The sequence below is a fragment of the Stenella coeruleoalba genome (genome assembly GCF_951394435.1).
Source record: "Stenella coeruleoalba genome assembly, chromosome: 4".
In the NCBI taxonomy this organism is placed as follows: Eukaryota; Metazoa; Chordata; class Mammalia; order Artiodactyla; family Delphinidae; genus Stenella; species Stenella coeruleoalba.
Genome location: NC_137149.1, coordinates 82,527,786 through 82,816,143, shown reverse-complemented (window position 1 = coordinate 82,816,143; position 288,358 = coordinate 82,527,786). Strand labels below are relative to the sequence as shown.

General features: G+C 34.4%; 1 protein-coding gene across 1 annotated transcript; it reads left to right on the top strand.

The window, feature by feature from the left end:
* Positions 1 to 102,068: 102,068 nt before the first annotated feature.
* LOC307185497 (uncharacterized protein) lies at positions 102,069 to 235,124 on the top strand (the record flags this gene model as incomplete). The annotated part of the gene is made up of 4 exons (XM_079919812.1): positions 102,069 to 103,175; positions 186,474 to 186,505; positions 234,389 to 234,470; positions 235,070 to 235,124. The coding sequence occupies exons 1-4, from the start codon at positions 102,685 to 102,687 to the stop codon at positions 235,122 to 235,124; spliced, it is 660 nt and encodes a 219-aa protein (XP_079775938.1). The 5' UTR covers positions 102,069 to 102,684.
* Positions 235,125 to 288,358: the final 53,234 nt, after the last annotated feature.

Sequence of the window (288,358 nt, the reverse complement as noted above, 5' to 3'; positions counted from 1 at the left end):
CTGCATTGTTCTACAGCAATTTTCTGAAACTGTTTTGACAGGAATATCATTTTAATAGTTTTATTATTATTTTTTGGCAGTAATTACTATTAGCAAGCAGAGGTATAGCAGAAATAGAGGAAAACTAAAACTAAATATAGGAGTAACATAATCTTTTAGGGCTCTCTCTGGATTTGCTGAGGGTGGGGAAAGAAAACTAAGAATGATTTTTATGTCTATGAGAGTGTTTAGATATTCATTATAATATTTCATTTGATTGAAGAATAAAACTCTTAAGTGTTCATTTTGATTTGTAGAATTTTTAAAAATGAAATTAAGAACATGTACCTTTAAAGTTTTTAAAGTATAGTTGGGTACTATGGATAATGAAATTAGGTTTTATTACTTCATACAGTAATCTTTGGAGGCAACTGAAAATGAAATCCTGGACATGATTATCTGCAATGTGACTATCATGAAGGACAGTTTTACTTCCTATGGAAAATGGCAAAAATTCACTTTCTAACTTAAATATATATAAATATCATGGCACTAGAATTTGTATTCCCTCAAAAGAAAGAAATACCACAAATGCAAGAGTTATGTGTGTAGTCAGGCATTTCTTTATGCCAAAATATCATGAAAGAATATATTATATTATAGGAACATTTATTCTTTTCTCTCTTCCTAAATCTTAATTTAAAAAAAATTTACACAAGTGTCCCTACTAAAGATGACGATAAATCTATCTCTAAGTAGATTTAGGCTACACATTTATTTTATAAAAAATTAAATATCTATAATAAAAAGAATCCAAAAATCAGTTAATATATAATCCTGAGAAATTGATAATATCACAGAATGAGGTCCAATATTATTGGGTTGGTTTCAATTTCCACCAAAAGACATAAGAAAATTCACTTTTTAAATTTTGACCACATTTTTCCTAAATTAGTCTCCCTCAATTTCTCTCTCTCTCTCTCTCTCTGTTACCCTAGAGTCATAAACTCTCTGCCAGCAATTAATTGCCCTTAATGTGAAAGTGAGTGGGTAATTGGTGATCACCTGTAACCAAAGCTAAGCTACAAACATGGTACTTTATTTAGAGAAAAAAAAAGAAATAGAAGCACTGTAGATGTCATCACAGTTGTCCTTCCCTTTGCTTATGAGTGATTTTTGATGGAGTATGGGGTCACAACATAATTAGCTGGCTTTTCTACCATGTGAGCCTCTGTAATATGTGATTTGGAGGCAGGACTGTGGGGAGAAAGCGTAAAATATTTTGATATGAAAGCCAGTTTCATCCATCTGTGAGAGAAACAGATGATTTATGAGGCTTGTCTCCCTATAATTAAAAACAATATACAGACCTTCTGCTGTTTCAGAAGACATGATGATGGGCTAACTCATAGGACTGTGGGGATGTATTGAGTTAAGGTAAGTAAAGCAACTAGTGAGGTGCCTAGCACATATTAAGTATGTAATGTAAGTTTATAAGAACAATTATAGATGTTGTATTGCTGTTGTTTTGTTTTCACTGTTTCAATGATTTTTTTCTTTTGACTTTCGCTTCAGTCCACCACTACTTCTTGGTTATTAACTCTAAGACTTGAGCTGGCCTAGTCTTCAGCCAAGGACTTAACCATCCAACCAAGCCACTGACCACATCCCGTGAGTTGCTATACAATCAAACCTCAGGCTATTTCTTGTTCCAGGTAAAATAAACAACAAGATGCATTGCTCAAAGTTCTGTCCACTGGAAGGATTCCTCTCCACCACTGTCCTTCCTGTAAGGAGTGAGGTCCATGGGCATTTGGGCCAGTTCCTCATAGTTTACTCCTGCTACTTTCCCTTCTTCTCCTTGCCTGCATCTATGGCTTTATTAGGGAATTTTCTATAATCAGTTGACTAAGAGAGAGAAAACAGGCCTAGTTTACAGATGGTTCTGCACAGTATACAGGCACCACCTAAAAGTGGACAGCCACAGCACTACTCCTCCTCTATGAGATATCCATGATGGTCAGAAATCTTCCCAGTAAACTGATTTGTTTCTTCAGGGTCTGCTGGAGGCTAACCATGCATGTACCCCTTCCACTTGATGAAGGAGTGCTACTGTGCATAATCTTATAGCTTGGTGGGTCACAAGACATCCAGTTCATAGTGGACAGCTCAGGTTGCATGGTAACTTGGTGGTCCACAGCTCTGGAAAAGAGAGTAGCTATCTGCAGAGGATGCAGGGCTTTCCTCCAAAATCCTAAGGGTCCATGCTGTGACTCACATATAAGAACCTGCCAAAGGCTAAAAACTACATCTCTCTGCCACTGACACCTCAGATACCATTAGATCTGATGAATAGTATGGCCAAAGTGGTGGAGCCCCTTGTACAGCACACTGGGTCTGTTGCTGAGCCTTCTCTTGTTCTAGGCCACACTGAAAACTAGCAGCTTTTTGAGTCCCTTGATACCAAGAGTAGCACTACCAAATGAGGAACATATTGCCTCCAAATCCCAAAAGAGACACCTTAAGTGCTGTGCCTCTCTTTTGGCTGTAAGAAGGACCAGATGCAACAATTTATACTTCACCTTAGAAGGGATATCTCAACACGCCCCCCACCACTGAAACCCTGGAGATTTCACTGAGGTGGAAAGGCCCCTGGATTTTTGTCAGATTTATTTTCCATCCTCTGATACACTAATGCCTTACAAATAAGTCTAGGGTAGTTGTTACTGCTTGCTCACTAGGTTCAATCAGCATAATGTCATCAATGTGGTGTAATGGATCAGTGTGATGTACTGTGGAAGGGAAAGGCAGTCAAGATTCCTGCAGACTAGGTTATGACATAGGGCTGGAGATTTGATATATCCCTACGTCTGTGAAATTGTGTTTCTACTCTTGCCATCTGAAAGCAAATTGCTTCCGGTGGTTTTACTGACAAAATCAAGATAAAAGCATTTGCCAGATAAACTGCTGCATATCAGGTACCAGGGTATGTGTTAATTTTCTCAAACAGTGAAACTTCACCTGGTATAACACCTGCAATTAGAGTCACAACATAGTTACCTTACAATAACCCACTGTCACTTCCAAGCTCTATTTGCTGCACAGGCCAAATAGGTGAGTTGAATGGGGATGAGGTGGGAAACAGTGCTCTACATCCTTTAAGCACTTTATTTCTGTAATCCCTCCAGGAATGCAGCATTGTTTTTGGTTTACTTTTTTCCTAGGTATAGACAGTTCTAGTGGCTTCTATTTGAACTTTTCTACCATAATAGTCCTCACTCCACAGTTCGGGGAATCAATGTGGGGATTCTGCCAGTTGCTGAGTGTGTCTATACCCCCAAGCTATAACACTGACTCCAGAATCTTTGTTTAATGGGCCAATATCAATGGTTTCAACTGGATCCAACTTCATTCCTTCCATCATTATCCCATACTCCTATTTTCCATTCCCATACAAATCCTCCAGATTTCTGTCTATGTAAATTGGATAACCCATGCAGTTCTATTGGCATGTAGAGTACTTCTTCATGTTTCACAGATTTATCTCACTTCTCAGGGCTTGCTGGGACTTAAGTCTAGTTATAGGTCTAGAAGCAAAGAGAAGTGTTGGAGATGGGTTCTGAGGAGAATCAGCAGGGTCTTGCAAGGAAATTACTTCAGGGGTAGCCATCACAATTTCCTCAAGCAAAGTGGGGTTAACTTTCTCAGATGAGGGTGGGAGGACAACTACTGTTAAAAAGATTCATCAGAATTTAGGGTTCAGTATCTCCAGCTTCATCAGAATCTTCCCATATGTCCAATTTACAGAATCCAATTCTTTTCCAATCAGGTCCTCACTTTAACAGTAGACACCCTGCAAGGTTGGCAATTCAATTTGTACCGCAATTCAGGCATTTGATGTTTGAGACTCTAGATTGGGGTTTTAGCAATCTCAACTCTGCAACTACAGGAGATAAAGACTTTTTTCAGAGAAGACATAGAAAATTTTAGGTCATTTATGTGATGCTTGAGTAGGGCCTTGAGCTCATCTTTTGCTATATTCATTTTGTTAAGCGCAATTAGGAGCAAGTAGCCAACTTCATTATATTTGTTGGTTTCACAAAAATGTTCTAAGTTAAAAAATATATGGTCACCCATAACCTTGATTCTTATAAGTACTTGATTAGCAATATCCAAAGGTGATATTTTGCCTATCTCTATTCCACATCCCACCATGAACCATCCATGCTCTCTTTACTACTGGAAATTGTCATCAGTGCCTTTACAACTGATTAGCAAACCAATTAAACAAAACCCAGAACCAACTTAGAAAACACATTCTTAAGATTCTGTTTCTCTAGAACCACTTTAAGTAGCAAAATCTGTTCCCTGAAAAAATGCACACGTGTGTATGTATGTGTGTGCGTGTGTGTGTATAAAATTAATGTACCCTTTCAGTACTGCCCATTTCCGTGTCCCCAGGCGTATTTTGCCCTCATGTTCTCTTCTCCTCCCTGTTATGAAACTCAATATCATGTCCTTTTCAAACATATATGGTTTAAAGTGTTGCTATATACCTATTTAGGGTGAGTTTATCTAAAGCAATGCATCTCTACGATTCAGAATTCTATCATGTGAGAACGGACTTGAGGACACAGAGGGGAAGGAGGGGCTGGGATGTAGTGAAAGAGTAGCATTGACATACATACACCACCAAATGTAAAATGGGTGGCTGGTGGGAAGCTGCTGCACAGCATGGGGAGATCAGCTCGGTGCTCTGTGACCACCTAGAGGGGTGGGATAGGGAGGGTGTGAGGGAGGCTCAAGAGGGAGGGAATACGGGGATATATGCGTGCATACAGCAGATTCACTTTGTTGTACGACAGAAACTAACACAACATTGTGAAGCAATTATGCTCCTATAAAGATGTATTAAAAAAAAAAGAATTCTATCATGGTTTCTGAAGATTAGGCATATGGACATTCCCAGAGCAACACTCTAATGCCAAGAGAGTGGCTGTCCATTCTGCTTAAAGGGAAAATGAATACTACGCATTTTAGAACTGGAAATAAAATTAGAACTAAGTAAGTTCCAAGTAAACTTTGTAAATGAGAATTTACCACGTATTTACATTGTTGTTCTGGATCAAATGTAAACCTCTAATAAAAAACGTTTTGTGGAAGATGTGTGGCCTGGGGCTGAATTGTAAGTGGATGAACATAATTTTCTTTACTCATGCTGAACTGGGCCTATATATCAACTGATGTGACACTGTAAAATATCAGCTTAATTTGGGATAAAAGAGCAAATTCAACCTTATTGTTGATGCCTGGGGGATTAATGATTCTACATTTTCATCTTGATTCACTTATTCTGAACTTAAATTGTGAGACTCAATTACTAGAGATAAATCCCATCTAGTCTCATTGCATAATTGGTTTTTGTAGAGTCCATTATCCTAATAATTATACCCTAATTGGCATAAAAATGAAATATTCTGATAAGGAACATCAGGAAATAATAACAGTAATTAATAGTAATTAAATTCCACATAGCCATCATAGAGCACAGAGGTTGGAGGTGATTTTAAAAATAAATTTATCCAGGACTTAAGCGGAAATTACAAACACTTAATATGCATTTTGTTTGTTAATTTAGCTATACAAACTAAAATACATTAAAATTCACAATAGAGTATTTTCCCCATACTTGAAATAATTCTGAGTGAATTCAATGACTATAGTTAAGCTAGAAAGTTTGCGTTTTTGCTCATTCATTTAATCCTACATGTCTACCCTATGTCAGGCATTGAGTTGAATCCTGAGGAAGAAACAACGTATAAAGACACATCCTGAACCTTAGAGATTATAAAATTTCATCAGAAACTCAGGTTATAAGATGAGGTCTCCTGATAGGGTATCTGTATATAGACTCTGTTGTGGCCTCAGCTGGTGGTAATTGTGGGGATGGGGATTGATCTTTTACATGTGCTATTGTTTCCAAGTGGAGAGACAACAATAAAGATGGCATTCATGTCTCCTTTTCCTCCCTTACTGTTTACTGAATCCCTTGGGAAAAAGGAGTGTTATCTGATTAATTTACAGAGAAAAAAATTGAGTTTGCTTGGCCAAATCCCTTTTCTTTTCCTTTAAGAATGTTCCTGCCTGCACAGGGCATATTCAGTTCTGTTCCTTCATGCTGCAAATTTTACATGAGAGAAATTCAACACCTATGGGGAGGGACTTTTAGTTGCCAGGCATTTTCCATGAGTGGGTGGGCATAAGACTATATAATTCTGTGGTTCACTTTTAGGAGGCCAATTAAGCTATATATATACCTAAGCCATGTTCACAGCCCTGGTGTTTGATCTACATCAGTGTTTTATTTACTTATTGCTATATAACAAATTAATTTAGTGGCTTAAAACAAATTTATTTTTTCTCATAATTCTGTGGATTCACTGGGCTTAGTTTGATACTTCTGCTGCTGCATATGGTTTAGATGAGGTCATTCATGTAAGCTGCATTCAAGGCAAGTCACGTTACCAAGTCTGAGGTCAATGTGGGAGAGGATCATACTTGGATGTGAATACTCAGATGCGTTCACTGGGGACTAACAAATAACAGTCTACCACAATCTACTTGACCCTTTTGTGTACCTCTCAATAGGTTCTGAACTTGGGTGAGGAAGAGGGTTACCATTTATTAGAGTCCTGAAACACCTTTATTCTTTCCATACTTCTTTCTTTCATTGATGCTATTTTTCCCATAAATGTTCTCTATTTTCAGAAATTTTTTCTTGCAATTCTGTTATTTGAACTTCATTCACTGTGTCCCTGCTATGCCTGTTCCTAATTTCAATGCATTTCACATATTTCAGTAGTTAGCCAAGTCCCTCTGGCATAAGCAAATTATATCCAAATCATATATAATTGCTTATTTTTTATTTCCATGGTGGCTATTCTTTTCACAATAAACAGAAGTTATATCTCATTAAAAGGTCATTTTTTTTCACAAAGTATTTATGATCATTTCTTCCTTATGATTTCTATAGTTTTCATATTTTAATCCTGCTAATACCATCTTGTGATTATCTGTGAGAGATTTAACAAAATGCTTCATACTTTTGTTCAAGTGTAATCTATCAGGTTCCACTTTAATGACATCTATCTGGCATCCTGCTTTTCCTCAGAGTCACTTATAAGCACATATCCAATATCATATATTAACGCATATATGTGGAACCTAGAAAAATGGTACAGATGAACCGGTTTGCAGGGCAGAAATAGAGACACAGATGTAGAGAACAAACGTATGGACACCAAGGGGGGAAAGCGGGGGGTGGGTGGTGGTGGTGTGATGAATTGGGAGATTGGAATTGACATATATACACTAATATGTATAAAATAGGTAACTAATATGGACCTGCTGTATTTAAAAAAATAAAATAAAATCCTAAAAAATATTTGGGTGTCACACAATTTATTGTTCAAACTGCGGTACTTTTGAGAATGAAAGAGGCACTCTTAATAATCACACTAGGAACACAGGATTAAATCAGACCATCCCAGGCAAACTAGGGTGTATGGGAATCCTGATTATAAGGTGATTTACTAGCTATTTTCTATCTCAAATAACTTGCTCAGGTCAGCAGTTAAGACTTGTGAAATGATTCTAAGTATTGCTTTTATATGACACAGTTTAAATGAGGTGTTAATTAAAGAAAAACTGAAAAGAAAGAGAGATGAGCCTGTGCTATTTTAAACTAAGGATGAGGGAGCGGGTAGTCCTCTCTCACCAGTAACAAAGGTACTATTCTAGGTGTCAAGCCTGGACTTTAGACTTGACCTTGTTTCACATTCACCTCGACAACTTATCACAGTGTCCTGAAACAATTGGATTTGAAGCTAATATAAGTTTATTCTTCCTGACTAGCTCACTAATAGCATATTTCATTCCACTAACTTTCAGATTGGTATAAAATTAGACAAATCATACCTGACAATGCAGTTAGGATCTATATGAATTAGCGTATCTGTATCTGTCAATTCTCTCTACGCTGGTATTTCTGTTGCCTTCTGAAATATTACTTTATGCAACTTGACAGAATTTCTGGTCAGTTTATTATCTTTACATTATATTTACACATTATGTGCAAAATAATTACATTTACATATTTTCTGTACAAAACTCTGCTATGTGTCCATGAGTTGAGAATTTTATATTCCATACTTTTGTGAGATAATGGTATGGATTCTGTATCCAAGAGTCAACAAAAAACCCATCCTTGCCATGTTTTCTCCTCAGTGGGGCTCCTTGATTTTAACACATGCAGTAATCTTTTGATTCTATTTCCAGAAATTTTATTTCAAAAGTTATTGGATGGAATCCAAAAACTAGATATTTTAACAATGTCTCGGATAGTGATAGTCTTGATGTAGATGGTCTATGTTTTTTGAAATGGCTCTGCAACAGAAATTAAGAGAGAAGAGGGCATACAGGTAAGCCTCCTATGAGTTCTTCCATTATCAGTTCCTAAATAGAATTTCTTCATATCCCAAGCAAGGAAGCTTAACATTCAAGCCCTCAATAAATGTTTACCAAAAACTCTTCTGGATGGTAAGGATGAAACAGTTCAAAAGGAGACAGATTATTTTCCTCCAAGCAATTTAGTGGGATGGACAGCTTAGGCAAGATGATGGATTACAACAGGGCATACATAATGGTATGGAAGCACACAGAAATATTCGCAACCCAGAAAGAAATTCAGGGACGTCTTCTCAGAGCAAGTGTCTAAACTGAGAACCAGAGGTTAGTAAGATTTAATTAGATGAAAGGAAAAGAAAGAGAGGAAAATGGTCCTGCAGTCTAAATAGTTTAGGGAACAGGATAATTATGCATCCTGCAGCGCTATCTGTGGGGGCCGGAGGAAAAAGGAGGTATGATGGTGAGAGATACTACTGGTTTGGGCTTAGATTCAGTCATACTTCTTCAATAACTTGTATTGTTAACTTTTATCTACTCTAATAAAAATCAATATTAAATATCTCCTTTTATTTCATGTTTACTTTGTTTCCAAATGATTTCTGGTGCATTTCTAATACTTAGATTACTAAAATACTTAACATATGTCTTTTTTGTAACTTTTTCGTTTTAAGTACCTCTATTTTTAAAATAGTGGTACTTTTAATTTATTAAGCAAAGTGTCTAAGTTCAAAGAAAATATTCTATGCCTGTTTTTGCCAATAGCTGGTTTTATTACAAGCATGCTGCTTCTAATTGCATGGATTCCTCTTTGCTGTTTTTTTCTTTTTTTTTTTTTTGTTATAGTTTCAGGTCTTACATTTAAGTCTTTAATCCATTTTGACTGTATTTTTGTATATGGTGTGGGAAAGTAGTCCAGTTTGATTCTTTTTTTTTTTAACATCTTTATTGGAGTATAATTGCTTTACAGTGGTGTGTTAAGTTTCTGCTTTATAACAAAGTGAATCAGTTATACATATGTTCCCATATCTCTTCCCTCTTGCGTCTCCCTCCCTCCCACCCTCCCTATCCCACTCCTCTAGGTGGTCATAAACCACCAAGCTGATCTCCCTGTGCTATGAGGCTGCTTCCCACTAGCTGTTTTTCTTATTAAGGATAAACTCACCTGATGAGTTCAATACCTCAGCAGCTTTAAAGTAATCATTAATTTAATGTCACTCACTCTTCATTTATTAGTGGTCCTAATTTCTCATCAACCCTGAACTATTTGGAGAAGCTGACCTATATACAGTTTGATTCCAGTTGCAAGTATTAATTAATCAAGCTCCCTGACTGCCCTTATGTTTCCCTGAGAGTTTTAATATTGAAACAATCTTTACTGGGATTTTTTTATTCCTTCACCTACAGGACTATCTTCTTAGGTCAGTAAAATTTGGGAAGAGACCTTTAGAAAAGTGATGTACAAATCATATCAAAATATAAGCATAAGCATTTCAAGCTGCTTAATATTTATTTAAATCAAATTTTATTTTAATTTCTGACTAAAGATTTCAAGCCATTTGGAGATGTATACTAGAAGCAGTTCCTAACTGGTGTATATATAAAATGTGATCCTCATCACATTTTTTTTTGTAGGTTTTTAAAATCGAAGTATAGTTCATATACAATATTATATAATATCACATTTATTTTTTAAAAAATTAAATATTACTACCTCTTAGAAAAGTGTTTTTAAATGTGTGGTCTGTAGACCACCTACATTACTTAGGGTACTGGCTTAACTGATACCTACTGAATTTGAATCTTAGAGGTAAGCCATCAATATTTTTAAAAAATTGCTAGATGATTTTTCTCCATATCAAAGCTTAAGAACAGCTATCCTACAAGGATTTAGCTGGTAGGATATTTGAAAAGTTTCTTTTTCTTTTTTTTTTCACAATTCAACATTACAGCTATACTCTCTCAGACAGCTATGAATATGGTTAATATATACTACATATTGAACCAGTTTTTTTATAGGAACATGCAAATATAGTTGTGAATTCTTATTACTCTAAAGTGTTGTTACATTGCGACTTTTCTACTATAGGACATAAATTGAGCATCTACAGTCACACATATGGATGTCAAATAGATACAAATTAATTAGGTGGGGCTGGTATTAGGTATAAAGTTTTGAGACATATTGGTTTGGAAATTGATTTCTGATATTATTATCCAGTTAACTGAACTAAAGAAAACCTACTGTACTCTTGTGTTGAAAATTACCCCTTTTTAAATTTAATGTTAGGGCATCACACTGTGATGTACTAGGAATGTTTTAACAACTGGCTCTGTAAAAAAAGCCCTAATTTTTAGTTTGCTCATATTTTGTAAATAATCCTACAATGACAGATTTCAAGCTACGAATGTGACACCACTTTACAAAGAATTCAGAAGAGATGCACAGTTGCATACATTTTATAGTACCAAAATCATACAAATATAATAGATGTAATTAACTTAAAGAACATAGATAATAGTAAAATGTAGTAATATAATTAAGAAATTATGACTTTTGATACTTCATTAACTTTGTTTTCACTATAATTTATTTTCTTGGCAGTTTACATAATTTAACACTGAAAAATGACTGAATTTAACAGCTAGATGGCAAAATTCCTGAAAATTTAAAATTGGCTCTCACAAGTTGATGGTAGATCCAGAGCACAGATGGCACAATAGATTTGTATTCTTTTTGATATAGAAAAAGTAAACAGCACAGTGTGTGTGTATAAAGGTTTGTGCTTGTCTATGTTTGTGTGTTCCATACATGGTTCTCTTTTCCACTTGTAAATATTTTATGTAATCCAGGTCTCAACTGGACCCACTTTCCCTTTGGTGCACACTCATGGCATATGGTAGAAAACTCAGCACCCTGCCAACAGCCAGAGAGCCCTAGTTACATCTACCTCTGACTCTGCATTCCTGCTTCTGCCAATGTCACTGTCTTTATGTTTTTTAATAGGTTGTCCCTTTTCTCTAAGACATTTCTACTAGGCTATGCCTAAAACTTTTAATCTTTAAAGTGCCACTGGATCTTGGATCAAGACAAGTCTGTGTGTGTGTGTGTGTGTGTGTGTGTGTTAGGTCAGGAAGAAAAATCATAACTCCAGTTTGAGGGAGCAGAGAGAGTACATAGGTTTGAAGCAATATTAAGCACAAATATCTTACATTCTTATCCCTCTCTTGAGTTAGTGACGCTCTGATATGTTTATACCACTCAATGCAAAAATCTTTTCACCCTGACAGATTAGTTTGGTGAAAACTTAAGTGTCTAAGTACTATTTGCCAATTTAGTCAAGTTTCTATGCTTAAAGTAAAAGTAACTGTAAATGAAACCTGGAGTAATGTATTATCATATAAGACTGTATATCTTTTACCAAGTGAAATGTCTTCTGCTGTATATTTGTATAAAATAAAAGCTTATTTGACTTAAATGTTCTATATCTATTATCCAGGTGAATTCTTGCTGGGTTTTGAATACTAGATATAGATTTAAACACGATTAATACATTTCCTATTTTCATAGCCTATAAGACAGTAGGTGTTCAGGCAATACCACCTTTGGTCAAAACAAAATTTTAATTTCTAAAGATCCTTTGGAAGTTTTACACTCTACTAAGCAAGTCATGTTATGAAGTAGTATTTTACTGATTGGGTTTTACAAAATTTTACTATCTATCTTGGCAGTGGCACATGTCTATTATTTTTGATAACTCTTACCTTTCCTAAGAGCTTTCAACCCAGAACTGGAGTACATACCATTCATTTTTCACCCTAGTTTAACACACTGAATATTTTGAACCTTGCTTGAGGCTGTCAGGAAAACTAAGGGCACATTGGGAATCTCTGCTGAGGTTCAGCTAACAGTGTTCTTCTTTCTTTCTCTTTTTTTTCTTATAAAGTATTTAAATAAAACTCAAGATAAGTGTTTGAAGTTAAGTACTATCTTCTCAGCAAAGAAGCAGTCCAGTAGCTTTGATAGTGTAACATTTAAGAACCTTTGAGTGTTTATATGACAATGTTGAGATTTAGACTTGAAATCTACTTGCAGAAACACCGCTTAATATACATTTCATAGGTTTGTTAAGACAAAAGGAAGGATGTTTGTTATTTATGTGAATCTGAAGAATTGCCTTGAGATGAACAAATTATCTTAACCATATTTTACACAGGAGATTTTCAAGGTCATTATGGAAACTGGTATTGGATCACTCAGAATTTTAGTTTTATAATAAAACTTAAAAGACAAGATAAAGACCTTCATTTAATAAGGAATTCAACCACAGATGACCTAGGTAACAAATTTAGAACAATTGGAATTAGAGAACAGTTCATAGATGAAAAAGCACCTATTCTACAATCCAAGTATGCATATTGATGTGATTATTGAAGTTGAAAGATAGTAATGATTATTACTATCAGTGTCTCTGTTATGGAAATTAAGGGATGAAATTAGAAGAGTTAAAAGAAACTATTTTCTCATAACATTTGTTTGGTGCCTAGAATTTTTTTTTCAGGAATAAATATTGTAACTGGAAAAATAATTGTATTTTCTTGACTACATGTGAAAAAATAAAAATATATAAAGAACATCTGAGGAATAGTCAGGTGAAGAAGAAGGTACTTGGTAAACGAGAAAAAGGAAAAATTAAACAGAGAAGCAGATAGTTTTAGGTCTTTTTCCATTGAGTCATATACAAAAGATGAAGTTACTGAGCACAGACCTTCAGATTTTCTTATTTATATTTGGCTACTTCCATTGATTCTAAGTTTTCTCCTTCAGATATTTGTTGACTTAAAGCCCACAATGCAAGTTGTGTTTGACAGTCTGACATAAAAAGATTTTACAAACACATACATGATTTTTTTAAAAAAAATGTAAATTGTGAATGAAGTGTCTACTTTAATTCACCATCATAGTCTAAGCCTTAAATCTCATGGTTGATTACAATTAAACCTTTATTACTTAAGCATGACTATCTATATTCAAGCACTAGGGAATCAAGCCTCCTGCCAAAGTCTGTCTAAATGCTGCCTTCTAACCAAATTAGAGGACAGGACCATGCCAACTTTCCCAGCCATCATCCTATCATTACCCTCCCCAAGCCTTTGTTGCTATCCAGTCTCCTTCTCATTCTGGTAATTTGATGTCTTATGGTTTTGATTATTAGATAATAATACTTGGCTTCTAAATTTCTTCAGCTTCCTCAGAGTTGTCAGGTAAGACTGATACTTTTAAAAATTGTTTCAAGAATGTGTGTATGAAATATGTCTACTCAGGAAAGCTTAAAGAACATTTTAAACATTCTCACTGCAAACCAACATATTTGCTCATGTTCTCTTAATAAACACAGCTTTCAACAATTTTAACAATTTGACATCATTATTTCATGTAGTAATCAGAATTTTTCCAAAGTACAATTCATAAAATTTTGCTCTAGGTGTTCACTGACAAAGCTTCCAATGAATGAGAATATTTTAAACACTTGCAAAACCCTAAAGGGCTTTATTATTACATTAAATCTGTTTAAATCATTTTAAGTCACAATTTAATTAGGAAATAAATATTAAAATTGCTGCTAGAAGTAAAATAGCCAGGGATCAACAAATCCATTAAAAATATGAAGTATAATATTTACAGAACAGATGGTTTCCACCTAACCTTTTCAAGCATTAGAAACTTTGCCATAATGGTTCTGTGAGAAATTAAAATAGAGTTGAACACTTCAGAGATGTCCTATGTGAAAAAAATATAATAACAATAGCTTCTTGGCTCAGATTTATTGGATATTTAACTACTTAATCTGTTATTACTTTTTTTTAGAGCAATTGCATGGCTGGAGGAATAGAAATCTTATGTGGATTTGCACTCTATTTTCTTGTTTTCTTTAAAGTTCTTCATACAAAGTAGTTGTCACAGCATGAATCACTTCTAATAATATTTGGCAATTTGAGAAAATTGCTGACCATTCAGTAGCTGTTTCTGTATCAGCAGGAATTTTTGTGGCCTTTCAATTAAAAAGAATCATTCTAATAGTTATATTTTGATACTTTTCTTACTCATTTTAAAATGGGATTATAGTGTTCTTACAGTTAATAGTAATGGTTTCTGTTAAAATACCTGTTATCTATAAAAGGGGAGTGGTTAAAATACCTATCTGCTAATTGCTTTTTCTGCAATATTATTGGCAGGAATTTAAATAAGGGATATAACAAAATTTGAACTCATTTGGGACAAATGTTTAGAAAATTCTAGAGCAGGATTAATACAAGTAGTAACAAAAATATATTTGCACTTTCTTACAAATATGATTTGGGGAGTGGCAGTCCAAACTCTGCACATTCACTTTTTATAATAATACTTTTTCTGTTTATTAAAAAAACTCTCATTTTTTTATTCTACAATCTCTTCAGATTGAAGGTAAATTCAACCATTGAAAAATACACTTTAAGAAAGTGTTTAAATGACTATCGCTCCCATTCAATTACCATGATAGCACCAGAAATACAATGGGAATTTTTGCAAAGGAAAAAAAAAGTTAGAGCCTTGTTCCTAAATTCAGCCATTTGTTTTATATCTGTGATGTTTATGTATCTGCACATATCCTGTAATGTATTTATTTATTTTTTAATTGTATTATATTAGGTCTTGTCAAGAGCTGAGACAGAGAGAGAGAAGTGGAGATTGAGAGAGAGGGAGAGGGGGAGAGAGAGAGACAGAGGGAGGAAATGCAGGAGCGAGCTTAGCTGGCAGATGGTCAATTAGAGCAACAAGCCAACTAAAAGCAAGAGTCAAGCCTTTATTCATTTGCTGCAATCCTGTAACCAAGATACCAGAAGGAAGGTGACAAGATCCCCAATGTTCGAATGGCAGATAATAGGGCTGGAGTGTTAGCTCACTGCGGAGGAGACCAGAATAAAAGAATCCTGATGTTTTAAGGGACCAGGAACAGGGAGTGGAAGAAAAATCACTTTAAAATACTCAGTAGTGGAGAATGTTGCCTTTGTAGACTTTACATAAGGATGTCTTCCCAGAGGCCTTGACTGAGGGACCCCAAGAAGTGGGCCTTAAATGGAGGCATCTAGGTTAGGAATGCCAATGGCATTAAGAGTATGGCTGGCGGTGGGGGGGAGGGGGTGTAAGTGAGTCTTTGGCTGCAATTCTCTTCAGAGACTGCATTACTGGCTGTATACCACATTTGGTGTAGGGAGGGCAGCTTTCTCCTGAGAGGCCTGCCAGGTAGAGCCTTTGTAATTGACCATGGTAATTTCATGGACAATAGCACATAGGATTTTGGCTTGCAGCCTGATTCCTCTGATTTTATTTAAACAAAGGGAAATTTTGTAACTACCATAAATGAAAAACCATGTCACTTGCCATAATTAATTAGGACAAATACATAACTAATAAATTTTTTTGTTCAGGTTTTTGTGTACTATTTAAGAAACATTTGTTAAACATAAGGTCATAAATATTTTTTTCTTATATTTTCCTTTAGGCTTTTAGAAAAAGTTTCAGCTATTATATTCAGGTCTATGATCTATTTTGGGTAATATTTTGTATGGTGTGAAGAATCCATTCTTTCAAATGGATTTCCAATTGTTCCAGGAGAAAACTGTTGAGAAAACTATGTCTTCCCCATTGAATTACTTTGGTACTTTTCTTAAAAAACCAATTGATCATATATGAGTGGATCTATTTCTGGACCTCCTATTTGGTTCTATATGTCTGCATGATCTAATTGTATATCCTTATTGGCTTGTCTACTGTGGTATTATTGTGAGCCTTGTAATCTGTCATTCAAATTGTTCTACTACTCAAAATATCTTTTGCTATTAGATATCACTTTAGAATGAGCTTGTTCATCTCTACAACTTAAGGTTGGTGGGATTTTTATTGAGTTTGCTTTGAATCTATAGATCAGTTTGAGAAGAACTGCCATCTTAATAATATTGAATTTCTCTGATCCATGAACATAGTATACTTCTCCATTTGTTTGTCTTCTTTAGACTTTGGTTAGCTAGTTTGAAGACTGATGACCATTAATAACATTGCTTCTTTGAGAAAATATGTTACAGACCAAAAAATTGAACAAGTGAAAACCTTACATATATTTGGATAGAATTAGCTTCTAGGGGTCTAATAGCTCTAATTTTATTTAGCCAAATATCGCAAATGGCATTATGAGTTATTGTGAGAATATTCATTATAATCAATAACTGATCTTAAGTTTTTCATTCAGAAAATAAGAATTTGGCTTTATAAATAAAAAGTTTAAAACATTTTAATATTTAAGGGGAAAGATGAGAATTATCAATTTTAAAAAATGACACGAGAACTGCAAAGAGCACGTTGAAAGCTCATTTTACTGATCATGAAGCCTTAAAGTGCCTGCCTGTTATTTTCAAGGAGGAAAAGTTTGAAATCACAAGGAAGCAGAATTTGATGATTGTCCCATGCTAAACCTATTTCAATTTTATTTTTTTGCCATAGAACACCATAATTACAAATTTTATGTTTTGACCATGGATTATTTTATGGCCAAAATGGCATTTCTCTAAAAGTATCCATGATAAACTTATTTGGGAAAAAGTGAGTATTATGAGAAAACAGATTTGGAATGTACTCCTTTGAGTAAAGGAAGTAGATAAAGCATTTTAATTTCATTAACAGATGCTTCCTTATTTTATTTTTTAAAATTTCACGTGTGTGTGTGTGACCAAACTTGTTTCACTCAGTAAGATAAGGACGTTGAATCAATATCAATTGTCATCCTAAGAACAGTTAATGATGTTCCATGTTTGTAGTGCCAAGTCGCTACACATCAAGGAGCCCTGTATGTGGTACCAACTGAAAAGGAGAGATTATCTATTATGCCTATGCACTATCATAGTAACATTACCCAGAAAAGTGGGCAACTATGCCGCTTGGGGTGAATTTGGACCAGTAACAAGTAAGGGGGTGGGAGGGAGCCAACTGATTATTTCTTCTTCCTTCTGCCAGCAATAAACTTTATGGTTTCTTAGAAGACAATGATCGAACAAGCAATTGCATTTGATAAGAATCCATGGCCAGCTCATTAACATACTTCCTTCTATTTTTTTCTCCTCTTTCCTTGCCTCACATCCCTTTTACCCTTTTTCCTACTTCTCTGGTATTGCGCTGCAAAGAAATATCCACAGGTAAGCCTTTGAATCGGGCTCTCATTTATAGGGAACTGAGGCTAAGACAAATGGCAAAAGTTAAAATACATTTAAAATTTCAACTTACACTTTTCACTGGATTTTACTTTCTGGTATTTGATATTTGGAAATTGCTTTTCTTGAAAGTTTCCATAATATAGACTATGACTAGCTCAAACTTGGGTTTAGATTTCTTCAAATTTTTGTCTGTCCCACATGGACCTGAAAACAATATTCACAGTCCCTCTTCCTAATTCTTAATAGGAAAAAAATATGTATATATATATATATATATATATATATATAGACACACAATATGCAGGAAGGAAAATCTTTAAAGTCACTTGGATCAGTTTATCCACAGTTAAAACAAAATGATGGTTTTATAAGCTCCAACGCCATTCACAAGATCTTTTTCCTCAGGGTTCTCTTAGCCAGAGCTAGTCTTTTTTTTTTTTTTCTTCTTCGGTACGCGGGCTTCTCACTGCTGTGGCCTCTCCCATTGCGGAGCACAGGCTCCGGATGCGCAGGCTCAGTGGCCATGGCTCACTGGCCCAGCCGCTTTGCGGCATGTGGGATCTTCCCAGACCAGGGCACGAACCCGTGTCCCCTGCATCAGTAGGCGGACTCTCAACAACTGCGCCACCAGGGAAGCCCCAGAGCTAGTCTTTAACTTTTTGGTTTCTTAATGCTTATGTTGTCCTTACATATTTTCCTCATAAAACTTTTTTCTGTATATCTAAGGTAAATTTTTTTCAGCAAAAAGCAATTTATTTCTTTTGTTTTGCTATGTTTCTGTAATACGATTTACATTTGTTTGGCCTGATCAAAATAAATTCCTCTTCTTTTTGTCTTTCAGTCTTTTTCTTTCTTCTCTCTGTTTCTTCCTCTCTCTCCTCCTTTTATACTTAATAACATCTTTTCTTTGTTAAGAACATTAAAGTAATAGTAAAAGGACATTTTGACATATAACAGTATCAGGAAATTTTTAATATTTTCCGTTATTTTCTTTTAATGAGTTTTTCTATGTAACAAAACAGAAAAATTAGAACACACTCAAAAATCTAATGAAAAGTGTATTCTGCTTGTCTACTTCAAAGAAACTAGAAGACAAAAACATTTTAATTCAAATTACAAACCATGTTATCCTTTATTATACTCATTTCCAATTGAAAAAATGTTTTTCTACTTTCACAGAATATGTTTTTTAAAATTTGAACTTTTAAATGTAGAAATAATATAAATGCTAATACTAGTATAAAAATTTCCTATCCTTTTTATATTCCTAGTCAGATCTGGTCCAATTTATATGTGAAATCTTGCAAATAATTCTATTCAGTAACACTTTATACCATGTTTAAAAGCTGAATTTCTAAATCGTTTGGTTGAAACTTTGAGCTGAATATAATAAAACTTTTGTATATACCAGTGATATAACCATATATCTCTGAAAATATAACACTATTATCCAATCCTGCAAATTTTATTACTTTGTGCCTACTTATTTTATTTTACCAGTTTAAAATAGATATCTGTGTATTCGATATTTTGTACCCTGTGCTTGTTTAAACTAATAAACTTCACAAACTTCATAACCAAATGAAATGGGCTTTCTAGCATTAGATCATTAACCAGATTGCAACAAAAATTAAACAAAACACTAAATGAGGTCCATAAATTGGACTACATTACCATTAAGCACTTATGAGGTTCCCTGGGTGAGTTTTAATCTCCTCAAATTCACCACCTACAACAAAGTGTATTTCAGTTATTTAGTGCTGTATAACAAACCTCCCTAGGACTTAGTGGCTTAAGACAAATATATATATATATATATTTTTTTCTCCAATTTGCAATTTATTAAGGGATTGGCAGTAAAAATTCATTTCTGCTCTACTCAGTATCAGCTCGGCAGCTCAAACACTGGGAGATGGAATCATCTGAAAGATTTTTCACTTCACTGTCATATTTAGCAGTTGATGTTGGCTATCAGCTGAGACTTCAACTGGTGGGGTGCGAGGGGAGGGGTCAGTCCTAATGCCTGAAAGTGCCCTCTCATGTGGGATTTCCCAGAACATGCTGGCTATCTTCCAAGAACAAACAATGGAGAGAAAGAGAGACAGAGACACAGGGAGATAGAGACAGATATTGAGAGAAAGAGAAACCGTGAGCAAAGTAGAACTCATATTGCCTTTTATGATTTTGACTCTTGAAATCACACAGAATCATTTAGATAATGTGTTATTAATGAAGGCAGTCATGTCTCAGTGAAGGTCAAGAGAGGAAAGGGAATATAACAGACTCCAGCTTTTTATGGTAAGCGGGCCTCTCACTGTTGTGGCCTCTCCCGTTGCGGAGCACAGGCTCCGGACGCGCAGGCTCAGCGGCCATGGCTCACGGGCCCAGCCGCTCCGCGGCATGTGGGATCTTTCCGGACCGGGGCACGGACCTGTGTCCCCTGCATCGGCAGGCGGACTCTCAACCACTGCGCCACCAGGGAAGCCCCAGACTCCAGCTTTTGATGGTAAATGACAACTTTCTGGAAGTCCATATGAGATGGTAGATATTGTTGTAATCATTTTTGAAAAAAATCAATCTATCACACATAACAAGCAGGATAGAAAAAAGAAAATGACCAAAAACACACCTCCATAGCAAAACTAAATGATAAAGTGTCCTGACTATGAACAGGGATATTTACTAACACCGGGGGAAAAATCCCTGTCGTTTTGCTAAGTGCGTGAGAGGAAGCAGAGGGTAGGCAGAGTTCTGATGAGCCTGAGAGCTGGAGAACCAAAAAATCAAGTTTCCCAAGGTACTAAGTCACAAACTGAAGCATTCTCCAATTGCCCACACCCCCCAAAAAAAAATTCCATAAAATCTGAAAATGGGTTGCAGTTTTTCAGGCTGCGATTGCATGAGTGCAAGAAAACTGCAGAAATGGCATATGCAAGAAAACTATAGAAATGGTCCTCTGAACATTCAAAAATTAAATAACTGAAGCTTTCTTCTAAGACAAAGTCCTGCTTTGAGGAAGATCGCTGAATAGAATTTATATTTAACTACATAGAAACACGAGACAAAGGAAGGAAAATGTCCAGAAAATAGTGGGAAAGGGAAGCAGAAAAAGAGAGTATAGAATGTAAAAGGGCATATTTTTGGACACGGATTACATTAACAACAGCAATGGGAGTCCAAGAGTCACTAAACAAGGAAAGCTAGCCTAACTTACTCATATTGCTTGAGAATATATTTTTAAAGAAAATCTTGAATAATAGAGTTGGCTAAAAAAATGTATATTTTAAACTTTGTAAGAGTAGGGCTGGCATCAAAAACAGTTTAAAGTTGTAAGCATTTTAGAGGCCTATTTACAAAGGAAATAGTAATCATCACAACTTTTCTTATCTACTGATTAAAACTTTTATTATATAATAATTAGGAGCTTAGATTACTAATTACCTGAAAGATACATTTTTACATTTTTTTAATTAAGACTCATAGTTCAAATCACTAACCTCACCAATTAGATAAATGCTTTTCATTTTCCTATTCAGAGAACCTAATTTTAACAGACTTATTTTTACATAACCTTGTATATATATTAAACCTTGTCACCTGAAATTTATCTTTACAAGATTAATACCTGACATAGCTATGGTTGTCCAATATATGGAATAAATATTACTAAGGATTTTGACCATTTTTGTTTAGTTTCATGTAGCTTAAAATACCTTAGTTTTACATTAAAAATGTTTTTATGATTCTCTCTCCAACTGCTCCTTCCATTAATAGGAAAGACAAGATGTTTATTGAAATGTCATAATTTCCCAAGTAAAACAACTGACAATTGTTTACAGTTACTCACTCCAATGTTTAGGGAAATTAATTTTAACCTTTGATAACCACTTTATCCAGCAAGAAGATGTCGATTCTTATTTAAAAGAGCTTAAACTTTTCTATCTTTACTGGCAAGTGGAAAGTTTAATTGATTTAGAATAATTCATAGAGATGTGTTTGTTTACTATGGGTAAAAAAAGCAAAAGACATTTTTACATTCTCAAATCTGTAACTTCATTATCAATAAGATCCTATGGATAGAAGGTCAATTGGAAGAGAGGTTAGCAATTAGAGGTCAATTAGAAGTTAGCAATGTCAGAAGGCTTCTAGGTTGTACCCGAGTTGGGGACATTTTTTGAAAGAGACAGGAAGAAATGAGCCATAATTGAAATATGGTCATGCAGATAGTGCTCTTCCAATATTTTCCTTTGGGTTTTCTTGCCACATGTTCATATTTCAAATGAAAGAAGTAGTTGCATCTAATAAATATACTGAAGTGATCAATATTTGATTTATATGTAAGGTACTCTCCTCTGTCATTTTGCGGACATAATCTTTCAAGCTATATTAAGTGAAAAAGAAGTTTCATGGCCAGATGGATTATGGGAAATGCTGAGTTAACAGATATTTGCTCTGGCCTTTATAGGCATGAGTGTTAATAGACTTGAAAATCAATTGGTTACTGTCACTCTTACTTTAATTATATATAGACATGCATATCTCTTTTCTCTCCTCCCTTTCCCAGTTCCTTTAAAGATAACACTGAAGTCCTACTCTTCACTTTCCAAAGAATTACACTGTGACTCTTTTCTATCTCTCTCATCTCTTTTTAGGGAAATACTGTGGAAAATATGTGGTTCTACAAGGCGTGAATGTAAGGACTGAAAGTCTTTTCTTTTGGGATGGGAGGATTGTTCCCACAAGGGGCAAAAAAAAAAAAAAAGTTTTCTTTGCTTGTTTTCTTTTTAATGCACAGGGTAGCATTAATGCACATGTCATTCCTGGAAGAAATTTCTGATATTTCATTTAGGCACAACACTTTAGGCTTAATTTTTCACTTTGGATAAATTATGTCAGTTTTATACCATAAAAACAAAATGATGTGGCTCCTCTGGTACTGATCGTATGATGACTTGGTTTCCAGTTTATACAGGTCATTAATTTCCCACTTGGTATAGTGTACATATGAGCTCCAATACATTTTCATTTTAGGATAAAGAAAACATATTTCCCCTGAAATAATCTATCCTGTCATATGCTTACATCTACCAAGTTATGCCCTTAGCATGTTGAGTTAGTGCAGTAAGGACATATTTTAAAAATGTAAGACTAGGTTCTATTTTCAAAGTTATCTAGTTTGACAGAACAGGTCAGAACATGCAAAACAACAGGGAATCCAATAAGAAATATAAATATTGTTCTTGGGCAAGAGCGAAAAAGAAGCCTGAGTGCTCCAGGATGCTGGAAAGCTTCACATTGGTTCCCTCTCTCCAACCCTCACCGCCTCGACATCAAGGTTTTCCCCAGAGACCCTCAGGATGACTTTCACATGCCCTACAGTCTTCTTTCCATTAATCCTCACAAGAATACTGAACCATCTGCTTGGTCATTCCTCACCAGCTAGGCTCTCAGCTCCACCAGACTCTAATATGTTCAATCTAACCCCATCTCCCACTCATACCTAAGTCCAAAAAACCTTCCACTCTGTCTTACGGAACTCATGATCTGACATAAATAAAATTTCCCATACATATGACTTCCTTCGAAACATTCCCTTCCACTTCTACTTTTTTATCTAATTGAAATCTGCTTCTTTCTTAGAGACATTAATTTCTCTTTGATCCTTTCAAATATGGCTGCTGTTCCACATTCTTCATATCTCTGAGCCTGGAGATGATGTGATAGCCTACAATATGCATCATTGGTGCTTCTAGAAAGTTTTCCCTCTCTTGTCCATAAAAATGCCAGCCTTAAAGTACAGGCCATGAGATTATATTTTCCATGATTGCTCTTTATAGCAACACCCAGAGGCTCCCAAAGGCACTTTGTCTCTGTCTTTGACTATTTCAAAACCTAGTGTACTCTCACTGCCTCCAAAGATATTCTTGTCATAATTATTAATAATTTCAATTTTCATAGACTATTGCCTTGTCATTAAAAATAACTGCACTTTCTTTGTAAACTCATTTGCAAGCATTTCATTCTTCAAACACCCCAGCTATTTTCCTACCTCTCTCCTTGGATTTCAACTCCAACTTTTCTTTGACTCTACTGGGACCTTCTTTCTATTGACCTAACATTTTAATGTCCTTCATTCCCTCGGGTTCACATTTGTGCTTACTTGGCTTAAATTCCATGACCCATTAGTATAATTGCTTCCCTGCACATAACTTTATTTCCTCTCTCCACTCATACTTACCAGACAAAACTCAAACTGGCCAAAACCATTTCTATGTGCTTTTCTCTTGAATTCTAAAATGAAATGTTACCAGAGAAAAACTCACAATGATGCCAACTCTTCTCACTTTAATCATAATTGGTATTAAGTAGAATGTTAGTACTGCCTAACCATTTGGCCCCATTTCCCTAGTTGTTAAATTTCCTTCTCTTTGCATGACTCTTTCACATTTTCCTCTTATCACGTTTTCAACAGAGCATCTATCATTTACTCCGCTGATGATGTTGATTCGTATTTCTTCTAGAAAATAGAAACTGCTAAAATAAAAAAAGAAAGCATCCATAAACTCATACTAAAACTACCATCCTACCTGTCTCCGAATCCACATACTTCAGTTTTACTATAATGGATAGACAGTCCTTGTTCCTGTATAAAATCAGTCTTTTACTCCTGCCCTGCATTCTATCTATCTCATTTTCCCTCCACAAGGATATTGTACCATCAACTGTCTCTTTTGTCCCTGACTTGTATTTTTCCCCTTTACTGGATCATTCCCCAGGAGCATATAAATAGTCTTCAATATCTCCTATTTTAAAAAGGAAAAGAATAAACTTCCTAACTCTAACTATTGCTCCATTTATAGAAAATTCCTTAAATTCTTGTCTCTACTCACAATGCCCCACAGGAAATGACTCTCATCTTATTGCCTTCAATTTCTAAGTCAATACTATCTTAGCTCAAGAAAGAGCCATATCCCAACAAAATTGCTGCAATAACCTCCTGATTGATTCCTGGGATCCAGCCCTCTCTATATAGGCTGCTGCACAAAACTGCTAAGGTGATCCTCCCAAAATATATGTGTAAGCATATCATTCCTCTGCTAAATCCACTTTACTCAGAGCAAAATCCAAATCCTTATGTGGCCCTACAATGATGTAAACTCCATCACCTTTCCCTAGTCCTTCTCTGTTCTTGTTCTTATTATTTTTCCTCTCTTTCTCTTCTCAAGCTATTTTGGCCTCCAGTTTTAGGGTTTCTTTGCCTGAAACACTTCCTCTAGATTTCCAGATTTCCACATGATTATTCCCACACTTCTTTCAGGTCTCTGCTCAGATGTTATCTACCTGTTGGGTAATAGACATGATGTTGCAAACTTATTACAAGTTCTACTCCAGAGTGAGTTGTACTTAAGTAAGGGTTTCAGTTTATTATACTTTTCAATCTATAATCTCTGATTAAAATAAAAGTTTGCATGAATATATTTTCTGGACTGATTATTCAATTAGTGTGTAAATTATACTATTTGATAATTCTCACAAAATACAGTTTTAAGTGATTAAAATGATGGAACATATTAATGTTTAATCAAATGTAAAGCAAAACCAGGATATATATTAAAATACTATAAATAATTATGAAAATAGGGAACATTTTTAATGTGAAAGAATCTAAAACACCTTTTTTTTTTGGTCCAAATCCCTGGAAAGATAATTCAAGAACAACAGCTATGCTGAATAATTTTTCTATTACAGTCTATCTTATAAGGACCTATAGAAGGCAGTGCCCTTCACCAAACTAACCTCTCTTGTTTTATTATTCTCGTGAAATGGCCTGTCCTTAACCTCAAATATTCAGGCTGTGAAGTTTAGTTATCTTTAAATGCTAACATCCTGGGAATAATTTTACATAAAATCTGCCATAACAAGAGATTCAATAAATTAACTTATAGCCATATACTTTGCCCTTTGAAGGTCCTATTGAATACATAAAGTCAACCTTCTCAAAATGTTTGTTCCAGTTTTAACATGAGTTGGGATTTGATTTGGTTTGTATTTTGAGAGAAAGCTCATAACTTTGGGGATTGATTTTTAAAATTCCCCTGAAGGTTGGCTTGCTTATTTTTCTTAAGATGAGTTGTTTTTTAAAATTTTTATTATTAATGAACTCACTTTATCTTCTTATAACAACAGTTTTTTATGTCAGAGAATATATAATTTATTTCTTTATTCCCAAGGCTAGCGATAGGGTAAGTGCTAATTAAACCTTAAATGAATAGAAATTATCTATTTCTAAGAAAATGGATTTTCTGCATGCTTTTCAATTTTGCATTTGTTTGATTTGCCATAGGAGATCTATGTAATTTGTTTATGTAATTTATGTATATGCGGATTTATGTAATATTTTCATGTGCAACAATTATATAACATTCAACTACAATATATATTCACTTTTTAGCTGGGAAGCTAAGTGATATAATTAAATAACTTGGAAATGTATATATTTCAAATCCTTACTGCACCTGGCCTTGATTTTCTCATTGAAAAAATAGAATGGAAAAGATTGTTTTAAAGTTCTTTTCCAATTCCAATATTTCATTACCTCAAAGCACTGAATATCTGAAAAATTGTCCAGTTAAATAGGGTTCCATTCTGGTGCATTAAAAGATACCCTATTTCTCTCTCTCTGTCTGTCTCTCTCTCTGTTTCTCTCTGTCTGTCTCTCTCTCTGTTTCTCTCAGTCTGTCTGTCTCTTCCTCTCTTTCTCTTTCCTTACAGTAATAGAATAGGCCAATTCAATCCCCGTTCTAATATTTACTTGTAGTGTGTTCTTGGGTAAGTAATTAAATCTCTCTGTAGCCCATTCTTTTTATCTTTAGAGTGAAGATGCTTATAGTATCCATTTTACGGCACTATTGTAAAAATTAAATTATGCAACACTTTAAAGTACATAGTACAGTACTTGTCACAATGTAAGCAAACCATAAATTTTAGCTGTATTATTAAATGCATCATAATCCTTCACCTTCTACTCTATCATTACTTTTCATTCTTTTGTTTATTCAAAAAATTTTATTGAATTGCTCTTAATTCATTTATTCATGTAACAGAAACATTGAATTGCTCTTAATTCATTTATTCATTCAAAAAAGTAATCCCTATTATGCTCTAGGAACCTGGGAGAAGGTGAAATAAGACAAAATGCTCAGCATTATGGAGATTACATTTTGTTGAGGAGGATCAACAATAAACATAAAACATGAATAAATTATGTAGTACATAGAAATTATAGGTGAATGGGAAAAGGAGAATGAAGAGCAGGATAAAAGGAATCTAAATTCAGGGAGGATGGAATGCAATTTTAAAAGAGTGGTCAGAACAAGACTGAGTGACAAGGTGATATGTGAGCAAAGCTTAAAGGAGATAAGAAGTAGGAATCCACATAGGCCTATCATATATTTACCCATAATTTTGGAATGGATATTTTATTTTGGTAAAAGTCACTTTCAAAGTACAATTACACTAACAATGTGTTCAGTGTGAGGATCACTTCCTCCAAGAAGAATTCTATGACCTCCTTGAGCATGTTGGAATCCTTCCTATGTGCTTCATAGGGCATACTGGATTTATTTTGATTATCATTGTAATTATTTTAATTAAAAAACTTATGATTGATTAGAAAATATTATTTACTAATTAGTAATTAATTGACTTAGTTGATACCTGGGCTTAAACTGCTGACCCCAAATAGTGATAGATAAACATTCAATCAAAACAAGTTGATTTGTGGTTAGTGTTTGGACTCCTTTGTATATCATCTATTGTGCGATATTTATATAACATTGTAGGTAAACTATTTTAAATGAAGAGAAAATTCCATTAAACCTCATGATTCACTCAATAATTTATTTGTTAATCTGCTCATTCTTCCTTTTAAATTATTTTCCGTTATATATTTGAGTATCCCCTGTGTTCTCTAAGGGCTGTGGATACAATGGGGAGCTGGTTTCTGAGCAAATCCTATATTCCTCCCACATTCAAAGAGGAAGGCTTTCATCCACTTTCCAAAGGCTAATCCTGCAAACCTTTTCAAACTTAGTTATTGAAGGAACATAATTATCAGTGTAGGAGTTCAGGGTAACATATTTGATACTCTATTATCTATAGAATGTAGTATGAGGCAGATGAAAGAAAACAGCTTGACAAGTAATGTAAACAATATGAAGTCAGGAGAGAGGTCTTATTGACTTGTTCACATCTCTATGCAGTTCTGCAACTTGTATGTCCACGACTGCCCAAAGTGAACAAATGTCAAGTTCTTCTTGCCTGTGACATGAACATAATGAATTACATTTGTCTTAAAGGACCATAAAACACCAGACCTCGAGTTAGGAATATAAATGTAAATAACCTCATGCTATTTTTCCTGCAGACATCTAAATAGCATGAAAACATCTTTGTAAATTCAGTCTCTCTGATAAAGGGTTAAAGATTGAGCCCTTAACAAATTAGCCATTTGCAATGGACTAATTGCCTTCTTTTTATCTTATTTTGATATTTGTATTATAGAGTTACATATTTTCCTCTAGCTTAAAATGGCACATAACTTATTTCTTAATCTTTTTAAACCAATAAAAATGATTAAATATTCATTATAGATAAATTTTCTAATTGACTTTAATTGGTAAATCAAAGTTAAATTTTCCTGACTAAATGCAATAAAATAATGTCTTCCACAGTGAAAAAGATTAATAAATTAATAATGTTTTTGAAGTGTATTATTAAATGAGTTCCATATCAATCAAAAAGTATGTAACCCAATACATTTCTAACTGCATAGATATTTTTATGACTAAAATGAATCATAAAAGTATTTATAATAATTGAAAGGAAAATATATTTTCACAGAATGAAAAGATAATGATTATTGTGATAATTTCGTGATTTTTCTTTTCTCATTTTCCCAAATTTTTCATAATGCTATGAAAGCAGAGTGGAGAAAGCATACATTTTGCACATCAGAGAGACCTGTGTTTAAAAATCAACTCTGAAGGTTATTAAATGGATAACATTTGGCAAGTTATTTAACCTCTTAGAGACTCAATTTTTTAATCTGTAAAATGGGAGTTAAGAACATCCACCTCATAAGGCTGTTATGAAGATGAATGACATTGAAAATTACCTCTGCTTAATTTAGTACATACAACAGAATGGTGACTTAGTTAACAATATGTTAAGAATTTATAAATAAAATTTAAATCACTTTTAGTTCAAACTTACTTTAAAGAACATCTCTAAGACTAATAGTCAAGTACCATAGCTGTCTTGAAAAATTTACTCTTTACAATAACTGTGAGCTATGTATTATTATTTAACCTCGTTTTATAGATAAGAAAAGTAAGTCTTTTAAGGGTCAAGCAACATGCCAATGGTAATCAACTAATAAGTGTCCAAAACTGACCTTTGAATCCCAGTCTCTCAGACATATTTACTCATGCTCTTTTAACAACATTTTACTAAACTACACAGTAACAACATTATTAGAAAAGGATTTACCAGTAGCAGAGCTCATGGTAGCAGAACAAGAGGTCCTCAAATCTGTATAAATCTGCTGACTCCTTTGCCTCCATGATAACATTTCTTATCTACGTGATTAATACTGGTTGTACTGGTATTCGTAGATAAATTTTCCAGCTTGTATATTTCCAGGTGTGGTCTTTAGGCTTGGTTAGTGTCAAGATGGTCAGTGGTCCCTAAGACACTGGTAGCTACCAGGTTGATTCACCATACTTCCATAGTTTCAGTTAGTAAAGAAACAATGAACTCAAATGCATTTAGACAGTTCATTACTCAAAGCACAGCAAGCACATAAGCTTCATATTTGTAACTGTTCCTCTCCTCCACTAAGTCTCAGGGGGGCAATTCAGAGGTGGTCCAATTGTGTCTGTGCATATGGTCTGTTTCATGGCTGAAGATTTCTAAGATTAGAAAATCTCCAATCTTATAAAAGGATTGCCAGCAAACCTGTCTTCCTCGCTTCCCAAGACAGACATTTTTTATAACCCAGGAATATAAGCAAGGAAGGTAGGGAGACATTCCCTACCTTCAAGATACTGGTTAGAAAACGTATATACCCTCTACCTCAGAAAAAGACTCTATCTCTAGCCTCCAAGGCTATTTGCTGTGCAAGCATCCTTGTCCAGGACAAAAGCCATCACAAGACATGAAAAAATGCCATGGAGAATTGCCCTTACAACAGTTAGGCATAGTAGGTATTCTTGTCCAATTTGCTTCAGCTTGGTTCTTGACAGTGATTTAGGCCATTTGAGAATCTGCTATACTCTGCACTGAACCCCTGGTCTAGCTAATTTTCCAAGACTCTGTCAAAGATTTACTTCATTCCTTGCTACATGGACCCCATGGCAAGCCCATTAACTCAACTCAAAGACCCTTCTTGGGGCCTGAGAAAGTGAAATTCTAGCTCTCTCCCTGCCCCAATCATGCTGTATTTCTTTGCTGAATTTGGCATGGACATTGCCCCAGGTTGGGGTAGGAGCAGCTTGTGAGGAAATATCCTTGTAGAATCTACATGGATATAACAGCAAGAATACCGTATTTCCAGGTTACCCTTAACCTACCTTACACATCTTCCTCTCATAAAGCTGAAGGTCAGAACCTAAGTGAACCCCATGCCTCTGTCCCCAGTTACTATCTCTGAAATGTACTAGGAACAGAAGGGTCTAGCTTTGTGTTTCAACTTTCAGTCAACTCCACATGCCAAAAGCATAGGATGTATCTGTCTATCCATCTATTTACCTATCTATCTATCTATCATATGTCTGTCTGTCCATTCGTTTGTCCATCCATCCATCCATTCATGCATCTACCTGCTCATCTATCTATCTATTACAAATGCTATTATTTGAGTTCTCCTGCCCTGACTTTTGTTGTTTAAAAGAACTCAGAAAACCTCTGCTCTCTCTTGGTTGCTACAAAACCTATCTTTCAACCATGTTGCTTCATAGCAAAATATTTTATAGAATGTCAGAAAGTGATATTAATATTTTTTCACTTTTATACTTCTATGGTGATGATCTAAATGCCTCATCATCTCAACCTCAGCCCCAAATCTTGCTTTGACTAGGAAAAATGATACATTCAGGAAAATGAAAATGAGAAATTATGTCAATGTAGCTCTAAATATTATCCTGCTTGCAAATAATTATTTATTACATCTTAGTTTTCCAGGATTAAATTCAGGACCACCATAGTTGGTTAACCGTTCCAGCTAAAACTGATTAGTTTTCTCCATTTTAACAGTCACAGGTCTGTAGCTGTCCCAGCTGTTGTTTTCCAGAGAATAATTTTATTATTCCTCAGAACTAAGGGTGGTGCTATACATGTTGGCACTGTTGTTTTCACAGGGAAAAATTAGATGCAGTTCTGGAAGGAACAACTTCTAGACAGAAGGCTAACAGGAAGACAATCCTTTTGAGAACATTATGGTTCCCTTCTATGACTTCTACCTATTCCCAGTTCCTAGAGCTATGAACATGAAAAACAATGGTAAAATTCTAAAAGCTACATTCTAAATGTTTCCCACATTTAACCATTTAACTCTTTTGTTATATATTGATATGACCATGCTGTTTAATTGTTAACATTATATATTTTAGTACACATTTTGAAAATGAATCAATTTGGCCACTGAATCACTCATTTATTTTCAGCTGCCTAACATTCATTATTCTCCTCCCAGATGCTCAATTTTATATCCATTTTTATCTTCTGTATTCATTTTCAATATAATGAATACAGGCAATAGTAATTTCAGACAATTAGCATCTCTTAGCAGCTTCAAACAAATCACCCCCACTGCAGTTTACATGCTGCCATTGATTTTTATTTTCAAATATTCAGAAGAGATTCTTGAATATCCATACATCTTTGTTTTAACTTTGGCCAAAAAAATTTGGCAAAATATAGGCAAGAACTCTCGTCTAGAAATTAGGAGGTTTGATTTTTCCTCTGGTCTGACAATGACTAAATATGAAGCCTTGAGAAAGAAACAAGTTCCATGAAACTCTGTTTTTTCATCCCTAAAGTGACGAGGTTGAAATATACACTCCTAAGATCCTTTTCCATTCTATAATTCCATGATTCTATTTATTATAATTACTTGTCCAAATAAAATTATAATTTAAGTAAAAGTATAATTGTTAATGAAGGCTTAAATGAACCTAAGTGTAATTCATTGGTTCATTAATTTGTTCAATATTTAATATGTCACATGTTAAATGCAGATATTCTTCCTGAGTATAGAGTAGAATGAGTGACACATAGTACTCGTCATGACAGGAGGAAGAGGATGAGAGAAAGAGAAAAGCCAATGATGACTCAGAATTTTTTGCCTGAGCAAATTGGTGATGATAATGCCAATTCCTGAAATGTTGAAGACTGGAGGATGTGCATAGTTGCAGGGAGGAAACCGAGTCTCCTCTTTTATGTTTTATGTTTGAGAAGCCAGTTATGTATGAAGGTGAACATGTAGGATTAGCAGTTGGATTTAAGAGTTTGAAGGTCTGAGAACCCATCGGGACCAGTAATATAAATATGGGATTATTCAGCATGTCAATGATATATAAAGTCATGAGACTTTAATTAAACCACCTGGAGAATTAAAATTGACAGAGAAAAGAAAAAAATTTTCATTATCCTGTAAGACAGCACTGAATGTGTTATAAAATTGTAAAAATAATGTATTTTAGGGGAAAATTGATTTGTTTGTACACTAGAGTCTGAATTGAAAACTAATTTTATTTCATTTATCTCTCTTATTGCTAGGTCTTATGACATAGAATGAGAACTATTTCAAGGAGCTGGAAACAAAATTAGAAAAAGGAAAATAAGAATTACTGCAGAACAGATGATAAGGAATGCAAAGGAAGATATATATAGGACCAGTCTCATCTTTTATTTACCTACTCATTTACATTTAAGTATATTTATATTTCAAGTACTTTGTTTCTTTCATATCATTGTTTCTTTTATTATTTTCTTTTTGCCAATAACTCATGAAATATTTCTATATGACAATAAGCAGTGTTTAGGATATTTTTTCTCTTTTTCTCAATTAAGAGGGATGAAAAGAGTTATGGGGAAATGAATTATGTTTCACAGTAGAAGTTAGAAATATCATCTAACTTGTTGAGTCGGATGGAATACATGCTTCTATATCTGCACTACTAAACTGTAGAGTAGGAAGAAAAGTAACAGAAGTTAAGTTGCAGGTAACGTCTAGATATGCATACATCTTCACTGAAAAAAGCCACATTTTCCTACTGGTAACTGGGATCTGTGACTATGGGGGCTTAGTGTGAGTACGTCTAGAGAATGATAGACTTGCAGAATTTTTACAACTAATAATACATTTATACACCTAAGGTATTAGTAAATGTTTGGTGCTGAAGTTCAAGTCATCAATTATGCTGGAGCATTGTCCTTTTCCTAATAGATATTTTTATATCCTAAAATATTTTATTATACCTTAAAAATGACACAGAAGCATATGTAGAGATTCTCAAAATCTTTAACAACCAGAAAATGTAAATTAAGACTAAAAATCACTTTATAACTATTAGACTAGCAAAAGTTGAAAGCTGGGTATTGCCAGGCACTGCCTGCAACATGCGTTGGTCTTGGGAATGTAAATTGATAGAGTCATTTTCGAGGAGGAGCAATGCCTCAGCAATTCTCCTCCTAAATATTTTAAATAAATTATTTCAGAGATCCACACAGAGATATAGGCATGCGTGCTCACTTCAGCTTTGCTCAGGGGATCAGTGAGTTGGATGTAATGTGGGTGTTCATCGCTGAGAGAGGAAATAGGTAAAAATATGGTGGCTGCAATTGGTAGATAAAACAGTTAGAAGCAACAAACTAGATGTTCACAAAGCAATAAGCATAGCTCTTAAAGTATATTATTTAGTAGAAAAAAAGGAAAAAAGTAAGACACAATAAGTAAATCACAGTACAATTTACTTAGAAATACATTTACATAAACATCTTGTAAACCATACAAAATGCATATTAAACACAATTGTGTGGTTGCTTATTGTTGGGGAGGGGGATGGAGGGAGAAGAGAGAGGATACTTGAATAGAGACAAGATAATCTCACATAAACTACATTAAAGACACTTTTTTTGTCATAAATACATACATGCTTTTTAAACTCATGGGACTTAATGAAGTTCTCTAGGGAAGAGTGTAAGATAAAAGAGAGGAAGAGTCCACCCATGTAACTCTGTAACATTACAAATATTTAGATGGAGGACAGAGAATATGCATGACATGGAACAATCAGTAATACCTAATACTTAAATAGTCCTTACTGATTAGAACAGTTGGGGTTCTTAAACAGCAGACTAAACCACAATGCTGAGCAGTGGCAGAAAGGACTACAGATCTCAATGAATCCCAAGGAGAAATCACTTTTAAAGGAGCTCAAATGCCCTGAGGCTTTGAATGAAATGAAAAGCTGAGCCCAAAGTCACTCAATATCCTCTGCGGACTATCACAGCCTAACAGAGCCTCAACGATACTACTATCGTTGACTCCTAGTTATCAAAGAAAGATAAAATTATGTTCAGTAAACTTTCTAATTTATGTTTTAAAGTGTTCTATCAAAAACAAAGGAGGTTGACCTTCAAAATAGACTGGGGTCTTAAAGTATCCAGAATACAACACTCTCTACTGAAATCATGTTGGATAATGAAGGTGTCATAATGAATAATTATAGATTGCAATGATATGCTATGGCTAGAACATGACTTCTATACGCATGGTGTAGGTTTCTTCAATGTTCATAAATCATCATTCAAGGTAATCTTCATAGAAGCCAGAAAAAAATGAAAAGATATTAGAAAAGTTATTCAACATGAAATAGGATAGAATGAACCGATACATTTATAAAAAAATACACAGCGACGCAGGGGAAATAGTTAACTAATCTTAACCTGAATAAGGATGCATGAAGAGGTGAGTTTCTAATTTGTTTAGCAAATGGTTTTGTTACGTTTAATTTTAGGTTGTATTGATAAAAGGAGTGTGATGCTTTTAAAAGAAAGGTCATGACATAAATGCAAACTTAGCAGTATTAAAAAAAGAAGGTAGAGCTGATTAATTGTAGGCTTCGGCTAGAGAAAGATACAAATTAAAAAATTAATGAGTGAATGAATAATCTGATTGAGGAGAAGGATGGGTTATCTATAGAAAATGTGTGGAACCAGAATCCATGGCAATGAGTACTAATTTTGATTCTTATTAACAGAAAACATGTTACGAAAAGTCATAGTTGCTTTTGGGTCAGAATTTATATAAGATAAGAATTAAAAGATGCACTGACTCTGAAGTTAAATTGCTTGGCTTTGAATCACAGCTCTGCAACACATTGGAAATGTAACATTGTTGATTTACTTAACCTTTCATGCTTCCATTTCCTTTTCTGTGAATTCAGAATATTAGCACTTATTTTTTCTGGTTGTTGTGAATACTGAAATATCTATTGTGTGTGAAGCACATAGAGCAATACCTGGTATGTAACTATTACTATAAAAGCAAAAACGTAAAAGTAAGTCAGATGATGAACAATTACTGCTGTTCTCAACTTTTTTTTTTTCTTAACATCTTTTTTGGAGTAAAATTGATTTACAATGGTGTGTTAGTTTCTGCTTTATAACAAAGTGAATCAGCTGTACATATGCATATATCCCCATATCTCCTAACTCTTCTGTCTTCCTCCCACCCTCATTACCCCACCCCTCTAGGTGGTCACAAAGCACTTAGCTGATCTCCCTGTGCTATGCGGCTGCTTCACACTAACTTTCTATTTTACATTTGGTAGTGTGTATGTGTCCATGCCACTCTCACTTTGTCCCAGCTTACTCTTCCCCCTCCCCTGTCCTCAAGTCCATTCTCTATGTCTGCATCTTTATTCCTATCCTGCCCCTAAGTTCTTCAGAAATTTTTTTTTTTTTTTTTAGATTCCATATATATGTGTGAGCAAACAGTATTTGTTTTTCTCTTTCTGACTTACTTCACTCTGTAAGACAGACTCTAGGTCCATCCACCTCACTACAAATAACTCAATTTTGTTTCTTTTTATGGCTGAGTAATATTCCATTGTAGATATGTGCCACATCTTTAACCATTCATCTGTCGATGGACACTTAGGTGGCTTCCATGTACTGGCTATGGTAAACAGAGCTGCAATGAACATAGTGGAACATGACAATTTTTGAATTCTGGTTTTCTCAGGGTATATGCCCAGTACTGGAGTTGCTGGGTCATATGGTAGTTCTATTTGTAGTTTTTTAAGGAACCTGCATAGTATTCTCCATAATGGTTGTATTAATTTACATTCGTACCAACAGTGCAAGAGGATTCCCTTTTACCCACTCCAGCATTTATTGTTTGCAGATTTTTTGATGATAGCCATTCTGACTGGTGTGAGGTGATACCTCATTGTAGCTTTGATTTGATTTTTCTAATGATTAGTGATGTTGAGCATCCTTTCATGAGCTTGTTGGAAATCTGTATATCTTTTTGGAGAAACGTCTGTTTAGATCTTCAGGCCATTTTTGGATGGGTTGTTTGTTTTTTGACATTGAGCTGATGAGCTGCTTGTATATTTTGGAGATTAATCCTTTGTCAGTTGCTTCATTTGCAAATATTTTCTCCCATTCTGAGAGTTGTCTTTTCATCTTGTTTAGGGTTTCCTTGGCTGTGCAAAAGCTTTTAAGTTTCATTAGGTCCCATTTGTTTATTTTTGTTTTTATTTCCATTTCTCTAGGAGATGAGTCAAAAAGGATCTGGTTATGATTTATGTCATAGAGTGTTCTGCCTATGTTTTCATCTAAGAGTTTTACAGTGTCTAGGTTTACATTTAGGTCTTTAATCCATTTGAGTTTATTTTTGTGCATGGTGTTAGGGAGTTCTAATTTCATTCTTTTACATAGAGCTGTCCAATTTTCCCAGCACCACTTACGGAAGAGGCTGTCTTTTCTCCATTGTATATTCTTGCCTCCTTTATCAAAAATAAGGTGACCATATGTGCGTGGGTTTATCTCTGGGCTATCTATCCTTTATCAAAAATACGGTAATCATATCTGCGTGGGTTTATCTCTGGGCTATCTATCCTGTTCCATTGATCTATATTTCTGTTTTTGTGCCAGTACAATACTATCTTGATTACTGTAGCTTTGTAGTATAGTCTAAAGTCCAGGAGCCTGATTCCTCCAGCTGCGTTTTTCTTTCACAAAATTGCTTTGGCTACTGGGGGTCTCTTGTTTTTCCATACAAATTGTGCAATTTTTTGTTCTAGTTCTGTGAAAAATGCCATTGGTAGTTTGATAGGGATTGCAGTGAATCTTTAGAATGCTTTGAGTAGTACAGTCATTTTCACAATGTTGATTCTTCCAATCCAAGAACATGGTATATATCTCCATCTGTGTGTATCATATTTAATTTCTTCATCAGTGTCTTATAGTTTTCTGCATATAGGTCTTTTGTCTCCTAAGGTAGGTTTATTCCTAGGTATTTTATTCTTTGTGTTGCAAAGGTAAATGGGAGTGTTTTCTTAATTTCTCTTTCAGATTTTTCATCATTAGTGTATAGGAATGCAAAAGATTTCTGTGCATTAATTTTGTACACTGTTACTTTTCCAAATTCATTGAATAGCTCTGGTAGTTTTCTGGTAGCATCTTTAGGATTCTCTATGTATAGTATGTCATCTGAAAACAGAGACAGCTTTACGTCTTCTTTTCCGATTAGGATTCCTTTTATTTCTTTTTCTTCTCTGATTGCTATGGCTAAAACTTCCAAAACTATGTTGAATAATAGTGGTGAGAGTGGGTAACCTTGTCGTGTTCCTGATCTTAGTGGAAATGGTTTCAGCTTTTACCATTGAGAAGGATGTTAGCTGTGAGCTTGTCATATATGGCCTTTATTATGTTTAGGTAAGTTCCCTCTATGCCTACTTTCTGGAAAGTTTTTATCATAAATTGGTGTTGAATTTTGTCAAAAGCTTTTTCTGCATATATTGAGATGATCATATGTCTTTTTCCTTCAATTTGTTAATATGGTTTATCACATTGATTGATTTGTATACATTGGAGAATCCTTGCATTCCTGGGATAAACCCCACTTGGTCATCGTGTATGATCCTTTTAATGTGCTGTTGGGTCTGTTTGCTAGTATTTTGTTGATGATTTTTACATCTATGTTCAACAGTGATATTGGCCTGTAGTTTTCTTTTTTGTGACATCTTTATGTGGTTTTGATATCAGGGTGATGGTGGCTTCATAGAATGAGTTTGGGAGTGTTCCTCCCTCTGCTATATTTTGGAAGAGTTTGAGGTATTAGCTCTTCTCTAAAGGTTTGATAGAATTCACCTGTGAAGCCATCACCTGTGAATATATATATATATATATATATATATATATATAAACTTAATTATAACCCTACGGCAGCATAATTTGAAAAATCAAGAGGATTCTGAAAAATTAGGCAGGTTATAAAGGGGAAAAATCAACAGCCAAAAGAAGTAGCTCCAGAACAGACAGATGAAATAAAAACTGCATAATCAGAAGTAAATTGCACAATTCAAGGCAAACTATAAGCAGGGGTATATAATGCCAGAAATAATATTTTGAAATCAGGTCCCAGATATTGGGCATTGCCAAATCCCTTCTGCCAATGATCAAACTGGTCTTGGAGACCATGACTAGGCTGACCCTGCTGGTGTAGCTTGAGTTTCTCTAAAGATGGAAAGAGAATAAATGATAGAACATTCAAAAACAATAGTTGGTCTTCATAACAATGGTTGTGCCATTCCTTATTTTTACATAGAATGGTAATGTCATCAAATAAATCATATTATAAATGCCAGACTTGAAAATATTTCTTATGTTCATCCCAACAAAACAGAATTCTCAAGAGATTTCATTGTTGTGTTTTAAGTAGCTGTAAATATACTAATAAAAGAAGACACCTAGCATGACTCTCAAGAGACCAGAAAAAGAGTCTTAATTTCAGTTGTTACCCATCTGTGTTTTAATGGGAAATTACTGCTTCTATGATGAAACCATCAGTCACAAGTTCAAAAACTGTAACTTAGGTGTTAGAAATTTTTAAAACTTCCTCTATTTAACTGTTATGAAACAATGAGAAATTACATGTTTTAAAGACATAACTAATGAGTTTGGAGAAAGACCTAAGCTAAAATCTAGCTCAAAACTAAACCTGACCAAGTCATTTAAATTCATCGCAATTTTCATTTTTGCAAATGAAGATGAATCAAACATGTTCTGCCTTCTACAGAGTTGTGAGAGTCAAACCAAGGAGTGCAAAGATAAAATGTATAAACTATAGAATGCCCTTTAGATGCAAGTTATTATCAAATACCATGGTACCTGATCTCAGTCTTGTACTAGGGTAATCTATCATTATTTATATGCCTGAATAATCAGTGTTTTCTATTGGCCAGTGGACTTTATGGCTCTCCTAGAATAGGGTGATTTCAAAAGAATAAAACATTTTAAAATTGTGATATCCAATAATTAGACTATATATGAACATGTTTGTAAACACATATGTAAAAGAACTATCACATTTATTTATATAATTTTAAAAAGATTCATTGTGTACTCCTTATGTCACATTGCATAATCAACCCTGCAGTCTAATTCATCCCAGAGTGCCAGGAATATATCACTATTATTGGGTAAAATATACACAGTATAATTTATCACCCACCAGGATATTTCTGACAGTGAAAGATGGTATTAAAAATAATTACAATAACATTTTAAAAATATTTATTTTAATTATCAATGATTACTTATTATTCTAGTGTACTTATATAAGTTCTATCCAAAGTATTTTCAAAATATATATTCTTTTAAAAATTGTAATGTCATAATCTGTATATTTATTAAAAAGCAAAATTTATAGTATTTCTTCGTATATATTTTCTGATCATCCAAAAAGATATGCAAAATAATTATTCTTGGCAAAAAGTAATGTATTTTAATCATTTTCTTAGCCATAGATGTCTCTAATAGTATGTCACAGTTATTTTTCTGAAAAATATTTTTGTTCAAATATGGTCTATTATTCTTAGTCTCTATATTACAGTAGTCTATTACATGGTCTGCTTATTCCTTTATAAAATTGGCAGCCATATTCCTCAAACTTTCATTTTATGGCTAATTGATCCTTCTCTGTAGATCATAATATCTTCATCAATAAATATTTTCTATATAGAAACTGACATACTTGGTAAACTCTGGGAAGATTCTACTAAGTGGAGGTTATCTAAAGTCTCATATTTTCCATGTTAAAAATATCTAAATATCTCAGCTTTAACATTTTTATGTATACTATAGTTTTGCCTCTGAACATAGTCTGCTGCATGACAATGATTTCATGTGCACTATATGTACATTCTCTGCCATATTTTATTACTTATTCAAATTGGATTCCAGAAAGTTTGTATATTTCCAGAAGCAATGAACATGAAGGACTCTTTTTCTCATATCCAAAATTTACCTCTAAATGAGGGAAATTTTCTTATTTTTGTTTCATCAATTAGACATGTGCAAAAAATATAACCTTATTTTAAAATGTTTGTGTTTTCTTTTTTTAAATCACCTGGTGAGAATCAAACTGCCTATTTGTATTTTTATGAGTTATAAAATTAAGAGTTTCACCACCAGATGTGGACCTGTCCACGAGAAAGACAAGATTCAGCCTCATCCACCAGAACACAGGCACTAGTCCCCTCCACCAGGAAGCCTACACAACCCACTGAACCAACCTTAGCCACTGGGGACAGACACCAAAAACAACGGGAACTATGAGCCTGCAGCCTGCAAAAAGGAGACCCCAAACACAGTAAGATAAGCAAAATGAGAAGACAGAAAAACACACAGCAAATGAAGAAGCAAGATAAAAACACACCAGACCTAACAAATAAAGAGGAAATATGCAGTCTACCTGAAAAAGAATTCAGAATAATGATAGTAAAGATGATCCAAAATCTTGGAAATAGAATAGACAAAATGCAAGAAACATTTAACAAGGAACTAGAAGAACTACAGATGAAACAAACAACGATGAACAACAGAATAAATGAAATTAAAAATACTCTAGATGGAATCAATAGCAGAATAACTGAGGCAGAAGAACGGATAAGTGACCTGGAAGATAAAATAGTGGAAATAACTACTGCAGAGCAGAATAAAGAAAAAGAATGAAAAGAACTGAGGACAGTCTCAGAGACCTCTGGGACAACATTAAATGCACCAACATTCGAATTATAGGGGTTCCAGAAGAAGAAGAGAAAAAGAAAGGCACTGAGAAGATATCTGAAGGATTATAGTTGAAAACTTCCCTAATATGGGAAAAGAAATAGTTAATCAAGTCCAGGAAGCACAGAGAGTCCCATATAGCATAAATCCAAGGAGAAATATGGCAAGTCACATATTAATCAAACTGTCAAAAATGAAATACAAAGAAAACATATTAAAAGCAGCAAGGGAAAAATAACACACAAGGGAATCCCCATAAGGATAACAGCTGATCTTTCAGCAGAAACTCTGCAAGCCAGAAGGGACTGGCAGGACATATTTAAAGTGATGAAGGAGAAAAACCTGCAACCAAGATTTACTCTACCCAGCAAGGATCTCATTCAGATTTGATGGAGAAATTAAAACCATTACAGACAAGCAAAAGCTGAGAGAGTTCAGCACCACCAAACAAGCTTTACAACAACTGCTAAAGGAACTTCTCTAGGCAAGAAGCACAAGAGAAGGAAAAGACCTACAGTAACGAACCCAAAACAATTAAGAAAATGGGAATAGGAACATACATATCGATAATCACCTTAAATGTAAATGGACTAAATGCTCCCACCAAAAGATCCAGATGGGCTGAGTGGATACAAAATCAAGACCCATATATTAGCTGCCTACAAGAGACCCACGTCAGACCTAGAGACACATATAGACTGAAAGTAAGAGGGATGGAAAAAGATATTTCATGCAAATGGAAACCAAAAGAAAGCTGGAGTATCAATTCTCATATGAGACAAAATAGACTTTAAAATAAAGACTATTAGAGGAGACAAAGAAGGACACTACATAATGATCAAGGGATCGATCTAAGAAGAAGATATAACAATTGTAAATATTTATGCACCCAACATAGGAGCACCCTCAATACATAAGGCAAATACTAACAGCCATAAAAGGGGAAATCGACAGTAACACATTCATAGTAGGGGACTTTAACACCCCACTTTCACCAATGGACATATCATCCAAAATGAAAATAAATAAGGAAACACAAGCTTTAAATGATACATTAAACAAGATGGACTTAATTGACATTTATAGGACATTCCATCCAAAAACAACAGAATACACATTTTTCTCAAGTGCTCATGGAACATTCTCCAGGATAGATCATATCTTGGGTCACAAGTCAAGCCTTGGGAAATTTAAGAAAATTGAAATTGTTTCAAGTATCTTTTCCGACAACAACGCTATGAGACTAGCTAACAATTATGGGAAAAGATCTGTAAAGAATACAAACACATGGAGACTAAACAATACACTACTTAATAACAAAGTGATCACTGAAGAAATCAAAGAGGAAATCAAAAAATACCTAGAAACAAATGACAATGGAGACACGATGACCCAAAATCTATGGGATGCAGCAAAAGCAGTTCTAAGAGGTAAGTTTATAGCAATACAATCCTACCTTAAGAAACAGGAAACATCTCGAACAACCTAACCTTGCACTTAAAGCAATTAGAGAAAGAAGAACAAAAAAACCCCAAAGTTAGCAGAAGGAAAGAAATCATAAAAATCAGATCAGAAATAAATGAAAAAGAAATGAAAGAAACGATAGCAAAGATCAATAAAACTAAAAGCTGGTTCTTTGAAAAGATAAACAAAATTGATAAACCACTGGCCAGACTCATCAAGAAAAAAAGGGAGAAGACTCAAATCAATAGAATTAGAAATGAAAAAGGAGAAGTAACAACTGACACTGCAGAAATACAAAAGATCATGAGAGATTACAAGCAACTCTACGCCAATAAAATGGACAACCTGGAAGAAATGGACACATTCTTACAAATGCACAACCTGCCAAGACTGAATCAGGAAGAAATAGAAAATATGAACAGACCAATCACAAGCACTGAAATTGAAACTGTGATTAAAAATCTTCAAACAAACTAAAGCCCAGGACCAGATGGCTTCACAGGCGAATTCTATCAAACATTTAGAGAAGAGCTAACACCTATCCTTCTCAAACTCTTCCAAAATATAGCAGAGGGAGGAACACTCCCAAACTCATTCTATGAGGCCACCATCACCTTGATACCAAAACCAGACAAGGATGTCACAATATAAGAAAACTACAGGCCAATATCACTGATGAACATAGATGCAAAAATCCTCAACAAAATACTAGCAAACAGAATCCAACAGCACATTAAAAGGATCATACACCATGATCAAGTGGGGTTTATTCCAGGAATGCAAGGATTCTTCAATATATGCAAATCAATCAATGTGATAAACCATATTAACAAATTGAAGGAGAAAAACCGTATGATCATCTCAATAGATGCAGAGAAAGCTTTTGACAAAATTCAACACCCATTTATGATAAAAACCATGCAGAAAGTAGGCATAGAGGGAACTTTCCTCAACATAATAAAGGCCATATATGACAAACCCACAGCCAACATTGTCCTCAATGGTGAAAAACTGAAAGCATTTCCCCTAAGATCAGGAACAAGACAAGGTTGCCCACTCTCACCACTCTTATTCAACATAGTTTTAGGAGTTTTAGCCACAGCAATCAGGGAAGCAAAAGAAATAAAAGGAATCCAAATCGGAAAAGAAGAAGTAAAGATGTCACTGTTTGCAGATGAGATGATACTATACATAGGGAATCCTAAAGATGCTACCAGAAAACTACTAGAGCTAATCAATGAATTTGGTAAAGTAGCAGGATACAAAATTAATGCACAGAAATCTCTGGCATTCCTATACACTAATGATGAAAAATCTGAAAGTGAAATCAAGAAAACACTCCCATTTACCATTGCAACAAAAAGAATAAAATATCTAGGAATAAACCTACCTAAGGAGACAGAAGACCTGTATGCAGAAAATTATAAGACACTGATGAAAGAAATTAAAGATGATACAAATAGATGGAGAGATACACCATGTTCTTGGATTGGAAGAATCAACATTGTGAAAATGAGTATACTACCCAAAACAGTCTACAGATTCAATGCAATCCCTATCAATCTACCACTGGCATTTTTCACAGAACTAGAACAAAAAATTTCACAATTTGTATGGAAACACAAAAGACCCCGAAGAGCCAAAGCAATCTTGAGAAAAATGGAGCTGGAGGAATCAGGCTCCCTGACTTCAGACTATACTACAAAGCTACAGTAATCAAGACAGTATGGTCCTGGCACAAAAACAGAAAGACAGATCAATGGAACAGGATAGAAAGCCCAGAGATAAACCCAGGCACATATGGTCACCTTATCTTTGATAAAGGAGGCAGGAATGTACAGTGGAGAAAGGACAGCTCTTCAATAAGTGGTGCTGGGAAAACTGGACAGGTACATGTAAAGGTATGAGAGTAGATCACTCCCTAACACCATACACAAAAATAAGCTCAAAATGGATTAAATACCTAAATGTAAGTCCAGAAACTATCAAACTCTTAGAGGAAAACAGCCAGAACACTCTATGACATAAATCACAGCAAGATCCTTTTTGATCCACCTCCTAGAGAAATGGAAATAAAAACAAAAATAAACAAATGAGACCTAATGAAACTTCAAAGCTTTTGCACAGCAAAAGAAACCATAAACAAGATGAAAAGACAACCCTCAGAATGGGGGAAAATATTTGCAAATAAAGCAACTGACAAAGGATTAATCTCCAAAATTTACAAGCAGCTCATGCCACTCAATAACAAAAAAACAAACAACCCAATCCAAAAATGGGCAGATGACCTAAATAGACGTTTCTCCAAAGAAGATATACAGACTGCCAACAAACACATGAAAGAATGCTCAACTTCATTAATCATTAGAGAAATGCAAATAAAAACTACAATGACATATCATCTCACTCCAGTCAGAATGGCATCATCAAAAAATCTAGAAACAACAAATGCTGGATAGGGTGTGGAGAAAAGGGAACACTGTTGCACTGTTGGTGGGAATGTAAATTGATACAGTCACTGTGGAGAACAGTATGGAGGTTCCTTAAAAAACTACAAATAGAACTACCATATGACCCAGCAATTCCACTAGTTGGCATATACCCTGAGAAAACCATAATTCAAAAAGAGTCATGTACCAAATAGTTCATTGTAGCTCTATATACAATAGCCCAGAGATGGAAACAACCTAAGTGTCCATCATCAGATGAATGGATTAAGAAGATGTGGCACATATATACAATAGAATATTACTCAGCCATAAAAAGAAATGAAATTGAGCTATTTATAATGAGGTGGACAGACCTAGAGTCTGTCATACAGAGTGAAGTAAGTCAGAAAGAGAAAGACAAATACCGTATGCTAACACATGTATATAGAATTTAAGAAAAAAGAAATGTCATGAAGAACCTAGGGGTAAGACAGGAATAAAGACACAGACCTACTAGAGAATGGACTTGAGGATATGGGGAGGGGGAAGGGTAAGCTGTGACAAAGTGCAAGAGAGGCATGGACATATATACATTGCCAAACGTGAGGCAGATAGCTAGTGGGAAGCAGCTGCATAGCACAGGGAGATCAGCTCGGTGCTTTGTGACCACCTAGAGGGGTGGGATAGGGAGGGTGGGAGGGAGGGAGACGCAAGAGGGAAGAGATATGGGAACATATGTATATGTATAACTGATTCACTTTGTTATAAAGCAGAAACTAACATACCATTGTTAAGCAATTATACTCCAATAAAGATGTAAAAAAAAAACCAAAAAAACCCACAAGCAAATATGTCAACACTGGCTAATTCTGGGTTGCAGGAATATGGGTGATCATTAGTTTTTTTTTTAATAGATTCAAAAAATATATTTGATAACTTTTGATCATTACTTTTTCATTTGTATTTTCTGAAAATTCAAATTTAAAATAGTAGAGGGGTGGGATAGGGAGGGTGGGAGGGGGAAGCAAGAGGGAGGAGATACGGTGATGTATGTATATGTATAGCTGATTCACTTTGTTATAAAGCAGAAACTAACACACCATTGTAAAGCAATTATACTCCAATAAAGATGTTAAAAAAAAAGTCAAAAAAAATTAAGAGTTTAATACCAATAATGATGTTTCACATACTATTACTAGCAGTAATAATAGATTATTTGAGAATTACATGAGACAATTCAGATTATTAGCACAGTTCCTGTCCCATTGCAAGAGCACAACACTTAAGCTGCAAATTCTCAATAAGTTTTCTGCTTTGTTTCTTTTTCCCGTTTTCATTCAGTATGTTTATTCTTTTTCATTACCTTATGAATTCTTTATATATGTTAAAGTCACGAATCCTTGTTACGTATTTCACATATTTTCCAGTTTATCATTTCCTTTTAACTTCATACATTGTATTACTTGGGTATTTAGGAGCTGGTATGACCTAATTCATACTTTATTTAGCTACTAGGTAAATCCACATTTTTCCAGACATAATACTGAGTGGAGAGTTTAAACATTAGACATTGAAAGTAGGAAAAGATAAAATAAATCCAATAGTCACACAAGAAATTTCACAGCTAATTCTATGTTGTAGTAGGTAATACACAAGCAAACAAATCTAAAAATAAAAGCTCCTTTTCAACTTTGATTCAAGTAAAAACTTAAAAATTGACTGCTCTAAGATTTGGCATGGTTTTAATAAGAGACTTGCCTTGAATTCAGGTTCACGTGTGGAAAAGCAGAATTATTCACAGAAACTAATCTCATGTTTCTTTTATCTAAAGGCAAATCCCAAATCAATTCTGCTCTAAAAAAATCTGATTTGGGATCAGAACTACATAAAAATGCTGAATCAACATTCAAGATAACAAACTGTATTGAAGACATTCTTAATGCCTACTGACATATACTAGATGAAGATAACATGATTGATCCTAGTTCTTGTTCTAATAATTATTCATTGATTCATTCATGTCCAAATGATTTCCCAAGGAAAAAACCCTTCCCTTCCTTCCTTCTGTATTTAAATTATCTCCACTGTCCTAAAGTTCAAATTTTCTAAAATTTCCAGTTTTATTTATTTATTTGAAATAAATTTATTTTAAATAAATAAAATTATTTATTTATTTATTTTTGGTTGTGTTGGGTCTTCATTGCTGCACATGGGCTTTCTATAGTTGCGGCGAGCGGGGCTACTGTTTGTTGTGGTGTGCAGGCTTCTCACTGCAGTGGCTTCTCTTGTTGTGGAGCATGGGCTCTAGGTGCACGGGCTTCATAGTTGTGGCATGCAGGCTCAGTAGTTGTGGCTTGTGGGCTCTAGATTGCAGGCTCAGTGGTCGTGGTTCATGGGCTTCATTGCTCCTCGGCATGTGAGATCTTCCCGGACCAGAGATCAAACCCATGTCCCCTGCCTTGGCAGGTGGATTCTTAACCACTGTACCACCAGGGAAGTCCCAGCATTTTAAAATACGTCTACAAACTATTTGACACTCCTCCCTGCCAAAGATGGAAACTAATGTCCCATGCCTTTTGAATGTAGGCCAGATTTAGTGACTCTCTTCTAATGAACAGAATGTGACAGGAAGTGACAGTATGCAACTTCAGAGGCTATATCATTAAAGGCAATGCCACAGCACACAATGTATAAAGATGCATTTTGTGACATCAATAACTGAAACAGGTGGTAACGAAGAAGTAAAGGAGCAGAGTTTTTGAAGCTGTTATAGAGTATTATAAGCTGTTATAGAGTATTATAACTTTAGGATGTTAAATGTAATTCCCATGGTACCCACAGCAAAAATAGTTATAGAACATACACAAAAGGAAATGAAAAAGTAATGAAAATGTTTCACTACAAAATATAAACTAAAAACAATGACAGTCATGAGGGAAATGAGGGTCAAAAAAACTATAAGGCATATAACCCCAATGTTCATTGCAGCACTATTTACAATAGCCAGGTCATGGAAGCAACCTAAATGCCCATCGAATGGATAAAGAAGATGTGGTACATATATATAATGGAATATTACTCAGCCATAAAAAGAACAAAATTGGGTCATTTGTAGAGACGTGGATAGATCTAGAGATTGTCATACAGAGTGAAGTAAGTCAGAAAGAGAAAAAACAATATCATATATTAACGCATATATGTGGAACACAGAAAAATGGTACAGATGAACCAGTTTGCAGGGCAGAAATAGGGACACAGATATAGAGAACAAACATATGGACACCAAGGCGAGAAAGTGACAGGGGGTGGGTGGTGGTGGTGGGATGAATTGGGAAATTGGGATTGACATATATACACTAATATGTATAAAATGGATAACTAAGAAGAACTGCTGTATAAGAAAATAAGATAAAATTCAAAAAACTATAAGGCATATAGAATACAAACAGTAAAATGAGGAAGTAAGTCCTCCTTTCTCAGTAATTACATACAAATGGATTAAACTCTACAATCAAAAGACAGATTGGCAGAATGGATTTAAAACATGATCTATTTGGGAATTCCCTGGTGGTCCAGTGGTTAGGACTCCATGCTTTTACTGCCAACAGCCTACGTTCAATCCCTAGTCAGGGAACTAAGATACCACGAGCTGCATGGTGTGGCTGAAGTTTTCACTGTTTGAAGTCACTTCTTTGGGTTAAGGCACTGTCTCCAGAAGGCCATGTTAAATGCATGTTACCGGGACTTGGGGCGGCAGCGACTCTTCAGTCTCTCGACTAAGATCTAAAATTTCCAGTTTTAATACATTAAGAACAATTCCTAAAAAGCTAAAAGTACTGAGAAATTTGGTGGTTTACTTATCTGAATAACTCCCTGGGAAATAAGCAAATTAAAAATTATTATTTGGGAATGTTATTTTGAAGATATTCCCTGGAGGATTTTGTATGTGAATATGAAAATTTTTGTTTCAAATTTGAAAGATTAATATAGTTTTATGTCTGTTTTTAAATTTCTTCTTTCTCTCCCTTAAAGCTACCCTTTCATTTCTGGTTTCACTGTTACCACAACTTCATAACTTCAAATATATATTTAATCACCTTGCAAAAATGTTCTTGTTTTCACCATATCACTCATAGTGCCATATAGAACCTTTATTTCAACAGGACTATGATCTTTGACCTTACCAGTAAGAGTTAAAAATGTGCTGAAAACCTTGACCTGCATCCTCATCCTATGAGTTTATTAAGAAAACTTTCCTCCCTTCACCAGCGCTATTGTAGTTGAACAGTAACTTTCTGCATAACCCTTCTACCCATGATTCATACACCCTCTTGACAATCAAGTTCGCTGGCCATAACCAATCTAAACATGGCCTTATCTGACTTTATCTTCTTTAGTGTAAAAGAAGCCGTTTTGTTTTTTTGTAAGTTTAGTCTTGTCTGGCTCAACACTTGTATTGGAAAGAATATATCCCATGATTCCTTCCACTGACTTACTCCACTCCAAAGAATGAATTGTCTGATTAAGATTCAGAAAAATCTCTGTCTCTCTCTTCTTTCTCTCCCATCTTGCTCTTTCTCTGCCTTGTTCTCTTTCCATATGAAAAATTGGTGGTTCTACTTTGTTACTTCTAGAAGATATTGACCTTGCATTCTGGCCCCTTCTAGAGGTAAATATGGAAGCCCACTTTTCTCTCTGTTTCCAGTAAGGGACTTTAAGGATGGAAGATAATGATTCTAAATTGAGTGTATCATCCCTGCAGATGCAAAATCTCCTTTGGTTGGATTGCCCAGAGTTCAATAATTTAGTCATTTATGGAGATTATAAGAATACTTGACTATGGCCTATATCTAACCCACAATTTCCAATCTAGTCTTATTGGTATTAATTTATTAGTATTAATACCAATACTTGGATATCCTTCTCTTTGACGCCACTGTTTGATTTCTCAGTTGAGTCTGAACTTAGATGAGACATTAGGGGTGTGGGAAATTACTACTAGTAAACCCGAACACAGGAATATAAACCCAATAAAATAGGTTTGTAGCCCTGACAGCCATGTTAGCATATTTTCTTCACCTTACCCACAGCTGAATGACCAGAGTTAAATATTTTGACTCATAAATGGATTTATCAGATTCTATTTCTTCAGCATTAAATTTTATACTGAGATATTCACTATCTCCATGTATCTTAGAAACTATGAAGTGACCAATATTTGGCCTGCTCTGTAAGAGGAAGGATATAAAATGTATTAAGAGAATAAAAATAAACCAAATCAGAGCAGAGATAACATATTGAGAGAACTACCATGGCTTGGTTTCAAGGTTTAGTTTGAGCTGAATGTATAACTTTGGATTCCTTGCATCTATATAATACTTAAGTTATGTTTAGGTGTCTTAAAACAAATAATTTATTATAGAAATAATTCTGCCTGTAGCAGATACTAATACCTAGTTAACCCAATACAATTTGCCAAGCTCTTTATTCCTTGTTTGCCTCCACTATGGGAAAAGTTAAATATTTACCTCCCCAGATTTTCTGGGAGTTAAGCATTGTAGAAATCTAAGTCTACTTAGTGCTCCTATGAAAGTTTTGTTTTCTTCATAATAATGACTGAGTAAACTGGTACCAAACACTCCCTACAACTGGGCTGAATATCTCCTAGAACTTATTTTCCCAAGGGAAATTACTCATTAATAACTAGCTACCCCAGGACAAAGGGGAATATTGGGTCAGATAATATGGATCCTTATATAATATGCTATACTTAGAAACTTTGATTTCAAGGTCACTTTTATAAGGTAGAGTTTGTCTCACAGGGCTCAATTATACTGATTCAAAAGATGAAATTGTAATTTGACACTATCATTATGAAAACAGTGGTTCTAGGGAGTATAAAGGTTTCAGGAGTAGAGCTGAAATTACTGTCACTGGGAACAGTGCTTAATTAGTTTTAGATATCTTCTCTACTTAAGACTGATATATTAACTTGCTGGAGCTTTATTTTTCATTACCAAAGTCCCAGGCTGATTAACTTGTTCTGTGATCTGTGTAATCAATTGTTTATCGTACATTGAACCAACAGCTGCAGAACACAGTTGGAAATAACCCAGGAGTAAAGGAAGACATGATTTCAGGAATAGAAAAACAAAATGTAAGGAATCAAGCCAACTGAAATATAACTTATGCAGAGATGAGTTTAAAGGTGTCTCTTGTGTGCTACTTCTTATGTGTTAACAAGAATTAGTCACAGCACTTAGGTCTTAAAGTAAAAATACTGACATAATGTAGGAAGTAAATTATCTGTCAGCATAACTGAAAAGTTTGGGCTCCTATTTTTACACTGAAAAGTTTAATTATGTTGCCAGAAAAACTTACGGTGTTCTTCAGAGGTTTTTTTATTATTGGTGTTCTAGTTATATACAACTATTGGACTGAAGTCCTTTTATTATTTTCATATATAAAATATAATAAACCACTTTATTTACTTTTTGATACATTATTAAGATACATTATTATTTTGATACATTATTATTATTATTAAGATACATTATTTAAAATAGATTTCTAATTTATTTATACTCTCAATTAAATTGTTATTTATTTTAATGACAAATTATGTTAGTAAATGGTTAGTGTGAGCTGTAAACAGTGCATTCCATAGCAATGAATATTCATTTGTTATTTATTTTAATTTAATTAGTTAATATTTAACACTGAGGTAAATTAGGTTTTTACAAAAATATTTTACTATTTAATTTCAAAACTATCAACTTTCAAAAAGAAAACAGCAGGAAATGATAAGATAGAGCAATATAATTTTTAATTCAAATTTTAAATGATTTTCATTTTGCTTTCATTTTGTTTATTTTTTCAGTAATTTGCCTTGTTTCCTTTCACAGGATTTGAATCTTATAAAAAATTTTTGCACATCACACTCCACCTCAGCATCTGCTTCTGGAGAATCCAATTTGTGACAATATCCTACATGTAAATATCCTACATGTAAATCAGATAAAATTTCATTTTATAGCATTTTCTTCTAAACAGTATTTATCTTATTAATTTAGGAGATTTCATTTTTCTTTCTTGATATAATTTTAATGACTTAGAGAAAATATAGTTTCTCTATAGAAAATGATTGATCTTATTAGTTTTAGCAGCTTCATTTAAGAAAATTAATAACACATCTTCCTAAACACCTCATTGACTGTCTCCACTATATCAATTCATTTTCTCAGAAAAAGTTAAGGAATGAGATCAGAATGTGGATATGTTGCAATAGGCGGAGTTATGGAACAAAAGTGAGAAAAAATGTGCTTTCAAATTTTTCTGAATTTGCTTTACTATTATTTTTATATCTATCTATCATCTATCTATCTATTTATCTATCTATCATCTATCTATCTATCATCTATCTTTGTTGGGGAAGGAAGATAGTATTAGAATCTTTTTAAAAGAAAAATATTAGAGAAACATTTATATTTTCCCTTTAACAATTTCAAGGTCAGTTTTATTTAGGAATTTTTTGTTTTGGCCGTGTCACAGGGCTTGGGGAATCTTAGTTACCTGACCAGGGACTGAACCTGGGCCCTCGGCAGTGAAAGTGTAGAGTCCTAACCACTGGACCACCAGGGAATTCCTTATTCAGGATTTTTAAATTGCCCAAGTTATTGTTACTTTAAAGCATGTACAAATTATCCACACTATTGAGAAGTGAGTATCAATTACATATATTTCATTGTAGATAATATGTTAAGCTTCAGAATGTAATTCTATTTTTTCTTTGAAAAATGTTAGAGGTAAAAATAACCAGAAAATATTGATATATTCATTAATTCACACACTCTTTAGATATTTATCCAGGTCCACTGCATGAAAGATAATCTGCTACACAAGGCAAATGCAAAGATAATTAACAAATTATGCCCTTTAAAGGCCTTACAACTTACTGAGGGAGATAAACATACAATTATGTAACTACAGTATGGTGTAATAATCCCTGATAAAGGAACTGTGATGAAGAAAATCATATGTACTTGAAGGAACAACTAAATCTAACTTGGATGAGTTGAGGGGGGGTGGAAAGACAACACAACACACACACATGCACACACAGACAAACACTCCTTCCAACTTCCAATACCACAATTCTGTATTACATTCCATTTTTGGTTTAGTCATATTTATATGCAAAATGAACATTTAATAAATCTTATGAATATGTAAAAACTAATTCAAACAACAGGCACATAGCATATTCTGTTTTTACCTTTTACAATGTTTTCTTTTTTATGAAGTTATTTGATGCTTTTCTTTTTGCTTTCTTATTTTTCCACCTACTTATCACTATTTCTCACCCAAATGCTCTTCATAGGATCATTTCATGTGGCTCTTTGCCACAGCCCACCCCACTTCCAACCCCCTGAAATTTTTAATCATCTTACTTCAATCTGCATTGGAGTTTCTAGGCTTACTATCCATTTTCATCCTCAGACTTCCTTCATCATCATCGTTGAAATTCCTATCTGTATTCTTTGGGGAGGTTTTAAAATATATTCATTAATCCTACTATTCTAAACATTTAAGGAATCCTGACTATGAATTCTTTTCACTCATTTTCTTGACTGTGTGATTTATATTTTTATTTTGGGGAAAAATTCTTGTGATATTTATTTAATTATGATCCTCCATCTTTTTCTTATGTTCTTAATTTCTGGGTATCTTATTGAATTGAATCAGTAGATTTTATGTGCTATTTTACAATATTTTTCCTTTTTGTTCTGCCTTTTGAACAATTTCATAAACTTTATCTTCTGATTCTTCTACTGATTTTTAAATTACAGTAATAATGTTTTTATTTTTAAAATATATTTATTTTCTGAATATTTCTTGTATCATTGCATCCAAGTATTTTTTCTCAGCTGATATATCTCCACCTATCTCTGAGTAGTTTTCAAAGACTTTTTTTTCTGATTCCTTTGATTCCCTGTTTATATTCAGTTCAGTTTTTCTTTTTTATTGTTTTGGTTTTGGTGCCTTGTGTGAAACTTTCCCCTAATGTCTGATGATCTGGAAACCTTCATTCAGATTTAAGATAAACATCTTTTTTTTTTTCAGATTTTTCTTTAATTTATTGAGCACTCTTTTAAAATTTTTTCCATTTTAAGCTTCAATACTTTTTCAATCATCTTGTATAAAATACATGGGTGCCAAAATATGAAATACATTAATATCTTTGTAAAATACTTAAATGTTTAAAAAAACACATAGTAATAATGCTGATTTTTAAAAGTATAATGTGCAAACCAGAGATTTTCATATTTTTTAAAAAATTAAAATTATTGCTACCAAAGGGAAGCATACATATCTCAGCTCAATCAAGAAAATGACTGATTTCCCAGTGTGTCCTATGCTTTAGACTCTAATTAACTGAGTCCACAGAACATTCATACATAAGATTAACTTAAGTAAAACTTAACAGGTATGTTAAGTGGCCAGGATATCTATCTGCCTAGAGTCATGTACCAAAATGTTAATTGCAGCTCTATTTACAATAGCCAGGATATGGAAGCAACCTAAGTGTCCATCATCGGATGAATGGATAAAGAAGATGTGGCACATATATACAATGGAATATTACTCAGCCATAAAAAGAAACAAAATTGAGTTATTTGTATTGAGGTGGATGGACCTAGAGTCTGTCATACAGAGTGAAGTAAGTCAGAAAGAGAAAGACAAATACCATATGCTAACACATATATATGGACTCTAAGAAAAAAAATGTAATGAAGAACCTAGGGGAAAGACAGGAATAAAGACACAGACCTACTAGAGAATGGACTTGAGGATATCGGGAGGGGGAAGGGTGAGCTGTGACAAAGCGAGAGAGTGGCATGGACATATATACACTACCAAATGTAAAATAGACAGCTAGTGGGAAGCAGCCGCATAGCACAGGGAGATCAGCTCGGTGCTTTGTGACCACCTAGAGGGGTGGGATAGGGAGGGTGGGAGGGAGGGAGACGTAAGAGGGAAGAGATATGGGAACATATGTATAGGTATAACTGAGTCACTTTGTTATAAAGCAGAAACTAAAAAAAAAAAAAAAAAAAAAAACTGGATTAATAAAGGGTAATATATATGACAATCTTCTGCACTGATTTTTTCTGTACGTATTTGATCTCAGGAAAATGAGCATGTCCCAAAGTCACAGAAATAGTGCATGAGTAATTCTTAAAAAGCTGCTGTAGGCATTCCAGTCATTTTTTTCTTCAGAACAATAAGTCTTCAGTATACTACTTTAAGAAAAAGTATACTTTTGCATGCATTCTCATTTGACCCTTCAGCCTCTAAATGATGTTGACTAGCTTTGTTATAGATCTTTGCATTTGAAATAAAATTTAAAGAAGAGACTACCAAAGTCAGCTAGCTGGGACTAGAAGAACCCAGGGAATATGACCACCACCTATATTGCTTTCAGGTCTCACACTGCCTTCATCCTTCCTCTACTTCTCTTTTTGTCTTTAATGTCCTTATTCAGAATCTAGAATCTAGGCAGTAAGACAAACTTCTTTGAAACTGGTCAGAAGCCCACGGGAAAGGTTGGGCTTCTGAACTTTGTGATTTCCCGACGGAGGATGTGACTTGCCAAGTCACTGAGAAAATCCTATAAAAGGAAGAGGCCTACAATCTATTGACTTTCTGTACTAAAGGGATGTCTGTGGAGGAAAGAAAAGAAGGCAAGTGACCCAGTCTAATCTCTTTGTCAATCTTAATTCTGAGTAAACAAACTAATGATATTTGTGAGGAGCAAGAGAACTTCACTATGAAATGTCCTTAGCAAGATGTCCCTAGCTAGAGATTATCTATAGTAAATAACAGAGAGTCTATGAATCATTGGTCTCTGGAGGATGCCACATGCATTACATATTTAAGGCAAAATATAGAGATTTGTGATCATTTAAATATTCCCTCTGTATGGGTGAACCTGTGAATCTCACAGAGCAATCTTATCTATTCTGGACCTGAGTGTCATGGACTAAATGGGAAGAACTTGGGATGCTACTCTTGATATCCCAGACAACTCACTGCCTTGTCTGAGCTTTTTTATTGGTTGTATCATTCAAATTATTCAGTAAAATCTTTGATTTGTATGAGTCTAATTTGACAATCTGAGCTTCTGTATTAGCTCACCTGACTTCTAACATTTTGAGAGCTAAGCATGGTAAGAAAGCTGGAATTATTTCTTTTTAGTCTGTAGTCTTCTGCTTAATCCAACTTCTTTTTTCATTATGACACCTGTTCTCCTGTTCCTTATGTATGTTGTGTTTGATACCCTGTGTTTGGAGATACTTTGGTTCAATTTTTCCCCCAGAAATTAAATTTCTTTTTTCTTTCTTGAAGAGAAGTGCCCTGTCATCTGAATGGGTAAGGGAGAGGACAGAGAACTGTCCAACTTAACTTTATAAATAGTTTCTGTAACCTCCCCATTTCAGCTCCACCATTGTCTTGACTCTTATGGAGTTACCTGGGGTCTGCAATGTCTGAAAGTTTTTAGCTACTTCAGTTCATTTTTTTTTTTTTTTGGTTAACATCCCAATATGTAGGCATCTTTTTTTTCAGTTACTTTTAAACCATCACTTTTCTATTTTTCAAAATTGTGCTGCAAACTGTTTTCTGCTTTTTCCCTTTCTCTTTGTGCATGATTATGCAGTTTAATCATGTACTCTCATTTTTGTAGGGTTTATCTCCATATTCATTACAAATACCTAACTTCAGGAATGGCCTCAGACTGGCACCTGGGAAATGAGTTCTGATCCATTAGAATATTATATCTGAGAAGAACATTTTTGTATGTTTGACATTTTGGGCCAAGTGGCACAACTCTGATTAAATAGTTTATTCTTAGAATGTGATATATGAGGTATGCATATCTTTGCTCTGGGGGTCTGAAATCTGAATAGTTGAAATTTTAACGCAGGTATTTCAGCCTTCCTGTCAGATATGCAATAAAATTCCTGGACACGAAGGCTTGGGTGGGCTAATCTGACTGGCCAGACTTCATATGTGTTGTCACACGTCACTGCTGGGACAATTAGCCATATCCATGTAACTCCACTGGAAGAGGACACGTGGAAGTGTGTGCCTTGCTTCTCCTGGACTTTGTCCCATATACCTTCAGGCTTTGCTAATTTTAGAGAATGTTCTGGGTTAATGGTAATGTTCTATACCTCGATAGTGTTGGTTGCATAGACATATTTATTTGTCAAAACTTATCAAATGGTATGCTTAATATTTATGAATTTCATTATATGTAAACTTTACCTAGAAATAATTTTAAAGAAATTGTAAAACCTAGTTAATGACATGTATACTGAAGTTTTCAGGGTAGCCTGTGTGGATGTCTGTACTTATTTTAAAATGTCGCAAAAAGAAACATAGAATGGATGGACATTGGGATAGAAAAGTGGATAGATACTCATATAAAGCAAGTCTAGTAAAATGTTAATGCTTGACTCTAGATGACGAGTATATGAGTGTTCAGTGTAAAATCTTTTCAAATTTTATGTTTAAAATTTTCGTAATAAAATATTTGAAAAATCACAACTGGAACATTACAACAAATTCTCCATTTTTACTGTGATTTTGAAGCTGAAATATTGATCTCAATAAAGTTTCCTCAAGAAAGCTTTCTGAAAATTTTATGTTTTCCCTATTGGCCTCTTACTTATCTTAAAAATGTCATGAGAAAAGTCATCTTCTACTGTTCCCACTACTTTGGTTTTAGAACTGTCACTACAAATTGCTACATATTTGCTAGTCTTAAAGCAACAGTCTATTTTAGAATCTTGGGGTAGATTATAATAGCATAAAATGTCAACAGGATCCATTAGTTAATAATAAAAAGAACTTGTTGCCTGTACAATTGTGAACTCAATAAAGAAAATGAACTAGAAAGAATGAAATAAAAAGTTCTATTAGGCTTATAATCTATAATGTTCTCATTGTTCAGAAATAATCTACTGGAATCTGGTTAGAGTTCATGATTATGCCCTTATATTGTCTCTATTCATTCTTTTAAGTTTTTTAAAAAACTTCTTTAAATATATTAATTTTCATCACATTTTAATCTTTCTCTGCTTCATCCAAGCAACAAGATGAATGGCTAAATGAGCTGGAACATTTTAGGCATATTCTCATACACTCTCTTATAGATCATCCTAACATGCACATTGCCCTGCCTGCTCCCCGTGTCCTCAAGTACATTCTCTACATCTGAATCTTTATTCCTGTCCTGCCCCTAGGTTCTTCAGAACCATTTTTTTTTTTTAGATTCCATATATATGTGTAAGCATATGGTATTTCTTTTTCTGTTTCAGACTTACTTCACCCTGTATGACATACACTAGGTCCATCCACCTGAATACAAATAACTCAATTTCGTTATTCTTTATGGCTGAGTAATATACCATTGTATATATGTGCCACATCTTCTTTATCCATTCATCTGTCGATGGACATTTAATTAGCCTCCATGTCCTGACTATTGTAAATAGTGCTGCAGTGAACATTGTGGTACATGACTCTTTTTGAATTATGCTTTTCTCAGGGTATATGCCCAGGAGTGGGATTGCTGGGTCGTACAGTAGTTCTATTTTTAGTTTTTTAAGGAACCTCCATACTGTTCTCCACAGTGGCTGTATCAACTTACATTCCCACCAACAGTGAAAGAGGAGTCCCTTTTCTCCACACCTTCTCCAGCATTTATTGTTTGTAGATTTTTTGATGATGGCCATTCTGACTGGTGTGAGGTGATACCTCATGTGGTTTTGATTTGCATTTCTCTAATGATTAGTGATGTTGAGCATCCTTTCATATGTTTATTAGTGATCTGTATATCTTCTTTGGAGAAATGTCTACTTAGGTCTTTGGGCAATTTTTGGATTGGGTTGTTTGTTTTTTTGATATTGAGCTGATGAGCTGCTTATATATTTTGGAGATTAATCCTTTGTCAGTTGCTTCATTTGCAAGTATTTTTTCCCATTCTGAGGGTTGTCTTTTCGTCGTTTATGGTTTCCTTTGCTGTGTAAAAGGTTCTAAGTTTCATTAGGCCCCACTTGTTAATTTTTCTTTTTATTTCCATTACTGTAGGAGGTTGGTCAAAAACGATCTTCCTGTGATTTATGTCACAGTGTTCTGCCTATGTTTTCCTCTAAGAGTTTGATAGTTTCTGGCCTTACATTTAGATCTTTAATCCATTTTGAGTTTATTTCTGTGCATGGTGTCAGGGAGTGTTCTAATTTCATTCTTTTACATGTAGCTGTCCAGTTTTCCCAGCACCACTTATTGAAGAGGCTGTCTTTTCTCCATTGTATATTCTTGCCTCCTTTATCAAAAATAAGGTGACCATATGTGCATGGGTTTATCTCTGGGCTACGTGTCCTGTTCCACTGATTTATATTTCTGTCTTTGTGCCAGTACAATACTGTCATGATTACTGTAGCTCTGTAGTATAGTCTGAAGCCTGGGAGAATGATTCCTCCAGCTGTGTTTTTCGTTCTCAAGATTGCTTTGGCTACTGGGGGTCTTTTGTGTTTCCATACAAATTGTGAAATTTTTTGTTCTACTTCTGTGAAAAATTACATTGGTAGTTTGATAAGGATTGCATTGAATGTGTAGACTGATTTGGGTAGTACAGTCATTTTCAAAATGCTGATTCTCCCAATCCAAGAACTTGGTATGTCTCTCCATCTATTTGTATCTTCTTTAATTTCTTTCATCAGTATCTTATAATTTTCTGCATACAGCTCTTTTGTCTCCTTAGGTAGGTTTATTCCTAGGTATTTTATTCTTTTTGCTGCAATGGTAAATGGGAGTGTTTCCTTACTTTCTCTTTCAGATTCTTCATCATTAGTGTACAGGAATGCAAGAGATTTCTGTACATTAATTTTGTATCCTGTGACTTTCCCAAATTCATTGATTAACTCTAGTAATTTTCTGGTAGCATCTTTAGGATTCCCTATGTATAGTATCATCTCATCTGCAAACAGTGACATCTTTACTTCTTCTTTTCCGATTTGGATACCTTTTATTTCTTTTGCTTCCCTGATTGCTGTGGCTAAAACTTCCAAAACTATGTTGATTAACAGTGGTGAGAATGGCAACCTTGTCTTGTTCCTGATCTTAGTGGAAATGGTTTCAATTTTTCACCATTGAGAACGATGTGGGCTGTAGGTTTGTCATATATGGCCTTTATTATGTTGAGGTGAGTTCCCTCTATGCCTACGTCCTGGAGGGTTTTTATCATAAATGGGTGTTGAATTTTGTCAAAAGCTTTTTCTGCATCTATTGAGCTGATCATATGGTTTTTATCCTTCAATTTATTAATATGGCATATCACGTTGATTGATTTGCATATAATGAAGAATCCTTGCATTCCTGGTATAAACCCCAATTGATCATGGTGTATGATCCTTTTAATGTGCTGCTGGATTCTGTTTGCTAGTATTTTCTTGAGGATTTTTGTATCTATCTTTATCAGTGATATTGGCCTAAAGTTTTCTTTTTTTGTGACATCTTTGTGTGGTTTTGGTATCAGGGAGATGTTAGCCTTGTAGAATGAGTTGGGGAGTGTGCCTCCCTCTGCTCTATTTTGGAAGACTTTGCAAAGGATAGGTGTTAGCTCTTCTCTAAATGTTTGATAGATTTCACCTGTGAATCTATCTTTTTTGGGCTTTTGTTTGTTGGAAGATTTTTAATCACAGTTTCAATTTCAGTGCTTGTGATTGGTCTATTTATATTTTCTATTTCTTCCTGTTTCAGTCTTGGAAGTTTGTGCTTTTCTAAGAATTTGTCCATTTCTTCCAGGGTGTCTATTTTATTGGCATATAGTTGCTTGTAGTAATCTCTCATGATCCTTTTTATTTCTGCAGTGTCAGCTGTTCCTTCTCCTTTCTCATTTCTAATTCTTTTTATTTGAGTCTTCTCCCTTTTTTTCTTGATGAGTCTGGCTAATGATTTATCAATTTTGTTTATCTTCTCAAAGAACCAGCTTTTAGTTTTATTGATCTTTGCTATCGTTTCCTTCATTTCTTGTTCATTTATTTCTGATCTGATCTTTATGATTTCTTCCCGTCTGCTATCTTTGGGGTTTTTTTGTTGTTCTTCTTCTTCTTTCTCTAATTGCTTTAGGTGTAATGTTAGGTTTTTTATTTGAGATGTTTCTTGTTTCTTGAGGTAGGATTGTATTGCTGTAAACTTCCCTCTTAGAACTGCTTTTGCTGCCATAGTGTTTTCATTCTCATTTGTTTCTAGGTATTTTTTGATGTCTACAGTGATCTCTTGGTTATTTAGTAGCATATTGTTTGCCTCCATGTGTTTGTATTTTTTACAGTTTTTTTCCCTGTAATTGATATCTAGTCTAGTAACGTTGTGATTGGAAAAGATACTTGATACAATTTCAATTTTCTTAAATTTACCAAGGTTTGATTTATGGCCCAAGATATGATCTATCCTGGAGAATGTTCCATGAGCACTTGAGAAGAAAGTGTATTCTGTTGTTTTTGGATGGAATGTCCTATAAATATCAATTAAGTCCATCTTGTTTCATGTGTCATTTAAAGCTTGTGTTTCCTTGTTTTTTTTCATTTTGGTTGATCTGTCCATTTGTGAAAGTGGGGTGTTAAAGTCCTCTACAATGATTGTTTTACTCTCGACTTCCCCTTTTATGGTTGTTAGCATTTGCCTTTTGTATTGAGGTGCTCCTATGTTGGGTGCATAAATATTTACAATTGTTATACCTTCTTCTTGTATTGTCCCTTCGATCATGATGTGGTATCCTTCTTTGCGTCTTGTAATGCATTTATTTTAAAGTCTATTTTGTCTGATATGAGAATTGCTAGCCCAGCTTTCTTTTGATTTCCATTTGCATGGAATATCTTTTTCCATCCCATCACTTTCAGTCTGTATGTGTCCCTAGGTCTAAAGTGGGTCTCCTGTAGACAGCATATATACCAGTCTTGTTTTTGTATCCATTAAGCCAGTCTATGTCTTTTGGTTGGAGCATTTAATCCATTTACATTTAAGGTAGTTATTGATATGTATGTTCCTATTACCATTTTCTTTTTGTTTTGTGTTTGTTATTGTAGGTCTTTTCCTTCTCTTGTGTTTCCTGCCTAGAGAAGTTCATTTAGCATTTGCTGTAAAGCTGGTTTGGTGCTGCTGAATTCTCTTAGCTCTTGCTTGTGTGTAACAGTTTTAAATTCTTAACAAGATCCTTGCTGGGTATAGTAATCTTGGTTTTAGGTTTTTCCCTTTCATCACTTTAAATTTGTTCTGCCACTCCCTTCTGGCTTGCAGAGTTTCTGCTCTAAGGTCAGCCATTAACCTTATGGTGATTCCCATGTATGTTATTTGTTGCTTTTCCCCTGTTGTTTTTAATATTTTTCTTTGCATTTAATTTTTGATATTTTGATTAATATTCATCTTGGTTTGTTTCTCCTTGGGTTTATCCTGTGTGGAACTGTCTGTGCTTCCTGGACTTGACTATTTCTTTTCCCATTTTAGGGAAGTTTTCAACTATAATCTTTTCAAATATTTTCTCAGTCCCTTCCTTTTTCTCTTCTTCTTCTGGGACCCGTATAATTTAAATGTTGGTGCATTTACTGTTGTCCCAGAGGTCTCTGACAGTGTCCTCAATTCTTTTCAGTCTTTTTTCTTTATTTTTCTCTGTGGTAGTTATTTCCACTATTTTATCTTCCAGGTCAGTTATCCATTCTTCTGCCTCAGTTATTCTGCTATTGATTTCTTCTAGAGATTTTAAAATTTCATTTATTGTGTTGTTCACCATTGTTTGTTTGCTCTTTAATTCTTCTTCTAGGTCCCTGTTAAAAGTTTCTTGTATTTTCTGCATTCTATTTCCAAGATTTACTCTCATTAATCTGAATTCTTTTTTAGTAGACTGCCTATTTCCTCTTAATTTGTTTGCTTTGGCGGAGTTGTACCTTGCTCCTTCATCTGCTGTGTGTTTCTCTGTCTTCTCATTTTGCTTAACTTACTGTGTTTGGGGTCTGCTTTTCGCAGGCTGCAGGTTTGTATTTTCCATTGTTTTGGGCGTCTGTCCCCAGTGGCTAAGGTTGGTTCAGTGGGTTGTGTAGGCTTCCTGATGAAGGGGAATAGTGCCTGTGTTCTGGTGGATGAGGCTGGATCTTGTCTTTCTAGTGGGCAGGACTGAGTCCGGTGGTGTGTTTTGGGGTGCCTGTGAACTTGGTATGATTTTAGGCAGCCTCTCTGCTAATGTGTGGGTTTGTATTCCTTTCTTGCTCGTTGTTTGTCATGCGGTGTCCAGCACTGGATCTTGCTGGTCGTTGAGTGGAGCTGGGTCTTAGCGTGAGGCGGAGATCTCTGGGAGAGCTCTCACCAGTTGATATTACGTGAGGCTGTGGTGTCTAGTGATCCAATGTCCTGAACTCTGATCTAGTATCTCTCACCTGTGAGGCTCAGGCCTGACACCTGTCCAGAGCACCAAGACCCTGTCAGCAACACAGCTCAGAAGAAAAAGAAGAAAAAGAAGAAAGAAAAATAAAATTAAATAAAATTATTAAAATAAAAAATTTAAAAATATATTATTAAAATAAAAAATTTAAAAAGTAAAAAAGAGAGTAACCAATCCAATAAATAAATCCACCAATGATAACAAGCACTAAAAGCTAAACTACGATAAACATATAGGGCTTCCCTGGTGGTGCAGTGGTTCAAAATTCACCTGCCAATGCAAGGGACACAGGTTCGAGCCCTGGTCTGGGAAGATCCCATATGCCGTGAAGCAGCGAAGCCTGTGAGCCACAACTACTGAGCCTGTGCTCTAGAGCCCACAAGCCACAACTACTGAGCCCGGGTGCCACAATAACTGAGCCCATGGGCCACAACTACTGAGCCTGCACTCTAGAGCCCGCGATCACAACTACTGAGCCTGTGTGCCGCAACTACTGAAGCCTGCATGCTCCACAACAAGAGAACCCACCGTAATGAGAAGCCTGTGCACCGCGATGAAGAGCAGCCCCCGCTCACCTCAACTAGAGAAAGCCCGTGCATAGCAACGAAGACCCAACATAGCCAAAAATAAATAAATAAATTTATTAAAAAACGAAAACAAGAAAAAAACCCCATACATATCTGAAACTACTCTGCTGCATACAGCAATCTCCAATCTACAGTTGTTCCCAAAGTCCACCGCTGAAATTTTGGGGTGATTCTTTTTCTATTCCGGTATTCCACAGATGCAGGGTACATGAAGTTGACTGTGGAGATTTAATCCACTGCTCCTGAGGCTCCACTGAGAAATTTCCCTTTCTCTTCTTTGTTCACACAGCTCCTGGGGTTCAGCTTTGGATATGGCCCTGCCTCTGCATGTAGATTGCCCTGTAGTGTCTTTTCTTCACCCAGATAGGAGGGGATTAAAGGAGCCACTGATTAGAGGGCTGTGGCTCACTCAGGCAGGGTAGATGGAGGGGTACAGAATGCGGGGTGAGCCTGCAGAGGCAGAGGTCAGCATGATGTTGCAACAGCCTGAGGCGTGCCATGTGTTCTCCTGGAGAAATTGTCCCTGGATCATGGGACCCTAGCAGTGGTGGGCTGCACAGGCTCCCAGGGAAGTGTGGATATTGACCCGTGGTTGCACACAGGATTCTCAGTGGCTGCAGCAGCAGCCTTAGCGTATCATGACCATCTCTGGTGTCAGCGCTGAATGCTGTGGCTCTGAAGCTCATTTAGGCGGTGCTCTGAATCTTCTCTCCTCACACATGCTTTTGGGAAGTCTGAGGTCTTCTGCCAGCGTTCAGTAGGTGTTCTGTAGTAGTTGTTCCAGATGTAGATGTATTTTTGATGTATTTGTGGGGAGGAAGGTGATCTCCACGTCTTACTCCTCCGCCATCTTGAAGGTCCTCCTGTGGGTTGTTTTTTTTATATTCATTTCTCCCATATTAAATCACGAGCTGCCAGAAACCAGAAGCCATAACTTCTTCATCTCTATATCTCTAAAACCCAACACACAGCCTGATTTACATAACATACTTGTTTTAAAAAAATAAGTGTATCACTGTGATGTTAATGGCCAAATGGATTTTTAAAAATTAAACACCCATTTTTTTCAAATCAGATGCTTATACAGTCAAGCCTCATTTCTCACAGATTTATTTGTAACCATAAAATTAATGCTCAAGATGTTTTTGCAGTAATTCTCAAAGACTTGAGAAAATTTTGAGTCACTAGATGTGCATGTTCCCAGCTGAGGTCAAACAAGGCCACTCTTTGTCTTCTTGTTTCAGCTGTCACACAGGAATGACCAGAGGATGGAGATGGTAGGGGACAGGACAGAGTAGTTCAAGTTGCTCAATCTCTAGGACAAGTTGGAACTCTGGTATGTGTTAGTCGGTGACCTCAGGCAAGTCACTGAACACTTTGAACCTCATTTTCTCCTTTGTAAAATAAATTTTAAAAAAGAGCCTAGGCATCCAAACTGGAAAGGAAAGAATAAAGTTATATCTGCTTGCAGACGACATGATCTTATATGTAGAAAACACTGAAGATTGCACTGTTAGAAGTAATAAACTAATTCAGGAAAGTTACAGAAAACAAATACAAAAGTCAGTTGCATTTCTTTTCACCAACAACAAACATCACAAAAAGGAAATTAAGAAAAATAATCCAATTTATAATACCATCCAAAGGTTGTTTAGGAATAAACAACCAACGAGGCAAAACACATGCACATGAAAAACTACAAAACGTTGCTGAAAGAAATTAAAGAAAATGAAAATAAATATTTAGTGTTTATGGATTGGAAGACTTACTATCATTAATAAGATGTCAATACTACCCAAAGCAATTTAGAGACTCAATGCAATCCTTATCAAAATACCAACATTTTTGTAGAAATAGAAAAACCCACCCTATAATTCACATGGAATCCCAAGGAACCCCTGAAAGCCAAAACAATCTGTAAAAAGAACAAAGTTGGACTTCTCACACGTCCTGATTTCAAACTTACTGCAAAGCTATAGTAATCAAACGGTGTGGTACTGGCATAAAGACAGTTAATAATAATGTATTAGTATTGGTTCATTAATTGTAACAAATACACCTACTAATATAATAATGTGTTAAAAGGGGAAACTTGGTGTGGGGTACATTTGAACTCTTTATTCCAACTTTGCAATTTTTCTATAAATCTAAAACTGGTCTAAGATAAAATATTTATTTAAAAAAAGAGTGAGAAAATGAGTAGAAAACCACAGACTATGAAAAAATCATACAATATTTATCTAATAGGAATTTTATTTATCATATATAAAATTCTTATAATTCAACAATAAAATGCAAACACTTTAAACTGAGGAAAAGTTATATTCTTAGGTTATTTTCAGGGGAACTGTTTCAATTGACTTTTTTTCCTGGATGAGTATTTTACTGGGGAGATCAAAGTAAATAGTTACTCTCTGTCTTCTAACAAACATGGTAACATATTAAGCAGAATTCACATTTAACCAGGGATACTGAGAGTGGTATCATACTGGAACATACAGTGAAATTCTTCTCTATGAAACCATGTTGCTTTGCATTATAGGTTATATTTGAGTGGATGAATAGAGGGAGAAATAAAGGGTGAAGCCATAACTCATGAGGCTTAGCTAAGAATTTAAATTTCATAGTCTGCCTGACTTGGGCAAGTCAACTGCATAATCTGTAAATAGCCAGTATTAAGGCATTTGTCAGTATTTTTTATCAATTAAACTTTTTCTTAAATCAAATTAAAGAGCATGGTTCTTAACTACTCAAACTCAGAGACTATATTATTTATACAAATGTGTTATATTTTCTTTCTTACTCCACTTTGGGAAGACATTTATGAGTTTCACTAATCAGTATTCTCTTTTGTTCTGTTGACGGTTTGTATGATGAGTGGGAATAGGTAGTAAAGCTCTGGGTTGACAAAGGACACAAATATGGTCTAGAATTTCCCCTAAATGAACATGTCAGGATAAAAAAAAGATATGATTTGAAGGTTGTGGACATAATGCTTTGTTTAATATAATAAATTTTTATATTTCAAGTTCTCAGTAGGAGCCTCTTCATGTAAAAGTTAAATTGAGGGCTTCCCTGGTGGCGCAGTGGTTGAGAGTCCGCCTGCCGATGCAGGGGATACGGGGTCGTGCCCTGGTCCGGGAAGATACCACATGCCGCGGAGCGGCTGGGCCCGTGAGCCATGGCCGCTGAGCCTGTGCGTCTGGAGCCTGTGCTCCGCAATGGGAGAGGCCACAACAGTGAGAGGCCGCGTACCATAAAAAAAAAAAAAAAGTTAAATTGAATGAACCAGATACTGTATTTGTTGCTTACTCAAAAATTAGCCATTCAATTAATAAGAAATGTTGGCAAGGGTTAAGGATCAAGGACACTGCATTATTCATTCATGTATTTATTATGTATTTCCTGCCACAGTACATTACCCCGTATCTATGTCTTACAAATAAGAATTGGGAAACTTGCAACACACTGAATACCAATTTGTCTTAGCTGTGTGGAAAGGTATTACATGCACATGCATTAAAATCACAGCACATTAGACTTGGGACTTTATAGGTCATTTAGTCCAATTTTATCATTTTTTAAATGGTTTGGTGTGGGCATGGGAGTTGCTGTGCAGAACTGAGAAAGGCTAGGTTAAACATCTTCTCAAAATTCACAGGCATACTTGGTTTCAGAACTAGAGCTAGAATCCAGGCATCTTTAATTTCAATATAACACACTCTACACTTCATTAGGCTGATAATTTGAAAAATGTGATAATTAATGTTATATCAACTTTATATGAAAATGTATGAACTCTGGTAAAAAATAAAATTTAAATAACCTGTACATATATTTTAAACATTTAAAAATATTATAGATTATGTTAAATATAATTTGCCATTTTATATGTTAGTGCAATAGGAAACCCTAGTCTAATATCATAAGGCCTAAACTCTTAAGATTCTGCATTTCAGGAGATTTACGTTCTTTTCCTTTCCATTATTCTTATATCCCTAATATAAGTATTTTTTTCCTGAAAATAATTAATTCGGAAAATATGTGATTCAATTTTGCATACTGAATGTGTATAGTCTTAGTCTTCCTAAAGGTGAAAGATACATACATTCTGACAGTTTTTTATGTGAACTATTTTTTAATGAATTCTAAATATTTGGCAAAATAAAAAAGGATAGAATATAGGGCAATAATTTATTTGGAACTGGCTAAAATATCATCCCAAAGTTTTTCTGTCCCTCTACTTCTAAATCTTCTCTTATCAATAGGCATAAATAATCTAAAAGGTAATTTTAAATAAAATAAATAAAAGCTAACTTTAAATAAAGCTGAATATTAGAATAAGCTTAACATGGTAAAGAGAAGGCCATATACACTATATAGCATTGCCACTGGCCTGGGTTACTGAACAATTCACTGGTCCTCATTTTCTTTAATCTTGTGGAACAACAGGGACAAATAACATATCTTTGCAACAGTTGTGTCTGCTTCATAAATTCCATGTTTATGATTTGTTTTTATTATGAAAAATGTCAGGTCTTGTAGTTTACTTCACTGATTTTAGATCATACAATCTGAAATTTAAAAAAATAACAGCAATAATAATTAAAATAAGATACAGAGTCCACTGAAAAACTGGCATAAAATAAAGAACTAGCTATTACTTAAATGACTAGACTAAAAATCAACTATTTAGGACACTACAATTTAATTAAAGACTATTGAAAGAATCATTCACTAATTGCTCTTCAAGGTAAGTAATAGCTTTTCTTTGTTTATCTTTAGAACCAGTTCTTCAAAACTCTAGCTGAAATGTTGTTTAAGGGTACAAATTTACAACCAGTAGACATATAATTCCTGGAGATCTAATACACAGTGTAGTGAATATAAACAACAATATTGAATTATAATTATCAAACTTGTTAAGAAAATAGATCCCACTACAAAAAAGAAGTGAAAATTATGTGAAGTGATAGTTACTAATTATGCCCACAATGGCAGTCATATTAAAATATATATTAAATCAACATGTTGTATACAAATTTACAAAATGTTACATGTCAAAAAAATAAAATATGTATTGATGGAAAAAAGAGGTAGCAGAGGTTCTGAAATAAAATTTGACTTTCAGGAAGAAATAAGAAATAAATTTTATCAGATGTCCTATATTAGGGTCAAATAATGAACATCTGAGCAAAGTTTAAGAGTCTGGTTGATTAGTGATTATTGATTATCAGTGAACCAAGTGGGTTAGAGAATTTTTTTTTAACCATAACCCACATACTTGTTTTTGTACACTATTGAAGTGTAGAGGGTCAATACACAGGCTTCTGTTTCCAGCAATGTGGCTGACTCAATGTCCTGAATCACCTTTGAAATATATAGCTGAGCTGACAGGAAAATAAGTAAAATTCCTATTGGTAAAATGAGAGAGAGTTGAGAATCAGAGCAATGAGAGATGAGCTGACATTATAGTAGTTCTGGGTAGTTCTGTTGTCTTCCAGTCTCAGTAATCATAATCTTTTAGTTTTATTGTCCAGACATGGAAATGAAGAATGAGACATAGGGCCACATGAAGTGAGGGAGTTAGATTGTGTCCTCCACATAATACCAGGGACTATGATAGGCTGTGATCTCAGTGAAAAGGTGGCACATACACAAAAATCAATCTAACAAACAGAAAGCTTATGTCTAATTTTTTTCAAAATGTTATAATTTACATTTCTACTTCATTTTATTGTCACTTTTATTGAAAGCACTTACTGAAAATATATTCATTTATTTGCAGATTTCTGCCAAAATATACTAGCTCACTCAGTTCCAATATACTTTGATAAGAGAGAATTGTAAGAGTGCACACAAAACAGAGTTCGTTTGAGAAACGTAAGACTAAATATAAGTTTGCAAGCCATTTTTGGATATTTATGACATTTTTCATATAATAATTATACATGGAGAATAGCAATTCAGAATGTCTTTGTAGTCAGTGGTGGGAGGGATCTCGTTTTACATATGACGAAAATAAACCATACTTTTGATTGAAAGAATTGCTATTGTACATAATGCATCTGGAGCTTTTCACTTAGAAGTCAGATGTTTCATTCATGAGTATCACAGTCAGTGAATGTTAAAAGAAGGCAATGATTTTAGATTGGTAAGGCTGTACTAGCATCCTATTTTGTAAGGCATCTGTAATAGCTCTATAATTACAAGTGAATTACATGTTCCTACAAATTACTTGATAATTATACTTGATATTACCAAGTAATTCAAAGATTAGTTACTATGTAACTAACAATTTTGAGATCTCATTGCAACATTTCTCTTTCCTTATTTTAAGGGTTTGCTGATACCCTAAATAGTGGACACTCAGAGTATATTTCTAATTATGTTTAGGTTATTTGCTACATAAATTTGTTAGAAAAAAGCAAATATTTCTCAGAAAGAACAAATAAATTTGAAGGGATAGATGGTCATTTGTCTTCATACTTAATTTGTATTAATGATATATTTCAGCATTACATTTCCTTTAATCTAAATGGTTCTGTGGGACAAGCCAGAGTTTCTGATAAAAATGACTTTAAACCAAATTAATTTATTAGGTAAATTAATGTATAGTAAGTTGATATAGTCAAATATTACACTGTGTCCAAGAACTTACATCTTTATGTAGATTGACAGCAAATCTTAAGGATCAAATGATATGTCAATTAGGTTACACCAAAGACTCAATAACATTTATTGGCATAAAGAAATTATGATTTTGGAAACAATATAGCTAATATAAATGTAACTATAGAGCAACTAAAATGTATTTGAATATTTGTGAGTTTTACCAGCAACCAAGGAAGAAAAAGAATATTTGTTTGATATCCTATGTCTAATTGTCAATTAATATTTTATATTGGGATTATGAGATGCATAGATGTTTGCTTGCAAGGAGACAACGCAATGAGAAAAGAGCAGAGTTCTGGCACTACACCTTCTTTCATAGATGGAACAAGAATCACTTATTTCAGATAATAACTAGAGGGATTCATCCAGATAGGCGTAGCTCTGATGAAACTGAGGTATTAAGCCCCTCAAATAAAAAATCAGGGCCTCTTGTTCAAAATTAAGATTCTCAAGACAGTAACAGCTGAACACTAAACCAAACATGAGGTCTTTCCGAGCAGAAGCTGCATACCCATGTAGTTTACCCTGGTATCAAGGTCCAGAATATTTGCTTTCTTGGCTATCATTGGGCAGGGCACAACAAAACGGAATCCAGAATGGGTGGCACTTAGAAGTCCAAGCTAGTAAGTGAAATTACAAAATCTTTTATAATCTTTAGAATGAAGAAGATAAAATCTGAAATGATTAACTAGGTAGAAAATAATAAAACAATTTCACCCTAAAATGACTGGGACAATTTAAAAATTTCATTTTTGAAAGCAATTTAACCATATATGCTTTATTATTAAAAAAACAAAAACACTGAACACAAATGATATAGATATTAATCTCAAGAAATCAAAGACTAAACTATACACTGAAATATTATGATGTATTATAGCTTAATTGAAGAACTATTTCAACTAATAAAGCATTATAAGAATCAATACGTATTGATTCTTACAGAATCGAGCTCAAAAAAATGAAGATTAGGAAATTCAGGGACTTTGTTTTGGTTTTGACTTAACAGATAAGCAGTGATGCAGAGGGGAAATTGACATTGGACTGTATTATTTTGGATTACAAAGTAAGTGTACTAAAAATAAGTAAAGCTTGGTCCACAATAGGGATGGGGATAGAGACCAATTGTCTGTGTTCTGCACAATTGTACATTTGGTCAGACTAACGTGAAGAAAATGGAGAGAGGCAAGAAGAGAAAATACAAGGTTATCAGACAGAAGATGTTTGAGGAACCAGAATTATTGTGTTAACTGTGTGGGCATCAGCCTTTCCATATGAAGACAAACAGTTCATTGGTGGAAAGAGAAAGAACACAGACACAAGGTAATAAGTTCAATTTTGCCATGATCCTACCTGGGATTTTAATGTATAATTATCTCAATTTATTTAGCATTAAATATTGAAGAACTCTACTTTGAGTAAATATGCTATAGTGGCTACAAAAATACAATAAACAGAGCTCTAGTGCAAATATTTAACTTAAGGAATATGAGAATGAGATTCAGTATAAAAGATGCTTATGAATAACAAATTAAGAACTGATGTGGCAAACTATAAAACAGTATACAACTCTGTATGTGTTTAAGGGAAGCAAAGGAAGAAGAAAAGAATACATTCATTTTTGAGTGAGTCAAAGAAAGTCATTTTGGGAAAATACTCAGTTTTCCTACAAAATAAGAGATTCACAGATCTAGATATGCTATTTCATGAAAGAGTGATTCAAATACATAGAAAGCCATATCTTGTTCTTGGAGAGGAAGTCCTCACAATTTAATAATGTTATTTGATCTATAATTCAATTTAATCTGTGCATTCAATGAAACTGGAATCAAAATACCAACAGGGTTTTGGAAGTAAGCAATGGGAAGAGAGGACATTTAGTAAAAGTTAAAAATTTTCACTTGAAAAATTAAACTTAACAGCATAAACAGAAAATGTCAAAAACAAAGAAAAATATGGGAAATATTAGAATGTATTTAAGCAATAATAATTAATCCAGTAATGTAGTAAGTTTAGAGAGGGTGATCAAAAAAAGGTAGAATACATCCACAGAGAAATTTAGTTCATAATGAAGTTTTGAAGTTAGTGCAGTAATAGATTACTCAATAAATTGTGCGGGTGTATCCACCTATCAATATTTTCAAAAGAACATATTTTTCATCTCACTACTTATATTAAAATATATTTCAATTTAATCAAGATTTAAACATTAGAAATAATATAATAGCTCTGAGCAAAAGCCAAAGAAAGTTATAGACAAGTACTTTATATTATCATGAGATGGAGTAGTTACGGAGGGAAAAATAGGTAAAAGACCATAAACAAAGTTAAAGTAATTCAATACTCTCTCATTACCCATAACGAAGAGCTCTTAGAGTTAGGACTAATTTCATTAATATACAGTGAACTTTATACATAAATAAGAAATAGCCTAAAATGTAACGGAAAAATTTGAAATAAGGACATGAACATATGGTTCACAGCAAAAGAAATATTCAAGGATAACAACCATGAAGAAAGATTCCCAACTTCCTCCATAAAGAAATGCAAATTAAATCAAAGCTTCATTTTCTTACCCTATTAGATTATCAAGCGGTAAAGACTTCGATGACCGCCAGTATTGGGAGGTTATGTACACACAGGTACTCTTATGCACTGTTTTGACAATGTATAGTGACTCTACCTGTTCAGAAGACAATTTGCTGAGCTTCCCTGGTGGCGCAGTGGTTAGGAATCTGCCTGCGAATGAAGGGGACACAGGTTCGAGCCCTGGTCCAAGAAGATCCCACAGGCTGTGGAACAACTGGGCCGGTGCACCACAATTACTGAGCCCGTGTGCCACAACTACTGAAGCCGGCGCGCCTAGAGCCCTTGCTCCACAACGAGAAGCCACCGCAATGAGAAGCCAGCACACTGCAACAAAAAGTAGCCCCTGCTCGCCACAACGAGAGAAAAGCCCACGCACAGCAACAAAGACCTAATGTAGCCAAAAATAAAATACATTAAATAAAATAAATTAATTTTTTTTTTTTTTTTTTCTGTACGTGGGCCTCTCACTGCCGTGGCCTCCCCCGTTGCGGAGCACAGGCTCCGGACGCGCAGGCTCCGCGGCCATGGCTCACGGGCCCAGCCGCTCCGCGGCACGTGGGATCCTCCCGGACCGGGGCACGAACCCGCGCCCCCTGCATCGGCAGGCGGATTCTCAACCACTGCGCCACCAGGGAAGCCAAAATAAATTAATTTTTAAAAATTAAGAAAAAAAAGACAATTTGTTGTTACCCATTCAGTTTAAAATGTATATACCAACAGTTTTCTGCCTAGGATTTTAATATAGGGAATTACGTATGTTCACAAAAATGTCTCTACAAAGATCTTGGCTGATCATAGTTTATAATAAACACTAGAAATATTCAGATGTTCATCAATTAGGGAGTAAATTATTTCATACAAATTTTTAGAAATGCATCAGAAATAAATTATGAAAACCATATATTAAATAAAAATATCAAATTGTAGAATGTTACTAAAGTACTTTCCTACTTTTATAAATACATCTATATATACATATAATATAAAAATATGAGTATATATTCCTATATATATAGAAATATTATGAAAGGATATGCCAGCAAGTCATCAATGATTATTACTATATAGTACTCTTGAATGAGTTGAGACTTACATCTTTCTGTGCATTGTTTTCCTCTGCTCCATATATTTTTATCATGAGCCTATATTGACTTCATAATAATAATAGTAATGGTATTGTAATAATTATTTATTATTGAATGAAAACTAACTAATGCTACTTGAAGGATTTGGCAAGGTTTAAATTGTTGTGGAGTCAATATTAGAAGGAGTTAGACTTTGAATTCAAAGAGGATTCCAAGTTTTTAAACCTGAATGTGTTTAAACCTGAATGACTGTAATAATAGAGCCACTTTGCAGAGACTGGAAAATGAAAGCTATCTATCATATACTGAGAAAAGATTTTCATTCCCTTTTTACGTATGGGATTTGACATAGCATTAAAAATACAGGTCTACCATCACCCTGATACCAAAACCAGACAAAAATGTTACAAAAAAAATAAAGTACAGACCAATATCACTGGTGAATATAAACGCAAAAATCCTCAACAAACTACTAGCAAACAGAATCCAAAAACACATTAAAAGGATCATACACCATGATCAAGTGGGATTTATCCCAGGGATGCAAGGATTCTTCAATATACACAAATCAATCAATGTGATACACATATTAACAAACTGAAGAATAAAAACCATATGATCATCTCAACAGATGCAGAAAAAGCATTTTACAAAATTCAATACCCATTTATGATAAAAACTCTCCAGAAAGTAGGCATACAGGGAACCTACCTCAACATAATAAAGGCCATATATGACAAACCTGCAGCAAACCTCATTCTAAATGGTGAAAAACTGAAACCATTTCCACTAAGATCAGGAACAAGACAAGGATGCCCACTCTCGCCACTATTACTCAACATAGTTTTGGAAGTCCTAGCCACGGCAATCAGAGAAGAAAAAAGAAATACAAATTGGAAAAGGAGAATTAAAACTGTCACTGTTTGCAGATGACATGATACTATACATAGAGAATCCTAAAGATGCCACCAGAAAACTACTAGAGCTGATCAATGAATTTGGTAAAGTTGCAGGACACAAAATTAATGCACAGAAACCTTTTGCATCCTATACACTAACAATGAAAGATCAGAAAGAGAAATTAAGGAAACAATCACATTCACCATTGAAATAAAAAGAATAAAATACTTAGGAATAAACCTACCTAAGGAGGTAAGAGACCTGTACACAGGAAACTATATGACGCTGATGAAAGAAATCAAAGATGAAACAAACAGATGGAGAGATATACCATGTTCTTGGATTGGAAGAATCAATATTGTGAAAATGATTATACTACCCAAAGCAAGCTACAGATTCAGTGCAATCCCTTTCAAACTACCAATGGCATTTTTTTTACAAAACTAGAAAAAAAATCTTAAAATTTGTATGGAGACACAAAAGACCCCGAATATCCAAAGCAGTCTTGAGGGAAAAAAACGGAGCTGGAGGTATCAGAGTCCCTGACTTCAGACTATACTACAAAGCTACAGTAATCAAGACAATATGGTACTGGCACAAAAACAGAAATATAGATCAATGGAATAGGATAGAAAGCCCAGAGATAAACCCATGCACCTATGGTCAACTCATCCATGACAAAGGAGGCAAGGATATACAATGGAGAAAAGACAGTCTCTTCAATAAATGATGCTGGGAACACTGGACAGCTACATGTAAAAGAATGAAATTAGAACACTCCCAAACACCATACACAAAAATAAACTCAAAATGGATTAGAGACCTAAATGTAAGACCGGACACTATAAAACTCTTAAAGGAAAACATAGGAAGAACACTCTTTGACATAAATCACAGCAAGATCTTTTTTGATCCACCTCCTAGAGCCATGGAAACAAAAATAAACAAATGAAACCTAATGAAACTTCAAAGCTTTTGCAAAGGAAAGGAAACTATAAACAAGACAAAAGATAACCCTCAGAATGGGAGAAAATATTTGCAAATGAATCAACAGACAAAAGATTAATCTCCAAAATATAAAAACAGCTCATGCAGCTCAATATTAAAAAAACAAACAATCCAATAAAAAAATGGGCAGAAGACCTAAACAGTAATTTCTCCAAAGATACAGATGGCCAAGAAGCACATGAAAAGCTGCTCAACATCACTAATTATTAGAGAAATGCAAATCAGAACCACAATAAGGTATCACCTCACACCAGCTGAAATGGGCATCATAAGAAAATCTACGAACAACAAATGCTGGAGAGTGTGTAGAGAAAAGGGAACCCTCTTGCACTGTTGGTGGGAATATAAATTGATACAGCCACTATGGAGAACCGTATGGAGGTTCCTTAGAAAACTAAAAATAGAATTACCATATGACCCACCAATCACACTACTGGGCATATACCCAGAGAACACCCTGTTTCAAAAAGACACATGCACCCCAATGTTCACTGCAGCACTATTTGCAATAGCCAGGTCATGGAGGCAACCTAAATGCCCATCGACAGACAAATGGATAAAGAAGATGTGGTACATATATACAATGGAATATTACTCAGCCATAAAGAGGAACATAATTGGATCATTTGTAGAGACGTGGATGGATCTAGAGATTGCCATACAGAGTGAAGTAAGTCAAGAAAGAGAAAAATCAATATCGTATATTAACGCATATATGTGGAACCTAGAAAAATGGTACAGATGAACCAGTTTGCAGGGCAGAAATAGAGACACAGATGTAGAGAAAAAACATATGGACACCAAGGCAGGAAAGTGGCAGGGGGTGGGTGGTGGTGGTGGGATGAATTGGGAGATTGGGATTGACATATATACAGTAATATGTATAAAATGGATAACTAATAAGAACCTGCTGTATAAAAAAATAAATAAAATAAAATTCGTAAAAAATAAGTAAAAATTTAAAAAAATACACATCTATGGGGGTGGCGCAAGTGGAAAAATAAATGCAGGTCAGTTGCTAGCAGCTGGAAATACTGGTGTATGTCTCAACTTGATTTTGGATTAAAGCCTATTCAGTTAAGTGAAATTTTGGAAAAATTGGAAAAATGTAAGGGAAGAAATAACATTAAGACATATCTCATTCATTGTGGTGTATTATATATTTTGCAAGTCTTAAAAACAAATAAATTATAATGTTATAATTTGGGGTTTCTTCAAATTCCATCATAAATATGGAAAGAGAAGAGGAAGATGAGAGGATTGGAGGAATAAAGTTTGAAATAATCAGTTCTGATATCTAGTCACAATAAGGAAGAAATTAATGCATGGTGGTGTTATTAGGCTAGAATAAAATGTTTCATGAATTAATGGTATCACAGAATAGTTTCAGGAACTGGAGGAAGAGTGGAATCTGTAGTTCAACATGGATCCTTAGGGTTTAATGTTTTAACGAGGAAACTCTCAAGAAATGGTTAGGTCAATTTTATGCCTTATCTAGCGTTTGTATAGAACACACTCAACATATAAAAGAATCCTGGTTTGAATAAGCAATGAAACATGACATTTACAAATAACAATGATCTAAACTATAGTCAAATAGAATAGGCATATCTATAGATATATGGAAATTAATACCCTGTTTTTAAATATTCATATCTAAAATTATTTTGCTTGTGTTTATACTTATTTTCTTTTACCCTCACCGGAAATCCATGTTTTGGGAAAGGGTTTGAAGAAGAAAATTAAGATTGCCTCTGAAAGTAACAGAAAGCATTCACAAGTCAGTACTAGCCGGAGGCTGGAGAGTCTCTAGCTAAAATTAAATTACTTGTTAGAAAAATGTAAGGCAAAAGGCAGTGTTTCAACAAAAATGTATACTTATGCTACAGGCTATTTGCACATGAAGTCACATGTGAATGAATCCCGTCGGATGAAGTGGTGTTTCAGTTATCTATTGCTACATTTTAAAAACTACTACCAAACCTAAAATATTTGGTATTTATTTTAGACTGGAAGGTAGAAAGGGCCCAAGCGTAGCAAAGACATTGTCATTGGAAGCTTCAAAGACAGTTAGGAAAGTATTGAAACCTGAGAAAAGGTGACACATTATAAAGTGGCAGGATATTTGGCAATACTGATGCCTCTGGGCAATTCAAAAATATACCTAATGAACTTGTGGACGTGGCTAAGAAGATTTCCAGGGAGAATGTAAAAAGTGCCAAATGCCTCTTTTAACTGTGTATGATAAAACTGGGGAGGAGAGAAATGTATTGAAGAGGAAACTGTCCAATTTCAAGGAAAATTTAAGAAATGTATTGAAGAGAAAAATTTAGAGCAAATATATCTACCTAGGACTTGCTTGACTGCAAAAGAAGTTCTCTAGCCTGCAAAATGTTCTTAAAGTTAAAAAGTGCTTCAGGGCAGGGCTTCCCTGGTGGCGCAGTGGTTGAGAGTCTGCCTGCCGATGCAGGGGACATGGGTTCGTGCCCCAGTCCGGGAAGATCCCACATGCCGCAGAGCGGCTGGGCCCGTGAGCCATGGCCGCTGGGCCTGCGAGTCCGGAACCTGTGCTCCGCAACCGGAGAGGCCACAACAGTGAGAGGCCCGCGTACAGCAAAAAAAAAAAAAAAAAAAAAAGTGCTTCAGGGCAACACTGGGGCTAAGAAAAAGTTTAGAAAGTAGAGCAGACAGTGAAAGAGTACCAACCCTTGGGAGCAAAACTGGGTCTTTTCTACATCCAATTCATGCTCTTTATTAAGCAGAGAGATTTGGTGACATATGCCTGGCTCTCTCTCAGACATACTTTGAAGCAGTGACTGCTACATGTTTTTCATATTCCTCTTTTTGAACTACTACTATTATCACAGTGTTATCACCATGACTACTATTTCTATTACTATATAACAATTCCCTTCCTTGTGAATCTTTGTCTTTTTAGATTCAGCAACCCAATTCTCTTAAACTAAACACACATATAAACCAGTTCGTTGCCCAGGTATTTTAGACAACTGATCATCACAATTTTTTTGGAAATGTGGTTCACTTGGTAGGTCTTTGTGACTCTCAGACAGCATTTGGTCATTAAGAAAAATGATAAGTGAATTGATTTTGAGAAAATGCAGTTATATTGTTTGGATAGAATGGATTAACGTGTGGTGTAAATACAATACTGTACTCAAAATATCTGAATGTTGTCTCTCGAATAGTGAATACCCACTTCTTTATATTCATTTATGACAAAATTAAATTGACATCATGCACACTTCAAAGTAACAATACAGTCTCTGGTGGAGAGCTTAAATGGTGAAATTTTCTTTCCTGGACACTTCTAGATGGTTGACTTTTTCCTAGAAACATCATGTTGACATACCGTTTATACTTAAGGAGAATTTTGATATAGTTACAAAGCTATAAATTAAGCAGACTTTCCATAGTTCAAAAGGAAGACAGTGAACAAAATAAGGACCCTGAGAAAAAACTAATTACATTATAAATCCTTAGTCTTGGGGCATGTTATAATGGAAATAAAAGTTTCTAGAGGCTTGGAAGAGAGCCTTCAAAAATTGATAATTTTACTGCAGTAATACTGTCATTTAAAAGTACATAAATTGGTGAGCTATATTTTAAGCTTAATTTGTTCTCTTTGATTTCCAATCTATATAAATTGTACAACTACTTATGTAAATACAGTATGCCAAATAAAATTCATTGCCAAAATCCAAAAACATTGTTCAGACACGTCAGGCTACCACATTATAATGCAGTGGTTCTTTAAGGAAAAATACATCAAAAAATTTTTTTCTATCCTGAAAACAATATAGCTTTATAATTGTGTGTGCTGTTCAATCATTTTCATCTACATTTTTGCAATAGGAATTTCAGAGGATTTTAGGGAATTTGTGTTCATTTTTGAAACTAGATTTTTTTCTTACAGCAAATTTTAGAGCAACTTTACAGGGAGAAGACTGTTGTCAAAATAAATTTTTCTTGAAGTATACCAAATATAGCAATTTCAAAATAGCAAATTGCTATATCTTCAATAGTAATACTTACGATGATTTGCAAAGACTTCTAGTGTTATATTAAGCATCTTTATTGTGAAACTCTAGTCTTCAAATAGTTTCACCTGTTTCTCCTCTGTTCTTATGTAAAAATTATTGAAACACTTTCTAAAACATTAAAAATGACTCATAGACATTCAGCTACTGTCAAGAGGAGGAATATATACAGCCAGGAACCATCATCTAACATCCTTCTAAAGACTTGTCAAATTTGTATGTAACGGAGAGATCATTTCTGCATTATAGGCATGAAAATGGTTATAATTAACTTCTCAAGCCCAACTGCATGGTGAGAAAGATAATTATAAAAGAATTCAAACCAATCTAAGCTTAATTATTCTGCACAGGGATGGGGTGGCGGCATTTCCAATAGTCTCCTGTTGTGCTACTGGAACCAAAGCAAGCTTGATTAGTACAGATTACGTCATGTCCTTCTTTGTCCAAATAGTCATATTTACTTTCAAAGTAAAATTCAAGTGGTAACCTTTGTCAACTTATTGAAGTATTTCAGAGAATTTAGTTTAAAGGTATTTGAAAGAGGAGGGCGGGTTACAGATTAGGTTGAGGTTGTACACCTTGGAGAAAATACTCTTAGACAAGGATTCAAATCTGATTTGACAACAATGGTAACAAATTAAAACGTGCCACTGTTTTTGACAAGTTTGATACTAAAATGCCCCTTTTACTTGATTTGTGCCACTGTAGTCTTTAGTGTGAAGAGGAGTACTGCAATTTCTATTAAGAGAGCAACTATACAAGTGCTATTATTATTGTTATTAACCTGAGCATCAGTGTGTTTCTGATCTTTATGATTTTAATTTACGTAATTTTAAAACTTAGTAAAAACTTATTTTCTTACTCATTTTATATCAAGAGAGAAGGATAGAATACCACTGCTATTGTACTTAAGTATACAAATAATTACAACGATAGATGAAGCACACAGTATGAAATGATAGGTGCTGAAGAGAAAGTTATTAAAGGACTAATTCATATTTTATGAGTGATTCCTATGAAATGCCCTGTACGGACCATCTCAGAGGCATTGCTATATGCTTTTTATAAACATATTTTTTCTTTCTGTTCTGTCATCTAAAAATGATTTACAAACTTATAATAAAATACACCCAAACACATAAAAATAAAGGTTAAAAAAATACACCATGTAGAGGAGACTGCTGGCATTATATCTACAGATAAGCTAAACCTATTTACTACAAACGAATCTCAAGCTCTGAGCTCCTGAAGTCTGGGAAAATACAAAATAAATAACATAAAACTCATTGACTAATAGATATGAGTTACAAAACATCTGTTATACATAATTTTGAGAAGAAATTTGTTTATGTAATATTAAGTAACCTGCCTTATACCAACTTTTGTTTAAAGAGTAAGAGCATGAAAATTAATCATTATTTTATTTAACAATTGTTCTATATGTAATAGAATATCTATGAGAATATGATGTTATGTAAGCTAATATATAGCCTTAATACATTTTTTCTATTTTATACATGCACTCAGTTGTTTTAAAATTTCCAATTCCATTTATATATGTATATATTTTATATATATACATATATATATTTAGTTCAGTTGCTGTTTTTTCTTTTAGTACTGTTGATAGAAAGTTACATTGAAAGTAAACTATGTGATAGGCTGAAAATATTTTGAGGAAAATGAGAGAATCAGTTATCTCATGATTGTATAGATATATGAACTATGTGGAGTTTAAATGATAATGCTTAATTGATTTGAATTAAGCCATTCTGACTTATTTTTCAAGTGTACATTTATGAAAGGTTAGTTTCTGTAAATAGTAGGTACACGTGGCAAAATTATGGGATTAGCTGTTTAGAATTATTTTAAGGGCTACTAAATAAGTGATTATTCTTGGTTATTTTTTCTCCTTCTTAAATTTTTTTCTCTCACTTCAATGGGTACTTCAAAATTATGTGGTCCTAAAATATCTTAATAAATGTTCTAGAAAAATAAATCCTAGAAGCAGAATTTCTAGTGTTAGCTCTGAAAAGGCTAATGGCAGCAGTGACCATTTCTTTGTAACAAATATCTCATGATGGCTTATCATCTCATGATGATAAATATTTTGGCTGAAGAACAAAACAAAACAGGATCTCCAAATTGGGTAGACTCAAGATACAGGAAGAAATAAAACATATGTTTCAAACACCATTTCAGTAGCAAAAGGAAAATCCAATACTTTAGTTTTACCTCAAAATTTCTACAAATTATCAACTAGTGATGATATACCTTCCTAAATTCACACACTGCCAATCACCTCACAGGCACTTCTTTGGAATCTCTAAATAACTTTGATGTTCAGGAACAGAACTATTATCAATTTTGTAGATACTCTCACGTAAAGAATCCTGGAGTTATAAGGCAGTTTATAAATATTTAGTCCAAACTACCTCCTATTATTAGATTCCTTCTGCCAACTCTGCTAAATTGCATGCTTCCACAAAAGAATTAGCTGTACTTTTTTAGGGAAATACAAAATGTCTTCAACATAGCAAATCAAAACGATATTTTATAAATATAATTGTGGTTCCTAATAGTCTTACAAAGCAGCAGCACAGTGACAAAATTGAGAAGTGTGACTGTGTGTATATGTGTATGTTAGAGTGCATGTGTGCACATGTATCTGTGTTTTATTAATATTGATCAAGTTGATGGCAAGGCCCATTTTAAGTCCCTCTTCTGATAGAATCACTCCTGTTTTTACACTGTAGTAAGATATTTTTGCTTTATAATTAGAATTCAATTGAATGGTATACTTATTGCCTGATTTGGTTTAGATAGTTTTCTGTAAGTGTGAATTCTTCCTGCTGGCTATTAAATTAATCTGCCACAATAAACAACAAGGATATGTTATATAGCACAGAGAATTACAGCTATTATCTTGTAATAACTTTTAATGGACTATAATCTGTAAAACTACTGAATCACTCTGCTGTACACCTGAAACTAATATAATATGGTAAATCAACTATACTGCAATAAAAAAATTCTGCCATGTAGTTAATAAATAGTTCCAGAGTTTGATTATTGTGCTAGGCATTTTTCTGTTTGCCTGCCTCATTGGGTACTGACTCATGCAAACTAGGTTTTCCCATCCTCCTTGTCAATGAACCAAGCTTCCGTCATTGAGAGGCACTGGCAAGAGATTGGGGTGCACAGAGGTCAGGAAGAAAGCAGATCAGTTCTGCCGCTTTCTCTCTCTGCATTAGTAGCATCTTGAGCAGTGGCCCTTTCTCATCCATAGTCCCAGCTCCCCCTAGCAGATTCCCTGTGCTTCTGCTGAGTGGCCACAGATCCTGGGCTCAGGTCACTTTGTCTCCTCCCTTTGTCCTTCCATCCCTCAGAGTGGTTGCCGCTTCCTGTGTTTGCTAATCTCTGGATTGCCTCACTAGCCACTGTTTGCACTTCTAGCATTTCTAGGCATATTGGCACTTAAATCCCCTGCTTACATGCCTTTCATTGAATTACTTAGTATTTTTTCAGTTTCCTTGCTAGACAATGACTTAAACCAGTACTATTTTTTTTGATGATGAACCAAGTTAGTTACAATCTAGGGTAACAAATGCATTACATTAATATTATTTATTCCAACAAGTTATACAAAACTAAGAAAAAGGGATTAATGAGAATAATAAAAAACTGACAATACCTCTAGACATAACGTTAGGGTTACTGTTGTGGAACATAAAAACCTGAACTGATAAAGCCACAGTTTCCCTCAATCACAACTTGAAGACTGAGTAAAAAATTCTACAACAAAAATTTAGTTAGTAACTACTTTTTAACATGTAAACACATATTTTACATATAAATAGTAAAATGCAATCCAAAATACCAAGTTCGGTTCTGCTAGAATTTCCTGGAATTCCTCATAGAAAAATGTCCAATAATACTTATTCATTTGTAAATATTCATAAACTTAAGTTACGCAGGTAATATTACATTGAATAAGGAAATGTGATGTTCCTCCAGCTTTTTCTACCGCTAACACAGAATGTCATATTCCTTTCTGCTGTAAATCTCTAGAACATTTTTCTTTATTATTAAGCACAACTTCCTGCAAATAACAGATTTTGGCATTTTCATTTTATGCTCTATTAAACAGCAATATTTAAAAAATGAAACAAGTAATATTTCTTTTTAAGGCATTTTATCCTTGACTCCATTTTCTTTTGGAGTATTTATTTTAACCTTTGTGGCAAGAGAAAGTAAGACAAAATATTTTCTTTTCCTATACTTGTGTTGCCTAGAAGTGTTTCATATTTAAACTTTATTCTTTCACCTTGGACAATCTGACAAGGACAAATGGTACATATATCAGGAAATTCCCCAAACTGCTAGGTGAGGCTCTCACGCTTTGTGTACATAGTGTCTTACAGAGGTGACTATAATAACTGTAATACATCATTTGGAAATGGGGCTGCAGAAACAGGGTGAATCAACATCCCAGGAACAAAGTTTATTTATTTCTGCTGTTGTGATAGGAGCTGCTAGAAGCATTTTTCTAATGGTCCTAATGAGTCTCTGAAGAACTTGCTTCCTGTCTTATTTCTTACAGTACCTAATAATAGAAGTCAGTATTTGTGTAGCAATAGAGCTAGATAAATAGCTTCAAAAGCATTCAACAAACCATGTCGATTCTTTTCCCCTGAATGGACTGCAGGAGGGTTTAAGCTTGTATTCTATGGTTATCTTTAATCTCCTCAGGAAGCACTCAGAGTTGATATAAAATATACGTAACATATGCTAAAATTGCGATTCATATTCTTTGGGTCCTAAAGGTACAGTACTTCCTAGCCATGTCCAGAATCATTCAACTATATTTTAATCCTATACTCTGCTGTTTATTTAGCACACTGACTACCATGACCTCTGAATACTAAATACAAAAATTGCTCGAGAGAAGAATTTTGTTTATTACAAGAGTATTAACAATATTCCTGGCAATTTTATAATTTTGCAATTTTGTACAGTACTTTATCTGCACAGTAATTTTCATAATTTTGTCTTTAGCTGGAAATTTTATTTTATGATTTCTTAAAGTTAGGAATAGAAGAACCTTGGATTTAAATATGATTGGGACAATACAAGCAGTGAATCTGGGAAAGATTTTAAGCTGGACCCTATCAACATGGCAACTGGATGGGTGAGCAGGAATCCTAGCCAGTCATTTATCACCACAGGTCTGAAACTAGGACATTCCATCTGAGGAGGGATCAGATCCTTAGAAAAATCTGCTTAAATCTTAAAATTTATATAAACTTAATTTGGACCAGAGAGAAAAACTCAATGAAGCTTTATTGGGATAATAAACAACTAAAATGGTTATATATTTACATTGAATAATTAGATTATTTCTTTGTATATAGAAAATATATATATATTTATATAAACCTAATGGCTCAGTGAGTTTGTCAAGCCTCTTGGCATTTCATACTATGTCTTTTTTTTTTACTTTTGAAAGGACACATCACTAGTCACACCTCCTCCTTCCTTTGCTTCTTTGCTCATCCAATTGTTAGCATCTTCCCATCCTTTTCTTGTCTTTCTCTTATAAATAATCTTCTATATGGTTCATTTTCTATTAAAGGGAGCATATAAATTACTATTCAAACTTATCAGTGATATTATAAAGACAAATTTTCCAGTGTCCACTGAATTCCTCAATACATCAAATAAAGCATTTGAGTCCCTACACCATAAAAAAGAAACACTGCATACAAGAGGGAGTGTTTTTATTTTTCCCTCATCGACAATAGTGGATATATATTTTACCTTTTAATTAGATGAAATAAATTCACACATTTCTATGTATATACTACAGGTTTTAGTTTCTATTTGACGTTATATATTAAGTGAGATAGTTATTTTCAAAGTAACAAAAGCAAAATTGAAATTCTGCTAAAACCAAGAATGAAAAATGCAGATTTCCCTCACAAAAATTTGAAACTAGGAGAGTATCGACTCTTAACTACATATGTAATAGCTTATTTTAAAACCTGTTCTAGCAATGAACTAAAGATGTCTAATTTGACCCCTAACTAAAGTCAATAAAATTTATAAAAATACATATGAAACAGAAGACTGTGTTGAACAAGAAAACACAATGTGGATAGACATTAAAAAGAAACAAAGATGGTCTTATCTCTGAGTTAATTACATGACTGGATCAAGTCTTTTCTTTTTTGAATTTTTGAATTTTATTTATTTTTTTATACAGCAGGTTCTTATTAGTTATCCATTTTATACATATTAGTGTATATATGTCAGTCAGTCCTAATATCCCAGTTCATCACACCATCATCCCCAGCCCTCCGCCACTTTCTCCCCTTGGTGTCCATACATTTGTTCTCTACATCTGTCTCTATTTCTGCCCTGCAAACTGGTTCATTGGTACCATTTTTCTAGGTTTCACATATATCCGTTAATATATGATATTGGTTTTTCTCTTTCTGATTTACTTCACTCTGTATGACAGTCTCTAGATCCATATATATCTCAACAAATGACTCAATTTCATTCCTTTTTATGGCTAATATTCCATTGTATATATATACCACATCTTCTTTATCCATTCATCTGTCAATGGGTATTTAGGTTGCTTCCACGACCTGGCTATTGTAAATAGTGCTGCAATGAATATTGGGGTGCATGTGTCTTTTTGAAACAGGGTGTTCTCTGGGTACATGCCCAGTAGTGGGATTGCTGGGTCATATGGTAATTCTATTTTTAGTTTTTAGGAACCTCCATGCTGTTCTCCATAGTGGCTGTATCAATTTACATTCTCACCAACAGTGCAAGAGGGTTCCCTTTTCTCCACACTTTCTCCAGCATTTGTTGTTTATAGATTTTCTGATGAAGCCCATTCTAACTGATGTGAGGTGATACCTCATTGTAGTTTTGATTTCCGTTTGTCTAATAATTTGGGATGTTGAGTAGCTTTTCATGTGCTTCTTGGCCATTGGTATGTCTTCTTTGGAGAAATGACTATGTAGGTCTTCTGACCATTTTTTTATTGGGTTGTTTTTTTTTTTTAATATTGAGCTGCATGAGCTGTTTATATATTTTGGAGATTAATCTTTTGTCCATTGATTCGTTTGCAAATATTTTCTCCCATTCTGAGGGTTGTCTTATCGTCTTCTTTGTAGTTTCCTTTGCTTTGAAAAAGCTTTTAAGTTTCATTAGGTCCCATTTGTTTATTTTTGTTTTTATCTCCATTACTCTAGGAGGTTGGTCAAAAAGGATCTTGCTTTGATTTATGTCAAAGAGCACTCTTCCTATGTTTTCCTCTAAGAGTTTTATTGTGTCTGGTCTTACATTTAGGTCTCTAATCCATTTTGAGTTTATTTTTGTGTATGGTGTTAGGGAGTGTTCTAATTTCATTCTTTTACATGTAGCTGTCCAGTTTTCCCAGTACCACTTATTGAAGAGACTGTCTTTTCTCCATTGTATATCCTTCTCCTTTGTCATAGATTAGTTGAACATAGGTGTGTTGGTTTATCTCTGGGCTTTCTATCCTGTTCCATTGATCTATATTTCTGTTTTTGTGCCAGTACCATATTGTCTTGATTACTGTAGCTTTGTAGTATACTCTGAAGTCAGGGAGTCTGAATCCTACAGCTCTGTTTTTTCCCCTCAAGTCTGCTTTGGTTATTTGGGGTCTTTTGTGTCTCCATGCAAATTTTAAGATTTTTTTGTTCTAGTTCTGTAAAAAATGCCATTGGTATTTTGATAGGGATTGCATTGAATCTGTAGATTGCTTTGGATAGAATAGCATTTTCACAATATTGATTCTTCCAATCCAAGAACATGGTATATCTCTCCATGTGTTTGTACCATCTTTAATTTCTCTCATCAGTGTCTTATAGTTTTCTACATACAGGTCTTTTGTCCCCCTAGGTAGGTTTATTCCTAGGTATTTTATTCTTTTTGTTGCAATGGTAAATGGGAGTGTTTCCTTAATTTCTCTTGCAGAGTTTTCATCATTAGTGTATAGGAATGCAAGAAATTTCTGTGCATTAATTTTGTATCCTGCAACTTTACCAAATTAATTGATCAGCTCTAGTAGTTTTTTGGTGGCATCTTTAGGATTCTCTATGTATAGTATTATGTCATCTGCAAACAGTGACAGTTTTACTTCTTTTCCAATTTGTATTTCTTTTATTTCTTTCTCTTGTCTGATCACCGTGGCTAGGACTTCCGAAACCATGTTGTATAATAGAGGTGAGAGTGGACATCCTTGTCTCATTCCTGATCTTAGAGGAAATGCTATCAGTTTTTCACCATTGAGAATGATTTTTTCTGAGGATTTGTTGCATATGGTCCTTACGATGTTGAGGTAGTTTCCCTCTATGCCCACTCTCTGGAGAGTTTTTATCATAAATGGTTGTTGAGTTTTGTCAAAAGTTTTTCTGCATCTATTGAGATGATCATATGGTTTTTCTTCTTCAATTTGTTAATATCGTGTATCACATTGATTAATTTGTGTATACTGAAGAATCATTGCATCCCTAGGATAAATCCCACTTGATCATAGTGTAGGATCCTTTTAATGTGTTGTTAGATTCTGTCTGCTAGTGGTTTGTCGAGGATTTTTGCATTTATATTCATCAGTGATATTGGTCTGTAATTTTCTTTTTTTGTAGTTTCTTTGTCTGGTTTTGGTATCAGGGAGATGGTGGCCTCATAGAATGAGTCTGGAAGTGTTTCTTCCTCTGCAATTTTTTGGAAGAGTTTGAGAAGGATGGGTGTTAGCTCTTCTCTAAAGATTTGATAGAATTCACCTGTGAAGCCGTCTGGTCCTCGATTTTTGTTTGTGGGAAGATATTTAATCACAGTTTCCACTTCATTACTTGTGATTGGTCTGTTCATATTTTCTATTTCTTCAGACTTGGAAGGTTATACCTTTGTAAGAAGTTGTCCATTTCTTCCAGGTTGTCCATTTTATTGGCAGAGAGTTGCTTATAGTAGTCTCTTATAATGCTTTGTATTTCTGTGGTATCTCTTGTAACTTCTCCTTTTTCATTTCTAATTTTATTGATTTGAGTCCTCTCCCTCTTTTCCTTGATGAGTCTGGCTAACGGTTTATCAATTTTGTTTATCTTCTCAAAGAACCAGCTTTTAGTTTTATTGATCTTTGCTATTGTTTCCTTTGTTTCTATTTCATTTTTTTCTGCTCTGATCTTTATGATTTCTTTCTTTCTACTAACTTTGGGTTTTGTTTGTTCTTCTCTAGTTCCTTTAGGTGTAAGGTTAGATTGTTTGAGATTTCTCTTGTTTCTTGATGTAGGCTTGTATTGCTATAAACTTCCCTCTTAGAATTGCTTTTGCTGCATCTCATAGGTTTTGGATTGTCATGTTTTCATTGTCATTTGTCTCTATGAATTTTTTGATTTCGTCTTTGAATTCTTCAGTGATCTCTTGGTTATTTAGTAGTGTATTGTTTAGCCTCCATGTGCTTGTTTATTTTTATGTTTTTTTCCCTGTAATTGATTTCTAATCTCATAGCATTGTGATCAGAAAAGATGCTTGATATGATTTCAATTTTCTTAAATTTTTCGAGGCTTGATTTGTGACCCAAGATGTGATCTATGCTGGAGAATGTTCCGTGTGCACTTGAGAGGAAAGTGTAATCTGCTGTTTTTGGATGGAATATCCTATAAATATCAATTAAATCTATCTGGTCTATTGTGTCATTTAAAGCTTTTGTTTCCTTATTCATTTTCTGTTTGGATGATCTGTCCATTGGTGTAAATGATGTGTTAAAGTCCCCCACTATTATTGTGTTACTTTCGATTTCCTCTTTTATAGCTGTTAGCCGTTGCCTTATATATTTAGGTGTTCCTTTGTTGGGTACATATATATTTATAATTGTTATATCTTCTTCTTGGATTGATCTCTTGATCGTTATGTAGTGTCCTTCCTTGTCTCTTGTAACATTCTTATTCTAAAGTCTATTTTATCTGATATGTGTATTGCTACTCCAGCTTTCTTTTGATATCCATTTGCATGGAATATCTTTTTCCATCCATCACTTTCAATCTGTATGTGTTCCTACATCTGAAGTGGGTGTCTGGTAGACAGCATATATATGGGTCTTTTTTTTGTATCCCTCAGTTAGCCTGTGTCTTTTGGTTGGAGGATTTAATCCATTCATGTTTAAGGTAATTATTGATATGTATGTTAATACTACCATTTTCTTGATTGTTATGGGTTTGTTTTGTAGGTCCTTTTCTTCTCTTGTGTTGTCCACTTAGAGAAGTTTCTTTAGCATTTGTTGTAGAGGTGGTTTGGTGGTGCTAAATTCTCTTAGCTTTTGCTTGTCTGTAAAGCTTTTGATTTCTATGTCAAATCTGACTGAGATCCTTGTTGGGTAGAGTAATCTTTGTTGTAGTTTCTTATCTTTCATCACTTTAAATATATTATGACACTCCCTTCTGGCTTGTAGAGTTTCTGCTGAGAAATCAGCTGTTAACCTTATAGGAGTTCCCTTGTATGTTATTTGTCATTTTTCCCTTGTTGCTTTCAATATTTTTTCTTTGTCTTTAATTTGTGTCAATTTGATTACTATGTGCCTCTGTGTGTTTCTTCTTAGGTTTATCCTGCCTGGGACTCTCTGTGCTTCCTGGCCTTGGGTGGCTATTTCCTTTCCCATGTTAGGGAAGTTTTCGACTATAATCTCTTCAAATATTTTCTTGGGTCCTTTCTCTCTCTTCTCCTTCTGGGACCCGTATAATGTGAATGTTGTTGCGTTTAATGTTGTCCCAGAGATCTCTTAGGCTCTCTTCATTTCTTTTCATTCTGTTTTCTTTATTCTGTTCTGCGGCAGTGAATTCCACCATTCTGTCTTCCAGTTCACTTATCTGTTCTTCTGCCTCAGTTATTCTGCTATTGACTCCTTCTAGGGTATTTTTCATTTCAGTTATTGTATTGTTCATCTCTGTTTGTTTGTTCTTTAATTCTTCTAGGTGTTTGTTCTTTAATTCTTCTAGGTCTTTGTTAAACATGTCTTGCAACTTCTCTATCTTTGCCTCCATTCTTTTTCCAAGGTCATGGATCATCTTACTATCATTATTCTGAATTCTTTTTCTGGAAGGTTGCCTATCTCCACTTCATTTAGTTGTTTTTCTGTGGTTTTATCTTGTTCCTTCATCTGGTACATAGTCCTCTGCCTTTTCATTTTGTCTATCTTCTGTTCATGTGGTTTTTGTTCCACAGGCTTCAGGATTATAGTTCTTCTTGCTTCTGCTGTCTGCCCTCTGGTGGATGAGGCTATCTAGGAGGCTTGTGTCCATTTTCTGATGGGAGGGACTGGTGGTGGGTAGAGCTGGGTGTTGCTCTGGTGGGCATAGCTCAGTAAAACTTTAATCTGCTTGTCTGCTGATGGGTGTGGCTGAGTTCCCTCCCTGTTGGTTGTTTGGCCTGAGGCAAACCAACATTGGAGCCTACCTGGCTCTTTGGTGGGGCTAATGGCGGACTCTGGGAGGGCTCACACCAAGGAATACTTGCCAGAACTTCTGTTGCCAGTGTCCTTGTCCCTGCAGTGAGCCACAGCTGCCCCCCGCCTCTGCAGGAGACCCTCCAGCACTAGCAGGTAGGTCTGCTTCAGTCTCCTATCGGGTCACTGCTCCTTCTCCTGGGTCCTGATGCGCACACTACTATGTGTGTGCACTCTGAGAGTGGAGTCTCTGTTTCCCCCAGTCCTGTCAAAGTCCTGCAATTACATCTCACTAGCCTTCAAAGTCTGATTCTCTAAGAATTCCTCCTCCCATTGCCAGACCCCCAGGGTTGGGAAGCCGGATGTGGGGCTCAGAACCTTCACTCCAGTGGATGGACTTCTGTGGTAAAACTGTTCTCCAGTTTGTGAGTCAGCCACCCAGCAGTTATGGGATTTAATTTTATTGTGATTGTGCCCCTCCTACCATCTCACTGTGGTTTCTCCTTTGTCTTTGGAGTATCTTTTTTGATGAGTTCCAGTGTCTTCCTGTCGATGACTGTTCAGCAGTTAGTTGTGATTCCGGTGCTGTCGCAAGAGGGAGTGCGTGTCCTTCTACTCTGCCATCTTGAGCCAATCTCCTTGGATCTAGTCTTTTTTTTTTTTTTTAATTTATTTATTTTTGGCTGCGCGAGTTCCTCACTGCTATGCGAGGTCGCGGCGAGTGGGGGCTAGTCTTCGTTGTGGTGCACAGGCTTCTCTTGTTGTGCAGCACAGGCTCTAGGCGCGCTGGCCTCAGTAGTTGTGGCACACGGGCTCAATAGTTGTGGCACTAGGGCTTAGTTGCTCCTTGGCATGTGGGATCTTCCTGGACCAGGGCTTGAATCCATGTCCCCTGCATTGGCAGGTGGACTCTCAACCACTGCACCACCACGGAGGTCCCTGGATCTAGTCTTAAAGAGTCAAAATGACATCTCACTGAATTTGAAAATAAAAAGATATAAGAAAAGTGTTTACCTGCAGAAGATTTAGAAAGTTAAGTTATTGATAATTACCCTTGAATTTTCTCCTTGTATACATAATTTGAGACTATAAATTACATATGAATTTTTTCAAATTTCTTCAAAATTTTACCTATCATTGGAATATATTGAAACTCTCTAAGCTGAATTCCCATGAGCAGTCTGATTATAATAGTGCACTTCTGTTGCTTTATTTTCGTGAGCAGGACCATTTATTTTACTTAACATGGGTGAGTAATTTATTCTCATGCTCTATATTATTTTAAATAAGTTCATGTTGCAAAAATAATGATGATTATTATTTTTATTGCCTATGACGATGTGAGTAGTGTATAACTTGCTCATAACTCTTTCATTTAGAATCAGTGCCATATAAAATATACATAAGGATAATTCATTATTAGAGTTTAAAATATACTATTTTCCAAACCTCAGAAATTTATCAAATCTGCTAATAAAGCCGCAATAATAGCAACAATGTTTTCCTTCTACTGTAATTCTTTTATAATAATAATGTTTTATTTTTATTATCATCATTTATAAATAAAGACCAAGTATTTTCCCCTCAATCACAAACCTAAATGATATGGTACATTACTGACTACTTCATCAGTTTATAATTCAAAATCAGATGTGCTCCATTTAAATAACACAATGAGAAATCAAATACTTATAAAAAATCGTGTTCTAATATATTTTAAATAAATAAATTAAAATAGCAGGTTCACACTTACAGAACAAGTGAACATTATGATGGAGGTGAAAAATTGAGTCCAAAAACAGATTTCACTATCAGGATTTCAAGAAGTTGATAATCTGAATGGAAGTGATATATTTAGAGGTCATGGAAAGTATTTTGACAGAATTTTACTTTTAATATACTTTTAAAGCTGACTAATAAAATACACAGATATAATGCAAGCAGTCACATTTTTGAGGATTTTTTTAAAAAGTCTTTACTTGCCTCTTTTAGGACAAGAATGATTCATGAATTAATGAATAGCTGCATTTTGCTTCACTATTAGCTAAGACCACATCCTTCTCTGTAAATGAGAATAAAATCATCCATGGAGTTCTTTGTAGGATGGTAGCCAAGAAATTTGTTGTATTGAATGCAGAAGGAAAAGGAATTGTTTAGGGTGACCCAAGGGTGTATAACTAGGCGTAATGGCATGAAATGAAATAAAAAGAAAATTTAGGCTGATCTTCAGATCGATGTCTAAGTTTATTAGGATACACGACTCTCTCCCAAGGGAAATGGTTAAAGCCTCATTATTTCAGTCTCTTAAAGTTAACCAGGCAGAATACTCCAGGACATAATGTAAAAAATAATCCTGTATTGTCAGAATCTGATGGAAGAGATGATCTAACAAGTCTTTTCCATCATTAATTTCCATGGTCATGAACTAGTTATTATGGCTGCAATTAGCACTGTTTAAAGGAAAGTGCAATTTCAATACTGCAACTAGCTTCCCTGGAGCTAAAAATCCTGGACCTAATTCAGAGCAAAAACAAGAGGAGGAGGACTGGAGCCAAACCAAACTACAATAAATATACTTAGAAGTGACAAAAGAAGGAAATTCTGATATTGTCAGTGCTACTATACATGGCTGTTTAGTTCTTTGTTTTTCTTTCTTTTCTTTTATAAAGGAAACTTTGGTGGCAGTGCCAGTATTATTCTTTTTCATTCATGAATCATCTTGATTCACTGATTTATTTTCAAGTTTGGGGATGATGAGTGGAGAATATAAGGGTTGACTCTCTAGTTAGCCACTTGAAATTTGTCCAGGTCTTCATTCTCTTCATTTGTATGTTATTTTATCAAACAATTTCTAAAAGACTCAAAATGCACAAATGAATTCTCAGTGAGTCTGTAAAATTAAACTGCCCAGAGTAATGGAGCACAGGATTTCTAAATCAGCCCACACCCTTAGTAGCTATCCATGTGATAATGTTTTTTAATTATTTAATTTTTCTTCAGCTATTTGTGAATTATTTTTATTCTCTTTTTTATCATGCAAAAATGGGAGAAGTGAAAAGAAGCAGCTCCAGATTATTGACTCTAATTCTGAAAAATAATTTTCAAAAGAAGAATAATATTTGACTATCATATGTTCTAAAAGTAAATATTTCAGAAAGGCAAAATGAACACTGAATTGCAAAGGAGTTTCTCAAGGAAAAGAGAACCATTTTCATAACTATGATCATAGAATTCTATCGAATGCTTGTGGAAAGGCAGAAAAAGCACTTAGCTGATTATGCTTTTAGTAAAAAAGAACAAACTGCCTTCATTTTCCCCCTAATTCTTCAAACAAAATGATTCTTATGTTTTTGAACTCCACAGTTATTACCAAGCCACAGTCTCTGCCCTCAAAAAGTACATAGTTTAATGGGCAGGAGGAGATAAAAACATGCACTGAATATAGCATCAATTATAAGCAACTAGTTTAATAAATACAACTATATGTGACAGAAAGATTAATTTGCCTGACTGGTTCAAGGATAGAGCCACGGTTTGCTAATCTGTGACTGTGTGTGTGTGTGTGTGTATCGTGAAGATATGAAAAGGCATTTCTACAAGTTGGGGCAGAATGAACAATTACATGGAAAAAAATGAAGTATATAATGTGTTTGGGGAATAACAGTTGTATGTTGCCAAAGAGAGGAGTTTAGAAATGAGTGGTAAGAAAAAGGTAGAAACAACAGAACAAGGATTCTGAATATTATGGATTTCATTCACTGGCAATAGAGAACCATTAAAACGTGTGTTTTTCATTTGTTTATTTAGCTGGAGACTACCATTGTCAAATATACATACTGCAAAGATTACTTTGATGAAGAGAATGGTAAGAAAAGGTTGCTGAAATCATGGAGATCAGTTAAAAGGCTAATGCAACAATGCAAAGAAAAGGGTGGGTGTTTTTCTTTTCTCCAAATTTCTTCAAATTGAATTTGGCCTCTGCAGACCCATCAACAAAACTAAAAAATATTGCCAGATCTTAGATAATTATGAGTCTTTCTGTTATAATTCAGGGGAGATCAAATGTAATTAAGCTGAAAGAGATAAAAGAAAGTTTATCCATGTCACTTATGGGGAGACCAACAGCACAATAACCTTGGCAGAATTACATACAACATCAACAATGTGTAGTATTTCGAAAGGCTATCAAATGTAAGCAGAAATCACCCTGTAATCTAAGGTACTAAGTACAAAAATTTGCCTAAGGAATTTCAGCTGCCTTTGTGAACTTAACAGGGCAAGAATGGGATCTAGTGCATTTGCTCAACTAATATTAAACTAGAAAACTTGAGAGGCAAAGCTTGGAAGACCACAGGGGGGCACTTTTACTGAAAGCAACATCATTCATTATGAAAAAGGAGCACCTCAAAATACTTCTGAAGGAAGAAAAATGTATTTTTCTATGATCACTTTGAGAGACTTCTTTTTTCAGTCATATTTTGTCTGATGGCAGGCATATGAGCTTAGCAACATGAACATTCATGTGGCTATGGGCATCTTTAATGGAACATTCTTTTAATCATTTTTGAAACCACCTCTATCACTGAGTACTACCTCGGTATGAACTTTTTGTTTTTAGCAGTTGCTATATACATTGATGATTTATTTTAAACTTTTCAACTCACCTTTATCACAAACACTGGGACTTTCCCAAAGCCTATTACAGAGTAAACCTTACTACAGGGGTTGCTTAAACATCATCAGTGAAGGTATTTTCACCCATCAGATGTTTCTACAGCAATTGCTTCTGCAATTATTATCAAGCAAGCTCCAGTATGCTTAATGCCACAAATTGTTTATGTAGCCTCTTTGTGTATCCCAAAGAGAATATATACACTTTCCTAAAAGCTTTCTAGAATCTACTGGCACCTCATCCACCTCAGATGACCTTAAATCCCAAGGTCATCAGAGAACACTGAAGAGAATAAATACAAAAACTGTTACAAATTTCTCAACACCTACATACATATAAACTTCCCTTCACTTACATTCGTTTTTCTCTCCTTTGTTCCACTTTCATTAGAAGAGATGTTCTATGTGCACGTGGAAGCTGTTAAATTTCACAAGGTACCCAGAGCTAAAAATGAGTAGAAAGCAGGGCACCTTCAAGGACAAGCACTTCCAAATCATGGGGCAAAACTGGTACACTCTTTGTGTCTCATCTAATACTGTTCCCCAGTCATCTCTCTTGACTTGTGAAACTTAATGACATGAGAGACAACTGAATTTAGGACAAGATTATTAAATATTGCACTGGATAAAGATATTTCTTTAAAAATTATATATATATATATATACATATATATATAATGTTTCTATTTGAAATGGACTTTTTTTGTTGTTTTTGTTGTTTTTTTTTTTGCGGTACGTGGGCCTCTCACTGTTGTGGCCTCTCCCGCTGCGGAGCACAGGCTCTGGACGCGCAGGCTCAGTGGCAATGGCTCACGGGCCCAGCCGCTCCACGACATGTGGGATCCTCCCGGACCGGGGCACGAACCCGTGTCCCCTGCATCGGCAGGTGGACTCTCAACCACTGTGCCACCAGGGAAGCCCTATCTTTTTTTAAGATGTATTTTGTATGTTTGTTTTATGTTATGTGCTTTTCAAGTGTCTACTTCTCTTGTGAAGTAGGTATGATTATTCTGTTTTTGCAGATAAGAAAACTAAGGTTGAGTCTGATTAATCCTGGTAATGAAGTGTAAGTCCAAGAAAGCCCTTAGCAGACCACCATCACTGGTCTGGCTAACGTCACCATAAAGCAGTGCTGCAGGCATGACAGCAGGTCTTAGACATCATCTCAGTGACTGAGCAGGGAGGAAGGGACCCAGCTGTCACTCACCACTGAATCTCCCTCAATTCTGGAAAATCGAGCCTGGAACCAGTGGCAGAGGTGAAGTGCAGAGGAATCAGCAGTTCAGTGACCTCATTCATGACATTTTCCAGTAGTATCTACTGTAAAAAGTACTTCATATATAATCAAATAAATGACACTGTGAAAGTTATTTTTGTGCAGAAGACTGCCATAAAGAAGGTAAATCAGGAAGCAACTTGGTGGTATAGAAGTGGAGAAACTAAGTAGTTTGATGTTATTGAAGGGAATTAGGTACAACAGCAGCTGTTACAGTCAGTCCCGTACATAAGAACAAGCTCCATTCCGAGAGTGAGTTCTTAAGTCCAATTTGTTTGTAAGTCCAACAAAGTTAGCCTAGGTACCCAACTAACACAATCGGCTATATAGTACTGTACTGTAATAGGTTTATAATACTTTTCACACAAATAATACATAAAACACAAACACAAAAAATAAACATTTTTAATCTTCCAGTATAGTACCTTGAAAAGTACAGCTGTACAGTACAACAGCTGGCATACAGGGGCTGGCACTGAGTGAACAGGCAAGAAGAGTTACTGACAGGAGGAGGGAGAGGAGGTGGGAGATGGTAGAGCTGAAGAATTGTTAGCAATGGGAAACGGAGGGCAAGCTGCCCGCGACAATGTATGCCAGACATGTGAACTGACTGCGTGATTGGACATACGAACACATGTTCACATCTTTGAAAGTTCGCAACTTGAATGTTCATATGTAGGGGACTTACTGTATAGATGGTGTTCCAGTTCAAGGCATTAACTACGTAGCAGATCATGACCATCATAGGTGTTAACCACACCAAATTACCAACACCACCACCAACATAATGAGAATGGGAAAAAGGTGAATTCAAAGACTGGCCCCAGGAAAGCAACCCAATAACGCCATCCTTACTGCAAACAGTGGTGATTGTCACCTTGCTAGATGTGAAGACACTATGACCCTCAATCATGATATACTAAGCCTCACTGGGCAGTGATGGAGGGTGCTGACAACCATGCCATGGTTAAGGTAAAGGAAGTAGACCAGTTAGACACTAGGGTCACAGATTAATGCTCTGCAGAGGGCCTCTTTACCAATGACAGCCTAAAGAGGGCATCAATAAAGAGAATGAGTAAAATGGAGAAAATGAAACCCAGGAAAAGCAGCCACCTCAATTTTGGTACTGCTACATCGTCAATTACCTGCCCAGACATCCAGAAAACTATAAATTACAAGATGACGAAAAGAAGAAATGTAGCACATTAATCATCTGAAAAAATTCTTAGCCCAGAAAACCCTAAACTTAGCCAAGAAAACCTTAAATTCTTGCTACTCAAACTGTGATCCAGGGACAAGTGTCATCAACAACTCCTAGGATTTTGTTAGTGATGCAGAAAACTCAGGCCCCACTTCAGACCTACTAAATCAGAATCTGCAATTTAACAAGATCCCTAGGTGAACATGTATACACGTCAGGCTTAAGAAGCACTGCCTTAATTCACAAGAGGGCAAAAAGTTATTAGCATCAGATCCACCAGATGAGCAAAATACTTCTGCTCTGAGGCTGTGCAAGGGATTATTGATTAGACGCTGCCTTAGCAACTTTAACCTCATCCAGTTTTATCATTCAACTGGAAGTAACTGACATAAAATTACAGCAATGAGATTTGAGCTAAAGGAGATGGAAAGAGCTCAGATGTTAGAAAAATATTTAGAAGTATAAATTTCTAAAGACTACTATCTTTGAAACCTTTCAGTTGATTCAATAAATCTTAAAATAAAAAGTAAAATAATAATATAAGAAAAAAGTATATGAAAATAAGTAATCCTTTTGTTATTCTTGGCAACCAAATTTTCCACGTAGGAGACAGACTCTACAGATATAAGATTTAAGATACTAGGTTAAAAAAAAACAGAACCTCAAAACCCCATGAACTTCTAAATTTGAATTGGAACTATTGTTATGAACTCATGATGCATATCTTTAAAATGTAATATTCCTTAAATATAACAAATAAATGCAATGTATGATTCTAATATGGATCCTAGATTGGAAAGTAATTGCTATGCAGGATTGCTAATTAGTTCAAATTAGAATAATTGAGCTAGCAAATGTCAAATATAGGATATATTTTAGAGAATACTATTTTATCATTATTTTAAATTTGATATTTCTAATATGGTTATCTATGATAATATTCTTATTCCTAAGAGACATATGGTGAATCTAGGAAATGTACAGGATAAGTTGCTGTATGTGAAAGCAAAGATGCTATCAAACACAGCTGGAGTTGCATCATAAACTCCCTTGAAAAGGTTCCCACAAGGTCAAAGGTGGAAAAATACGAGTATTGATAAGAATAACCACTGCAATATATTAGAACATAATATAGCTAATTCTACGAGTTTGTAAAGATACAAAAATATATATTTTTAAATTCCCAGTCTTCGCTTTAGGAAGATATATAGAATTAACTTGTTGTTTAAAAACTGGTAAATGAAAGGAAATAACCAGACATTTATCCTGACAACGACATCAGAGACAGCCAACAAATTATTGAGGACATGTTTCTCTCTATGGAAATATTGCAGCTAAAAAACACAGAAAAAAACATAGAAAAATACCATTTTTCAAACTCCTAATGAAATCCTGAATTTAGGCAATGGTAATGAATGGCCACTGGCATCATAAAAACAAAGACAACTAGCTAATTTGTACCTCCTGATGGAAGTACACAATCCACCTATGAAGCATTCTTGCCAAAAATATCTAACCTGAATCTAGTTCCAGTTCCAAGAAAGAAAGAAAGGAAGGGAGGAAGGGAGGGACGGAGGGAGAGAGGGAAGGAGGGAGAGAGGAAGGAAGGAAGGAAGGAATGGAAAATAAAGAAAAGGCAGGGAAAGGAAAGAGACAGAAAGGGAAGGAGGGAGAAGATGAACAAAAGAATGGAAATGAAAATTTTTTAAGTACTTGCTGTGTGCTCATTGACTAGATAACTAGAACTGTCTGCATTACCTACATAGCAGAAGTTCTGTTATTGTATTTATATAATAATGTCTCTGATAATATTTTTTTTTATGTCTAGATTTTTTTAAGGCACCTTTAGATTTCACGTTCTCATATACAGTCAAGTTGAACAAGTTGCAATTTTTGAGAACTACATTTTAAAGTTGCAATTTAATTTTTAAAATGATTTTCAAGTGTCAAAAAGTAAGCACCTGTAAATTAAGGACTTAAATAGCAACAACAGCAATACCAACGCTAAAATCAATAGTGGGAGTATAAGAAGGATAACGTTTGAGAATTCAGTCATTGAACTGAATGAGGAAACATGAGCTAGGCCTTCAGAAATAACAGATGTTATAAGGAAGTTGAGAGGGAATTTTAGAATTAATATCAAAAACAGGTCAAGCTTGGATGTTCAATAGAGACAAAATATAGCCCATATAAAATATTTGATCAGAATTTTATATAGAGAAAACTGACAAATGATAATTCTCTACTTTCATGAATTTTCACAAATGTAACCAGCACCCAGCTTAAGAAAATAAGCAGCACCCTAGAAGCCCTTTTCCTGGGACTGATGAAAGTAAGAACCAAAAATGGAAAATCAGCATGATGATGTTACCTTTAGTACAGGATAAAAAGAAGAGAGAAGTAAAGGAGGTAAAGACGGAAGGAAGGAAGGAAGGAAGAAAGGAAGGAAGAGAGGGAGGGAGGGAGGCATGGAACACCTGGGGGAAAACACCACCTTCCTATCCACCCTAAGGTCTTGAAAAATTTCATTTCTCAGGGAGTGGAGGGAGGATTTGGACTGGATGTTTCCACCTCTACCCAAGGTTCTCTGCAGATTAAGTACCAGCAGAAATGCAGTTGGACAAACACACAAAGCAGATACATTCAGACTTGCCTCATCCAGATGGAGCTGGAAAAGATGCAGATGGAGCCGAGTCACAAGAGGGCTTGAGTGGAACTGGAGCGAGCGTCCAGCACTAGTGCCAGGGGTCGGCATCTCGAGCCTGACCACAACAAGCAGCTCTTGACACGCATTCAGCAGCTTCAGGAACAGGAGGCCGAGGTGGACGAGAAGATGAAAGAGCAGCTGGAGCGCAACAGATTGCGTAAGCAGAGCCTGGACGCAGCCAGCGAGAACCCGCGGGAGAAGGAGGGCCTGGCAGAAGCCAGTGAGACCATCAGTGCTTTAAAGGGGAAGATCTCGGAATGGTAGTCGAGTGCAGAGCTAGGAGGTGCAGGTGAAGGTCCTAGAGTCTGAGAAGCAGAAGCTGAAGGTGCGTGCAGCTGGCCTTGCAGCACACACGGGCAAAAAAAAAAAAAAAAAAAAAAGGCCGGAAGCTATTCAGAAAATTTAGGAATTCCAGGCCGGCCAAGAAGTGAGAGCAGACCAGGAGCATAAGATTAAGGATTTGGAGGGGCTTCCCTGGTGGCGCAGTGGTTGAGAGTCCGCCTGCCGATGCGGAGGTTCGTGCGGGTTCGTGCCCCGGTCCGGGAAGATCCCACATGCCGCGGAGCAGCTGGGCCCGTGAGCCATGGCCGCTGAGCCTGCGCGTCCGGAGCCTGTGCTCCGCAACGGGAGAGGCCACAACAGTGAGAGGCCCGCGTACCGCAAAAAAAAAAAAAAAAAAAAAAAGATTAAGGATTTGGAGCATCAATTATTCCTGCTGCGATGCTGAAGAACAGGAAGTCTGAGCGGTGCCGCTGCGCAAGATGGCGGGAGCTAAACGAACTGAGGGAAGAGAAGCCTCCCCGCCGGAGAAGTGCGAGAACAACAAACAGGCTGCTCAGAGAAAAACCGGAGGGGCTGCAGCGAAGGCTGGGACGTCAGGAGATGCAGGAAAATCTGCTGAATCTGGAGCCAGAGAAGGCGAGGCTGCTGGCGAAGCTGCAGAGCTGGGCGAGACTGGACCAGGCCCTGGACTTGAACATTAGGACCCGGGAGACAGTTCCATGTTCTTTGTTGGGTCTCAGCAGAGAGAGCTTGCCCTGAAAGACAGGAGCAGCTCCATCACCAGCAGCGTCCCGGGCTGGAGAAGGTCAGGCAGCTGTTCGAGGACGTGGTCCGCCAAATCAGCAGTCAGCTGCTGGAGGAGAGGAAGAAGCGGGAGACTCGGGAGGCGTGGCCCAGAGACCGGAACTCGTCATGCTGCTGAAGAAGGTGAGGAAGACGAGGCCCAGAGAGCGACTTGGCCGGAGCCCTTAGCAAGTAAGGGGCAGCCTCCCGCCTTCGTTTCTTACCCAGACCCTGTGCAGTTTCCCTTCCGGGTGCACTTCTGTCCCTCAGAATCCCTGCCTTTGCCTTTGAGCATCTCCCTTCCACCTTCCCACCTGTACTTGGGCGGTACCTTGAAAGGAGCAGCTCCGTTGCTACCCGCTTCCGGCCGCCATCGAGTGGATGCTTCGGAACATCAAAAGTGCTTTCTGCGAGACAGTGGATACAGGTCTGTCCATTTATGATGCTATGACTTAAAATTAGGAACTTGGAAAATGGTGTTAATTGCCTTTCTCCCCCAACAATTAAAAGAATTGCGGCTTTCAGGGGCTTTAGGGCGGGAAGGTGAGCAGTGGTGGGAGCAGGTGCCCAGGCTTGGAACAGGGCTCTGCCCTAGCATTAGACGGGGCTTGGAGACGCCTCTCTTCCTTCTTCAGGTCTTTGGAGTCACCTGTGCTTGCTGCTGGGTGGGTTTAGGTGACTCAGGCAGCTCCTGATTTTCTTTGTCCCTCAGATGCCCTCTAAGCTAGGTTCCTTCTCCTCCACCTGTTCAGAAGGCTCGCATACCCTGTCTTCCGGAGCACACCTCAATCCTTTCCTCAGTCCTCGTCCTGTCACTCCTCCACCACAGGCACAAGGCTAGGCTGCACCGGCCACACTGAGCTGTCGTAGGCTCGTTCCAGCTGTTTTCTCCAGACTTGCTTGATTGTGCACCCCTTTGTAAAAAAAATGTGCAGTATGCACACCAATATGTGCACGTTCATTTTTAAAGCATGCGTTTGATCCACGGTCCATAATTAAATATTAAATAATTAAATATTGAATACATTTATTTTGAAAATTTTTTACAAATAAAATTACACAAAGATTTTAAAATGCTTTTCTTGTTTTAATTGAAGTGTAATTGACATATAGCATATTAGGTTCAGCTGTAAATGTAATGATTCTATATTTGTATATGTTTTGAAATGATACCACAGTAAGTCTAGTTAACGTCAGTCACCATACATAGCTACAGTTTTTTTCCTCATGATGAGAACTTTTAAGATTTCTTCTCTTAGCAACATTCAAATATACAATACAGTAGTATTAATTGTAATCATCATGCTGTACCTACATTCCCAGTGGCTTATTTATTTGTTAACTGGAAGCTCATACCTTTTGACTACCTTCACCCACTTTGCCAGCCCCCAGCCCCTGCCCCTGGCAACCACCAGTCTGTTTTCTGTATCCATGAGTTTGTTTTTCTGGATTGTTTTTCAGATTCCAAATATAAGACAGACTATACAGTATTTGTCTTTCTCTGTGTAACTTATTTCACTTGGCATAATGCCCTCGAGGTCCATCCATGTTGTCACAGATAGCAAGATTTCCTACTTTTTTATTGCTGAATAATATTTTGTATATAATATTTAATTATATATGTTATATATATCACATATTCTTTATCCATTCATTGTTGGACACAGGTTGTTTCCATGTCTTGGCTATTGTAAATAATGTTGCAGTGAACATGGGGGTGTATGTATCTTTGAGTTAGTGTTTTTATTTTCTTTGAACAAATACCCAGAAGTGGAATTGCTGGATCGTATGGTAGTTCTTTTTTTTAAGTTTTTAAGGAACCTCCATACTGTTTTCCATAGTGGTAGCACTAATTTACATTCCCACCAACAGTGTACAACTGTTCCTTTTTCTGCACATCCTTGCCAAAACTTTTTATTTGTTGTCTTTTTAATAATAGCCATTCTGACATGTGTGAGGTTAAATCTCACTGTGGTTTTGATTTGCATATACCTGATGATTAGTGATATTGAACATCGTTTCATGTACCTGTTGGCCATCTGTGTGTCTTTTTTGGGAAAATGTCTATTTGGAATCTCTGCCCATTTTTAAAATCAGATTTGTGTGTATGTGTGTGTGTGTGTGTGTGTTGCTATTGAGCTATGATGCCTTCTTTATATATTTTGGACATTAGTACCTTATCAGATCTGTGATTTGCAAATATTTCCTACCATTCTGTAGGGTGCCTTTTCGTTTTGTTGGAGGCTTCCTTTGCTGTGTAACAGCTTTTTAAATTGATGTAGTCCCACTTTTTTACTTTTACTTTTGTTGCCATTGCTTTTGGTGTCAAATTCAAAAAAGTATATATCTCTAAGGCTAATATCAAGGAGCTTACTGCCACCTATATTTTCTGCTAGGAGTTTTATAGTTTCAGGTCCTACATTCAAGTCTTTAATCCATTTTGAGTTAATTCTGATGTGTGGCGAAAGATAGTAGTACAGTTTCACTGTCATCTGCAAATAGTGACAGTTTCAATTCTTCCTTTCAAATTTTGTATGTCTTTTGTTTCTTTTCCTTGTTTAATTGCACTGGCTAGGACTGCCAGTACTATATTGGACAGAGTGGTACGAGTGAGCATCCTTGTCTTGTTCCAGATCGTAGAGGGAAAGCTTTCAGGTTTTCACCATTGAGGATGACATTAACAGTGGGTTTGTCATATATGGCCTTTATTACACTACGGTACATTTCCTCTATACCCACTTTGTTATGAGTTTTTATCATAAATGGATGTTGAATTTCATCAAGTACCTTTTCTGCTGTTATTGAGATGATTGTATTATTTTTTATCATTCATTTTGTTAATGTAGCATATTACATTGATCAATTTGCTGTTGTTGAACCATACTTGCATCCTTGGAATAAATTCCAATTGATCACAGTGTATGATTCTTTTAATGCATTGTTGAATTCAGTTTGTTAATATTTTCCTGAGGATTTTTGCATCTATATTTATCAGTGACATTGGCCTCTAATTTTCTTTTCTTGTAGTATCCTTGTCTGGTTTTGGTATTAGGGTAATGCTGGCTTTGTGAAGTGAGTTTGGAAGTATTCTCTCCTCGTCTATTTTTTGGAAGAGTTTGAGATGGATTGGTATTAATTCTTTGAATGTTTGGTAGAATTCACCTGGCCCTGGACTTTTGTTTGCTGGGAGTTTTTTGGATTACTGATTCAATTTCCTTACTAGTAATCAGTCTGTTCAGATTTTCTTTCTGCATGATCCTGTCTTGATAGGTTATATGTTCTAGGAATTTATCTATTACTTCTAAGTTGTTAGTGTGCCAAAGATTTAAAACTGCTAGAAGAAAGCACATCCCTCAGGAAAAAAAAAATCACATTAAATCACGTTCTGAGCAAATATACACCTTATTCTGGCTCAAGGAGAATGAAACACATAGTAGAGTCTTTTTTTCAGAGTTAGCTCCAAAAGTTAACTCCTCCTCCTTAGCTAAGGAGTGTCAACAAAGAACAACAAATTTGGTGCCAGTTATATAAGACATACTGGGAGACTAAAATCTAAAGTGTAATAGCATATTCCTATTCATTCTTAAATAGGATTGTGCTTCTACAGGAGACTCCATAAACAAATAATGCTATAACTTACCTGATACTTATGTTGATTCAGCTTCTGATATGAACTGCTAAAAATCCAAAACAAGTATCAAAATGTTTCAGCATGTCAGACTCAGCAGTCAACACAACTTTGATGTTTCTACATTTTATCTTATCTGCTTTGTAAATACATCAGTCAACTTATGAGTTCTACATCCTAGTATTAAGAGTCTACTGCTACCTGACAGCCAGCTATATTTCTAAAACAACCTTTTCCCTAGTATTTCTAAACTTCCATTGATCAAAACACCCAAGCATATTCCTCAATAAAAGTAGACATCTGTTAATTCAAGTATACTTCACAAATGCTGAATTGTTAAAAGCTCCTTTACAATTCAGGAAGGCAACTGTGATTTAATAAGTAATAAACCACACAGAATTTTTTTTTCAGGGAAAACATGTAAAAAATAGGCGGGTGAATAAACTGGCAAGATGTTTTCATTTACTTAAGTGATAACCTTGAAATAAGCTAAAAATATACCCTGCGAAATTGATCTAAACTGAGGAAATGTCATTGTATAACTGTGGTTATGAATCACCTTCCCATGACGTAATATGACAAAGATTGTGTGTACGTGAAAATCTGCTTAACACAATGAGAAGGGAGATTAAGCTTCTCTATCTATTTGAAAGCTATTTTCTCAGAAGTCTATATATTGGAAAATTTTTTTCTTTTATAAAATGCATTTATAATTTTCAGTAAGAAGAAACCATTCAAAACTCTTATTACAATGGGGAATTTTTAACTCCCCAATTTTTTTTTTTTTTTTTGCGGTACGCAGGCCTCTCACCGATGTGGCCTCTCCCGTTGCGGAGCACAGGCTCCAGACGCGCAGGCTCAGCGGCCATGGCTCACGGGCCCAGCCGCTCCGCGGCATGTGGGATCTTCCCAGACCAGGGCACGAACCCGCGTCCCCTGCATCGGCAGGCGGACTCTCAACCACTGCGCCACCGGGGAAGCCCTTTAACTCCCCAATTTTATGCTACCTTTTATTAGGCTAAAAATTAACTTTATATATCTTTTAACTAGCCCTTTTAAAGCTGAAAATATCTATCAAAAATCTACACAATACAGCTTAAGCCTGTATAATAGTCCACTATGCCTAAAAATTACATAATAAAGTTCCTTGATAATAGATTCCATCATAATTAATGGTGCCAGAGTACTTTCAAGAAAATAAAGCTAGATTTTACCAGTTTGATTTCTCTTTATTAACAAATTGATAAACAAATATTTATATTATTTTTTTAGATAAATCCATGGCTATTTTCTTTTTAATATATATTTTTAAAATGACACACTGGGAACAATATGCATCTTATTACTTTACAACGTACAATAACTTCTACTTCTGGCTATATAACGGCATAACTGCAATCTTTTATACTATATTTTACAAAGTTAAAATTGGCCTTCATTACAGATCATTTAAGAAGCACATTTCTATTCTACTGGAGTCCAGATTAGAAGCAAGTTCAAATGGATTCTGCCCTGTTCCCTTCTTCAGGGACTAAGCTTCCGCTTTATGTACTATTATACAAAAGCATGTCAAAGTTCTCTCAACCCCTATTCTATTGGCTTTGAGGATTAATTAAATTATTAATACACTAAAATAAAATCTCTAGACACAACAAGGCATTCATTGCTCCAAACTGAACAATCAGTTGGTAGTTCACTGGGTGCTAGTAACAAAATATGCGTATTGGCCCTGAGTTTGTTTCCACACGGATTCATGGTATTTTGACCTGTCCAACCACACCTAATCTCTCACCCATCTTGTTTGCCACAGTTAAAGGGCTCAGTTTTCTCTCTCCAGTTCCATAGAACCTGAATTTCCAAGGCACTGTTGTCACTTCTCCTTTTATGTAACTTCCTCAAACAATTATCAAATTTCTACTTCTGAAAAACTCTTCTTAAAAAAACATGCATTTGACGGGCTTTCCTGGTGGCGCAGTGGTTGGGAGTCCGCCTGCTGATGCAGGGGACACGGGTTCGTGCCCCGGTCCGGGAAGATCCCACATGTCGCGGAGCGGCTGGGCCCGTGAGCCATGGCTGCAGAGCCTGCGCGTCCGGAGCCTGTGCTCCGCAACGGGAGAGGCCACAGCAGTGAGAGGCCCGCGTACCGCAAAAAAAAATAAAAAAAAAAAACCAACCCAAAACTCTATTCTTATTTTATATATTTTGAACTGAAATTAAGAAAGAAGCAAGGGCAGAACACAGATGGTGATAGAGCCAGTAATCAAACTCAGTTCTGTCCAATTTTAAACTTCTTTACAGTAGACTCAATTTGTTTGATCAGTCCATTTCACTTACACCACAATAATGGAATACATGAGTAATTAACATTTTCATACCTTTCATTTATTCTTTTCTGGTTAGCAGCTAACCGGGATAATTGGAAGTTTTAGGTGACATGAACGAATCTACTCCATAGAAAGCAATTTGCGTTAGTTACAAGACTAAGGTTGAAGAAACACCCTAAATAAATGAAATATATAAATAAATAAAAATATTATCTAGCCTACTCAGAAAAGCCTGTAGGGCTTCAAGTTTAAAAATAAGATTAGTCTGCAAATGATATTCACATAAATTGCAAAGTAAGATAGGGGTTAGGATATGAGACAACATTACAAACATTTGTTTTTCTAGTATATTAGAATAAAATGAACATTAAAACAATATAAATCAGTTAGCATCTTAAGATGTCAATTTTTTTCCTATTTTCCAATATTTTACTATTATTTTTTCTTTGCAGAGAGAACTGTATTGGATGGAAAGAATAAAATTTCATTCCACGTACTTTACCTTGGCCAAATACAAATGACTTAGAATGGTGTTTATCTTATTAATCTAAATAGCATTAGGGAGGGGAGAGAAATGAACAGAAGTACAATTCTGATTTCTGAGTCTGCAAATGGAAATACTTATCAAAGACTATAGTCTAACCGTGTGATCCACTGAATAGAAATAAGGGAACAATGTGCGCGATTTGTTAACTAGGTGTTTCCTATGAAATGTAATTGTCTACTACATCAAGCAAATAGAAGTATGCTGATTTATTCACTTAGTTTCATCTGAGAAATGCCTTAATTCTTTTTATAATTTATTTTATTTTTATGATGCTAGTATATATTCTGAAGAAAGAAAAAAGAAAAACATGAGCTATTTTCTACAAATGATTTTAAAATTCTATTTTGGACTTAAAAAATTTATTTATAATAAAGCTAATTCCAGTAAGGAACTATTAAAGTGTTTCTAGTGGTATATTCATTCTCAACCACATGACAAACACTTTTTAATACAACATGATATTTTAGGGTCAGGTATAAATAAAAGTTAAGCAATGCTATTTACTTTGTGTTATGCTTCCAAATTGCCCTCTGTCGGGGACAACATGTTATAATGAGCCCTCTGTAGTTCTTTTTTTTTTTTTTTTCCGGTACGTGGGCCTCTCACCGCTGTGGCCTCTCCCGCCGCGGAGCACAGGCTCCGGACGCGCAGGCTCAGCGGCCATGGTCCAGCCGCCCCGCGGCCGTGGGATCCTTCCGGACCGGGGCACAAAGCCGCGTCCCCTGCATGGGCAGGGGGACTCCCAACCGCTGCGCCACCAGGGAAGCCCCCCTCTATAGTCCTTGACTACGGTAAACTCTGCAGGCAGGAAGCACACTGATCCGGTCACTACTGTATCAAGGGAATAGATTCATCATTAAATTTACATGTTTATGTATAAAGAAATTATTCTACTAGTTAAATAGATGATTCTAAAAGACAACAAACCAAATGCCAACTTACAAAAAAATAAAACAAGCTCTGAGCTAAAATCAGGACATTTGATCTCTTATTTTGTCTTACAAGTTTTGTTTATCTAAATAGTTGCTTAGATAGGCTTTTTTACGTTTGCTTCTTCTCCAAGTGCTAAGCAAGACTCTTTTTTACAAGTCTCCATTCACTGGTCATCACTTTGCAAAATTACTTTACACTGTGACATAGTTATGAGTTAATTGGTTTGTAAACTCTGCTTTAATTCTTTGATCACTTGCTTACTGCTCTGCTTTTGTCTTCACTGTCGATCAGAGATCAACCTTAACTTTTCCCAGGTTATAATTCAAAGCTGTCTTGTTGGATGTCAAGTCAACCATATATCAAATTTCAAAATTAATACTGTACACTCTATCATATGATTCTGTGTCTTCCTCTTTTGTCTGAAATGTATTCCCTATTTCCATTTATTACATGGCACCTTATTTATTAAAAGTGCCAGATAGTATGTTATCTTAATGAATTAAATTCATTTATTTTAAAAAGGCAATTGTAGACAGAGCAGTATTCAAATAATTTTATAGGAGTTTCTTTAGGGGACTATTGTGTGTAGAACATTCATAGAAGGAGATGGGGAGAAGACTAGGGGCATCAGAGTAGGGGCAATGAAATCTTGATAAGGGAAGCAGATTTGAACCAATCTGACTAACTTCAGTTCCTTCACAGCTGGTCTATGACTAGATCTGGATATGCAATTAAGGTGTTGGGTGTGTGTATGTGTGTGTGTATGTATGTGTGTGTGTGTGTGTGTGTGTGTATGTGTGTGTTTGCAGGGGACAGTGAGTACATAAATCAATCTTTCTTCTCACCTATCAGAAAAAACTTAACAGGTAGCCAAAAAAGAAGAAAATGATAAGTATATTGCATTTTAGTTTTATGTCTCTTGTAATTAAAATTGACAAACAAAAATATACACCTTCTCTTATTTATGGGTTAAGATTTAATTCTCTGAGGCCAGGAATGGCAGAGATAAACATCTATACTTATGTGTAGTTTGTAAGACTTTTATTTGAAGCAGGCTAAAAAAAAATAACAATATTTAAAAAGGAATTTCTATGGAAAAATCTCTGATGTACAAGAATTCCAAATAATTTATGTAGATATCTCACTCTGAAGGGACATCCTTCGGAAGACTACAGTATGGAAAGAGGTGGGGGAATTAACATTACAGTAGAAAAATCAGACAAACACTACCTCAGCCAGGCAATCAAGGTCAACTTCAACATCAAAAAGTCATGTTGATAGTATGTATTCTTGATATGATGTAATAAGAATGGCAGTTTTCCTATTGGTCTTCCTCATTAAAATCCATAACCAGTTTAATTGTGAGAAAACCACCAGACAAATCCCAATAATGGGATATTCTGGAAAATACTTGACCCAGTACTCTGAAAAACTCTTAAGGTCATCAAAAACAAGAAAAGTTTGTGAACTTGTCACAGTCAAGTGAGTCGTAGCTTTGAGACATGATAACTAAATGCAATGTGGTATCCTGGATGTGATCTTGCGGCATAAAAATGATATTAGGTAAATCTTAGAAAATCTGAATAAATCATGGACTTTAGTTAATAATAACGTATCAATATTGGTCCTTTAATTATAAGAAATGTACCATACTACCGTGTTAATTATAGGGAAAAATGGATGTGGATAATTATTTCTATAAATCTAAAGCTATTCTAAATTAAATAGTTTATTTCTAAAAAGCAATATCATAGTCAAATGATAAATTACATATACATATTTATTAATTTCATTCACTAAAACCAATAAATAGATATCACTCTGAGTTATATACATGAAAATATTTTTCAGTGATTATCCTTATTGATATCATTCAAATATTTATCAAATCTCTATATATGTATATTTATATCATATTTTCTCAAATATTTCACCATAAGTTTGATGTCAATGTATACAAACCAAAAAAGGTCAGGTGAGATTGTGTATAGGAGGTTACCAAAGTATAGTTTTGTTCCCACCCTGCCCACCTCCATTTTCTTATTTTGAGGGGAAAGACACACAGACATAAAATCAATTGAGTGTGATGCAGTGAATATTAATTGACATCTACTAAATATCAAGTGTTTATGAATACTGCAATGAAAATAATGCAGTCTTCCCTCAAGGTGCTTACAGTTTAAAAATGACAAGAAACAATCACACCACATGGTGTGATTCTACCATGATGGGAGTAAATAAAGGGCCATTATGGGAAGACACACCAGGCCAGCTAACCAGTTCTGGGGTTGGGGGGCGTGGTTGTCTAGAATAATACTGACATCCAAAAATTTTGTTGGAATTAGCCAGACAAACTGGTTGAAAATTATTTAGGCAAAGAAAATAACACATGTAAATTTCAGGAATAAAAGCAGGGCTTATTCAGGAACTGTAAATAGTTCACTGTCTCGAACATAGAGAATGCATAAGAGATAAGGTGACGTTGGGGAAAGAGATCATACAGAAGGGATCTTTTAACATTTGTTGAAGAACCTGATTTTACCTTCATGGCAATGAAGAACAAGTGGAGAATTGTACCTTCCTTTTTGCCTTTCTTCCTTCCTTCTTTATTTAATCATCAAAGACTTTTCATCAAGAGAGTAACATGAGAGAATTTCCTTAAAAATGAATAAACCACACACCTATTAGAGTGGCCAAAATCCAAAACACTGACAACACCAAATTCTGGTGAGGATGTAGAGCAACAGGAACCCACAGTAGTTAATGGTAGGAATGCAAAATGGTATAACCACTTTGGAGACAGTTTAGCAGTTTCTTATAAAACTAAACATACTATTACTATATGATCCAGCAATTGTGTTCCTTGGTATTTACCCAAAGAAGTTGAAAACCTAGGTCCACACAAAAAACCTGCACATGAATGTTTATAGAAGCATTATTCATAATTGCTAAAACTTGGAAGCAACAAAGGTGTCCTTCAGTAGGTGAATGCATAAAGAAACTGTAGTACATCAGTGCAATGGAATATTATTCAGTGCTAAAAAGAAATGAACTTTCAAGGCATGAAAAGACATGGAAGAAACAAATGCATATTTCTAAGTAAAAGAAGTCATTCTGAAAAGGCTATATACTTACTGTATGATTCCAACTAGATGACCTTCTGGAAAAGGCAAAACTATGGAAACAACAAAATGATCAATGGTTGCCAGGGTGTTAGAGGGTAGAGAAGAAGAGAGGAATGACTAGGAGGATAACAGGGGATTTTTAGAGCAGAGAAAATACTCTGTATGGTACTCTAATGATGGATCCATGTTATTTTACGTTTGTCCAAACCCATAGAATATACAATCCCAAGAGTAAACCGCAATGTAAACTATGGACTCTGGGTGATAATGAGGTGTCAATGTAGATTCACTGATGGTAACAAATATACCACTATGATGGGGCATGTCAATAAGGAAGGAAACTATGCCTGTGTGGGGGCAGGCAGTATATGGGAAATAAAGTCTACTAAAACAAAACAAAGCAAACAAGAAAACAGCACCAAGCCTGACCCCCAGTTATATATCTCCTGGAATATAAGGGAAATCTCTATACCTTACTCTCAACTTTTCTGTGAACCTAAAACTTCTCTAAAAAATGAAGTCTTAAATAAGTAAATCTGGCTTTATTGTGGAGAGTAGACTTAGAGGGTAGAAAGACTGAAGAGAGTATGGATAAAGAACAATTAATGGATTAATTCAATTAATGTTTTAATTAATCATGGCCTGAATGGAGGGATCAGCTAGCCATGAGTTGAAGTCAGGGGAAAATAGGGTCAAAAGATCTGAAGAGATTTGCATAGATTTAGTGAGTCACTGGCTCCCTCAATGTTTTATCCTCACACCAGGAATCAAAGTCTTGACATAATTTACAAAATCTTTAGTTCACCTTGTCCTTGCTAATATATCAGGTTCATCTAATATGTTCTCTATCACTATGGTCATCCATCAATACTAATTGCCTTTCTGTTCTGTGAACGTGCCCAGAAATGTATATATGTACATTGGTTCTTTCTTCTTTCTGGAATAGACCCTGTTCCTTTATCTTTGCATGGCTGACTTCACCTGACAATGATCTTTTCATCTTAGATTATCATTTCCTCAGAGAGACCTTTCCTCAGTGATTCCTCACCCACCCTCCATTCACACCTGTCACAGCACTCTTATTTTCTTCTTTGGAATTATGACAGTCTGAAATTATTTTGCTCATCGATTTACATGTCTATGAGTTCTTTACTTCACTAGAATGTAAGTTTCATGAGGACAGAAATATTTTATGTATCATATAGGGTCTGGGAGGTACTCAATAAGTGTTTGGTGATGGATGTATGAATGAATGTAGAAGATTTAGCCAGAGAAAGAGGAGGCAAGAATGACTCTTAGATTTGGCTTTAGCAACTATTTGAATAGTTAAGCAATTCAGTTAAACTATAGAGGAGGATGAGTAAGTTTGTGGGAGAGGAAGATGAATTCAATTTGAGATGTTTTCAGCTTAAGGTATTTATAGGACAACAGAGAATAGATGTCCATTTGACATTGTAGATTTTCCTGGTTCACAGCAAAAGATTTAGGTTGGGCATACATTTGAATAAGAACAGAAAAATCATAATTGTCCATCAAAATTCAAGTTTGATTGCACTGAAATATTATATTAAATAAAGTTTCTATCTGCTAAGAATGGGATTTGAGTTTGCATCCCAGAAACTAATAGTCAAAACAAGAAAAATATTAGGGATCTAAGGGCCACATTAAATTTTTATTTGATATTCTCAAAACAAGTTTTTTAAAAAATTTTCATCTAATTCCTAATTCCTTTTTCTTCCCCCTTTTACTGTTATAAAAACTGAGTGAAATAGTAAGGCCATAGCCCCTCAAGGTCCTGCCTATGATATGACATTATACATATATATATGTGGAAAGAGGTGGGGGTGGGGAGAGAAGGCATGCTGTCCATTTTTGAGAGGGAAATCTAGTAATTGTGCCTTGGAATATTTACCCTTTGGCAGTGGAGCTCATATGGTGATAAATATTTTCCCTGATGTGTGGAAGGCCCACGACATGAAAAGAAGAGTGAAGACTAGTAGGGTGAGAAAAAGTAGAGTGCTATGAGCATTTTTAGTAATTGTACTTGTATTTTAATCATGTGACCCAACTCTTTAGATGTAACATAATATGGGTAGAATACAACACCACTAAATAAGGCGTAGCAGAAGACTGATATTTACAGATACCACCAAGACACCAGGCAACCTGTGACCTCACAACAGCTCTGCAAGGTATTGTTAGCATATGTTAGAGATAACGAGATTGATTTCATCAAGATTAACTTCACAAAGCTAGCAAATGGCTGATTTGTGATTTGAAAGAAGATATATCTGATTTCATAGACTATGTTCTTAGCACCATACCATGCTGCCTCCCTTGTCAAACTTACTTCCCCTGCGTTAACTTTTCTTTTTTTCTTTTTTTTGTGGTACGCGGGCCTCTCACTGTTGTGGCCTCTCCCGTTGCGGAGCACAGGCTCCGGACCGCAGGCTCAGCGGCCATGGCTCACGGGCCCAGCCGCTCCGTGGCATTCGGGATCTTCCCGGACCGGGGCACGAACCCGTGTCCCCTGCATCGGCAGGTGGGCTCTCTACCACTGCACCACCAGGGAAGCCCCCTGCGTTAACTTTTAAGTCCATCCAACATATTTATTGACTGCTTACTATGTGCTAGGCACTGTGTTAGAGCTTGGGAGACATAAATTAACTAAATAGACAAATATTTTTCATCTCGTGGTTCTTATACATTAATGATGAGCAAAGTCAATGAGAATAATTAATACATAAATTAGGTAGATTATTATAAGGTGATGATTGCTATAAAGCAACAGATTTAGGTAAGGGGAATATGCATGCTGGGATAGGGGCAGGAGTTGTAATTTTAAATAAAAATGTCAGAATAGACCTCACTGAGAAAAGTGACATTTGAGCAGCAACTTGATGGGAATAAACGAATAGCAATGAGGATATCTGGGAGAAAGGTGTTCCTGGCAGAAAGAATACTTAAGTGCATATGCCCTGTAAAAATCAAAGTCCTAGCAGAGAATACATAGTTCATTCAAAATGGGTAACTGGAGAAGAGCTTAATAAAGGGACTATTTACAAGTGTGTGGACATTGTGTAGGGAAGCCACAAGGAAAAGCATAATATCCTAGGGCTAGTGACACAATGAGGGGATGAGAGAGCAGTTAAGGTAAGACAAAAAAAGCAATGTAGAAAGATCACAGCCTCACAGGAGCTCCAATAGCCTTTGCTTGAGGAACTCAGTCCACTTGCACTGAGCCCACTGGGAAGGAGCCAGGGTTAAAACATGTGGACCTCTACCCTCTTTCCCCCTGATCCTGTCTTGATGATCCCCATTGGCTGAACAGAGAAAGGTGGAGAAACATGAAGAGAGGATCTAGATAGGCAAACCAAGTTCTCCAGCCCAGGTCTTAAGGTCAAACACATGCCTGTCTTTTCCAGCAGGCATAAGCAATTTGAGCAAACTGAGTGAGAGGGAGAGTGGTAGGAAAAGAGTGTGAAATGCAGTAGATGGGAGGCACAACAATCAAGGAAAGAGTGAGTTTTAATTTCGATTGAAATTTCAGTTTGAAATTACATGGGTACATATAGCTATTGATGATGAAATTCCCAAACATCCTTACTAATTTTATACTTTACATGAAAAGTGTATTTCTCATTTGAAGAATTTGCAGAATTTAGTAGCTCTTTGAATGGAAAGAAAGCCAGAAATTCTCTAAAAAGAAAAATAACTAATTTAACATTAAAAATCAGTATTGCACTGTTTAAGACTCTGGGCCCCTGTCACAAGCCAGCTTATACTGAAATCTGTAGTTTCTATTTTCAGAGTATGTGATTTACAGTGTTGACCTAAAACAGACTACCAGTTTTTTCTCCAGTAAAAATAGGTTTATTTGTGATCAGCAGATCATTGCAATTTGGGGTCTGCAACCAAGACAAGCCACATGCAAGTCCCCAGCAAAAATGGTGAGAAGAACTCTTTTTATAGAGGGAAAAGGAAATTGGGAGGGCTCTAGTAAAGAGTCCATGGCTTTTCATAGGCTGAGTCCTTGCCAGGAAAGAAGAGTCTTTCTTCTTCCTGTTGGGCTCTGCTGTAGTCACAGTGCATGAGAACTCCCCATTCTGGCCTCCTGACTGTATTTAATTGAAGTTTCTGTTTATTCATTTTTTTACATTATTTACTGTAACCTTTCTAAGCTGTAATTTTATCATCTAAAATTTAAGAATAATAATAGAACAGTTTTACAATGTTGCTATAATGATTGAATGAGTTAATATAAATATAAAGCAGTTATTATAATCCCTAGCACATTTCTAGAAGTCTAAAGACAATATTAGTTTGTAAGCTAAAATATATTTCTTAATCTTCCTCCAGAGCTTCACATAGTACCTTTCAGAAATTTAAGAATAACTCAAGGAAAGGAGATATCCACCCATGCTATACCTAGTAGTGTATGATGAGATCCAACATAGAGTAGATAGCCACTTTTATTTACCAGACATTTTTCTAAATATTTTACAACACTGTTGAAGTGCAAGAACAGCTAGAATGAAGGAAAAAACATTGTGAGTAGACAGTAGTTTCATCCAATCTACAGGGCAATTAAAACAATTCAAATGTAAGCAAGTTCACATTAGCATGTGCCTTTAGGAACTTCTGAGTTTTGTCCCAAATCCTGGCCTATAATGTGGGATTTCCTCTATTCAAGTAAAAAGTTACAAAGTGTGTCACATGAAGTGTTGGAAACTCCATATACATGGGGCTGCTCATTTACCTGGGGATTGTCTCTCTGTGTTATTGTTTTGTCAATTGAGAACCTAAGTGCCTTTGAAGTATTCCCTTCTGACCACTCATTTTGACATAGAGCTGCCAGGCATCATCCATCGCAATAAGTGACAGTCCTAAGATTAAACTATCATTTCCTTATGAAGACTGTGAAGGTACTTTTACTTATAATTAGTATGCATGCTTTGACGAACCAGACATTTGCAGCACTCTTTCCAATAAAAAGACTAATTAACTATAAATGAATATTTATAAGGCAATGTAGTGCCTGAATTTGACTATACATATAGAAAGATGATTCCAAAAAGAAAAACAATAAACTAGGGTTAGCTGTCTTTCTGGGGTTAAAAAAAAAAAGTTTAAATAAGATCTGATCTGTTTTTTCTTTCCTGGTTTGAAGTATTTTATTTTGGGCTTTTAAATCTTTATTTAGGAAATGCTCTTTTGACTAACACAGATTTTTCTATGTAGACAGGTGGTTGCACTGGCTGACTATTTATGTCTTAATTAAAAAGCATTGTCCTGAGTGGTATGCTGAATATATTCCATATGTAAAAGGAAGATGTATTTGAATTTTATCCAGCCCTAAGATAGATAGATAGGTAGATAGACAGATAGACAGATGGACAGATAAAGCCTAGTATCATTTAGAAGGTACCTCCAAAACCAGATGGAACCTTGAACATGGTATAGTAGAACCTAAGGAAATGCATAATAGCTCCATTAATGTTGGACTACAGAACAACTTTACATAGTCTACCTTTTCTTTGTTATTTTATACAGATATACAGTATCAATATTATAAAATCTAATAACACCTTTTCAGTCTCAATATGTAATATCATAATCACCCTATTTACTGCAGCAATTGGCTCCCTACTACAAGTCCCCCTAGAACCTTCTTGCTCCTTATACTACTTCTTAGTTTTTCCCAAACACTGTTGAGTTCTAATATAATATTTAATTTGCCATTTATATATATAGCATAAACCATACAAGTCAACATAGGTAAGCTAACTTGGACATTGAGTAAAAATCCATCATAGAAATCTGCATACCCTTTAGGATTCTTCTAGACTATGAGTTATTTTTAGTATTTTCCCAGCATTTTCCTCCCTCTGTCCAGGAACCACTGATCTCCTCCCTTCAACCCCAACCTCTGGGCTTCATTGTACAGTGTTGGTAATCAAATGTAATAATAGTAATACAGCATGGCACTAATAGTTACTAAGAATACATTCCAAAACCTTTATCATCCTCTTCTTGGAACTTTTTTCATTTCCATCATGACCACCACCAAGAAGTTTTCTTTTGTAAAACATGTTTTACATAATGGTAGTGCACAACGATGATGGCAGAGATACAATGAGGATGGTTTCCTCTAGGCATTGAAGTCTCGAAAGTAGAAAAGACACCAATTTTTGCTTACCATTTTACTTCTTTCATATCACATACTGCTTGCGTATGGTATATAGAGTGAAGGTATTCTGGGAAATTTATTTGGCTCTGTACATTAGCTAGGTGACTGGTTCAAGTAGTCACCTCTGCAGTATTGTTACAGCAGGCAGATAGCTAGATATGAGCAAAGAGGAGGGGGTGGGACATGGGCCAGGTGGCAGGAAATCACACATCTTGTAAACAGGGGGGTCCATGGGCAAAGAAAAGCAGCAACCTTCAGACTGACAGGAAACCACACATTTTGGGGTGATGAGGGTCCTGGAGACAGGCAAAGAAAAGTGGGGAAAAACATGAATCTCCTGCATCTGAATGTAACCTGTTGCTCATTATGCTTTCGTTACAATAAAATTAGCCTTGCAGATAAGAAGTACCCACCGTGCACTAATGCCATGACACTTCAGATAAAAGCTAAATAAGGACAAAAATCCCTCCTCCCCTCAGGAAGGTGGAGCTGGGATGAAAATCAGGAAATACGACCCCCAAACTCCTCCTTCCCCAATGAATATTCTGCCCCTTCATTTGTATGCCCCTCATAACCGGCTTGCCAGAGAAACCCTGGATAGCTACTCACCTGTCTGCCCTCTGCTTAAATAAATGCTCACTTTACTTTCTTGATCTCCCTGTCTCATCTCTGAGTTCTTTCTGCAAGAGATAAGAAACTTGCCACCCCGGGAACAGTATTACCAGTGTAAAAAATCACTCTATGCTCTTTCAGGACTGCAGTGGATAATCCAGGTCATAGATAGCAAATCCTCAAAACCACAGACCTACTTCAATTGACATATGCAATATATTTATATATGTTAATGTGTAAATTTTAATTGCCAGCTTTATCTAGAGACATGTCCAAGTCCTAGAATGGACTGAAAGAAGCTATCAAGAAAAAAGAAAAAGGAAAAGAAACAAACAGCAATAAACACTCCAGATTTCTCTTTCCAAACCCAGCTATACTGAAAAGAGGAATTCAACTCCAACTAAACATGAACATGATGAGTTCAAGCAACTGCCTCCAACAGGATATTCAATCCTTTTACAGACACACCTTGGGGGGAATCCAACGCATCTTTAATTAATTTAATTAGACACAATTTTGTCAATTAACGTGATAAAATGGAGCTACCTATGGGCTGCCTGCTTATGTGCTCAAGAGCCCTGCTGCCTGGCTCCTGCCTTTTCAAAAACCAGCTGCTAATTATTTGCCAAATTTATAGGTAGTGCTTTTGCTAAGGGTGGTGTATTTGTTGAAACTATAACATGTTTTCAGCTGACTTTCAGCAATCTAGAATTTCCTGTCCAGTTGTATCTGTTGTATGTTGTAACCTCTGTATGCCTTCATTTTCACATGCTCATGAGAAGTGTTGGACTTGGTATATCATGTAGGTAACAGAAGAACTAATAAATATCAGTCCTACCATGTTAGAAATGGTTTCGCTGCCAACATAAACACAGACACACACACAGTTCCTGCTGCACCTGCCACGTCATTTGATATCACTGTGAGTAAAAACTTTGCTGTGCGTTTACTATTTTGTTTCATATACCTGATGTGTTATATTTGAAGCTCAAATATTTAACCAGTGACAGAAACAACAACACCTAGTTTTTTTTGTACAAATTACTGACCAGGCAGGATGAAGAGGATCAATAGAAAGGAATCAAATATTTTTGGTAATAAAGGCACACATTTAGCCATCATATTTTTGCCATTAACAACTACCTAAATTTCCATTTAATGGCTTTAGGCAAGAGATGGCAAAGATCAATAAGACTGACCTAATGATAAAAACCAAAATATAGACGTTTCAAAACAAAGCATTTTTCTCTCAGAGACGCTATATTTATTAGTTGGATTTCTATGAATGTTAGAACACTATGAGAAGAGGAGAGTAATACCAATCCAACTCAAGCTATATGTGTAGAAAATTAAGGTATAATTATATATAAACATATATATCTAATTTTAGTGTTTCTAATATTTGTATATATTTATAATCATCCTCAAATAGTACTCAAAATCCTTGGAATAGATGGAGTACATATTATATCCAATTCACAATAACTCTCATAATATGTTAATGTTAAATTACAAAATGGGGAGTTGAGGGACTTCTCTGGTTGCTCAGTGGTTAAGAACCCACCTGCCGATGAAGGTGACACGGGTTCAATCCCTGGTTCGGGAAGATCCCACATGCTGCAGAACAGCTAAGCCCGTGTGCCACAGCTACTGAGCCTGTGCTCTAGAGCCCATGAGCCACAACTACTGAGCCCACATGCCACAACTGCTGAAGCCCGTGCACCTAGAGCTGGCACTCCACAACAAGAGAAGCCACCACAATGAGAAGCCGGCACATTCGCAACGAAGAGTAGCCCCTGCTCGCTGCAACTAGAGAAAGCCTGCGCACAGCAATGAAGACCCAACGCAACCAAAAATAAATAAATAAAATTGATTTTTTACAAAAAAAATTGGGGAGTTGAGAATGATAAAGAAAGAATATGATATTTCAAAATTCCTAGAAACACAATCAAAATTCCATGACACCTTTCTAAAATACCAGGTGACATCAATTGATTAACCTGCCTTTGATGTTATAATTTTATTAGATATATTTATATAGTTTATTATATGTATTTTATATAAATAAATATATTATATCATTACATTTACACACATACACATGCACATGTAATCCTTTAAAGTGGTAGGAGAACATAACTCTTTTTAACACTGGTGATTGAATCATGATAACTTCATGAAGAAAAAAACACCAATCTGATTCAAGTAGAAATAGTACTTAAGAGTGTTTTAGAAGAGTAATTTTATGATAAAGATATTGAGGCATGATGAACAGGGGATATGATGGAAACGCAGGAGGCAAGGAGGAAAACAAAGGAGGCAAGGAAAAGACCGACTTCGACAGCTGTTACACCAGATGCTTTAAACAAAAGTGATTGAGATTGGGAGAACTAGAGAACAGCTTTTCAATAAAATTATGCAAAATGGGTAAATTGGACCAAAAACTTTTACGTTGGCAAAAATAAATTCCTTCAATTACTTTTAAGACTAAAAGGCTAATATATAGGAGATCCCAAAGCTGGATAACACATGAAAACTAACAAAAAAGAATGCAGAAAACATGACTCCGAAATGTGATTATATGAAAAAGAACTATGAATTCATCACTTTTATCAATTATTGTTGATTCTTAGACATGATTTATAAACTTATAAGTGTATAAAAAAATCACGGAGAATTATTTAGGTAAATAAAAGAAACAATGAATGATAAAAATTACTGAACCTAATGTAAAAGATCATTTAAATGCAAGCTTAAAGATCTTGCCAACCAATAATGAAGAGATCATGACATCCATACTAAATATATTTATACATAGTGCTGTCCATCATAAAGTTAAAGAATTCTATGACTATAAACAACAAATCCAAAACCTCAGTTATACCACAACCAAGAAAATTATAGTGAACTGATAAGAAATCCCACTAAAGTTAGTGTATTTTACAAAGACTATCGCTTCCTATTTTATTTTAATTGTTTCATTTGAAATAAAAGTGTTAAAGCAAGTCATTGCTTTAACTAAAAGAAACCACTAGCCTTATTTCTTAATTTTACTTACCAAATGGCTAGAGGCAGTAAAGAAATAGTACTATTTTTCCCAGTTATTATTTTTTAGAACTGTGAAATATAAAGACCTATCTGAGCCTTTTCCATTTCTTCCCTTATCTTAGTCCTCAGATCTACAAAGTTTAGAACACAAGTTTTCAAACTTTATTCTGTAGTGTGGTGCTATTAAAAGTGCAACTTCTTTAATCCCATCTATTAATTCCTCAGGTCTGGGGTAGGTCCCAGGAACCTGAGTTTTTAAAAATCTGTCAGGAAATTGTATGCATGTTTTCTACAGACATTTTCATTGTTGTTGTTAAACAATGGTTTGGACCACACTGCATCTATCTGAAGGCTCAGTTTTCCTTAGGATCTAGGCCTTTGAAGAAGGCATCTACTCTTCCATGCTATTCTTTAAAAATTAAAGAATATTACTTCAATATCAAGATGATTTCTATATTATACTGCCAAGCATACTGTTCTAAGATATGACACCTACTCAAGTGCCTTGTTGCATGAGGAAGCTTTTCATCTAGATGTTGCTAAATGAATACCTAATGTTATACTTAACACTAATGGGACCATTACTTTACAAAATTTTATAATTATACAAGTAATGAATGTTATGGTAACTATTTTTTTAAAAAAGAAAACTATGTATTGAAAAAAGACTCCAAACTATATTCCCCCTACTAGGTCTTTTGTCTTATAATAACCACTATATGAATGTGATCAGGATTTCTGTACAGAAAATTACTTTTTCATTTAAAAACGTATTTTGGATATATAGCTATACCATTGTAATTAATTATACCTCATTCTCTTTAATACTTTATGCCACTCAATTTTATGGTTATAATATTAATTCTTTCATCTTCCCCATTTTGAGGTTATTTATGCTATCTCTTATGATTTTTCTCTCTAAATACACAATGTTGCAAACCATGTAACTTCCATATATCTTTGTTAATTCATAAATATATTTCTAGGATGTATTCTAAAAATTGAAATTGCACCAAACATATTCTTTTGATAGAAATGACCAAATCATTCTATCAAAAAAAATCCTATAATTTGTGAGCATTTTTCCCCCCATATATTCTGAACTGAATATTATGGCCATTTCTGTCTTTGCTTTTGCCCACTTCATAGGTGAAAAACTTTTATTCATATGGTATCTTTTACTACTTATATTTGTATTTCTCCAGTTATGAAACTTGTACTGTATGCTATAAGACTATGGTTATAGTTATGTTAATAGTTTAAATTATGGTTTAGTTAAGTTATTTTTAGATCTGTTCATATACACTTTTCAAAATTTTGATATTATTTTCTTGTGAGTTTTAAGTATTCTTTACATCAGGGCATTCAGTTTTTAGTGTATTTTGTAAAGAGTTATCAGAAGGTTAAGTACTAAGGCGCTATGAGCATGAAATTCTTAGTTTCTTCAAACATGGAGGAGAAAAGGGCTAAATTTGGGGAGGGAGGTTTATAAAAAGGAAAGTGAAGAGTTAAATGACCATGTCACAAATTTGTCTTGAACTAATGTTGTATCCAGAAGGGAAACATTTCCCCAAATTCTCCTTTAATAAAAAGGAGCAGCATTCTGATTTCAGTCTTTCCAGTGAAAGACAAGTCAACACACCTAAGGTCTTTGGGAGTCGAGGCTGGCTCTGTGTGCTCCTAAATATTCAGTTGGAATTGTGTGGGAAATTTCAATCCCAGATAGCTCAGACTACTACCTAGGAGTAGGTATTATTTTTTCTGGGTTTTGTGGGGGGGGTTTTGCCAGTGATTTTTGATTTTTGTAATCATGCCACTATTACTTTGTTATTCTCTGCTAGCATTATTAGTTGACATTTAATATCATTGCATTTGAAATCTGTTACTTTATAGTTAATTAGAATTAATAATAGTAGTAGTAACTCTTACAAGTATGTGTTAGGTGTTCTAGGTACTTTATGTTTCAATTTCTTTCAGTTTCACAGTAAACCTTTGTGGTGGTGCAGGAGCTGGTGATTTATGCACAATCTTTTGTTACATACTTCTGATGAAGTAGTCTGATCCATTCCTGGGCCAAGAATTTAGAATTATTCTCAGACTTTCACAATTAAATGCTATCCTTGATTAACTTGCACGTAGTTTTTAAATATTATAGATCTCACTGTGAAATAGTCTAGAGATACTTGACATTTAGACTCTATGAGATATCCGTCTCGCCAACTCTAACTTAAGGCGTCTTTACATAAGAAAGGTAGTCTAATATACAAGTAAACCACAGGGAATTCATACCTTAGCAGAGACTAACATACATGATAGTGGAAGTGCGTTCCACTGTTTTTTTCTGGCAATATTTCCTCTAGTCAATCTTAGTCATGTGCAAGAGTCTTTCTAAGCCACTGAAACGTTTCTACGTTTATAGACCCCAACTTTTAATCCTTAGATGATTTGAATGTCTTAGGTTGTCTACTCAAAGTATGACACCTAAAAAGCAAATGACCAGACAACAAGCTGGCTGGCTGCTGTTGTATGTTGATCCTTAATGGAGAAAGACAGTAGGTGGCTGAGGACTCTGATTTCATGGAATTCTCAGGTGCTGGCAAAAGACTGTGTTTGCTCATGAAGAATCTTGTGTTCTCTTGAACATACTGGTCCTGTTGTGTGGTCTTTTCTTTATCTCCCTCCTAAAGTCAATGGGACCAGAGTGGAAAACTGCTGCTGATGAAGTGTGCATACAAATCTTTAGTCCAATGCTTAGGTGCATATCTTTTAAATTTTAATGATCAAGATCTTCTTTCCCTTTTTCTTGCTTCATGTTTGTCTTTTTTCCCACAGAGCAGTGAATAATTAATGTCTGGCTATTTAGACTGGGATATTGGGTTGAGAAATCTTTAGTACCCAAGTGAAGGCATTTAATGAATACAAGGACAGAGGATATTATTGTGGTTACTATTTTGAAATATATTTCCATCACAAACATAATGCAAAAGATAAAGTTTTTAATGAAGTGACAGCCAAATGTTCATAGGAAGGAGTAAGAAGTCAAGGAAAGGTTTGCATATAGGGTGACAGTCAAACATAAACGGTATAGGGCAAAAGGTCCTCGTATATTTATAGTAGAAGTGAAAATTAGTGCAACATTTTTGGTGTGATACTTAGCAAGATCAGAGGTAAAGTATTTTTCATTTCAGGTCCATTTATATTGTACTTAGCTGAGATTCTTCCCAGAATTGTTTTTTTGTTTATTGTTGTCTTCATAGCTATCACAAAATTATTTTTCTCACCCAGTCTTCATGAGACTGATAATATAATAGATAGGAGATTTTTTTGTTAGTTTTTTAAAAGCTTGTTAGTAATAAGTTTCTAAATCTACTCAACTGTGATCAGAGACTAAATCCTGTGTTATTTTCATCTATTATAGTATAAATATAAAACGTGTAATGTTTTATAGGCATTAAAAAAGATACATTAATTTTAGGATGTAAACTTCTATCTAACCTTTAGGTATCTATAACTAAATATTGATTTATATACATACAAACACAATTTGATTATATTATTTACATTATCCAAATATTCTGTAGTTGAATTTTCATCTAGTTACCTGTCATTGACTTCTAGTGATATGACAACAGCTCTAAGTAAAATTAAGTTTTGATATGATCTACATTGATTGAGTTGAATATATTGACATGTAATTTTACATGTAAGGATTTATATAAATTTGTTTTTGTTAAATTACTTTGTTATATAATCAACTAATTTTTATTTTGAAATCTATAATGCTTGAGATTAGTAATGACTCCATTTTTATTTGTATTTGCATAGTATATTTTCTCATCCTCTATGAAATACAGATGTAGATGTGTTATTATGAGCCTCATATCATTAGGCTTTATTTATTACATTAAACGAAAGTATTTTCTTTTTATTAGGAGAAGGTCAAATCATTTATATTTGTCAGAAAATGTGGTTTTATGTCTTCATTGACTTATTTAAAAAAAATGTTTTCATATCTTAATGTTTCATTGATATTTTTCTTCTTTTTTCCTGAATTAAATTCTTAAAAGACTGAACCTAAACTTTGTTTTGGGGCCAGTGCTTTAAGAAAATTTTTCTGTGACACTCTAACCTATGTCTTAGAAATTGTATTATCTGGTTCAAAATGGGGAAGTTCTCAGTGTCATGCTCAGTATCATGTTCATGTTCTCAAGGTAGAAAATATAAAATCTGATAAATCCATTTAATTTTAGAAAAATATAGACGCAGATGCCAAAAGTTCATGTCTTATTCCTTCTTAATAACTTGTTAGTATAAGAAATGACCTTTCCTCTGCTTAGAATTTCTCTCTTGACCCAGTAATTCTCAACCAGGGAAAATTTTTACTTCCCGAGAGTGTTTGTCAGTATCTGGAGACATTTTTACTTGTCAGGACTGGTGAAAGGGTGCTCCTGGCATTTAGTGGATGGAGGCCAGGGATGCTGGTAAACATTCTACATTGCACAGAACAACAAGGAATTATTTGGTCAAAATATCAATCATGCTGAAATCGAGAATCCTTGCATTAACTTAAAATTTAATCTCTAAGCTTGGAAATATTCTGTTATTAAAGAGGTATTTTCACACCAGAAACTTATGATCCTCATAAGCAGTTGTCTGCTATACATATACATCTTCCTAGAAAAATTAGTGAGATAAGAGGTAAACTGAAAAATTAAAAATTGCCACAGTTCTTTCCCTCTGTTATGGGCTGAATTGTATACCCCCAAAATTCATATATTTAAGTCCTAAGTCCCAGTACCTCACAATGTGACTATATTGGGAGAAAAGCCCTTTAAACAGGTAATTAAGATAAAATGAGGTCATATGGGCAGACCCTAATCTAATATAATGGGTGTCCTTATAAGAGGAAATTAGGACACAGACAGACACAGAGGTAAAACCATGTGAAGACAGTGGAAGAAGATGGCCATCTATTAACCAAGGAAAGAGGGCATTAGAAGAAACCAGCCCTGCTGACACCTTGATCTTAGATTTCTAGACTCCAGAAGGCTGAGGAAATAAATTTCTGTTGTTTCAGGCACCCAGTCTGTTATGACAGCTCTAGCAAACTCATACACCCTCCCTGTAACCAGATCCCCTTGCCATGTAACTTTGAGTGCCATCCCATGACTTGCTTTGGCTAATGCCATATTAATAAGCATGATATAAGCAGAGACTTGAGAAGGACTGGTGCATGAGGCTGGTGCTTGCTTGCTTCTCTTGGAAACCCTGTGACCATCTTCATGTGAATAACCCTGGGCACATGACTCAGCAACACTCCCCTACCATCCACCAGTCCATTTCCCCAGCCGACAATCATCCCACAACCAGAAATGGAGCCATTTTGATGAGCAGAGTATTGCTCAGTGGAGCACAGTTCAAATTACTAACCCACAGAATCTTGACTTAAATCTTGATTTGGGTGGTTTGTTATGACAGCCAAAGCTAATTGCCAGGTAATCAATAAAAATGTACAAGGTAAGAGTCAGTTTTCTTAGATTTTAGGGGTTTTTCCTGCAACAAAAGTTAGATCCCTTTTTTAGTACTCTAATCAGGAAAAGTCTACCAGTTACTATTGCCATTAGTGGGACTGGACATTTTTCTTAATCCTTTATTGTAAATCAGATAATTTTCTTGAGACTACAGGATTCAGCAAATGTAGGCCAGTAGCCAAAAGCCATTAGACTGTGGATACTATCAAGAGAAAAAAATAGGATGCCTTCAGTACTTAGATAAGTGCTAAGCTAAACTCAAAAGACTGATTATAACAAAAGTTTTGGGAGTATATTTTTGATATCATTTATTACATTGCACTGTTTGACACAGGGTAGTATATTGCACCTATAAATCAGTTGTAGCAAATTATTTAATGATGCATTAACTGTAGAATTTCACATATATTACTGTTCTTTAGCCAATGTTGACTGCTTTTTCAATAGCTAATCCATCCCTGAAGTACTGGGGCACACATAGTCATCCATCATTGCAGGGCACATAGTTTAAACTGCAGTTTTCTTATATTCTTTTATTTTATATAAAAGTAGCCCTATCAATAGTAGGTCAGATACTAAATGAGAATTGCCACTAAAGATACACTTACATGTGTAGGCAAAATGTGTGTCCTTAATCCTTTTTAAAACTCATATCTTGTTTATTTTCTATTGACTTTTTCTTTCTTCTTCCACTGCTCTCTCTCCAGTGTACCTTATAGGTAAAAAATTAGGCAAAATAAAACTGGGAAATAAGTTTTTAAAAAATGACTTGAAAAAATTACTTTAAACATCATTGTAAGAGATATTTACATAGGAATAATTAAAATAACTTGGAAAAAAACAATATTAATATGTTTCATAGAAAATTTTGCATCATTAGTTCTGTTGATTGCATTAATTTAATAAACCAAATAAATCCCATATAGGTCCCAGGTAAACAGGGAGGACTGAACACATTTATCCCTACTCCCTCCTGAAATTGAACTAAAATGATAGTAATTAAATATGAAAGTTACTAATCCACAAGGAACCTTCAAAATTAAATCTGGGATTAGAGTTTTAATTTTGAAAGACTCAGTATATAGATAGCTTTCCTTCGAATGTTCACCCCCAAACCCTGGAGTTATCTTTAACTTCTCTTTCCCTCAATGTCCACATAAAATTCATCAGCAAATCTTTTTAGCTCAAGTTTAAATTATATCTGACTTCTCACCGTACCCATCATGATCCAAAGCACTATTATTTTTCACCTAGCTTTTTACAGTAGCTTTCTTTCTGGCTTCCATTCTCCTACCCTTATTCCTTCCCATAAATCACCAGTGAATCAAAAATGAAAGTCAGTGAGGTATCACACCAGTCAGAATGGGCATCATCAAAAAATCTACAAACAAGAAATGCTGGAGAGGGTGTGGAGAAAAGGGAACCCTCCTACACTGTTGCTGGGAATGTAAACTGGTATAGCCAGTATGGAGATCAGTATGGAGGTTCTTTAGAAAGCTAAAAATAGAGCTAGCATATGATCCAGCAATCCCACTCCTGGGCATGTATCTGGAGAAGATCATAATTCGAAAAGATACATACACCCCAGTGTTTATTGCAGCACTGTTTACAATAGCCAAGACATTGGAGCAACCTGAATGTCCATTGACAGAGGAATGGATAAAGAAGATGTGGTACAATGGAATATTACTCAGCCATAAAAAAAGAATGAAATAATGCCATTTACAGTAACATGGATGGACCTAGAGATTGTCATACTGAGTGAAGTAAGTCAGACAGAGAAAGACAAATATCATATATCACTTATATGTGGAATCTAAAAAAAGGGTACAAATGAATTTATCTACAAAAAAGAAATAATTACAGATGTAGAAAACAAACTTATGGTTACCAGGGGGTATGGGGAGGAGGGATGAATTGGAAGATTGGGATCGACATATACACACTACTATATATAAAATAGATAACTAATAAGGACCTACTGTATAGCACAGGGAACTCTATTCAGTACTCTGTAATGGTCTGTATGGGAAAAGAATCTAAAAGAGTGAATATATGTATAACTGATTCACTTTGCTGTACACCTGAAACTAACACAACATTGTAAATCATCTATACGCCAATAAATTTTTTTTTTAAGTCAGATTATTAAAACCATCTACTTAAAACTCTCCAATGTGAAGAAATTCTACTGGACAAATAAATACTCATGTTGAGGCCCCTTATGATCTAGCCCTCTGCTCTCTGAATTTCTACCTCTTTCCTCTAGCTTACTCTACTCCAGTTCCTAGAACACACTAAGTAAGTTCAGTTCCTAGAACACACGAAGGCCCTGCTGCTGTAGATCTTTGAATGTACTCTTCTCTCCCTCTGAAACATTCCTCTATCAGAACGGTTCACTCTTCATTTTTTTTCAGGTTTCTCCTAATTATTCCCATATCATCAATACCTTCCGTTCACCCAACATGAAATAGCAACCCCTTAACCACTCTGATTCCTTAACTCTTAGTCTGCAGTATTTTTCTCCATAGCATTTATCAACATCTGATCTCTATGCCTAATTATTTATTTTTGTCTATCTTTCCATATTAGAATTTAACCTCCATGAATACAGGGACTTTTTCTGTTTCTGTAGCTACATTTCTCTATACCCAGCATATAGAAGAATGCCTAGTATTTAAAAGTAAGGGTGCATATAAGTTTGTGGAATGATAAAATAAATGATTACTTTGGAATACCTCATACCTGAGAGGTTCTCTACCACCAAGATCTTTCATTTTGGAAATCTTTACTTTGACCTATTTCCTATTTCTGTCTGTTCTATTTTCTGAATTACTCCCTTCAAGCTTAAAACTTCTGCCTGCTCTTATATCTCAACATTCTCAATACATCAGTGGACAAACCCTATTATTCTATCATTTTTTCTCATCTCTTTGATATAGATACCAAGAAAAGACCCCACAGTTAGCCTTCTTAAAGGTGTTGTCATCAATAAATTAGTACTACATTTCCACATTAACTTCTATCAGGGTCTCTCAATAATGATCAGACATGAGAAATCACTACTATGTGTTTTCTCTGCAGTTTGACAATAGTACAAAATTTCACAAAACTGTACTCTTTGGATGTACTATGCATTTTCCTTTCTATATATCCATGTTCAAAATGATATTAGCTCTTTCAGGCCACGTGAATAATAATGTTTGGTAAAGAAAGCACATGCTATTTTTTAAAACACTGAACAATTCACTACAAAAAAATAACAAACTATGTTTCTTTCACCTGCTTATTTTAAAAATAGGTTCAGTTTAACAGATCTTGCTGTCTACTTGGTACCCAGTAATGGATCAAAAGTCTTTTTAAGGAATGGCAATATAGTATAATGTGCTTCAATTAATATATTAATTCCCAAAGACATTCCTATTGTACTAAAGATGTTAATTTATGGAGAAGTACCTGATGTTGGTGCCTAAGGTTCACCTAAGTAAATAATGATACGTAAGTTTATGATCTTGAAGACAAGTTTAAAAAACAAAAAAGAGGTATATAATACAGATCACTGAAAGTAAAGCAGTGGGTGTTTTCAAACACTTCAGTGAAGAACTTGAGAGGGGAGGGAAAAAAAACAGCTATACTCTATGGATTAGAACCAATCAAATCTTCACTGTTGCTTGACATAATATACCATTGGTTCTCTTTGAATCTTAACTATTTCTGCATATTGAATGATCATCACAAATTGTAGCTTTAATCCTATCACTGACATGATGGAAAATCTAATTGTCACACTATAGAAATAAGAAACATCTCAAACATGAGAAGTCTTAAAAACAAGTGAACATTGATGCTTCTTATATTATAAATTGTGGTTTCCAGTCAGTAAATTCTAGCCTGTTCTGGTCACTTTTTACTAGTTTTAGAAATGGACTTCATCATGTTCACTAATGTATCTGGAACTGCCAGTTTTTCTGGGATCAAGGTCCTGTCTACCTTCTTTCAGTGTGCCATGAACTTTACTTCCTATTATTAGGCCTTTGTCACATCTTGCCAAACCTACTCAGAGCCAAATATATGCTTACATTGTCTTCTCATCATTACTCGATTCAATACCTTCCTAACCATTGATTGGCTCCCTGGCTTCCTGGTGTTGTCATATCTTCAGGGCCCTTCCATTCCTGGACATACCAGTCTGTAGCCAATCCTGTCTCATGTCTTCTTGACTTTCTTTTGTAATACTTTATCTGAGTGTCATCTTTAAACTTATTTCTCATTCTCCTATTTTTGTCTTCTTTTTCTCTCAGATGTGACCTCTTACCTCTCACATATACCCTTTCACCTAATATCAGGTTTTTATTATTTCTTTTCTTTAGAAAATTACTTTCTTTTCTCTCTCTCCCTGTCCTTTACTTCCTCTGTCCCCATAAACACAACCACACCCACTACTTCCCTAAACTAAAATGAAAATAATCTCTCTGCATTTAACTACTTACTGAATTATCTCGTGTTTATGTAATTTCCAAACTTCTTGAAAGGACAGTCTACAGACCTGATTTCTTTCTTCTCAAATATTAATCCAGTCAGTCCTTAATACCTCATAAAAGGCGATTTTCATCATGCCATTCCATATTTCAACAAATGCTCCTCTCAAAGTAATCCTTATTGTTTCCAGATTATTGATAACCATTCTTTAGTTCTTATCTTTTTCTGTAGTATTTAAATTACCTCTTATTTTTAACATTATCTCATTCCTTGACGTTAATAGTCTACATACTTCCGGTCTTCGTTTTTCTTGGACCACTTTTTCTTATTCATCCGTTTGACGTCTCTTCCTTCTTGTTATAGCATTCTTTTCTTAATCTAGTATGTATTTTTAAAATTTTGTTTTAAATCCTTATTCTTCTCTTTACATTTTCTCTCTGATGTATTTCATCAGTCCCTTAGCTGCATGGAGATAATAGTTGAAGGTAATGAACAAATGTAAATATCACAATCCTTTCCTCAAGTTCTATGAGTGGATTCCATAGGGTGCTGAAGATAGTGACCTGAATATACAATGGCATTTTACATTTATAATAATCATATCCAAGTTCATTATTTTCTCACAGGTGAACCCTTTATCCCAATTCTATTCTTAGTAACTAGCAGGTCCCATATTACAATTACCCCAAATTAATATTCAGAAGTAATACTCTACTTTTTGAAGTTTGTCACATCATATATCCTAATAGTTGCCAAAACCTGTGTATTCTGCTTTCTGTTAAATTGTCAGCATTCTGATATAAATTATTATTACCTTTTGTTGGGTTGTTTAAATAGGTTCTTAAATAGCATTAGGGACTCCAATCATTACTGACCCACCATAAAAATAAACACTCCCAAATAATTACTTAATCATTCTCTCTGTTTACAGTATTAAACTTTGTCTTTTTATAACCTCTAAACTCTCAAAAATAAGATATTAATTGGACTTTTCAACAAGTATTATGAGTATTTTCCTGTACTCACTTATATACCATCAAATTTACCAGTCCTTGAGTATCTCTGTACTTTCTTACATTTGCTTGTTCCACTTGTTTTTACTGAAAGGCTTTCCCAATAGCTCATGTTTAATCTCAATCTCTCAAACCTGTACATTCTTCAAAACCTAGCTCTTATATCACTTCCTCTATAAAACTATTCCTAGTTTATTCCTTATTGATATAATATTTTCCACAAGTTCTCATCACATCTCATCTTTTGGGGGTATTTATTAAACTGTCTGTTCTTAAGATTTCAAACATTTTTTTGAAAAACAATTGTTGAGGATCTCATGTCCTTCTTAATGAGGCCAATCCTACCCACCCATTTAAACATTGCAACTTTTCCATACTGACAATCCCCATTATTTTCTATTTTCATAGCACTCATCAACTTCTAATATACCATGCATTTATGTATTTATTATGCTTATTGTATACACTTTCTTTTGTGCACTATGATGAAAGCTTTATGAATACAGGAGTTTTTGTTTAATTTGTTCACTAATATAGTCCCAGTATCTAAAATTATGCCTAGTACCAAGTAGACATTCAACAAAAATTTGTTGAATAAGTGAACATCAACACTAGTCCATGTACAGTGGGTACTGCAGTAAACAATACAGACACAACTCATGGGATTACTATTTAGGGAGGGCAATAGATATTAAACACAAAATTAACCTAGGATTAGAGCTCTTGAAAAGGAAAATAATAACCTAGTTACATAAGTGGCATTTAATCTAAGATCTGGAAGATTTATATATGTTTTTCTGCAATGAACTGTCCAGATGAAAAAATAGCCTGTCTAAAATAGTTGCTCTAAAATAGTTCATGCAGTTTAAGTGGTATAAGATGTACACCAAGTGGTTGGAAAGGGAAGCCCAAGTTATTATATTATACAAGATTTTAACCTAAGAGCATTGAGCAGTCATTACAAAGAACTACAATGATCATACTTATATTGTTTAAAATATAACCTTGGCTGTTTCTATGAGAAATGGATTGGAGGGAAATAAGGGTTGATCAGAAAAAAAAAAAATTGCGAAGTAGCTTATTATTACAGTTTATGTGTGTGTGGCAGGGAATGGTGACTTGGATTTAGATGGTAGCATTAGAACATGGAGACAAATGAAAGACAGTAACTTTTCACATATATGATTTTCACAAAGGACATTACAAATGGCTTAAGGACAAGAACGAAAGTTCATACACTTTGTTGTCTGACACCTTCATACTGAGGAAATGACATTAGGTTTGGATTCATATAAACCAGAATTTGTAGTTCACTTTCATCCTTTTTAAATGATGTCATTTTATGAGGTAGTCAATTTCCTAAGCCTCAGTTTCTCCTCCTATATATTGGAAACAATCTCATTACTTATGGAGCTTTGGTAAAGGCTAAATATGATTGTGCATGCAAATCCCATAACAGAAATCCCTCAATAAATATGCTCCCTTAAGGGACTGTACAGTTATTTGAGTGCTTTTTTTACACTTATATTTACTCAAAAAATTATAAATATTGGTCCCAGATAATTTGGGGGGAATTCTGATTTCCTTTTCAAAAATACAAGTGAAAAAACCTTTTAAATTATGTTAGAAATAATTTAGATAATCTCAAACAGTTACAGCCATTCAAAACCACCAATTGTAATAATAAGATATATAAAATAAATGAGTTCTCTGATATTTATGTATGCTTTAAATATGATACTTTTTAATTTGGAGATCACCACTCTTCCCACAGTTTACTGAGATTTGTCTTCTAATTTTAATTTTGATATATCGTTTTGGTTCCAAACAGAACAGGTAATCACTTAAGGACGTACATATAAAATTTATAAAATGGGATTTGTAACATGGCTTTACTAGCAATTTACTAGCAGTTTTAAAATAAATATTATTTTTCTGCTGGCATCTCCTTCATATATCTTCCAGGTGTATACATGCTTTGCATATCCAATAATTTAATAATCCTTTTTTAAATTTTATAAATGAGAAAACTGCACCCCAAGGTAATTAATTGGTGTGCTCAATATTACATAGTTACTTTGATGTCAAAATTTATTTAGTCTTTTATTTCTAAGTTAGTACGTCTTTTGCGTATACCAACAACTTCTTATAAGTTATTTCTTTTCTCACATATAACCTCTTCTACTAACATTACACTCCTGACAATCCAAAAAGATTCAGTGAAAACAAAAAGCGAGAGAAAGCAAGAAAGAAATGGAAGGAAATAGGAAGTGAAAGTGGGGCAGGGATTAGGGAAAATTCTTTCCTAGAGTCTTGGGAGAGAGCATGACCCTGCGGACACTTTGATTTTGAACTTCCAGCTTCTAGAACAATAAGACAATACATTTCTTTTGTTTTAAGGCATACAGTCGGTGGTAGTTTGTTACAACAGCCCTAAGAAACTAATATGGCTGTAATCGTCATCTTCTGAACAGTTTTATTTTTGAGGATGACTGCTAAGGGTCCCCCTCATAGAGTGATGTTTTTTGAACTGCTTCCTAAAGCTCCCATAGGGAATACTACTTGCATGTCAGATTTCAGGAATCTCAGTTTTTCCAAAGATCAGTTGATCTTTTTCACCAGAATATAAAGAAAAGATAATTTGTTCAAGGACATGTAGATTAGGAGGTTTCAAAACTCATTATTACAGCTGATGTGAGCTGTGGATCTTTGCTGGGTCTGCAGATTTACAGTGAAACATCTGGCTTTGGAAAAGAAGAAAGAAGTGCCTCAACTAATTACCAGGATCAAGAAATACTGTCTCAGTGATCAAGTAGGCCATAGTAAGATGAAAAAAACACTTGTTAAAATATTAAATTATTAAGTCATTGACTGTTGTTCTTTAATACAGGCACAATCAATCATTTATAATGATTATCTTTACTATAAAATGTAGACTTAAATATGTTGAGCCATCACAGAAACTTTAAGCAGCACATGTGAATGAGTAATACAAAACCAAAGTACTGAAAAATGTCTTCTTTGGTTATCCGCATGGAAACATTCAAGTTTTGATTTAACCTCATTTGATTGTAGTATAGCCCATAAAAATATGGGCCAAGCTTTTAAATGGCACCTATTTAAAATGAAATACCAATGAAACACAGGAAAATGAATCTCAGGGGAAGACAACTTAATAAGACTATAAATTTCTCAATATAAATTTAAATGAAATGCCTTACGAGATTGTGAAGGATTGCTGGTTAGCCCCTGGCTATCAGGGAAATTATGGAAAGGTCCCATGAGACACAAGAGCTTCTGAGAAAGAAAGGTTTTCTGTAAAGGGGGGATGTTAGGTTGGGAAATTAATCTCAACTGGAAAACCTAAAAGGGTCGAATTTAATGGTTTTTTGATAACCCTTATGTATATGTGTGGTATAACCTAGCTTTGAGGAACATTCTTTTTGTGTAATAGTCTTTGATATAATTTACAGCTGCCACTCATTGTTTGAGTTGTAAGTGGTATATTTTCTTAGCCACCCCAGAACTGACGTGCTGTGTGTCAAATCAGAAAGTGTTTCATTTCATATAAAAAGAAAATGCTTTCATCAAAAACTGTTTCTTTCCAGAGAAATACTTGCAACACACATTTTTGACATACATTTTGGGGAAAAATTTCTTTTTTATTATCACAGAAAGTCACTTCAGGCTGTGCTGAGGTACTGATTAATGCTTGCCTGGGTGATACTGAAGGTACTCATGTTACACTGTGCTCTCTAGACAGGCATTAATCACTTCCAACACACCATGTTATTCTGCTCCCAGGTTGGAAGCACTTTTAAAAAAATGCTTCAAACATGGGGCAGGAAACATGGTACGAAAAAAAAAATATGAATGGGAAGTTGAAAGGACTGTTATCCTCATTACCCAGTTTCTATTACCTAATTATTTAAATTACTGCTGAATTAGAAGACTGCTAAGCCAACAGAAAAGGAAGAAAATCTTTTTCAATCTTTTGTCTTCAAGTCTTAATAAAGGTAAAAATAAAATTGAAGTCAAGATTAATATAACTTTGCTACAACTTTGTAGGAAAAGTAGGGCTTATTGTTACAGTTGTCCTTGATCAATAATTTGTAGGGAGGATTTTATAAGCCTTTGGTCTCCATCTATTTGATCTGAATAAATTGCTTGATGATGAACTTAGACATTGATTAAAGTATGGCAGTCTTTGACCATACTCCCTGTTTAGTGCTGGCTGGCTGAAAAACCAGAGGGACTCAGGCATAATTTTCAGGCATTTCTCCTTTGCACTCCCTTGAATCAGCTGTTAAACTTCCTTCTTTGCACACTGTCAAAATGACTAATTATGATATCAGTAAAGAGTACATGGCAAATAATAACCAACACTGACAGAATGTCTCGTCTGTTCCAGACATGAAAATAAGCATCTTACAAGTATCAACTTACTAAATTTTTCAGAATAATCCTGAAGTGTATTCTAATATTATCTTTATTTTGCAGAATTTTTATAAATTAAGGTATATAGAAATTAGATAAATTTTGCAGAAACACTAGGTAACAAGTGAAAGAGCCAGAATTTATACCCAGTTATATTTGATTACTTTCACTACAATCTTAGCCACTACTCTAAGATACTTTACTGATAGCACCTTGAGTGTTTTAGGTTCTTCATAGAAAGAACAAAGAACCATAGCTATGAGCTTTATAAATCTATAAATAACAAAATTAAATGACTGATTAAAGATGCTGGGATGACAGGAAAGTTTTTCATATGCATACTATTTCAGTTATTAGGGCCATAAATTCTTTTTAAGAGAAAAATAATTCTTAATAGGAAACAAGAAGCATTGGCATGTAAAAGGTGATTTCAACTAGATTGCCTACAAATATGTCCCTTAATCAAATCTATGTTTCAAATATTATTCCTTAAATATCCTACAATAAAATGTAGTAAAGATTGCATGTTATTACCAAATAAATAGATAAGTAAACAAAAGGTTGTGTACAGAAGGTAACAGGATGAACTTGTTGATTATAGTTATCATTCATCTTTATTGTTTTCATAACTCAATATTACAAAGGATATTTTTCTTAAGTGGTAGAACATCATGTGGTTTGGTCATGTCCAGGCTTATACTAAAGAACATTTGTAAAGTATGAGAGAGAAAGAGGAAAATAGAGAGCAAGAGAGGTACATGCTTACCTTTATCCAAAAGAATAGTAAAAATATTGTAATAACACAATCACTACTTTCATAACTTATTCTATATTAAATATATTTCAGTTATTTCCAGTTTACCTTGAAGTTGATCTGTCATGAAGAAAGTTTTAGTTTATAGTAATTATATTGCCACAAATATATATTATATGTAATGATGACACATTATATATGTAATAATTATATATATATATATGTATGTGTATATGATGGTAGGTACTTTTCAGTGGAACTTAGCAAGGGGTTATGGGCAGTGGATATGGTTCTCTCCTTTTTGAGGAGATAAGACCTGCCTGCAGAGAATTTAAATGCAATAATTACAGTGAATAAAGGTTACTCTGTTTTTCATTATTACCATATGTCAATTCTAAATAATGCTAATGACAAATTTTTCTTGATATGCTACTTTTTTCCTTGCTATTCCACTATAAAAATTTATGAACAACGAATAAGTTAATACTAGCCTATTTAGGACATTGTCTAATTGAGAAAATGTTGTCATAATTCACATGGTGATTTTATGTTTGTTCATTCTTATATTTTCAAAAATTGTTTACTATATACCTGTAAATAGAGGCCCTAGGAATTCACAGATGAACATGGTATCACTTCCTTCCCAAAGGAGCCCAGCATCAGGAATGCTGGAAAGAGACCTTTAAATATACAAATGAAATAAAACTAATATCATTAATTCTGTATCTTAAACTTCCATGTGTTCACATCATAAAAACTCATCAAGTACACTATAATGTGTACTCTTTACATGTATTTTAAACTTCAATAAAAAGTTGATTGAAAAGCTAAGAAGTTTAATTGAATATGTATGGAATATGTATCATGTTAACTTCATTAGTTGTAAAATTTTTATTCATAAGTTTTCAATTATTACATTTTTAAATTAAAAACTTTATTTTTAGGGCAGTTTTACGTCCATAACAAAACTGAGCAGAAATTATAGAGTTCCCATATGCTCCCTGTCTCTATACAAGCACAACCTCCTCCACTATGGGTGCCCTGCATTGGAGTGGTACATTTGTTAAAACTGATAAACCTACTGTGACTCATCATTATCACTCCAAGTTCCTAATTTGCATTAGGGTTCACTTTGGTATAGAATATTCTATGGGTTTGGACAAATGTATAATGACATGTATCCATCATTATTATGTCATACAGCATATTTTCACTGCCCTAAAAATCCAGTGTGTTCTGCCCATTTACTCCTCCCTCCCCCTTTAGCCCTGGCAACCACTGATCTATATATTTACTATCTACATAGTTTTGTCCTTTCCAGAATGTCATCTAGTTGGAACCATATATATGTCTTTTCACCCTGGATTCTTCCACTTAGTAATATGAATTTAAGTTTCCTCCATGTCTTTTCATGGCTTGATAGTTCAACTCTTTTTAGCACTGAATAATATTCCATTGTATAGATATACCACCGTTTATTTATGCATTCACCTACTGAAGGACATCTCGCTTGCTTCCAAGGTATGGCAATTATGAATTAAGCTGCTATAAACATCCATGTGTGGGTTTTGTTTGGATGTAAGATTTCAACTCCTTTGGGTAAATACCAAGGAGTACAAGAGCTTATATGATATGATAAGAGTATGTCTTGTTTTATAAGGAAGATTATATATATAACTTTTAAATTTGAAAGTCAGGTTTCTTGATTCAAAGGAATTCCTAGAATACATGATAATTGTCATAATAAGCCATAGCCATTAGATGAGTTACTTTGGGCTATATTTAAAATCCGAAGTAAGAATAACTATTTCATAATATTCTAAAAGAAAAATTGCAAAGCAAAATACAGATACATTTTCATATAGATGACATCAAGTAGATTGAGGCCTTCAAAATAATGGTACCCATTTCATTTTTTTCTCCTTCTCTAAATATTAGAAAGAAATAAATTCCAGAAAATTAGGGCTGGTTAATCATACAATGGTTAATATCTTTAATATCTAACATAATCTAACATGACATATATATATATATATATATATATATATATATATATGTGTGTGTGTGTGTGTATCTCAGAAATGCTGTTTTGATAGTGCATTGTGCATGAAGTTTCAGTAAGTCACTTTGGAAATTTACCACTTCTTAAAGTTTTGGCTTAATTGCATAGAAAAACATTACCTACTCTAAAGTAATGTAAAGTAAAAGTAAAGTAATGTAAATTAAAAGCAAAGAAACACTGAACTTGGTAGAACGTTATAGAAACTAGGACGTTTATTGAGCAATAATTAAATATCTAATAAATTATATAATATTGGTGTGCAGTAGAATTTCATAAAACTGATGTGCTTTTTCTTTATAAGGGGGATTTATACTAGAAAAAGAGGAAAACTGAATCTATGCTAAAACTAATTTTTTTATCAATTTATTACTCTACATTTTTCTGCTTTTGAATTTCATTTTAAATTGAGTTCACCCCTGTTGGTTTAAAAGAGAAAAACTGTGACTATCCTAAAACTTCTCAAGAGTTTTAAGCGAAGTACCAAGTATATTATATATATATATATATATATATTTTATATATATATATATATATATATATATATATTATACTGTTCTTGTTTAAGGCCAATTTGCATTCAAAAAATAAAAGAAAAAAAGAAAAGAAAAGAAAGAAAACTTTGGAAGAATGAATAGCATTTTACAGTGGTAACTGGGGTTCCTGGGCCCAGAGATTAATATATAGCAACTGTTGGCATAGCCCAGGAATGTCTTTCTAACAACCTGCCAGGTGCTGCTGGTTTTGCTGGTCTGGAAACCCTGCCCCTACTTGCTACTCACCCACTGTCTAGTCTGTACAGCAGCAACCTCAGCTTCCCCAGAGAGACTGTTAGAAATGCAGAAGCCTAGACCTACTGAATCTGATTTTAACAGGACTCCCAGATGATGTATATGTACATTATGGTTTGAGAAGCAATACCCAGAGCATAAGAATATGGAAATTTTCTTCAGGAAGGTGGAAAATATGAACACTGTATAACAAAATTAACTCTAGAGACCTACCATACTCTTATACGCTCTAAAATTTTGTGTACATTAACATGAAACAGGAGGTAAAAGGAAATTGGAATGATTCACTTTATGTGACACTTCATGAAATACAAACATATAGATAAAAAGATCATAGGAATTATTAAAAGTACTGAATACAGATAGGATTACTATACAGCAGCTGAATAGTATTGATTATTGGATTATATGAACTATTGAGATCATGATTTATTTATATGCTATCTTCATTTCTAATTTGAAAAATTGTAATCTTAGTTTGAATGCTACTAAGAATCAATATTATATACACTTAGCAATAGAAAAATAATCTCTTAGAGAAATAACCCTATAGGGCCCAAATGCAGCTGAAGGATGAGTCTCGTGTTTACTAAATGTCAGGAAAATCCAGGATAACCTCTCGCACTGTCATTCAGTGTAAAGCATGCCTTTTTCTGTTTCTTTCTTTCCCCATGATTCTTACTCTTCTAATGGGGTCATTTCTAACTTGACAATTCAGGTGCTTCATCTCTGCGGAGCATATTTTCTAATGTGTCACCAAAGTGGTAATTTATCTCTCCTTGTCCCTTATCATTGGGTATGAAACATTTAATAATTGACACTTTACACAGTCTGTATTAAATCACTTTGTCAGCAGTCTTTCATTTACTGGGCTCCACACAATCATAGCTCTCAGTCCCTATGGTTTGAAAAGAAGCAAATATATAGTCTTGAGAAACATCACCTTCTTCAATAGTGGAAGTGTCAAATAGTCATCATGTTTGTTCTCTAGTGAGTTTCAAATAACTTGAGAAAAGGACAATAGGTGCAAAAATTCAGATCCTGCATTTCTGGAAATTACAATCAGTATGGAAAAGGAAAGTACTGTGATTAGTGTGAAAACATTTCTTTAGGAAGAGTTAGAAAAGTCAAAGCATTCTCTTTTTTATGGTCTTGAGCAAGGCTTTATCTTTGAACCTATTTCTCATCTATAAAAATGAACAGATTGTACCAGATGAGCATTAACTCACATTCTAGCTTTAACATTACCTAATTCTATGTGAATGACTCATGTTGCCTCTTGGAGAATAAAAACGTTATGAAAACTGTTTTATAAATTATATATCAGCATTTAAAACTAAATGTGAATATTGAATGCCTCTTACTTTATTTACCCTGAAGGAATGAGTACAGTGATGGGATTTGAAACATTATGTGCCGTAATGGCATAGGAATATCTGAGCCAGTGGAATTTTCAATGTCCTTTTAATTCCACCACAGTAGTAACCACACACACACACACACACACACACACACACACACACACAGAGTTTCTGCCATAATTTCTTGATGGGCAGGTCATATTAACACAAAAAATGATTGGCTAAAATCTAGAAATATGACTAATTAGTCATGTGGAGGAAAAAAAGAGATGAAGGATACTTCAGGATACAAAAAAGAAATTGGATGGAGGTTCATGCCTCCCACCTAGACAGTTGTGTTCACGTGCTGAAGTGAGAGAGTAAAACCCGTCATTTTAAACACTATTAAAAAAAATCCCAAAGCATGTCAGTGTTAAGTTAAACTTGTTTTAATCCACAGTTTTTAATATTATATTGAACCTGCCATAGATCATGGTCCCTGAAACATATGATTATTCATTAAAAACTGATATATTCCAGTTGCTGCATAAGAAAACACCATTAAATAATTTACCTAAGTAAAATTAGAGATAAAAAGTAAGCATTGCTAAAGATTAGGAAACACTCCTTTTATAAGTATACTTGTAATAAACCTTTGGTTATATTTATATTTGATCTGTCAAAACTATGTTTCTTCTATAAGTAAAAGATGACTATATAGTTAGATGTTAAAAAAACAAAAACAAAAAACTGCATTTCCTCTCAGTACATAGTACATTCTGGCACAATTGCCACTGAATCAACTTAGAAAGAATATCACCTGAGTTTTCTCTGATATTTCTTTAAGGTGCAAAAATTTATTTTTTCTGTATATTCTTTCTGATAAATTTGCCTTTTAAGAAGCAAATTAAAATTGTATTTGTGACCTTAAGTTAGTGTGAAAACTGTCATCTGAAATAGGCCTAAGATATGATTATCTCATTTAATCTGAGTTCACCAGTTTGATAACAATTCTGGCCTAAAGCGGAGAAACTGAGAGACTTTATGCAAAACAATAGGTTATTATTACTATTAATGTAAAAACAATTTTATATTATTTTCTGACTGAGAATTTTCCTATTCAACTTTATAACTGTGCCATTGTAGTGGAAACTGATACATAATGTGGTGAATAGTTCCTAAAGGCTTATTTGTGATGATATAAAATCTGTGATTCATTGGCTGAAAGCAACATAAAATTAGGTATTAGTGGTCTACTGGGAATTTTTCCGCTGCTGAGTACTATTATGCTATGTTTTTCATATCCTGGCCCCTGAAAAAATTTAAAAGATACACAAGTCATATTTTTTGGTTATTTTTTGTTCTTGTTTGTTACATTTTTGTAATATGTAAGATTTGGTTTATATTTTACAGTGGATCAGAGATCATTTTAAACTGGTCAGCCATGATTCAACAGAGAGTTGTATTAATTTTTAGAACTACAAAAACTCCTTTTGCATTTATTTTCTAGTAAGATAAATGAGACAATGAAGAAGAAAAAAATAAATTCTTTTCTATTGAAATTAATGTTTATTTTTCATTATATAATAGTGTAAAAAAATAAAAGCAGGAAAAATAAAATTAAAATAGCCCACAACTCTGAGACCCACAAATAATGGGTAAGTCCTAATTTTTTTGGTAATTGTTTTCATTTTAAGTATTTTTAATCAAGCAACTAATATATAAGTAAATGTTCCATAAAAGAAATTCAAATATTATTACAGAAAGTATTTAAATCCCCACAAAATAAAAGAAAGAACACATTCTGAAAACCAGTTCTGTTAAAAGTTTACTTTTCCTCTCAAATATATTCCTGTATTTTAATATGTGAACCATAGAAATAAATGTATGACTCATTAAAGAGATATCTTTGATTGTGATATAAGCAAATTCATCAAATTTCCCTCTGTGATTTTGTTCCTTGTGTCTTCTTTAATAAATCCTTTCTTAGTCCAACATGAAAAGTTATTCTTCTTCATTTTTTTTCCCAGTTCACAATTCTTCATGGTTAGGTCTTTAACACATCTGGAGTTTATATTTTTGTATGAACTAAGTTAGGGTTTCAATTTATATTTTTATCCATATATTGGGCTGGCAAAAATGTTCATTTAGGTTTTTTGTAAGATTATCAGAAAAACACGAACGAACTTTTTGGCCATTGCAATACTACTAATACTATGCCAGTTTTTACAAAACTATTTTAAAAATCCTTAATTTCCAACTGATCTTTTAACATTTCTTTCAAATAGGAATTACTGCATATGTATAAATCTTTCTGTTACACCAGTTTAGTTTATTCCACTTTCACTAGTAGCACACCATTTTTATTATCATGAATTAAAGTGTTTTCTTAATATATCTGTACAGGAGCATTCCTTGAAATGTGAATATCATTTCATAAATTTTCCAAGATATTTGTGAATCATTTTTCTCTCAATATATACATTTTAGAATCAGTTTGTACAATTTCAAAAATAAAATCTAGCTTGGGTTTTGATTTGAATTGCAGAAGTGATATAGATTAATTTGAGGAATGTTGACATGTTTATAATATGTAGTTGTTTCTTCTGCAAACATGGAATCCCTATTTATTTGGAACTTCTTTTGTATATAAACATGTTTGAAAACTATCTGTGGTAGGCTAAATAGTGACCTCCAAGATGTTCACATTCTAACCTCTGGAATCTGTGAATGCTATGTGGATGGGAAAATTATCCTAGATTATCTGGGTGGGCCCTAAAAGTATTCACAAATGTTCTTAAGAAAGAAAAGCAGAGGAATATTTGACACAGAAGAGAAGGCAGTGTGACCGTGGAGGCAGAAATTAGGAATAAACCTTCACAAGTCAAGGAATGCCAGCAGTCACCTGAAGCTGGACTAGTCAAGGAATGTATCATCCTCTAAAACGTCCCTTTTTTTTTCTTTTTCTTTTTGGCTGTGTTGCGTCTTCATTGCTGTGCGCAGACTTTCTCTAGTTGCTCCGAGGCATATGGGATCTTCCCGGACCAGGGCTCGAACCCGTGTCCCCTGCACGGGATGGAGCAGCGTCTTGCTGACGCCTTGATTTCCACTCAGTGAAACTGACTTTGGACTTCTGACCTCTCCAAAAGTAGGAGAATAAATGTGTGTCCTTTTAAGTCACCAAGTTTTTAGTAATTTGTTATAATAGCCAGTGTTGCATGGCTTTTGGTTAGGTTCATGCCTAGGTCCATTATAGCTTTTTTTCTTTTTTTTTTGGCAGTTGCAGATGATATAGATTTTCTGTTATATTTTCAATTAGCTTTTTTATGGTGATAAAAGCATCCTTGATTCATATATCTTGATCTAGTATCCATCAGAAATATTAATGATCTTATTGATCTCCAAGGCTTTCTATGTAAATGATCATTTTATGGGGTTTTCTGATCTCATCCATTTCTTACATATCTCTTTGCTTTTTCATTTGTTTGCATCGGTCAGGCTTTTTATGTTTAATAATCGTAGTGATTCTGATCTTCCTTGCCTTTCAATATCAAAGGGAATACTTGTATCTCTTAAATATTCTATTTGACCTGGATTTATTTATTTATTTTTTTAACATCTTTATTGGAGTATAATTGCTTTACAATGGTGTGTTAGTTTCTGCTTTATAACAAAGTGAATCAGTTATACATATACATATGTTCCCATATCTCTTCCCTCTTGTGTCTCCCTTCCTCCCACCCTCCCTATCCCACCCCTCTAGGTGGTCACAAAGCACCAAGCTGATCTCCCTGTGCTATGCGGCTGCTTCCCACTAGCTATCTATTTTACATTTGGTAGTGTATATATGTTGGCCTGGATTTATTTTTATATGAATTTTTTGACGTTAAGGAACTTGCTTTCTGTGGTGGTTTGTACATGTTAACTTTATTAGGCTGGAACTATGTTCCCCAGAATGCATTTTTTTCTGTATAGCTCCAAGTTAAAATTCTCTGAAGGAGAAATTTGCTCAGAAGTTGGAAGTAATAAGTGAAGCAGTAGCTATTACTCTGTGAAAGTCAGTGCCGTTAGGTATAGAGACAGGGATGCAAAAGTGATGGTAGTTTCCAGACTGTTCTCACTTTATCTGCTTCACTTTCAACTCTCCTTTCTGATTGCTGACCACATAAACCAATTGCAGTCCAAGGTTTACTACCTGATTCTTGGTGGTGTATCTACATGTCAGCTTCCCATGGACCAAGCTATGAATCTTCTATTCCTTTATGTGGGTGTACTTTACAGAGATTCTGGATTTACTGTGTTAGCTCAACTGGCTGGAAAAGGTTCTAACAGGTTGACTGTTTGTTGACTGAAACCAGGACATGAAGATGACCTACGTTAAGTTCTATTGACATGACAGAAATTCTTGTTTCCTGTAGTGGAAGATATACAAAGGCAAAGAAAGATTGAAAGCTGCTGTGGATTTATTATGTAAGATTTGCTTATCCTCTTGTTAATTATATCCTGTAGGAAGTTTCATAGAACAATCTCTTAACAAAGGCTTTGAGAAATATATTGGAAATGAAAGAATGACATCCTTTAAAGCCCTGTAATGACTGTTCTCTGCAGATTAAGAATAACAGTGAGAAATGCTGCTATTGAATGGCAAGGGCCGAGCAGTGCCATTTACACACTAGTGACAAGGTACATGTGATTACCATATAGAGGTCACAGAGATCGTTTGCTTTTGGTAGTTGATCTCGATGTCCCTGGACTGCAGTAGGTGGGCAACCTACTAAAATTTCATTGATTTGTACAAGTAGAAGAGCTCAGGGCAGTTGCACAGAAGTCTGATTTGAATCACAACAGAATCACTACTTAAACAATCCTCAGAATTGAGCCAGTTTATAGATGCATTGCCTCTTAAATTAAGGAGAGGACATGTCCTTCTGAGGAAGAATCTCGATACACTGGCAAATTTTAAATCTTTCTTCTAGCTTTCCCTAAAACGACTTGACTTATACACTTTCTATGCTGTGAGAAAAACACCCCAAAACTGAGTGGCTCATAACAAAAACCTTTTATCACTTCTTAGGTATCTGAAATAAGTCAGTTGGGCAGTTCTCCTGGTCTCAGTTTTGATCAACTGACCTGTGTTACTGAAAATTGTGGGTCTGGGAGCTGGCCAGTCTAAAAGGCCACAGCCAGGACAACTCACTTCTACTCATGTGTTCTTTCATCTATAGCATGCTAGATTGAGCTTTTTCTTATGGTAATGGTAGGTTCTCAAGAGAAAACTAGCCCAGGCATATTCTCTTATTAAAGGCAGAGGATCAAGACAGAAGTAGAAAAGCTCAGCACTCTTCAAAGCCTTTTTATGCATCAAATCTGCTAACATTCTCCTCATGGAAGATAGTCACAGATACCCATAACCAAAGTCAGAGGGGAGTGAGATCACATATTTTCAGGGAAAGCGTAGATAAAGGGAGATCATTAACTGAGGCCATTAATGATATCAATTTACCACGTATATCTAGTTTTGTGATATATGTTCTTATTCACAAAGAGGTGATGAAATGTATCAGATGCATTAAAGGTCAAAGTTAAAAGGTAGTATAATGAACAGCAATATTTGCAACATACAAAATCAACAAAGGATTGCTATTGCAAATGTATAAGAAGTGTTCAATAAATGTAGAGAATACCCAATGCAAAAATGAGCAAGTAAAAAATAATAAATTAATACAGCATAAACCAAAATATCAAACAAGCATAGGAAGATGTGTTAAGCTTCACTGTTAATAAATATGAAAAAAACTAAAACAATGAGATACAATTCTATACATATATTAGCAAAAGCAAAAAGCTAAGTCTGATAATAATTATTGGTAAGGCTGTGGAGCGGCAGCAAGCTTCCAGCTCTATTGGTGGAAGTACATGTTAGTACACACATTCTGGACAGAATGTAAAAGATATGTAGGGAAATGCTTTTGTACACACGACTAGAACCCAGAAATTCCACAGTCCCACTTCTATGTATATACACCAGGGAAAATCTCTTACAGGCACATGGAGATTTGTATATGGATGTTTATCATTGTATTTTTATTATGGCAAATATTTGTAAACAAAACAAATTCCCATAAATGAAGGATAAGAAATAACATATGGCATATTTAGAATTTAGGAGGAATGAGATACATTCAATATAAAACAAATATATATATATGATGTATATAAAACAAAAATGAACACATCTTAAATCTGTATCTTTCAGCATTTGCATGAGGAAAATGAGTAAACAGAGTAGTGTACGTGTGTGTGTGTGTGTGTGTGTGTGTGTGTAAATAAACTACATAAAAGTGGATGCCTTTTGGAGGGAAAATGAATGGGATATGGACTTAGCATTAATATTAAAATGTAATTAGACAAATATGTAGACGCATATGTGCATGTGCGCACACACACACACACACACACACACACACACACACACACACATGAGTGACCAAGAATGGTTGAAGTAAGATAGTGTGCCGAAAATTCCAGGTTATCATCCATCCTAGGTTGTGTATCCAGTTTCAAAGAAACAGTGCTTGTGGTAGACAGCCTCCAGGATGGTCTCCAATGAGCCTTACCCCTTGTTATTCATGCACTTGTATGTTCTCCCTTTTTACTGAATTAACCTGACATACGTTACCAATAGGATACTGTGGTATTCACAGATATTATGTGGCATCTGAGACTAAGTAATTTGTTACACATTAGTTTTTGTTATGACCACATCCTATGTCCAGGTACAGAAAACTGTACTAGCTATTGCTGTGTAATAAATTATCTCAAAATTTAGTAGCTTAAAACAACCATAAACATTTACTATCTTACAGTTTCTGTGGACCATAAATTTGGGAGTAGCATAGGTGGATGATTCTCACTTGGGGTGTGCCATGAATTGCAGTCAAGATGTAAGCTAAAGCTTGCAGTCACGTGAAGGCTTGACTAGGACTGGAGGATCAGTTTCCATGAAGACTCATTCAATTTGTGTCAAGTTAGTGCTAGCTGCTAGCACAAAGCCTCAGTTCATTACCAAGAGAGAACAAGTCACAAGTCTTAGTGTCTTTTATGACTTAACCTCAGAAAGTCACACACCATTTCCTCAGTGTCCTATAGGCTACAAAGGTCACCACTATTTAATTTGGTAGGGAAGTACAGAAAGGCATCACTAACAGGACATGAAGCACATTGGGGACCTTGTATGCATGGATCTATTTCTGGATTCTTTATTCTATTCCATTGGTCCACTACTCTACTTGCACTAATGCATTACTATTTTAATGAACGTGAACTAAAAATATGCATTTCTATCTGGTAAGACAAATATTCTCTCATTTCTTTTGTAATGTGCATTTATTTTTCCTTATGGGTTTTAAAACCTAAAATAATTTTCCATAAAAAACTCACATTGGGGTTTTGATCAGGATTTCATTGACAAATAGATTAATTTATGGGAAATAAACATCTTTGCAGTATTGACCTTTCCCATTCGTGAACATTTATGTTTCTTTTTTTTTCTTATTAGTTATCTGTTTTATACACATCAGTGTATACATGTCAATCCCAATCAATCCCCCAGTTCATCCCACTGCCACCCCCCCAACCCCCACGCTTTCTCTCTTGGTGTCCATACGTTTGTTCCCTGCATCTGTGTCTCTATTTCTGCCTTGCAAACCAGTTCAACTGTACCATTTTTCTAGATTCCACATATATACGTTAAGATACGATATTGGTTTTTCTCTTTCTGACTTACTTCACTCTGTATGACAGTCTCTAGGTACATCCACATCTCTACAAAGGACCCAATTTAATTCCTTTTTATGGCTGAGTAATATTCCATTGTATATATATATACCACATCTTCTTTATCCATTCGTCTGTCAATGAGCATTTAGGTTGCTTCCGTGACATGGCTATTGTAAATAGTGCTGCAATGAACATTGGGGTGCATGTGTCTTTTTGAATTATGGTTTTCTATGGGTATATGCCCAGTAGTGGGATTGGTGGGTCATATGGAAATTCTATTTTTAGTTTTTTAAGGAACCTCCATACTGTTCTTCATAGTGGCTGTATCAATTTACATTCCTACCAACAGTGTAAGAGGGTTTCCTTTTCTCCACACCCTCTCCAGTATTTGTTGTTTGTAGATTTTCAGATGATACCCAGTCTAGCTGGTGTGAGGTGATACCTCATTGTAGTTTTGATTTGCATTTCTCTAATAAGTAGTGATATTGAGCAGCTTTTCCTGTGCCTCTTGGCCATCTGCATATATTCTTTGGAGAAATGTCTATTTGTGTCTCCTACCATTTTTTGATTGGATTGTTTGTTTTTTTACTATTGAGCTGCATGAGCTGTTTATATATTTTGGAGATTAATGCTTTGTCCATTGATTCATTTGCAAATATTTTCTCCCATTCTGAGGGCTGTCTTTTAATCTTATTTATAGTTTCCTTTGTTGTGCAAAAGCTTTTAAGTTTCACTAGGTCCCATTCATTTATTTTTGTTTTTATTTCCATTACTCTAGGAGGTGGGTCAAAAAAGATCTTGCTGTGATTTATGTCAAAGAGTGTTCTTCCTATGTTTTCCTCTAAGAGGTTTATAGTGTCCGGTCTTACATTTAGGTCTCTAATCCATTTTGAGTTTATTTTTGTGTATGGTGTTTGGGAGTGTTTGAATTTCATTCTTTTACATAAAGATGTCCAGTTTTCCCAGCACCACTTATTGAAGAGACTGTCTTTTCTCCATTGTATATCCTTGCCTCCTTTGTCATAGATTAGTTGACCATAGGTGTGTCAGTTTATCTCTGGGCTATCTATCCTGTTCCATTGATCTATATTTCTGTGTTTGTGCCAGTACCATATTGTCTGGATTACTGTAGCTGTGTAGTGTAGTCTGAAGTGAAGGAGTCTGATTCCTCTAGCTTCGTTTTTTTCCCTCAAGATTGCTTTTTCTATTCGGGGTCTTTTGTGTCTCCATACAGATTTTCAGATTTTTTGATCTAGTTCTGTAAAAAATGCCATTGGTAATTTGATAGGGATTGCATTGAATCCGTAGATTACTTTGGGTAGTATAGTCATTTTTGCAATATTGATTCTTCCAATACACAAACATGGTATATCTCTCCATATGTGTGTGTCATCTTTGATTTCTTTCATCAGTGTCTTATAGTTTTCTGAGTACAGGTCTTTTACCTCCTTAGGTAGGTTTATTCCTTGGTATTTTATTCTTTTTGTTGCAATGGTTAATCTTTTATTTTTAGTGTATAGGAATGCAAGAGATTTCTGTGCATTAATTCTGTATCCTGCAACTTTAAAAAATTCATTGATTAGCTCTAGTAGTTTTCTGGTGGCATCTTTAGGATTATCTATGTGTAGGATCATGTAATCTGCAAACAGTGACAGTTTTACTTCTTTTCCAATCTGTATTACTTTTATTTCTTTTTCTTCTCTGATTGCCATGGCTAGGACTTCAAACTATGTTGAGTAGTAGTGGCAAGAGTGGACATCCTTGTGTTGTTCCTGATCTTAGAGGAAATGCTTTCAGTTTTTCACCATTGAGAATGATGTTTGCTGTGGGTTTGTCGTATATGGTCTTCATTATGTTGAAGTAGGTTCCCTCTGTACCCACTTTCTGGAGAGTTTTTTATCGTAAATTGGTGTTGAATTTTGTCAAAAGCTTTTTCTGCATCTATTGAGATGATCATATGTTTTTTTCTTCAATTTGTTAATATGGTGTATTACATTGATTGCTTTGCATATATTGAAGAATCCTTGCATCCCTCGGACAAATCCCACTTGATCATGGTGTATGATCCTTTTAATGTGTTGTTGGATTCTGTTTACTAGTATTTTGTTGAGGATTTTTGCGTCTATATTCATCAGTGATATTGGTCTGTAATTTTCTTTTTTGTAGTTTCTTTGTCTGGTTTTGGTATCAGGGTGATGGTAGCCTCAAAGAATGAGTTTAGGAGTGTCCCTTCCTCTGCAAATTTTTGCAAGAGTTTGAAAAGGATGGGTGTTAGCTCTTCTCTAAATGTTTGATAGAATTCACCTGTGAAGCCATCTGGTCCTGGACTTTTGTTTGTTGGAAGATATTTAATCACAGTTTCCATTTAATTACTTGTGATTGGTCTGTTCATATTTTCTACTTCTTCCTGGTTCAGGCTTGGAAATTTATACCTTTCCAAGAATTTTTTCCATTTCTTCCATGTTGTCCATTTTATTGGCATAGAGCTGCTTATAGTAGTCTCTTATAATGCTTTGTATTTCTGCGATGTCTGTTGTAACTTCTCTTTTTTCATTTCTAATTTTATTTGAGTCCTCTCCGTCTTTTTCGTGATGAGTCTGGCTAATGGTTTATCAATTTTTTTTATCTTCTCAAAGAACCAGCTTTTAGTTTTATTGATCTTTGCTATTGTTTTCTTTGTTTCTATGTCATTTGTTTCTGCTCTGATCTTTATGATTTCTTTCCTTCTACTAACTTTGGATTTTGTTTGTTCTTTCTCTAGTTCCTTTAGGTGTAAGGTCAGATGGTTTATTTGAAAATTTTCATGTTTCTTGAGGTAGGATTCTATTGCTATAAACTTCCCTTTTAGAACTAATTTTGCTGCATCCCATAGGTTTTCGTTGTCACGTGTCTCCAGATATTTTTGATTTCCTTTGTGATTTCTTCAGTGATCTCTTGGTTATTTTTTAATGTATTGTTTAGGACCCATGTGTTTGTGTTTTTTCCTTTATTTTTCCTGTAATTGATTTCTAATCTCATAGTGTGTGGTCAGAAAAGATGCTTGATATCATTTCAATTTTCTTAAATTTACCAAGGCTTGATATTTGACCCAAGATGTGATCTCTCCTGGAGAATGTTCCACGTGCACTTGAGAAGAAAGTGTAATCTTCTGTTTTCTGATGGAATGTCCTATAAATATCAATGAAATCTATCTGGTGTATTATGTCACTTAAAGCTTGTGTTTCCTTATTAATTTTATGTCTGGATGATCTGTGCATTGGTGTGAGATGTTAAAGTCCCCCACTATTATTGTGTTACTGTGAATTTCCTCTTCTATAGCTGTTAGCATTTGCTTTATGTATTGAGGTGCTCCTATGTTGGGTGCATATATATTTATAATTGTTATGTCTTCTTCTTGGATTGATCCCTTGATCATTATGTAGTGCCCTTCCTTGTCTCTTGTAACATTCTTTATTTTAAAGTCATTTTATCTGATATGAGTGTTGCTATTCCAGCTTTCTTTTGATTTCCATTTGCATGCAATATCTTTTTCCATCCCCTCAGTTTTAGTCTGTATGTGCCCCTAGGTCTGAAGTGTGTCTCTTGTAGACAGCATATACATGGTTCTTGTTTTTGTATCCGTTCCGCCAGTCTGTGTCTTTTGGTTGGGGCATTTAATCCATTTATGTTCAAGGTTATTATCGATATGTATGTCCCTCTACCATTTTCTTAATTGTTTTGGGTTTGTTTTTGTGGGTCTTTTTCTTCTCTTGTGTTTCCCGCCTAGAGAAGTTTTTTAAGCATTTCTTGTAAAGCTGGTTTGGTGGTGCTGAATTCTCTTAGCTTTTGCTTGTCTGAAAAACTTTTGACTTCTCCATCAAATCTGCATAAGATCCTTGCTGGGTAGAGTAATCTTGGTTGTAGGTTCTTCCCTTTCATCACTTTAAGTATATCATAACACTCCCTCCTGGCTTGTAGAATTTCTGCTGAGAAATCAGCTGTTAACCTTATGGGAGTTCCCTTTTATATTATTTGTCATTTTTCCCTTGTTGCTTTCAATATTTTTTCTTTGTCTTTAATTATTGTTAATTTGATTACTATATGTCTCAGCATGTTTCTCCTTGGATTTATCCTGTATGTGACTCTCTGCGCTTCCTGGACTTGGGTGCTATTTCCATTCCCATGGTAGGGGAGTTTTTGACTATAATCTGTTCAAATATTTTCTCAGGTCCTTTTTCTCTTCTCCTTCTGGGAACCCTGTAATGTGAATGTTGGTGTGTTTAATGTTGTCCCAGAGGTCTCTTAGTCTTTCTTCATTTCTTTTCATTCTGTTTTCTTTATTCTGTTCCATGGCGGTAAATTCCACCATACTGTCTTCCAGCTCAATTATCCGTTCTTCTTTCTCAGTTATTCTGCTATTGATTCCTACTAGTGTAGTTTTCATTTCAGTTATTGTATTGGTCATCCTGTTTGTTTGTTCTTTAATTCTTCTAGGTGTTTGTTCTTTATTTCTTCTAGGTCTTTGTTAAACATATCTTGCATCTTCTCGATCTTTGCCTCCATTCTTTTTCCAAGGTCATGGATAATCTTCACTATCATTATTCTGAATTCTTTTTCTGGAAGGTGGCCTATCTCCACTTCATTTAGTTGTTTTTCTGGGGTTTTATCTTGTTCCTTCATCTGGTACATAGTTCTCTGCCTTTTCATTTTGTCTATCTTCTGCAAAAGTGGTTATCGTTCCACAGGCTGCAGGATTATAGTTCTTCTTGCTTTTGCTGTCTGCCCTCTGGTGGATGAGGCTATCTGAGAGGCTTCTGCAAGCTTCCTGATGGGAGGGACTGGTGGTGGGTAGAGCTGGGTGTTGCTCTGGTGGGCATAGCTCAGTAAAACTTTAATCTGCTTGTCTGCTGATGGGTGTGGCTGAGTTCCCTCCCTGTTGGTTGTTTGGCCTGAGGAGATCCAGCACTGGAACCTTTGAGCTCTTTTGTGGGGCTAATGGTGGACTCTGGGAGGGCTCTTGCCAAGAAGTACTTTCCAGACTTCTGCTGCCAGTGTCCTTGTCCCTGTGGTGAGCCACAGCCACCCCCCACCCCTACAGAAGACCCTCCAACACTAGCAGGTCTGGTTCAGTCTCCTATGGGGTCACTGCTCCTTTTCCCTGGGTCCTGATGTGCACACTACTTTGCGTGTGCCCTCCAAGAGTGGAGTCTCTGTTTCCCCCAGTCCTGTTGAAGTCCTGCAATCAAATCCCACTAGCCTTCAAAGTCAGTTTCTCAGAGAATTCCTCCTCCCATTGTTGGATCCCCAGGTTGGGAAGCCTGACATGGGGCTCAGAACCTTCACTCTAGTGGGTGGACTTCTGTGGTATAATTGTTCTCCTGTTTGTGAGTCACCCACCTAGTGGTTATGGGATTCAACTTTATTGTTATTGCACCCCTCCTACCATCTCATTGCAGCTTCTCTTCTGTCTTTTGGTGAGTTCCAGTGTCTTCCTGTCGATGATTGTTCAGCAGTTAGTTGTGATCCTGGTGCTCTCACAAGAGGGAGTAAGTGCATGTCCTTCTACTCTGCCATCTTGAACCAATGTTCCCTGTATGTTTCTTTCATTTCAACTCCTTTCTTTTTTAAATTTTTTTCCACCATTTATTGAGATATAACACTATATTAGTTTCAGTTGCACAACATAATGATTCTATATATGTATATATTACAAAATGAGCCTCACAATAAGTCTAATTGACATCCATAACCACAGATAGTTTCAAAAATTTTTTCTTATAATGAGAACTTTTAAGATTTACTATCTTAGCAGCTTTCAAATATGCAATACAGTGTTATTAACATCATCATCATGCTGTACATTGCATCCTCAGTACTTATTTTATAACTGGAAGTTTGTACCTGTTTCAATTATTTTAATATTTTTGACTAAAATTTATTTTTTTCTTACCAAAATCTCACATATTTCTTGTTATGGTTATTTTTACATACCTTATCAATTTGTTGCAATTGTGAGGAGGACAATTTTATGAAAATTTTAATAAATTTTTATCATTGCAAAATAAAAGTTCTTTTTTCAATATTGTATCTCATATACATCCATATTTTGGAACTCTCGAATTTTTTCTAATAGTAAATCGATGCCATTTCTCTTATTTCCTTTTGATCTATACATCTAAAAATAAGCCAGTTTCTTACCTTTCATAAAGACTTCTAAATTTACTTGTAGTATGAAATGGCCTGTGGAGATAGAGCTAGAAATAGTCTATGTGAATAAACTGCCCCAGAGAACTGTCAAACATAAAAGACATAATCAGAGAGACAATTAGTTACCATTAGTTTCTTTATCCCCTGTTTCTCTTTCTTTTTTAAGATCTTATCTTAACAGGGGAGTGGCCAAGTATTTGATTTAGGATACATGTTTTCAGTGTTTTATCTTTAGAAAGCTGACGTATTGGTCAATAAACCTTTAAAATAAAGTATTTATTATATATTTTTCCAAATTAGGAATGTATATAATTAATAGGAAAAACAAATAATCAAAGTTGTCTATTACTTTGACTAAATCTTCAATACAAATTTCTATGTCAACCCATTTGGGAAAAAATGATAATAAATTCAGAAATTATAATTTATAAACTGAAAATTTCTATAAACAGATCCCCCTAGAGAGCTGTGCCTTAAGAACTGATGTTTGTATGCTTTCAAACTTTTGGATATAAGCTGAAAAAAAAAATCCGTTGAATTAGACCAACATAAGATCATGACAAATTAATTCTTTGATTCCATTCAGTGTTGATCCAGCTTCTTGAATGGGTTTTTCATTCAAACCAGGTGATTTTCACTGGTTAAGATGGCTTTTCACTGGTTTAGCCAGATTTTGCCTCCCTTTTTCTCTCATGACATACAGTTGGCATATTTTAGATAGACATATGGTGCACAGCTGTGCAGTTCATTTTCAGAAGCTGGCATACCTCTTCTTTTCATTTCCTTTGACTCACTCCTAGAACTCTTAATGTGAATGCTGTTTCTTCCTTAAAAATGATGAAAGGAGAAAAGGCATTTTCTCATAAATTTAATATGTAGCTAATAAGTATACAATAAAATTTCCTGCAAACAAAGTTTTCAGATCAGAAATATTGATTTTTCTCAATACAAGGAAACCTGAGAAATTTCTTGACATAAAGATGAAAGTAAAAGACCAAGAACTTGGTAGTCAGGGAAGTTTGGAAACAAAACAATCAGTATAGCTGAGAGAAGCAGCACTCCAAGTTGTGTATGAATGAATAGCTTGAGAAACCGATAAAATCTTTCCTTGTGCCAACTTGGCTTGTTTCCACAGTGTTAATGTATGTGAAACATTATGTCATTTCTGCTTAGTGGCTTTCTCTAGGGCAACATTAGTTCTAGCTTGCCAATTGGAATAGGCCACAGATGTGAGATTTCAGATGTTCCAGAATAAAATAAATTATTCCAGAAGAAAATTAATTAAATTTAGATTTGTAAACCGTAGGGAAAAAATTGTATATTTTCAGAGTCCCAGTGCTCAAAGAATCTTTAAGTCTTCTTTTAATACCTGTTATTCAAAGAAATTAATAATTTGTTTGCATTAGGAGGGTCTTGCTGGGTAACATGTAGAGTTTGAGAGGGAGAGAAAGAGAGAGAGAAATTTCTTGGGATCACTTTGCTTACTTGGGTAACTAGACATTGTATTTTCATGCCTCAAAGTAGGGATGCCTCAGAATAAGTGCAGAAATGCAGAACAGAGCTAAATATTGGCCTTGTATTTCAAATTCTTGAAGCTGAAAGCAGAAAACACACATTACATGTTTTGAGTATCTATAATTACCACATTTGAGGCTTTTAAAATAATTTCCCCAGAGGATATAGAGAATATGCAATCAGTGGCTAAATAGTGCTCCATTCAAAGACTAGTAAAAATTCCCTGGACTTGTGGAAGGAGGGAGCAAAGGGAAAGCAATAATTGTTTCAACTGTGTCTTCTGCAGTAGAATACCAGAGAGATTTCAGGATTTGAGAATAGGGAAAGACTTATCCAGTATATGTGTATAGTTCTCCTAATACTTAGAGGGGAGAGCAGAAGAAACATCTACAGGGCTGTAAAGGGAGAGGTCACATTGACCATCACAGTTCATGTGTAGCCTAACAGTGGGAAACCACAGTAGACATATCCATTGAGCAGACTAAAGGGAAGTGGTCAATGTTTATCTCTGTGCCTAAGTGAGACTTAGTAATTCTCAAATAGAGCCAAACCTGGTAAAGAGGAGAAAGAAAAATGCAGCTGTGACCACATACACTGACGGTTAAAATACAGATAGGTGAGTGGGCAGGACCAGATAGGATGGTATAAGACTCAGAGAATACCAGCATAGACAGATGACCAGATAACCCCCAAACACAAGAACACTATATAAACATCTTGGCATTCACTCTAACTTTAGAAAAAAGAAGAAACTTGAATTTACTGAGATTTTCACAGGGCAGAATTGGATTCAACATGGATTCAACATGGATTCAACATGGATTCAACATAGTTGAATCTATGTTCAGCCACAAGATAAAAATCACAGTTCTTACACAGCTACTTTGTGGGTGAAATATATGCCTTTTCCCGTACAGTTTTGGTGTTTGATTGAGTGCTTTCTCTACCAATGTATTAATTTGTCCTCATTACAACTTAAGATAATATTTAGATCACTGAGTTAAACTGTAGGCAATCATGTTTTCAGAAAATTGAATGATTTGGTTGTCAAACGATAGACAAATGTGTTCTTTGCTTGCTTTATCTATAAATGATCAGTCTTTTCAAATGCTGTTAACTAATGATTTTAAAGGTACTTGTTTCTTTTCTTACCTTCTTGTAAAGATCCAGAAGGATAAGAGGGTGAGGGGCATTTGTTAAAAACTCAAAGTCTTACATACAAAATCCTACATATATTTATTTATCTTTTCATTCATTAATTCATTTAGCAAAATTTACAGATTTCTGTATTTTAGGCAATGCAGGAAGAGTAATGGATAAGGTAGACATCGTCCTTGCCATCTCAGAACTTGTAATTTAAGGCACAAACCCAGAAATCATAAATGTTAGTAATTAAATCAGACAATTATAGAATATGTTTAGTTATATGAAGACCTGAGAGAAGGGGGTATGAGAAGAACATATGAAATGGAGGATTACCTCTTGCCAAAAGATAAACACTGAGTTGAGACTAAAGGATGAGAAGCCTGACTAGAGAAGGTCTGGTAGGCCTCAAAGCTTGTACAATTCTGGGAACTCTGTTTTTGAAAAAGGATACTAAATTACAATAAAATTAGGTTCAGGTGGCCAGTGCAATTGCAAGGTCTATGTCTCATTAATTTCAAGCAATTTGATGTATGGTAGGCAGGGGTTATATCATGCAGTTTTTTGGTTAGGTGCACAACCTAGATTTCTCTTTTCTATCCTTTTTCTTTTCTCTCTCTCTTTTTTTTTTTTTTTTGTTAACTCTATGCTATAAAGTCCCTGGAGATCCCTCAAAGACCAGGCAAAATGAGAAAGCCCTAGAATGAAGTTCAGAAAAACTGTAATTTTTGTTCTATTCCTCCCTCTAATTGTATAACCTTAGGCAGTTTATTTCACCTCTTTGTTTTGATTTTTTTCTCATGCTGAGGAGTTAAGAACAATTATTTAAACCTTAAGCATATGATAAATCTGTTTTTTCAAGTAGAAAATGGAAAAAACTGACATTTATTGCTCAGCAAGAAAACTTCCTATCAAAAAGAACAGTAAACATCAAAAATATGGAAGATGAACTTGTCACTCCATGATCTTCATCTGTGTATTTGTTGCCTTCAAAAATGTTTAATCTTTATACTTCTCTGCATTTATTTTTAAATAAATGGTAACAGTCAATGTCAATTTTTACTATACTACAGAAAAAGAGGTATATAATTAGCTCTCTTAGTTTTACAGTTTAGAAAAGTCATTGTCATTCAATCTTTCGTTGAAAGGATGGACAGGTTCTGAGTTCTATACAGGTTTCTAAGGCACTAGGAATGGACCACTTAAGAGTCTAGTGACAAGAAGGTGCACAAACATTATCACAATACTGACTACCAATGATGTGCATTTCTGCCATTCTGAGTCACTTTAATTTTTATTTTAATTTTTTTCTGATTAAAAAAAGGAATGCCTATGCCTGATTTTAAAATTCAAATATGGAAATGATTAACTTAGAATGTCTCCACAGAGATAATCACTGTTACCAGTTTATTATACATGCTTTCAAACACATACATATACTTTTGTGTGTGTCCAAAAATTGGATTATAACTTCTATAACTGGATACTTTCCACTTAAAATTATATTTGGGTAACTTACACAATGTTATATGTCAGTTATATCTCTGAGAAAAATTATATCTGGGAGAATGATAAAACAGATATCGTAAAATGATGACATTTAGAGAAGCTGGTGAAAGGTATATTGGAAATATTTGTACTAATTTTTAAACTTATCTGTTGAGTTAAACTATTTCAAAATAAAGAAAAATATGTATGGGTCTTCTTTCCTTAAATATATATTTCTATCAAAAATTCAGTGGGAAATCACCAAAGAGATCAGTTGCATAGCTGGCTACAAAATAGGATAAAAATATATGAGAATTTAAGTTTAGTATGAGGCCATGGGAGTTAAACTAGTGAGAGATGATGGTGGCCTGGTCTGCAATGGCAACGGTGAAGTGCAAAAGAGGATGGCCCCATGACATGTGGAGATAGTAGCGACAGGAGCTGCTAGCAGGTCAAATGCGAGAAATAGAAGCAAGTGAGGAATCAAGAAAGACTTATAGGAGTGGTGGCTTTTACCAAAGTGGAAAGATCAAGGGAGGAATGGTTTTGAGAGTCTATTTTGGAATCTATTGAACATCCAAGTTGGCAGCTACATCAAAAAGTTAGGAGTGTGATGTTTGGGGAGGCAAAGGCTTGTGTTGTTATCCATGGGAGGAGGCCAGTGTTATCCAGAAAGGTTAGCATATTTCAAAAGGTGCACAGAAAGGGGTTTATATTTTGTCTACCCAGTACCTTTTAAAGATTAATCACTTTGCTAAGACTATAGCAGTTGGTTTGTGGAGACATAACTTTCTTTTCTTGTTATGTGGGGCAATGTCTTCATCAGTGTCATCAGTAAGAGATGGTGCCATATGCACTCAACTGGCAAGAGCTACATATGTGATTTTAACATTGATCAACATGTACTTTATGAACTCCCAAAGAGGAGGGAAGAAGCTATTTCTTACTGACACATCATTGACTCATTGTAGGTCCTCAACAATTATTTGATGTGCTCTTAGAGATCACAGTGTAGGAATCCTTTCAGTGAATGTTTCTTCATATTTACTACCATGTCAGATACTAGTATTAAAAAACCGTTGCCTAGTGGGGGAAGCATACAAGTAAACAGACAATATAGTAAATGTAATAAAGGGCATAAAATGTTATTATGATTAAGCACTTAGGAGAAGATCCAAGCAGAGTAGGAGGGTAGGCACGACTGATCTGGAGAAGAGAATGCCTCTGTTGAGTCTAGAGAATAGGTGGTAATTAGGAAAACAGAAAAAAAAAAAAGTGGTTCTGCTTGGTCACTTACATTGGCAGCACTCCCCTACTCTATCTCTGGAAATTTCGGATTGAGGCAAGAACTTACATTATGCTGAGGCTAAAAAAAAAAAAAAAAAAAATTCCATTTGATATTTATCCATAATTGCATTTCTGCTTTGTGCAGCTCTATTGTGTCTACTTCCTTTCATGTGACAGGACTTCAGGTTCTCTCTTTCAAAGGCTATTGCCCCAGTTTCTTTAACTATTTTTCAATAATATACTTTCAGAACATTCACCATCCTAATCACCATCAGCTGGTAACACTAACGTCCTAAAATGTTCTTAAAATATTATATGTAGAATTGAACACACCATTCAAGCTGTATTTAAAACACCAGGGAGAATTATGGCAGAACTATTTTGTTTTTAGAGTATTGAAAACAACCATTTTAGAAGCTTTAAAGTGGTAGTTTTCACATAATCCATAATTTGGGCAATCAGACACATTTGTGTTTTATCAAAGGTTTCCATAGTTAAGCAGTATGTGAAACACACTTAGAAGGCAGATTTATTACTCAATAGATTTTATGGTTCCTTTGTAACCATTAGTGTATATTGTGTGAATGTGTGTTTTAGCAAACTGCATGACTACGGTGAAAACGACATAGACCATTATCAAGGTCTTCATGAGATTTCTTGAGAACCTAATTATATGTACCTAAAAACTAGGGACCGCAACGCAGCAAAAGGAGATCTGGACACACATATGTCCTTTAAATAACTTAATATTATGACCCCCCAATCTAATTGGCCTTCAAAATATATTTTACATTCAAAACAATGATTCTTAAAAGAAGGTGGAGAGGACAGGTGTAACAGAATCCACTTTGAGCAGAGGAGAGAGATAAAACTGAATCATTTGTGAGACTTTTTCAAGCACCTCACTTACCTAAATCCTGAGATTTTGGCCATGGTTGAAATTTGAAAATTTGATGGGGAATAGCATGTGTAACATTTAAAAGACTTTTTCTGACAAGTTGCTGATTATTTTTTAATGAAAAAATGAGAAACAAACCTCAATTAAACACATCGATTTTGTGCCTCTCCCACCAAATTTTTCTGGCAAAGGTGTTTTTGTTCTTTTATTGGGTTTTGTTTTGTTTTAATTTACATGTGTACTCTGCATAGAAGAGGCTGTAGCAATCATTAAATACAGGAGAAATGTAGAAGGCTCTTGAATGAGTATAAAATCAGAACTCTTTCATGTGCCTGTCAAGAATAGCTGCCCAATATTTTTCATGTATACTGAGACTTTTCTGTCTACTGAACAACCCAAAGGGGTATCCTTGGAAAATTAGCATTTGAAGGTGATGTGAGGAACTTTGTAGTGATGTAAAGGAGAACTTACCTTACAAACAACTCTACTTATTCTCACCTGACCCTGTTTCAGTTAGAGACCATGTCAGTTAGAAGGGCTTTTTAGATAAGGACATGCATATGCATAGTCTTGTAGCAGCCTCCTGCCAATGAGGAAGAAAGGAAAGGAATCTTGTTTCCACGCCTCCCCCACACATAAAACAACAACAACAACAACAAAAATTGAGGATGTGAGCTATTAACTAATGTGATGGGTTTTATATTTGGTGATATATATTACTATTTCAGTTTTGTTTCTAAATGAATGGGAAAGGGCTATAATTACTTAGTAAACGGCCATATTTGAAACCTCATACCATAAATGAATAATATCAGCATATTTTATCTTTTCCAGATACTTAAAATAATTTTTCTCAAAAAATTTTACAACACCCACAGGCAAATCACAGCTAGATAAATTCCTATTAAGTTGTTCTAAAAACCCCTCCTTTATACACATTTAGCATCATTGAGGAACTTAATTCCAGGCTAGAAAGTATGTACTTTCTCCAAAGGAACACTCACTTTGGATAGGAAAACTCTCTAGGAATGAAGCACATTTAGATATTAAATTTTATTCTTGTAATAGTGAGTCCCATTTAAACATTTTTAATTTTTTTAAAAGATCTTTTTTTTTTTCCTTCCCTTGAGTCTGCTCCATAAAACTTTTGGAGGAAAATAATGTAATTTTTTGTTAGAAAAAAATGATTACTTTTTCTTAGTATTTCTTAAAAATACTCAGCATTTTTAGGAAACATTGTGAAACACTTTGAAATGGGCAAATGAGATCACTGGTTACAATCTAGCAACCAGACAGCAACCAGTAATCTAGGATTATCTGATTCTATTGATATATATATGTTTGATTGTATTCTACTGGGATATTTTGGAACTCTGTAAGCTACTGAATCTCCTTATCATGATTTCAGTTTTTTGGAAAATTTTACTTTATCAGCATGCAAATAAAAATGTTTAGCAATGTAAAATCTCTATTGTACCCAATAAGGGTACACATTTTCTACTAAAATTATTGATAAGTAACATGTGAGTAAAATTCAGGTGTCTGGCTGTGAGGGTAAATGTGCATTTTCTATACCATGATGAATATATTACCACTCATCCCTATGAATAGTTCAGGGGATAATGGAGTCATTATAATCACTATCAATTATATTTCAAAAAAAAAGTAATAAAGGTGACTATATAAACAGAGAATATCTTGTATGATTTGCATTTTACTGGTGTGATTTTAATTCTTTTCATACATATGATGAATTATTTACATAATAATTGGAATTGTCTTTGGCATAAAATTGATGACTAAAGAGCTGAAAGAGACTTGAAAGAAAGCATGAAAGAAAGGCAAAGTGTCATGGGGAATCAAAGTGAAGTTGTAAATTGAGTACTTGTAAAAGCTCCTTTTCTGAATAATGATTCTTTAAATGTTATAAATGCTCTTCCATACAATTTGGATAGGTATTCAGAGGGTTACAATTCTGTCTAGGCGCCCGTCTAGGTTTTTTTTTTTTTTGCCGTACGCGGGCCTCTCACTGTTGTGGCCTCTCCCGTTGCGGAGCACAGGCTCTGGGCCTGCCGCTCCGCGGCATGTGGGATCTTCCCGGACCGGGGCACAAACCCGTGTCCCCTGCATCGGCAGGCGGACTCTCAACCACTGCGCCACCAGGGAAGTCCCCGTTCTAGGTATTTTTGTAATTACCACACATTTATATCTTCATCTGCTAAAGATAAAACTCTACCATATGGAATGACAATTTTTCTTTTCTTTCAAAATAATGTGGCTCTTTAGATCACTCTTTTACATCAAATTTTTCATACCTTAAAACTAAAATCTTCCTCCATCAAAGCTAAGGTCTTCTCTTTTATAGACCTATATCTCATGCTCCCACAATCTTTTCCTCGAAGAACCCTTCAGGGCTACAGGGTTGGGCCTCTTTCACTGAGATTTTCCCCATTGTTCTACCACATCAGGGCGATGCAAATTATAGAGAAGATGTTTTTCTCCCCTCATTAGCATGAAGGCCTGAAAACGTTTCTGTGTAATTTAAAATTACTTCTTTGATCTTTTTTTTTCATATTAAGTAAATACCCACTGCAACCCTAAAGATTATGGAACAGGGTAAAGAAATCTCTATTTCTTTTATTTTTATGACACATTTTTACCAATAAAATGGCATTACTGTGACATTCTAAACAGTGAAGGAAAACAACCAAAATGAGTCTTTCATTCATAACTTTTCTTAAAGAAGTGTGACTCACAGTGTGTTCAATAGACCCAGCATATCAGTATCACCTGGGGGTGTTAGATATACAAACTCTTGTGCCAACCCTAGACCTATTGAGTCAGAGTGTCTGGAAGTGGGCTCAGGAATCTGGATTTTTATCAGGCCCTCCAGTTATGCATTACAGCATCACATTAAAATTTGAGAAGCACTGCTTTAAAGCATCTGAGGATCTTGTTAAAATGCAAATTGCAATTTAGTAAATCTGAGGCTAAGCCAGAGATTCTGTGTCTCTTAAGTAGTTCCTGGGTGATTGGTCTGTGGACCACAATTCGAATAGCAGGTCTTATAGAACCCCAGTGAACATCTGAAATTAATCTGATCTTGGACACTGCCTTTAATTTGCTTATTTGTTTGCTATGTGTTTATTTTGATGTTAAAATCAAGAAAAATCTAGAAAACACAGTGTTTATTTTGATATGAAGACCCAGAAAACTGTGAGAAACATGGAAAATTATTGAAAACCTGCAGTTGTAAGAATTTTCTTAAAATATAAAACCTATATTGAGGAGAAATGTAATGTGTAACTTTATCAATAAAAACATGAGGAGTGTTGTCAAAAAATAACTAAAATGTGTATTTTACAAAGTATAGTAAATTACAACCCTATATCAAAAGCAAAATCCCCGTTTTGATGTATATGCATTGGCTACTGTTGCCACCTGACATATCAAATTGCCTACAATGATGCTAGCATGCAACTGTTGATTTATCACCACTGTCAGCAGCATATAACACTCAATCTCCAATGAGCTGGCACTACTCTAACCTTTCCTGTTGGTAATTTAGGCTTTCTTCCTTCCTTTCTATTTTGTTAATTCAAACCATGCCTAGATGGGTTGTCATAGCATGTATTTGCCCTCCACTGTCACATAATAGTTCTAGCTCATCCAAACAGCTTACATCTCTTTCAGGATTCTCAGCTCCCACTTGTATGATATACTGATGACCTTAGTTTCATTGGTATTCTGTAAATGTCAGAGATATGCTTGCCTCAGCTGCCTGGGCCCTGGTGAGCAGGTGGAAAAATGACCAGTTGAAAATGAGTTGTTAAGACCACTACAGTGAAAAGATTGATGCAATTAATTTTTCATTACACACAGTGTCTGCAGATTCTAATCAGTGTGGATTGTTCCTCCTTTGAGGCACAAATAAAATGCAAATGGCTTTGGAATGAAAGGGAGCATTCTTTATGGTATAGACTTTCCAAAGCTGTAAAATGGCTCAGAACTAATCTGTGGCGTTAGAAATATTTTATGAATTAGGCCCTGGCAGGCTAATATAAGTCCGTTCTGGGAAATCCAAGCTGTAGCAACAGCAGGAAGCAACTTGAGAGGTAGATTTCAAGGGCACAAACAACAAATGGGATTAAGCCTTGAGGTAAACTTGACTGAAAAGGGAGAAGGTTGCGGCAGGGAATTTTTATTTACAAAACTAATTATGTCAATTAATATGGTACCAATAATCTAAAATCAATCATTATATGTATAGACTTATTTTCATAATCCATGCAAATAACTTGCAAAAACAGGATTATGTATTTAGAGTTTTCTTTAGTCTCATGACGATTTTTTTTTTCCTTTGTTATGTCATCTACTACAATTTAGTGAAGTGGATATTGGCGGCCATACATCTTGAATTATCAGGGACAATCCAACTTTAAAATTGTGAATATGCTTATAATACCATATATTCCATTTTCTCTTAAAGTCACTTTAATTATGAAACCAATGGCTGATAATCTTTTATTGTTTATTGTTAGTTATTGGTTATTGTTATCATTTACTGTTAGTGACTATTCAACTGTTTTCACTTGTTTCAGTAAATGATACTACCTTTAAGTTATATATTGATGCTATCTAGACAAGATATTTTCTTTTATTTGGTTTAAAATTGCTAAGAAAAATGTAGAGATATAATTTAAAAGTTAATCTTGAAAATATATCATTAGCATGGATAACAGAGGAGGATGCTCTGTCGTCCTTCGGTGCTGTGTCACACATGTTCTGGAATTGAAGACGTTCCTTTTTACGGATATTGTTCAGTGCATACAACTAAACTACTTGCATGCTTTTTTCTAAGATATGTAAGGAGGAATTAAAACATGCGTATAGTGAAGCTATCTTTCAAAATGTGGTCTAAATTGGAGATCATATTTTTATATGAGTTCTAAAAAGCTTTTTATAACATTATTTCGTGACATGATTTAGGAACAAAGAGTTGGAATTGCCACTTTTCACATCAAAATACTTCCCAACATAAGAAACAGAAAATCTTCCTTATACATTTCTTTAACAGAAAAGATACTATTTATGATCATGCTTCACAATGCTTTCTTACAAAATTGACTTACCTTAGGAGATAGCAAATGTACTGATAATTTTAAAGGTTCAACTCCAGAAAGAATATATATTTTTAAAAATTATTACTGGATATGTACATTTTAAACCTGTCTCAATTCTCTCTTTAACGTTGATTTAACCAAAGACAAATCTTTATAAGTGCATTCAATGTGTGTGATACGAAGAGCAGAAATCTGTCATCTCTGTTGTTCTCACCAGAACTTTATTCTAGGCCTTACCAGTTTTGCCTAAACACTCCCCTAAAATTTCCAAATAGATAATGCTTTCTTTTCTTTTCCATTTTTATTCAATTCTCACTTCCTTTATTTGCTCAAGTGAGCAAAGCAAAACAAACTGAGGATCAGATTACAATAATTAAAAATCAGTTGCAAACCTCTCTTCTCTATTTAATATTAAAAATATCTGTGGTAGACACGAGGACAGGTAGAATTTGTGAGGACCTCCTGTCTACATCACATGTTACCTTTCCTAACCACCTCCTTATCCTTCAAACACTAAAAGAATGTGCATCAGTAAAATTTCATCCAGTTTCTGAAATTTTATGTTGCCATTGTAAAACCTGAAAAATTATTTATTACATTTATTACCACTCTACTATATTCCAAACACCATGCCAGGACGCTGTAAGTAAGGAAACATAATATTCCTGTGAGTGAATTCACATTCTCTCTAGAAAGATGGGTATCTATCCAAATAATTATAATATAGGATATATGTTATAAAAATAGAAATATACAAAGTGTTATGGACACTTAAAGGAGGAAATTTCATCTCCCTGTAGTAGATTCTATTCAAGCAGAAGCTGAGAAAATGAGTAGGTTGAAAAAAGAATTCAGGTTAAAAAATGAGATTTTGGATAGAGACTATTGATTGAGCCAAGGCTCATGTGACCTTAAAATGCTATCATCTAGGAAATAAACTCCAGTAGTACTAATGGGTTTGGATGTAAAAAGTAGGTAAGAAATGGCAGGCAATGAGATTAGAAAGGCCAAATTGTAAAGTATCTATATTGTCCTGCTAATAATGCCTTTATGACTTTTTGGTAGGCAAGATGTAAAATCTCTATTACCTCCAAAAACATTCGGGTAATCTCCAAGCACAAAGTGGACTCAGTGAAGACTGACAAACTGGAGACTGTATACCACAACTTGCAGTCATTCAAATTTGGAAGTTTATTAAAATAAGGTTTTGAATGTGATGCTGACAGATCTCTACTTCTCGGAGTAGATGGAAAATGGGTTTCCAACGATTTCCAACTCAGGATGGATAAAAATGTCTTGATTTAAATTTGATAATTATGAGTGCCTTAAGAAATGTACCTAACTTTGGTAGGTAATGATGACCTATGAAAAGTTGTAAACAGAGAAATAGTTTGACCTCATTTGTGCTTAAAGTGAAACAAATGAAGAATGAATGAATGAATGAAAGAAGCTGTATCATCTCGTTTGTGGTCTGAAGAATTGTTTGGAGAAAGAATAAGACAGAGATAGAAATTCTAAATAATATTTAGAAATAAAATTGCAACAAAAAATGAAACTATATAGGGCTATTAGTGAGGTTGAAATGAATACTTTTAGGAATCATATTTTTCCTATTATTGGTAAGACTTGATTAAAGATTGATTGAAGGGTGAGGTACTCAGCTTTGGCATGCTAATAAAACTAAATTTTAATTCCCATCCTTTAGTTTAGGAAACTGAGAAAAAGAGAGGTTAAATACTTTTTTCAAGGTAACACATCTGATAAGAAGTAAAGCCAAGAATGGACCCAGGAAATCTGGCTTCAGGGTCTTAGATTGTAAATACTGTATTTAGTGAATCTCAAGCAGTAACATAGGTCAGTTCCCAAGGAATAAATAATTGTTTAAGTTATGCTAAGCATGAGGTAACAGTGAAACTTCTGGGGGAAGATGTCCAGTTAGCACTTAAAAGAACTCTTAAGAACAGTTAAGACTTTTCAATCTAGATGTCAAATGTATGGAAATAAATGTTATGTGTGTGTGTGTGTGTGAGAGAGAGAGAGAGAGAGAGAGAGAGAGAGAGAGAGAGAGAGAGAGAGACAGAGGATGGCTGAACATATTAAGAAAAACCAATCTTCATGAAATAGGTAGAGAATAAAGATCAAGTGAAAGAGAATGACTAAGACTAAAATGAAAATTAGAAGAATCAAAAAGAAAGAAAATTCATTGCACAAGCTGACAGGAAAGAGATTCAACAAAGATGATATCAAACTTGTTAAGCTAAAGTGTTCTCAGGAAAGAGAACTTTGAATCTGGAAATAAAAAGGTCTTTGATAGTAATAGAGATTCAGCAAATTCATGAATGTATGTGGTAGGCTGGATTCTAAGATGTCGTCCCAAATTAATGACTCTCATGATTAGGTTATGTTATATGGTAGAGATAATTTTTAAAAATAGATAATTTTAAAAAATAGATATTATCTCTATTAGGTTAATAGATATTAACCTAATCATCTGAGCCCTTTAAAAAGCAGAGATTTTTCTCCAGCTGGTTGCAGAAGGAAAGTCAAAGTGTTTCAAAGCACAAAAAGGATTCAGTTCTCTGTTACGTTATTATTGGATTTGAAGATGGAGCGTATGCTAGCCACTTCTAAGAGATGAGAGTGGTCCCCAGCTTCAGGGGACTTCAGTCATGTAGCCACAAAGAACTGTATCCTTCCAACGATATGAATAAGTTGGAATTGGACTCTTCCTTAGTCAAGACTGGAGATGAGAACACAACTGGCTAACACCTTGATTTCAGCTGTGTAAGATACTGAGCAGAGAACCCAGTCATGTCATGCTAGACTTCTGACCTACAGAAATGTGACCTAATAAGTGGATGTTAGTTTAAGCCAGTAAATTTGTAGTAATTTGTTGTAAAACAATAGAAAACTAATACAATATGGAAACCAGACTACTTTGGAAAAGAAGTGATGCAAAACTAAATGAAATGTCACATATAGATAGCCATGCTTTCATTCTTATACCTCATTCAAAAATCCTTTAGTTTCCTAAGGTAAGCTTGAATCTCTATAAACTTCCCTCTTAGAACTGCTTTTGCTGTGTGCCATAGAAAAGTCTCAAATAAATGACCTAACATTACACTTAAAGCACTAGAGAAAGAAAAACAAAACCCAAAGTTAGTAGAAGGAAAGAAATCATAAAGATCAGAGCAGAAATAAATGAAATAGAGACTAAAACAAAAAAATGGAAAAGATCAATGAAACTAAAAGCTGGTTCTAGGAAAAGATAAACAAAATTGATAAGCCTTTAACCAGACTCATCAAGAAAAAAACAGAGGGGCCCAAGTCAATAAAATCAGAAATAAAGAAGGGGTTACAACTGACACCACAAAAATACAAAGGCCATAAGAGAATACTACTATGAAAAACTATATGCCAATAAAATGGACAACCTAAAAAAGTGGACGAATTTTTAGAGGTACAATCTCCTATGACTGAACCAGGAAGAAATAGAAAATGTGGACAGACCAACTACCAATAATGAAATGGAATCAGTAATAAAAATCTCCCAACAAACAGACGTCTAGGACCAGGTGAATTCTACCAAACATTTAGAGAAGAGTTAACACCTATCCTTCTTAAACTCTTCCAAAAAATTGCAGAGGAAGGAACACTTTTGAACTCATTCTATGAGGCCAGCATCACCCTGGTATGAAAACCAGAAAAAGATATCACACAAAAAAGAAAATTACAAGTTAGTATCACTGATGAACATAGATGCAAAAATCCTCAACAAAATATTAGCAAACCAAATCCAACAATATATTTAAAGGATCATATACCATGATCGAGTGGAATTTTTCCCAGGGGTGCAAGGATTTTTCAATATCCAAAAATCAATCAATGTGATATACCACATTAACAAATTGAATAATGAAATCATGTGATCATTTCAATAGATGTAGAAAAAGCTTTTGACCAAATTCAACATCCATTTATGTACAATATTATATGTTACAAGTGTACAATATAGTGATTCACAGTTTTTGAAGTTACACGCCATTTATAGTTATTATAAAATTTTGGCTGTATTCCTCGTGTTGTAAAATATTAGCTCAAGGAGAAAAGTAAACACTATAAGTGTAATCTATTAACAAAGACCTTGTTCATATATTTTAGAATAAATAATGGTAGTATTGAATCATCATATTTATATGCCTTTGGGTACATTTAAAAGAGATATGCCAAATTTCTATCGAGTGTCAATATATACAATATGCTAAACAGGATAACCTTTGCAATTAGAGGCACAGTTTACTGTGGAGCTAATGAAGCTTAAGTTCAGGACCCTTCATTTGCACAGGCTTTATCTAAGCCTGAGAAAGGCTCTAACAATGTGTTTATAAGGCCACATGTTCCTATTAAATTTTCAAAACCAAGTTATTTTAACTGTAATCAGTTAAGATCTCTGTTGCATTCCAATTCGACTTACCCTCCATCATATTCCTTCTGTATATGTTTTTAAAGTGGCCTTGGGAATTTTGTGATCCAAAGGGGAAATTGAGTTTGCAATACATTTAGTTTGGTGAGAAAAATTTATACAGTTCAAACTCACTTAGTGTAGGGCTATTATTGCTAGCTGTTCTAGTGTAAAAATGGCTTCTGTACCATTCTATATTCTTCCCACTCACTGTGACAGCCTATCATTATCATCACAAGGCCAGAGGTCATGTTGTGATATCAGCATGTCCACCGGCATCCAGCACTTGAAATATGTGGATAATGGAGGAGAAACAAGATTTGAGAAGAGCCAGAGCTGGTTTGAGGACAATTTTTCCAGTAATTATATGTATGCAATTGCTAGTAGAAGATTCTTATTAATACCTACTTTAAACAGAAATTCCCTCCTCTCAGAAATATACTTGATAATGCATTTTTTGACAATTAGAAAATACACTATACCATCTCTAGTTTTTTGCCTGGGTATTGCACAAAACAGAAATTTTAGAATTTTAAGGTGCATGGAATAAAACCTGTGCATTACTACAAATAGTAAGTATATATCTTTGTAAAGTCACATGCATTATATATCCCAACCAAAATAATGGAAAATAAATTCCAACCAACTATATTAAAAGAGAGACTGGTTGTCTTTCTTTTCTTTGTAGAAAGTATGACAAAATCATTATCATATGAAGACATGATCAAAAACTATGTTGCCAACAACACTGGAATCAAAAAGTATTATAGATGACTATCAGGCAATAAATTAATAAAAATATGTTGTTTTTCTGGATATTTTGGTGTTTATATTACTTGTCAGTTTTTAAATGTGTAATTTGTTGTGATTTCTTTCTCATTCTATGTAAATATTTTTCACATCTAGTTTTGCATTCATGATTTTGTATTGTTTTCCTTAAAGAGAGTTCACAAAATTGTATAAATTTCGTGCCGCACAAAATGGAATCCACTTCAATTTGCGAGTATTTAAACTTAAAGAAAAATATAAATATATATATGTGTGTGTGTATATACTACATATCTACTTGCACAGTAGTTTTGGAAAATAATTTTGAAGCATATGGAAGTAAAACTAATTTTAGGCTATTGCTATGAGATAAACATGTATGTCAGTGAGTGGTAACAGCTTCCCAATGCCTCTTTAATTCCTCTAGCAAACAAGCCTACAGTTTCATTATTGACGTAGCCAGGGTGGAGGGAAGACTGTACCAGTCCACAAAGACCCACAGCCTTAGGTAATGTGCTTGGCATGTCATTGGTTTGGCAGAAGTGACATCAGCACACGATGGTCTGTGTTCTACCCTACCATCTCTATGAAGACTAACTGTACCACAGCTAGATAGCTCCCCACTCCACTTCATCTGCAACAGTGTCCCTACATAATAGCCGATGCTTTATAAAAAAATCTGAAACTGAAGACTGACTATTTTAATCTGAGTTTTCATTACTATTATTTTAAAGATAATTAATTGATATTACCCATGACTATTTTACTCTTTGGTCATCTATAAAAGTTTATAATATGAAAAACTAAATCATATTTTATTCAGCTTATACTTTGAAAGAACATTTACACTAATTAAAGTATACACCAGTTAAAAAATTCAGATGAATATGGAAATTATGCAGTTTTAAAAAATCAGTAAAATTACAGTAGTTATATTAAGATGAAACAGACACTTGAAATTAACATGAAATTATCTCATCTTAAACTGCAAGTAATATATGACATATAGTAGAAGGGGAATTTTTAAGAGGAGAAAAGCTGAGAGGTTCATAAGTAAATCATAGTAGTAGTCAGGAACCATATCATTCTTAATGGTGTGAAAATGGGGAAGTGAGATAGCCACACATCCTGGGGACTATGGAGTCACACAGTGTAAGGGTGTCTTAGCTGAGCCAATGAAATTTTCTGTCCCGCATCACTACATGATACTCTCATTTGAGGCCAACTCAGAAAACTTTTGAGAGCATTAGACCTTTGATCTCAAAATTTCCACCCTTCTTCTTTGCTTTGAACTAGTTTGGCCTTTAGTGACTGTTTTACCCACAGATTTTCAATTTTATATTTTTCATTTTTGTGTTTTTAAAATTGATATTTATTGTTAATGACTCTTTCCAAAGCTTTGGTAGAATGATGCCTGCAGTGTCTGAAATGTGGCTTTAGACAAATGAATAAACAAACAAATGCTGTATTCTAACAAACCCTCACATATTCTAATCAATTCCCTTTCAAAAGTGGGAATTTTTAGCCACTAATAAATGCCTTTAGAACTACTGATTTCTTTATTAGCATTCATACAAAAACATTTTCAAATGATCTCTGACCATGATAACAATGAAAGTTCTGCTGCAATGAATATTAATGGCATTTATTTTGAGCATCAGGCATTAATAGCTCAGAAGAAATACTTTTCTATTTGACACTTTTTGTAACTATTTTTGATAAAGAACTAGAAAGCAGATTTCAATGGCAATCCTACACCAACCCTTAGGGTTTGACAAGATGACCTAATAAGTGTTATGAAACCTCTATTCCTATAACTGATTGATTTTCTTCATGTAAAGTTATTACTATCCTATTTTCCTTGCTTTATTTGCTTTATCTCTTTTGAGAACTAACAGGTATGTTAGAAAGAAATGAAAGCAATCAGACATCAAAATTATATTCTTTGTTATTCATCATGACTAAAGAATTCACAGTGTTCTAAATCCACCACCAATACTCTAACACTTGAAGAGATTTAATTATAAGGTTTTGCATATCAAATGTATGTATGCATATGAATATATATCAGATTTGAGTCAACTGAATGCATTGTAGTGCTCATGCTGGCATATGATACCTAAGCTAACAGTTAATCAGGAAAGAAAAATGACATGTAGATAAAATATATTTTGGGTCTTTATGCTTTACAAATTTTCTAACAGGGAAACTATGAGATACTCATTATGAGACTGTAATTGGGGTTCTGAGCAAATACTCTAACTCTTCTCCTTGTTAGCTAGGTGACATTAAACATATGTTTAACATATAGTTAAGTATTTTAAGCTCAGTTTCCTCATTTGTATAATATGAAAAAAATAATGTAAAAATTCCTGGTGTATTAGAGTCAATTACATTATATATATTCACAATTATATATGTATACAATTATATATATACACATACACAATGTTATGTACACATATGTATATATTATACCTATAAATAAAATAAAACAAAGTTATGCACACATATATATACACAGTTACATACCGGCACATACTTTTACAATAGACCCTTACCACCCACTGCTAAATAATATATATGCTTTCTTTATAAATTCTGCCCATATATTATACTTTGGAATAATACGAAGAATAACTACTGTGGAAATTCTTATTTAAAATCTCAAGAAAAATATCTATTAACAACATTGGATTGTAACTGTCAAGAGTTTGATCCATTGGAGGAGTCTATTGAAAATCCTAAGCCCGTTCATTCTTCTGTTGCTTGGAGGAGGTGCTAGAGGATCTTAGTGTTTGACCTACATGGTTGATGCTTCCTCCTCATGAATTTCCCTAAAGCAAAAGTAATAGCCTTAACCACCCACTACTTAAATTAGAATACACTAAAAGGATACATATTCAATCTAAAACATGATCCTACAATCCTGTAAGGTGGGCTAGGGCCCCAGCTGTAGGAACAGAAGATTGCATCCGGGTCTGCCACAGCAACTCCTTCTTCCTGCCACCATTGCACACTCCTGTTTCCAAAGTGCACTTGTGGGCTTCCCTGGTGGCGCAGTGATTGAGAGTCTGTCTGCCGATGTAGGGGACGCAGGTTCGTGCCCCGGTCCGGGAGGATCCCACATACCGCGGAGCGGCTGGGCCCGTGAGCCATGGCCGCTGAGCCTGCACGTCCGGAGCCTGTGCTCTGCAACCGGAGAGGCCACAACGGTGAGAGATCTGCGTACCGCAAAAAAAAAAAAAAAAAAAAGTGCATTTGTGGGAAGGAATTCTGGGAAGGCCACCTATCTACCTTTTATCTCTTACTTCACAGCTCTTTCATACAATTTTTTCTTTTTTTTTTTTTTGTGGTACGCGGGCCTCTCACCGTTGTTGCCTCTCCCGCTGCGGAGCACAGGCTCCGGACGCGCAGGCTCAGCGGCCATGGCTCATGGGCCCAGCCGCTCCGCGGCATGTGGGATCTTCCCGGACCGGGGCACGAACCTGAGTCCCCTACATCGGCAGGCGGACTCTTAACCACTGCGCCACCAGGGAAGCCTTACAATCTTTTTTTATTTATGCAAGCCAGATATCCTTTTTGGAGGCCTGCTGTATACTTGGCAATGTGCTCAGGTACAGGAATTAAAAGTTCTTACTCTCATGGATTACATTGGATCATGAGAGAGAACAAACCAATCATGAACAGGTAGATGAATAAAACTCTGTGACAGAAACTAATTAAAGCCTGAGACAGAAAAAAATGGAGGGAAGAGAGCTGCTGAGACAGATGTGTGTGGGGGCAATCAGATATTTTGGATCTTTCATTTTTTTCTGAAGAACTGAAAGCTTTCAACTCAAAGAGGCTTAGTCACTCACTCACTCATTGTTCTGTTCAAGCATGAGACAGAACTGTTTTACCATATGGTAATAGGTGGGGAGAGGGGTATCTCCCCAGTTATTGATTGGGCTTTAGGGAAAGCCTGAGATGGTCTCCAGCTACAGCCTCTTGAACTGATGAGAACAAATGACACGGTGGGTAAGAGGGAGTCTAGTCAAAAATACAAAGCTTTGGCAGTTGTCCTCATTGTTGGTTGCATATTAGAATCACCTGAAGTTTTTTTTTTAATCCCAGAACATAGTACAGGAACATTATACAAGGACCTCTTGGGATGGAACCTAGGATTTTTTAAAAGCTCCTCAGATATTGAATGGAGACAAAACTGAGAACCATTGGATGAGGGAACAATTCTCTTAAATATTACTATTTTTTTGTTAAGGAATCTGCCTAATATTGGTGGCTTTCCCACCACCCACTACAAAAAGTCTCCCCTTAACCAGATAGAAGGTAGGTTGGACCTCAGGCCTTAATAATGTTAAATGACAAATCATGTAAGACCGTGTGTGTATGTGTGTTTGTACATCCCTAAAACTTTAGTGACACTTTGTAATTTAATTAATATATTTGGAATAGTCAGACCAAAGCTCTTTTTTTGCACCAAACTGTTTCAAGAGGTGGCTGTAGTGTGGTGATGGTTGTTTATTGGTAAATATAAAGGAGGCTTATTACTTCCAAAACTTCTGGGCAAAAATTATCTCCTTTGGAGAAGTACTGAAGATGCTTTAATGTTTAATTCCTCCTGAACTATATTCAGAATTGAACACAATGTTTCCTAAGTCTGTTATATCGACAGCGTATTTGGTTTTTATTAAAAGTACTAAAATATTTTTAAGAAAATGTATTTATTGCATTTTCTTAGAATGTAAATGGCATATTTTGCAAGTGTCCAAGCAAAATGTGAAGAACAGTCATTGAAGAGGAATGCCCCTCTGATGCCCAAGGCAAAGGGAAGAGGTCAGGGCTGATTGCTGTTCATTCTTATTTCCTCTGACACATGCTAGTTTAGTCATTACATTACAGCTTATGAATGGCTTCAATTTTATTTGTCGGTTACAATTACCCTTTATTGCTTTGGGAAGAGGACAATATCAAATGAGTTTGGCAAATGTCAGATTTTTGCTATTATGACCAGAACTCCCTTTAAAGTTTATGCTTTTTCTTCAATTTTTTGATACAGGTATATGTTCTAAATCAGAGAATTCTAATCACTGATGATTTGAAGTATGATACTATATATTTACAAATATTGCGCTAAGGGCCTACAGTTATTCTGAATACTAATTGAATGGATTAGGCATGTTTTGAATTGCAGGTCCACAGTTTCAGTTATTTTTAGAAGACTGTAAGTCCTTATTTTCATACAATATTGCCTTATAGGTGAGTGATAGTGGTATCAGAACATCTCTCTTTCTGAATATTCATGAAGCATTTTTTACTTTCCCTGGCAAGAAGAAAAAAGGGAAATATATTATTGAGGAAGAGACCTCATTGAAACTGAGGTGTCCTGATTCAGAAACAGTCTTCAATGACAAAGAACTTGCTGTTCTCTTCAGTAACAAAAGCAAAACTCCACTGAAGACCTCTAGACAAAGAAACAGGGTATAGAAAAGACGAGACTAGGTCAGTGAGGGTTGTTTGCTACTTCATTTTTTTTTTTTAAGATTTTTTGATGTGGACCATTTTTAAATTTTTTTTATTGAATTTGTTACAATATTTCTTCTGTTTTATTTTTTTTCGGCCCGGAGACATGTGGGATCTTAGCTCCCCAACCAGGGATTGAACCCATGCATCCTGCATTAGAAAGTGAAGTCTTAACCACTGGATCGCCAGGGAAGTCCCTTGGTACTTCATGTTTAAGAAGCAACTTAGAGTTCTTGAAAAACTATTTTAGATATTTGGTCTTTGAATAACGCAGACTTGGGTCTAAATTCATGCTCCAGCGCTAATGAGATATGTAAACTTTGACAAATTATTCAAGTTCTCAGTCTTTGTTCCCTCATTTGAACAATGGAGATAATAGCATCAAATTTTCAGGGTTGTTTTGAGGTTCTGACAGAGACCTGACATATAGTTAGGACAAGGCAAATGTATGTTCCCTTACCTGCATGCTTTTTAGTCCTTTGACTGTTGGTAAGAATAATAGCTGAGAGACATTGCAGTAGTTTCCTTGCCCTGCATCTCAGCTGTCAGTGAGGCAAAGCTATATAAATCTGTGGTCATTAGCATTTATTTCTGGTTCTGTGAATCCATAGAGTATCTTAGAATTGCTTTAACTACCTGCCTGATGAACCGTATCCCTATATCCCTTCTGTTCACTTTATTTTCTCTGCCTCCTTAGCCTTAAGCAGTAAGAGAAATGGGGAGAACAGAAAAGCAAAATTTCTATTTTATAAAGAGGGGTCCATCCTACCCACTTTATGCTCAGATTCACCATTCTCTAGCCTCACAGGGACTGAGGGATTGAGACTCTGTTCAGTTTTGACTTTGGGAAAATTTAGAGGACAGAACTTATCTAATGAGTAAAGCAAAGCCATATACTAAAAAGATAGCAAACCATTCTTCTCCATAAGGTAGTTAACATTTTGAAAACAATTTATTTGACGGCACTATTGTATATAATCATAAACCAAGTCAAACAAGATGAGCATATGCACATTGTTGAACTGAGTGGGGAAATGGCTTTTCCAGCAGCAACACACCTGTGTAACAACATCATTTCTGGGTAAATAGCTCTTTTATTGCTAATTAGAATTGAGTTTGAGATACTGTTTTGAAGCTCCAGTCAAGAAGCCCAGCTATTTGCACATCCCTGACTGAAGAATCACGTTCCTAGAGTTGGAAAGGTCATTCTCTCATCGTGTTTTGTTAATATCACACCTGCTGAAGAAAAGGAGAGCCCCTGAAACTATGGCCTTAATCCTCAGCAAATATGGGGTGTTGGATATCACAGTGAGGGAGTCCCAGCACACAGTCCCTTTACTCAACTTTTTCATAAAGAGAAATTCATTTCTTAGCGTGCTAACTGTAGACTTTGAGAAAGCCTGGGGGCTCGTATTATAGATTATAACATAATTTGCTCCACTCTGCTTACTACATACAATTCTTGGGATGTGTTTTTGCATCAAGAAGAAAGCTGTTATTAAGCTCTCATTTTACCTTTGATCTAAAGTCCTGAGTCCTATGTCCTTTAAGGATTTGAGTAAGAAGTTTAAGAAGCAGTGTAAAAAATAATAATAAGATAAACCAACGGACTTTTAAATGCTATTGATTTGAAATCAGTTGGCATTTAAATCTACTCCACAGAGAAACACTATCCTTATCAAAGCAATGCTAGAATAGAGCTGAATCAGGTGCAGCATGAATTAACTCCTGCACTTTATGATCTTTTTCACAGTGTGAAAAGGACATATCAACATTAACGGAAAGAATAGGGGAAAAAAGTAAAGGAAACATCTCCAAGTATAGATATTCAAGCTTTTCGTTTTACACATAAAACAACCAAGGTAATCAGTGAGAATACATTGGTTTCCATAGATTATACTGCTTGGTTAATAAGTAATAGACCTGGGATGAGATTCACATCTCCTATTTTATTTGCAATAGAGTTTCATACACTGGGCTATCCAAATTTAAAAACAACAGAGGAATAAACATTTTCTCTTGGTATAGATCTTGGTAAATATTTTCAGCCAAGCACTTGAGTAGAATAAAGAGCAAAACCAATCATGTAGTAAATTAGTGGAAAAAGAAAATGTGTGGGTTTCTCCTAAAGAGAGAAGAGGATAATTTACCCGAACTAATAGAATCCATGTATAATTTGAGATTCTCTGCTTTTTCTTCACAAAATTCCACTAGTATTCTTTGAAAAATAGTTGTACTTGGAAAAGCATTATTTAGTTAATCAAGACACCGTTACTGCTAAAATTGGATGTTATGATTACTAATGTATCATGGTTGATCCCCGTTTATTTCCTTTTATGTACATTATTCTGTAGCAAAACAGCTTTAAATAGTTGTGGTTATAAAAATGGTAGGTCATAAATTGTAACTTCAACACAATCTCTAAAATTTGAATTTTAATAGTGTCATGCTGATATAAGGAAAACAAAAATATTAAAATTTTCCTATGGGAAGGCTACCCTCCTGTGGCTTGAGTTGGTACTACAACTGTTTACCTTTTTTCAGGTCTGGATCCTTACAATGGGAATTGGAATAGGTAGACTTGAGAGCTAAAAATTACCTTAACGATATTCTTATAAATTCTACTAATCTAGTAAAGTAGTATTATTTTTAAGGTATCGAACCAGAGTCCTGGATATTCAGTAACATTTGATTACTAATATTGACTACTTTGAGATTTTTAGCCTTAAGAAATGAAACACTAGCTAATTAATATTTAAAGTTGTCCATCATGTTCACTACCATATTATTAATTAATTCTTAATTTTAAAGCTATAAACTTATGTCACAATAAGCTAAAATTCATGCCTCACACTAGCAGCCTCACAACCACCAAAAATACTCAATGTTAATAATTAGTTATTCCAGCTATTAAGTGTTCAAAATGTCACAAGTTAAATTACAAATTTCATGCTGTGTGAAAATATTACATAAAGTCAGTCGTTTATCTGTTCAAGTCCAGTGATACTTAAGAATATTTTTCAAACAAGGATTAGTTTCTTCCCGCTAAGTGGAGGATAAGTAGTTAGGGAATTTCTCAGTACCAACTTAAACCTTGTTACAAATTTGAAATTTTGAGATTGCTTAGAAGCGCTCATTTGTCTGAAGTCAATTCTCACATTGATGGAAGAAAAAATACAGTGATCTTGCAGTCTGTTCGTACCCAAACTCTAGCCACAGTGGTGCCATGGCTTCCTGAGGTTTCCCTGCTTCCCATGAGGACAATACCTCCATGCCTTTACACTGTGTAGTAAATTAACAGTAAAATAGTAAAGTCAGGATGAAAGGTACATAGGAATGCCTTTGAATGCTAAAGGATGCTCTAAAATTTTATCTTTATTCTTACTTATGTGGTAGCTTAGATTATTGTTTGGAAATAGTCACACCATTCCCTCACGTCCATAGGAGGAGTATACTTACTCGATCGTGGACATTGATCTTAAAACTGTGAGTGTCTTGGAACCACTGGATGTCACCACACATAATGGGGCATGAGCCTGATTGTGCTTGGGAGTGTTTGTTTACTCACTTGCTCCTCAGTCGTGATCATCATAAGAAGTGCTTAGTTAGCCTCACCTGCTGGTCCCAGGAGGGCGAGAGGCATGCGGAGCACAGCCTACCTCTCCTAACTAAGCCCAGCCTAGATCCTTTGACTCCCAACTGTCACAGATTTCTGATTTAGGTAAAAGCTTATTATTGTATGCTGCTGAGATTTTGTGGCTTTTTTGTTGCACTGCATACTGTGGTCAAATTTAATAGAGATAACTTTATTTCTCCATATGGAAAATATCTGATTTATAGTCATATAGGGACAGTACCTACATAATTGTTTCATCCATTTTCTTCATCTGTATGAAACTCACTCTTTTGATCCTTGGAATCAAATAAATGTCACCTTCTCAGAGGACAGTTTCTAACTACTCTGTCTAGACTCTCTCTCACCAAATAACTATTTGTTTCATCAACTTGTTTATTTTCTTCATAACAATATTATTTTAAATTTCAATGTTCTTATTCATTAATTTATTTTCAAGCCCCAAGCAAATATAAATTTTATGAAGGTAAAATCCTATCTTTTTGTTCCCTGCTATGTCTCCAGTTTCTACCTCATATAATTCTCTCATTAAATACTTTTGGATGCACAAATGAATGATTCATTCAGTCCATTAATACATCAATCAGTTTCATTACCTGATCTGGTAGACTCCCACTTCAAACATCACTTAAAAAATAAGTCATCATTAGTTTTAATTATCTCCATAACTGTTCTTTCATTTCACCTGTGTGTCAACTGTAAAGGAGCCGGTAGTTGAGGTGATAACGAATTATTCTCATGCTCTGACTTCGGCATATATATATATATATATATATATATATATATATATGTATGTATACACACACACACGTATATATATACATATATACTCATATATTCATATATCTATAATATTATAAAATATTATACATATTCATATATATCTGGTTTCTTCTTCTCGTTATATTAAACAAATAAGAAGAGAACTCTCCTTAACATTGATGTCAAGCCTACATCCTTAAAATCAGAAATCCAAAACTATTCCCTTGCCATTTTCTGTGTGTAAGTTGGGTCACATGTAGTAATTATATTATTTAAAAAAATTTTTAGGCAAACAATTTTCAAATTGATACGTAAGTTTTATGAATCCAGGAACAGAAAATATTTAGTGAAGTAAAATGAGTACAGCACCCCTCCCTGGCTGTACTCCAGCCCCTCGGGGGTACCTGGCCACCACCCACGTGAAATTAGAAATGAAAAAGGAAGGAAGGGAGAAAGGAGTAAAGTGTAGAGATAAAAACAGAGGAAGAGAAAAAGGAGAGAAATAAGGGAAGAGAAGGGAGGCAGGAAGCAATGTGCCATGGATTTTGGTAAATTCTTTCTGTTACATTTTAGGTCCTAACCCAAATCTTGCTAAGAAGAGGATATATAACATGAGTCAGGCCTTGAAAGATGGGTAGAATATTGATAAGCTGATAGGAATGGGAAGGTGTATATGTAAGTAAACAGAAGATGTATTTGGGAGATGATTAATGAGCCACCTTGAATGGAAAGGCAGGATCACATCTCTCCTTATCAGAATACCCAAATGTGATCCACAGGAAGCCTTGAAAATATGTATTGATGCTAGTTACAGGCTGAACAGAGTCCTCCTCAGAATTCATATGTTGAAGTCCTAACCCCCAGGACCTAAGAATGTGACTATATTTTGAGATAAGGCCTTTAAAGACGTAATTGAATAAAACCATTTGGGTGATCTCTAGTCCAGTATGACTTATAAGAAGAAACAGAGGGGAGACCATGTGAAGACAGCAGGGAAAGATGACCAACTACCAGCCAAGGAGAGAGGCCTCAGAAGAAACTAACCTGCTGATACCCTAATATTAGACTCCAGAATTGTGTGGAAATAATTTTTGTTGTTTAAGCCACTCACTTCTATTTTCCTACCCCCCACACTACTCTCCATTCATTACTCAGCACCAAGTGTTTTGCTTATTGTTTTTGTTGTTATTGTTTCTAAATCAAAGAACAGATCATGTCACCCCCCTGCCTATGTCCATCTGGTGACTCTCTTGACAAACAGAATAAAATCCAAACATCTTACCTTGAGTGCTAAGGCCCTGCTGAACTGGCCCTTAGTATTTTTCCTCACCTCATCCACTTTATATTCCATCCAACACATTCTGGACATATTGAATTTTTCCCCCTTGTTTCTCACAATACTAAATGTCTTTTATTTATCCTTAAGGGCAGTGTACTAAATTTGTATTTGTTGCTTTTCCTCCCAGGTTTTTATAGGCACTTTTTCATTATTAAATTCTCAGTGTTAAGTGCCAGCCACATTGTCAGAGAATTCTTAAGTTAAAAAAAAAATCTGTCTCTATTCTTCTGGTTGCTATCCACCATGCTATGCTATTTTAGTTTCTTCACGTTTACTTATTTTTGGGGACATCCTCTTTGAAGACAGAGACTGTAACTGTTTCATTTTGTGATTTGTTATCAGTGGCTAGAGCTGTGCTACCCAAATTTGTAACCAAATGAAGCTATTGAGCACTTAAAAATGTGTTTACTACCCATTAGAATGTGCTGTTAGTGTAAAATACACACCAAATTTTGAATGTTTTATATAAAAGCATGTCAAATTTGTTAATAATTTTATATTGAATCAGATGTTAAAATGAAAACATTATGGACATATTTATTTAAATAAAATATATTAATACACTTATTTTTACCTGCTTCATTTTACTTGACCATGGCTAGCAAAAAGTTAAAATTATATATGTGGCTTGTAATTGTGGCTCACAAATCTATTTTTTTAATTACTTTATTGAAATATGATTGACATACAAAATGCTGTATAAAATTAATGTATAGAACTTAATGAGCTTGGAGATAAGTGTGCATCCATGAAACCATCACCAGAATCTATGCTGTAAATGTATCCATTATCTTCAAAAGTTTCCTTCCACTCCCTTTTTGTATTATTATTATTGTGTGTGTGATAAGAATACAACATAATACCTACCCTCTTAGCAAATGTTTAAGTATTCAATACAGTATTATTAACTATAGGCACTATACAGTAGATCTCCAGGATTTATTCATCTTGTAAAACTAAAACATTGTATCCTTTGACTAATACCTCCCCATTTTCCTTCCCTCTAGGCCCTGGCAACATCATTCTACTCTCTGCTTCCGTAAGCCTGACTATTTTAGATTCTTCATATAAGTGGTAGCATGTAATATTTGTCCTTCTGTGTCTCTCTTATTTCACTTGGCATAATATCCATTCATCTGAAGACAGACATTTCAGTTGCTTCCATCTCTTGGCTATTGTAAATAATGCTGCAATGAACATGAGATTGCAGGTATCTCTTTGAGATCTTGATTTAATTTCCTATGAACATATACCCAGAAGTAAGATTGCTGGATCACACGGAAGCTGTATTTTTAATTTTCAGAGGAATCTCTGTAATGTTTTCCACTGTGGCTGCACCAAGTTACAGTCCCACTCATAGTGTCCAATGTTTTTCTTTTTTTCTCCATATTCTCACCAGCACTGATCTTTTGGTTTTTTGATAATAGCCACCCTAAATGGTTTGAGGTGATATTTCATTGTAGTTTTAATGTGCATTTCCCTGATGATTAGTGACGTTGAGCATCTTTTTATATACCTGTTGGCCATTTGTGTGTCTTCTTTGGACAAATGTCTGTTAAGTTCCTTGTCCATTTTTTAATGGGTTTATTATTATTATTTTTTTTGCTATTGTATGGTAGCAGTTCCTTATGTATATATTGCATACTAACCCTTCCTCAGATATCGTTTGCAAATATTTTCTCCAGTTCCATAGGTTGCCTTTTTATTTTGTTGACAGTTTCCACTGCTGTGCAAAAAGCTTTTGAGTTTGATGTAGTCCCACTTACTTATTTTTGCTTGTGTTGCCTGTGCTTTTGGTATCATATCTAAGAAGTCATTAGAAAGATCAATGTTAAGAAGCTATTTCTCTGTGTTTTCCTCTAGGAGTTTTATGCTTTCAGGAATTATGTTAAATTTTTTTTTCAATTGGGTTTATTTTTTCCAATAAAGGTCCAGTTTCATTGTTTTGCATGTGCCTATCCAGTTTTCTCAAAAACATTTACAGAACAGAGTATCCTTTCCTCATTGTGTACTTTTGGGGAATATTCAAAGATTAGTTGAGCATATATGCATGGGTTTATATCTGGTCTGTTTGTTTTGTTCCATTGTTCTATACATCTATTTTCATTCTAGTACCATACTGCTTTGATTGCTGTAGCTTTATAATACAGTAAGTCCCCCTGCATATGAACCTTCAAGTTGCAAACGTTCAAAGATGCAAGCATGCCCCTGTATGCCAGCTGTTGTGCTGTACTACTGTACTTTTCAAGGTACTGTACTGTAAGATTAAAAATGTTTTCTTTATTTTTTGTGTTTGTTTTTTTTTAATGTATTATTTGTGTGAAAAGTACTATAAACCTATTACAGTTCAGTACTATATAGCTGACTGTGTTAGTTGGGTACCTAGGCTAACTTTGTTGGACTTATGAACAAATTGGACTTATGAATGTGCTCTTGCAATGGAACTCATTTGTATGTAGGGGACTTACTGTATATTATGAAGTTAGGAAATGTGATGCCACCAGCATTGTTCTTCTTTCTCAAGAGTGCTTTGGCTATGTGGGGTCTTTGGGGTTTCATGTGAATTTTAGGATTTTTTTTTTTATTCTGTAAAAAAAATTCCAGTGAAATTTTGATTGGCATTACATTGAATCTATAGATCATTTTTGGTAGTATGGGTATTTTATCAATACTAATTCTTTCAATCCATGAACATGGAATCTCTTCCCATTTATTTGTTTATAATTTAATTTCTTTTATCAGTGTTTTATAGTTTTCAGTGTAGAAGTCTTTCACCTCTTTAGATAAATTTATTCATAAATATGTTATTCTTTTTGATGCAATTATAAATGGGATAGTTTTCTTAAATTCTTTTCAAATAATTCATTGTTCGTATATAGAAATGCAACTGATTTTTGTATGTTGATTTTGTATCCTGCAACTTTACTTAATTAGTTTTTTAGTACTAACAGTTTTTTCATTTGTTTGTTTTTTTGTTTTTTGTCAAACCTTTAGGGTTTTCTATGTATAAGATTATCTCATCTGTAAACAGAGACAATTTTACTTCTTTTCCAATTGGTATACCTTTTATCCATTTCTCTTGCCTAAGTTCTCTGGCTAGGACTTCCAGTACTTTGCTGAATAGAAGTGGCAAGAAAGAATGGGCATCTTTGACTTACAGATATTAGATAAAAAGTTTTCATTTTTGTTTTCAATGAGTATCATGTGAGGTATGGGCTTTTCATATACGGCCTTTACTGAGTTGAAATAACCTTTTTTTTTTTTTTTTTTTTTTTAGTAATATGCAGGGTTTTACTCTTTTTTTTGAATTTTATTATACAGCAGGTTCTTATTAGTTATCCATTTTATACATATTAGTGTATATATGTAAGTCCCAATCTCCCAATTCATCACACCATCACCCACCCGCCCCCGCCACGTTCCCCGCTTGGTGTCCATACGTTTGTTCTCTACATCTGTGTCTCTATTTCTGCCCTGCAAACTGGTTCATCTGTACCATTTTTCTAGGTTCCACATATATGCATTAATATATGATATTTGTAGAGACCTGGGTGGATCTAGAGACTGTCATACAGAGTGAAGTAAGCCAGAAAGAGTAACCTCCTTTTATACCTAATTTGTTGAGTTTGTATTATGAAGGGTGTTGAATATTGTCAAACATTTCTTCTGCATTTTTTGAGATGATCATGTTATTTTTATCCTTCATTATGACAAAATGGTGTGTCACATTCATTGATTTGCATATGTTTCACCACTTTTGCATTCCAGAGGTAACTTCCACTTGGTCATGGTGTATGATCCTTTTAATGCACTGGTTTTTTTAATAAATTTATTTTATTTATTTATTTTTGTCTGTGCTGAGTCTTCGTTGCTGCATGTGCTTTCTCTAGTTGCAGCAAGCGGGGGCTACTCTTCATTGCAGTGCGCAGGCTTCTAACTGTGGTGGCTTCTCACTGTGGTGGCTTCTCTTGTTGCGGAGCATGGGCTCTAGGCACACGGGCTTCAGCAGTTGTGGCTCACGGACTCTAAAGCACAGGCTCAGCAGTTGTGGCACACAGGCTTAGTTGCTCCGCGGCATGTGGGATCTTCCCGGACCAGGGCTCTAACCCATGTCCCCTGCATTGGCAGGTGGATTCTTAACCACTGCGCTACCAGGGAAGCCCTTAATGCACTGTTGAATTTAGTTTGCTAATATTTCATTAAGGATTTGCATCTATATTTATCAGAAATAGTGGCCTGTAGTTTTCTTTCCTGGAGGTGTCTATATTAGGCTTTGTTATTAGGATGATGCCAGCCTCATAAAATGAGTGTGGAAGTGTTCCTTCTTCTACTATTTTTGGAAGAGTTTAAGAAGTATTGATAGTAATTCTTTAAATGTTTGGTAGAATTCATTTGTGGATTCGTCTGGTCCTGGACTTTTCTGGGTTGGGAGGTTTTTGATTGCAGATTCAATCTCCTTACTCATTATTGGTCTATTCAGCACTTCTATTTCTGTTTGATTCAGTTCTGGTAAGTTGTATTTTCTAGGAATGTCTCAATTTCTTCTAGGTTGTCTAATTTGTTGTCATACAATTGTTCATAATATAGTAAGTCCCCTACATGCGAAAGAGTTCCATTCCAAGAGCGTGTTCATAAGTCCAGTTTGTTCATACGTCCAACAAAATTAGCCTAGGTACCCAACTAACACAATTGGCTATATCGTACTGTAGTGTAATAGGTTTATAATACTTTTCACACAAATAACACATAGAAAACAGACACAAAAAATAAACATTTTTAATCTTACAGTACACCACTTTAAAAAGTACAGTGGTACAGTACAACAGCTGGCATACAGGGGCTAGCATCAAGTGAATAGGCAAGAAGAGTTACTGACTGGAGGAAAGAGAGGAGGTGGGAGATGGTAGAGCCAAGGATTGTCAGCAATAGGAGACGGAGGGCAAGCTGCAATTTCACTTACACCTGATGTTGATGGCACAGGTTCTGGTTCCTTGCTGAATTCAATTCTATCTACCCTCTGGAAAAAACGATCCAGTGATGTCTGGCTATGTTTTTAAGGGCTATTGGTTTCTCTTATAAACTAAGAGAGGCTTCAGCTTCATATTGCCGGAAGCATTGCCACCAAACAATAGAGTTAGCCTATCCTTTGCTGCTTTATAGCCTGGCATCAACTTTTCCTCCTTACTGATGTAACTTTGGTCTGGCATCCTCTTCTAGTACAGTCCTGTCTCATCCACATTAAAAACCTGCTCAGGTAAATATGCGCCTTTATCAATAATTTCTCAAAGCGTTTCAGGAAGTTCCCGGGCAGCTACCATATCTGCACTTGCGCAGATGCGCCCTCTGATTCTTCACCGTGTTTCTTCTTCAAGTCTTCATAAAGGCTTTTAGCTTTCTCTTGAATCAGCATTAAGCTGAGCGGGACTCGACGCTGACGTTGATCCTGCATCCACACACTGAGTTTCTCCATCTCCTCCATCATTTTTCCACGCTTCTTCAATATTAATGTCAGCACAGCAGACTTCATGTGTTCCATGATCTTGTTCTTGTCCTATAGAATCATGTCAGTGGTTGAATGATTCATGTTATAAAACAAGTGACGTCTACCATCTTTTTGCCTCGCCTCACTCTCAATTATTTTCACTTTTTTTCCCATCGTTGTCGCTTGGTACTTCTTAGTAGTACGAGCTATATCACCACTGCTTTTAGACTTGCTTCCAGACACCCTGGGCTTGAAATAAAGATACTGTACTACTGTACTCTATACAGTACTGTACCGTAAAGTAGATAGAAGCATAACCACTTGTAGAGTACGCACACACGTGACAATGTATACCAGACACATGAACTAATTTACGTGATTGGACATGCAAATGCACGTTCACATCTTTGAAAGTCTGAAACTTGAAGCTTCATATGTAGGGGACCTACTGTAGTCTCTTAAGGTTTTTTTTTTAAATTTCTGTGGCATCATTTGCAATGTTTTCTCTTTGTTTCTGATTTTGTCTTCTTTCTTTTTCCATTGATTAGTCTACCTAAAGATTTGTCACCTTTCCTTATCTTCTCAAAAAAATCTTTTTTTTTTTTTTTTGCCACACCACGTGGCACATGGGATCTTAGTTCCCCGACCAGGGATTGAACCCTTACTCCCTGCAGTTAAGAAACCACTGGACTGCCAGAGAAGTCACCCTGCTGTAATCTTTATTATTACCTTCCATCTGGTAGTTTTGAGCTTAGTTTGTTCTTTTCATAGTTTCTTGAGGTGTAAATTTAGGTTGTTTATTTGAGATCTTTCTTCTTCTTCGATGTAGGTGCTTTCACATTATGTTTCTACCACATAGCTGTGATCTCATACGGTAGCTGGGATATAAACAGTTTTAAAGAAATAGTCATTGTTTGATAAGAGCATTCTAGTTAAGGCCAATAATTGCTCTAAAAGTTTTACGTTTTATTTTCACAAGTTTTTCATGAAGGTACTTTTTATAACTCTACAAATGAGGAAACAGAGGAGAGCAGATTACTTAGTATATGGAGTTCGAATAATTGCTTGAGGAAAAAATGAAAATAATAGCTGGAGATATATGCAACACATTTTAATAGTGATAATCTCTAGCTAGGTAATTAGTGATTTTTTTAATGTGTACTTTTTGGCATTTTCCCATGTTTTCTGCAAAGAGCATATACTTTTTAATGTTATATATGTGTACATGTATATATGAAACAAAGCAATAACTAAGTAAACTAAGTAATATTAGGAGCATGAAGACAATGGCTTAAGAAAAAAAACAATATTATGCCCATAAAATTGAAGGATATTCTACAAACTAATCTCCTTTATTCTAGTCTCCATATTTTTAATCAATGCTAATAATAATAATTAGTATTTATCCTACCCTTATTATATACATGTTAAAATTTTAACTCTTCCCTGAAGGCACGCTTCTTCCTTCTTGCTTTTTAATCCTGTTATATTTCTCAAATACTTAACTTATATTAGTTCCTTAGAGTTAATACTGATTAGGTTTTTCTTCCCTCACTTTAAATGAGAAGGCTAAGACCTTCTTTAAAAAAATAAATAAAAACATCCCTGGAGTTTGCAATTACATGGAGCAGCTTTAATTGCTTTTCTTTTCTCTCTTTTTTAGAGTAAGTATGTGTGGTTTGTTCCCTAAGACACTCTATAGCTTGATAGAATTATTCCTGCTTTGAAAGAAAAAGAATCCTCTTAGCAATAAATGCAAAGATTATCATCAGATAAGGGCCATCAGGTGGCATAACAGAGAAGGCATTTAACAACTCTTTTGCCATATGATGAAATTATCCTTTAAGAGTTTCTTCTTGTATTGGACTTTCATCAAAGCTGAGAGTACATCAATCTCAATATTTTAAAAAATTCTTTGCTTGTATTACCTTGGTGTTTCACCTTTTCAAAGTCAGTTCAGACAGAGTTCTCTCTGCTGCCTTCCATAAATGTACACGTTTATGCATGTGTAAATTAGACCTTCTTTTGCATTTTCATGCACTTGTGAAGTAAAATATATATTAAATAAGAAATAGCATTAGTGAGATTATTAATGACTGGCTTTGAGGTCCCATTCTTTCCTCCTTTGCTTTCTTCTTTCCTATTAATAAATACACACACATTCATTGCCATATATATACATTAATATATACAAACATATTCGTATTTTTATATATACATATATGTGTAGAAAACTTTTCTTGAAGTAAAAACTTTCATAAATGGCGTTATTTAAAAAGTAAATATAATCTTAGCAAAAGCAATTTGTTTCTACCTAAGTCCTCCCAGTATCAATCATCCTTTTTTTCTTTACTGAGTAAAAGAATGACCTGCTGCAGCTTGCAACACATCAGTTTCCTGAGATGAAACTTATTAGAATAATAATATGATGAATTTTACCATTTCCGTATGTCCAATCAGTCTGTTCATTGTCTGAGAGCTCACCCGATGACTAAAGATGTCAGTTGTTTCTCCCCAGGTTTTTCCAGTAGCCTGTGCTTTAATCCAGCTGCTGCTTTGCATTTGAAAACTAAATCAGCCTCAATATTTCATAGTCTTTTTGATCTTTGGTTTTATGATAATGAGACTTTGGTTAAAGAAACCTCTATTCATAGAATTTGAACAGATTTTAGCACCTGTTAGCAGGTGTAAAAAAAAAACAAGTGCATCATTTAAATTCTCCTATTCTTTTGAATTTGCTTATCTATAACTAAAACCATTTTGTCCATGAAAAGTGCTCTAGAAAAAGAAGGCAATTCTTATGCATTTCTATTTCTATTTTATTATTGTATATTCCTTGAATTGTTAGATTCTTTTCTATAAATCTCAATCTTTCCATCTCTAAAATGGGGAAGGAGGATAGGAGAATTAGTTTTGTTGAGTCATCTAATGGACATTTCTATAGTAGCATAAAGACTTACAAATCTGTTTATAATACCAGTGTCACTATTGCAGTGAAAATAACAAAATTTGGAGTCCAAGGAGCAATGTGCAAGCCGAGTTCAGGACTTAGTTACCAGGGGACACAGGGCATTGTATTTTTGAGGTTCTTGTTTTATAGCTAGCATTCTATATGTCAATGTAAGTAACTTGTTTTTAAAAGTTGTTCAGCTAGAAAAATCCATGGTATGTTATTATTAATTATGAAAGAGTCCCCAAATAAAACTTTAATGAAGTTATTATAGGAAAATCAAGGACCTTATTTTGATTTTCTTCTTTAACATTAAATGAAGAGTTCTTCACTAGAATTGCAATTGCAAAAGCATAATCATTTAAATATATTCAATACATATTCCATTAATGAAGTAGTAAAAATTTTTTTGATCAAGACATATTTATAGCATTTCATAATTCTTTGTTTTCTAACAAATCATTGGAATGATCATGGTATGTGAATTATTAGTAGAGAAATCTGAGTATTGTTTTCTATTAAAAAAGGAAAATAGAAAGATCTCTATTTGTTAGAATACTTAAAAAATGGAAGTAGGAGAATAAGATTTGGTCATGGAGCAAAAAGCTGACAGTAAAATGTAAATAGATATTGTCTGGGGCTGGGGTGGATGGAGAAATAAGGTGTGCCAGGAATAGAAAGAGATGGATACATATTTTCTTTCCTTCCTTTTTTTCTTTTCTTTTTTTTTTTTTAATGTTTAACTTACTGGCAACTTTGCAACAAATGCCCACTTCACAAGTATGTCTAAAGATGCATAGCTATGTTTTTGAAAAATGTACTGATTTAAGAAATAATCTTCAAACTGGAAGTCTATCTGCATCTGTATCACAACATTTAACTTGGCTGAACCCACCCTCCTATTTGACATGTAATATCTCACTTTATTTGCACAATATGCTCCCACTTCATGCTTTCTTTCAGAGTTCTCTCTCAGGCTTCTTTACCAGTTCTTTAGGGCCCAGTTCCCAGCTTTTTTTTTTCTCATTTTACACATTCTCTGAAAGATAATGCAGTCATTCACAGAGCTTAGTTGTTATTACTTAGGAACAGCCCCAATTTTGCATACTACTTGGGCTTTAATTGTTTATATTTAAGTCTTTGTGGCTGGTTTCAGAACAAATTTGAAAACAATCTGTCACAAAATAGGGGGAAAAACATATTTCTGAATAGATTTAAATCTTAGGACAAGAATTATACTTAAGACATTTGAGAATGGTTGAAGCAACAGTGGATGTTATGGAGAAGAATAGATTTCCAGAGAAATGACAGGAACCTTCAAACATTTTAAGGCAGTAATTCTAAGAGAGAAAGAAGAAGCATATATTTCCCTTAGGTGCTTTTAAAATCTGAAAATGAGAGAAGTATTTTCAAACTGATAATTTTTTAAATCATATTACTTATTGTGAAATTTAAGATATTAACAAAATGACTCAGAAGATTTTTGTTGTTGTTGCTGTTCATTGAAATTGGCCATAAATTTAGAGTTTGAGATACCTGCCATATATTATTGGAAGAAGAACTTGAATTTTCTACATGTCGTAAAAGTCTCTACCTAAAACCTTTGTTTGGAATCTACAGTGAGACAAAAATTTTATAAGCAAAATGATAAATTGTCTAACAGTCTATGTAAAGAGTGAAATTTTTTATTAGATACGTATATATACTCCACCATTGAAGGTATTCCACCATATACCAACCATAAATTATGTAATTTTTTCTATCCAAGTGGTTAAGAGAGAAGAAATTAGCCTACATTGATGTCGTATAGGAAGAGGGCAGTCTACAACACAGGCGCTAGTGGACTGATTTTGTCCTCACTGTTCATAATTCAATCGTCCAAGACAAATAATAGGAAGGTATATTTTAGAAGAGATATTAGTGTTATAAATGTAGAGTCTTTGTAACATAGAGAAAACATGATTACAGGACTAAGGATTTGATCTGTCATTATTAAAACCCCCATAGAGGATACTTCCTATGCTTTTTCCATTAAATTTTAAGTGCCTCTTTAAAGCTAGATTTTGTGTTTGGCATGTAAACAATGACAGAAAAGCAAAATATAGACCCTGCCCTCCAAGAGTTTACCAAGATATTGGGTAGGGGGTAAGATGAATTAAAAACTTACAATGCAAAGAAACAGTCTTACTTCCTTAAATGTATTTAAATGCAGCATAAATGATGAAAGGTGTTTTTCATATGTACTCTTTAACGGAAACACACACACGCAAATTCTAACTGTAGTTGTGTATGTGTGTATAGGGATGTGTGTGTGTGTGTGTGTGTGTGTGTGTGTGTGTGTGTGTAGGGAGGATCATAATGTATATACAGTTAGAATCTTAATATAAAATTGTGTTGGGTTAAGAGTTTTACAGTAGCTATAGTTTTACTTCACCTTAAATTGGAAAAATTCCCTGTCCCTAATGAAAATTCGGATGACAGTTAAACTCTAGTAACCCTGTTTGTCCTGAGAGTTTTATTTTGCTGCAAACTTACAATTAGGGTACATATTGCAAAACTGCAAGAAGATGCAAAAATATTTATGTATATGCATAGAAGAATATATTAAAAACAGGATTAAAAAATATGCATAATGAATTAATTCCATGGCATCGAGTTTCAGAATACGTTTAAGTCAAAGGCTAGTGATAAATTTTGGAGTACTTATTATTGCAGGTTTCCCTATTCTTTGAGTATATGAAGAATTCAAAATATTAATTCATATTAAATGTTACATTTACATTTTAAGGTAATTTATTTTTAATAATGTTTACAAGTTTCAAAATTAATTTTCAAAATCTAGTGTAATAAATTAAGAAATTGGTACAAATAGTTGTAGGTGTTTTTTATATAGAAATCTTCTTGTAAACTGCATTAGGTTCATCTGAGAGTAACCAACAACCAAGATAACTGTGAATTAATATACATGTTTAATTTTTCTATTATAAAAGTCCAAGAGGCTTTATTAAGGACCAATTACAAAATCAAAAGGAAGGAAACACTTTTACAAATTTACCTAGGCAAAAACTGTGGTAAATCTAGAGGAGAGATTCTAACAGTGCCAGACCAGAAAATGATGAACATAATTTTGTGATAACTCAGGTTAAATTACAGGTCTGTGTGACATTCTAGATATTCTAGATGCAATGAGCTAGCTGAAGCAGCTGACTAAAGCTTAAATCCTACCATAAATGAGACAAAATTAAATTGTGATGCCAGAAAGCCCTTGAGAAAATGCAGAGCAAGGAATTCAAAACCATAAAAAGAAGACAATGTTGAGTGGATTTATCATATCACCATCTTACTCATCATCTAAATATTTTCCCAGGGGCCTGAAGTCACTCCTTTCATCAAGATATTAAGAGAAACATTAACAAAATGAGAGCAAGAATTTTTTAAAAGTAACTATAATGACTTTTCTCTGTAGAGCAGGGATGAAGGTAGAAGATGCTGAATGAACTGATGGTGGGGCAGATAGTAGCAGCACTAACTATTCAGGGGAAATGTCATGCTTTTCTATAATAAGAAGAAATTTGGAGGAGTAATTAATAATATTAAATGGATCTATGAGCTAATTGATTACAGGGTCACCAGGACCAATAAAAAAGGAAAGCCAATTAATTCTATTTGAGCTGAATAAACAACTACAATTATAATTTAAAATATAAGTCTGGGAAGTATGACATTAGCAAGATGGCAGACTAAGAAGCTCTAAGCCCCCCTTCCTCCATGGAAACAACTAGAGTCTGACTTTAATAGTTTTATAAGAGTTCTAGAAGTTAGTCAAAGATCTACAGAAACCAAAGAAATGCCCCATGAAGAAAAAGCCTCCTTCATAATGGTAATAAATTTTGTGGTGTTTATACTTGCCCTTTTTCCTCCCTCTCCCCAGCATGGCATGGTTTGGGGGAATCAGTGACCCAGTTCTCAGTACCCTTCCTAAGACCAGAGAGATCAGCATGGATGGAATTTGCAATGTTGTAACCTGTTTGGTTGTTGCCTGTGTGATTTGTTTCTATGTCACCTAACTCAAGAATTCAGATGTTCAAAAGTGGCATAGTTAGATCTCAGGCTAAGAGAAACTGTGGTAAGCAGCTGGCATTGCAAGGGGAATACAGACCCGTAGATGTTTAGGCCAAGAGATTACTAACTGAAGAATACAACAGCTGGATCCCTAAGCAAAAGTGCCATTAAGGCTCTTAAGGAAATTAAGGCATTTAACAGCAACTGTGTATATGGAGGAATCAGGTTAAAAAAAAGCACATGGGGCTTCCCTGGTGGCACAGTGGTTGAGAGTCCGCCTGCCGATGCAGGGGACACGGGTTCGTGCCCCGGTCCGGGAAGATCCCACATGCCGCGGAGGGCTGGGCCTGTGAGCCATGGCTGCTGAGCCTGTGCGTCCGGAGCCTGTGCTCCGCAACGGGAGAGGTGACAACAGTGAGAGGCCCGCGTACCACACACACACACACAAAAAGCACATGTAGAGGCCCAGGGAAGAGTCATGCCCAGAAATGCCTGAGAAAACCTTAAGCCTTCACTTATATGAGGTACTAGGGTAGTCAAATTCATAGAGACAGAAAGTAGAATTGTGGCTAATAGAGACTTGGGGAAGGAAGTGATGTCGAGTTACTGTTTAATGAGTATGGATTTCAGTTTGGCAAGATGAAAAAAGTTCTGGAGGAGGATGGTGGTGATGGTGGTACAACAGTGTGAATGTACTTAATGCCATTGAACTGTACACTTAACAATGGATAAATAAAATGGTAAATCTTATGTTATGTATATTTTACCACAATGAAAAGTCTACCTCTGTTGAAAATAGCCCTCCCTTGAGCCTTTGTAGTCATTGCAGTCATACCATTCCAAGATCTGGATTACTTGCAGACTCAGAGTTTCTGCAATAAAGGTTAGTACATATAGCTTGAAAAATAACTATAATAAAATCATAAATGTGGGCCACAGATATTTCATCTAGTCACCTCTAAAGGGTCATCTGTCAGGTAGCTCATAGGTTATTGCACACTACCTGTAATCTAAAACTAATGCTGGTGCTTTGAATCCAGACCACCACTGTAGTCCACTTACTGGTCAAAATGGATACTCACTAAGTTTAGGTGATGAGTGGGTTTTTACCCAAGCCTGTAGTACAATAGAACTACAGATCCACAGACCTATGTTGTTTTTATTTCCCCAGTTTCTTCATATATAGTTAGAATAATTATACTCAGCAAATGGGGGAATTTCTACTTTGTGCCCTGTTATTTGGAGTGAGGGTTGTATAGTAAGAATATTAGAAAGCTTCGGATCTCACTCATTTATAAAAATAGTAAGCCAAATGCAAAACTACATCCCTTGTGATTTTGCAGAGATTATTGCCATACTCAAAAATTTTAAAATACAGGGATGGGGATTCCCATTACACTCTCATTTAACTTACCTTTTCAGTAAGACAGGTGGGTCTTGGAAGAAGATAGTGGGTTAGTGTACATTACACCAAGTGGTGTCTTCCACTGCGGCTGTTGTTCCAGATGTGATCTCTTTACCAGAGTAAATCAATACAGCCCCTGGTACTTGTTATTCAGCCCTTGTAATTTTTGGTAACATTTGTGTGATAGATCATTACAATAATGGCTCCTAAGAAATCACACCTCTCATATCCATTACTTTGTTAAATCCCTTCATTTGTTAACTCTGGTCTTTACCATTGTGCCTTGCTTAGGCTAATGGGATAGTAGCAAAAATGACTCAAGAGGCTTGACAAATGCTTGTGCATTAGGGTTTGCCCTCTCTTGCTTGTTGCTTTTGAAAACTAGTTATAATGCAAAGAAGCTTTAGCTAGTTTACTGGAGACATGTGGCCCAGAGAAAGGCCAGCATCAATTTCCATACATGGCCATAAAACTGAACAAAATTATATGAGATAATGATTTTCAGAAATTGGAAAAAAAGGTAGAGCAGGGCTGTGATCCCAGAAAGAATGGAATTAAACAAGGTGAGCCCTCTATGATCTCACGACTTTCTAATTTCATGTATGGAGCAAAGGCACCTCCTCAGACTGCAAAGCAGGGACAAAGTTTCCAAAGCAAGGTTGGTCTTGTGTTTCTCTAAGGAGAGAAGACAGAGATTCAAGTTCATCTAGAACAAAGCAGTTAGAATGGTAGGGCAGAGTACCAGGGAGAACATGACTATCAGGAAAAGAGTTCAAGACATTTTCATAGGAGTTTCTTTGATTTGATTTTTTAATGAATTTTAATCTAAGCAAGTGTAGGGTACAATTTCGTGAAACCAGATACAGAATTTTCAAGGAAAGAACAGGAAGCCTTGACTTCACTCAAGGCTCAGGAAGTAGCAAGTAGAACAATTATTGAAGCTCATACTGGGCTGGTGATAGTTTATGTTTATACAAGTGAGAGTGGAAAGACCAAATAATACATGAGCAGAATCTTCTGAATTATATCAACTTAGTAGTAAGATTTACTTACCTCTTGACTAAAATCTACTCTGGCCCTGTTCTAACAAATTAGAAAAATAATCTTAGAAATGATTAAACTAAATTCAGGAAATTTATCTGAACATAAGAACAAAATCAAACATGATTTAAAGGACTCTATCAAAATTGAACAACTGACAGTTTAAAATCGGCAAAGTGCAACCTAAAATAAGGGAAAAAAAAGAGACAACAACCAAGCAAATAACAGGGAAATCCATAACCAAAAAAAAAAAACACAAAACATTATTTAATTTAAATCAACACAGTGATGAAAAGAGATGATGAAAAGACAGGGATATTATATGCTTAAACTTTTCAAGAAGTCAGAGGAATCACATGACTGATGAAGATAAAAAATGGAAGATATATAAAAGACAAAAATATAATTTATAGAGATTAAAAATAAAACATTTTAAATTACAAGTACACTGGAATTAATACAGAGCACAGACCACAGAAGAAAACATCATAGAAATTAAAGACATAGAAACTATGTAAAGTCAAATATAGAGAGACAAATAAATGAAAAAAAAACCAGAACAACTGTGAAACAATGTTATTCAGACTAGCGTACATGCAACCAAAATCCCAGAAGAGGAAAGTATGAGAGATAAAAAATATATTTGAAGAAATTATAGCCAAATATTTTTAAAAACCTTATAAAAAATTTAAACCCACAGATCCAAGAAGCTCAATAAAACAAAGCAGAATAAATATAAAGAAAACCACACCAAAGTATATAATAATCAAATCCTAAATACAAGGTAAGGAGAAAATTTCAAACACAGCAAAATTTCACTAAGCATTAAGAACTCAAGACAAGATCAAAGATAAGAATGACTGTGAAATTTATATCAGAAATTATATAAGCCAGAGGACAAAAGAAAGATATATCTTTCATTTATTGAAATAAAATAATCTAGAATTCCTTAACCAGAAAAAAACATTTTTCAATATTGAATGTGAAATAAGGACATTTTCAGACAAATGGCAGCTGAAAGAATCAATCATCAGCAAAATGATACTATAAGAAATGTGAAAGAAAGTACTTCAGGCAGAAGAAAAATGACACCATATGTTAAATTAAATCTACATGAATGAATGAAGAGTACTGATAATGGAAAATATGTTGATATATTTTTCCTAGTTTTTTACACTTAAAATAATAAATGACCAAATGTAAAAGCAATGTATCGTGAGGTCTATAATGTATATGGATGTAACATATATGACAACAATAGCACAAAGGATAGAAGGGGATATAAAAGTGTTCCAGTGTAAGAGTCTTTCACTGTACATGAAGTAATATAATATTATTTGAAAATAGATTTTAGTAAGTTAAATATAAAACCTAGAAATACCTTTAAAAAAACTTTAAATATGTAAATAATAAACCAACAGTGAAGATAAAATCATTCAAAAAATTCAATAAAAGACCAGAAAAGAAGAGGAAAAAAAACCCACAAAGAACAGGTGGGAATGATAGAAACCAAACAGAAGGATAGTAGATTAAAACTGTAAACTTATGGATTATTACATTAAATATTAATTTTCTAAACTTTACAATTAAAGGCACAGATTTTGAGATTGTAAGATACAAATCAAGACACAACTATAGACTGTCTACAAGAAAGCAGCTTAGAAATATATGAATACAGATAGATTAAAAGTAAATGTTAGTTTCAACTTCTAGTTAAGATGGCGTTACAGGAAATGGATCTCCCTTTCCTCATAAAACATGTAAAATGCAATATGGAACAAATGAAATAATGAAACTCAAAAAATTGGACAGCAGGAGAATGTCCCTAAATGATGAGAAACAATAAAGGTAGGCTATATGATTGCCAGCTTACTTCCTGGAGAATGTTTCTAAGTCATGATCCAGAGAGGAGACACCCAGGCAAAGACCATTAGTCTTTCTGACTTGAGGAGGTGGGGCTGGAATTCTGGGGAAGACAAAATGGCAAGAGTTCACAGAACAGAGTATCAGAAAGGACAGAGCTACAAAAGCAAGAACTCCAGAGGTCTGTGGATGGTTCCCTTTGGACATTTAGTTGACTATTGATAACCACATGTATGTGAGGAAGTGATCCAATGCTGAGAAAAGAACTATCTGACAGGATTATAGGGAATATTGCTTGGAGCTCCTATAGAGTCAAGAGTAGTGTCTCTTTTCAACAGCCCAGAGTAGAAAAACTCATAATTCAGGGAGTATCATTTAGGTTACTAAGTAGGATCTTGCCTTAGTTAATGGGAAAAAATTAACCCTAGACTAAATGTATCTCTGGATCTACCTACTAAAGATTAAATAATACACTAAGATATCAAACTGTTAATAAGTAACTTTCTATGTCCCACAACACTGGTATATTTTTCAGTTCAAAATTTTCCATTTGATTCTTCAGTGTATCTTTCATTTACTTGCTGAGATTTTCAACTTTTTCATTTGTTTCAAGAGTGTTTTATTGTTTGTTGAAGCATTTTTATCTTGGCTGCTTTAAATTTTTTGTCGAGTAATTCTCTCATCTTTATTATCTTGGTGTTGTCATTTATTGATTGTCTTTTTTCATTCAGTTTGAGGTATTCCTGGTTCTTGGTATGCTGAATGATTTTATATTGAAACCTGGATTTTTGTATTATGAGATTCTGGATCTTTTAAAATTTTCATATTTTAGCTGGGTTTTATTTTTTTGGTTACTGCTCTGTCAGGGGAAAGGTGATGCCACCTCACTACTACCAGGTATAGATAAGTCTCAATTCACCACTAGGTAGGTCACCACCTACACCTGAAGGGGTAGCGGAGCTTTTCCTTATTCCTAAGCAGGGGTGGGAATACTGGCTTCCCATGCTGTCTTCACTGACAATGCAGTGGGGATGATCATTTTACTGCTGGGCTGTGGTTAAAGTCCTGCCTTTTTCCACTAAGCCTCCTCTGACACCTCCTCAGTATAGGAAAGAGCACTTGTTACTGCTGGGTGGAGGTGGTGGAATTGCATGCAAGCTATATATTCTTCACTGACACTGGGGGAGGGGAATGCCTTGTCACTAGCCAGAGTGACAAGGGATAAATGTTTCATCTCTTTAGAACTAGTTTTGTCTGAAATAGAGTGGGTGCAGTCTAAAAGATTTATATCTATTAGGCTGGTTCTGGTCCATTACTAGAGAGTATCACCTTTTTTCATCTCTGTTTTTGTCTGTGCCTATTACATTTCTAGGTATCCAGCTTCTTCAACTCTAAATCTAGGAATGAGAAGCAAAACAGAATCCCAAGTAACTCACACCCATGTAATTTCTCTGGTCTTCCTTCTTCATTCCAGCTTTCATAGTCTTTTGTTTATTTTATATATAATGTTCATAGTTTTTATTTGTGCTTCGTGGAAGCAATAAGGAAACGTACATCTACTCTGTCTTCCCAGAAGCGGCAGTTTATGTGTTTTTTTTTAATATTGTTTGTGATTGATAAAATAATATTAGTATACATAAACATTTGGTCACATGTCCTCAGAGCCTGTTTCTTAATCCACAATAAATTTTAGAGTAGCTGTTTTGTAATATTTTAAACTCAGATCTGGTGAATCATACCTATAGGGTGATTTAAAGCTGTGAGTATAACAAGGGGTAGATATGGAATTCTCCCTAAGAATTCAGTGATATTTGCAATGAAACTGTGATTTGTGGCATTAAATCTGCTTGATCTATATATTTTTAACAGCTTTAGATTTAATCTATCAAGTAGAATTAATTAAAAGAGATAATTTAGAAATAGTTTTGAAACTGAAAGTATTGTGGGAGAAAGGAGTAGATTAAGTAAACCTTGTTTGAGGTGAAATACTGCCTCCACTTTTCCTCGCTCTGTGAAGTGAAAATAATTATTAAAACTTTCAATTCCATTTCTTCATCTCTAAAAGAACAATGATGTTTTCCATGATTACCTCACTGTGTTGTTTTATCCCTAAATTTTAAGGTTTATAAAAATCATTACTCATCAGTACAAATCATTGTAATATTCCCTATTCAAACCACGTATTTCTGAGACCACATTGGTCTAAGTTGAGTCACTGATATTTTTCAGAAAGAAAAAAAATAAAATCAATATAATTGAAATTTAAGAATACCAAATATACCTAATAATAATAATAAAATAAATTTAGAGATTCATAAAGCTCAATAAAGAGTAATCAGGATAAAAACAAAGAAATCCAAGACTACACACTTAATTAAGAAATAACTGCAACATGATTTGAGGAGTGAAGCATGCAGATATATATATATAGATATATACACTCTGAGTGGGCTGAGTCGCCTGCAGAAATCAATTTAAAACTCTGTAGAAAATACCCAGACAACTAAACAACAACATAAAGAATCTACTCAAATGCTCTGGAGCATAAACAAAGCCAGGTAGATTTTGAGGATCAGCTGCCAAGTAGAAGAGAAGACTATTGACATGGGTGAACTTTCTGTTGTTATGACTTTTAGCCAGAGGAAGGTCACACATAGCTCTGTATAGTGTATTTATAACTTGGGTAGAAAGAAAACTCATATTTATGGTGTGAAGACCTAGAGGACAGAGTTTAGTACAATCATAGCCACAGTAAAATGCAGAGTGAATTTCCGTGGGAAGCAAGCAAAAGAGGAGGTGTCCATATTCTATGTATAAACTGTCCAAAATCTGGTTGATACTTGAAGCACCGCATGCCTGGTGTAGACTACAAGCAACCAAACTATAGATGAAGACACTGAAATCATCTTTCAACTTCTGTCCAAGTCACAGAGTTTGAATTTTGAGTCTATCCAAGTCAATATCTTGTTAAACACACTAATGTCCTTAAAAAGAATATAACAGAATCATTATTATCCACAGTATTATTTTCACAATGTCCAAATATAAACCAAAATTACACTACATCTGAGGAACCAGGGAAATGTGATTTATTCTCAAAAATAAAAGACAGTCAACAGAGATGATCTCCGATATGACCAGACAGTGATATCACCAAAGAAGGGCTTTAAAGTCAACATAATAATATACTCATTAATATGAAGCAAAATATATCTGTAATAAGTGAAAAGATATCAGCAGAGAGTTAGAAAAAATAAAAAGCAGCCATATAGCACAGGGAGATCAGCTCGGTGCTTTGTGACCACCTAGAAGGGTGGGAGAGGGAGGGTGGGAGGGAGAGGCAAGAGGGAGGAGATATGGGACTATATATATATATATATATATATATATATATATATAGCTGATTCACTTTGCTATAAAGCAGAAACTAACACACCATTGTAAAGCAATTATACTCTAATAAAGATGTTAAAAAAATAAAATAATAAAACATTTTAAAATGGAAAAAAAATAAATGCTTTGTTCTTTAAAAAAAAAAGACAAATGAAAACTATCCCAATGAAAAATATATAATATCCAGAATATAATTTTACTGATTGGTCTTAACAACAAAATGGTGATTACAGAGGGAAGAATCAGCATAATTGAAAATGATCAACATGAATTATCCAACATAAAAAACAGAGATAAAAAAACTGAAAAATACCAATACTGGTTCAGGGACCTCCAAGACAATACCAAAATGTATAAAATATTTCTTATTTCAGTCCCTGAAGGGGAACAGGAAATATTTGAAAAAATATTGGATAAAGTTTTCCTAATATAGTAAAAAATATAAATGTAGAGTTCCAAAAAAACTCAGCAAATATAAGACATAAGAAAACCATACTTACAAATACTGTAGACAAATTATTGCACACCAAAAATAAGAAAAATCCTGAAAGAAACCGGACTAACATGACATGTTATACAGGGAAGCATGCGACTTTTCAACAAAATCTATGGATGACAGAAGGCAGTGGAATGACGTCTTCAGAATGCTGAGAGAAAAATAATTCTGTCAACTCAGAAATACTATATTCTTCAAAAAAATCCTCTAAGAATAAAAACCGAAGTGAACAGGTATTTTTCCAAAGGGGAAATGCAGATGACCAGTGGGTACATGAAAAGATGCTCAACATCACTAATTGTTAGGGAAATGCAAATCAAAACCACAATGAGATAGCACCTCACACATGTCAGAATGGCTATTATCAAAAATAACATAAATGACGAATATTGGTGAGGATCTGAGGAAAAGGGAACCCTTGTACACTGTTGGTGGGAATTTAAATTGGTACTGTCACTGTGAAAAACCATATGGAGGTTTCTTAAAAAACTAAAAATAGAACTACTGTATTACCCAGCAATTCCACTCCTGGATATATATCCCCCCCCAAAACAAACAAACAAAAATACTAATTTGAAAAGATACATGCACCCCAGTATTCATAGCAGCATTATTTACAATTGCCAAGATATGGAAGCAACCTAAGTACACATCAACAGATGAATGGATAAAGAAGAAGTGGTATACAACTCAGCCATAAAAAAGAATGAAATTTTGCCATTTGTAGCAACATGGATGGACTTGGATTGCATTATTCTAAGTGAAATAAATCAGAGAAAGACAAATACTGTATGATATCACTTATATGTGGAATCTTACAAATACAACAAACATGAATATAACCAAAAAGAAGCAGACTCACAGATATAGAGAACAAACTATTGGTTACCAGTGGGGAGGGGGAAGGGGCATTATAGCGTTGGGTGAGTGGGAGGTACAAACTATTGGGTGTAAGGTACGCCACAAGGGTGTATTGTACAACACAGGGAACATAGCCAATATTTTGTAATAACGGTAAATGGAGTATAATCTTTTAAAATTGTATAAAAAATAAAAGTGCAATAAAGACATTATCAGACAAAATTTATTGCTATCAGTATGTAATATAAGAAATGCTAAAAAATGTTGTCTAAAAGGAAATGACACAAGGATTTTCAGGAAGGAATGAAAAGGGGTCTTTTTCATTAATGTAAAAGACTGTGTTTCCTTATTGTCTTTAAAGTACACATATGGTTTAAAGTAACATTATAACATTATCTTGCAAAGATTATTATACATATTAGGATTATATCATCAAGGCTGGGATAATTTCCCACATGGTTCAATGTTTCTACATTTTACATAAAGCAGTACAATATTAAACATAAGTATAATATTGTGAGAATATGTGCAAAATAATTATAGTAATAATTGCTATTTGTTTTGAGTTAGATAATTATATATATATATATATATATATATATATATATATAAGTAATCAAAGAGAATGAGATTAGAACAAATTAATGATACACCTTCACGTGTTGGTGGTAGAAATGGCAAACTGTTTGAGAAAGGTTTTCAAAAGGAATACCCACAAAATGAAATACTTTTATGGACAAAACTGCCAAGATGACAGACCACATAAGATTGTGCAGAAAAACTGTGTAAAATTCCTGGATCCCGGTGTACCAACTGTAAAGATATCAGGACATTTCATCAAAGAAAACAAACCAATGAGGAAAGCCTACTTCAAGGATATCATACAAAGTAACAATATATAGAAACCTAGTTCATGCACATTCTCTTCTCAACCCTAAAGATCCATGTAAATTGAATTCCTTGAAACATTTTATGATCTGCCCACTTTCTCTAGCTTTGCTCAGCTAGGATCATATCAATTATAACTTTGTGATGAATATATGAATAATATAATTAGTATAAATCTTTGTGGTAAATAAAACTATAGAAAAAAGATATAAGGATGCTTCCAATAATCACAGAATAGATACATATAAATATATGTGGGATATATATATGTGTGTGTATACATATAATTGCACATAGTTACATGTATATTATTATATATTACATTATGTAAAATAGTTACACAGTTATATGTACTATTATATATACTATAGTAAATGTAAGCTATATGTAACATATAATATTTATACTTAGTAGTTGAGTCTGGTGAGGCAAAGAACATTACAACCACATCACATTCACATTTAAATAAGGCCAATGTTGCAGATGCTAAGGTTAGGAGGGCACACCAATCAACCAGCTGCTGTGTTTTACTCTAATTTCCATTGCTGTTGCTCTTTTATAAGGAGTCCACATGCTGTAAGAAAGAAATAGATGATTTCAAATCTACTAATTATTATCATGATGTTATTAATTTAGACCAAGATAATAATAAGATGGTGTCTGTGAAGAAAGACTTCATTATGGAATTAATTGCTTTGATTAGGGTCAACACAGGAGAAAAGATTTACATACCATTTAAGAAACAATTACTTTGATGGCTATTCAGGAGCCAAAGACATGCAAATTTAAAGAAAGCATTTTACAATTTCCCTTTTACATTCAGATGCTAAGTTCTCTGATAAACCCCACTTGTTCTACAGAAAATTAAAATCACTGAATTGAAGAAGATCTGGGTAATGATGTATTATTGATGTATTCTGTAAATGTTCAAATTATTCTTGGCTTCAATTTTGAATTTATTTCATAGAAACAAAAAAAAATGGCATTACAAAGTCAATTTTAATCTTAGTGTTGATGTTGTGGTTGTTTTCCCCTAATAGATATCCATAGAAGTAAATTATAGTTATCTTTATGAATTTACTGTTACTCTTTTTATTCTCATAGTTCTTGACTCTAAGACACATATGGAATGAGGAACTTTGTGTTTAACACCTGCTTCCAATTCATTGACTAAAAATGCAACTTAATTCTTTTGTTTTGCTGTTACTCAGTATTTTTTATTGCATTTTCCCCTTTGATGAGTGTTTAAACTCAATTTGAGAGGAAGCATGTCTCAGATATATATCTCTTATATAAAAATATATTCTTCATGAGAAATAAAAAATTACCAATAGATTTGGTATGTATAAGTAATCTAATTTTGTTTTCCCTTTTTTCATTCTCATGTATTCTCTTGGTTGCTTTTCACTGTAATGTCCCTTTCAATTAAATGACCAGAACTATACTCAGGATCAGATTTGACCATTAAAATTTAGAGTCATGAGGCTATAAATATCAAGATGTGTGACTCTTATTGAATATTAAGAAAACTAAAAATAGGTTTCTGATTCTAAAACATCTGCTTTATATTGGAAAATGACTATTAACCAAATAATCAAATGTTCCTTTAAAGGCATACATATACAAGCAATATTTCCCTTTTACATTCTTTATTTATTAGGCTCTGACATCAGCAAAACACCTTTCTTTGGGAATAAAAGGAAAAGGGTAAAAAAACAACAATAATAACAATGGAAGTCAGATCCATCTTTGACGTTTTAATTGACAACAACAAAAGAACATCTAGAAGATAGTGTTCCTGATTTTTCTTTCCTATAATCTTTTCATGGCCACATGAGACTCTGTAATTACAAGGTTATGGGTAAATTCTCATCAAAATTTCCTTATTCAGTATCCATAAAACCTTAAGTAAAAGTATCATTAAACCAAAAGTACATCTATAAGGGATTTATCTTTCATTCTAAAGATTTTTAGAGCAGTTTTAGGTACATAGAAAAATAGAAAGGAATTACAGAAATTTGCTATATACCTTCTTGCTCCCCAGCATGCATAGTCTCTCCCATTATCAATATCCTCCACCAGCAATGGTATATTTGTTGCAATTGATGGACCTGCATGGACACATCATAATCATCCAAAGTCTATAGTTTACATTAGGGTGCACTCTTGATGTTATACATTGTATGGGTTTGGATAAATATATAAATGACATGCATGCATCATTATATTATCTTACAGAGTATTTTCACTGCTCTAAAAATACTCTGTGCCTTTGTGTTCATTTCTCACCTACCTCCCCAACCTCTAGTTACCATTGAACATTTTACTGTCTCCATAATTTTGCTTTTTCTTGAATGTCATAGAGTTGGAATCATACAACATGTAGCTTTTTCATATTGTCATCTTTCTTTTAGTAATATGCAATTAAATTTCCTCCATTTATTTTCATGGCTTGATAGCACATTCTCTTTAGTGCTGTATAGTATTCCACTGTCTGGATGCACTACATTTTATCTATCTATTCGGAGGAATATTTTAAACTAAGATTTAAAAAAAAAAACAACAACAACGAATAGTGACATAGTAAGATGAAATCTGAGCTGCACTCAGAAAGGTTTCCCTCAGTGACATTTCAATACCAGAACTGATGAATTGGAATCTAAGCTAAGGGTAATCTTTTGGGCACACAAAGTGACTCAGTCTGCACTCCCTAGGAATCTAGGAGCTTCAAAATGAGCTTCAAACATGATAGAAGAGAAGGCTAGAAAATCCAGGGGTTATAATGCTTAATGACTCCCATCTAAGCAAATTATACCTGGAGAAATACACATCTTGTTCAATACATAAGCATTGCTACACATTGATTAAATATAAGAAATATAAACTTAAATATGAAATTTCCAATCCTACCTGAACAAAAAAGGCAACTGTGTGTACAAATGAGCCAAAGCAACCAACAGTAGATATCGACTCCAGAGACTGTATGTATTATCCATCTGATTCAGAATATAATATTACAGAGATTATACACTGAATAATAAAGAAATTATTTAAAAATTACAAAAGTGAGCAGGCAGATTTTAAAATCAATTAAGTAGTACGTATAGAAATAAAAATAATTTTTGACATTAATTCAGTGCTGTTAGTATTAAAAAAAGTTTAATTGTGTTAAAGAGAATATTAGAAATCGTTGATGGGAAGATAGCAAATTAGAAAAAAAAATACCTAAAGATGTTATACACTAAGCATCAAGGGGTTGGAAAATAGAAAAATGATATAAAGGAATATGGAAAATAAAATTTTAAAAACCCCTAGGTCTTTCACATATTTCTAATTAAATCCCCTGAAGAGAGAGAGGTAGTTCTGTGAATTGTGCCAAAATTATGAAAGATAAAACTGTATAAACATGGAGAGCACAAAGAATGCTGAATAAAATATAATCTAACATGTCAACAACAAATCACATAGTAGTAGTATTTTAGAGCACCAAAGTCAAAGAGATTATCTTAATAGTAATAGAATAGAAAGTGCACATAATTTAAGGAAACCCAACAATTAGTTGAAAACGGGAAGACATTGGAATAATATCCTTAAAATACTAAGAGAAAATAAATGCTAACCTTGAATTGTGTATCCTGGAAAATTATCTTTCAAGAGTGATGAAATATAGAAATATTTTAAGATTAAAACAGAGAAATAAGCAAAGTCTGAAAAATTTGTCCAAAGAGGCACTATTGCAGGAACTTATGAAGATGTATTTCAGCCATAGGTGTTGAGGTGCCAGTAAGGGTATTAGTTATGAAAATTATAAATGTATAAGCAAATCAAAACATTAATTGGCTGAATAAAGTAACAACGACAACCACAGCAACAGACACAACTACAATAATGCCAATTTTGGGGGTAAAAGTTCAAAACGACAATAGTGAATTTCAGAAGCAAGTAATTTTGGGAGAAAGAGAAATGGAGTTAAAATATTATAAGTTCTTAATTGTATTTACAAGGAATGTGTGATCACAGTTACAAGGAAACTCTCCCCTCCTCCAATGAATAATGCCTCCTTCTATCCACAGTTATGTATAATTTCCTCCTATATTGACTTGGGGCATGACCATTTGACTTACTTTGCCTAATGTTTAAACAGAATATTGAAAAGCACTTATGCATTAGGGTTGTCTTCTTCTATTGCTTGGGACTCTTCTGCCATCAAGAAAGAAGCTTGGGCTAGCCTACTGGAAGAGGAGACTTCTCTAGTAAAAACAAACCACCTTAGCTGGGGTAACCCAGGAACCGGTCCCTGGCCAATTGGCCAGATGACCGAATTTCCATGTAAGACCCCAGAGCAGAGCAGCTCAAATTGCTAAATTATATGATACTGAGAAATTAAAATCAGTATTGTTTTAAGCTACTAAATTTGGAGATAGTTGTTTTTGTTTTTGTTTTTTTGTGGTACGCGGGCCTCTCACTGCTGTGGCCTCTCCCGTTGCGGAACACAGGCTCCGGACGCGCAGGCCCAGCGGCCACGGCCCACGGGCCCAGCCGCTCCGCGGCACGCGGGATCCTCCCGGACCGGGGCACGAACCCGCGTCCCCTGCATCGGCAGGCGGACTCTCAACCACTGCGCCACCAGGGAAGCCCTGGAGATAGTTTCTATGCAACAAATAGAAATGAATTTAGGCTTTGTAAAATTATATGCATGGTAAGTTATTTTTTAAAAAATCCCTGAAAGAATAGAGTATACAATTTCCAAAACAGTAGAGAGGGAGAAAACGGGGGAGGATTAGTTATTTTGCAGAAGTGTGACAAAGATAAAGTCAGTGAAAACAAAAAAAAAATTATGTTGAGAGAATTAAGTCCAACATTTCTGTTCCTACAAGAAATATAAAGACCAAACTGCCCTATTACAAGATGGGTTTTCAGATGGATTAAAATAAAGACTTACCTAAATCAAGAAGACTTTCATAGTGTGAAAGTAAAAGTTTGAGGAAAAAAACAATCAAAAGAAAGTAAGCATAGCTCAACTTCCTCTTCCACAATGATTCTTTTTCTTTTCAAGTACAAAAACTCCAGTTTCTCAAAGTTATGACATTATCAAAGGAAATATAGTGTGGCTTATAGTGCTGACACTGTGCATGACCTTGTGCTTGTTATTTGTGCAAAGTTTAATAGATAATTTTAAAAAGTCTAGTTTGCTTATCTTGGATATTTAAATTTTAACACAGTTACTGACACATATTAAGCCTGTAGATATATGCTAGTAAATAAACTTAGCCCATATCTGGTTCTAACTACAGTTTTTATTTTATATGATCAAATGGACAGCATTTATACTTGTATTTTATCTACACACCACCACTGCCAACAACAGAAATATAAAAACAAACTTAAGAATATTTATAAAGTTTCCTTTTCTATTAATTCCTACAAAGTTACCTAGCGTCTTTATGTCTTAATAATTACTACCAACATCAATTCACCTGGATTAGAACAGACTGAGGTCTCTGTCTCTTTTGTTGCTCTCCTCCCATTGGATAGAATATTTCCAAAATGTTAACCAAATCATATTATTACCTGACTAAAACTCCCAAGATATCTTCCCATAGAATTTGAGTGGAATCTAAATTCCTTAGCAGGATGGTTAGGATGATAATGTTGGCACCATTGCAATGGACAGCAGCGGGTATCTGTTACTTAATTCTGCTGTTGCTACTTTTGCTCAACAGCACCATTTCTGGGAGTCACTAATTGACAATTTGCCACCATGACTTATCATGACTTAATTAGTTCTGTGTTCTTTTTGCATTACTTGCTTTATATTTAAAGTTCTAGGTGGAAATTTTAATTTGCTGTGTATAGATAATGTAGCCATGCCCTAGATGTCTGGGTGTGGAGAGAGCAATTATCTGCTCCCTTGAGGTTCATAGTGAGAGGAAGGGACATGTCTCCCTTCATTGAAACGACATAAAAGCTACAGGTTCTACTTAAATTATCTCCTTTCATTGACAAGCTTTCTTATATACCCTTCTTCTTATGCTTATACTTAAAAAATAGTTTTGCCAAACAAAATGCAGTTATCACTCATAAAACCAAATATAAACTGAATTCCTCCCCTAAATCATATGTATTACAAGATCCAACTTGCTACACAAGATTTCTTGATTAAAATCTTTCTTTTCTAGGATTACTTTTTAATCTTTTGGACTAAATTTCACAGGTCATCGGCAATGATACATTGAGTGTGTGTGTGTGTGTGTGTGTGTGAGAGAAAAGGGAATGAGCATAAAGAGAATTAAGATAATATATACAGATATATATATGACACAGAAATATTTAGAATATTGGTAGATGTTAGGGTCCTCATTTCTGGAACTGGCTTCTGGCCATGGTTAGTAGTTATGATTTACCTTTTCCACTGACCATTCTTTGCATCCTTGCTTTAGATTTAAATGTTCTGGGTGGAGCTTCTAAATACTTTTTAGTCAATGTTTCAGCTATTCTGAATTCTGTGTTTGTTACAGTAATTCTATTCTTACCTCACAGTAATTCTATTCTTACCTCACAGTAATTCTATTCTTACCTCCTAAGGAATCTTGAACTCTTACTGGTACTTCTTATTTATGTTGGAAGTAGTACTCCATTAATTTCATTGCTAGACATGGGTTGTCCTTGCTTTAATTCACACACCTCTTGTTCCTATTTTCATAGAAGCAACAATATTTCCACTAGTTATTTAGGATAAATCACCTCACACTATAAATTCTCTTTTTACCGGTTTGGTTAATGGAATGCCAAGCCAAAAATGACAGGGTAATACTTTTACCCACATATTTACCCACATATTACCCCATATTAATGTTTCAAAATTCTTGTTCCAATTGAATGGAACCTTGAAGGAAGTACTGTTTTCTTAAGAACTAAAATGTCTAAATCAGTGGAGTCTAGGCTTATGGAGAAAGGAAGAAATAATAAGAGTGAATCATTAAATGGAATTTTGAGATATTCCATTTCAATGTTAATTCCTTAGATCACAGTTGCTTTGATGAAGTGTACAGAAAGCTTCATTTTACACTCTAGTATTATTATTGTATGCAAGGTCTTCCTCTTTGTGTCTGTGGGAGGATCATAGCCTTGTCTAATGTAGACTCAAATCTAGCTTCTATTTGTCTTAACATGCCTTGATGTTGTTGTTATTATACAGTTTATGTGAAGCTTCTCAAGTAGGCTGTCAATCTTTTTCAGCTCAAGGGATCCCATGGTATCTGAAGTTCAAATCATTGTTACTGTCAAACTAGCCAGACAGCCTTTGATGTTAGCCATGCCCAGTTTGTATCAAATTGCAATTGACCCTTGAACAACAAAGGTTTGAACATTGTGGATCCACTTATACCTGGATTTTTTCAAGAGCAAATACAGTAGTACACGACCTGCAGTTGATGGAATCTGCAGATGCAGAACCATGGGTTATGAAGGGCCTAGTATGAGACTTAAGTATCCATGGATTTGGGTATATGTGGGGCTTCTGGAACCAGTCCTCTGTAGAGACTGAGGGATGACTAAGTTTCGCTACTTAGTCTCTGACACTCTGGGATGAGATGTAATGTTGTGTGACAAATGCAGATTCTTGATTCAGACAACATGGATTTAAATTCTACCTTCACTCTTTAATTGCTCTGACCTTGAGCAAGTTCCTTAATCTCTCTTTGATTTGTTTTCCTTATCTATTAAATGGGAACTGTTTGGAGGGAATGCTGATGTAATAAGTAAACCTAAAATTTATTTTTTTATATGTGTACTCTGAAACTTGAAAGTTATAGCCTCCACAAAGAAATCAATGTAACATAATGGCTGACAAAGGTTTGATATGCAAATCATATAGGAATATGGGAGAGTTATAGGAATGGAGGGTCAGATACGGAAATAAAATATAGGTATATGAAGTGCAAGTTAAAATATGTAAGCTATGTTGTAAGTTTTATATTTAGAGGGAAAAGATACAATGTGTCAAAAGTTAATGGAGTTCAACTGTGCAGTTTTTAGAATGTTGAGTACAGCAGTGCAATGTTGTGTGATAATACAAAGTATATACATGAAGGTTTGGGCAAACACATATCCAATGGATAAGTAATAGCAAGAGAAGTAGTAATAATATGAAGCTGGATAAGAAGTAAAATAGGCACATGGGTCACCAGAGAATGTTCTTGGAAGATTTAGAGAATCTTCACATGCTGAAAATTCCTTGGGAAGTCAAAGCAACGATCTCACCCAAAGGAATGTGAGTCTTATGGACTGGCCACATTTAGCCACAAGTCTAAAGTCATAAGTGGGCTGGATACAGAGATTCATATCAAATACATTGGACTGGTTGAAAGAAGTATGGAAAACACTTATTCATTTGTCAGTCTGCCAAAATAATGGTTACACTAGGAAAATTAGCAATGAGGTATTAGGCATGAATACTAGCTTTAGAAGGTTTCAATATATCACTACTAATATGGTCTTTGACCTCTGTTGAATTGTATGACTATATTTTATTGCCTGATTGTCTGTTGTTTCATGAAGTATTGTCTTTAGTGTATTGTGTAATTGTATTCTCCAGAGCCCCAAGTCAATCATTGTGAAGACCTTAGTAGGATGAAATGTTGAATATAAAGAACATTTAACAGTAAATTAAAAATCTATGAAAATGAGCATTTAAACTAAAAAGACATTCCTAAAAAGAACATAAATGGTTAATGAGCTCATAATAGCACAATCATTCCAAATAAATACAAATTAAATAATAATGAGATGCTTGTGTTAATCTATCAAATAACAAATGCCATTTTTACTTAGGAGGAGTAGAAATGGTGGAATTTTGAGGCAGAAGCGGGCTAATCATTTTGTATTCAATTATATCCAGTAGAAATGGAGTACCCATTAAACTAATTGGCAGAGAAAAATCAATACTTTTTTTCCTCTTAAACTTTAGCTTTAAACAAATACTAAAAAGAGGATAAATTTCTTTAAAACACCACAGACAAAAATTATTGGCTTTACAAAGGGGTTTTCAAAATCCTAGGCAGCTCCATGTGAGATTCATGAGATTTTAGATGCTTTTACCCCCTCCCCATCCCCCAACATACATGCCTTTTAACTCTCAGAATTTAACATCGTGTCTGCCACATACTAGGCACCAAATAAGTATTTATTGAATAAATAAATTAGTGATTTAAGTCAGTTACCTCCCTTTTGATTAGAATTTGAAAAAAATTAATGCAAAGTGTTTGCCTTAAAAGTTTCCCTCAGGAATCAGATGCAAATGTTTATTTGTATATAATATTTAAGATAAAAATTAATGTTTTATATATAAGGGTAAATTAGAAATTAATATTTTATATATAGGAATAAGATTTAATATTCATATTTCATATTATAAATAATATAAAATACTATAACATAAAATAAAATAAAACAAATAATGTAAACTAAAATTTTAATATTATACATAGAGGATACAAATAGAAACATATCTTCCTAAAAACAACAAAGTACAAACCTTAAATGTAATCTAGACTATGACATATACTGTGAAAATATTTGTTACTAGTTTATTTCTTGGATTGCAAAAGATAACATTTTCATTCATTAAATAAATATCTGTTGAGAATATGCCCAGTGCCAAATACTCTGCTAGACATTGGGTCTATATTGTGAACCAAACAACTCTTCCCACTTACCCCTTCCCATTCAAAGGTTAAGAGAGTGCTGGCAGATAGGTGTTGATATTTCTCTTGGGTACATACCTAGGATTGGAATTTCCTATGTCTAATGGTAACTCAGTAGTTTGTGGAACTGATAGACAGCTTTCCAAAGTGGCTGCATCATTTTACATTCCCACAGCATTGTATGAGGATTCCAATTTCTCCATATCCTCTCTAATACTTATTATCAGACTTTTTGATTCTAGCCATCCCAGTGGTTGTGAAGTGTTACCTCCTTGTGGTCTTGATTTACATTTCCTTGATGGCTAATGACATGGATTTTCTTTTTATGTGCTTATTAGCCATTTATATATAATTCTTGGATGAGAAAGAATATTTAGATGCTTTCCCCATCTTAAAAATTAGGCTATTTTTCCTTTGATGATTGAGTTGTATGAGTTTTATATATTCTAGATACAAGCCTCTTATCAGATACATGATTTGTAAATATTTTCTCCCATTCTGGGGTTGTCTTTGCACTTTATAAAAATAGTCTTTGCACTTTTTGCTGGGGTCCTTTGAAGCATAAAAGATTTTACTTTACACGAAATTTAACTTAGCTATTTGTTTCTTTTTTCTTTTCTTTTTTGTGCTTTTGTGTCACATTTAAGAATCTTTTGCCAACTCTGAGGTCATGAGAATTTACACCTATGTCTTTTTCTAAGAGTTTTATAATTTTAGTTCTCACAGGTAAGTCTTTGATTCATTATGAGTTAATTTTTGTATGTGACATAACGGTCCAACTTCATTCTTTTGCATGTGGCTATTTATTTAGTTATCCTAGCACCTTCTGTTGGAAAGACTATTCTTTCACTCATTGAATGGTCTTGGAACCCCTGTCAAAACTCGGTTGACTATAGGTATATGGTTTTATTTCTGGACTTTCAATTCTGTGCCATTGATTAATAAGTATATCCTTGTGCCAAGGCCACAAACTCTTGATTACTATTGCTTTGTAGTAAGTTTTGAAATTAGGAAGTGTGTGTCCTACTGTATCATTCTTTTTCAGGATTGCTTTGGCTATTCAATATCCCCTGCAATTTCATATGAATTTTATTTTTATTTATTTTTAAATATCTTTATTGGTGTATAATTGCTCTACAATGTTGTGTTAGTTTATGCTGTATAACAAACTGAATCAGCTATACGTATACATATATTCCCATATCCCCTCCCTCTTGCATCTCCCTCCCACCCACCCTATCCCACCCCTCTAGGCAGCCACAAAGCACTGAGCTGATCTCCCTGTGCTCTGCGGCTGCTTCCCACTAGCTATCTAATTTACATTTGGTAGTTTATATATGTCCATGCCACTTTCTCACTTCATCCCAGTTTACCCTTCCCCCTCCCCATGTCCTCAAGTCCATTCTCTATGTCTGCATCTTTATTCCTGTCCTGTCCATAGGTTCATCAGAACCATTTTTTTTTTTTGCACAGAACCATTTTTTTTTAGATTGATATATATGTGTTAGCATGTGGTATTTGTTTTTCTCTTTATGACTTACTTCACTGTGTATGACAGCCTCTAGGTCCATCCACCTCACTACAAATAACTCAGTTTCATTTCTTTTTATGGCTGAGTAATATTCCATTGTATATATGTGCCACATCTTCTTTATCCTTTCATCTGTTGATGGACACTTAGGTTGCTTCCATGTCCTAGCTATTGTAAATAGAGCTGCAATGAACATTGTGGTACATGACTCTTTTTGAATTATGGTTTTCTCAGGGTATATGCCCAGTAGTGGGATTGATGGGTCATATGGTAGTTATATTTTTAGTTTCTTAAGGAACCTCCATACTGTTCTCCATAGTGGCTGCATCAATTTACATTCTCACCAACAGTGCAACAGTGCAAAAGAGGATTCCCTTTTCTCCACAGCTTCTCCAGCATTTATTGTTTGCTGATTTTTTGATGATGGCCATTCTGACCGGTGTGAGGTGATACCTCATTGTAGTTTTGATTTGCATTTCTCTGACGATTAGTGATGTTGACCAGGCTTTCATGTGTTTGTTGGCAATCTGTATATCTTCTTTGGAGAAATGTCTACTTAGGTCTTTCACCCATTTTTGGATTGGGTTGTTTGTTTTTTTTGATATTGAGCTGCATGAGCTGCTTGTATATTTTGGAGATTAATCCTTTGTCAGTTGCTTCGTTTGCAAATATTTTCTTCCATTCTGAGGGTTGTCTTTTCATTTTGTATATGGTTTCCTTTGTGCAAAAGCTTTTAAGTTTCATTAGGTCCCATTTGTTTACTTTTGTTTTTATTTCCATTTCTCTAGGAGGTGAGTCAAAATAAGGAAACACTCCCATTTACCATTGCAACAAAATGAATAAAATACCTAGGAATAAACCTACCTAAGGAGACAAAAGACCTATATGCAGAAAACCATAAGACACTGATGAAAAAAAATTAAAGATGATACAAACAGATGGAGAGATATACCATGTCCTTGGATTGGAAGAATCAACATTGTGAAAATGACTATACTACCCAAAGCAATCTTCAGATTCAGTGCAATCCCTATCAAACTACCAATGGCATTTTTCAAAGAACTAGAAAATTTTACAATTTGTATGGAAACACAAAAGACCCTGAGTAGCCTAAGCAATCTTGAGAAAGAAAAATTGAGCTGGAGGAATCAGGCTCCCTGACTTCAGACTATACTACAAAGCTACAATAATCAAGACAGTATGGCACTGGCACAAAAAACAGAAATATAGATCAGTGGAACAGGAGAGAAAGCCCAGAGATAAACCCATGCACATATGGTCACCTTATCTTTGATAAAGGAGGCAAGAGTATACAATGGAGAAAAGACAGCCCTTCAACAAGTTGTGCTGTGAAAACTGGACAGCTACATGTAAAACAATGAAATTAGAACACTTCTTAACACCATACACAAAAATAATCTCAAAATGGATTAAAAACTGTAAGGCTAGACACTATAAAACTCTTAGAGGAAAACATAGGCAGAACACTCTATGTCATAAGAATTTTAGAATCAGCTTGTCCATTTCAGTGGAGAAGTTAACTGGGATTCTGATGGTATTGCTTTCAATCTAGAGTTCAGTTTGGGGATTATGGCCATCTTCACAATGTTAAATCTTCTCATTCATGAACATGACGTGGTTTTCTATTTATTTAGAACTTTTTTTTTTTTTTCAAAAATGTTTTATAGTTTTCACATTAAAAGTTTTGCACTTTTTTGTTAAATTTATCCCTAAGTATTTTATTCTTTTTGATGCTATTGTGAATATGTTTTCTTAATTTCATTTTTAGACTATTAATTTCAAGTGTATAAAAATACAATTGCTTTTTGTGTAGAGATCTTGTAAGCTGCAATCTTGCTGAACTTATTAGTTCTTATAGTTTTTTAGTTGATTTCTTAGGATTTTTTTAATGTATATAAAATCATGTCATCTGCTAATATTGCTAATTTTACTTCATCCTTCCCAATCTGGATATCCTTTCTATCTTCCTCTCTTTCTCCCTCCTTTCTTTCCTTCATTCCTTCCTTCCTCTCTTCCTTCTTTTTTTCTCTCTCTCTCTCTCTCTTTAATTCCCCTGCTTAGAACCACTAGTACAATGTTGATAGAAGTAGTGAGAGTAGACATCCTTGTCTGGTTCCTGATCTTAGGAGAAAGTGTTCAGTTTTTCACTATTGAGTACGATGATAGCTGTAGGGCGTACATAGATGTTCTTTATCAGGTTCATGATGTTCATTTCTATTCCTAGTTTTTTGAGGGTTTTCATTATGAAAGTATGTTCCAAGCATTTACTTTTAGGATCCTCCAAGGGACCTCTTATACTGGTCTTTCTGCTGCTCCTGTGGCTGTCATTCTGGCTTCTTTCTAGACAAATGTCAAGAGTCTAGTGAGGCTATTCCATGGTATTGGTGGCTCGGCATCCATTTTCTTTGGCCAGATGGCCTACAGGGGCCTTAAACTAACACTAAGCCCCTCACGCAAGTGCATGCCTTAGGTAACAGTGCACAGAGTCACAAGCAAATGTAAGTTCCTGTTATGACTTTCAAACAGACTTTGTGATCAAAGTCCTGCTTTCTAATGCCTTTTCCTTGTGTGCCTTTTAGATAAGACCCCTGTGGACCTTAACAAAATCATGCTTTTATGGTTTGAATTGCCCAATCCAGTGTTTGCCACAAAACCCCAAAGCACTCTGCCTGCAGACTCTAATAAATGTGTGTGCCCCAAGTCTTGTCTCTCTCTCTGTCTGCACTCTGCCTTGACCTCCCCATGTGGCCCCTAGGCCTTCAGTGTACTTCCTCCAGGACCTGTGAGTGATATATTTCTCTATTTCAGTTTCCTTTGTGGTCTACTGTTGAACCTCGGCTCAGTATCTGGTATTCTGTACTCCACTTAACAAGTGTTAATTTAACAGTTACAACACCAAGGCTCTTCTGCTCTCTCAGGTACTTGTAGACACATTGAAACAGCTTGCAATATCTCTACTGAGTTGAGGATCTCTAATTACACAAGCCTCAATCTTCACAGTACCAAGACAGCTTGCATTCTGTTGTGAAGTGAGAAGAGAGATGTCTACTCATTTTGGGGTTATATTGTTATAGGGATCCTACAGAACTTAGTGAGACAGCTCCTTTAGTTAACTCAAATCTTTTCTCTTTCCTCTAAGATATATCCTGCTACTGGGTCAAGTATCAGATACTTTGCTATCTGAAACTATTACTTTCCTTTGATTATCAGGCTTTTTAGCCACCCACACTAAAACATCACTTCATCAGGTCATATTAAGATGAATTCTCTCTAAATAAGCTGCATCCCAAAACCTCATTTCATTTTGACTTGATAATCCAATGCCACACTTTTGCTCTCAGCCTTATTATCATGCCATATATTATTGTCTTGATATAAATAATATTTATGGTTCTAGGGTTTTGTTTTTCTTTATTTGTGCTCCCCAATCTAAATCACTGAATATAATTGGATAGTTGTGATGATATAAACCTCTCTGCTTCTTGCAGTCAACAGACTGCATTAATATTGCAAAGCTTACATTATTTTCCTGTTTAAAAGCATTTATACCTAATACCTATAAGATATTATTCAAACTAAGGATATACACTACTAAAATCAGATAGAGTACTTCAAAGCAGGGGACTGACAAAGATGGCATCTACTGGTAGTCAAAAGTCCAGCCTACGGTTTAGTAAACAAAGTAAGATGGGAGGGCTGTACATGAATGCAATCTCATCCACTCTCCTCGTTATGTGCCTACTTCCCTGTAAGAATGCTATGTGTTATGTATCCAGCAGAAGGACCAATTCTAGATCAAGCCCCTTGTCTATAAGGTGCCCAGGGCTTCTAGTGTGTGTAGTGGGAGAAGGGTAAACAGAGAGGGGTGTGGGTCGGTTGGGAATAGAGGATCAGGAGAAAGAGAAAAAATGAGGTTCAAAACAGACTTTCTTCCAAAGGGATTAGCTAATTGGAAAAGACAGAATGTTGACTTGTAGATGAAGGACACTTAGCTGAGCTACCATGGGGAAGACTGAAATATCAGACTGTCTCAGGCAAGTAGGAAGGACCCCCGAGTCTGATGACCTAATTTAATTAATCTCTTAGAAGAGGAGAGAGTGTGTGGTATCAGGGAAAAAACACACATAATACATTTCTCCACTCCTTTCTACTTTGGTAACAAAGTATCTAAAGATGAAGTGTTTTACTAGAATCTGTATTTTTGATTAATAGACATTATCATTTTATGTTCTCTAATAGAGAACAGTTATTATCTAGGAATTGGGTCTTTATTTTAATTCTATCCATATGAATATCACAATAAATTTTAAAAAGATTATATTAATGAAGAAGTTAACATCTTTCAATTTTATTAGGTTATTCAAGGGCTTATACATATAAAACTATGTTTTATCTAGAATCCTATTGAATTTTAGAGTTCTTAATCATTGTCCCTGTTATAAATACTTTAAAATAAGATCCAACTGTTATGTCTGTTTCTCCTTCCTGGCTGTTAATTCTACATGGAAGAATTATTTTAAAACACACTAAAATTCCATAGGCTAGAAGCATGCTACTTGTTTCATGGGGTTGATATATAACTTTCTTTTAAGATGAGAAAAACGGAGGTGAACACAGCAAGACAGTTCTCTACTTGAATGCTACTATACAACAGCAGAGATTTTTTTTTTTAATCATTCAATTTAGATTTGTCTTCTGTAGCTTGAAAAAGAAAAATGACCAGCAGTTCCCATAAAAACATTTCCAGGTGGTTATTGGTTATCAGGTACAATTACACCTTCACAGTTAGGTATGTCTCAACTTGCTGAGGAATTGGAAAGTGATGCAAAGAACAAATCAGGAGGCATTTATCATAAATGATAATTAGAATAGAAAATTATTGTTATATAGAAGATTATTATATAGATGTTATAGATTAAATTTATTCATGTCCACTTAAGACACAACAAGGAAACCGTATCTTAAAGCCAACTTGATAAATGAAAAAGCATACTTGGAAAATTCCATATGGTGCTCAATTAAAATGATACATTCTGGGGCTTCCCTCGTGGCACAGTGGTTGTCCCCATGCAGGGGACACAGGTTCGTGCCCTGGTCCGGGGGGATCCCACATGCCACAGAGCGGTTGGGCCTGTGGGCTATGGCCGCTGAGCCTGCGCGTCCGGAGCCTGTGCTCTGCAATGGGAGAGGCCACAGCAGTGAGAGGCTCATGCACCGCAAAAAAAAAAAAAAAAAAAAGATACATTTAAAAATAAAGATTTTAAAATAGTTATTCTCATATCCTGATAGGTGGCACAGAGGACATTGAACTAAAGTTTATTTGCCACAAATTCTGAGAGGCAGATTAATATGTACAAGCCAGTCTAGCAATTTTTCATTATAATAAAAGAGCTTGGTAGTGTCACTTACCAGATAAGCTTAGAAAAGAAGGTCATTTGCCATGTAACATGAGGCATTTCCTATATTCTAAGTTACTTCATAGTTGCATTCAAATATGAAAACAGGATTTTAAAAAGTAAGTTTATCCTCCACTGTTAAAATCAAATTAAGACAGAGAGAAAATATTTTAAAAATTAAGTGAAGCAAAAATTTCTAAGAACTAAGGAAAAAACATGTTTATCATTAATATTTCTCTTACTAGGTTCAGTGTATTTTTTTTATATGTTACATTAATACTAGAGAAACTGGTTTCCAGTATATTTTATTTCCTTGGACAGATGTATGAAAATATACTTTTTAGCACTGTGCATTCAGATCACTATATACCACAAAATCCTACATGGAGCTATAAATTGGCTTTCTCTGATAATCACTAACACTCTGCTTTGTGAAATCATGCTTGTAAGGAAAAAGATAAGCAGCAGTAAGTCTCTTCAGTTCTTGATTGTGCAATTTCCAGTGCTGCATATAGCTGTAGTTTGAATCTAAAAAACTCAAGAGATGAATGGATACTATACTTAGGTTGTCCACTTTGTATGTCAGATGCTTTAATTGAACATAAGGTTGAGTTGGCATGAAGTGTAAAATCTTGAGAAAATTATTTTAAGACTATAGAGAAAGGTGCATAACAATGATGAAAATAGTTTTCAAATTGTATTAAATAAATGGATGGCTTCTTAATGGCTGAAGAGAAGTGATAATGAGAAATTAGGTAAAATAAGCATATTTATTTTCATTAAACTGTTGTCACAAGTTTTCACTTAGTAATATATATTGGGGAAATATGAACAAAGATTCATGTACTTGGATAGACTGTGTAGTTTTTTGTGTTATATCAAAAATTTAGAACCAACCAGATGTTTAATGATAGAGCAATTGTAAATGATAAATATAAATTGACATGATATGCCATTAGTAGTCATTACATCACTTGTTTGATGAATCTTTACCAACATGAGGAAATGGTACTGATAATTATAGAGAATTGATAAAAATCAAGATTAAACGTGTACATACTAATAAGAATTTTTTATGTTATATACATATATGAAAATAAAATAGTACAGAAAAAGATATCATCATGATAATATTTTTCTTTAAATAGTGGGAATTTTTGCATTTTGTTGTACTTTCCAAATTATCTACAGTGGGACATAGCATGTTTTATAATTGGACAAGAAAAATGATCAAAACTTTTCCAAAATTTTGATACAGTGACATCTATGAGAAATAGCTAATTTTATGTGATTAAAATTAGAAAGTAAGCGAATAAATCCCATTCCACCTTTTCCATAGCAACGTGTTATTATATATGGATAAAATTAATTTGAACAGAAATGTATTTTTTTTTTTTTTTTTCGGTACACGGGCCTCCCCCTGCTGCGGCCTCTCCTGTTGCGGAGCACAGGCTCCGGACGCGCAGGCTCAGCGGCCATGGCTCACGGGCCCAGCCGCTCCGCGGCACGTGGGATCTTCCCGGACCGGGGCACGAACCCGCATCCCCTGCATCAGCAGGCGGACTCCCAACCACTGCGCCACCAGGGAAGCCCGTGAACAGAAATGTATTTATCTTTCACTCAAAGTAAAGGCCATAAGAAAATTCCTAAATAGTGTAAAATTATTAATGAAATTATTTTATCCTACCATTGCATAAAATTAATTCTCATGTTATATTTATTTTTAAGAATTCGTTTATTTGTGTTTATTTATTTTTAAGAATTGACATGTCCCTAAATTCCTAAGATCGTCTTTGCCTTTTTAAATTTTGAAAATGTGGTCTCTGGGTAAAGGGTAACTTCCCATTATTTCTCTATTTGTCTTTTAAGAGTTCAGTTGCTAAATTCCTAGGGTTTATACTCAATTCAGATAGAAATTAGGTTTAAAGACAAGAAGCCAATGTTATCTTAAGTGAAAAGATTTAGCAAAGATGGAATTATGTATTTATACCAGCATGGGTTGGCTTTTTCTGGGCACACTAACTTTTTCTTAATTAAAACCTACCTAGATATACATTTCAGAAGAAAAGAAATTAAGCTAATAATTGCAGTTGCTTCACTGAGACATAATGCCACAGATACTTAGTACTAAAAATATTTCTGTACAGTATTCAATAGTAGAACTAGGCAAGGCTAATCAATTACTTTGATTATAACAATACATAGAAACAGCAGTCTAATACCAAGGAAATAAAAACCAATAAACTGATTAATAGAGAAATCTCCTATCAGGATTTTGAAGCACTTCTGTCAGGCTTTCTGCTCTAATCGTCTCTTGATGAACCTAACATGTTTAATGACTGTGAAATTGTATTTCTATTGAGACAATGCACATCTGGAATAACAGCATGCAATTCAGCTGCTTCCTGAGTACCACACCATTGAGCACAAGACTTCAAATAGAGTCCTCACAGTGAAAATGAAGTTTATTCTTTGACATGCTAATGCCTGTCTTGGCTGGGTCTCATTTTAGACTTGCCAGTGCAGCAGACAACTTCAAAGTGTCAAGGGGTTACTTTAAAGTTACTGTAGCATTTGCTTATTTTGAGGAATACACACTCTTACACGGTTTGGACCTTCTCTGTCTCACTTTCACCTTATCATCTTTAATTAGTGCAAAACCCATGAGTACCAGCCTGTGATATCAAATGGAAATGCCTGTTTGATGATCCAAATGCCTTAGGAGGCAAACGGAGGAACAGCTGTTTTGTTTAAAATCAAGGAAAACAGAAGTTAGCATGGAAGAAAAGTGTGTGAAAACTTAATCATCCCCAAATGTTAAATGGCCTTGTAATAGTTATAAGATATGAAAGGTAGTAACTGGAAATGTTTTGTACTGAGCGTTCTTGCTCTACAAAGATCCCTCCCTTCTTAGCTCTGGTACTGGGGGCTTAGTTCAGACATGCAAATTACCCCTTGAGCTAGTATTTGGCACTGTCAGACTAAGGAATGTTCTGTGAGTGCAATTTCCCAGTTTGAGCTTGAGTTCCCCCCCATGGAGGAAAAACTCTGAAGCCTGGAAGAGTGAAACTATGATAGTTTGAAAGTTTGAAGTTCTATGCCATTAAATGAGAGCTGATTCTCATAAAATTTGTCATGTCTTACACCCATGCTAATTACATTAAAAATATAATAAGGTATTGGTGTTCATTAGCCTTTAAAAATTGCTAGAAATATATAGAATACAAAGTTGAGTTTTGGACTGGATTATATTCCCAGACATAAGGAAAAATAATTTTAATACTTGTTTTGTTTAGCCATAGGATCTGCAAAATAAGATTTTTTATCAAAACCACCATAGTATGAATAGAAATATGTATATTGACCAAAGTATTATCAACTGGTACAGACAGACAACAAGGTTTTTATTTGTATCATGCACCTTGTCTGGAGAACCATATCAGAGTAAGGTAAAACTGATGGAAGTGAGAAATTTAACAAAGTTGTTCCAGTTTTTAGATGGCTAGAGCTCTGGACTTATGACTGTTATTTGATTTGACTAATCATAGTTTTCATGCTTAGTTTATAGGATTAGATAACATAATACTTCATGCTATTTATATGTTAAATTGAATTGACTCAACAGCTGAGAGAAATGGTACTACAGTTGAAAATTTCTCTTCTGGCAGGAGCCTTACCTCCAATATAGCCCTCAATGTTGTTGTAGCTGTTTCTCCCCTCCTTGGGCCCCAGAGAGTAGACATTTCTAACATTATCTCATACCCTCTTAGAAACAGAATGTCAAGTAGTGCACTGTTTCTGAATAGACTCTGTAGATTTTTGTGTGCTTAAAGCAAGGGCTATTAGTTTTAGTGCTCTTGAGTAAAACGATTAAACATAATTATCGGCATGATTTTGTGACGAAGCACATAACAAGCAGTGCAGTAATCTTGATAAGGCACCAGATACATCAGTGTCGATGTTTTCCTCTGAGCTTGATACAAGGGCAATGCAAGAGCTTCTACAGAGAATGCAGTCCATTAAACAGTGATGACCTAATTCATATTCAGGTCAGTAATTGGCTCAAGATGCAATGACTTTTCATAGACTCATACAATTTTTGATCTAAAAGAGCTAAGAAGACATTATGTACATGCTTCTTATTTTACTGAAGCTTTGGCTAAAATGAGTTAAAAACAAAAAGGAAAATGTGCATGATGTGGTAATGAGAATCTTAGAAATTTAGAACTGAAGGGAATTTTTTATGTCTCTTATCCAAGTCCCCCATTTTACAGTTGTGGTAAAACAAAGCTCAGAAGGATAAATGGTATGCTTATGATCACATTTTAAGTTATAGAACTGAAATTACACCTTATGTGTTCCTACAGAAGTCTTTAAGCCATTAATGTCACAGGCTCAGAAATTAGATTGTCATGACTCAATTTCTGGATCTCCTAATAATTATATCTGTGATTTTCAAAATGTTAATTAAGGTGTGTGTGCCTTCATTTTCTTACTTATGAAATGGGAATAAAAATGGAGCATATATTTTATTATATATATCTATATCCTCATTTGTCCTGAGGATTAAATGAGCCGATACGTGTTAAGTGCCTAATTCAGTGATTAGCACATGCTCAGTGTCCTTTTGTGTGTGTGTGTGTATGTGTGTGTGTGTGTGTGTGTGTGTGTGTGTGTGTGTGTGTATGTGTATGTATGAAGAAGATCGTTGGGAAATATCTTACAGATGTGCTACTTGCTTCCTAAATAATTCAGCTTTGGCAAACTGTGGTCCATAGGCCAAATCTGGCCCATCAGCTGTATTCACAAATAATTTTATTGGAATGAAGCCGTTTTTATACATTTATGTATTGTTCGTGCCTGCTTTCATGTTAGAGCAGCAGACTTGAATAGTTGTACATAGACCTGCAAAACTACAAATATTTACTATCAGGCCATTTGCGGAAAAGATTGAAGACCCATTCCTTAGAACAGGGGTATTCTCTTACACAACAACCCTACCATCATCATAGCAAAGGAATTTAACATTCATATAATATTGACTAATATGTAGTCCACTTTCAAATTACTCCAATTGTTTGCAGTGTATTCTTCCGCCTATTTTCCCATGCTCTTTCAAACCCCTTTCTTTCAAATGCTAGTAGTCAGTGCTCTGATTCAAAAGGTTCACACCAGCATTTAGTCGCTTAGAATGGGCCTTCCTTTGATATGGAGTGATTTTGTCACATCTAGGGATCTGCTACTTTATTTTCTTTCCACACAATCCCCAACTGACACTCCACTCTTGAGGGGCTTTACTTTTATGAAGCTGAAGTTTGTAGTTTCTTCCATTTATGTTATTAGCAAGGGTTCTGCTAATCTGTGATAGGAGATATGGATTAAAGATGTTGACATTAACTTATGGAAAATTCAAAGGCTTCCCTTCTCTTTATTTACCTTATTTTCTTTCCTGTTTTTCCCTGTAATGTGGTTGCCTTATATTCCTGGAGAGTGGCCATTTTCCTTAATGTATTTTGCTTATTGTCTTCAATTCAGCTATCATGTTCTTCTTACTTTAAAACATTTTAGTATATCTTATTATAAGTAGAAGTTGCATTTGTATATGTGCTTGTGTGTATTATTTGTATATCTATTAATATTTCCCAGGATTTTACAGAGAGGAAAATCATTGATTAATGTAGATTCAGAAGGAACCTTAGAGTTTAACTTTAAGTTTCATATATAATGGCTCCCTAAAAGGGAAAATGTTCTCAGCTCCAAGAACAGCTCTCCATATTTTTAATATACAATTTGATAATAAATTCTAATGTTCTCATCCAGGTTCCAGAAAGGTTTCATTAAGGAAAATTACCAACAGAAGAATGGTTCTTCCATGCAATCTCATTTCAGGTTTTCCCTATGCTACACACAAACACAAAACTGAGAATATTAATAGGGCCAGAGTATTAAAAGGAAAATATCTCAGTCCATCTACTTGTGAGAAATTAACTCCTTTATCCAATGCTGATTTATCCCAAGCAGCCTGGAAATCCCAAGTGACTGTCTCACAATTACTCTATAAACATGTCTTCCTAGCTGGCCACTGCCTCATACTATGTTTTTAATTTTCTCCACCGGTTACCTTGCTGATGTCTCCAGTTGCTTTATACTTAAAAAATGGCATCTATGTTGCTGATGCTAGGCAAAGATACTGCTGTGTCCTAAAATATCAATTTTGCTATCAGTACCTCCTAATATCAAGATTTAGAGCTCTTGCTGCCTTTAAAATAAATATTATCCAGAAGGTTATGATGGTTTGACTTTTGATTTTTCAACTTTACAGTGGTGCAAAAGTGATACTCATTCAGTAGAAGCCATACTTGGAATTTGAATTATGGTCTTTTCCCAGGCTAGAGATGTACAGTGATACTCTCTCGTGATGCTGGGCAGTGGCAATGAGCTGCAGGTACCAGTTAGCCATGTGGTGTGAATGATGGATATGCTTGCAACTATTCTGTACCAAACAACCTTTCTGGTTTTTACTTACAGTACAGTATTTGATGAAGTATATGAGATAGTCAATACTTTATTATAAAATAGGCTTTGTGTTAGATAATTTTGCCTAACTATAAACTAATGTAAGTGTTCTGAGCACATTTATGGAAGGCTAAGCTAGGCTATGATTTTTGGTAGCTCAGGTGTGTTAAGTGCATTTTTGACTTAATGATATTTTCAATTTAGGATGGGTTTATGGTCATAATCCCATCATAAGTCAAAGAGGATCTGTAATCATTCTTGTCAGTTTGCTGATATCAGTGCTGTAGTCCTTTCAATAGAAATAGTCATATAAGAGGTCTTTTAATTTTATTTTGTTTTTCTTTTACACTCTCTATGCCCTTGATCTTGGATACAAGTTCATGGATATGTGATTGTCCATTTAAAGGTATTATTTAGTTAAACATAATATTCTTTCACTAACTACCTAATAGTGTTGTTTTAACATAAGGCATTCTTCTATGAGATATGAGAGAGAAAAAAGGGAAAAGTTTCTATATTCACAAAGGTTTCTGTAATCCAGGATATTCAATATTAAATATGGAATTTAATTAAAATATGAGTAAAGTTGCAACAGTGAAACCACAGGATAATATTATAATACAGGCATACCTCAGAGATATTGCAAGCATATTTCTAGACCTCTGTGCAGTAAAGTGAATCACAAAAATTTTTTGGTTTCCCAGTGCATATAAAAGTTATGTTTACACCATACTGTGGTTCATTAAGTGTGCAATAGTCTTATGTCTAAAGAAGCAGTCTACATACATTAATTAAAAAAATACTTTATTGCTAAAAAATGTTAACTATTATCTGAGCCTTCATTGGCCATAATTTTTTGCAATAGTAACATCAAAGATTACTGATCTCAGATAACCGTAACAAATATAATAATAATGAAAGTTTGAAATATTGCAAGAATTACCAAAACATGACACAGACACACTAAGTGAGCAAATGCTATTGGAAAAATTGTGTGAATAGACTTACTTGATGCAGTGTTACCACAAACCTTCAATTTGCAAAAAGCAGTATCTTCAAAGCACAATAAAACAAGATATGCCTATATATAGGTAGGAGGCTAAACTCTTGTAGAGGTCATCAAGGTCTTTTGGGGAAGTGATATTTAAGAATTTGAGATATGGAGAAGGATGAGATTTAGGCAGGTCAAAAGAGTACAGTGCGAAAAGTGTGTTTCAGAAAGAAGAAACAGCTGTGGTGAGAGCAGTTTGAGAAAATGGAAGATATACAGGATTACTCAAGGCTGTCCAATTTAGAATGGTGTAGAGAAATGGTGTAGAGGCAGAAATGATTGCAGGGTCAAATTCTGAAAGATCCAGTAAGCTGCATTAAGGAATTTATATTTTCCCTTAAATGAAATAAACTGCTAAATGGTTTGGGTTTGTCAATGACATGATCTGATTTATGTTTAACAGTAAATTGCTCTGGGAGAGAGAGAGAGAAAGAGAAAGCTGCCATTTGCAACAACAGCGATGAACCCTAAGGGCATTATAATAAATGAGATAAGTCAGACAGAGGAAGACAAATACTGTATGATATCACTTATATATATATAATTTTAAAAAACAACTTGTAAAAGCAGAGAGTGGAATGGTAATTACCAAGGGCTAGGGGGTGGGGGAATTGGAAAGATGTTAAGGATACAAATTTGCAATGAATAGATAAATAAGTTCTGGAGATCTAATACATAACATAGTGATTATACTCAACAGTACTGTATTACAAACTTCAAACTTCTCAACACACAAAAATGATAATTATGTGACATGATAAAGATGTTAGCTAACGCTAACATGGTAATTATATTGCAATATATAAATTTGTCAAACCAACACATACCACACCTGAAACTTACACAATATCATATGTCAATTATATCCAATAAAAGAATAAAACATTAAAAAATTAAAAATAGATAAATATATAAATAGCTCGGGGTTTACGGTAAAGAACAGACTGTAGAGGAGAACGTGTGGCAGCAGGAATGCTAATCAGCAGTTGTTTCTGCTTCTGTGTGAGAGGTGAGCATGGCTTGGAACAGAGGTATTGTGAGGGTCACATAACTGGATTAAAAAGACATTAAGGAGGTAGAACCAGTAATGTTAAATGATTAAATATTTTCAAACAGGAAGATATAGCAATAATGTATGACTTTTTAGCATTCTGGTTGGGAAAGTAGGTTGGATTTTGTCTCCATGTAATGTGATGGTCCTGGAAGGATAAGTCACAGGTTTTGGAGTGGACTAGAGATACAGCATGAGTGAGAGTGATACCACAGAAGTAGGATGTCTAGAATGATAAAAAAAGATTACCTAAGTTAGAGCTCTTAAATTGACTGAAAAAACGATGTACAGAACAGAGAAGTTTTCAAAACAAAAAGAGAATGAGGACCCAGAGAGGTGGAATAAAAATGAGGGGATTACTTGGTCATGACAACCATGTGCACATAATGAGGGGAAAGGGGGAAAATATGATGCTTCACATAGGTAAAGCAATTTAAAATGGAAGAGAATTAAGGAAACAGAAGTGGGTTTCCAAGCATAGTTCGTTCACGGCATAGCTGAGATAAATGGGGATTCTAAATGTAATGTGGACTCAATCTATATTTGTTTCTCTAAAAACATTTTGGTAAAGTAGAAAGCCTAGTGGACTGGTGTAAGCCATGAGGTTGAAAAACAGGCATATAGCAAATAGAAGGGCTTTAAGTATTATAGGCCTGGGTTCAAATCTGAGAATTGCTGTTCATTAGATTGTTTCCTTGGGCAAATTACCTGACTCTCTAAACCTCATTTTCTTATGACTACTATATCACATTCAATTCCATGAGCATTACATTACATCCTGATTCAAAATGATGAGCACTTGGTAACTGTTTTCTGCTTTTATATATTCTAAATATAAGTATTTAAAATATAAGCCTGGGGTCCATGTTATTTAAACCTTGCATGGTCTCACATTTCAAGAATACTATTCAGCAAAATGAATTTTAAAAGAATTTTAATACTTTCATCCACCTTGTAAATTATCCTATAAAACCCACAGTAATACATTTAAACAGTATTTTTAATACTTTATTTTTCTCATCAATATTCTTTCACCCTCAATCTGCTTTGGAACATCTCATATTTTATGCTGAAACATCCAAATTATCCCTGACAGCCCTGATTAGCAAGGCAGTTTCTCCACAGAAATGCATTACCTGCCTCACTTACTATAATAATGGTTTATTTCTTGCTTACTCTATAGCTTTGCCCCATGTGTGTTTCCATTCTAGGGCTCAGGCTAAGGTGCAGTCTTAAATTGGAGCACGTTGTTCTTTTGGCAAAATTAAAGAGCAACAGCATTGCTGGAAACGTGTAAGTGTGGTTAAACCCTGCTTAGAACTTATACTCACATGTTATTGGCCAAAAACAAGGCACATGGCTAAATCTGACAGTGGGGTGAGAAGAATGCTCCTCCCTTTGAAAACATTATAAATCACAAGGAAATGGGTAGACATGCATAATCATCTTACAGAGAAGTAAATAGTTGAGAACCATTACATAATCAACCATAATAGGCAACAAAAGTTTAAAAATAAAGTTTGATAAGTGTTTTAGTCATCATTCTCTTCAATCTTCAAATAATGACCCAACTCAGGCAAACAGAAGTAAAATTATCTTATGGAGGAGAGATGTAAAATGGGAAGGGAAGAACTCACATGTTAATAAATCTTGATCCTGATACATTATTATTACCAATATAAGAGCAACAAGTGAGCAATCTAGGAATTTTTTTTAAATCAGAAAGTCTACATTTGAAATTTTAGAAGGTGTAAAATTTCCAGGTAGTAAGAATGTCTGAGATAAAAACATGCAAATAGGTGGCTAAAATGGGATGTAGAAGATTACTAGGGTTGAGGAGGTGAAGAAATCCCGAGGCTAAATTTTTGAATGAATGTGTAAAATGCTGGCAGGGTACAGAGTAGAGAGGAAGACTATGACCCAGATGCCAAAGCTTTAATTGACTGAAGGGACTGATACATGGCAGTGACAAGGAGAAATGGAGGCTGGTACATAAGGATCACAGATTTAACTGATAATGGAGAAAGAAATATTTGGAAATATTATCGGCCAGCGATATATCATCCCTGAATGTTTAATGTCTTCCAAATTTGGATGAGGTGGTTAAAATTAGCAGAAAGTGTGGCTTAAGATTTTGGTGAGCAGGCTGCTATAAGTTCCTACTATACTCTGGTCTAGGTATACTCTAAAAAGATTCAAAACTAACGGTCTTTTTTAATACTGGTTGTTCCCCCAGATGGAATTAAAATGCTGATTTGTAATTCATCTCAAAGTGGCAGAATGGAGTCGTTACCCCAAATGGGAGTGGCTTTCAAATCGGAAGATCTGAATTTGAGCATCCCTTCTCCATGTCATGTAATCTAAGAACTAAATGATTTCTTATTCTTTCCAGGTCTAAAATTCTTATGCCCTTAGCATCAAGCCCATACTTAATTTTTAGTGCTTTGCATCTTTGATTAACTTCCTTTGCAAAGTTCTTGCATTTTCTAAGTACTTTTGGCTATGGATTTTCAATTGATTGAGACCCTGTTGTGGTTTCTTATCTACTCATGATGGATGAGTATTTTCAGTTCCATTTAAATCACTTTTTATCTTCCAAAGTAAGGGGAAAAAAGGCCATTAAGTTTCTGCTGTTCTGAATTTGAAACACCTTATGATTAGTTTGCTGTAAGCTTTATGCAGTTATATTCAGCCTTTAGCAGTCAAACTTCATTGTTTCACAAAATAATAATGATAGAGTTTGAATCTGAACCACATTGAATTAGAATTCATTAAGACATCTATCATTAAAACACAACAAATTTTTGAATTTTAATTTATTAACATTTAATATCTTCTAGGAATCACTGAACTTTTAAGTCGTGAAAACTTCATACCATAAATTTGTAGTAATAAAATCTTTCTTCTCAAGAGGAAAAAGTATTGCCATATGTCAGTGAAAAAAAAGAAGAAAGATCTTTTGAGAAGAAAAAGTTAAAATACAGTATTAATTAAAGTAAAAATAATTTAAAGAAATTTGAATGACATTGAATTTGATTTCTCTATTCTGCAGTGCAATGTAGAATAATATAAGGGTTTGGAAAAAAATCTGCCAGATCCAAGTAGAATGAAAAAAACTAACAGAAATGTATTTATTATTTAAAATTTATCAACATTTACATGTATATTATGCCATATTGATTTTAGGGAAAAAATTGAAGGAGTGCTTGTCTCTATTGCATGATAAAGGATATTAATACCAATGGGAAAATAAGCACACTTCCATACGGAAGGAATACAGTAGAGAAAATTTTCTCTTAGGACTTTGTGTAATAATTATATGAATGTATAACCTTGAATTCACATGTACAAATGAGGATATAGGAACACAGTTACTTTGCAAAATATAACATTAAGCAATGTGCCAAGCCTAATGGGAAACCTATTTAAGGTAATCATCAGACTTATGTGACTAAAAGGTTTTTTTCCTGACCCAATGTCAGTTCTATGTTTCATGACCTATCACCATGCTGTACGGATTAGAGCACTAATCAAAATTAAAACTGAAGATAGACTTTTTTTTTAAATCAAGGTTTCATATTTGTAGAGTTACCTTTAGAGTTTTTAAATTCATTGCTCATGTTTGAAAAATATTTTGACAGGCTTTGTTTTTTATTTCTTATCATTAAAAAGCTAAGGCTGTCTTCACTGGCATTAAAAAACCATTAAAATAATTTTTGAGGTGATGATCTGGATTACTGTATCTTACATAGCTCTATATTAGCTGAAATAACTTCAACTCATATGTATTTTTAAAAAGTTGAAACATGATTTTCATGGTATTTTTTGATAGATGTTTTATACAAATCCATTTTTTTAATTCTTTATTTCCAGTTTTTCAGGCTTTCTTTTACACCAGTAAACAATGGGAAACTGTCCCACTGATTGGCAAAGAATGCACACTGATGAATACCACTATGCCATACATTATGCAAAAGCCAAGCTGCCTGAAATATCCCTGTAATATGTTATTGTTCTCTTTGACAAAGAAGTAAAACTAATGGTGAATGCTGGTTGATTTTCACAATATTTAGCAAGGTCTTGGACTTTTTTTTTTTTAACTGTTTCTGATTTTAGATTTTCTTTATTACCACGTAAATTGTATTTTAAATTTCACCCTATTTTATAGAATAACCAAGTAAATAGTTTTAATCTGTCTTAAGATTATATTTTACCTACTACTGTCAGTATGGTGGCCAATAGTATGTAATCTTTGGGACTTTGTGGTCCTTTAAGATCTGTACATTTGCCCTCTGTGTCCTATGTATGATACAGTTCTTTAAAATATATGGGCTTAATTCTAAAGTTTCATGCATGTGCTTATTTGATAATTATATAACATTGAAGCAGGTAATTCCTATTTATGCTAAAACAATTTTTTAAATGTCTGCATTTCTTAAATACCCCATGAAAAGAAATTCTATGAAATGACCCATGTCACCCCCAAATACTTTTGGAAAAATCTGGCTAAATAAAGTTAAATATTTTATTTGTTGAAGGACTTCACATTTGCTTTTATTTTTCACAGAATGCTGCTTGGGACCCTGCAGGATTGTTGTTTTATAAAACACATTCAGAGAAGTGTTCCTTTATCCTCTTCTTGTTATTGATAATGCTTGTACTTCTGGATTCCTTTTATAAATGAATATTATTACTGTAATTCAGGTTTCAATAGAGATCTCTCAGTGTCTAGTAATGGCAAAAGGAAAAAATTACACTATAAAACTAACACTAATCAAAACTTTCTTCCTTTAATTTTTATCTCTGAAGCATAATATGCTGATTTGTTAGTCCATTCCGTACAATAGCCACATATAGCTAAGCCTATGTTTTCTTCCAGATAAAAAGCTGATTTCAGTGCTTGTGATGTCAAGGAAGTCCTAAATATTATTAACAATATTTGAAAGTCATTATGTTTAAAAAGAGCATTCTTTAGTATTTTAAATGCCAGGACCTAACTATAGAATGATACAAATTTAAATTTAGGATTTAACATGAATGTCATGATCCTAAAAATGAATGGAAGCAAAAGGTCAAAATTAAGAAAAAAGGACATCAGTTAAACTTTTCACAACCTAAATCTTCATTTGTTTCAGCTGGAAGAAATATAGTGGTAATTTGGTTAAAATAACACCAACAACAGATGTGTCAAGGCAAATTTTCTAAATACTTTTCAAGTTAAAGGAAAGGATAAATATTTATGTTGACTTCACTAAGAGAAAAAAAAAATCTAGGTAAAGGGAGTGAATACTGTTTTAGAATCAAATTCTTTATGAACCCAGAGACAAACCACACTTCTATTTATGCTTTGTTCTCTTGGCAGGTTGTTCTTAAATAAGACAATAATAGAAAGATATTTGTCTTTGAGTAAATTGAAAATAAAACAGATGTTAAGAATTAATCTGTAGATCTTCCTCGTTTTGATACTTCACATATTTACAATTAATGTACTGATTACTTTGCCCTGGATTTGAGGTAGTTGTATTTTTCTATAAACAATCATAAACTAAAGCTAAAAGTAGCTCCTGATAAAATTTAGTAAGTGATTTTTACTTTTCTTTTACTTTTTAAAGATTTCCTACACATTAAGAGAAAAACTTATAATTCTATAAAATAGTTGTCAGATTTGCTTCTGGAATGTGATAGTAATAGAAGTCATGTCAAGTGAAGCAAACTTACTAGTAGATTTATCCTAATGATTGCATATTAAAATTTTAATTTTCACATACAATGAAACATAGGGCTGTCATCCATTTGTTTCTAGTAGGGTGCATTATTTTCTGTATCAGATATATAATTTGTTTTTGTGATAAACTTAGAGTAGGCTTGTCTCAAAATATCTGGGAACTTACTCAACATTTTTCTCTTATTTCAATGCTTTGAATAACTTACTGAACGACTCTGGCTAATTGGAACTTCATACATGGTTTGTCTTAGAAAATTCAGCAGCTCTCATAATCATTTACATTTTTTATATACAGAAGTGATAGAGAGGCATAGCTAGATGCTTAATGAAGAATATCTCAGAAACCAAACTATGCCTGATGCACTAAAGAATAGGATTCTTTAGGAAGGTCAACGTGAAGGAAACTGATGTTTCTTAAGCACTGCCAAGATCATCATGTAAGAACTATGTGCTGCATACCTTCATATATGTTGTGTCATACACTAACTCATTAGGCTCAATTACTGAACCTCACGTTTTGAAGGTAAAAAAGTGATTTAGCTCAGAGAAATCAGGTAATTTTCCAAGGCTGGTTATTAATGATAAGAATTCCAATCTAGGCCTTCCCGACTCCAATCTTCTGCTCATTCTAATACGACAAATGTATTCACTTATTTCCCTGTCACTTTGTTACTCACTGTTATTACAGAATACTTCTGTAGACCCTGAGGCTTGTTCTGACAGTGCTATCATTTTTAAACTGCCTACCTTGGGTGTGTTTTAAATCTCAAACTTTTTATTAGCTTCAGAAGATTTCTGGCATTTATTTTATATCAAATTCCTAGCAGAACAGGGTTCCATCTCTGCATAATGCAGAATTACAGAAATACTCTGACCAGACAGGCTACATGAAAACAAAGAACAAGATTATAGGTGCCTTGAAAATGGCAATATTCAGAAACTCCACACCTGAGTTTAAGACACTAAGCTAGCTGTTCTTCAGAGAACAATGGTACTAACTTTTGAGAGACCATTTGCATGCCAACATCTAGAGAAAACACTAGATGCATTTCAAGTATCAATTTCAAAATTTGGAATTGTATAGTATTTTCAAAAAGAAAAAATCAATTCCCCATAACTTAAAATAAAAGGCTAAGCCTATGTAGAAGAGGAAAAAATTGTTTTCCTCTAACTCTCCTTGGTTCTCCATCCGGGGCCCTACAAATTATACTGACAAAAGACAGATTAACAATAGAAAAACAGAGTTTATTAACATATGCTTATTAATATATGCAGGGGAAACTCAATGATGAGTAACTCAGAAAGGTGCTTGGAATTTAGATTTACGTGGCATCTTAAAGAACAATGCAACCTGTAATGAAGTGAAAAGGCAAAGAAAAAGCAGATTAAGCTTTTAAGGCTGGAAACAGGGAAGGTAAATACATGGGGAAAACTAATGGAAGATAAGAGTTGCTTTAGTAAGGTTTGTTATGTACATTCCTCTCAGTGCCATCTCTAAGCTGATAAGAGTCTCCTCCTTTTAGGCAAATGGGGGAAAGGCAGAGAGTGGTTTTTTTGGTTGTTGTTATTGTGTATGTGTGTCTGCTGTTTCTTTATAGTCTTTAGTTCAAAATAATCCTTATGTCAAAGTGGCTTATTTTGGGGAGGTGTATTCTCATGCCCTATACGCTTGTGTAATTTGTTCACAAAACAAAACAAAAATTATTAATGAGTCAGTAACTTAACTCTTTGATTGAGTTCGTTAATTGCTTTTAGGAAGAAATCCTATGGCATATATGATAAAAATGACAAATGGTTCATATTTGCAAATATCTTTCTTCACAGTATAGGTTATATATATACATTTTATTATCATTTACTTCAGTATATGGTCGGTCATGGTAAAATAAATAAATAAAATATTAATATTTTAACAATAAAGGCATATCATCACCACGTAACAATGACAACAACATGAAAAATTAATCATCGTGGCTATTTTTATTTAACTACATAACAGCAGCCTACCAGCACAAACATGGATCAATGAATTTTGTTGTTGCTAGGAATATATTAATGCCTGTGGAGTGCATAAGGTAGCACCTGACATATAGACAGTGCTCAATAAAAATGAGCTATCATTATTAGGAAAGTACAAGAGTTTAATTAATATAAAACTTTCCTCAGACCTTCCAATGTGCAATGTGTGTGTGCAAGCAACACATGCAAATGTTGTGAGCTCTATTAACAATGAGGCAGTGTCTGGCTCATTTAGGAATTCACTCCAAGCACTAACCAACTGAAACCTGTAGCTCACAGCTAATGAATTCCATATGTTTTAGTGCAAAGTTGTTCACAGCCTCTATCTTTAATCAACTCTACTATGTTGCTCTGAATGACTTGATAATGGTACTCCTTGATGTCTCTGAACCTGCTCTCCACTTTGTCCTCTGTTCTAGCCATACTGTCCATGCTCTCCATGGGAAATATTTTTTAGACATTTATTTGTAAAGTTTAAATGCTTGCTAAAAATGTATTAAAGCTATAAATGTATTATATAAATGTAAAAAAGCTATAAATGTATTATATAAATGTAAAAAAGATCTCAAAAAATTTGTAAAGTTTAAATGCTTGCTAAAAATGTATTAAAGCTATAAATGTATTAAAGATCTCAAAAAAGGAGGTTACTTAACATTTACAGTCTACATTGATGACTAACCTCCCCTGAGAACAGAGAATTTAACAGGAGTGATACCAATATTGTTATTTATATAAGGCTACTTAACAATACTTAATGAATCTATTATTACTTTATTATTAGTTTTATAACTGTTTATCCTCAGCAAATTCCTATGAGAAATATATGATATACATTACTCATATCTTATTTTATAAGGGACAGAAACACAGGTAAATTAAACTACTTAGAATTATGGGATTTTAGATGTAAAAGAGAACTGATTAATCATCTAGGTTAGGTTAAAATTTCTGGATACTCTTTAGAATCAGGAAGAGTTTTTAAAATCACTGATGATGATGACTGGGCCCTGGACCAGGAGTTCTGATTTACTTTATTTTATGTATGTTCATGGCTCTGTTTGTTTTTAATTTTAAGAATCCTGAGAAATTCTAACTATATACAGGAATGAGAATCACTAATCTATCTCAAAACTTTCACTCTAAAGACAAGGGAATCAAAACACAAACTGTGCTTTTATATGGCTTCATAACTATGTCTTATTTAGAGACAGAACTAGGCCTGGAAACTAGGGCCCTGATTCCTACTCCAGGGTTCTTTCCACTAATCAACAAGTGGCCATGATCCTCACAGCAAACAGCATAGTGTTTAATCTATTTCAGGCAATTTTCTAAGTGCTTTAGATATATTAACTCATTTAATTCTCACGCTAACCCTTTGAAGTAGGTATATATAAATTAATTATTTCTCATTTTATAGATGAGGATGATGAGAACAAGTATTTAAAGAGTAATTAGAGTAATTAAACTTCCCAAGGTTACTTGGCTAGTACTTTGTAGAGCTGTGATTTAAATCTAAACCATCTGGCTCCAGAGTATTTTAACTGTTATTCTTCATCATTTTTTATAGCATGTTCTAATCTGATTTATGTTTTATTGTCATACAAAATGTCACATAATAAGTCATTCAAAATACCACTTAGTACATCATAAATAGATAATTTAAGCAGAAATTATGACCATTATTTAGTATATTTCATGAAACACTGTTTACTAGATTCTTTTAAATAGGTGGCTTACTATTATTCAAATCCATAGCTATAATACAGGTGTTAATCTGCAAAATGCTGATTTAAAATATTTTAGTATTCACATTCACTGATTTAAAATAGTATTCATACATTTACCATATGTTTTAATTATATTCTATCTGATATTCTATTTTATCTATTCTATTCTATATGATTCTATTCTGTCTGATAGCTATCTAGCCAATCTACTACACATCTTCTGGTCAGGGGAATTATGAGCCCAGAGAGTCGGCTACATTAAAAATTACTCTTAAGAATGTGATTTTATACAGTAAATGATCAAAAATTCTTCCTATATATACTGAATTATCAGTAAAATTGCTTAGATCAGCAAAAACTTTGTTTAATCAATGGGGTATAATCCATTGTCAATCAAACGTGATTAGTTTAGGAGCCCTGCCTACGGCCACCCAGCCAGACAGCAGAGAAGCCTTAACTAGCCACACTTGCTGCACAGCACCTAACAAGACACACCTTTGCAGCTGGGTGCTTTCTAGCACACTGAGTGGCCTTTAAAAACACTGACCAAACTACCAGAGGGTTTTTGTAGGCATGCGCTCCATTTGCGATGTCTCTGTTTGGCTGAAGGCTTCCCTAAAATAGTTTGGTCTGGAGAGATTTGAGAAGATGGCGGAAGAGTAAGACGCAGAGATCACCTTCCTCCCCAGAGATACATCAGAAATACATCTACACGTGGAACTGCTCCTATACAACACCCACTGAATGCTGGCAGAAGACCTCAGACCTCCCAAAATGACAGGCTCTTGGTGCTCCAGCCAGGCGTCAGGGCTGTGCCACTGAGGTGGGAGGGCCAAGTTCAGGACACTGGTCCACAAGAGACCTCCCAGCTCCACATAATATCAAACGGTGAAAATCTCCCAGAGATCTCCATCTCAACACCAAGACCCAGCTTCACTCAACGACCAGCAAGCTACAGTGCTGGACACCCCATGCCGAACAACTAGCAAGAAAGGAACACAGCCCCATCCATTAGCAGAGAGGCTGCCTAAAATCATAATAAGGCCACAGACACCCCAAAACACACCACCAGACGTGGACCTGCCCACCAGAAAGACAAGATCCAGCCTCATCCACCAGAACACAGGCACTAGTCCCCTCCACCAGGAAACCTACACAACCCACTGAACCAACCTTAGCCACTGGGGACAGATACCAAAACCAATGGGAACTATGAACCTGCAGCCTGCTAAAAGGAGACCCTAAACACAGTAAAATAAGCAAAATGAAAAGACAGAAAAACACACAGCAGAAGAAGGAGCAAGGTAAAAACCCACCAGACCTAACAAATGAATAGGAAATTGGCAGTCTACCTGAAAAAGAATTCAGAATAATGATATTACAGATGATCCAAAATCTTGGAAATAGAATAGACAAAATGCAAGAAACATTTAACAAGGACCTAGAAGAACAAAAGAGGAAACAAGCAATGATGAACAACACAATAAATGAAATTAAAAATACTCTAGAAGGGATCAATAGCAGAATAACTGAGGCAGAAGAACAGATGAGTGACCTAGTAGACAAAACAGTGGAAATAACTACTGCAGAGCAGAATAAAGAAAAAAGAATGAAAAGAACTGAGGACAGTCTCAGAGACCTCTGAGACAACATTAAACGCACCAACATTCAAATTATAGGGGTTCCAGAAGAAGAAGAGAAAAAGAAAGGGACTGAGAAAATATTTGAAGAGATTATAGTTGAAACCTTCCCTAATATGGGAGAGGAAATAGTTAATCAAGTCCAGGAAGCACAGAGAGTTCCATGCAGGATAAATCCAAGGAGAAACACGCCAAGACACATATTAATCAAACTATCAAAAATTAAATACAAAGCACAAATATTAAAAGCAGCAAGGGAAAAACAACAAATAACACACAAGAGAATTGCCATAAGGTTAACAGCTGATCTTTCAGCAGAAACTCTGCAAGCCAGAAGGGACTCGCAGGATATATTTAAAGTGATGAAGGAGAAAAACCTACAACCAAGATTACTGTACCCAGCAAGGATCTCATTGAGATTTGATGGAGAAATTAAAACCTTTACAAACAAACAAAAGCTGAGAGAGTTCAGCACCACCAAACCAGCTTTAGAACAAATGCTAAAGGAACTTCTCTAGGCAAGAAACACAAGAGAAGGAAAAGACCTACAATAACAAACCCAAAACAACTAAGAAAATGGGAATAGGAATATACATATCGATAATTACCTTAAATGTAAATGGATTAAATGCTCCCACCAAAAGACACGGATGGGCTGAATGGATACAAAAACAAGACCCATATATATGCTGTCTACAAGAGACCCACTTCAGACCTAGGGACACATACAGACTGAAAGTTGGGGAATGGAAAAAGATATTCCATGCAAATGGAAATCAGAAGAAAGCTGGAGTAGCAATTCTCATATCAGACAAAATGGACTTTAAAATAAAGACTATTACAAGAGACAAAGAAGGACACTACATAATGATCAGGGGATCAATCCAAGAAGAAGATATAACAATTGTAAATATTCATGCACCCAACAGAGGAGCACCTCAATACATAAGGCAAAAACTAACAGCCATAAAAGGGGAAATTGAAGTAACACAATCATAGTAGGGGACTTTAACACCCTGCTTTCACCAATGGACAGATCATCCAAAATGAAAATAAATAAGGAAACAAAAGCTTTAAATGATACATTAAACAAGATGGACTTAATGGATATTTATAGGACATTCTATCCAAAAACAACAGAATACACATTTTTCTCAAGTGCTCAAAGAACATTCTCCAGGATAGATCATATCTTGGGTCACAAATCAAGCCTTGGTAAATTTAAGAAAATTGAAATTGTATCAAGTATCCTTTCCGACCACAACGCTATGAGACTAGATATCAATTACAGGAAAAGATCTGTAAAAAATACAAACACATGGAGGCTAAACAATACACTACTTAATAACGAAGTGATAACTGAAGAAATCATAGAGGAAATCAAAAAATACCTAGGAACAAATGACAATGGAGACATGACGACCCAAAATCTATGGGATGCAGCAAAAGCAGCTCTAAGAGGGAATTTTATAGCAATACAATCCTACCTTAAGAAACAGGAAACATCTCAAACAAACAACCTAACCTTGTACCTAAAGCAGTTAGAGAAAGAAGAACAAAAAAAAACCCCAAAGTTAGTAGAAGGAGAGAAATCATAAAGCTCAGAGCAGAAATAAATGAAAAAGAAATGAAGGAAACATTAGCTAAGATCAGTAAAACTAAAAGCAGGTTCTTTGAGAAGATAAACAAAATTGATAAACCATTAGCCAGACTGAACAAGAAAAAAGGGAGAAGACTCAAATCAATAGAATTAGAAATGAAAAAGGAGAAGTAACAACTGACACTGCAGAAATACAAAGGATCATGAGAGATTACTTCTAGCAACACTATGGCAATAAAATGGACAACCTGGAAGAAACGGATAAATTCTTAGAAATGTACAACCTGCTGAGACTGAACCGGGAAGAAATAGAAAATATGAACAGACCAATCACAAGCACTGAAATTGAAACTGTGATTAAAACTCTTCCAACAAACAAAAGCCCAGGACTAGATGGCTTCACAGGCAAATTCTATCAAACATTTAGAGAAGAGCTAACACCTATCCTTCTCAAACTCTTCCAAAATATAGCAGAGGGAGGAATACTCCCAAACTCATTCTAAGAGGCCACCATCACCTTGATACCAAAACCAGACAATGATGTCACAATATAAGAAAACTACAGGCCAATATCACTGATGAACATAGATGCAAAAATCCTCAACAAAATACTAGCAAACAGAATCCAACAGCACATTAAAAGGATCATACACCATGATCAAGTGGGGTTTATTCCAGGAATGCAAGGATTCTTCAATATACGCAAATCAATCAACGTGATAAACCATATTAACAAATTGAAGGAGAAAAACCGTAAGATCATCTCAATAGATTCAGAGAAAGCTTTCGACAAAATTCAACACCCATTTATGATAAAAACCCTGCAGAAAATAGGCATAGAGGGAACTTTCCTCAACATATTAAGGCCATATATGACAGACCCACAGCCAACATCGTTCTCAATTGTAAAAACTTGAAACCATTTCCACTAAGATCAGGAAAAAGGCAAGGTTGCCCACTCTCACCACTCTTATTCAACATAGTTTTGGAAGTTTTAGCCACAGCAATCAGAGAAGAAAAAGAAATAAAAGGAATCCAAATCGGAAAAGAAGAAGTAAAGCTGTCACTGTTTGCAGATTACATGATACTATACATAGAGAATCGTAAACACTCTACCAGAAAACTACTAGAGCTAATCAATGAATTTGGTAAATTCACAGGATACAAAATTAATGCACAGAGTTCTCTGGCATTCTTATACACTAATGATGAAAAATGTGAAAGTGAAATTAAGAAAACACTCCCATTTACCATTGCAACAAAAAGAATAAAATATCTAGGAATAAACCTACCTAAGGAGACAAAAGACCTGTATGCAGAAAATTATAAGACACTGATGAAAGAAATTAAAGATGATACAAATAGATGGAGATATATACCATGTTCTTGGATTGGAATAATCAACATTGTGAAAATGACTCTACTACCCAAAGCAATCTACAGATTCAATGCAATCCCTATGAAACTACCACTGGCATTTTTCACAGAACTAGAACAAAAAATTTCACAATTTGTATGGAAACACAAAAGACCCTGAATAGCCACAGCAATCTTTAGAATGAAAAATGGAGCTGGAGGAATCAGGCTCCCTGACTTCAGACTATATTACAAAGCTACAGTAATCAAGACAGTATGGTACTGGCACAAAAACAGAAATATATATCAATGGAACAGAAGAGAAAGCCCAGAGATAAACCCATGCACATATGATCACCTTATCTTTGATAAAGGAGGCAAGAATATACAGTGGAGAAAAGACAGCCTCTTATAAGTGGTGCTGGGAAAACTGGACAGGTACATGTAAAAGTATGAAATTAGAACACTCCCTAACATCATGCACAAAAATAAATTCAAAATGGATTAAGCACCTAAATGTAAGGCCAGACACTATAAAACTCTTAGAGGAAAACATAGGCAGAACACTCTATGACATAAATCACAGCAATATCCTTTTTGACCCACCTCCTAGAGAAATGGAAATAAAAACAAAAATAAACAAATGGGACCTAATGAAACTTCAAAGCTTTTGCACAGCAAAGGAAACCATAAACAAGACCAAAAGACAACCCTCAGAATGGGAGAAAATATTTGCAAATGAAGCAACTGACAATGGATTAATCTCCAAAATTTACAAGCAGCTCATGCAGCTCAATAACAAAAAAAACAAACAACCCAATCCAAAAATGGGCAGAAGACTTAAATATACATGTCTCCAAAGAAAGTATACAGATTGCCAACAAACACATGAAAGAATGCTCGACATCATTAATCATTAGAGAAATGCAAATCAAAACTACAATGAGATATCATCTCACACCAGTCAGAATGGCCATCCTCAAAATATCTACAAACAATAAATGCTGGAGAGGGTGTGGAGAAAAGGGAACACTCTTGCACTGTTGGTGGGAATGTAAATTGATACAGCCACTATGGAGAACAGTATGGAGGTTCCTTAAAAAACTACAAATAGAACTACCATAAAACCCAGCAATCCCACTACTGGTCATATACCTTGAGAAAACCGTAATTCAAAGAGTCATGTACCAAAATGTTCATTGTAGCTCTATTTACAATACCCAGGATATGGAAGCAACCTAAGTGTCCATCAACAGATGCATGGATAAAGAAGATTTGGCACTTATATACAATGGAATATTACTCAGCTATAAAAAGAAACGAAATTGAGTTATTTGTAGTGAGGTGGATGGACCTAGAGTCTGTCATACAGAGTGAAGTAAGTCAGAAAGAGAAAAACAAATACCGTATGCTAACACATATATATGGAATCTAAAAAAAAAAGGTCATGAAGAACCTACAGGTAAGACAGGAATAAAGACACAGACCTACTAGAGCATGGACTTGAGATAATGGGGAGGGGGAAGGGTAAGCTGTGACAAAGTGAGAGAGTGGCATGGACATATATACACTACCAAATGTAAAATAGATAGCTACTGCAAAGTAGCCACATAGCACAGGGAGATCAGCTAGGTGGTTTGTGACCACCTAGAGCGGTGGGATAGGGAGGGTGGGAGGGAGGGAAATGCAAGAGGGAAGAGATATGGGAATATATGTATATGTATAACTGATTCACTTTGTTATAAAGCAGAAACCAACACACCATTGTAAAGCAATTATACACCAATAAAGATGTTAAAAAAAAAGTGATTAGTTTAGTGACAGACCTAGTGAAGAAATGGGATATCAAGAGCAGAAAGTTACTCTAGGAAGATGTTTTTATAAAATATCCTGCCTAAAGAAATTATGTAATATTGATATTTATGAAGGATTTCAAATTTTATATGTGACAATGGAGGAAGTGAGTATGAGATAGTCTCATTTACCTGATAAGAAATTTCTTAGTATATGTTCCTTTGCTATGTTAAAATGGACTGATTTCAGATTATCTTTAGTAGTACATATTTGTCCTATCAGCAGGTAACAGAAAACTCTGGAAAAGTCAGAGTTTTGACATGTAATTACAAATTGAGAAAATGGATATTTTATAATGGATAATTTAAATATGCAGTTAATATTTTAATTCATAATCTGGAGGTATCATTAATTGGTACTGATATATTTTTAACTTGAAACTTTTAAAGACAATGACTATTTTAAAAATTCTTTCTCGTATATCCTAGAATGCCATAACCACATAGATTATAGATAGATAAATAGATAGATAATTTCCTGGAAATAGAGCATTAAACTATCTTTGAATAAAAGCTATTTATTATATTTACAGAAAAGTTAATAATATAATTTTGCAATTTTAGTTCTATTTGTTAGTGATGTTTAACTGTAATTTTTTTAAGATTTTAATGACTTTTTTGGGGACTTAACCTACGTTCCCTTATCCTGGGCTATGGTAATTATCCTCTGGGAAAACAAAGTGAAAAAAATGCTGATCAAATGCCAGTTCTAATTGTTGGGGTGTGCATTTACCATGTAATTTTTCTAATTTATCATGAAGATGCAAATGGACTTCAGAATTGATTTTATTTTTGATTAAACCCTTTATGCAAATTATTATGCAAATTGATGCCCCTGAGTTCAAGGCAATTTTCCAATACAGTACCACTGAAACAGGCGAGAGAAGCATAGCATATTGAAGCCAGTCTACAGAAGCATTAGGTATATGGTCATTGGCAGTTATCTGGTAGGTTTGTCTTATGCATAGAGCCAATCAGAAATTTAAAGACCAAAAACAACAGTAAAATAGAGACTAAGATTATTAGCCAGGTAATCTAAGTTGAGTAAAAACACAGTTATTTTTGGAAGTGTATTTTTAGTCTTTATTTTCTAAATTTGACTTGGTTGATGATTTGATTGATTAAGCATGCTAGATAACTTGTCCATCTATATTAATTTGAAGAATATATATTACATATATGAAGAATACATATCAGAATAATTTTATAGGAATCAGTTTACTATTTTTAATTTTAGCAGCTGAAAATAATTTGAAATTGTGAACAGACAGGTTCTTAGTAGTTTCTCTAAATCATCTTAATTCTTTAAGTGAGATAATCTGGTGAGATAAGGGTACAATTGAAAATAAGGAAAATAGAAAGAGTTGTGATAATCACCTGAAATAATTTATGTTAAAGTGCTTTGTAAACTTAAAGCAATAAACCTCTTAGTTTTGACAGAGATCATCTTATTTTCAAGCTTTACTGAGCTGCCTCATTCTGGTGTACCAATAAAAAAGAAGGCAATTTAGAAATACAAATTTTCCTTTTTTAGATATTTCTTTAATTTGTATATTTGTTAATCTGAATTGATATTCTCTGTTGTCTCTTCTGAATTGTTAGAAGATCCCATATCAAGTCCGTCATTCAATATTTTTAATAATACCCTCTGTACTAGTTACATCATGGGAGTATTCTAAAATCCTACACAACACAGTTAATTTGCACTCACTAATCTTTCATAGTAACTATTCAAGAAATGTTTAGTGTCACAAATTCAGGTAAAGTAGAAAGGTTTTGCAGTTTCAAAATATTTGAGACACAATGGTCTTTATTTTGATCCTATATTTAAAATACTGTTTAAAATTTTTTTATATGTATACTCCAAACTTAGGCTATGAATAAGGTCTCACAAAATTGCTGTTATTAAAAATATAACAGCACAGGGACTTCCCTGGCTGTCCAGTGGTTAAGACTTTGCCCCTCAATGCAGGGGTGGAGGTTTGATCCCTGGTTGGGGAGCTAAGATTCCCACATGACTTGCAGCCAAAAAACCAAAATATAAAACGGAAGCAATATTGTAGCAAATTCAATAAAGACTTAAAAAATGGCCCACATCAAAAAAAATCTTTAAAAAAATACATAACAACACATAACCCAAGTTTAAAATCATATTTCTCCTCCTCAAGGTTTTTGTCTATTAAAAGTACATTTTATTTAAAAATACTCTCAAAATATATATTTAGCAGAATTCAAACATTCCATATAGACACTTAAGATATCATTTTTTGTCTTTACGCTATCCAACTCATTCCCAAACAGCTTTTACTCCTAGATCATGTAATATAATCAAGTTCATATAATAAAGTCTATTGATGCTCAGTAAACTTTTAATGAATCTATAAACAGTTTGTGAACAAAATCTGATATGAATTATTTGATCTAATGTATTGATTGGATTCCCAAGTAAGAAAGGTTAAAAAAAAATCTATCTAAATGAAATATACACAGGCTGTTGTAACCCTACACTTCTCTCCAACTATGCTTAAAATATAAATTTAACATTAAAAAGTGATGGAAAAGCTGGTTAAAATTTAGTTTCAGGTAGTCACAGAATTCTCTCTATTGGATTTTTGAGACTCTAAGTGTTCTAACTTCGTTTTAAAAACCACACTCTGCCCGAACTTGGCCAAGAACATAGGCAATGATTTCCTGTCTTTAGTACACAGTAATTTAAGTAAGTAAGTTAAGCAAGTTGAAAATGTATTTATTATGTTCCTTCTGTAAATATTGTGACTTTGTCACTTTTTGTCAAACCTAGAAATGTATATTTAGGTTATTTCCATCACTATGAACATGCTTATGTTATTTTGTGGGCTTGATTTCTTGGTTGCTCTGAGCATTTCTGGTTTCAGTAAAATAGTTGGATTAGAAATCAGACTGTGCTCTGCTAAAAAAAAAAAGTGCAAATTGAAAAAATGGAATCAAATTTGAGGGTTATTTTCAATCCTTAGTTTGCCATTTGAGATTTTGCAAATTCACTATGTCCATCACCAAGGTTATCATCTTTCTCCTAAAAGTCACACCTCTTTTGTTTTCTCTGTCTTATATTCACCTAAACCAAAAAACTGGAGTTCATTCTACACTGCACTCTGTTCCTGTCTTCTCACATCTGGTCAATTAAAAAAATATTTTAACTTCTTAAATACATCTGAACTTCAAAATGTGTTCTCCATTTCCACTAAAAGACACTCCAGTTTTCTGAAGTGAGACTCGGGTAGTCTCTCTCCCAAGGTTACCTTATTTTCCCACAAATCTCCCCCAACTTTAGTCATCCCGACCTACCCCAGTGTTAGTGACCCCCTCACTCCTTTCCCAGTCCACTGGTCTTACACACTAACACACACACAGTGACACACTATGTACATATACTGTTCAATCCCTCGAATGTTCCAGGTTTTCTCACGCCTCTGTGCTTAAGTGATTTTTCCTAACTCCTTTGGCAAATTGTGGAAGATTTGAAGTTTTCATCAAGTACTATGTTCCTATGGAAGCTTTTATAATCACTTTAGGCTAGATTATGAGCATCTCTCTTCTTTGGAGGCAGCAGAGAACAATGCTAACCTAGATGACACACTTAAGAGGAGGAGAAGAGGGACATTTAGAGGAATCCTGCCTGGTAAATTTTTTGTTGTTTCCTTCCTTGTTTTTAACTACATGACAACATCAGTCTGAAAATGTGAAAAGGTGAGAGTGAAATACAGGCTTTAGGTGAAAGGGGCTATTTTAGAATGGGTACTATGGAAATTATATAAGAGAGTTGAGTTGGCGTTAAGTAAAATGATTTGTGAGTGACACTGAGTGCTTAATAGTGGTTGGAAATGATAATGATGAGTTTGTTTTCAGAAGTCAGAGTTAAACACCTTTACCTGAAGCCACCTGTCAGTCTGGGAGTGGTAAAAGGGGAAACTGATTAAGAATTAACCAGGTGTAGGAATTAGAAGGTCAAAAATCAGTGAGAATTTGAGGATGATTAAAATAGTATCATAAAAATGAATTATAAGGAATCTAGGCTGATTTAGGTGGCAAAGATAACATGTAAAAATAGACCCCAGAAAGCTCAAGGCTTGGCAATTTCAAGAAGTAGCACAAGCAATTCAATAAAAAGACCAATGGCAAAGTAACTTTCTGAATTTCTAACAAGTGTGTCACATATATATTTAATAGTATAATAACCCTGATTAATGTTTTGGGACAAACATAATAGATGCATTCTTAAACGTATCTATACTTTTTCTCTCTGCAACCAGCAAAATACCTATCAATTTACATTGCTCTTCCAAAGTTACAGAGATTAAGATAATAAATAATTGAAAGGATTTATTAAGCCTTCACCTGATACTATAAAAGCCTTCATCTGCTCCTATAAAGTTTGTTAAATAAAGTATTTATTTTAAATACAGAATTCTATGCATTTTAAAAACATGTATTTGATGCCTAAATTAGCATTACACTGTGGCTCCATAGTCATGCAGTTAAAATGAGACTTTATATAATATTTCATTAATAATAATAGATACTTTCAAAACAAGGTGAATAAAATTATTTAATATAGAGTAGTAAAATTCATGTCTTTTGCTAGTATAATTTAACAAAAGAACTTGGGAGAATGCCTCCTTGCATTTTTAATTAATACGATTTAAGAAAATTAAAGGAAAGATTTTGATATTCTAGGATCATCCCTGTAGGCAAAAAATAAGCCATTTAAAAATTATCAGATGCAAAATTAATTGATTTAAATCAATGGATTGAGATATTTCTAATTTAGCTTTTTAAAATGCAAGTGAACTTAAACTAGCAATGGACTTTCAAAAATACATTAAATACCTTGTAAATTTAAGACAAATTTTTTTCTGCTAATGGTGTGCTTTTCCCTTGAGACTGCATTATCTTTGTTACTTACAAGAGTTCTTCCTGTACTACATCAACAATAAAACTTCGAAGCAGCAAACATTTATACAAATCATAATGAGCATATTTTAACTACATGAAAGTACCTCTGATTTCACTGATAAATTTATAGTGGAAGTATGAGCTAAATTTCTAAAATAAAAATGACTGAATTGTTTGTTTAGAGAACAGGATCCAGTTGCTTAAATTTTACCATTTTGTTCAACATGAGTGAAATAAATTGTTTGAAGATTAATTTATAAAATAGATGCTCTGGGTTACTTAAGAAGCCTTAACTCTTTTAGCAGATTGTTGTCTAGATAACTGCGGAAATAAATGAATATTTTCATTTATATCCTGTCTTTGTTTTAGTGATTTTAGAATTTATATATCTGAGTAACTACATTTCCTCATTTATTTTTGTTCATGACTATATTATTTTTCCAAATTAATCTTCAATATACACTACAATAAAGATCATAAATTATATTTTGTCTAACAATGTATTTTTTTAAAGACTTTATTTTTCAGGAGCAGTTTCAGATTCATAGCCAAATTGAGAGGACGTTACAAAGATTTCCCATTTACTCTCTGCCCTCACACATGCCTCGCCTCCCCCATTATCAACATCACTTACCAGAGTTTTTTTTTTTTTTTACCAAGGATGAGCCTACATTGACACATCATAGTCATCCAAAGTCCATCGTTTACCTTAGGGTTCACTCTTGGTGTTGTACATTCTATGGATTTGGACAAATGTATAATGACATATCGTAATTAAAATATCATACAGAGTATCTTTACTGCCTTAAAATCTTCCATGGTCTGCCTATCCACCTCTCTCTTCACCTGCACCCTTATCAGTGACTGATCTTTTCATTGTCACTATAAATGTATCTTTTCCAGAATGTCATAGATTTGGAATCATACAGTTTGTAGCCTTTCAAATTGGCTTCTTTCACTTAGTGATATGCATTTGATTTCTCCATATCTTTCCATGGATTGATAGCTCATTTCTTTTTAGTGCTGTATAATATTGTCTTGATATACCACAGTTTATCAGCTCATGTACTAGAAGACATTTTGGTTGCTTCCAAGTTTCAGCAATTATGAATAAAGCTACTGTAAACATCCATGTGCAGGCTTTTGAGTGGACCTAAGTTTTCAGCTCCTTTGGGTGAATGCCAAGTAGCACGATTGCTGAGTCATATGGTAATACTTTGTTTAGTTTTGTAAGAAATCACCAAACTGTCTTTCAAAGTATCTGTACCATTTGAATTCCCACCAGCAATGGATGAGAAATCCTGTTGGTCCATATCCTTACTAACATTTGGAGTTGGTGGTTTCAAATAGGCAAAACCAAAGCAACATTTTATAAGAATGTATATTTAGGTGGCTGAAGGAAATGATTACCAAAAAGGCAGCAATGATTATCTCTGTCAGGTAAAGTGGGTTTTGATATCTGTCAGGGACAGTGGAAAAAATCTGGAGTTCTGATAATATTTTATATTGTAACCCAAGAAGTTGTTACATAAGTGTAACAACTTTACACTCATGTAAAGTGTAATATAAGTTAACCTGCATATTTGTTTTATTTCCTTTTTTGTATGCCTATTCATTGACACAATTAAAAGTGTTAAAAAACAAAAGAAATAGAGAGACTTAGAAATTGGGAAAGTACAATTCCCATAAAAGTAACATAGACATGTGGTGGAATCAAAATAACTTTCACTGATCATAACCAGTGCAGTAATTCTGTTAGGGTGTCAACTCTGGATATAAAATTATTAGGTAAAACAATATTGCATTTAGTTCTTTTACAACCTATTTTTCTTGATCAAAGACTTTTGAATGTCAAAGAATTTATGGTGGGTAATTTAATTTAATTAGATTTTAATCATAAAAGTACAGTCAGCATTTAAGTGATATATCATTAAAATTTATTAAATAAACTTCTAAAAATGGAAATTTAAAATATGCAAATTAAATAGTTCAAATTAATTTTAACCACTGTTTTTCTGTTTGCCAAAAAAAAGAAAGGAAAAAGGAAGTAATAAATGGTGACAGATTACCAAGAGAAAATAATTGTAAAATATTTATTAACTTTATTTTTCATTTGGTTAAAGAATAAGCCGCTAAACTTAATTTGACCTAGAAACTAAATATATAAACATATAATAGTCCCAGCAGCCCTAATTAGTTGGAGAAACTGAACTTTTACCATATAACCTTCAAATCATCTCTTTGAATTTACTCTTTGCTTCTAAATCTCACTGTTTTCCCAAGTGTTTCATGTGTCTCATTTCATATTGTTAATGAAACAACTCAATCAACAAGCCAGGTTTGTACGTGAGCAGATTTAGGCTGAGGTGTAATTAAAAGCCAAGCACTGCCCTATACATTTTTATTTTCATTTTTAAAAGTGAAACATTTCATCACCTTCTAATGATCCATTCAAAACTTGCCTTTTAACTTGATCATATTTTCTCTACACTTAGTTCTCCTCTGAAAAGACAGATCTGCAGGAAAACAGTGTTAATCTGACATATTCACCTTTCTTGTTTTATAATATAACAAGTATTATAATAATGTGTAGCTATAATAATAGCCTTTTGTAATTATGTGATTACCTTTTTTTCTCTTTTTGTGTTTCTACACATTTCTCTGTTTAGATTTACGCAAAATATTAAGATGCACGTATACATACATACAGGCACACACACACAAAAGTTTACAAATGCATGAAGACATGGAGGGGTACAACATATTCAGAATTAGAAAGAAGTTAGGGTTAATCAGAAAATCGTAAGCAGCTCTAAATATTGGAAACATACACCAGTCCTCAGCCACACAATTCAAAAATAAAATATATAATACTAAACTGAAATAATGTATAAGGAAGTCAAGTGTTATTGTTTTTCTCTAGAACACAAGAATGTTTTCTAGAGGTACCCAATATGAAAAATTTTTCAACAGAAATTCTGCTTCCCCTGCTTTGATAGAGAGAAAGAGAGAGAGAGAACTAAAATAATTATCTCAATAAACTCAACACTTCAGTACCCAAACAATCTTGCTATTGAAACACTACCTCAATCACCTTCACAACTGCCAGTGAGGTTAACTCTGAAAGAAGTGTTTGCATTTCATAGTACATGGGAAGCCTCAAATATCATGACTTTTAATAGTATGACTGTAGTAAATCATTTGAAATTTACGCCTCAAATTATTCATATACCTTTTCAGGGCAGGACCCACCAGCTGCTGTGTCACTCAGCAAAGACCATCAAGAGTAGTAGTGCTAAGAGACAGATCAGGGGACTAGAATCTCATCCAAAGGTACAGAGTGCAGCAATAGTGGAACTGTTTGAAAGGAAACAATTAATGGCAGAGCAGATGGGTTTAGAGATGCAACTTAAGACCCCTCTGGGGTTTGCAACAAATACTCTTTTTATGGTGAAATATGTACAGATAAATGTTTTGGAGGACAAGATTTGATCCTATGAAAAAATGGGAAAACAAAATTAGGATAGTGATATTAATGAAATCTTGTTTGCCCTAAGTGCTTATAAGGTCTTTTGATGCCCAGGTTATACTAAGATGGTTAAAAAAGTGAATCAAGATAACATATATCTAACAATAAATTATTTCTTAAGTGAGTAAACACTGTTTGGGTCCTGGAAATCATAGCTATGTATAATAGTTTTGAAATTTAATAGTGCAGAGTTGCTACCCTATTCACACATATATACACACACATAGGTACATAAAGCAAAATAGTTCTTTTTAGCCCTGTCTCTGAAGTTGTGGAATACATTTTATAACATGAACCAATGTAGGACTGTAAATATAAGTAATACTTTTTTTTTTTTTTTTTTTTTTTTTTGCGGTACGCGGGCCTCTCACTGTTGTGGCCTCTCCCGTTGCAAAGCACAGCCTCCGGACGCGCAGGCCCAGCGGCCATGGCTCACAGGCCCAGACGCTCCGCAGCATGTGGGATCTTCCCGGACCGGGACACGAACCTGCGACCCCTGCATTGGCAGGCAGATTCTTAACCACTGCGCCACCAGGGAAGCCCCTATAAGTAATACTTTTAAGTAAATTCAGAATGTATTTTATTGTTGCAATTTACATTATTGACAAGAGCTGAAACATGATCTATTAATTGCTATATATGCAAAAATTTTAAATATTTCTAACCTTAAATGAGAATTAAAGGAAAAGTGTGGTTTGTTACTTGTTAAGCAATAAGAGCCAGATGGTTGGGACTAAACATTTACTCTTGGGTGTTCAATGTGGTATCAAGGAATAGGAAAGCAAAAGGCCATGTCTCACAAAGAAAAAGCAAGGTTGAGTATATCCACAGAAGAGTAAGATTGGCCTAATTAAGAGACCTCTTATTACACATTTGTACTGAGTAGTACATTAAAATATTCAGGATTAAATCAGCCCCCGAGTTGGGGAAACACACACACACACACACACACACACACACACACACACACACACACCAAATTTGAAAACAGAAATGGGCAGAAACAGTGCAGGTAACCAAGAATAAATTTCTCTCAAGAAGTGGTTTAGCTCAGCCCTTTGGAATCTTCTCTAACTCACCACTAAAGACATTATTTATTTCAAAGTATGATGTTAGTAGGATACTTATGTAGACAAGATACTGCCTAAATTTGTGTTTTGATATCTTTGGACCCATCTTTATCTGGTATTTTGTGAAAGGCAATCAGCTGTGACACCCTTTAGTTTACTGCTTTCATGTAGAAATGCTAAATATGTATACTGTCTGAACAAGCTTGGTACTGGGAGTCATTATCTAGTTCAATATATAATTTTCCTGTACAATTTCAATTTGCTAAAAACTAATTTAGGACTAAATAAATATTTAGGCATTCAGGAAAATAATTTTCACACAAATGAGCTTCTGTTATTCACTATTTTGGCTTTGTCACTCATACAAAAGTCATTGACTCCTACCTTCCTGAGTCTCACTGCCATCCCAGAGACCATCTTCAAATACCCAGTCTCCTTTCCCTCAATGAAATGCAAAAAAGAGTACAAATTTAAGATTCATTCTTTATCTTTCTAAGTTAGTTTGTTATGTATATCCAAAGGAATAAATTGTGCTTAGTAGAGTTTTCAAATGAATGAAATTTTAGTTTGTGAAGAATTTTCTATATTTAAAGAGAAAATATAATTTATTAGTTATAATCTGCATCACACCCAAGGTTGTTATTAGACAAAAGATGTTTTATAAAGTGTTATCATCTTCATAAAAGCCATTCCCAACTTGAACGGCATGGTGAGAACTGGTGTGATGAAACACAAAAAGAGGATTTATTTTTTTCCCCCTGTGGAATTGATGGAGAGGCAGGTAAACCCAGATTTCAAAAATCTGGAAGGTGTGAAGGCTGGAGACAGGAGGCGGATTTATGTGTGTGGGGAGGAACCCATGTAGTAGATACTGTGGTGTGCCTCAGTTCGCTGCCTTAGGCACTGTTTTCCTCAGCTGCCAAGAGGTTTGGCTGCTGAGTTTTTTGTGGGTTACTGCTTCCCACTGAAAAGAGCTCCTTCACTTAAGGCTGTGCCTTTCTTTGTGATAACCTAACCAGGAGTATAAAATCTCTTTCTCCTTGCTTCAGTTCAGGAAAGTCTACAGCGACATCCCAGTTCAAGTAGGATGTTGGATCAGCTGAGCCCTTTGTTGGAGCTGAATTGCAGTTCAAAATTTCTCGTTTTGCCCAGTTTTTTTCTTTTTTAGAAAACACTCCCTAGTATATTTCCTGAAAAATAGTCTGGTCTCAGAGTCAGTTTCCCAGGATTCTAACCTAGGATAGCCCAGAAGAACATAAGAGAACAATTCATCCCAGAGTAGCCTAGGGAAAAGTTAGGTTTGAAATGACTTATCAGTTTGGGTCTTAACATAAATTATTTTGGCTACAAACCTATCCCCACTTACCCAGCAAAACCACTAATAAAATAACACTTTTTGAGTAAACTTCTTTACATTGCAAAATGTTGATAATTGCTGATTCCAGTATTATCTGGGAAGAGAAACTTGATTTCCAAAAGATGATAGTCATATAGGGTTTCATACTTTTCACAAAACAGCCTATTGCCAATACCAGCGTTAGAATTAGCCAATGGTTTGGATGAAGCATATGGTTAAATCATCTCTTAAATATATTTGAAAAAGATATTTAATCATCCATTTATTAACATGATTCAGTGACAATTAGGAGAAAGGAAATGAAGAAGTATTGGGCTTCTGACAGTTTACAATCTAGGAAGAGAGAGAAGATTTTTGCACAAATCTAACAAGACAGAAAATTGGCAAATGTTATGAAACATACAAATACACAACAATGGAGTCAGAGAAAACAATGATCACTTCCTGCTTGGAGGATCAAAGGGGATCTTATGGTTTCATAAAAGTAGTAGTAGAGAAGGTTGGAGGGAGAGAGATGTCTAATTGTCTGAATGCTTTGATCAAACTTTCCATATTAATTTGAAATTAACTAGCAAAAATATGATAGGAGAAAGAGCTGCTATGGAAGGAAAAATGATTGTTATTAAATTTGTCATAGGAGCTGACATTGAAAATGACATTTAGAGTTGAGACAGCAAAGAATGCACTACTATCCTGGTATGGGGAGACCCACTAAGGCAGCTGCTAGAAACCCAAACAAAATAGTATCTTCTTAATTTCTGAAGTTGTCATCCTCTCCCCCTCCCACCTTTTTTTGACTGTTATTAGAAACCTGAGTCCCAGGCACCCACTAAATAGTGCGTAGTCATTGGTGGTAAGGGAAGCAATTGCTGATGCTCCTCTCTGGTATGGCTAGGAGCTGTGGAGAAGGAGGCAGAGTATCAATTTGTCATCAAGACTTCCAAAATTTAGGCACTCCCTGTTCCTATGTTCCTATACACTAGATCCTAAAAGGGTGGAGAAGACCATTTGTCTACATCAGCATGAGTTAAGGAGTCTTAAGCATGATCTTAGAACTGATTTTTTTTTTAATTGTTCAATTTTTCTCTTCTATACATGCCTCCCCAAATATACTTTGTTTCTAAATTTATTTAAAAGTGAAATTATCATTTACATGAAATGTATCCTATTTATGCTTAATTACCATTGCCATGTAATAAATATAACCTGTGTCAGATTATAATTGCTATACATTCTGCTTAATTTCAATATTATAATCTATTAATGAACTTTCATTTTTATGTAATTCCTTACTTATTTATTAAAGTAATTTGTGCATACACATATATACCATATACTTGCATTCTAAATTAAGAGAAAATACAGAAATTTAATTTACAGTACATTAGTACAAAAACTATGATAATTGATAAAACATTTCAAAAAATTGTACACATCATAATTCACACATTAAAAATTTTAGGACTGAATTAGAACTTACATATTCTATTCTCTTTAATGGCTTCTAAGACCCTGACACAGGAATCCATTCAAAATAAGAATGGAAGCAACCATTATGAAACTAAGAACAGTAGTAGTTTAATAGCTCACAATAATGTCTCTTTGGAACAAGGCAATTAACTGCTGCATCCAATGAAAACAGCCATGGGAATTTAGGTAGGTAAAGTGTAATTAACTAAATTAGAAGTAATGAAAATTCTACACTTAAACTGTAGCAAGATTGTATAGAGACTTGATATGCTATAGTGGTTTGTGGTCCATTTGAACTCCTACATACAATTAAAAGACATTTCCTCTAAAAAGATCAAGGGATTTTTATCAGGGAAAATTGCTGCTGCTTGCCAGCTCTTTGCTAATGAACTTTAAAATGCCTGTATTGTACATTTGCCAATTGGCCCCATTTTGTCTGCAGGCAGGTGGTTAATGCCATGCTTTTGTCACTGCTATCTGGATGACAACAGTGATGCAGTGGAAAATCTCAGTGTCCTTCTGATCAAGTCTCAGATCCAAACGCTTTATATCTTAGTAAATATCAAACATGTCCAATGAAATGACATTCAAGATCTAGTTAGACAGTGATAGACATGATATTAAATTAATTAAATTCATAAGATTTAGTAAAATAAACTTTTATTATCTAGCTAATAATTGAGGTTAACAATTGCAAAATAATTACCTTTAAATTATGGCCATTATATTTATTTTTAAACGAAAACTATAATAAAAATGCATCTATTTATGCAAATGTTATTTTATAAAAGGTGGACTCAAAAATTGTCCTATATTTATTGGGTTTTTATTGAGAATAATTTCACTTAATTTTTTAGTCCATCACCTTGTCAAAAATATAGGTCATGAAATCATTATAGGCAGAGGTATTTCAGCCATCCCATCATCCTCAACGTTAAGTAACCCACAACGCTATTAAAAACATGTATTAGAAACTAAATTTGAATGAAATTAATATCGCCTGGATTTTGAGCTGTCTTCCCAAATTTCTTCTGTACATTGCAATCATACTAACACATCCAACCAGAGTGTATTCTTAGGGAGGCTGTTTGTAGATAAACGGCACAAAAGGCCATGAGATTATAATTTAAGGAATTACATTAGTTCTGTTTCTTTCTTAACTAAAATAACTAATAGATTTTTTTTGCTCAAAACATGTGAAACATAAAAGGAAATAAAAGAAAAAAAACTAATATATTATTGTTTTATCTATAAAATATATTTTTATTTTCATTTAAAGGATATTTTATTTATTGCCCATGCAGCAAATCTCCATTATACTTCAACTGTGTCAGAAATTATAACTTCACAATATCACCTGTGCTTATGTACAGGTGATAAAAATCCTCTTCAAGAAAAACATTGACTGCTCGCAATTGTTCATTTATCTGAAAATATATTTTTGCTGGTGTTGTTGTTGTTAAAGTGGTCATTGTTTATCTCTTCCCAACTGGATGTTAAATTCTGAGATAAGAAACGTTGTTTTATGTTTTGTTGTACTGCCTTAGAGTTTTAACAGTGTTTGGAAAGTAACATTTGGCATTCAATAAATATTAATTAAAGAAAAAAGAGTGCTCACCTTATCATTCAAAATTGTATTCTAACTTCTTAAAGATTACATGATCAATTCATATTTCACTTCATAATTACATTTTAGTGTTGTATTTCTCTTGAATATGTTAATATTGTAATCATTATTCTAAAATCTTAATTTTGTTACATTAATAGAAACATTAATGGGAGCAATCATACAATTAGTCAAGTTGTATATTTTTGCTAAAAGATTACTAACAGAAAGGACAAAATATTAATCAAAATTTTAAATTTGGAATAAATTCAGTTTCAAAGATAGCTTTCACAGAATTATTTTAAAGCCCTTATTTTTTAACAAAAATAATATTTAAAATCACATATCTGTTAGTAAGAATTTGTTAGATTAAGTTAGATACAAACTTTCAGAGAAAGAGAACTTATTTTTACCTAAAAGGACTGAGTAATAGATGTTAATAGACACCTCATTTTCAATATTGAAAGGTAAGAAAGAATACACAAATATTTATAAAATCTGAGGAAAACCAAATGTGACCCTAGATTTTTGTATCTGGTTAAATTCATGAGAGAAAACAACATTTTTCAACAAGAAAATTTTTCACAAAATGTTGCCCATAACGTTTTCTCAAAAGGATAAATGTATTTACCCATTGAAGTACCAAACTCAAATAAAAAAAAATTGTTTTAGTTCTAAATAAATGTTAATTTATGTGTACACCTAAAACTGTGTATGTGTGTGTATTTTCTGAATGCAAAAGCACTGTATCAATGTAATACCAAAATGAGTGAGAAGTAGAAAGTTGTCAGCCTCTTTGGGCCTACTAAATGCCGAGAAATTCATAAGCAACAGAAACCCAAGCACTACAGGATCGACATTTATTATTTCCCTCCACAACTTATTCTCTGGCACATAAATTCCAGCTGCTATCGCACTGCGTAAAGTGTTGAAAAGCACATTGGTGCTTCCCAAAGTACATTTCCCTTCATTGTGCTTTTAGAACCTTGAAACTTTCACCTGGAAAATTAAAGACAAGAGAAAGATCTTTCAAATTTACTTGGGTTTATCCCCACAAACTCAAATATATTCCACACATTCTACAATTCAATAGAAAGCCCTAATTTTGATCTGGTCCATTCTACTTTCTACCCCTTGTTATTCTGTAAATTCAAGATTTGTTCCATAAAAGATCCTGCATGTGTTGCAGTTTTATTTCTTCACTATTCTAGACCTGTTTTGCAATTTTTCTGCCTCCTTTTTATGTAGTGAAAAAAAAGCAAGAAAATAGTAAGTTTCTGTCAAAATGAGTTTATGCTGCAATTATAATTAACTACTCATGATGCTCAAAATATGAGCTACTGCCATAGTTAATGTTTTGTTTTTGAAATGGTTGAGTAAAGACTAGAATATTTGTCTTTTATGAGTCAAAGCTTTGAAAATTTAATATAATTAAATAGGCAAGTACCTAACAAATGTTTCTTTTTGGTTTCAAATATAATCAAGTAAACATAACTTAAATCCTAAAATAATGACAATCATTTACATTGACAATAGACAAACTGTGTAAGACATAAATATGAAATGCACATAAAACTTCTATAAAATTAAGGAAAGAGTTGCTGGTTAAAAGAAATATTTTGGAAAATATTCATCTTTGTAAAAATAACTGGAATAATTAATTCTGTTTTCAATATTTATAGAAAAATTTAGAGGTGCAGAAATGGGTATAAAGGTTTCAATTTTAAGTAATTTTTGTAAGGATATTATACTCTTGTGTCAGATCTTTAAAACATTGCCAACCTCTAATGTTTTCTAGCATATTATTCTGCACATAGTAGATTCTCAATAAATATTTAACATGTACTTTTAAAATATGAAGCTATTAATTTAAAATTTGCAAATAGATAAAGAATGCTAGGGTTTTCTATACTATCACTTTGTTGGGGTGACATATTGAGAAATTAGTATGGTCATTTTTACAAATAAAAATTATTGGCATGAAAAAAACATGTAACTCTTTATAATGTGTATAATGTAGGTACATATATTTATATCTAAAATCCCCATCACTTAAATTATTCATACCTGTGAACATTCAGAAATTGGAGCCCTGGTGCATCATTTAGAAAACGAATGACTCTTCTTTGATATTTTTAACATAACTTTAAGATTAATTTTTTTTACATGTGTTGAAATAAATAGTTCTCATTCAGCATACGTTATTAATATGAGTTTTAAGGTTAAAACATCGCTCTAGTTCTTTTGGAATAAAATAATCATTTATATTAGTTGGCCTTTTATTCTAAAAGCAGTAGACTTAACTGTAGAAAGTGGATTTTATAAAGTTTGTAGATTATTAAAAACCTGCTGAGTTGATCACTCTGAAAGTGATCATGAAGCAATCATCTTAAATGTAAATCCAGCAGGGGTTATGGTAATTTCCAAGGATGACACATTAATAAAAACGATGCAATTTGCATCATAAACTAATGTAAAATGTTGCATACTTGTGTATTTACTATTTTACTGCTGTGCATATTTTAAATATCTACTGTATATTAAAAATTAAAGGAAAACTTTTTTGAGTGTTTTATTCAAAATTACACAATATCTAAAAAATGAAAGCTGAGGAAGGAACAATGAAAATGTCAGATTTGGGATTTTATAAAAAAAATTAAAACTACAGAAGTGATATTTAGCTGGGCAATCCACAGAGTGGATTGGAAGATGGCTGGAGATGGGATTGATTCAACATAATACAGTATTTGAAGCATGAGCAGATATGGGAGTTGTCAGAAAGAACTGGCATGGAAGGAATACCTATTGGTATGGAATGAAGAATCAACAGGACTTTGGGTAACTTAAAAATGAGAAATAAACTTGAGATGATTTCTGAGGTTTAATATGACAGAGTCTGTGATAATGGTGATGTAAATTATGGACAGGGTCATTAACAGCAGGATTTCTGTTAAATGGTGAAATGGTGGTTTTGCTTTAGACATTAATAGGCTATTCAAGTGTGGGCTTAAATATTTTACAAAGACATAAACAATGTTTGGTTGCTTTTGTTATTGTAGTATAGGGAATAAAAAAATCATTTTGGAGCTCTAAAAACCAGATATGGAAAAATAATCCTATAGAAATGTAGAATACTAAATCATAATGGCTTAGATTTTTAAGTGGCTGTAGAAAGGATTTACTTGAGGTCTTTCATTTAACAGAAAGATGAAGGATCAGAGAGTTGAAGTGATGCTTCTCAAATCTACACACAGAGACATTTAGAGAACTGGTACTGTAATCGAAATCGAGTGTACTTTAAGTTCAGAGCTGTTGCCTCACTACCATGCTGCCTTCCAATTAATGTCAGTGCAGCACCTCTGGTTGTATTTGATTCAGTCTTATGTGAATTAGATTTTAGAAAGAATATGACAATAGTTATGGATAACATTTTATCTTACAGGTGCTTTGTGATTTATCATAAAGCATTGAATTAGACATTTGGTAGAGCTTAAAAAATAGACATTTTAAACTCAGTTATCAAGTTTGAGGGCAATGGATAAATGAATCTCTAGCTATATGAACGTATCTATTTTAATAATTTGAGAATAAAAACAATTTGATTTAGTAAATATGCTTTTTGGTTACAAATTTTTCTATCTAATAGCCCACTTTTCACTATTCTACCAGTTATTTTTGTAACTTGAGGGCAAGGCTGAAACTATCAGTTTTTAGTATAATTATGAACTAGAATAGTTATAGCATCATATTTTTCAAAAATTGGTATGGCATAAATACATACCTTGGTGGGAAAACAAAAATATAGTTCAAGTAGAAAATATTTTCTTATTTATCAAGATGATCAGTATACATCTATTAGTATCAATTCCTAATTAAGCTATCATTTCTGGAAACTGTAGGCATATGGTAAAAATAAACAGAAATGTTTTTATCCCAAGGTAGATAAGACTTAGCCAAAACATGTTCAATGCTCCATCCAGTATGGTAAAAAAAAGTAATAGTACAGTAACTGCCAATTTCCAATATGCCATGTTATCATTTGGTTATTCAGTTATAGAAGATAAACATCTTCCAGAAATCTATATGGCATAGTGCTTATAGGTAACAAAACTGCGTTGTATACTTAAAGTTTGCTAAGAAGGTAGAAGTGCTTACCACACACACATCATAATAATATTGCTTTGCGACGACCTAGAGGGGTGGGATAGGGAGGGTGGGAGGGAGGCTCACAAGAGAGGGGATATAGGGGTATATGTATACATATAGCTGATTCACTTTGTTGTACAACAGAAGCTAACACAGTATTATGAAGTAATTATTCTCCAATAAAGATCTATTAAAAATAATAATAATAAAGAGGGTGGGAGACAACTATAGGAAGTGAGGATATGTTTATGGCCTTGATAGTGGTGATGTTCTTACGGTATATATTTATCCCCAAACTCATCAAGTTGTATACATAGATAAGTACAGATTTTTACATTAATTTGAAATTCTAGCACAGACAAATAGATACCTCTTGTGGGAGATGTAGGACTGGGAATTACTGGGAAGGGGTATGAGGGAACTTTCTGGAGTGACTGTGCTCTTCTATATATTTATAGGATTTCAACTTACACAGTTCTTACATTGGTCAAAACTCAAGTATTGATAAATTTAAGATTTGTAGATTTTATTTACTTTTATTTTCTCTCCCCCCAAAAATAAACATAACAAACTCTAGTTTCTAGATAGGCATGCCAAAGTATTTAGGGGTTGTATGTTAAGGTCTGTAACTTATCTTGAATCACAATAAAAATTTAAGATTGGCTGATGGATGGCTATAGGGACTGATTGGTGGATAAATATGTTTTGAAGGCAATACTGTAAAATACTAATTGTAGAATCTGTATGGTGACTATGCGGGAGTTAACTGCGTAGTTTTTCCCAATTTTCTAAATGTTTGAAACATTTTATTTAAAAAATTTTCTAATAAACCTCATACTGAGATGAGACTATATAGTCACTGGGATGTCCAAAATTTAAAATATGGACAATCTGTGGGGCAATTTGAATTCTCACAGACTGCTTATGAGAACATAAGTTGATATTACAACTTTGGAAGACTCTTACAATTCCTAACAAAGTTGAACATATGCAATATGCTGTGGATATAGGAATTTCACCTCTAGGTGAACACACACGAATTCTCAAAAGTAATTAAAAAATTGTTCATAGCAGCATTATTCATAATAGCTCCAAACTTGAAACAACCTAAATTTCCATAGAGTGGGTACATATCTTTTAGTTTCTTCATTTAGCACACTGGTTTACACCAATGGAATGGAATGGACTATAGCTATACAAAAGTCAAGATAAATCACACATGTTAACATAATGTTAACTAGAAAGAGCCAAATATAAAAACTTAATCAAATGTATGATTCCATTCATATGAAGTTCCAAAACAGGCAAAACAAATCTATGGCTTTAGAAATCAGTAGTGATTACTTTTAGGGAGGAGTGGAGGAGTGAAGGTATAATTGGATAAAGCATGAAACATGCTTGTGAGGTATATTTTTATTTCTTGACATTAGCAGTGGTTACACAGGTGTGTTTATTTTATGATAATTCCTCGAGATGAATTATTTTTATATGTGTGATTTTGCATATGTTATCAATATATTTCAGTTAGTGATACTAAACCATATTTAGGATTTTATCCAACAACCAAATGGAAAACTATACTTCTAAGCACAGAATTATACAATACATTATCTATTTTACATGAATATGTCTAGCAGAACAAGAGTACACAAAGTTCTTTCCTTAATATTTAGCAGCAATCTGGACATATATGTGAATTAGGACAATTTGGTAATAAAACAGACAACAAAATAGAGGCTTATTTTTTTTTTCTCAAAAACTCTAAGATTGACTGGATGTAACGGAAAAAGAGAAAGGAACTCAAAAGTGTTGCTTGGAGTAAAAAACGGTCAACAGTAATGGAAAGATAAGTGCAGATAAATAGTAAAGAACTGATTAAAAGACAATCTGAGAAGGCTCTATAATAACAACATATTGGAATCTACAAGACTAGACAAATAATTAAGATAGAATAAAGGAATAAATTGAAGGAATGGTAATCACACCAGCAGTGGGATCGTCCCAGGGAAACAATGCAGTAAATTTTGCCACAAAGGGACATGGAAATACAATCATCTTTGCTGAAAGTTCTTGAAGCTGATAGAAAATGCATCATTTGAGTATATTCTGGAAGTTTACATCAAGAGTTACGGCTATGTTATGACAATAATAATAGCTATGTGTCATTTGTTAAGGTTGTCCTGAAAGGTAGGTCCTATTACTTCCATATTATGGCCGTGGAAACTAAGGCTTAGAGAATTTAAGTAACACACCAAAAGTGAGGAAGCCACTATTTCTACATGCGTCTATCTGTCACCAGCAACTGTGCTGTGTGCTTTCACTTGTTCTTACATTCTATCAAAATTTGAAAACAAAGTATGTTTTTATGCTTTTGTTCCATATAGAGTTTTACTGTGGTTGTTGGAATTGTAAAACTAAATTGTGAAAAATAGATCCAGGAAATCACTCTCTTCTACCAGCTTACATTGGAGAGGAAAGGATAAGGAGCAGCCTTCTTTTGTATCACCTCCTTATGAAAAAACAAATCAGCAAAAAATAAATTGGGGCAAGGAAGAATCATTGCATTTAAGCTGCCTGCCTGCGGCTTAATATATTTATGTCAAATTCATCTACTTTTCTGATTATTTTCTATATTTAGACCTGACTCCCATGGTTAGTGTTTTAAGGTATTTTCTCTATTTGGAGACTCAAGGTTTTGTTTGTTTTCTCTTATGAATAATAGACATTATTAACATTAATGTTACACTACTGCCATCTTGTGAGTGCTCAGGATTTCTACTATTTCTTGGAAAGGGCTTTTGCCAAATTGCATAAGCAGGTAGTTTTATTGTAGAGATTGACAAATTACTTTTGATGATGTATTACAAGTTGCAGTTGAATAGTACTTTACAACCAAAAGTCATGCTTAATTAGAAAGGGCTTTAAATAATTTCAGTATGAATTTCACAGGGAATCACTCTTAGCTACTTACCTAAGCTACAAAATTTTACTCATTTGTATATATAAATATATAAAATATAAATTAGCCTAAATTAATATACATTAGATAAGACTTCTATGTGGTTAGTCAAAATTTTGAAGGGTAAACCTTAAAAAAGGGAATCAAATAATAATTGTCTATTTTTTCTTAGCAGCCTTGTAAGTAGCTAGTTGGCTACAATGAAGAGCTTTTGATCAATGGTAATATAAAACTATTTATTGATGGATACTGTGAGCGTTTTAGGTACTCTGAAGTGTGAGTCTTTGTTAATCAGTCATGAAATTTTGTTTTATTTGCAGATAATTTTTTTTAAAGTTTGAAGTCACAGTTACTAAGGAACAATAATCGAGCAATCTACACTTGCCGCCAAAGCTATACTCTCTCTTGAAATATTTGAACTGAATTGAATTAACAACATCTATCCTTTCAGATCTCTGAATTACCCAATGATATATATCAATATTTTAATATATTCCCAATTTAAATGGGTGACATATTTTCTAATCTTCTGTTATGTTTCACAAAGAACAACATGCTTTAAGAAAAGTATGTTAACATAGGTAGAATAAACTTTCCTAGAACAGATAACATTAAATGAATAAAAGGTGTGGAATTATATGCTTGCATTATTTGACAAGACAATCGAGATAATTCAGAAATCTAAATTTTTATTTTATCAATATTTGGTAAAAGTCCCAAATGATTGGTTGGAATCAATGGATGTTTGCTTGTCATTAAGCTCATGATCTCAAACTTACACTAACAAATCCTCAGTTATTTATCAATAACGCTACAAATTATTTCCCAATTTTGAAAATCAATTTTATTTGCACATCAGTTTTTACCGAATAATTTTGTTTGTCACAAATACTTCTCTCCTTTAAAGGGATCTTCGTACATAAATAAATAAAACTAAGGTCTTTAGAATAAGTTGAGTACACTTTGTGGTTAACCTATATAAAAATGTTGCTCTTTAGAGAAATAACGAAATAATCAATTTCATCTATTTAGTCAAGATGGAGAGAGATCGTTTAGGCTTGCAGGAAGGAAGAAAGAATAAAGAAAAAATAAGCAAGAAGAAATGAGAACAGAAGGAGGAAGGGAGGAGAGAGAAAGAAAAGATAAGAAAACTTGTTTTAAAACCGTTAACACAGAGAGAAACCCATTTGCTATTTTGCAGCTTACATTTAGATTGCACTTATTTATAATTCTCTCATTAATTTTCAAAAATTGAGAAATAAACTAGAGCTAAAACACATTTTTGTCTCATAAAGAAAATGATTTTTTTTTTCAGAAGAGCATCTACAGGAATAGAATCAGAGTGAAAAATGTGTTTCCAGGGTAAATTAGTATTGAATCAAATAACTTTAGAGTTAAAAGCAAAGCCAAATCGATGGTTGGCTATTTTAAATAAGTGAGTTAGAGCAAGAGTGAACATAAGACTTAAGCTGCTACTACCACTGTAGAAATTAAGAAAATTAAATGCCATATAGTTTCTTCTATCAAAGAGTGCACCAATTTATATTGATATCAAAGAGTGATTATCAATGTTACGCTTAAGTGCAAATTTACTAGAATGCATCTTTTCTCTATGTAGGTTGTTTTCTTGTGTTCAATTAGCTAAAATTTCCTTCAGTTTTCTTTCATTTTTCATTAGGTTATGAATAATAATGAGTGTAGATTTCTGACTCTCTTGTTGAACTCTCTTATAATGCAGAGCTCCTAGAAAGAGGTTAATACATAAATTTAAATACAGTTTCAAATGCTTTTTTTTTTTTTTACATCACACAGAAATGTACAAGATTGGTTAACTTGTAATTGTTAATAAAAAAATAGCATGAGGGCTTCCCTGGTGGTGCAATGGTTGGGAGTCTGCCTGCCAATGCAGAGGACATGGGTTCATGTCCCGGTCCGAGAAGATCCCACATGCCGCGGAGCGGCTGGGCCCGTGAGCCATGGCCGCTGAGCCTGCACGTCCGGAGCCTGTGCTCTGCAATGGGGAGGCCACAGCAGTGGGAGGCCCACGCAGTGCAAAAAAAAAAAAACCAAACAAACAAACAAACAAAAAATAGCATGAAAACACTGGAGTTTCACCTTGAAACACCCAATAAACAAACAACACTTGAAAAAAAACCACATACATCACCACATATGACTAGTGCTTAATAAAATTTATTTGCTAATTAAGGTAGAAAAACTTCACTTTTCCATTTATAGATAGCAGATGGATGTGTTTGAATCTGTGTATCTCATCAATTATTTCCATTATATTTCAAATAAATCCCTTTTCAGTTAACATTAGCTAAAATTGAGTTTTGTCATTTTCAACTGTAGGTTAGGTACCTGATCATCAAATATTTTTACTTATAGAGCAAATATTCTTGACCTTTACATATTTTTCTAATATACTATTAACATTAATAGATTATTTGTAAGACAGCCATATAATCAAATAGCTTTTCTGATAGAGTCAACCTAACCTAATCACTGCTCCCCAATTTCCTACTGGTTTATTTTTACTAATTTAAACAATTTCCAAGGAATCCCATTTACCTGTGGAAATAACTCCATGTAAATAGCCACTTTCTCTAGCCATTGGATCTGTTTCTCACTATATGGAAACCTCCCAAGTTGGTGATTTGACCTCTAAAATTACACTGAGGGATCAAGAAAATATATGGAAAGGGATAATCTTATATAAGATGGAGTTTCACTTTCATTAGAGCCTTTGAAACTATCTGAAAACATTTGAATTAGGCAAAAGTCCTTCTTATAGAAAATTACAGAAACTGTTACTTTCCTATGATTGAGCAGGCCAATGAGTTTTAACTATGCTCTGCTGCTTGATAACTTCTTCAAATGAAGTTTTATCTTATTTTTGCAAAGGGCTTGAAATTACTTCCAATGATATATGAGCCTCATCAGTTTCTGTTTAAAACTCTCTAATATTTAAGCCTGTGATAGGCATCAGTGCACTGAACATCCTACAGAGATTCACAATCTCATTTACATGCTGATTGAACCTGGACTGGCATTTGTGATAATGATCCAAAGACCTTTAAACTCTTTACAAAACTCCCTAATAAAAGACTGGCACTTGTTTGTTTGGAAGGCTGTACTTTATGTTCTTTTAATTATTGCTGTATATTATTGTGTTCTAAATCACTTGAGGGCATATATATTGGACATGTCATGGTTCTTTATCAAAAGCTGAAAGAAAAAAATGGCTATTATCATTGTTACTTAAACATTGTAGATACGGATCTGTAATATAATTTACTACCGCCATTACTGTAATATTTTTTTCACTTTTTCCTTTTAATTGACATCATTATTACCAATGTTGAAGAAGATATTAAAGTAAGTCACCTCTAATACTAGTACTCAATCACAGCTTTTCATCTTTTTGCAAGTTGCTTTCTAAGCTTTGTATTTAACATTTGTATTTATAGTTATGACACATTTTCTAATTCAGTATTTTTATACATAAAATCATATCATAAACATTTTCATTATTTCTACATAGAATTTTAAATTCCCTTTTAAATGGTTGCATAATGTACTATTAGAGTGCTTGCTATAATTTACTAAAGCAATCTTTTGGTTTTTTCTTTATTTTGATTACAAAAATTTAAGAGGGTGTGGAGAAAAGGGAACCCTCATGCATTGTTAGTGAAAATATAAATTGATACAGCCACTATGGAGACCAGTATGGAGAGTCCTTAAAAAACTAAAAATAGAACTATCATACGACTCAGCAATTCCACTACTGGGCATATACCCAGAGAAAACCATAATTCAAAAAGACGCATGCACCCCAATGTTCATTACAGCACTATTTACAATAGCCAGGACATGGAAGCAAACTAAATGTCCATCAGCAAAGGAATGAATAAAGAAGATGTGGTACATATATACAATGGAATATTACTCAGCCATAAAAAGGAATGAAATTGGTTCATTTGTAGAGACATGGATGGACCTAGAGACTGTCGTACAGAGTGAAGTAAGTCAGAAAGAGGAAAACAAATATTGTATATTAATGCATATATGTGGAATCTGAAAAAACTTGGTATAGACAATCTTATTTATAAAGCAGAAATAGAGACACAGACACAGAGAACAAATATATGGATACCAAGGGGGAAAGGGTGGGTGGGATGAACTGGGAGATTGGGATTGACATATATACACTATTGATAGTATGTATAAAATAGATAACTAATGAGAACCTACTGTATAGAACAAGGAACTCTACTCAGTGCTCTGTGGTGACCTAAATGAGAAGGAAATCCAAAAAAGGGTGTATATGTATACATATAGCTGATTCATTTTGCTGTACAATATAAACTAACACAATATTTTAAAGCAACTATACTCCAATAAAAAAAATAGAGGGCATTTAAGTGGGGGGGAGGACTTTTTACACACTCTGTACCATTTGAATTTTTAATATTTCTTGAAAATTATATACAGACCCTATAACTATTTAAATCTCTTCCAAAACAGGTTATAAATTCTTTGTGTCACCTTTATATTTGGTATACTGTGGGGAAATATCACAGTGGTCATGAAGCTAATTGCTTAAAATAGCAATACATAAAAATAGTTCTTTATTCCTAATGCACCCTGACTTCTGAAAGATTTTCTATAATATGATCTAAGTACTAATTACATAGATCAATAAAGATGTCAGGCTTGCTTTTTTGGGTACAATTAGTGCAGCGGTGATAAAAAGCTAGAGAAAATAGCAAAATTATGTTTCCAATATAGGCAAATTAAGTGATTCAATATAAGCCTTAATTAGAGCATCAATATAGTGTTACTGCTCAGGTCTCACCACATAAATAAAAACCGAGACAGAATTGTCAGACCATCTGGATCATATTACTAACACTTTTTTACCTATAGTACTTCATTTGAATTTATATCTTTAGGGAGTAAGTAAGATCCTCATTAAAAGATAAAATAGAATATGCATCTAGCAGAAAGAGTACTATAATGCATAATAGAAAATTAAGACACTCTCTGTTTAACCCAAAGTTAATAATTCACTGCTAAGGATTTTGGAGACATCATATGCTGCTATAAGAACACTCTACTAGGCGCTTGAAGGTCAACCCCAACTAGTAAAAGCGTTGCCACAAATGCTGCAACCAGAACATGTGTTATCAAATACTTTAAATTCTGTTTCTGTCTGAACACTGAATGTTCCTAGTTAAATCCTGCGACTTTTTTTAAAAATTTTTTATTTTTTTAACATCTTTATTGGAGTATAATTGCTTCACAGTGGTGTGTTAGTTTCTGCTTTATAACAAAGTGAGTCAGCTATACATATACATATATCCCCATATCTCCTCCCTCTTGCATCTCCCTCCCACCCTCCTTATCCCACCCCTCCCTGTGCTATGCAGCTGCTTCTCACTAGCTATCTATTTTACATTTGGTAGCATGTAAGTCCATGCCACTGTCTCACTTCATCCCAGCTTACCTCTCCCCCTCCCCATGTCCTCAAGTCCATTCTTTACATCTGCATCTTTATTCCTGCAACTCTTGAATGCACCACATTCTTGGGAATTGACACTGTTATTAGGAGCCTACGCATTATGGTTCTAATGAATTTTTGACGAACTGAAACATCCTACATTATTATATCCTCCCTTCTTCTCATCTTGATGTCTATTTCTGTTTATTGTTAACACAGCTACTCAAGATTTCTCTTAATTAGTGTTTGCATGGAACAGTTTTTCACCCTTTTACTTTTAACGTAGCTGGGTCTTTTTCTTAAATTTATTTATTTAATTTATTTATTTTTGGCTGCATTGGGTCTTCGTTGCTTCGTGTGGGCTTTCTCTAGTTGCAACGAGCAGGAGTTGCAGTGCATGGGCTTCTCATTGTGGTGGCTTCTCTTGTTGTGGAGCATGGGCTCTAGGGGCTCAGGCTTCAGTAGTTGTGCCTCACAGGCTCTAGAGTGCAGGCTCAGTAGTTGTGGCGCTCGGGCCTAGTTGCTCTGTAACATGTGGGATCTTCCCAGACCAGGGCTCGAACCCATGTCCCCTGCACTGGCATGCAGATTCTTAACCACTGCACCACCAGGGAAGCCCCCTATCTGGGTCTTTATATTGAAACTAATGTCACACAGGACACCAGCTTATCAAAACAGACATTGGTCTTAGTCCTGGAGTAGGGTCCTACTGTTGAAACAAGCCCAATGCAAGACAAGTAAAATAGGGAAGCAGGAACCTTTGGAATTTTCTACTGATATTGTCAGGAAGGAGAGGGTAGGAGAGGAAAAATTCTTCTATTCCTCTTCTTAAAAAAAAGATTTGAGTTTCTAGTATCTTAATATGGGGTTCTGTGTGTGCATTATCACAGAAAAATTATTAGTTTTTCTTTAAACTGCTTTTTTTCTACATAAAATTTTATAAATCCATCTTTTTATAAAAAATCCAATTCATCAATCTCTGATTTTAATTGGAGGTTTTTTTGTTTCATTTACCCTTAGTATAATATGTGGTTGTGTTTGTCTGTCGTTTTGCTATATGTTTTTTTATTTATCTAGTCTGGTTTTTTTCCTTTTTCTTTTTCCTATTTCCTTTTGAATCAGTCAGGCATTATCTGTTATTCCATTTTTCTTCTTTTACATTAAATGCACTTAATTTTTTTACTTATTTATATTTTTTGTACATTTTTGTTTTTTGATCATTTTATGGATTAGAATTTGCATACTTAATTTGTCACAGTCTACTTTGACTTAATATCATACTTCTTCCTCTATAACATGAGAATTTAAAACAATATTTTTCCATTTATGCTATCCTTCTCCTTTGTTCCTGATTGTCATCCACTTTACTTCTTCATATTTTATAATATGACAATTCATTGTTATCATTTTCCTTTAGTCAATTTTCTTATAAATAAATATTTAAAATAAAAGAAAATTTATATTTACTCACATATTTCCCACTTATGGTGTTTTTTTTTTATTCCTTTGTGTAGTTCCAAGTGTCTGTTTATATTCTTCACTTCCCTTCAGCTTGAAAATTTTTCATTAGCATTTTTGATAGTGTAAATCTTCCACTGATGAATTTTATTAGCTTTTTTTTTAGTTAAAATGTATTTTACCATTATTTTTCAAAGAGACTTACTGGATTCAAATTGTAGATTGAAAGTTAATTTTTTCTTTTCTTCAGCATTTCTGAGTTGTGAATAAGTTCAATATCCACTACTCTGTCATATCTAAATCTTTGATACAGATTTCAAGAATTATTTCCTAAGTGATCTCCCTGAATGTTTTCTGTGACCTTTTCAGTACATACAAATCCCTCTAAGAAGTGGAATATTTCAAAATGCAGATCCAGGGCTTCCCTGGTGGCGCAGTGGTTGAGAGTCCGCCTGCCAATGCAGGGGACACGGGTTCGTGCCCTGGTCCGGGAAGATCCCACATCCCGCGGAGCGGTTGGGCCCATGAGCCATGGCCGCTGAGCCTGCGCGTCCAGAGCCTGTGCTCTGCAGCGGGAGAGGCCACAGCAGTGAGAGGCCCGCGTACCGCAAAAAAAAAAAAAAAAAAAAAAATGCAGATCCAAACATTTCATTCTCATATTTAGGCTCATTTAGTAGCATACTATGACCTTCAATATAAAATTCAAATGCTTTAGTTTATAACTCCACCTTTTGAAGAAAGTTGGAAGTAGAGAAAGGGAGAATGATCATGTGCTACTTAGGGAAAGACTCACAATTGAGTAATTGCTATAGACTGAATGTGTTCTCTGAAAACTCACATGTTAAATCCGAATGCCCAATGTGTTTGGAGGTAGGGTCTTTGGGAGGTGATTAGGTCGTGAGAGTGGAGTCCTCAGGAATGGGATTAATGCCCTTATAAGAGAGACTACAGAGAGCTCCTTTGCCCCTTCCACCATGTGAGGACACATTGAGAAACAGCTGTAATGAATCAGGAAGCAGACTCTGACTAGATGCCAAATCAGCCAGTGCCTTTGATCTTGGACTTCCCAGCCTCAAGAACCATGAGAAGTAAATGTTTGTTGTATACAAGCCACCCAGTCTATTCTGTTATAGCAACCCAAATGACTAAAGCAATAAGAGAACTAATGTTATAGTTGTAGTGCAGGATGACACAAAAAAGGTGGGAAAAAAACTGAGAATAGGGATATAATTACTGAATGAAGCTTCTGTGAAGACAGAAGCATGGCTCAAAATATTAGTTGTAAGCAGGTAAAAGGGAATGGCTGAGAATTTGGAGGAAGACTCAAATCCCATAGCTTCTTAACTCCATACTCCTTTCACTCACTGTTCAGGCCCTTCGTTTTGTCCCCATTTGAAAACTTGGCTTCCCTGACACAGCTCTTTTCCCCAATCCTATTCACTGAAACATTCCCTAGGCAAAATTAGGAAGTTCACTCTGACTTGGACTTTAGGAAATGCCTGTTCCTACAATGTCAAGAAGGAAAGATCGGAGGAGGAGAAATTTCTTTTTCTTTATCAATAGAAGAACATGAGTTTCTCACATCTCAATGTGGTATTCTGTATCATAGTAGAAGTAATGTTAGATTTCTAACCTGCTCCTTCATATAGGAAACAGCAGTAAAATTTTCAAACAAAATTCAGCATAATATATAGTAGAGCTTATCATTTGTACACACCTAAAGATTATAAGATATTTTCACTGTAATAATATCTTAAGTTTTAAGGACATTTTTATGTGTGTATAGTAAGTAATATATAAATATATATTTCTGATTCATTTACATATACAAAAAATATATAAAATACATATATTACTTACTATTATATATAACTATATACACACTGGCAAATGTCTTTATATACATGTATACAAATATAAATTTTTGTATACATTCACACACACACACATATATTCTGCTTATCGGATTCTGTATTAGTTTCTTATTTCCTGTTACAATAAATTACCACAAACATGGTATCCTAAAACAACACAAATTTATTACCTTACAGATGTGGAGGTCAGTATTCTAAAACGGGTCAGCAGTGCTGTACCCTTTCTAGACTCTCTGTAGAGAATCTATTTACTTCCTTTTCTAGCTTCTGAAGGCTACCTGTATTCCTTTGCTTGTGGCCTCACATCACTCTGACTTCGAGTTCCCTTGTCACATCTTATACTCTGATCCTCCTGTTTTCTTCCCTTAACGACACTTGTGAATACATTAGGCCCAGCCAGATAATTTAGAATAATCTCCACATCTCAAGATCATCAATGTATTGGGTTGGCCAAAAAGTTCATTAAGTTTTAAGTAAAAATAAAAGCCACATGTTTCATTTTCATAAAGAACTTTATTGAAGAACGTGTTCACTAACCGAATGGCCAACCCAATAATAACATTTTCAAAGTCTCTTTTGCTACATAAGGTATCCTTAGGGTTCAAGAATTAGGATGTGGACTTTTTGAGGGAAGTGCACTTTTTGCCTACCACAGATTCAAGAAGATAGAAAGATAATATTAAAAGTTTTATACTTGCAGGTAGGTTTGAAATGCTTTGTAGTTGCTTTTCTGTAATCCACTTGAGTTATTAATCATTAAGCCAAACCCTTATATAGATCGATGTTTTCAGGAATTTAAATATAAGATCAATCTTCAAATATATATTACTCTGTTAATAAAGTCTATTTTGCTTTTTCTAGATGACTACCTAATTGAATGTTTATTTTCAAAATTCATTATGTTAATATTGATAAGACCCATCGAATATACTATTTCATTACCTGAAATGACTCACTTTCTTTTAGGTGGTTGGTAAAGCCTCATTGCACAGTAATAGGAATTTAATGGCAGAACTCCTCAATTAAACCTCCAGGATCCCAGGAATATTCTTATCTTAATTTTCAAATGTTATTATCTGCATGTGTGCTGATTGGCTCAAAATTATTTTAAAGGTGAAAAGATGCTCATTATGAAGCCACAGGTTAAGAGGATAGCCATCAACCTGTTACTAAAATAATTTGAAGTAAGTGATTTTTCATCCATGTGAATTACCTTTAATGATGTCATACACCAAAGTAGTTTGGTCTTCAGGTCTCTATCAGAAAATTGCTTTCTTCCTGAAATGATATTTTTTTTACTTTCTATGACTTTGTCCTTTATATTTTGCAAAGGTTAGGCCACTCTTTGGCTCATTAATGCTATTTCACATATTTAGCCCCAGAGCACCTTCTTCCCTGTATTTGTATTGACTGACTCAGTCTCAGATATGAACATAATTCCCCATTAAGCTGAAAATCAAATTCTGGGCATCTTAGTTAACCACTTCAAGTCTGGAAATATGGACAAAAACACAATAAAAGACAAGGATTGAACATCTCTTAAAAAGAAGAAATAAAATGTCAGAGATGATATAATGTCTTATCAGAAACACATTTGCAGGATCAAAATTCTTCCAAATGCAATGTTTTTCTTTCACCAGAAGTGTACAAGCATAAATTTCATGTTCAAATATTATATAGGTGTTTGGAAAGAAGACAATGATATTCTAAGGTTTTATGGATCTGACTTATTATGATTCATAAAGAAACATGTAGTAAGCATGCCCAAATGATATGTCATTAGAATTTAGAATATTTGACTGTGACTAAACAGCCTCCATTATGCTACAGACTAATATTTGGTTATATAAATGGCATTGAATGATCCTTTTACCAGATTGTGAATTCCTTGAAGGCAGGAAGAATTTCTTTAACTTTTGTATCTCCAGTGTACAAGTGCCTAGTATATATTCAATAATTTAAAATATTAAATGAATAAATAAATAAAATTTATGAAATATTAATGTTATAACAAGAAAAGAGAAATGTATATAATACAATTTAGAAAATAATACAATGAGTAATTATATTTTCTACTTCTGATTCTTAAAGAAATTTTGTCTTCTAAAGCATATATTTATTTTTCTATTTCTGGAAGGGCTAATTCAGGCCATGGTTTCTCTCCATTTTAGTTATAAACATTTCTCTGGAACATGTGTTTCCAACCCTGGGTTTGCACCAGGGGATGCTCATTGCAGGGATTCAAATTCAGCAGGTATGTGACTGACCCCACACATATCAGTTATTATAATGTTTCATGGGTGATTCTGGTGAGGAGATTTAAAACAGCTGTTCTAGACTTAAGTAACTGTAGTTTCCAAAACCTCTGCCCTATAAACTGAAAATGAATCATTTTTACTAGATCCAAGTTATTTGCAAGAGGTGTTTACCTATATTAAGGAGCCACATCCATAAATGAGTAGGCGCTACAGCAATGTATTTTTATATGAATCGTTAGCTGAACTCTATTTCTTGCTCAGATCTTTTTCAATCAAATTACCTTTGAAATTCAAATTATTGAAAAGCTGCTGTTTTCTATTAACCATGATACCAATAGAAGATTGTGCTGGAGAAAAGAATAATGCACAAGGTCTGCCAGAATCCATAATTTCTCATCACTTGCACAAACATTATTAATTTGAATACTTAATTTGAACCAAGTGTTATATTCCTCCCTAGTATCACACCAAAGAAAATTATTCATACACAGAATTTCATACACAAAATCTGTAGTGACAATGTTTCTTTATTCTACATCCTCTTAGACTATATTAAATGTTAGTGAATTCCTATAAAGCACACTAGTGAACAGATTTATGAGAATGCTGGGAGCTATAGGAAGGTTCATGTCTATGTAGGAGATCAAGGAGAACAAGGAGTGAGAAAGAAGTTGTCATTGATTCGAAACAACACATGGAAAAGTTGGTTTTCAGTGAGTGTTAACATATTAGGAGGGATTACTCTCGGAAGTAATTAAAAGCAGAACATTCTCTCACTTCCTTCTCATCCTAGTCAGTGTTTATCACTCTCTTAACATAATTGATCTGGAAATCCCCCTATTTTAGCATGAATTTCCTTGTTTGATTAGAAGCATTATGTCTGCTTCCCCTTTCTTCTTCCCACAACTGTTCAATCTTGTGTACCACCAGATAGCAACCAGAAAATAGTAAAATCCTCAGGAAGCACAAACCTAGATGCTACTTAATAGCTAAACATTTATAATGGCTCTTTTTCTTTTTATTTGTACTTTTGATTTTTTTCAAGAACTGGATTTACTTTCATTAAATCTTTATTCTGGTCAAGGTGGCAGAGTAGGAGGATTCTGGGCTCACCTCCCCTCATGAATACACTCAAAACTACAACTACGTATAAAATGACTCTTGCTGAAATACACCTGGGGACCAGGAGAACACCTCTACTACAAAGGAGGCTGTGAAAAAAGAGCCACATGAAGTCAGGTAAGAAGGGAGGAGAAAAAATCTAGTCAGGACCTGTACCATTGACAAGGGACATAGAAGAAGAGGGGGATATCACAGCCCTGGGGATCCTCCCTGGGGAGCAAGGGGTTCCAGCCACATATTAGGCACCTAAGCCCTGAGGTCCCAACAGTGGGGAAATAAGCCCCCTTAGCTGGTTGAAAAACCAGGGGTGCTTACCAGAGAACTGTAAGAAACTAAGACTCTGCTCTTAAAGAACATTCACAGATTTGCTTACTTCCAGTCATAGCACTGAGGCAGTAGATTGAAAATTACCTAGAGCTCTAGCCAGCTTGCCAGGACCATAGCAGCACACCCCAAGTCCACACTGGTCACCTGTGCCAGCAGTGGTCTTAAATGACAAAATAGACCAGTTGGACTTAATAGATATCTATAGGATATTTCATCTAAAACCAGCAGAACACACATTGTTTTCAAGTGCACAAGGAATGTTCTCTGGGATAGATCACATGCTAGGCCACAAAACAAGTCTGAACAGGGCTTCTCTGGTGGTGCAGTGGTTGAGAGTCCGCCTGCCGATGCAGGGGACACAGGGTCATGCCCCAGTCCAGGAAGATCCCACATGCCGCAGAGCAGCTAGGCCCACGAACCATGGCCACTGAGCCTGTACATCCAGAGCCTGTGCTCTGCAATGGGATAGGCCACAACAGTGAGAGGCCCACGTACCGCAAAAAAAAAAAAAAAAAAAGTCTGAACAAATTTAAGAAGATAGAAATTATATCAAACATTTTTTCTGATCACAGCAGCATGAAACTAGAAATCAATTACAGGAAGAAAAATGGAAAAACACTAAAATGTGGAGACTAAACAGCATGCTACTAAAAAGCCAATGAATCAATAAGGAAATCAAAGAGGAAATCAGAAAATACCTCAAGACAAATGAAAATAAAATTAAAACTTTCCAAAATTTGTGGGACACAGCAAAAGTAGTTCTAAGAGGGAAGTTTAGAGCGATAAAGACCTATATCAAAAGAAACAAGAAAAATCTCAAATAAACCACCTAACCTACCATCTAAAGGAATTAGAAAAAGAAGAACAAAGCTCAAAGTCAATAGAAGGAATAAAACAATAAAGACCAGAGAGGAAATAAAATAGAGACCCAAACAACAGTAGAAAAGATCAATAAAACCAAGAGCTGGTTCTTTGAAGAGATAAACAAAATCGATAAGCCTTTAGCCACTCCTTAAGGAAAAAGAGAGAACACAAATAAAATAAGAAATGAAAGAAGAGAAATTGCAACTGATATCACAGAATTACAAATAACCATAAGAGAATACTATGAACAGTTATATGTCAAAAAATTAGACAGCTTGAAAGAAATGGATAAATTCCTAGAAACATACAATCTTCCAAGACTGAATCAGAAAGAAATAGACAATCTGAAAAGATTGATTCAGTACTAGTTACTGAAATTCAATCAGTAATCAAAAACTCCTGACAGAGAAGAGTCCAGGACCAGATGGCTTCTTAGGGGAATTCTACCAAACTCTTCTTTATATAGAAGAGTTAATACCTATCCTTCTCAAACTATTCCAAAAAGTGAAAAGAAGGGAACACTCCTAAATGCACTCTATGACATCACATTACTATGACATCACATTACCCTGAAAACAAAACCAAATGTACTAAACAAACAAATAAAGAAACCATAAAATTACAGGCCAGTATCAATGATGAATATAGATGTAAAATCATCCCAAAATAGTATCAAACCAAATTCAACAACATATAAAAAGGATTATACAGCATGATCAAGTGGGATTCATTCCAGGGATGCAAGGATGGCTCAGTGTCAGCAAATTAATCAATGTGATATACCACATTGACCAAACTGAGGATAAAAATCACATGATTAACTCAATAGACACAGAAAAAGCATTTGATAGAATTGAACACAATTGTAATTCCACCACAGCCTTTGTTTGTGAAAGCCCTCTCCGGAACACTCTCATGTTACATATGAATGAAAGTCATGATCATTTCTTAAATCCCTAAAATGAAACAGGGTTTTAAAAAGCTGACACTTTATATTTCTTGTCTCCACCTATCATTTCAGTACTAAACCAAACCATTTTTTTTCTTTGACATGATTCTTTTCTTTACTTTTTTTTTTCATTGCTTACAGCCACCCTATATTTCAACGTTTATTGCTTTACAATTGTATTATTCTAACAAATTTCTAAAGAAGTTCTCTGTTCCTGGGTTAGTCCTCTCTACATCATACTCTATACTTGTATTTGTGTCTTAGTTCTTCTTTAAACATTGTGCATATCTACTCCTATTCTTCATTGATTAAAAGTTGAACATTTATATATTGTGTGCCTAGGACTATGCTGGATCCTAATAATTGTGCAGATAACTTGACATGCCCAGTGCCTTCATTCAAGGAGCCTATATTTTCAAATAGAAGCCAGATAATTAAACAAATAATCACAATAAAACATAATGCCTATTTTGAAAGAGAAAGAGTCTTCAAAATATTCTCACCATATATCATCTAAATGACTACTCCACTGAAATTCAGAAGCATTTCTTATATGGTTATATCATAAATATATGGATCCAGCATTCAGTTAGTTTGATTCTCTCATGGTACTGCAAATACTGTGTTTGATCCTGTGTTTTTGCCTTCTCATTTGTTACTTCACTCACTTGGAATGTACTCTTGACTGTGGTCCACTTTTCTGAAGATAAATCCTTCCCATTCTTTACCATTCCTTTCATTATTATTCTATTTCTCCAAATTCTTATTGCACTTATAGCCAGTACTATGCAACTTAAAACTCAAAATAATAGTGCTTTATATATTTTAAAAATTATTATTAGATAAATTAATTTCTATGATGCCATTGTCTTCATTCACATCAACAAATATATGCATATTGCATATTTTCTATATTTTAAAATACAAATAAAAACATTCTACAATATTTGGTTTCTCAGTTGCTTCTTGGTCTTCTAACTCTGTAACATAGTACCTATTTATTATAATATATAAATATTTCATGAAATCTCTCTCTTAACACCTGCTCTTTAATGAGTTTACTCGACCACATGTCAACCTAGGGTGTCCTGACATATCTATTTCTTAATAACTTTTCAGTACATGTCCCAAAGACTGTTTACTAACTAAATATATATATATATATATATATATATATATATATATATATATATATATATATATATACACACACACACACACTAACAGTAATTATTCCTACTAAAAGTAATTATTTCTGGGATGTTTATGCTGTTTTGTATTTCTAATAACATTTTTGATTTCTGTAAAAAACTAAAAACAAAATGTTAAGTCAAATTTCCTAAGGTTAAAATGGAAACTTCAAGTTATCACAGGAAGCATTCAGCTGAAAGAACTATTACCACTTGTTGAAGCTGATGTGCATTAAGCATTGACTCACTATTGAACCAGATAAACTATAAATCAAACTATAAATTATAAATCAAATCCCTCACAATAACAGAAATTTCCTAGGTATTTGATCCAGTCCATATCAGCAGCCTAATAATAATCTAGTAATAATTAATCTAGTAATAATCTAATAATCTAGCAAGCCTAGATATTGCACAAAAGTCTTTTCTCAGATGACTCCCCACATTTTCCAGACTATATGGCCACTGTAGTTATGTCTTAACATTTATTAGCTGTCACTTCATGAATAGAGGTACCTAAAAAGAACATATTTTCCATTTGGGAAAGATCTTCATTCTGTAAAACTTACCTAACATAAAAATCTGCCATTTGGACATTCATTAAAAATTAAATTCATAATCTGCACACATCCTGAAATATCCTTTTTAAAATAAAGAGTGTAATTTATAGTTATTTATCTATTAAGCTACCACTTTTTTCTGTTGGTTACTGATCTTCTCCTATTTGTCTAAGAATAATTTTCCAAAATTTTGCTTTTTGATATTTTGTCCAGTCATATTTAGCTGTGTCTTAGACTTTGAGTGGTAACTACGTTGTAATGAATTATTTCTTTACACGCTCATCCAAAAATACCCTTAGTACTATAATAATGTAAAATTACAATTGATGCTTTCTACCGTTTTCTGTAGCACTCTGCTTCCATAGCTTGCCTTACCTCTCTATTTTAATTTTTTTTCTTTTTCTTCTCAGAATTACTTTGAACTCAGTCATACCTAATAGAGTTGCCTGAGCACCCATCTATTTGTAATAGGTTTAATATACTTTCTCACTTCAGGGTAGTATCTTTCTCTATTTAACATTTCAATTCATATAGAAGAAAATAATTTTCTAAAAATATATAATACCTCATGTTGTTTAAAAAATTAATTCACTAAAATTCATCAGCTATCTTTATAAGCAGTGAGTAGTAAAGTGCGTTCTGTAGTTAAAAATATTTCCAGTCACTCTGTCAGCATGACAGTTGTCTACTGCTGAGCTTGCCACCTGCTATGCTATAGCACACAGTGGCTAATGAGTTACGAGGATGCCTTGTCTCAGCAAGAGGGCAGACTGCAGTGTGCTGATTATTGCCTTCCAAAATTCAGGTCTACTTTGAACGTCAGAATGTTATTTTATTTGAAATAAGGCCTTTGTATTATCATACTATATTCATTAATATAAGGATAAAGATAATATTCTGGTTTAGTATGGGTCCTAAATGTAATGAAAATGTCATTATAGGAGACAGAAAAAGACTGACAGAGACACACAGAAACACTGCGAAAAAGGCACCGTGAAATTGGAGGCAGAGATTGTAGTGATGCATCTGCAAGCTGAAGAACCCCAAGGATTGCCAGAAGCTAGAAGAAAAGCATGGGCCAGTTTCTCTCTTAGATATGTCAGAAGGTGCCAACCCTGAGGACACTTTGATTTCAGACTTCTGGCCTCCTGAATTGTGATAGAATTAATTTTTCATGTTTTAAGACATTCTGTTTGTGGTAATTCATTATAGAAGCTCTAAGAAACTAACACAGATGCCTAGTGAAGTTTATGGACACAACTTCAACATAAAAGAAAACAGTATCATTGTGGATTCTCTTTAATAACATCAAGTAGTGTTAAGTATGGAGAAAAAGCAACGGATGTAATATCAATAATAGTAACAAATATTTATTAGTACCCTAGTGAAGGAATTTATTTTTCCTCTAAATCCTCTCATGTTCAGAGCCTAGAGGTAGGTAGATATTGCTCCCCATTGCTTTTCCAAAGTGTTTTTCCCTCCATCTTTGTATCATCACACTTTATCATCTGCAATATCTCATTATTACTGTCTTCTACACATATTTTAGTCTTATACCATATTTCCAGATAATTCTAGCAATTTTTCCCTTTTTTCTTTCTACATTCACATCCTTCAACACTTTTGGTGGCTTTAGCGTCTACACTGGGTGGTCAAGCACTCCTTTCTAATTATATTTTCTTAACCTTATCACAGTCATCCTCTTCTATGGTCATATTCTTGATGGTCATGTCATTGCCAATACAATAACACTATAAAATTCTCACTTTCAGATACCTTAATCTCCTGTGTAGCTCGTATAATAGTACTATTATTCTAGTATTTCTTTGATTTTATTAAGACCTTGACCACACTGATTCATCACTTTATTCTTTCATGAAGCATGCACTCCTATGCCTTTACATTACTACTTCATTGGACTTAGCTACAAGTAATTTTTTTTAACATCTTTATTGGAGTATAATTGCTTTACATTGTTGTGTTAGTTTCTGCTGTATAACAAAGTGAATCACCTATACGTATACATATATCGCCATATCCCCTCCCTCTACGTCTCCCTCTCACCCTCCCTATCCCACCCCTCT